Genomic DNA, 278436 nt, shown 5'->3' with positions numbered 1-278436 from the left:
CAATGAAATGTGATTAATGATAACGGTCGCATTAAAAACTCACGCAGGGAATCCTTATTTACACAGCCATGAAAAGAGTCATGCAGAACTTAAAAACATACAACCGCTGAATGAAGAGAAAGAAAGATGCGCTTGCAAAACTGAACATTAATCAGGCACAATATATTTGTCTATTAATTTTCCCATTTGCCTACTTTCGGGGATCGACAGGTTACGTCTCAAAGATCGACCAGTCGATCGCGATCGACGGGTTGGCGACCACTGCTCTAACCAATAGTCCACGACTGCCCCTTGTCATTAAGTGGTACCAAAACCAAAATAGAAACATGGCTCAAAAAGTAAATAGAAAAATATTTCCTTTATTAATGGTGAAATACATTGTTGAAAATCAATGTTTTAAATGACATTCATTACATTAAAAACTTTACCGATATGAAATATGAAAAAGGCCTCGGTTGTGCATGTCGAAGTGTTTATTTTGTATGCTTCTCATGGTCTCTTGAGCCAAAACATCCAGCAGCATAAGCAATTGCTCCAATGGCACCCATTGCAAGACCAGCTGCAACAGTAATCTCCACCGCTGATCGTACCTGTGAGAATGGACAAGAATTCAGTATATCAGTTCACTTTGAGATAACCTTAATGCAATGCAAACCAACTCCCATACCTGGCGGGACTCTGGCTTTCCATATCTCAGCTCTGTGACAAAGTGCTCACAATTACACCCGACCACACTGTATGGACGTCTTCTGCCCACAAGACTCTGTGCATCCCGTAGGATATCTCTAATATCTCGAGGCTCATATTTGTCATCTAGAAGGTTGTTGATACGGTACTCGTCTGAGCCTACAACATCCCACATTTCTTCCTTCTTCACTAAGGCTCTGTCACACGTGACTGACATCATACTGTAAGACCCAGCGTTAGCATACTCTGCTGTAAATTAAAAGATAAAGAAAATAAGACAAAACGTTTCTATCTGTAAAATAATTAGTCATTATGTTCAAAATAATTATTTATTAGACTTGTGTATGTGATACTGTATTTTACAGTATCTATTACAGATCTATTATTCTTTTCATAACTCACAAGGCGGGGCCAGGTGAATCACAAAACCATCCCCAACATAGATAGCCCAATGCTGGTAACCACCTCTGAAGATTTCAATGAGGTCTCCTGGTTCTGGCTTCTCATCATACTGGGAGACAATCATATCAGGTGTTATATTTAGCTACATTTTGAGGGGAAAAGTACAAAGTAAACGGGTTGTGGCTGTTGTATAAGACATTGTAAACGAAGACATCCGCTTATTGTTTTCAGCTTTCTCTTTCTCTCTGTTACCGAAACTTTGAGATAGTCCGAGCAATAAACTATAATCTCAACAAAAACAACCGAAGTAAAAACAACGCAAAAAATAGTCGTATTTTCCATATTTCTTATTTATTTTAATTTTTCATTCTTTACCATCTTTACTGCTAAAACACATTTACCTTTTTAGTCGGTGGCATGGCAACCTACAAGCTGAATCCGTTTTGACACTGATCCTATGAAATGCACAGAATTAAATACATTAGGCATTTTCTGTGTCGATTTTACACGTCATGTTTTTCTAAATGACGTCATAAACAAAACAGGCTTTTCCAGGCTTTAAGCGACTCAAATACATACGATGCGATCACAAATTAATAAGTAGAAAACGTGTTTAGATAAAATAACTGATATTACATACTTACAATGGTGTGTTTGTGAGTAAGATTACTATCCATGCAGTTTTAGTAGCGGTAAGAGTAAAATCAGAAGTGAGAAATCAACCAGCTAGTGAACTTATAAAGAGGAGCTGAGCAGTCAGCGTGCAGAGAACGAAATAGCTTGATCTCATTGGTGAACGCCCTTAAAGCGCTCTTGCTTTTTTCAGTAGCTACTAATGGCTGGAATACACTCCAAGACTTTTAAAATCTGAACAGATTTTTTTTAACTAGACATCATACACTTGCAGACTTTTTGAAAGTTTCAGATAGAAACTGGTCCTACGTTCCAATCAGCATACTATCCGTCCTAATGGTATTCGAAAGTATAATTAGTGGCTGAATCCGAAATGGCATACTTCCTTCCTATATAGTAGGTAAAAAGCAGTAGGCGAACGAATAGTATGTCGTGTCAGTATTCACAAAACAGTAGACGAGAAATACCCTGGTGGTGGACTATTTCTCGCGAGATTTGGACGTACGTATACTAATGTTGCGTCCGAAAACGCCAACTTATCTATCATAGTAGAAGAAAACAGTACTTGAACAGAGTAGTATGTCCGAATTGTCAGTATTCATAAAAGAGTAGGCGAGAAATTCCCGGATGGCTTGGTTACGCCCAGATTTAGAAGTACTCAGCGACGGATATTGAGATTCTCTATATCCCATGAGCCCACGGGACAGAATACCACGCACAGCCCGCAAAACAGTCTCAGCCGACTTTCATGTACAATTAAAAATGTTGTTAATTATTGTAAAGCTACTGTAACATTAACATTGACCTTGCTTTGTTATTAAATTGGCCGTGTTTTATATTGTGCATAGTTTTAATTCATAGAATTTAAATACGAAGCATTAATATTGAGCTTATCAATAGTGAAAGTGAAAGTGACCTATTAGTCAGATATGGTGACCCATACCCGAAATGTGACCTCTGCATTTAACCCATCCAGAGAGTAGTGAACACACGCACAGCAAGTGGTGAACACACATACACCCGGAGCAATATTAAGCTTTATGTTTTATATGTATATTTCCCCTTTACAATATTATATATTGCTTAAATGTTTTTTTTTAACTCACAGATATAACAAAATACATGATAATTATTCACCGGATCATTTTAATCAGGTGGTTTTAACGGATACACTTTTGAGCAATTACACTTTCTAATCACCTTTCATAAACGAATAATAACAAAACACAAATAAGCCCTAAACCAATTAAGTACTCAAATTAAATTACTTGTTTATCCAAACGGAAAATGAAGAGGCGTGTAAAAATTAGGGCTGTGCAAAAATACCGATACATGTAACTATCGCAATATTGTTTTTTCAATAGTGTATCGATAGTGATACCTCTACTATCGATATATATTTTTTAATCATGTCATATACATATGGCCAAAAGTAAGTGGAAGCAAGCATGGCGAAAAATATAAGAATGCTTCGAGCTCTCAGAGCTGATGTGTGGGTGTGCTTTGGTTATAAAAATAAGTCATGGAGTAATGAGTTATATAAAATAATGCTGTTTGTGGGCTTTGCAAGTCATGACACAAGTCACTTGGCTACTGCAGTGCATTAGACAAAAGGTTTATTAAGAAAAGTAACAATGACATTTATTGTGCTTTCACGGATGTGACACCAGCACATTTACAGCACAGATGAACCAGAGGTTTTACACTGCCCATGTTCATTGTTTTAACTGTAATGCACCACAACAGCGAAGTGATTTGCGTCAGTGACCCACCTTATTCCCCTGTGCTACCCACTTGAGGGGCGCAATCCACAGTTTGAGTACCCAATCCTCTGATCTAAAGGTCCATGCATCGCACATCATGGCCACTCTGCAGAGGTAACGTAAGGGATGTTTTTACACGTATCCTTACTGAAATTCCCCGGTGGTGCACAGCATGTTGTATTTATAGCTCTACTTTTTACATTTTCAAAGTATTGCAATATATCACAAATGTGTATCGTATCGAAATACATAGCAATATATTGTATCGTGACCCATCTATCGTGATATGTATCGTATCGGGAGGCACTTGCCAATACACAGCCCTAGTAAAAATGGTGTAGTTTTATGGACAAGGAGAGAAAAGAACAGACGAGGAGAAAGTGAAAGTAAAACAATCGCAGCGTGGTTGGATAACATTTGGATAACGACGTCCATGTTAAAACATTGAGTATGCCATTTCGGATTCAGACATGTCCCAAATCGTAGTATGTTGAAAATAGTATTCCAAAGATTCCCGGATGGTCGGTTTCTACTTCTGGTAGAAATTCGAAGTGCAGAACGAGGCACACTGTGACGGCTGATATTACCCACAACTCACCGCGAGTAGGCAGAGTTTAGTGGTGCTCCGCTGCATTAATAATATAACTGATATTTTTACTAAATTAACAAATGTAAGTATACAGTAAACATTACATACAAAATAATGAATAAATTAATACCTTAAAGGAAAGAAGTGATGGCCCTTCACAGTCTCGTGTAACACCTGGAAGGTTCAAGGGAGCCCTTAACATTTTGTTTTTTTCATTCCAGGAAGACATGGAGTGTTTTTTTGTGAAAAACATGAAAAAATTCGACTGAAAGTTAACTCTTTTTTTAAGAGACTTAATTTTTAAGTGTTTATTATTTCAGTTGCAATTAAACATATTCTATACATCTATTTAACATTTAAAAATATGTTCTGTTTTAAAAATATATTCTTGTTGAAATGTTTGTTCATATAAGAAATGCAAGATTTTATTTTCTGTTTATTTGAATTCTGAAAAATAATGTATATTTGACATTAAAAGTCTATACTACCAAGTGTAGTTTCAAGTGTTTGTTTCAAACAGAACATATATTGATTATTTAGATATTAATTATGAACATCAAGTAAATACTATTTTGAATTCTGAAAAAGTATGAAAAGTATATTTGACATTGAAAGTCTATACTTGGTGCCTAAGTGTTTGTTTCAAATTGAATAGATATAGATTATGTAGACATTATGAAAATGAAGTAAATATTATATCTAGTAAAATAGAACGCACTATGCAAATAATAACTACATAAAAATGTAGGTTATGCATTTGCTAGCGTTTTCAGATATTGTACATAAAAGTCACCAAAATCAGTGCGAAAATAAGAACATAAGCTACGAAAACTGTTGGTAGCACGATCTGCGCTAAACCATATGGTTCGCCTTCATGTGTCCTGAAACTGGATATATCTCCCATTTGTGCTCAAAATCTCTCCCAAACTGCAGAGGGCGATATGTATAGGCAAACGTTATATTCCCTATGGCGAAATAATGTTCGTGCACTTCCGGTGTATGATCCGTCATTCATTGAAACGGAGTTAAAATTGTTAAAAGTTGTATAATCTTCGCCTGTTTTAATAATTTATAACTGTAATTTTGACGTAAATAAAATATTGTGCATGGAGAATTGTGCTTGAGTACATCAACGATGTCTGCCATGTTCGAGGGGAATGCATTGTCAGCCATGCAGACCTCTCACTGCCACACTCTAAACAATTACAGGTGAGCAAAATAATCTTACTGGTTGATCAATAACTAATCCTAAAGGTTGATGAATAACTAATCCTAAAGGTTGATCAATAATAAGTCAGTTTAAATCGGTCAGAAATTACAGTTTGCATTTATCTGCATTAAAATGGATGAATCAAACGGAACAACACAACGTCTCATTCTTCCTTTGCTGTCATTATGGTTAAAATGGAATATTTATAAGCATTGAATAGTAGGTTCACTACAGTATGCCAGGAAAGGTTTGGGAATAACTACGTTAATGCTTATGCTAAGATTTTGTACGTTTTACTGTTAAATGGTAAATGTCATACACTAACTTGCCTGTCATTTCTTTGGTGAGAGTTTGCTATACTTCTTTTCAGAATCAGGAAACTTCTGACAATGTAAACAACTTTACATAGCTTAAACATTAATAAACATTATATATTTGTAATAGTAATACTACTATATAAAATATATCCGGGCAATTGAACTTGACAGGGTTGGAGCAAAATTCTGCAATAGGGTGAAGTTGAATTGTAGGTTATTCTAGATAATGTATTGGGGTGGGTGGTATGAACAAAAAATTTTTTTTAACAAAAACATCAACCGAGTCATTTTATTTCATATTATTTGTATGTCATTATGAAGTTTAAATTGTTATATCAATATGTGCATCATGACAATTTAATTCTTCACAAAAATATATATCTTTACACCGCCAGCTCTTATGTAAAGCATTTCACACAGTTACTACTGATAAATCATGTCTATATGTAATAAAGAATATGTGAATAGATGTTTGTAGTTTTTTAAGAGTGCTAAATTTATAAAATCACTGTTTCTACATACATTAACAGTCCTATTTTACTCCCTATTAGCCCTCAAGAGCTGGCTTTAGAAATTAAGGCTTTCATCAGCGGTGTTGACCAGACGCAGGGACGTAAACTCAACGTTCGCGATCATGCCCGATGTGCAGTGCGTCTCCTTCGAACGGTACCGGCCTGTCGCGGAGCCGTCCTAGAGCACTTAAGGGGCGTGTATGATGAATATGTTGCAGCTTTTTTACGAGATCTGGAGGCAGAAGGTGAAAATGGAGGCAACTGTACGAGTGCAGCAAGCAACACCAGCGTTTCCAATCTAGAGGATGTCATTAAAGAGGTTCATGCAGTCCTCTCAGAATTCATCAAGCTTAGTCCTAAAGCTTGGGCACCACTTGTGTCCACATGGGCCATAGATCTTCTTGGTCAGCTTAGCAGCAAGCACGCAGGACGAAGGGCAGCTCCTCACTCCTCCAGCCTGAATGAGCTGCTGCAGCTTTGGATGTCGTGTGCAGCCACTCGTTCACTTATGGAGTGCTACTCTCAGTGTCTGGCAGCCATGTTGGCATGGTGTCCCGATGCCTGTGTGGATGCGTTGCTGGACACCTCGGTTCAGCACTCGCCTCATTTTGACTGGGTCGTTGCCCACATTGGCTCTGCTTTCCCTGGTACTATCATCAGCAGGGTGCTGGCTTGTGGACTCAAAGACTTTTATGCACATGGATATTCCTCCGCTGAGAAGATGAGTCAACAGCAGGCAATAGACAAGAGCAGTAGGGTCCCCAAAATAGGCTCAGTGGTTGGTATCCTAGGACACCTGGCCTCCAGACATTCAGATAGCATCAAGAAAGAGCTTCTCAGGATGTTCCAAGACAGTTTGTCCGCTCCGTCTCAAAACGTACCGCCACATTCATCTGGGACAGGTGGGTGGGAGAACTCCCCTCATCTCCGTAGGGCCACCGTGCCTTTTTTGCTTCAGCTGGCTGCTCTTTCACCTACACTCCTGGGTGCTGTTTCTGCAGAGTTGGTGGAGTTTCTCCGACCCCCTGTACTACTTCAACTGCAGGCTCAGTTTCAGGCTTTGCCCCGGGAGGAGCTTGAGAACATGCTAGGTCTAGCTGTGCATCTCATCAGCCAAAGCCCTTCGGGCGGAGCAAGGGTGTTAAAGTTCCTTGCTGACACTGCCACACCATCTTCTGTGATCATATCAGGTCCTACACCCTCTCCCCATGACAGTATTCGAGAAGCCTGTGATCGCTTACTGCAAATGCTCCTGCTACACCTTCACAAGCTTGTGCACAACCGTTCAGAGGGTGACGAACCCTACCCACACCATTCATCTGCCTCTGGTTCAGCAATGCCTCAAGTGATTCCATTTCTAGACGAGCTCCAGGTCCACATAGGGGAACTATGTGCCGAAACCCTCCGGCTCGAGCGGAAAAGGCACCTTTGGTTGCATCAGCTCCTGTGTCTGTTGTCTGTATATGGTGGCGCGAGTGTGGCCACTGAAGCTTTGTGTCAGCTCTTCACCCAAGCCCGCAATTCAGAAGAGCTTGCCCTGGCCTCGCAACTGTACACCCCACTCTCCACTTCTCTTTCTGGCTTGCTTCCCTCAACAGTAGCTCGCTGCGTTGCCCAGATCCAAACCCAGAACCTTAACAACAAAGAGCTAGCTCAGCTCCTGAACAACCTGGCTACAGCCATACAGAGCGAAGAGGAGGATCGTAAAAACGAAGTGGGGAGTTCAACTCAGTCGTCTATGTCTGTACAAGTCAGGATCGCTGTTTCCAACCACCTTCATGATTTCTGCCCCTTGCTTCTTTATGGTGACACAACGGTATCTCGAGCTACTGCCCGTCTGCTGTCATGTAGCCAGCTTCCCCGAGCATGTTCTCCAGCTCATCTATTACTCTTATGTCGAGCGGCAGTCTCGCATTTCTTTGTGTCTGTACGACAGCGAGGGGAGGGCCTTGATGTAGGATCGCAGGCAGGAGAAGAGGAAGTGGGCCACTCCATGCGTCTCTTGTCACGTCTGGCAGGCTACTCCCCTTTGACGCTTAAAGCTGTGCTTCAACAACTGGTGGAAGGTGCCTTACACAAAGGAAACAGAGATTTGTTTGGAGGTCTCCAGGAAAGTCCAGGTGATGACATGACGCAATCACCCAACCACCTGGGTGTCTCACTTTTGGGCATCAACTGTAAATTTGGCACCGCTGTTAACTTCTCTGGTAGCGTGTGGTCCGTGTTTCATTCTGGTGTTATTGGAAAGGGTTTAAAACCTCCCCATACTCCCTCACAACCAGACCGAGACAGAGTCATTCATAATATACAGACCTTACTTGCAGTGACTGTTCAGTGCTGTAGTTCAGGTGGAGGAAGCACTACAGGCAACGCTAGAAACGGCTCTGCTGCAGGTGCCGCTAATGGCCGCTACCCTCATGCCAAAGAAGCTCTTGTTTCAGAAGAGCTTCCCCCCATTAATGCAGAAGCTGCAAAGGTCATCGCGGTAACCCTGGTTGAGAACATCTGCCCAGATGTAGCAAACGGAGAACTCTCATGGCCACCAGAGGAACATGCGAAAACTACAGTTGAGCGAGACATACACATTCGACGTTGCTTTGAAGGAAACGCTGTGTTGTTCCAGTTTCTTTGTGTGGTCGCAGCTGGACGTCCAGCTTTGTGCTACTGTTCGGTTGTTTTAAGGGGCCTACTTTCCACCTTACTGGCTCATTGGGAAGCATCAAGAGAACAATTGGTATCAGACTCCCCCTGGCATCTTCAGGCCTCCTGTTTGCTTGTATCATGTATGGGCGAGGGACAGCTTCTACCACCAGTACTGAGCAACATCCATGAGGTCTTCCCTCACATCTCACCATATGAAGTTAGGCTCCTCCTGTTGGGTGTATGGGAGTACATGAGAGGTAACAGCCCTATGCCACAGAAGTTCAGTTTCTGTGCTGATCAGGGTCTTTTCTTTCGGGACTTTTCACGGGATGGCGATGTTGCACGCTATATTGCACCCATCCACAGTGTTCTGCATAAGAACATTGAGCGTCTGGGACACCTTTGCTGGAGATTTCAAGTTTAAGTTTTGTTACATACTGTTGTTACAAACCAGGAGTTTCATTTTTTTTCAACAAGTAGTGCTTAAATGTAAATTTGATACTTCTAAAGAGAACATGTTGAGGTGTGAAATCTAGACAAAGAATTCTGTATATTTCTGACAAACTTAATTACTGTTCTGCTAACCATCACCTCTGTTTTTGTAGTAGTAAATATGTCTAGCCAATTTTTTGTAGATTTTTTTAAGCACATTGGAATGTAATACACTTTCTATTTGCATTTGTTGTTTGGAAACCAGTAAAGATCTTAAATGTTTGATGTCTCTTTTTTATCTTGACCATGATTAACAAAAATAAACGTGGAAAATATTTATTCACCTAAAACAGAAAGTTAAGTATACTCTTAAGAAAATGAACCATGGTTTTATTATAGTAAAAGCGAGTAAACATGTTTTTATTTATTGTTACTGTTTATTTATAATATACTGTTTATTTGTAATTATTTTTATAAACATTCTTTTACTATTAACATCATGGTTAAACTATAAAAACTATTGTAGTGAAACCATAGTTAATTTTACTATGCGTAGGCCTGTACACAGCTGTGCTGTTTTAATGATAAATAACTGCTTTAGCACATGGATTAAAATGTAATGTCATAACTGTGCTAAATGATGACTGATTTCATCACACAATTCTCTTGGATAAACAAGTATACATGTAAGATTTGGATTCGTTGCCATGGGAAGTGTGATCTATAGGGGCCCGTTATTACCCAATGGTATTCCAGCTAACACACTCAACTAGCCCACCGATCTCCGGGTGGCTGGGTTTTGACTAGAAGGGATACAGCTACCTCCAATGGGCATGAGCACTTCAATACCGCATAATTTTTGAAACGCTGAAAACAGTTGAGTTGATTAATATTTTTTTTATTATTGTAAGGGTAGGTTTAGGGTTGGGGTTGGTGTAGGCGTTAGCTAATGTAATTTATTGTAATTATATGGCGAGATTTTGCACAACTTCCGGTGTAATCGGCCGTAGCTGTATCCCTTCTAGCAACAACCGGGAGGCTGGGCTTGACGCTGCGTCCAAGATGGCGGTTATCTCCATTGAAAGGTAAAACAAAGATTTTGAGCTGTCATGTCAGTCCATCACCGTGTTTCGTTCCGATTTTGATATGCTTTTATTTTAGGCAAACCGTTTACCGGATCGCGTGATATTTGATCTATAAATGGCTGCATGTGTTGAATGAAGATTTGGATGAATGCGTGTCTGAAGCATCGCTGGCATTATGACGAGTCATGTTAAACTAGGACGATTGTGTCTTTACACACCGTTATAAACCCATATTATATATATGTAATGTATTAATTTGATCATTTGCGCGTGCTTTGCATCGTGGTGTTGATCTGTTTGTAGATTTAATCATTAGAACGATTTAGATTATAGGGTTCCTAAATACTTCGTGAATAATAACCTTTACGTAAAATCTAAAGAGTGACGTTTAGCAGATGATGATATGAAGTCTGTAAATATCTACATATTTACATCTACGAGTCTTGGATGATCGCTGTCTTTAAATAGTTCAACGTCTGACCGAATGGGGACAAAGTTTAGCTTTATTGATTAGCAGTGTTTAATGTTTAGCATAACGTTAGGAGTTAACCAATTCATTTGAGGGAGGTTTTTTCCATGCATATGTCCTAAGTAAAACAACCCCTTAGCTTTGAATTTTCTTTCAATCAAAAGATTTGAATGAGCTCAAAATGTGCGCTGTCACGTGTCCATCACAGGCAAGAAACTGATCCTCAAGTGGGGTTTATGAGGAAGTACATGACTGTTGTATTGTTTATTCTCTTTCTGTGACCCAAGTAAACGCCACCCAGTTATTCCAACATGATGCATAGTAAGTAAGTTAACTCAACCTAATTCCAACTTTCCCCCTTGTTGTTTTAGGATGGGGCTGCTGTCTGTGGTCTGTATGTCTCTGCTTTTTAGCAGTGCTTTTGCTGTGGACCGGGGAAACTTTAAAACATGTGATCAGAGTGCTTTTTGCAAGTATGTCAGCTATATAGTCAATCTGTACCTCACATGTGATCTCTGCAAGATACAACTTGATTTTCGTAGTTCACTTAAAGATCACAAATTACTACTACTGAAATATGCAGACTTAAAGTGATAGTTCACCCCAAAATGAAAATTCTGTCATTACTCATCCTCTTGTCATTTCAAACATGTATGACTTTGTTTCTTTTCCAGAACACAAAAGAAAATATTTTGAAGAATGTTCGTAACCGAACATTGGCAGTACCCACTGACTTCTCTTGTATGGACACAACACTAATTCAAGTCTATGGGCACTGCTGTTGTTCGGTTAGCAACATTCTTCAAAATATCTTCTTGCAAAAGAAAGTCATAAAGGTTTGAAATGACAAGAGGGTGAGTAAATGATGACAAAATTTTAATTTTAGGTGATCTATCCCTTTAAATAACACACTATATTTGATACCCTGATAAATAGTTGGTATGTAGATTTCTAGATTGTAGTCTAGAAAATATATGAGACTGGTTTTTTTTGCACGGGCTTAAGAGAATTAATGATTCCTATGTCTCTGTAGACGTCAACGGGCGCTCAAACCGGGCCAGTCCCCGTACCGGGCTCTTTTGGACACTTTGGAGCTTAGTGACTCCAGAATGACTCTCCAGCTCATCAATGACAACAACAAGGTCTGTTTCATATTTCATGAACACTTCAAAAAAATGAAACTCAGGTTAGTTGCATAAATTAATGCATAAATGGTCTTGAACAAAATCCTTCCACTCCCAAGCCCAATATAGTAGGCAGTATTATTGTAACAGAGCCTAGGTTTCTTCTTGTCCCCTCTTGACAACAGTCTGTGTTTGGCTCACGGTCTACTTTCTTGCCATTTGCAGGTGCATTTGTTGCTGGAGCTCTACAGGCTCCAGGGGAACATGACGCGGGTGAAGATAAATGAGCTGAAACCTCTGAAGCCTCGCTTTGAGGTGCCAGACGTGCTCATAGCAGACCCCCCTACTGAGCCGTGAGTGTCGCTCTGATCTGAGAGCATACCATGAAATTGAACAGTCAAGCACATGTTTTTTTGAATAACCTCTTCCTTTTCCTCTCTTCTCTGGCCATCTCTATTTGGCCGCCTCCTCTCCAGTCTCTCAGTGTTGTCTAAGGATGAAAACGGTGTCGTGTTGTCTCTGGGAGCAGAGAGCCAGAGGTTGATTGTCAGTGCACGTCCCTTCAGGCTGGACATTATGGAGGGACCTGAAGTGCTCTTGTCCCTCAACTCTCATGGCCTGCTGGCCTTTGAACACCTGCGGCTGCGCAAGGACACGTGAGCATTTGCCTTTTCTATTCCCCAAGCAATTTTTATTTTACCACAAAACATCCACCGAGGTGCTTTTAAGTGGCTGAAAACGGCAGGAGCCTGGATGAAAACGCCCCCCGCATGCGCAGCGTTCTGCCCCAATTTGAGCATTTTTCAACTCTGGGCGCCTGGTCGAACGCCGGCGCTGAGCGTGGGAAAAACGCAGAGCGCCGGTGCTGAGCGTAGAAAACAAAACGCCAGCTGCTCGCGTTTTCAAAAAACGCAGCGTTTATATTCGAAACAATTGAAAAAAAATTGGCGGAAATGAAAAAAGTAAATGCATTGAATAAAATGCAACTGACCTACTTTTGATGCATGGTTAATATAGAAAAATAGCAAACGCTTTCTAATAATAAAAGTGTTTATTGTTTTAAATAGTGTTTTTTTTTAATTCAGTTTACATTTAGGCATATAGGCAGATGCTTTTATCCGACGGACTTTGTATAGACGTTTTTGTAACTAGTGTTGTTTTTATCAAAGGCAAGCACAACCTGATGGTGCAGAAGTGAAAGACAATGTAGATGAGGCTCAACAGCAAGAGGAAGGAGACAAGGTCAGTATACAAGCTTTATGTTCATTTGTGGGTGTGTTCAGGTAAACGCTACAGGTTAATGTCGTCATGCCATGTCTCCTGTGTGACTTTAGCTCATCCGGTTACTGCACCCATTCTGGTTTTACAACTGTATGTAGCTGTTATGTAACACGAGCATCTGTGTGAAACTTGGGATGTCATTCTTCACAATGGAGCCTGGTGTCTTTTATCTCTTTCTCTACAGGAGGAAGAGGGAGAGCGTGATAAAGAGGAATCCGGCCTGTGGGAGGAAACATTTAAATCTCACACAGATACTAAACCAAATGGTATGTTTATAGGCTAATTAAAGACAATGTGAATTCTATTGTGAGTACAGCTTTCTTTCTCGTGCTTTCTGTTAAAAAAAACAGTTTTGATTTCACAGGGCCTTCAGATTCACACTATAGACCAGGGCTAGTCAACTGGCGGGCCAAGTGCGGCCTGCCAATCATCTTTATCTGGCCCACCTTAACATTTCAAATAACTGGAGAGACTTTAAGAGCGGTGTGCTTTAAGAAATGCATGTCCTGAGACACCACATCTTTGAACTTCAAAGCGCTGCTACATTCAAAACAAAAGTAATTCCTGTGGCTCATAACGATACTGACATCTTATAAATGGATTTGATCGGTCTGTCCCAAAAACGTAATGTTATTTGCAACGTTATAATCGGCAAACCACAGCAGTCGTTTTGCGCACGCGATAGGTCGCGTTCCAAAACACGTCTTGTGCCCTTGAAAGTAACTGCAGGAAGGGTACACAACGCGAACGGTTGTCTCAGATAAGGGAAAACTGTGTTGTTTTTATTACAGCATTCATTACCTGTGTATGATTTAAACACCAAATTTACGAAAATCTTCTCCCTCCAGAACTCGCAATAAAAAATAACTGCCCTTCTAACTGCGTGGGGCACATGAATGTGATTGGAATTCACCCGAAGATGCGACAATAACGCTCAGTTTTTTGCACAAATCAACTGATTTGCTTTATAAGACGCCAGTTTAATGTCACAAAGGGCAGGGATTACTTTTGTGCTGAATGCAGTAGCGTTTTTGACTTTCATTGATTTGACTTTTATTACTTCAACCAAATATATTCATAAATATCTTCCTGAAAAAACAAAGCCACCCACATCTTGGATGGACTGGGGGTGAGCAAATTAACAGCAATTTTATATTTGGGTAAGCTAATGCATCAAGGAATATAAAATAATAATATCTGTTAAGCATTTGGTTAATAATGTCAAAGGGAAACATGATCAGTGTCAGTGTGCATACGTAAATGTATAAACAAGGCAGCAGTACCGAGGATGCAGTGGCTCCTGTTGTGCATATCATTACTAAACATTTAGACAAATGTAACCCATATGTTCGAGCAGTATTTCTTGACCTTTCATCTGTGTTTGATACAATTCAGGTTTAACCCCCTTGTGTCTTAACTAATGAAGCTAGACATGAATCCATGCTTAATTAAATGGTACCTCTCTTTTCTTACCAATAGAATCCAAAGAGTTAAAAGTGAACAATGTCCTGTCTACATAAGTAAAAACAAATGTTGGTGTACCTCAGGGTTGTGTTAGCTCTGCTATGTTATTTACTCTATATACAGAATGATTGTCGATGAAATAGGACTGACCAGTATGTTCTAAAGTACTCCGATGATACTGTGTTGATGTCACTACTGAACAAGCAAGAGTATTTAGAACAGCGCCAACAGGGGGTAAACAAATTGGTCGAATGGTGTGACTATAATGCCCTCAGTATTAACATAAAAAAACTGAGGAGATAGTATTTGGGCTTGATCCTGACATTCATACAACACCAGTTGTTATACACGAAGAGAACATCAATCAAGTAGAAGCATACAGGTATCTAGGAATATGGATAGACAACACACTATCATGGAAAGATCATATAGATAGTATCTGTAAAAAATCAATGCAAAGAATCTACTTCGTAGACTGAGGTCATTATGAGCAAGAAAGCAGATTATTTTATTATTCTTTATGTCCGTAATCATGAGTGTCCTGCACAGTACTGTAATTCAGTTTGGTATATGAGTTTATCTGTTAGTCTAAAAACAAAGCTAATGAACCTATTAAAAATGTGTTCTGAAATAGTGGGGCAGCCACTACAAAATCATATGAACTATCCTACCACAATAATCTTGTACAGTACGACTAGCTAATAATATTGTCTCTGAACCTAATCATGTGTTGTATAATGAATTTGTTATGTTTCCATCCAATCGACGGTACAAGGTACCAAGATATAGTCGAATTAAGTTCAAGAATTCATTTGTACATCAAGCTGTATGTGTTGAATAATTCATATAAAAAGTAAATCTGTTCCGGAGATTAAAATTTTCTGTGTGTGTGTTATGTGTGAGAAAATTCTGTTACTTTGGTTTTGTAATTCTGAGTTAACCTGCTGTAACGCAAGACAAATTTCAGACTCTGTCTGACAAAAAGTGTATCGTATCGTATCATAACATGGTGGCGTGAAATCAGTCTACAATATTGCACAATAATTGCATTACAGTTTCGGTTCTGAAGTTGTACACGAACTTTATTTATTGATTATCATCTGTGTTGGTTTTAAATTCTTTCTTAGGCCCCACATCCATAAGTTTAGACTTTTCCTTGCCTGGCGTAGAACATGTATATGGAATTCCAGAGCATGCTGACAGCCTAAAACTAAAGACTACAGAGTGAGTAGGCTCATTCATTTAGAGAAAAACTTCTTTCCAGTAACAATAACACAACATTTACAGTTGGCGTTTTCTTTTATCTAAAGCCTATTAAAGACTAACGATATTGGTATTGTTAGCACCATGCCTCGCCAATTGAGCCTTGTAACCTAATCAAAATATTTTCCCTTCTAAGTAATAAACAATCATTAACATATAAATGTTTTTTCTCTTTCTAGCGGTGGTGACCCATATAGGCTATATAACCTAGATGTGTTTCAGTATGAGCTCTATAATCCAATGGCCTTATATGGATCAGTGCCTGTCATGCTGGCCCATAATGCACAGAGAACTATGGGTATTTTCTGGCTTAATGCAGCTGAGACATGGGTAGACATTAGCTCTAACACAGCTGGAAAGGTAAGAGGTTGTTAAGGTTCCTAATATATCTAAAGAACCTTTTTTAGGGTGCTCTATTGATCCAGACACATCTCCTCTTCTCCATCCAGACTGTTTTTGGTAAGATGCTAGACTTCGTTCAAGGCTCCAGCGAGACGCCACAGACTGACATTCGCTGGATCTCTGAGAGTGGCATCATCGACGTCTTCATCATGCTTGGTCCTAAACCTGCAGATGTCTTCTCACAATACGCTTCCCTCACAGGTATATACCGCAACATTCACAAAAACCCTGTTAGATCTATAATAAACAAAATAAATAAATAAGATTGTTTGTAAAAATATGACCAGGAATATATTGTGTTTGTCCTCTAGGCACCCAGTCTTTTCCTCCCCTTGCCAGTCTGGCCTATCACCAGTGCCGCTGGAATTATAATGACCAGGATGATGTGTGCTCAGTGGACCAGGGCTTTGACCAGCATGACATCCCATATGACTTCATATGGCTTGACATCGAGCATACTGATGGCAAGAGATACTTCACCTGGGACCCCCACAAGTTCTCTCAGCCTAAAGAAATGCTACAGGGGATATCGGACAAGAAACGGAAGGTTAGTCCCTGTTGTTTGCAAAACTTGTTTTTGAATATAATATGGTATACTAAAGCTGTATTTCTCATATTCACATTTCTAACATTTTGTTTATAGATGGTGGCTATAGTAGACCCCCACATCAAAGTTGATAGTGGCTACAAAATCCACAATGAGATTACATCTAAAGACTTTTACACTAAAAACAAAGAAGGTGGGAATTATGAAGGCTGGTGCTGGCCAGGTGAGAAATATGATGTACTTGAATTCATTTTGCATTAGTTGTGATTTTGAACTCGCAGTGTTTTGTAATAAGATGCATAATATTATGTTTGTTATACTGCAATGCATTTTCAAGGCTTTTGTTTTCGTCTATCTCACAGGAAACTCTGGTTACCCAGACTTCACAAATCCAGAGATGCAAGCCTGGTGGGCCAGTATGTTTGCCTATGATCAGTATGAGGTAAAGTCTAATACTTTTTTTGAAGAGGTAGCACTGAAATGTTTAAGATCCTAATACTTTTGATCAGTAAGAATGTTAGAACTGTTTTCTTTTTATTCAATGCTTGTGTCAGCATTGTGTTTGCATATATATTGAAGCAGATGTCACAGCCCTGCACATTTGTCTCACCCAGTCAGGATGTGGTGTAGTTCTTCTACCTTATTTCCCTTCTGCAAGGTCCAGAAGTGAAAGCCACAAAAATCTGTTTGCAAAAATATTTCAGAAGCATCTTAGTGCAGAATAAGCACATAGAGATGTTTCAGGAAGGAAGAAGAGAGAAGCTGTTATGCTAAGATATAGATTAAATCAACAAACCAATCCATTGCCATGTTTCATTTCAGGGCTCGATGGAGAACCTCTTTACTTGGAATGACATGAATGAGCCTTCTGTGTTCAATGGCCCTGAGGTTACCATGCACAAAGATGCTCTCCATGGAACATGGGAACACAGAGACATACACAATCTCTATGGACTATATGTGGTGAGGATGTTATTGAGGAGCATTAAAGGGACAGTTCACACAAAAATAAAAATTCTGTCATCAATTTACTCACCCTAGAGTTGTTCTAAATCTGTAGCAATTTCTTTATTCTGATAATAATAGAGAAATATATTCGGAAGAATGTAACCAAACAGTTCTAGGCCACCATTGACTACCATAGTACGAAAAATTACAAAGGTAGTCAAAAGTGCCCCTGGACTGTTTGCTTTTCTACATCCTTCAAAATATCTTCTTTTGTGTTCAACAGAACAAAGAAATTTATACAGATTTAGAAGGGGGTGAGTAAATGAAGACAGAAATTTCATTTTTTTATGAACTGTTCCTTTAACAACATTGCTACACTTTATAATACTATACCTCCTTCAGTGAAGGTTTAGCATATATTGTCCTTTAAAATAAATGCTTTTTGTTTTTTTCCCCTAATTTACTCAAATCTTTGCAGCACATGGCTACTGTCGAGGGTCAGATTCAGCGATCTGGTGGAGTTGAGAGGCCGTTTGTGCTGACCAGAGCTTTCTTTGCTGGCTCTCAGAGATATGGTGAATTTATTATGCTTGCAAATGTAAAGCACATGACATAAGCTTTTGTTAAATTCTTTTGTAAATGCAAATGCACATTGTGACTGTTTGGATGTTTTTGTCAGGTGCTATCTGGACTGGTGATAATGCAGCTGAATGGGACCATCTCAAGATTTCTATTCCCATGTGTCTCAGCCTTGGACTCGTTGGCATCTCTTTTTGTGGAGGTCAGTCATGATTCCAGACATTCTGTTTAAACACATGTGCAGTGTTTAATGTTTTCCCATATCCCAACTTAATATGCATAGACAACTATAAGGTTCCCATGGAATTTCTAAACACTGGCATCAGCACGTTTCTGTTTGAGCATACATCATAACCCACTGTGGTTCAGTCAGTCACGCAGTTTGTGTATGTCATATTGCCTGCCTGCGTTAAAATTTCCATGATGTTTATTTCTCACACAGCTGATGTCGGTGGCTTTTTTAAGCATCCCAGCACTGAGCTGTTGGTTCGCTGGTACCAGACAGGTGCGTATCAGCCGTTCTTCCGCGCTCACGCCCATCTTGACACACCACGCAGGGAACCTTGGCTCTTTGGCCCAGAAAACACGGCTCTCATCCGAGAGGCAATTCGTCAGCGTTATGCCCTACTGCCATACTGGTACCAGCTCTTCTACCATGCGCACACAACTGGAATGCCAGTTATGAGGTGAGTTAGATCCATTTAGATGTGTCTGTCAATGATTCTTACAGTAGTTATTCTATTCCACATCAATGTTTTCTCTTTCCTGTCTGGTCTTAGACCACTGTGGGTTGAGTATCCCATGGACACTGCTACTTTTACCATTGATGATCAGTTCCTTCTTGGTAAGAGATAAGAGCATATTCTCTTATTTTATTTCAAAAATATCAAATTTAACTCAGTTACTTTTTAAGCTGGAGTGCAATGTTTTTCATCCTGCTTTGAAATGTTTTTTTTTCCAGGGAGAGATTTGTTGGTTCACCCAGTCACAGAGGAAGGGGCTCGTGGAGTTACAGCCTACCTGCCTGGAGCTGGAGAAGTAAGATATGAATTTGCATTTGGAACAGCTCCTGTGTTCTGTGATATTGTTTATTTGTAAAATTACAGTGAACCGGACTAAATATTATAATTCCTTATAAAGTAAATTAAATGACTTTCTTTTTCCTGTTTAGGTTTGGTACGATGTGCACACTTTCCAGAAGCACAGCGGTGCACAAAATCTGTACATACCAGTTACTCTTAGCTCTGTAAGAACTGTTGTCATTCAAGCATTAAAGCATTTGTTATATAACGTAGTTTTCACAGTAAGTGGTTTATTTGACTTTTTATGTCTTGTTTAGATTCCAGTGTTCCAGCGTGGTGGTTCTATCATTCCTAAGAAGGAAAGAGTTCGAAGGTCATCTGTATGCATGGAAAATGACCCATACACCTTGTATGTGGCTCTTAGTCCTCAGGTAAGGAAGTCAGTTCAGTCTCTTCACTTGCCAGATGAGATGCATAATTTATGTATCAGACAGACTAAAAGATTTTGGTTTCATTTTAGAAATTTGCTGAAGGAGAACTCTACATTGATGATGGCCATACTTTTAACTATGATAAAAAGAAAGAATTAATTCACCGGAGTCTCACTTTTGCCAAAAATGTTCTCACGTCTAGGTATTTATATATCGCCACCCTTTTTCTTTTTTCTAAACATTGATTTAGATTGTACCTTTTCTAATGTAATTTTGACTCAAATAATTTCCTTTCTCTTCTCAGGAACTTGTGTCCAGATTGTAACTTCTCAACTCCATCCTGGATTGAGAAAATTTTAATTTTGGGGGCCAGCAAGCCCAGCAAGGTTCTTCTTAAAGTGAATGGTAAGATCATCAATTTATGTTGTTTTTGAAATGGCCTTCATGCTGAAGATGATATAGGATTGCCATCTTCGTCCTCTTGATCCGCTTGTCATTTTCTCACCCAGGCAAAGAAACCTCTGTGGAGTTTGAATTTGATACCTCCATGTCAGTGTTAACCCTTCGTAAACCTGGCATGAACGCTGGGGCCGACTGGACCATTCTGCTCCGGTAACTCAGCGGATCTCCACAGCAGCCGGGAACAGATGACATGAGGGAGGCACTTGGAAAAGAAAAGCACCCAAAAAACAAAAACAGAATTTTACTATTAATTCATAAACACAAATTGAGTGCACGAAAAGCAAGAAGTGTTGTCCTGAATCCAAGAAGAATTCTCAGGCTTAAAAAAGTGGCAGGGTCAGACGGTAAATGTTATCCTATTTTAAATGTCATACAATTTACCAGACAAATGTTTTGTTAATATTTTGATGTAGTGATTGTGGAGTTCATTTAATTGAAGCATTGTGCAAGCTATAAATCTATTTAAATCCTCACAGTGCACATTGAAAATTCAATTGTTACTGGAGAGAATTGGTCTTTGACAAATCCTTTTTCAACCACAAGGTGACACATCAGCTTTACAAATCACTGCTGTATGTCCTATGTTTTTATACCATTAAAGCTCCAGAAAATCGTGTAGGTGTTTGCACATCAAGGGTTTTAAATTTCTGTTTCAAATTAACAAGTCTCTTACTGGAGAATAAGTAGCTGTAGATTCTAATGGCTTGGCAAGAGAGAAAGACTTTTGGCTTAATATGGGAATATTGTCGATGGAAAATATACCACTGAATGTGTGGAATGGATTTTTTCATGTTTATATTTTTTTGTAATTTTGTTTTTCAGTGCACTTGTGTTGGGTTTGGGGAGGGATAGACAAAATATTGAAACAGTCCAGCACTTACAATTATTCCAGCCTGTGATACTAAAGACGATATTTTAAGTTAGTCATTGTTATCCACTGTAAGAGTATGAATCTCATCCAAATGACTGCGATTGCGGTAAATGTTTTAAACCGAGCCTTTGACCACTGAGGTCTCTGTGTACATTCCTGATCAATTTCATGTCACTTATATGTTGCTAATACTTCCATTTATAGTTTGTGAAGTGAGACCCTGGAAGCTCTGAACAACTGAGACAATTAATTGTTAGTTAATTGAAGTGTTGATAAATGGGTGTTCAAATGAGAAGGTAATAAAGATTAACTGCACATTCCCAACTGCCTTCATTTTCTTTTTACTTCTCATAACTTTTAATATCCTTAATACAGAAAATGTTGCAAGTCTACTTTTTGCATAATTTCAAAACTGTTTTGAGTCTGGCGCCGCCTTGGTGAAAGTTTTCGCACAACACGAATACGATGTGCTACATGAACTTAAATAAAAACATCGGTTATCTTTAATAATTCAGTTATTCTAAATTACATTTTACAAATACATACATTTATAAAAATTAATCGCCGCTTTCACACTGTATGCTTTCCGGGTTAATGCGCAGTCTGATCGTCGTTTTTTTATTAACGAAGAACAATTTGAACAGTATTATACAAACAAGAAACAAACAAGTCAAGGGTATAGAAAAAAGAAAGACATTTTTCTAAATTAAAATCGACAACAAAATAAAACTTACACTAAAAGGCCTTTCACATAAAAAGCTAGTATTTATTTAATAGCTTTATAGTTTTCCTTGCTTTTACATTTTTTGTTGTTAGTATTGTTTCCAAATATATTTTAACTTCATTTTTAAAATGCTCAAAGTTGGGTATTTTTTCACACCATTTAATATGAAAACGGGAAATTATAATAATTAAATCAAATATAAACATCAAATCAATATCATCCTCCAATGAAAAACATTTAAACAAAGTATCAGATTCCACAAGTTTAACAAAACACATCGTTTTCATTTCTAAGTAATTATTGATTTCTGTCCAGAACATTTGTGTCTTAGGACACTCCCAAAATAAATGATTCATAGTCTCAGGGGAAGTCTCGTAAAACTCACAGAGGTCTATAATATTTGTGATGCAATATTTATCATGTGTCTTCCAAATTTGACTCCAATCAAAACACTTTTGAAATATAGAATTCCATTGAGTAGTAACAGCAAGTTTACATTTAGATTGTGGAACTTATTCTGAAAATATTACTGCATTGTCAAATCTATGCCCTGTAACATGAAACAAGAAGTCAATTCTTCTATTGTTTGCAAACAATAATAATTACCCCCAAATAGTTTCAGCAATTCCTTGGGGATAGCATGTAAAACCAAAAAACAGTATATGACATACCGCGAAAGCGATTAAAACATACAAAACCGTCTTTTGACTCTGCTCTCGCGGTAATTCGATGTCATACGCCGTACGGTCTGCGCAGCAGGTGAACAGGAGTCGCACATTATGAGCGTCATTTATTGTGTGGTCAGTAATGGCGGCGGAAGGCACAGAGGGCCCGAGCAACAACGCAGAGCTTACAAATCTTTTAGGTATTTCGATCTTAAAATTAACTACTAACATATTAATTTATAAGCTTACGTATGGTTAAGTGTTTTATATGTTTGTTCTTGAAAGGCGTCATTTACCACACAAATGCGCCTCATGCAAGTATTCATTGAATCATTTAGTGAACTTTAGTATTTTTATCCTGTAAGAATGTCTCTAAATACATGTTCCATTTACCCACTGCTGTGTATTGAATCTGTTTGCATGACAGGGTTGCATGAGCCTGAAGTTGCAGCACCTTCCAAACCAGATGTTGAGCTGTCAGCGGAGTCTGCTGGGAATGAAGATTTGGGCGCCCCGGCAGCACCTTACACGGCAGAAGGGCAGGAGGAAGAGGGAGAGCTGCCTGCTGAATTTGAGAAACTTTGGAAGCTGACCAGTGAGAATCCTTTGAATTTTAACAGCTGGACAGATCTTCTGCAGTATTGTGAACAAGAGGTGACTATTGGAAATGTAATACCTTGTATAGATCTGATTGAATTGTACATTTAATTTCATTACTTTTTACAGGGCCACCTGATAGCTTCCTGCCAAGCTCTCAATGCCTTTCTGGCGAGGTACCCTTTGTGCTATGGTTACTGGAAAAAGTTTGCAGATATTGAGAGACGGGCTGGTCATCACATCAAGGCTGAGGAGGTAAGAGTAATGTCCAGCACGAATAGAGATGAATATCAATATTGTTTGGAAACGCAACAAAAGGATGAACTTCCATTTGCTGTGACAGGTGTGTGAACAAGGTTTGAAGGTCATTCCTCTCAGTGTTGATCTCTGGATTCACTACATCAACCTGCTGCTGGGAACACTCGACATGAATTTGCCTGAGTCAGCACATCGCATCCGCTGGTACCACAGAGATATTTACTTCTTTAGCCTTTTTTAGCTGACCTTTTTTGTATTTTTCATTTGTGTACAGCTGGTCATTTTGTGACGTTTGAATCTCGTTGATGTCTAAGAAAAAAAACTAAAGCTTGGGACCCCATTGAAAATGAGATGCTCCATCCCAAGGGCCCGTCCTTACAATAAATTCAAATTCAAGTGTAATGGTCTCCTCCCTCTCTGGGTTCTCTCCTCAGTGTGTTTGAGGAGGCAGTCGCGTCCGCTGGCTGGGACTTCCATTCAGACCGGTTATGGGATCTCTATGCTGAATGGGAGAAGGAGCAGGGAAACCTGAAGGCTATGACCGCTATTTATGATCGAGTACTAAGGGTTCCCACACAGCTCTACAATGCACACTATGAGAAGTACGTTGTGCTTACGATCGTTACAATCAGCGTGATCTTTTTTTTTTTACCTTGCACATCTCCTCAGATATGAAACACACGATCCACGTACTACACACACGCATGGATTTGTGAGAATCTGTTACCATTTCGTCTCGCGCTCATACTTTGATCTCTTTCCCCCTTTATATTTAGATGCAGCTGAATGCATCAACAAAAGCCTAATTGGTAAACTGTCAGTGGTAAACACATGCAGCTAAGCACTTCAAATCCAGATCACCAAAATATCACAAATTCTTCTGCTTTCAGAGTCCAAAAATCATTATAACCCTTATGTTTTACATAGCTGATGTTTGTTTTGAATTTCTGTCTCTCATCAGACTGAAAACTCACCTAACCTCCCACCCGCCTCTGGACTTCCTTTCACCAGAGGAGTACAGTATGGTGAAAGCAGAGTATAAACAAAGCCAAATAGAAGCTAAAAAAGAGAGATCTGATATTGCTGCCAATGAAGAGGAGAGACCGCCGGGTGAGGAAGAGCCTAAAGATGACGGCAAGGACTCGGTAAACACGCTTTTCATCTATGATACAGGACGTTTTAAAGACGATAAAACCTTTTGAGTGTCTTATCTCCCTTCTTTTATTTAAGGAAGAGGCAGTGCAAAAGATGCAAGAGCTCATTTTGGCCAGTAGAGAGGAAGTATACCAACAAAATGAGGCAGAAGTCAGAAAGAGATGGAATTTCGAGGATGCTGTAAGCACCACTAGAACTCTCAAACTTTCTGTAAAAATGAACTAATGGAATATATAATCTATCTTCATTAATTGACATTTTCCCATTCTTTTCATTTCTTCAGATTAAAAGGCCTTATTTCCATGTAAAGCCCATGGACGGAACCCAGCTGAAGGCTTGGCACAGTTATCTGGACTGGGAGATGGCAGAGGCTGAGATGACATCAATGGATGCTGAAGGGACGACTGTGGAGGGCAGTGAAGCATCAAAAAAAGACTATGTGGCTGGCCATGGGAGAGTGCTGGTTCTGTTTGAGCGCTGTCTCATTGCGTGCGCACTCTATGAAGAATTCTGGGTTAAAGTAAGTTGGGGGAAAAGGTTCAGCTGCCTGTTATAAAAAATAATCTCTAATTATGTATCTGATTTCTAATGGAATGCAGTTTGAAATGTTTTTGTGTGTCACAGTATATACATTACCTGGAACCACGTGGTGTGGAAGATGTTCGTAATGTGTATCGCAGAGCTTGTGGAATCCACCTGCCATACAAACATAGCATCCACCTTCAATGGTCTGCATTTGAGGAAAAGCATGGTGAGAAAGTCAACGTGGCACAGAAAATGCATACAAATATGTTCTGTAAATATTGCATTAAATTATATGTAACATTTTTATAATTTTAGTGAATTTATTTAATCTAGTCTAAAATGTTTTAATTGTATATTTTTTCCTCTTCTCATCCTTAGGTAATGCTTTAGAGGCACAGCGTATATTGGAGTCTTTAGAGATGGTATTGCCTGGTTTGTCTGCGGTGCGTTTGAGGAGAGTAGGTCTAGAGAGGAGAGCAGGTCGTCTGGATGTAGCGGAGTCACTGCTGAAAGAGTCTGTACAACAGAGTAAAGACAATCCTTCACTCCACGCCTTCTACTCAATCAAACTGGCCCGGTTCATCCTCAAGCTGTATAGGAACCCATCCAGGGTCCGCACAGTTCTACAGGAGGCCATAGAGATCAGTCCGGTACAGCAATGGTGACACAAAGTCACTGTTTTTTATTTTGTATTAAATTCTGTTTTATGTTTCACCCTTTAAGCAGTTTATTTTAGAAGATGATCTCAAAGTTGAAGTAAAACCACTAGTTCACAAGTTAGTCATTGACATTCTGTGATTCTTCTCAGGATAATGGTCGGCTTTATCAGAACCTTCTGGAACTGGAGATATCTGGTGATGTGCGGGCGAATGAAGGTGCGGTTCAGCAGTGTGTGGCCAAAGCACTTGCTGCTCCGCTCTCCCCAAAGACCAAGATTCGTTTCTCCCAACGTGGTCTGCAGTTTGCTGAGGATTTTGGAACCACGGTACAGAGGTCAGACTTCTTTTGGACTATTTTGGGGGCATCCGTGTTCAAATGCTAAGATATAATTAAAAATCAGAATCTGTATATTGCAAATTTTGATTATAGTAATTCAGTTTTAATTCGATAATAGACATTTTTTCATGTTCTTTAGTCTGTTGAGTAAATACGAGGAGCACCAGAAGCTGCTGAAGGAACATGATGGAAAGAGAGGAGCAGAGAATGGGTAAACTAGACCAGATAAATGAAAAAATCTGTGAGATTTAGCTTTCCCTAAAATGTGTTTTCTATGTACTTCTGTTTATTTTTTAAGGGATAATGATGACCCAGAGAAAATGAGCAAAATGGATGATGGATCTGCCATGGGGGTACAGACTGCTCCTCCCACTATGCCTCACATGCCAATGACAACACCACCTCCCACTATGATGGGCGGAGACATGAGTGGGTCATATGGAGGTTATGGCAGCTGGTACCAGGTACAGCAAAAACTCTAGAAATTGCACAAATGTTGTATTTCAACCAGAGCTACATATAAAATATGTTTAATGCATTTCATCTCTCAACAGCAGCAGTATGGGGGATACGGTAGCTACCAAAACCCTTGGAACCAATATAACCAGTACTATCCTCCAAGCTAAATCCATTCAGAATGGACATATTTAGGTGTTTCATGTACTTAAGTTTTTCTCCTCAAAAGAAACCGTGGAAGGGTATGTCATTGCACATCTGGATTTAAAACATTGGTATAGATATATACTGGTTTATGCTTTGTTTTTAAGCAATTAATCTGTGAATTGATTCTAGTTTAGTCATTCCCTGAAATGTTTTATGTGAACATGATCTCATTGACCATTTTGTACTGTTGTTTTAAAAAAGTTGATTTTATTACGTGCTGGCAATCATCTTATCATTGAAATAAAATATAAAAGTGATTTATAAGAACTTTGTAATGAAGCTTGATGCACTGTGAAAGAGACTGTTTCATTGTCAATTGTGTTTTTTCATATGTAAAAAGGTACAATATTTAAAAAATAATCACTGATGTGTAAGTATTTTCCATCTTTTAACAAGAGCATAATTCAAATCATGTATAAGCTACGGACTCCTTAGTTTTGCATGTTTAAAGAACTGATTGTCTGTGTTCTTTAAATCTTTTCTACAGTTTTTGCTTCATTTCCCAACAAAAAAATGAATGAGGCAGATGTGAAAAAATGTGTTGAAAATGTAGAGCAGATTCTTCAGTGGGACGAAACAAAAAGACCACAATGTTCATTATTGTGAAAACTCACACAACCTTTTATTGAGCGAAAACAGAGAAATTAAGTTATTGATCAAGTTACGTGTATATTTGGCGCATGTTTTAAAGTGAAATCATTGTAGCAGTTCACTGAATCATAGTCTTCATAGAGAAATCCATTTGATCTTGTATGGATGTGTGGAAGAACAGCTTGTTTTCAATTTGTTTTACTTCATTTCTTGGTAACCACAAGGACAGCAGAAGGCACCAGACCTTTAAAAAAACACATTATTTACTGCTGATGATCACAAAATCAAAAATGCCATACCTTAGATTCCCATTGTTTTTATGAAGAAATACTTGATTCCATCAGTATTGTTTTAAAGTTTAGGCATGGTCAATTTTAGGCTCATGCAAATTCTCTTACCCAGCTCACGCAGGGGTTTTTCCATGTCAAGATCTGTGTAGACGCGTCTGGGGTACGGAGTAATGAGGTTGAAATCCTGTCCATTTGCCCCGTTCATCTGCACGTAGACTCTCACAGCAGCCAGAGGTTCCTGAGCTTTAAAGACGGCTCTCAAGGTGGAACCATCTAGGAGACGCACCTAAAGAGGTGAAGAAATGTGCGGTTTATTTCTGGAATCCCTAATCCTGTGATTCAGTTACAATTATTAGAATTTCAATCAGTTCAACCAAAGTCATGTCCAAAAATATGGACTTTCTAATAGATGTTTTGGCACATTAATTAGTGTTGTTAAAAAATTGGGTGGTGCTGAATTTTGTAGCAGTACCTGAATCCGACATTCGTCGTAATCTTTCTTCGCTGGAGGAGCACCTTGGCTTTCGGGGGAAGACAGCTGAGGGGCTTCAGAGGGGGGAGATGACAGAGTTGTGCTTGATGAACCACCTCCAAACTGCATAGAGATAAGTGAAGTGACCTATTTGTCAAGTATGGTGACCCATACCCGAAATGTGACCTCTGCATTTAACCCATCCAGAGAGTATTGAACACACGCACAGCAAGTGGTGAACACACGTACACCCGGAACAGCTATCGCTGCAGCGCCCGGGGAGCAAGCGGTAAGGTGCTCAAGGGCACCTCAGTCGTTACCCGCCAGCCCTGAGGATCAAACCGGCAACCTGGTCACGAGTCCGACTCTCTAACCATTAGGCCACGACTGCCCATAAAGTTGTATGCGTTAGATTTATAGTGCTAGTGTTGTGAGAGGCTGCTTTGGGTCTAAATGTTGCCTTACCTTTTTTATATTTGGCTTATTTAGAACAATGAGAAACAATAATAGTAAAGTTTAGTATATGTAAATGTATCTACACATAACACTTTGAATTTTACCCTGTTATGCATAGCTATCCTAGAAAAATAATAAGTTATACCTTTTGTGCTCTTTCCTCTCTGTCTCGTGCAATCTTCTCTTTAACCCGCTGCCTAGGAAAAGATCGCAATCAAAAGGTTAATACTTGAAGATTATGTACCAACAGGCAGTATATCACCTACAGCCACATCATCAGTGTCTGTCTTACTTGGCAAGTCTGTCTTCCATCTTCTCCCTCCTGCGCAGTTCAGCAAGCTTCTTCATCTCGTCGTCCTGAAGCTTTTGTTTAACCTGAAGAATCTCTTGGCCTTGTTTCCTCCTCTGCTTTTCTCTATCTATCTCCTCCTGACGCTCCCTTTCTCTTCTCTCCTCCTGTCTCATCTTCATTAAATCCTCTAATCTGTGGGAAAGAAAGCAAGCATGTTTTGGTCACATTTTACAGGTGTATTTTTAATGTTATCTACGCAAAGCACACACCTTTTTACTTGTTCTTTCTTCTCTTCTTCTGTCATACCCCGTTTGGAATCTTCCTGTAGTTCCTGTAGTTCATTTTCAGCTGCTGCTGCTGTTTTGGATTGCAAAAACATTCCGTGTGAGATAATTCTGACCACAATGTTTAAATGTACATTGAGGGTGCAAGAGATTTACAGATATTTCCCAGCCTAAATTCAATGTTTTAATGGCAATGGTTGCCAGACAGATAAGGTAGGATTGCTACTCGAAAAGAACATACATTCAGTGGTTCCTGAAGGAGACTGAGGTGAGCTGCTTTGTTCTACTGTTGACCCGAGAACATTCTCAGCAGGTGGAACGTAAGGTTCGTCTATGTCTGGGTCATTCTCATGTTCCATTAACCTGTTACAATAAAAAAAAACCATATTTGAACAGCTACAGCACATCCAAACATATTAGTTATATATGTGTGTAAGAAATAAAATAACGCAGACACTGAGTACAATTGTATCCATTATTAATATATGTTAATATTTTTAGCCATTTTTCCTTATTTCTAGTTAAGGATTTATGCATGTTCTTCTTTATGACTTATGTCTTTCATGCATGCTTATCAAAAGGTCCTTCAGCATGATGCTCTTTGCATCTGGTCAAATTCATCCCTGATTGTGAACACGTAACTCACCAGTCCATTGCTCTCTCAATGCCCTGGTTTTCAGTATGTGCTACAGCCTTCTCCCTACAAAACAACCAACGAGTAAATGAAGTACTGAATTATTGTGTAAACAACGTCAATGTTGAAACAATACTCACGCTCTGTTTCTGTCGAAGCCCATTTCCAGCAGGCTTTCTAAAGTAGTGCATTCTGCCATCGCGCTGAAATGACATTTACATTATAAAAGGCATGGCTTGATGTCTAACAGCTAAATTAAATCTATAGTCAAAGGAGCTTTCTCCCCAAACAGGTCTATGAACATATTAGAGTGGGCTGCAAATACGTTTAAAATATAATACAGAAAAATTTGTTTATCTTAAATATAAAGCGACAATCGTTGTTAGCAAAGTAAGTGGCTTTGAAACTCTAACATGACTGATCAAAATAAAACGGCCAATATAACTAAACTCATTAGAAATGTTAAAGCACCTAGCATTCATATTTAAATTCGGCTAGCTGAAGCTAACACTGATCAGCCTACAGCAACAGTAAACTGTTTTTGTTATTGTCTAGAGAGCCGATCAGATTTTCTATAGCGTAAAAGCATAACGATATATTAGGTATAACATTTTGACACAATTTCATCTTTAATTTGTCTCGTATTCGTATGCCGCCCCGCAGCTACTTACATTTGTTGTCAGCAACACTGTGTCGCTTCCACACACATCTACGGGACACCGTTGGGGTCAATTCACAAAGCTGCAGAAAAAATCGCATTTCTCTGCTTTAGTCAGAAACTGATTTACAGCTTCTACAGTCGTGACTCGTGCCTATAAATTAAAGAGGAATTTATAGGTTTTCTTACTTTTTTATTTTTTAAATACATTTAGTTTATTTATCTCTTAGAAGATTTTTATGTTTTTCATTCTATTTAGAAATGGCTGGCTGAAACCTTGTAAACACCTCTTAAGAAAAATACTGCATGGGGTTCGTTCTTAAAGGTGAGCATGTTGGTGTGGTGAATCATGTTTATTTAATAATAATGCAATAACTTTGATAGAGAGATAAGCATGATTTACACAGTAATAATTCATTCACTCATTTATTTTCACTTTAGGTTTTGAAAGTGATGACGTCCATCTGTAACATATGCAGGCGATTGTACACATAATGCAATATGGGATAGGCCTCATAACTTGTTACTTATTGTACTTATGTGTAATAATTAATCTGCCAACTACTTACTCTCTGGCATTCTTACTGACAGAAACAGAAGCTCATGCATGCTAGACTTACTCCATGTTTTCTATCTCTCTCTTTTTATCTTTACCACTTTTTATTCCTATTGTTTTTGTACTTATCCTCATGCTAATTATTTTAACTTTAATTTCTGCTATTTGAAACAGAGGAAATAATATGGTGCAGAAAGGTGAGTTATATTTAAAAGTTATTATTATTACATTACTACTACTTTTAATGTTTATGTTACTATACATGCAAAGTTTAATTTATATAGTAGCTTTATAAATAGAAATTGGTTTAAAATAGACACAAGAACGATTACATTGAAACAAATGTGCCTTTATGACCGTTTCTATCAACAGTCGAGGTGTAAAATGGTTATGTTCAAAATGTCAAAGTCCTTGTCATTCTGAGATGGAAGGAGTGGGTGAGGAAACAATGCAAATAGGTTAACAGTGTAAAATTGAATAAATATGTTGCAGATAAAATAATATCGAATAAATGTATTCAAATTGTATCAGTATTATTTTTCTTTCAGGAGTTTTTCTATCCTTAAAAACATATCACACTCATATATGTTTTTTTTCTATCTTAGAACATTTTGTGAACAAGCATAACAAGATGAGTTGATAAGAGCTGGTGCTCACTGGGTGTAACAGCCACTTCATGTGGAAAACTATTGAAATGCCAGTGGAGAAGCTGTTACCTGCAGAGAGTCACATGTGACGGACACTGGGAGTGCTTTGCCCATTACAATGCCAAAGAAAAACATCTGCTCAGTATGTAATAACTAGTGTCCACATGGGTTCATTGTTGTCAAAGTGTACTTTGTCCATGTTACAAAATAAAAAAAATAGAATACTAATAAATTAATCCTATATACTGTATATTTAAAGGTTTTCAGTTTTAAGGTTCTAAATTTTAAAGCTTTCCTGTGGCTCAGTGATTCGAGCATGGCGCTAGCAACACCTAGGTCATGGGTTCGATCCCAGGGGGTTGCACATAGTAAGAAACAAATGTATAGTACAATGCAATTTAAGTCGCTTTAAAAGCATCCACCAAATACATACATTTAAATGTAAAGTGTGACACACACATTTCCGAGTGAAAAGGAAATTCAAAGGAGAAAATTAGTGGGTGTGGCCTGCATTTTTCACTCCGAATTGATTGGATGTGTAAAAACAGCCATTGCATTTATTTTGAAATGAAACTGGCAGCAGACTGACAGTTGAAGGGGTGGAGTTAACGAATGCTCCGGCCAAGCCGTCTAGTGTACGTCATTTGAAATGGATAGTCATTTCAGGGCGGAATTGCATTTTCTGATTTTAACTGAAGATGATGAGGGTATATTAATTTTAAAAAGAAAATTACTCACATTTATAAGCTATTTAGTTTACTATAAACGCTGCAATATTTCATGGAAAAATAAGAAATGTCATTATTTATTTCACTGGGACTTTAAGCTAAGTTGCTATTGAGTGATTGCGTATATGATGGAATTTTTTATTTAAAAGCAAAATAATGAGCATTTGTGGTAAGATTTGTCATAAACACACTTACAAAAGTTACATTTCAATTCATATAACTGATGTAATGATTATCTTGATTTTTTCGATAAAATGATTAAACTAATAGAATACGTTTTTACCGACCTTACCCACAAACATGTAAAACAGAAAAACTGACCAATAAAGAATTTTTGAAAACACACGTGTAGCTTCTACAACAGTTGGTGTGTATGCAAAGCAATATCACAGCTTCACTGTTCATAAAGAGCCACGTATTCACAATAGGGACGCGAGTCTTTACGTATGCTCGACCTCATTCGGCGCCTGCGCAGACTGATCGATAAATAACACCAAAGTATCGCAAGAGCGACTCGAAGGCTCTGCTTTCAAACGGCTCTCGCGGTATTTTAATATTATACTCTGATCACTCTGCGCAGAACAAAGCAGTGGTTTGATTGGGTGCCTCTGTTCTTAATGTTCCTTTTTTTAATATCAAGAATGTATTTTATTAACTCTGCCTTCATCTGCATGATACAGTAATAATCTCACACAACAATGCCTTTTGTAATCAAACATTACAACAATCGAGTTAAATCAAGGCTTTTATTATGAAGAACTCAACAGGGTTCCGCATGCGCCACACAGTCAGTCAGTCTAGGTACGAGAAGTTTCAAAGAAGCCCGTCAGCCCGATAAGATTGAAACTGGTGCAATTTTGCTTCCAGTCAAGACGAGGTACAGTCATATGAGTGTTGTAATAACCTCAGATATACGCGCTGTGTAGTTCAGCGATTTGCCAGAGGGAAGTGCTGGTCTAGCAAATTACGTTAGCTGCGTTAATTCTTAAAACAGAGGTGACTAGAGGGGTGGGACGGACAGTCAAAGTTTCGACGGGACCTGGTTTGTGGTGAATATTTGAACGAAAGAGGTATCGTATCTTTTCTTTTCGATCGAGGGCCGTCGCGCAACGATCATCATGTTTAGTTGGTCTAACAAAGAAGGGAAGAAAGACCCAGAACTTTTCCAGAACGTGTCGGAGGGACTGAAGCGCCTCTACCGCACCAAACTCTTTCCTTTAGAGGACGCCTATCATTTCCACGACTTCCATTCACCGGCTTTAGAAGAGGCTGATTTTGACAACAAGCCCATGGTGCTGTTGGTGGGACAGTACTCGACCGGGAAGACCACCTTCATCAGGCATCTAATGGAACAGGATTTTCCCGGTATGAGAATAGGCCCCGAACCGACGACGGATTCCTTCATAGCGGTAATGCACGGTGAACAGGAAGGGGTGATACCTGGTAATGCGCTGGTTGTTGATCCAAAAAAGCCTTTTCGTAAGCTCAATGCCTTTGGAAACGCTTTTCTCAATAGGTAACACATTTATTCAATATACAATTGTTTCCACTCGTGAATGGGAAATGTACTGTACAATCATGGTTATGTATGGCAAGCGTGTGGTAATGGGAGGTGGCCTTATGTTTATGAAACAAGAGGTTAAGCTAAACTGACAGTACTGGCTCCTACAAATTTTGGAAACTCAAACCTTTAGTTGTTTTTTTATCAGTGAAAATTACTTCGAGAGACACCCCATGACTTAAGACTACTATTGAGAAAGGGGTCTCTGGGTTCACTTTATCCATTTGGTTTTAATTATGACCTCACTGTTGTACAGTACAACCATTATTCACTTTCTAGAAATTTGTGTCTTTGTTTCCACGTGATCTGCTTGAGTCACCAAGGCACAGCAGGTGTCACAGTCTGTCAATTTGAATTTGAATTGGATTGTAACAGGCTGGGATTACCAGTGCTTTGCCATATGTTTGATTAAATAAGCAAAGTTCCCAAAACGAAGAACCTCAAACCCCAGAATGTAATACCAGTGGTGTCTTGGGTTTAATATATTTCCCATTTTTCCACTCTCTGTGTGAGTCATCATGGGTCTATTTGCGGTCATGTAATAGATGACTGGAAGTGAAAGTTAGTTCCATGTTTTGGACTTTCAAATATTTCAAAATTCAAGAGTTCAATTCCTTTGTTTTGAAGAACAATGGACGTAGTTTAAAATGTTTTGTTTTAACTAAATTTCTCAAAATGTGTTTACGATATACTATCACTGTGTTAACATGCATTCAATAAAATTATTTTTATATCAAAATCTAATAGTCTAAGTTTGGTACCCTTGTTGGAAGAAACAGAAGATTGTTTTCAAAGAGCCTGAAATAATGAATGTTTTTGTCAAAAGGTAGCAACAGTTTTGTAGGCCCATGTCACAGCCTGCATAAATTTGTTCCAACAGAAACCATCACAAAGTTCTTGGTTTTATAAATATACAAAAGGTCTTGTTATTATAAACGGACATAAACAAAGGATTATTTTTGACTGATGGAATTTTGTAGTTAAATGTTTTTTTTTGGAAGCCTCATCCTGTATTGTTTGGCTCCAAATTTCACTTGGACTGGCCTAATGGATTTTATGTTTTATTAAGAAAGTTTCAGATTAGTTTGAGTCATGTGACAGAATTGCATATGCTTTGACTATCACTTTTGAGCAAGCGGCTGTGACGCAGGCTCACAAAGAGTGCTGCCAAAGTTTATTTTGTGTTAATATAGCGTGAGACTGATGACTTTTGAGATTTTAACCTCAGTCTGGACTGTCTCGGTATTATTGTGTTTTTAAATGCATACATATTACACTAAGCCCTGGTTTCACAGACAAGGCTTAAGACTAGTCCCAGACTAAAATATATTTTCAGCTGTCTTAACTGAAAGTAACTTGCCCTGACATATCTTAAAATATGTCGGTGCCATTGGTTTGTCTCAAGATGCACAACAGTAATGTTTTTTCTAAGCCATTTTAATAAAAGAGACTATAGCCTATATTAACTAAGACATAGTCCTGGCTTAAGCTAAGCCTTGTCTATGTAACCGGGCCTAAATGTCTCCCTGTCTATGAAATCTATAATGATTGTGGATCATTTTTGCTTTAGCTTTCCGTGGTATATTTACTTTATAAGAAAGTGGGAAATAAGATGAGTTTAGTGTTATGGCATTAGACAATCTCACCAAACCTGTTACATTACATTCTGTTTTGCACTGTCTTTGCTTGTCAGACTTTCAATCTCACACTTTCTCTATGCAGGTTTGTGTGTGCTCAGTTAAACAACCCTGTCCTGGAAAGCATCAGTATCATCGATACCCCAGGCATCCTGTCGGGAGAGAAACAGAGGATAAGCAGAGGTTAGCAGCCTTGGGCCTTTTTGTTTTATTTATTTTTCAAATGTGATCTGGTAGATTTAACTATTAGAAACCTCTTTAGCTGCTTTAAACCTGCTTCCCTACATTTACATTTAGTCATTTAGCAGACGCTTTTATCCAAGTAGCAGCGGGCAGATCATTCCATAAATGTGGAACATCTTGAATGAGTTGCCTACGCTTGCATTTCTCATTTGTAAGTCGCTTTGTATAAAAACGTCTTCTAACCAAATAGTTGTAAATGGCAGATACATGCTATATCATCTCTCCTAGACTACTGTAATTCTCTATAAACGGAAATTTTCAGTATTGTCTGTCTGGTCTGTAGTTCGTTTAGAGTGCGACTGACAGGCACAAGGAAGAGAGAACGTATTATACACCAGTCTGGGCATTTCTCCACTGGTTTTCAGTTCTGTAAAGTTCAAGGTGCTGTTGTTTATTTTAAGGTTTATCTCCACAGTACATTACTGATCTTTTATATCCATCACACCACCTGACTTTTTTAGATCCTGCATTTACTGTACATCCATCATTTTGCAGGAGCTTTTATCCAAAGCAACTTTGACAAATGAGGAACCTCAGAAGCAATTTGTCAAACAGTATCTGTTGTATCACCAGAGTAGAATGCTTAAAGTAGGTGAGAGAGAACATTTCAAAAACCAAATACACACACTCGTCCAGTGTGGGGATCAGAAGGAAAACCAAAAGATTTTCTGGTGTTTTTCATTCTTTTTAACCACATATTATCTCTAATTCCCTTATAGCCTTACATAATCTTTGGCTTTTATCATATTTCTTGTTGACCTTGTCATATAGAGAATGTGAAGGTGCGTCACGCCGTGTTAAATGTTGCGCCATCTTGGGAGGATTGCTGCTAGTGCCTAATGTTTAGAGAATCAGACTCGTGACCAGAAGGTTGCCGGTTCGATTCTCAGGGCCGGTGGGTAACGACTGCGGTGCCCTTGAGCAAGGCACTTAACCCTACTTTTACGTGTGTTCATGACTTGCTGTGCGTGTGTTCACTACTCACTGTATGGGTTAAATGCAGAGGTCACATTTCGGGTATGGGTCACCATATCTGACAAATAGGTCACTTTCACATATAACTATGGTAGGTCGGTCTTGGTGTGTTAAGAAGAACTGCAATAGCATTACTTAGTCGTTCAGGAAAACCCCCTGGTTCTTTCACTTTCGATTTATCCATGTATAAAAAAACAAGTAACGGTACGTATCAAAACAATAATAGCAGTGGAGTATGATCCTCCCAAGCTGGCGGCGCCACTGCAACATAGGGCGTGATGTCAGCTTTACATTCTATAGTGGTACGCGTACCACAGTTTGAGAACCACTGCTCTATATTATTTAAACATCCATATTTTTATTATTTCGTAACTTCCCCTTAATAATCTATATTTCAGGTACTTTAGCCAAATACTTGTAAATCTGAAAAACTTTAACGTAACTCTGTAGACCCAGCATTTGTTTGTTTGGGAAGAGAAGCAAGACAGACCAGTCCGACTTCACTCTTTGCACGCTCTGACATGTCAAAGCTTCAGTTGATTTCCGTCTTAAGTGCTTATTTATATATTTTCCCCTTCATATTAGTCATGTCCTTTATTCTGTGACTTAATAAAGAAACAGGATGTTTGAGCTGTTCAGGCTTGTGTGTATTATATTATATTATATTATGCATAAACCTGGATACTAAAAGCAGTCAAACCTCTGGCTTCGTGTTAGTCTTGGTAGGAAAAGAACTACTGTTGCAAAATATTCCCAACTGGAAATATTTCTGTATTCCATGCAGTCACTATTAGATACTATTTGTGAACTCCCTTTAGACGGTCTGTGCAGAGGAAGAATAAAAAGGAAATGCTGAGTTGGCCCATGTCAACTCTCTGAAGACTGTAGATTCAGTTAAAATCCCCATGAAGCATGATAACCAACATTTTGGCACAAAGAAACAACTGTTTTAAATGTGCCTTTGTGCCTGGGTATGTGTCAAGAGAGTCATGTGACTCTATTGTCCCTTCTGAGGCCGGTGGAGCCAGTAACCAGAGACCAAGGTTCCCCTACATACATACCATAGACACCCAGCAGTCGTTCCACAGACCCTGAGGGTCAACACCAGTCACAGCAGAGATGAAACAGACTGTGGAGCAGTTGTGGCTGTGTGGGATTAAGCATGAATGGGTGTTTGAGCATTCTCATCCAGCTACCGCTCAAATAGCCTTTGTGTTTCATTGTTGCCGTGGGTTACTATTATGTGATGTCACTGTGTAGTGTTTAGTTTGTCTGTGTGGGAATGTTTTTTTTTTACATCGAATAACTGGAAATAGGGTCATTAAATGGCTTATAGAAAGTTTATAGAATGTGGAACTAAAAGTGTGGTGCACCACCACGTGAGATTTTGCACGAAAGGTCACCGGTTTTGCCTTGAGCATATGTAACTCTCACTAAACAGCTTTCTTTTCAGAGGTTTTTAAGTTAAGTTCATGAGCTTTTTCATAATTTTTGTTTACATATATTTTATGTCCGGCTTACAATAGTTAAGTAATAGACTGCTTTTGAAAGCAGCTTGAAAGAAATGATAGAAGTTAAATGAAGATCTTTAATTAAGAATGGTAACAAGGTTGTATTTGTTGACATTAGTTAATGTATTCGCTAACATGAACTAACAATAAACAAAACTTGTACAAACAAAAACAAATTGTAAAGTGTTTCCAAAAATATTAAGATAATTTTTCATTTCAAATGGCCAAATCACTGTGGTAGAAATCCCCAATTCTACCTCTATCCTGTTCGGTCTTCTTTTTTTCATGTTACTATTCAAACACGCTGGCACAGTGGAATTTTCAGGCAGCAGATCTTTCTCTGAATACATGGCATTATAGTTGCCGTTTATGAACAAACAAATTGATTGAGATCAGATGACGCTGCTGCTAAAAAATCCAAATCACTGTCCTGACCTCATTTTATTCATAAAGCCTGTTTCATGCAGCACTTTTGGCCATAGCTTTGATTCAGAAGTATATAATAGTCATCTGATGAAGCCTTTCTTCTCCTCTCTCAATTGCAGGCTATGACTTTGCAGCAGTTCTCGAGTGGTTTGCCGAACGAGTTGACAGAATCATTCTGCTCTTTGACGCCCACAAGCTGGACATTTCTGATGAGTTCTCAGAGGTAATCAAGGCCCTGAAGAACCACGAGGACAAGATGCGTGTGGTTCTGAATAAAGCCGACCAGATCAGCACCCAGCAGCTGATGAGGGTGTACGGTGCCCTCATGTGGTCACTGGGGAAGATCATCAACACCCCTGAGGTAGTCAGAGTGTATATCGGGTCATTTTGGGCTCAGCCGCTTCTGATCGCAGACAACAGGAAGCTGTTCGAAGCAGAGGAGCAGGATCTTTTTAAAGACATTCAAAGTCTTCCACGGAATGCGGCTCTACGGAAGCTCAATGATCTGATCAAAAGAGCTCGTCTTGCTAAGGTAAAACATATGTCAAAATCCGGGATGTTTACCCACTTAACATCTTTAACTATTCATCTTGTAGATGGATTTTGAAACCAGACGTTTATGAACTTTCATCTCCACTGATTGTTTACATGAATCTGATCATACAGATCAAGTTTCACTTATTATAACTAAAACCAGATGAAATTTGGACCCTTTTGGGCTTGGTTACATTATTTTATGCAACTGGCAAGCTTTGTGGTCTTGATGTGAAATGTTTTTCTGAAAACTACAGTTCTGACATGCCAGCAAGTTTATTGAATATCTTCCTTTAAGGTCCATGCTTACATCATCAGTGCTTTGAAGAAAGAGATGCCAAGTGTGTTTGGGAAAGACTCAAAGAAAAAAGAGCTTATCAACAACCTGGGCGCGATATATGATAAAATTCAGAAAGAGCACAACATATCACCGGGAGACTTTCCTAACGTAAAGAAAATGCAGGTACGAAGCTTTTGTATTTAACCCATCTTGATTTCACTTCACGTAGAAAAGAGGAAGACAGGTTTGAAAAGCAAAATGAGCATTTATGTCACTCACATTCTTGACAAAGAGAACAGAAAAACAATCAATTAATTCTGTAAAAAGCCTCTCTTATATATGAAAATAAAACACAATCTTGCTTTGTAGGAGTTGCTGGCTGTTCAAGACTTCACAAAATTTCCCGCCTTCAAACCAAAGTTGCTGGAGTCGGTGGAAGACATGCTGGGTAATGACATCGCTAAGCTCATGACACTGGTCCGAAAGGAGGAGGCCTCCATGCCAAGCCAGGTAGTCAAGGGCGGTGCTTTTGACGGAACCATGAATGGGCCGTTCGGTCACGGATATGGAGAAGGTGCAGGCGAGGGCATTGATGAGCTGGAATGGATCGTGGCCCGTGATAATCCAACTTATGATGAAATATTCTACACCCTCTCTCCCATTAATGGGAAAGTATCAGGTGCCACAGTTAAGAAAGAGATGGTGAAGTCCAAACTGCCAAACACAGTGCTTGGAAAGATTTGGAGCCTGGCAGACGTGGACAAAGATGGTTACCTAGACGATGAGGAGTTTGCACTTGCAAATCACCTGATCAAGGTCAAGCTGGAGGGACATGAGCTTCCAGCCAAATTGCCTGCTCACCTTGTGCCACCTTCCAAACGGCAAGAGCAGAATTGAGCAGCTGGCTTGAGTTTTTAAGATCGGTTTCATGGTACCCAAGCCATATTTTGACCATTCAGCTAGTCTTCAGACCTCAATTTCTGTCTTTAGTTTGAATTTTTTGTTTTTGTAGAAGGGGTTTGGATGGAAGGTTATGCGCTATAAACGACAGGACTGAAAAGACAAACCAAAAAGAGCTTAAGTGCCAGTGACAGACTTTTTGTATAGCTTTGAAATGGAGAAACCACTATGGACAATATAAAGCATTTAAATTGATTACCAAACTTCCATGGTACTTGGGAACCGGAGTTGTTGGAGTGAAGATGCTGTGTGATTTGAATGAGAATGTTGTGTAAGAGGGCTCCTAAAAAACTAAAATGTGAAAAATATGAAAAATATATTTTATTACTCCAAACGTGATTGCTGTTATTTTTGCAAAATTTCCATAACTTATTCTTTTTCTTTAGTTATTTTATCTGTATTTTGTATCTATATTTTCAGATTGTTGATTATCGAATGTTTTCTTTTGATTTAATTCCTCTTAACAATATATAAAGTTATGCATTTATATGTATTCTGTCATTTTTAGGGTGTCTTTTTTCCTCTGGGATCTCATGTTCTGAAGTCTTCGCCTTCAGTTGAACGCAGAAAATACATTGACCAATAAAAAAAAAAAGCTATACTGCTTGAGTTTTTTTATTTAGGCACACTTTTACAGTGATTTTTAGTGACGTTTGGAAATAAACAACAGCAACTATTGACAGATTTGAACCTTTAAACCACATATATCTGTCATGTTTCATGACTTGTTAGTTCATACATGTTAAAAAAGAATGATCTGACCATGGTTTTCCTCTCTTCCACTCTCACCTCAAGTTATGTTGAGACATGTTAGGGTGTTTCACTGTACATCGTCTTGTTTTCTGGTCTTGGCTGCTGTTGAGAAGTATTTTTGCTTCCCATGCATCTTGATTACTCAGTTTTTATTGAAAGGTGATTCCTCTTGCAACACCGTTATGCTTGACAACAAAAAGCTTGTCCATTGAATTCTTTGTTTAACTCTTGCTATGAATGGTAGTGTACCCCAATTTTTTTTCTTTCTGGCAACATAAGCAAACGTTATGTGGCCCAAACCTAACTTCCAGTAGACCTCTGCAAAGAATCAAGAACATGTTGAGTAGTTTTAATTTAATTTATTACAACTAATATACAGTAAAATATTAATACAATATAATATTTATATAAATTAAATAAAAAAATGGTTATATTACAACCAAACACAGACCGGAAGTTAACTTCTGGCCAGGCTTGTGTCCAATGAAACGTCTATACAGTATGTGCATTTGGATCATTTGCAAAGTGGTATTTTATTTCATGCTTTTTTTTATCTACACATATTTAACGTTATATTTGCCATATTTTTGCTTTATATTTACATTTTCTGTTGGATAAAGACCCTTATTTACCTTTATCTGACCTTTGTCTTTGCTATTTCTCAGTTAATGCATTCTGGCTTCAGAACACACTTTACAAGAGGGTGCCAAGATTCTCAGTAGTGTACTAAGTGAGCATAAAAACACAGATGTAAGGCATCTGTATAATAATCTCTCAAACTAAATTAAAATGTACTATACTAGTTTATGATAAAGTATTAATAGATGCATTGTAACAAAAAGCTGCTTATATTTTTTTATCTATTGCCTTATCCATATACCACACCCATGTTGCTCAACCCCATGTGACTGCTTACTGACAGACTAACCTAAGCAATTCTATTAAAGATGGTAGTTAAATAACAGCCATGTGTGAGAAGGTGATGCTAAAAAGTACATACTGTTCTCAACTGAAATATGCTTCATCACATTAAATGATCATTCAGCATAATATTTTTAAAGTAGCTGCCTATTAGACGTAATCAAAAGCAACCGAAAGAAAGGACTGGTGGACATTTTATTTCTTATTGCCTTATAAAATAGCACAGATTATGAAATGTACACAGATATTTTATAAAGAAAGATAACCAGACATTTAGTTAAAATAACAGAACTTAATTTATTGAGGATTTTCACAGTTGAAGCCAAGTAAACATGTCTGTTATTTGCACTTTTTCTATTTCAGATCAAATTAGACTTTCACTCTGCAGACACAAGAAAGAGCAAGGAGAGGAAACAACTGTCCAACAAACCCTCTCCCTCTCTCTTTTTGAGGGACATGCCTGTGAGTCTCAAGGAAAGCATCTTGACGTGTAGTTCTGAAGTGGCATCCCTCCTGACTTTGCAGGGCTCAGTGTAACCTGTTTGGTGTTCTTCAAAGCTAGCCTTAAACAAATCACAGGAAGTGATGTCTTCATAAACCTGTAATGTGTGGTTTTGCAGTTCTTGCAGCAATATTGAGTTATGATCTCAGAGATGCAGCAGTCTGGAGGTATGTGAGGCGAGATCTGTGTGTCAGATTTTGGGGGTTCTTTTCACCCAAACATGTCCTGTGAAGCATAGGTTAGGTAAAGGAAGCCATCAGGGTCTCTGTACTGTGAATAAAGCTCCCCCATGCTCGCTGACAAACAAGACATGTTCTTTCCAGAGATCAGTAGGTATAGAGCTTGAGAGGCCTCCAGCACTATCTTACTTCTGAAAGAGAAAGCTGACATTAGTGCTGCTCCTTATGCAGAATGCCTATAAGTAACATCCAAGTGTTTCACTGCTTACATATTTAAAGTCTGAATGAGTCATAGCCTGATTCATTCCCTATTGAGCTGCAGAAACTGACACAATAGTACACTTGTATTATGCAACTGTCTTGTGCAATACAAATGCGTCTTTATTATTCTGAGAAAGAGTGAATGTACCTGAGCAGACTGAGGAACTGTCCTAGTGTGAGCTCATGTGGGACGAGAAATTTGGTTTTGTCCAGGAGAGGAAGCTTTTTCTCCCGAATGAATCTCTCTACGATTACCTAAGATAATATTAGTAGAAATAAATCAACTATTTCTTTCTTTTGTAACAATTCATTAAATACAGTATTTGCATCTTACCGGTAATTTGTTGGGGAACTTGGACCGAATAGTGCAGACTTCATCTTTTCTTGTTTCTGAAATAACAAATACTATCATTTTTCTAAATCTTAATATAAAACAATAAGGACAAGTGAAAAGTACACAAGTTGGTCTATGAGTACATATGTAGATTTAACCACTTGAATAAGTATTGCGCTAGCAACCCAAAGGTCATGGATTCGATCCCCATGGAAACACATGCTGATAAAAACATGTAGGGCCTATAAATGGAATGCACTGTAACTTTGGATAAAACTGTCTGCCAAATGCTTAAATGTATAAGGCTATGTAATAGCAGTTACTTAAATGCAAGAATGTAAATTGAGAATCATGACCTACCCAAACACTTCCTCTGTTTGAAAGGCATAAATTCCATTGATTTCTCGTAGGGAGGCATTCTGAGGCTGAAGACGTGTACGGTGGTATGGTAGGAGGTCCGGGCTTACGAGTGGTCCCCTCGGGTTAAAGTTCTGCCTCAGTCAAGCCTATAAGGGCTCGGCCTTTATACGAGCTGTGGCTGTGTGTAGGGGAGGGCAAATGGAGGTGTGAAAAGAGGAGAACTGCTTACGCGTTATTAAACACCCTACGATGATTTTAGGAGCTGGTTTTGGACCAGTCTCAACTGGCCAGATGCGGATTTTAACAGTTTCATAAGCCTTTTAAATGCTGTCCTTCAGACAAGTCATAAGGAACATGGATCAATAATTACGCATCCATTGTGATGCGTAATTACGCACCAGTTTCTTTGTAGTTTACCTCCTATATTTTTATACATTGTTTTTTTTTTACAAACATTAGGGCCATGACAGCTTAATTGTTTAATAAATCACGACATTATGAAACAGTTTGTGAAAGAACGCACTCCACAACAGACGTGAAAGACGTGAGAATGCTGCTTGAGAGTTCATTGAACTCAAATAACGTGGCGAGCATGTGCTCTATTTTCAAGTAGCCTACACCATTTGATCGCCGATTGTGGTGCTTCGCATATAAGTGTTTTTTGTTGTTGTTGAATGAGAGATCTGCAAAATAATACAGTCAAATATTATTAAGAAATGAACGGTGCATATTTTCCAATTTGAATACCTCTCTATGGATAGCCTTTATGACAGGCATAACATATTTTAATGGTAAATTGACCTAACTGCCTAGGCTATATTTTGCGTTTGCGGTGACTGTTACAGACTGCATCGTAATAGCGGGAAAGAATCCAAGAGGCAAGAGCCTCAAGAGTTTGGATCTAAATATTTTCTGCTTTCCCTTCGGCTCATCCTCACAATTTCAAAGTAGGTCATTGATATACATTGTAGCCTACATGATGTGCCTGATGGACGAATATGATAGGCCTACAATAAGTAAAACGTCGACCTCAAACCTTACTAGACATTTTTTCTTATCAAAACATGTGAATAGTTACTTATAACTTTTAATTGATTTAGCCAGTTGCTATAACGTTTGACATTTCAGCACAAAGTTCAGCAGTTCACCAGACCTCTCATAAATCTTCAACCAATATCTGAAAACTGTACTAGTCTTATGTGAGTGTGATAAAATAGCATTACTGATGGGAACATATTTGGTTTATTAATGTATTATTTGGATTGGCAGAGACTGTCACCTGCTGGTTAAAAGCAGACTCTGCTGTCTTTTTCTTTTCTTTTAATGGACGTGCTCGTTACAGAGCAGCAGATTTGATACCAACACGAAACCAAGCGGATATTCGGTCATTGAAAGTGTAAATCGTTTTAAAATAGCATCACTTCATTTAAAATATGGTTCGTCGCATTTTTCCTTTTTGCGTTTAGAGTTCTTTTTTTTGTACACTCCAAGTCTCTAAACTTTGATTAAAACAGTCGTATTGTATTGTTTTCTTTGCGTTAAATTAAAAAAAAAAAACCTTATCAACCTTATTACGTGATTTACATTCCTCGTCCTAAAAAACTTGTCAATTCTGTTCGAAAACTTCGCCAGCCAATCAGCAACGAGCTCGGGGGGTCTAAACTCCTCCCCGTTCATGCTCTCTTCTCTTCTTCGCAGCAGTGGGCTGTGTGCAGGCAGGGTGTCGCATATTACTGAATACATACAATCATCATCATGAACGGAACGATAGCTGACGTGATGGACAAACCATCTCAAAATGGTTAGGCGGGGAAGAATCATTGATCAATGATCGTTTCGTCCACATCTGCAAATTCGGCGGTTTAAGACCTTGAAAGTATCGTTATGCCTTTGTTACATGTGCGAAAGTTAGCGCTAGAGTTCTCTCGGTATTGCGTTTTGTAGATCCAAATTCATACGTTGTGCGGACTCTGAATTGTAAGCATCGCCTCTGGTTATACAGCGCTGCCCAAGTCGCACAGCGCTGGTGGTGCATTGACAGTCGGTGCTCTCGCTTTGCGTAAAGGTGAACAGTAATCTCTCCCGTTCAGCGGGCGAAACAGATTTTTGCGCGCACAATGGCCGGGCGCCGCGGTTGCGTGAATTCGCTGTGGTCAGGGAGCGAGCGGGTTCGTATCGGAGAGCGATTAAAAGCAACTGTGGCTGGCATCATGGAGCTGGACCTCCTCAGAGGACGACAGCTGGAGATGGTGGATGCGGTGCTGGACGGGAACGCAACGGCCGCTCACCGCGGAGAAGAACGGGAGAGCGCCGCCGAGGATGGTGCCGCAACCTCCCGCAGGCAACAGGTCAGTGGGGACGTGGGACAATACCAAAAGAACATTATGTTCCTTTTATAAATGTAACTTAGATCTGAGGAATCCTGCTGGTGCCACCTGCTTAACGTTTTGTCGGCGGGAGAGGTGACCCTGGCAGACAATGGATGTCATGCTGCACGACCTATACAGGACGCTGCTGTGTTTACATTTCAGAGTTGTGCACACCTTTTTTTCCCTTCAACGTCAAGGTTGAGTTTTATTTGGCTGCCATTCTCGGCCACTGTGTGCACACTGCATGTTGATTGCACAATACCAGCCAATTGGGTACAAGTGCACCATTCCATAGAACCTGGTGGTTTTATGTGGAAATTATATATATATATATATAAGAGAATACATTTAGTTTAAATAATGTGGATTTTGCATTGAATGTAACCAAATGTTGATTCGGTGATGTGGCAGGGCTCTAGACCAGGTATTGATGACATACCTGACAGGTGCAATTCAGGTGTATGCTTGTGTAATTGGAGGAGGATTAAAGTATATGTGTAAGTTGAAAATAGAAGCACCATTGTGTTTTTATAAGGTGGGCAAGTGTGGATGTGAACTCAAGTGAGGTCACATCTGACCTGTAGTATACATGAAATAAATGTAACTATTTCTCTCCACATATAATAAAAAGTGTTTGCTCAATTATTTATTTACTCAGATATTTATATAAAAGGCTTTTAAATGATTATCCGGGATCTCAAAGAACATTTCCTTTTACAACAGACAAACGTTTCACAATTTCAAAAGTCCAATTGGACAAGCATTTAAAGCCAACTACTTGGCCCGCTAAAGTATGTGCATGAGAAACAGTAATGTATCATGAGACAAAAAGGATTAGTCATCATAGGGCAATGTTGTTGCCTCTCCACCTACACAACTTCCATTTGCATACACACTACATGGAGAAATGTTTCTGTTGTCGGCGTCACAGATATCACCTCTCCTGTGTTGCCTGCTGTGGGAGAGAGAAAGGAGAGAGATGGTCAGAGAGATGGAGAATGGGGGGTGTGCATGTTTGTTAACCCATCACTAGGATGAGCTACTGCACTGTGGTAAATGCTGTATTGGATTTCAGGAGTACCTAATATGTATATCGTGTTTCAATTAACTGACATTGATTTATTATACTATTACGTTTTGATATGATTTTTCAGTCTATAAGAATTGATTGTTGTGACGCGTCAGTGGTTAAAACTCCATCTCCCTGCTGCCTCCCACAAGATTCACCTTGTTATCTAATGACGTTAATCCATTTCCTGTGTCAGTGATACGGCTGCTGGGGCAGACTATAGATATTCACCTCATTTCTATTATTGTATGTCCATTTGGATCTCTAGCCTTATATAATTCAGTTTCCATGTGCAAGAGCACTTCGTCATGAATTGATCGGTAGTTGGAAAATGGCCAGCGTGTCCGTAAGACTTGTATCAGGTTTCCCCCATTGAGCAAATACTCCTTATCAACCCCCCATGAAATGAAATGAAACACAACTTTATATTAGGGGGTAATACATCATAGATTCTAGATCGGTAATGTCTAGATGTTTAGTCTAAATGTGTGCGCACATGTTGTGTGGGTGTACAGGGACGAATGAGAGATTTTCATCCATGTTTGGTGGTGAAGTCTGTTTTGTTTGTTTATTTCGTTCACAGTGCATATTGTTTTAGAGGGATTGTTCAACCGTTTTCATCATTTACTCACACTCATGTCATTCCAAACCTGTAGGAACCCATTGACTTCCATTGTATGGACACAGAACCACAGAGACATTTCTCGAAATATCTTCTTTTGTGTTCCACATGAGTCAAATACAGGTTTGACCAACGTGAGGGTGAATAAATGATGACAGGGTTGACTTGTCACCTCTGGCTTACTATATTTACTGGCTTACAATTTTCTGTATGCTGTTTTCTGTATGCAAGGATAAATTACACCAACGTGTCTTATACCGAAATGTGGATTTTAGGCAGCAATAAGTGCTTTTTTGTCGAATGCATGTGTCAGTGCACATATCATTTCATGTTCCACCAGCAAAGAGGGAGTTAAAGTATTGCTGCTAAATCGGATGTGTGGGCGAGGAGAAGAGAAGCAGAGAAAGCGAACTAGAGAGAGGGCAGGATAAGACGAGAGGCCTGACAGTTCTCTGAAGTGAAATGGGGGAGGAAGTTATATCCAGGTCCAGCGTTGGTGGTTGGGGGGGTTGCACGTAAGAGATGCCTCCGTCATGCTGTTCGTCTCGCTAGGCAACCCATCCCCCGTGCTCCTTACTTTATCCCAAACTCCCTTCTTTTCTTTCTTCGCCATCAATCTTTAGCTGTCCCCCTACATGAGTTTTCAATGTTCGTATCTTACAAATTCTTTAATATCTTACTCAAGCTTTCTCACTCTTTACTGCGCGTTTTTTCTCCTTTATGTATTTTTAGAGTGTGAGAATTGAATTGTGGGTAAACTGCTGGGGCAGAGATAAGCCTGGTCAAAGTCTCTCTTTCAATACCCATCATCCCCCCTTCTTTTCTTCCGTCCCTCCTTTGTTTTATCATCTGTCTTTCTCTGCTCTCCGGTTATTAACCGCCCTCCCCCGACTTTTCCGTTTCGGCAATGCATCACCTGCATTGTCTGTGTAAAGGTCCGACAGAAGGTTGATCGGACTTAACAGGAGAATGCACAATAGTCATTTGTTTAATGGGATACTTGTGACGCTAGAGGAGATTCCTTTGGACTGGGGGAGGCTGGGGATCGCAAACAGCTTTCTTAAGTAAACCATTCCTACTTAAAACTTCAGAAGTGAACTTTATCCAATGCATTCCATTGATGTTGTGTAACAGACCCAGTTATGATCTTAATCCCTAAACATCATAAAGCCACAGTGCCTTGTCTTGCAGGTGTACTGTTTTGTAAATATTAACATCACAGATGCCTGATCTTGTAGTAACATGACTCCACCATCTGTTTCAGAGTCTGTCCCTAGCGCACCCTGATCTGCCTTATCCGAGCACAACAGGAGAGGGGATCAGCTCACGCTGGTCCACCTTGTCTTGGGACGTCCCGTCTGATCTGCTGTCCTCTCCCACCCCGGACCTCTCGGGCACCACAGCACTCGACTGCGACTCCAGACCCAGCTCAGGTGCGGATGATAAAAATGATCATTTGGTTAAAAGCGCAACAGCTTAGGTTTCTATGGAAATTTATCCAAGGCACTGGGGTCTCTCATGCCGAGGTGCCCTTTTTAAAGCTCTCTACATTCCCTGACAGTCTGCGTGAGTGATTAATCATTGTTCCACAGTATTGTGTCTCTTTTTAGTGTTTGGCATTTGAAGCATTATGTAATTTAGCTGGCTATTTTTGGCATGGCATGTTATTCAGCACAGCTGGTCAAAACCTATGAAAGAACGACCGGTATGAACCTTTACTTTACTTTAACACATAACTTTTCTCTTTGAAAGAAGTTACATTTTAACAAACATATATAAATAAATGTAATTTATTTATATTTTAAATGTTTTTACATATATTTTACATAATATAATTTTATGAAATTTTATATTATATAGTCATAAATACTAAGAAATATTCAATTGATAAAAGTAGTCATGAAATCTAGGAATGAGGTACATTTGAGATATACAAGTGGACAGCTGCAAGGTCAAACTTCCAAGAGCAATTTTAAAAGTGTTGAAATACTTTAAAGGATTGTTCAATCTTAAAATAGATAAGTTAAAAGTGACACATGGGTAGTTGACAAAAAAATGTGTTCTATGGTTTGACAGGAAAAATTTAGAAAGAAAACTAACAACGAAGATAAATCTCCCTTATACTGTTTTATATTATAAATATTAATAATATAAAATAATATATTATTAAAAATATATTTTTTGCTATGTCACACTATAGGACACATGTATAGTAAATTTGTCAACTACCCACATTTAGCTGGGAAAGGAGAATGTATTTTGATATCGAAAAAATGACACAAGGCAGGTTTTGGTGATAAAATAAAATTACACAACACGCTGGAACATGTTCGGAGAAACTTTAGTAGAGAATTTTACCATCAATCAATCAACAGTAAATGTAAATCATAAATCATAAACTAGCAATAAAATATTTGACAAGTATATAACTGGGGCTCAGAATCAATGTTGACCTTTCAACTTCAACATAACATATGTTGTTTCAACATTATGCAGTTTCTGTGTTTTGGTAGTTTGCTTTTTAATTGTGCAAACATTAACCAATGACATTTCAAGGCATCCCATAACTTATATCATCTGTCACCCCAGAAACGCTACCCCCGCAACACTCTTATCTTCATCTGTCATTCTCTTTACAACAGGCTTTTACTCGGTCAGTGGGAGTTCTCTGTCAGACTCTTGTTATTCAGTGTCCAGTGAGGCAGCTCCTGGAGGGGCAGTGAAAGTGAGCTGTAGGCCTCGCTCGATGGATCATAGCGCCACCCACTGGAGGGAGGCTGAATCTCAGAGTGTTGATTGTCCTGATGGGACACTGGAGAAGCAGGACAAAAGGCCTTTTTCTACTGGTATGACTTAAGTCTTGGGGGTGTCATGTGATTTTTTTAACCTAAATGTAAAATTAAATGAGATAATGTTTTAAGTAAGTAATTAAGTAAGAACTTTGTTGTCACTGTGCATGTACAGTACATGTACTGTACAATGAAACTTTGGTAGAGCAACCTCCAGATGCCATCTTTATACATATACATACAGACTATTATACATACAATTTACATAGTACACTATACAATACAATACAATTTATACAATATACATTTATAATACACAATACACACAGTACGCTATACAGTGCGCAGAAGACACATAACACAAAGACAACAGATGTGCATAGATGTAAACATTGTGTTTGTGTGTGTATGTGCAATTAATTAATTAATTAATCAGGAAGTGACAAGTACTGAGTTTAAGGTTTTAAAGTTTATGTGTAGGATGATAAAGAGATTGTTTTTACATTATGTCATTATTTTAATGACAATTATATCCCCCATTTGTATTACCATAATGCCAAAGCTATCCTGCAATGCAATGTGATTACATTATTTTATTATGATTTTTTTTTTTTTGTTTATTGCAAGATTTTTGAAAGAAAAAAAGAAACACTATTCGAAAATAATGGCAATTACTTAATTAATGGCAATTAATTGATTAAAAAACTTTCATTATTCATTAATGTAAGAAGAATTACTTATATCGTGGAAATTACAATGCAGAAATTACAATGCAAAATTGATTTAAATTGCATTTATTTAATTTTTGAATTGTGACCTAGACATATTTTTTACAAGGGATTAAGCCATGTTTGGTACATTACACAGAAATTTGAGAATTTAAGTAGTTATGGCTCATATTACATTAATTCTTCATTTACAGGAGATCTGGAGATCAACAGCCTCATGTTCCTGACAGACCTCTGTTCAAATTTAGGAGGAATACATCCCGGCTCTTTTCTGCCCTCTTCCAACTCCAGCCCTCAGCTTCAGCTGGACCCCAAATTTTGCTCAGACCTAGTGTCTCGAAAGACAAAAGAGGTCTACCCTTACCCTAGTCCACTTCATGCTGTGGCCCTCCAGAGCCCCCTGTTCACCTCCTGCCTGGAGCCTTCCCCCCCACACCTCTCTCCCAGCCCAGAGAGTGAGCAACCTGTAGAGCCAGCGCTCGAAGAACCTCCCACGAAGAGCCAACCCCCACCCTCTCCATCCTTTACTCAACTGGAGCAATACATCAACAGATTAGTCCATCAGTATCACAGCAGGGTGGCAGCTGAAACCGCCAGTCGTGGACACCAAAAGAACCTCGCTGGTTACGAGGGGCTTCATCCGAGAAGTGCTTCCTCATCTAGCCTGTCTGGTGTTAGCGTGACTCCATGTAAGTCCATACTGGGAAATTCGACTAGAGTCAGTCTGAGCAGCATTGGCAAACGTGCAAGTCGCAATTCCATCAATCTTGGAAACTTGCCCTCTGTGACAGGAGAGGATTTCAACATCAGCTTCCACGTGAATCTCAATCTGAACCTGAATCCAAACCTGAACAAGACATTGAGCTTTGATGCTAAAAATGTGAAAGAGGAGGTATCAGGGTCATGTGGACATCTCTCCGCCAGTATAGTTACTCCAGCTGCTTCCCCTTCCTCTTCTACATCCACTATCACCAGCACTCCAAACTGGAGCAGGAGACCACGAATCTCCACCTGCCCTTCTTCAGTGAACCACCGTGGGTCTCTGGAGATAACCGGAAAGACTTTTACCCCCATGGGTTTCTCTAAGTCACTAGATTGGACCGGAGCAGCAAGGGAAGAGGCAGAGGGTTGTCCTCAAACCAAAGCTTCGGATAGCCCTCCTAAACTCAACGAAGACTCTGCAGTTGTGTGTGAAATCTCTCGTGTATCTGGGCTGCCAAGATCTGTCGTTATTGGTTTGATGGAGGAGGGGGTAGAGTTGGATGCGGAATGTTTTAGAAGTGAAAGAGAAAGAGGTGTGGGGTCTGCCTCTCCAAGTGTTACTACACTGAACCGTTCTTCATTTCAACTTCCTTTTGGATTAGATCGAACTAATCTGACGCCGTCATCAAATACTTGGACAGGTCAGGACTACTTATCCCATCAGCACCGCCTGCAGGTTTCCCACTCAGATTGTCATTCGGCACGTACGTCACAGTCAAGTAGCCCCCATTCTGACAATTCGGGTCTCACGCCAACTAGGTCCTCTCCCATCCTCCCCTTCCCACATAATCAATCAGACCCCGCCTCCTCTCCTGGCTCCTCCCACACCAGAGTCCACTCCCCTCCTCGGCTACTTTCTAATTCCCCTTTCACCCCTGCACAACTATCAGTATTTCGCCGTGACTCGCCATCCCAATGCTCTCTCCCACGCTTTCACCCATCTAGTTCTTCTCTTGAAGGCCTCATTCGACCTCGTGGAGGTTCCCTCAGGCAAAATGTAGGGGCTGGATGGAGGCCTGAGGACAGAAGCTGGCGAAGAAGTGGAGATGGAGAAAGGCTGTACCAGGGCAAACATGCTTCTAGAGAGCTTATCCGAGCTGCCACAGTGAGTAGTTACTCGGGCAAGGACTACAGCGTCGGATGGGAGGATGAAATGAGCACTCAGACACCTAAAAAGGGTGGAAAGTTCTGGAAGGGCTTTGAAGCACGACTTTGGGGAAGAGAAGAGGAAGATGAGAGAGACGAGAGGGCTGGTGGAATCAGCTGGAGGCACACCTCTTTGAAAGAAACACCATCCAGTAGGCAAGAACAAAGAGACAACAACTCGAAAAAGAAAGGGACGAGTTGGGATGGGCGGAGCTCCAGCCTCCGCTTGTCCAGGCGAGCATTATTTCGAAGCGAGTCTCAGGGAATACTCGAGCCACATTCTCAAAAGCGGGATTGCAATCAGTGGCGTTCCTCTTTTGAAATCAGCCGAGCCGGACGGGGCTCTGAGCGCAGTCGCAATCTTGTGAGAATGGAAGAGAAGCATCATTCTTCAACTGCCAGTCTTTTCCATCTCTCTCGATCTCAGAGCCTAGAAGGAAGCAGTCACTCGCTCTCGCCTCTTTCTTCCCCTTCCTTCTCTCCGTCTCCACCACCATCAGCCCCTCTCACCCGTTCCAGATCATTCCGTGAACTGGGAAGAAAGGTTTTTGGCTCTATGAGGTCTCTCAGTTTCAATAAAAATCAGAAATCTAAAAAGAAAGATTAGTATTTATAGTATAAGAACTTTCAACACGGGCGAAACAATGCTGCCAGTTTTTTTTCAAACTTTAATAAACTTTTTCTGCCTCTTTACGTGCTTCTGCATGCCATTTTGTGATGTGTCTTCGTGCACTGTTATGGTCATAGTGCTGCTGGCGTTGTTTTTACTATGGACATATTATGCTTAAAGCACTCTAAAGTATACGCTGACCAAATAAAAAATATGTTGTAAGAACTCTGTGCTCAGGACTTTATGAAGAAACATTATTTGATATTTGAAAAGTGCTAAAATGTGGATAAATATCAATAAAACTATTTCAAACAAAATGTATGCAATTCTTTTTTTTGCTTGAAAAAGCATAAAAGCATGATATTGAAAAAAGCAATATGCCATACATTTTTGAAGTTATATATTTTGCCTTTGTTTATTAATTAGAGGATAGTGGAGAGACAGGAAGTGATTGGGAGGAGAGAGGGAAAGGACACCGAGCCGGGACTCGAACACAGGTCTCTCAGGGCACAGTTGCACTATATGTCCACACAGCCACAGGCTTCGACAATGTGCCATACATTAATGCTTAAATTAATTTGAATTATATTAAAATACATTTACCAACGTCAATTTTTCATTTTCTCTGAGAAAAGAAAGCATCACTCGTTGTCTGATTATACGTAACTTTTTAAAGTATTTTTGAAGTATTGTTCATTCATTGCAAATGGTTGTGCTTTGCACATCTGCAATATATCTCGCAGCCATGCATGTATTTTTTTTCTTTTTTTACCACATAAAATAAGAGGTTTAGCATTATTAGGTACAATAAGATTACATAAGCAGATCTTTGTTCCCACACACAAATGTCTGTTTTCAATAAGATTTTCATTAATTTTCCATAATCGTATTAGCTTGATTCAATCCTACTTTAACAACCGCTTTATACAGTGTCAACCCCAAAGCAAATCACAAAAACATAGGAGTACTTTCAAAAATATTTATTTGGATGAACAAAACAGGTAAGGACTTTATTCTGAGGGGGAAAAATATGCAAGTGACTAAAATGCTTTTAGTTTTAAGTGTCTTTCAAGCCGCCACTTTGCACCAGATTTCAGCCATACACAATCAGTCCTGGCATGGGGACGTCAATCCCACAAGTGTAAATGCCATTTGTGGCAATTTTTCTGTATCCTAAAGCAAAACTTCCCAAGAGCCCATGTCTTTCAGGAAACCATCAGCTCCGTTTTAAGGCGTTTTATACCTGTGCCTTCTGACTCATGTATGATAAGTCCATTTAGACCTATTTTTGGCTTTTCTCATCGGCCAGCGGCTCTTCTGCTTGTTTCTGTTTGCTAAACATGCCTTTGTAGAGCGCCTTTTCTTTCTGGTAGTCTTTGCCGAGTCTCTCCTCCACTCGCTGAAGCTGTTTCTTCACATTGGCATCTGAAAAATTCAGAAAATGGATGAAATGAATGAGCCTGCTTTATGTTCAGATTTTAAAAAGCTACTGAAGCTATTAAAGTCTGCAAAGCACTGGTACTTGATCTCACCAAGTTAACCGACATAAAGCACAGCACTGTTACATAATCTCAATATCTAACAGCTATATCACCTGCAAGCAGGCACTGCAAGTGAAAATCTTTGTAAATTAAATAATAAATATGTGATGTGGCTAGTTTTACCATTGGGTGTGCTCTTGTTGGCTTCTAAGAGGTACTGTCGAGCAGTCTGAGCATCACCTAGTTGTAATGATGCCACCCCGGCTCTGTACAGGGCTTTAGTGTTACCTGCCCTCCAATGGAGCACTTTAAGACTGTACTCCAACACACGAGCATAGTTGACCACATCTTGCTGTAGCAAACATGCTGCAAAACAGGAAAATAAATTCCAAGTCGTCAAATCAGAACCATACTTCTGAATGTATATGTTTACCATCACTTTATGGTCCACCACAGTGGAACCTATGTTACCTGCCAAATTGTTATAGCAATCTACTTGGGTGTTTCTTAACAGCTCCTCCTGTTCTGGGTTCAGTTTAGGCAACTGACTGCCAAACCCTTGAAGGGCAGAGGTCACCTCAGCGTCCAGGCCACGAAGAATGAGCAAGGCACGGTGATAACGTCCGATGGCTGCGCGCACGTTTTTCTCCTGGTAAAATGCGTTACCCTCCGCCTTTAACCGAAGAGCATCCTGCAACTGCGAGTCTAAACGGGAACCGGAAGATCCTCCGGTGGCTCCCAAACAAGACCCAACATCCCCTTCGTTAGGATCCAACGCCTATCACACATTAACGTATGTAAGTTAACGTACTGCATTACTGATACTACATGCATTCAGTCAGACCATAAGTTACAGCCAACAAATGATCTCATGCGCTGCCTACATAGACAGCCATCATAGGCGCCTATGAGACCCAAAATGGTCTAGGAAGGCATGTTAATTACCAGTGATCACTATTATGTTCATGACATACGCCCTTATATTTAAACAAAAACGCATATATGAAACCCTTCAAGCACAGGTAGTCATACACGTAGGCTATTATAAAAAGTAAAAACTTCTCGTGACTTGAAAAAGATAAAACCAGCAAAGCATGCAGTAGTAAATCGCCTTTCGCAATCACTGTCGGTGCCCTTTTTTGAGGGTGGAGCTTAAAGGTGTTTTCAACCTTTAAATTAGTGTAACGCTGCAACGCTTTGGTCTAGACGCCTAAATTGGTCTTGTTTTAAAGACATTTTGTAGTTCCATCATAGGCGCATACGAGACCCAAAATGGTCTAGGAAGGCATGTTTAATTACCAGTGATCACTATTATGTTCATGACATACACACTTATATTTAAACAAAAACGCAAACAGCATATGAAACCCTACAAAACAAGTAGTCATACACGTAAGCTATTATAAAAAGTAAAAACTTCTCGTGACTTGAAAAAGATAAAACCAGCAAAGCATGCAGTAGTAAATCGCCTTTCGCAATCGCATAAAAACTTAGCACGTACAAGTATTTTTATTTTACCTTTTCGTCCATTGTGCTAAAGTTTAAAGCTTTAAAATGGTTGCAGTCCTCTTAAAGCACAATTTTAATGCAGGAAATATTATTAGAAGCGCCAAGGAAATAAATCTTTGACGTTCTTCTTCTAGGTACTTCTGTGCTGTTATGGCATGTGGCAATACTGCCACCTCTTGGTAGAATAATAACGGCGCAACTTTTTGTCCAACGTCACATGATTTCCATTATCCACTGACAGGCTTTTTAAAGGGATACTTCACCCAAAAATGAACACTCTGTCATCATTTACTCACCTTCGAGTTGTTCCAGATCTGTATAAATTTCTTTGTTCTGATGAACACAGAGAAAATATTTGGAAGAATGCTTGTAACCAGACAGATTTTGCACACCCCCATTGACTACCATAGTAGGAAAAAATACAATGGTAACGTTAGTCAAAAGTGCCCCAGAACTCCACAACATGTCGTGACACTTCTACGAAATTACTAAAAATCTTTCCATCCTGCTTTTGTATCTTGCGTACAAAAACAAACACAACATTAGTTTGTATACCGAACTGTTTAAGTGCTTGGCTTGTCATTATGAATGGACGAAAACATAAACGTTATTAAACACAGTGACAGAGAATGTCATGCTTTTCTACGGGACGTATTAGAATGATGCAGCTTTACGTAAAACAAAACCATATAAGTAGATCTGACATTTCTTTAAATTAATCACTGCTTATCAGTATTGCTCTCTGAAATATATATATTTTGATTGCAATGTATAATAAAAATGCCTGACTATTAACAGCCTCCAGTGGTGACCCACTTTGATTTTTTGGGGGGTGTCATAGTGTTTTACATAATACAGCGTTTGCTCCACTGCCCGAGTTAAGGTTTACATGGGGTGTGTGGGCCACACCGTGTGGCATGGCAGTGCTATTTGACCCAGAAAACTCCTCAAACCTCACTCGATTGACACATTTCCACATGTATGTACAGTTGATTTAAATGAATTTAATGTAATGTAATACATCATTACGATATATGTGACGATGCGTACGTGCAAATCGTGTGACAGTGCGTCACAGCAGTCTGAAAGCAGCGCTGATCCTTGTATAACGGCGTCCTGCAGCCGAAGGGGAGGAGTCCGACTTAACAAGACCCGCCGTGTTGTGTTGTTGTAAAATTCAACGTTTTATTTACGCTTTACATTCCCATGCGCACCACCGACTTTGACAAACATACAGCTAAACACCACTATTCGCAAACGGAAACTAATTCTGAAGTATATGGAGCTGGATCGGCGACTCTTGTTGGCTCACTGCGCCGCCCACACCCTCTCCGTTGTCGCCGGACTTTTGGTGGTCGTACCGCTCGCACTCAACGGATCAGCTTTTAAGGGGAGGTGTGCGTTGTTTAGCCAAGGGTTCTGGCGGACTGAGAACCTCACGGTAGGCGAAGGGGAGTCTAGAGAAGTCAGTCACCTAGTGGTGCAACAATGGGGTCCCCCGGCAGCCTGCCAGTTCGCCACATTTGTGGGTGTGTTCACTGTGTTGTACGGCGCAGTTCAAGGCTGGAGGAGCCTGTTTTATCTGCACCGCCGGCATGACGAGTAAGTATTAATAATAAATATGAATTTATTATTTGTTTAATCTATGTGTAATGTGTAGAATAAAAGTAAATGATTTTCATGTTCCGCGCAGCACGCTGTTCTCCGCCTTCCTCTCACTGCTGTTGAGTCTGTGTGTGCTCTTCCTCTCTGGAGGGGCCAGTGTCACTCTCACGCTTGGCCTTGTGTCCTGGTGCAACACGGTCACGGATCACAACACTCGACCCTACAGGTACACAAGCTTTCAATCCACGTGCTGATCTTGAGTCAGTTTATGTATTGTTTAAAAGTAGCCTTAATATTTCCTTCATAGTGATCAGTAAGAAAGCCCTACAATGGCATTAAATATTTGATCATTATATAATATGGGTTTATTAATGTGTTAATAAGAATACATTGATTACAATTTTTAAATGAATCCTAAAAAACAGATGACTGTTATGAAGTCATTTTATCACTGAAGTTGTAATTGAAGTATGGCAGGAGGCTATTAGTGTTGTAAAATCATGATAGATTTTAATGATGGTCTTCGGATTGAACAATAAAAGGATACATGCTGTTTTCATATTTAATAAATACACTTTCTATAAGTTGCACAAATATAAAGGGCTAAGTAATTAAATAATTGAATTTGATTAATTCTCTTATACTCTACAGTTGTGCCGAGTCACAGTCTGTTCCTCTTTATCTGGATGTCGAGACGTCCTCTTTCTACTACGAGCTCAATTGTGCCCAGGTAAAGTTGTGTTCGGGATCTGTGTCCCCTCAGTTACATAACATTACTATTTAACATTTATTGTCCATGCATTATTCTCTCTCTCTTTGTAGATCTCTCTGTGGTTCGTAACAGCTCTTTGGTTGGCTCAAGCTATCTTGTCCTTCCTGAGGCTCTACAATTCTCACAGTCAGCATATCGGGCCATGTCTACCTCGTGAGAAGGAACTTCTCCTGGGCCAAACTCACGTGGACTGCCCTCACCATCATCCGCATCCACACTCGCACCCCTCACACACACCCAGTGTTTTTATTTAGCCATATAGTGTTCACTGAAGTATCTTTTCTAGATGTGTCATTTCTATAATCGGATGGAAGGGGAAAGATCAGTGTAAAAGGGAACTTCTAATTTAAGACAAATAGACAATCGCCATATTTCTCATGCATGTCACACAAAGAATAACCTCATTTCAGTGTTTAGCTTATATGCACTTACTCTGAAAAGCTTATCTTGTAGTTTGTAGTGCTTTTATAATTGTGACATTAGTTCGTCATAAACTCCTTGACTTAAAAGAGTTTACATGAGGTCATAGGATTCCAAAAATATGATACACATTGCACTACTGCATCTGCAAGAATTTTCTATGTTGTCGTATAATGTGAATTTTAAAGCGGCTCTACCACACGCGGTTTCTGCCAATCTCATATTAATCTTGAATACCTATAGAGTAGGATTGCTGGGATGGCTCCATATATCAGTTTCAAACGATCTCCAAATCCAGCGTTATATCCACCATTTATATAACATTCATCACCCAAATGCAGTGAACAAACAAACACCTTCAACTTCGCGAATGTATGCTCTCTCTCTCTCCTGCACACAAGTGAAAGTGACGTCTGCGCATGCTCCTTCTCCTGCTCTCCTTGCTGCCGCGTGGGAGTGCCGCGTGCTTTTCCGGGAGAATTGTCCAATAAGGGACTAAGAAAAATTGTTACGAAACAGTTTTATGTGTTCGGAAAAACCTTTTCGAAACCTGTACGATCGCTGGGGGAGTGTATCGAGCACAGAAATACTACGTAATACGCCCAACTCGTTTTGTGACAAGTTGACCATGTTAAGCATGAGAAGACAGCACGTTTAACAGTGTAAAGAAGTCAGAATGTATGACACACCGCTGCACCACCCCTTTAAGTAAATGGGAAGGAAAGGCTGTTGCACGTGCTCAAGCCAGACCCATGCTTGTTTTGTACCGTGAATGCATACAAAATACTGTAACTTTCTGCAGTCATTCTCTTTCTTACCCTATGAAGGTTTTTATATGAAGCTGTTTGTGTTGATGCAACCTCCTTGTAAAACATTCACATTTGTTGGCTATAGCACTGTTTGTGTATGTGAAGAAACAGACAAGGAAAGCTGGAAAAACATTGTGGAATGTTAAGAATGGTGCTCATCCCTTTTGAACCCTGAACCTTTGACCTGGAGGATTGTTGTGAAATACAAACAGCTGATTGAAAAACAGAGAAATGATAAGAGATGTTCATTTAGGGTTTGAAAATATGATTATTGCTACTGCTGTTGTTTTATATTGCTGTTTGTATGTATTATGTGCTATTTATACGCTTTCATTAAAGGTAATCAAACATGTCTTGCTATTAATCAAACTGGTTTTTAGATGTTTTTTGTTCGACCATGCAGTGCAAATAATAAAACGTGACAAGTGTGGTTGCGGAAAACAAAAACAAATGTATATTTTTTAAAATGACATTATTAAACAATTCAATGTGAATGTTAACATTTGTTAATGTTAACAAGTGAAAATAAACCAGACCATGTAGTGTGGAAAAACAGTAAAATTTGCATTATTTGTGCTTTAAGATAAAAGTAGAAGTACAGTAGTCTTAAAATACTACTATTTCTGTTATAAAACATCAGAACGCTGTACACATTTAAAGAAAGTTTAGAGGTTTTACATACGACATGCAAGTAAATACCTTAATAACTATTAAAGTGCATTCACTGACCATAATAACAGAATGAATTTTAAAGCTGTGCTTACGTTTTATCAACATTGCCTAACATTCGTTATTATAAAAGTTAATTTAATGTAAGGCCTTTAACTGTAATCTGTAAAAAATATTAAACACTGCAATTATTAATTAATTAATAGTTCTATGAAATCTGATAAATGGCTCAAAAGGTAAGGAAAGGGTCAGCTGGTTACTATTGCTCAGAACGCATTTTTTCTCCTTAATACTGTTTGCACCTCTTGTGCTACTGTTGTGTCCTTGGCATCTCTCTGACAGCTGATTAAACTGAGAATCTCTTCCTCTTTGCTTTTCTCTTCCACCTTCTATCACTCTTTATCACAGTCCCTTGTTGTAAGTCAGCACCTTGCAATCTGTTGCCATGGCAATTTCTGGCTCAAGGTGAGATGCTTCGATCTGTGAGGAGCAAAAAATGATTAACAACAAGCAATTCCCAGTTATAATATTATTCATAGCACACATATGTGCAAAGATTAATGACAGGTCGATGGACAAAATTAAAGCTGCAGCTATAGCGTTTGCTGGAGAGAGGATAAAGCTCGTCTCTCTATCTCTCCTACATGCTGTGGCGGGTATTACTAAAGTACCTGTGACATTTGTGGGAAAAGGCTGATGGCCAATGGCAAGGACAGACCAAAGACAGCCAGACACACTAAGCTGTGCACAGGAAGCATCATTCGACGATGGGCTTGCATCAGAGGGAGCCTGGCAGAAGACAGTAAACTGACTCTTACAGTTGTATTTGCATTTTGGTTTAACTAGGTCATTTCACGCAGAACTTTCATTTAGTTACTGGTCATATTCATCCTAAAGTTGTCAAAATGTTTCATAAGCAGATCAGGCACGTGTAAGTTCATACTTTTCCAAGAAAGCCATGATGATTGGTGGAAGGACAAAGATAGGCAGTGGCAGAGCCACTCGCGTAACTGCCGTCTCTATCAGTGCCTGATAGAAAAATGCAAAAGAATTGGGAAAAATAAAATAAATAATGATGGTTTGTTTGATTTTGCGAAAAAATTTGTAATGCACAATTTTTTATAAATAATAAAAAGTATATATTTTCATTATTTTTGTAAAGCTTATATTGTAAAAATGCACAACAGAAAAATTATTAAAAGCAATCACCCTGAAGTGGTTATAACTCATATACGCACATGTTTTGCAGCTATTCGTGAGGATCCCACAACATTTCCATTGCTGTCCAATACATCTATTCCCTCAGACAGTTCATTGTGTCTCATCAGAGCCACGTTACAGATGTTTGCACTTGCTGAAAAAAGATGCAGACCTTTAAGATAAATATCGATGCTAAACAAAACCATGGTATTCCAATCAATGGATGTCTCATCATCTTAATATAACAAGTTTGCATTGGACGGACAAGTGAAAATAACCTGATATAAATCACATGATTATTTGTATAATAATCTGAAGTGTACTAATGAGTAGTGTCTGATTTGTGTGTCATGACTACATATTAACAGCAGGGGGAGTTGTATACTACAAAGATTAGAGGATAACTCTGGTGAATGGATCTGTTGTAGTAAGCAATACACTGTACAGCATCTGTATATGAACATACCTACAGCAGGGAACGGGATAAACCTCTGTATGAACAGTCTGGTGGCTGGATTAAATTTGCTGGATTTTTGGATAAGTACATTTAAACCCACCTAAAAACAGAGTGTACAAAATGTTCAAGATTTGAAAGACAGTGTTAAAAGTATGAACATTTTATATTCAAAATTCAAAACCTGTCTTTATACTTTTAGGTTTCTTTTATCTTTAGCTTTGTTGTGTGTAATGTTTTCTTTCAGAATTTTCCTTGAATTAAAGAACGAAACATCTGTAATTATTTACAAACTTGTATAAACTTTGTTGTTCTGCTGAACACAAAGAAATTTATTTAAGAGAATGTTTGCAACTAAACAGTTATGGAGCACTATTAACTACCACAGACTAGAAAAATTACAATGATAGTCAATGGTGCCCCACAACTGCTTGGTGCCCCACATTCTTCAAAATATCTTCTTTTGTGTTCAAAGAACACAAAATTATTATTATTTTTTAAATAATTTAATAACGATGATTATACGTATTTTCCTTTGAGCTAAACTAGTTCCTTAACTGAAATTGATGTTTTAAATAACTCATTTCATGGATGTGATCTTGATAGATCTGGTGGAGAACCATATTTGGTGAGCTTAGCTCATCAAAGTAATTTATACAGGTTTGGAAATAGAAATTTAGTGAAAAAAATAGATATTCTTGGACAGTATTTTATACTATTTATTTATACACTATTTATACTTTGAAGTAACATTTTAGCTGAACAACAATATTCAAGTACTTTAAACTTACAAAACACTGATATTCAAACATAATCCACTTACTGCTATAGAAACAGCACTGGTGACAGCTCCCAGGTATCCCTGAATAAACTTTGAGGTTGGTGTAGGCTAAAGAGAAAAAAAGTCAACATCTGGTGCAGATGATGTACAACAGACTACAGTGCAATACAAAAAGCACAGAGGCCCACTGAGGTCGAGAGCCTCAGATGCAGAACAGACGTGTGGCCCTCAGGAAAACATGACCATTCAGATGGAATTGAGAAAAGGAAACGCTTCACTGAATGACCATCTGCAACTACATTTCAATATTTGCACATTAAAAGGCTGACCTGAATTAAAAAAAAAATTTAAACCCGTACCTTTGTGGCGTTACGGTTGGCGTAGTTCACGCAGGCATTGTGACTCTGGTTGAGCCACTGTAAGAGAAAAAATCTGCATTAGCTTGACACAAACACCTGCAGATGAACATTACAAATATTGACCTTTTTATAACTGTGAGGCCAGCTTCTGGTCAAAGTAGAATATATAATGAAAATCGAATTTACATAAAATGAGTTCTTTCCAACTGTGAAACAGAAGCTGCTGAGATACTGCTATACTGCAGAGTCAGCTTGTAATAATACTGTTGTCTGCTTTATGCTTCCTGGAACTGAGGGGCTCAAATGATGAGAACAAGTCATGTACCTGCCAGAACACAGTAGAGGCCAAAGTTTGGTTTGGAAGGAGAAGACCGACAACCTGCAAGTAAAGAGGGGAAGGATTATCACCTCTGATAACAATTTCATTATTAAACTGGGTTTACAGCACCACGTTGGCCAATATTTTACAAATATCTACAACAACAGATGTTAAATGCTGATTTTTATTTCATCTCCCATGCTAAAAAGATTTAATATATTGACACTGGTGTGTGCATACATAATGATTTGCAATGTCTCTCTCTCATATTTTTGCTCTTTGTGAGGTCTTTTATTTTGCACTTTGATATTTTTCAAGCAAGCAGAAAGCTTACGATTGGTGTTCCAAATGGCACATAGCCTGTGAAAGACAAAAACGACAAGATCAACAAATCATAACTGAAAAATAACTTCTAGTGTATGGTTGTCATCACTTATCGTATTTTTCGGAATATTTCAAATAATGTTAGTATGCTGCATGTATTAATTGTATGGCAAGCTGCGCTCATACATAAATCATCACTGCTGTTGAGCGTATGCACAAACACCATCTGCTCCTATACACATTTTTTTCTGAAGTTATGCCATTTCAATCTGTCAGGTTTCTAACAGGTTTCTTAAGAATCTCAACAAGAGCACTTCATCCATTAAAATAATTTTAATGACTAACACCATGCAGCTACCTGTAAAAGTCAACATTTTGTCTTTTACCACCAAGGCACGTTTTTTTTCATAAATGTAGGAATTAATTTTAATTCTCCAGATTGCTTTTTCTTTCTATATCTGTCTCTTTTTGTACTCTTACCTGACATGCGAAAAGGCATGAAGATCTTTTCACCGGTGTCAGGGTGAATGATGGCCTGAAAGCAGATGAGTCAGTCACTTTATTTCCAACCACCATTAACAAGTGACAGTGAAAAGTGCCCATAAGAGTCTCACCTGCTTCGCCTTCTGAGCCTCCCAGAGCTAAACAGAGGTGAAGAACACAAGACACAAGCTTATAGAAAACACTGCACCACACCTACTGATTCTGAAAACACCTACTAAAATGTTTTACTTGTAGACATTTCACCTGATGATCTGTTATTCCCGGAGTAAGAGTGCCTCGCTTAAAATCATCCAGGAGTTTGATGTATTCTTTTAAGCGACTCTATAAAGATTTAGGAAATATGTGAAGAGTTTTTAAATTTGTTAATAAAGAAGTAATACTTTTTTACAGCTAGAACTTAAAGGTACATATATCACCCAAAAACGATCTTCCATCGTGCTCTTATTTTTTATTCATACGGGTGATCAAAAACATCTACACTACATTCTTTAAAAATATCTACTGCAGAAGAAAGAAAATCGTATGAGTTTGGAGAATAAGAAATGATGAAAGGATTTTAATTTCCTGTGTGAAGTGTTCCTTTAATTACAGTATATGAATGATTGGTAGGCTGCAAGAATATTACAGTGCAAAAACAATGTAACTAATCAATCGACTCAATTCGAAATAATAAAACAAAATAATATGTTTGTACCTCTGTCACAAAAAGAGTGGAAGGATCAATGATGTCAATGAAGTGTCTCAACCTGCCAAGAAATGTGCTCTGATGGAGAAAAGCATTGCATTATTATAAGCCTGCATTCCCATGCTATAAAATACACATGCACCTTTTTGTGTTAGGTCGTAAATAATCAAGATCCTTACCAATTTTAGCATTACTGTTTGTACAAAGCTTCAGAACTCAAAGGAGCTTCTTCACCTGGCAATGACTGCCTACAACATTTCCACTCTCTGTATTACACTTCTTTGGGCAGCGCCACAAGCGGTTTTCTGAGAGCCAACTGTTTTAGAGGCCCGATGATTTGGCCAGGAACGCACAGTGGAAGCAGCTTCAATCTACTGCATCTAAATGATTTATCTAGCAACAAAATATTTTGTCTCTCATCTCACAGGTCTTTGTAGTTGGGATCGCTTTTATCTTACACTAAAGCAAAGAGAGCAAAAATCTGCTGAGCTCACTCATCTCGGCTACTAATGTTATTTCTGGGCTACAGACACTTGCTTCAAAGCTGTTGCAGAGAGCTATGTGAGCGCATGTCTGCTGGAGAAGACTTGTTAATTATGTATGTGTTTCTGCTCCCCAGAGAATATCCAACACTGTTCGCAGAGAAGGAGCAGGAGGAAAAAATACACCGTTACCCTTCAGCTGCATTGATTTCAGCTAAAAACAGCAGCAATAAAAAAACAAAAACGGGTGAATGTGAGTTAGTCAGATTCACACGAGCTGGATTTTGGCCATACAAAAACTGATTTTTAATATTATCTACTAACAGAAAATTCTAGGGTCCTAATAATAAGCATTGTCCCAATAACCTCCTCGCTGACATATAAAAAACACCCGATTAATATTCAGGGTTCTTTTGATTTCTTGGAACATCAACCAAAATGTCACTGCCCTGCTGACAAGCCAGTCCAAGTAGTTTTCCCTGCAGACCACGCAAAGCAAATTATTCATTCAAGTGGCATATGGCCTGATAATCAGATGCAGATTTTGATAGCATACATTTGAATTGAGACCTGGGCATCTATACACACATTCACAGATCACAGACTAGATGAGCATAATAACAAAAGGAATGTAGTTTACGCTCCATCGCCCAGACCTTCACTGAACACAATGTAAAGGTAATGATCTCTACCCCCAACAACAAATATTGTATTGCATTTCATCATGCGTTGCAATAACGGTGTGAACTTGCCCCTGACAACCCAGAGCTCAGTACTGATGACTGACATGCATGTGCTGATTTCAGAGAGCATGACCGTGGCGTTTCCATGGAGGCAACGGGACTTAAATAGACGGTCATTCATTTGACCGAAACGAGCGCGTGAGATCTCACAGATTATACAATTGACGAGACAATTATTTGCATTCGTTGCGCAGAAGTTGCCTTTATTTCATTACACAAAACTTGACTATTTAATAAGGGGGTTCATCATGCGCATATATTAAATGTATTGTTTTTAAGGAAAATAAACCATGCAGGACATGCAGTCTTCAGCTTTTCTAAAAAGAAATATGAACTTTAATAATGTCAATTACTCCTAATAGGCTGTATGCAAAAATTAAACAGACCGGTTCATTTGTATTCAACGCGCCTGTTTTGAAACAATCACGTTACTTATTTCCTCTGTGATTTGCATATAAAAAGAAGTGCCACTGCCCTGACATGCATTTGATGTTTTAAGGTGTTACAACACACAACGGTGTAATAAAACCTCATAGAAAAAACGCTTATCGCAAACATCAGCACCCGCGAAAAACACCGTGAACCAATGCACAAAAGACACCATGCAAAGCACGAAAACTGATGACTTTCGCAACATGGTGTTGGAGCAAAGAAATCTGCACAGATATGTTGTTTATCAACGCCCATCAAAGATGCCCAGACAAAGATGCACTTTAATATGACGGCAAACTCTTTACCTGGTCATAGCGCGGTTTTCCCAGTTGAAACACCGGACAGGACGCAGGTTCTGCCATCTCACCAGCGGCGGAGTGACGTTAAATAATAAAAAGGTCCATGAGACGGAATTTTTGAAGTGTAGTCAACTCGGCTCGGGTGCGAAACTAGTGAAGCAATAGTGCGCGGAGGTTCATGGGAACTGCAGTTTCCTAATGGACTCAAGCCGAACCAGAGCATATTTCACGCTCTGGTCCTGGTCCGTTATAATTCACAAAGCCTGACATTCTGTTTCTTGAAAAAAAAAAAAATTCTGTGGTTAATTAAGAATTGTATTGTATTTAATGATCTCTGTGGGTCTGGTAATGGGTTTGGATCTATTCAAAGAATGTTAGCCAAAACATATTACATAAAGGAATTTCGAACTTTTTAATTGATAAACAGCATAATGATATTTGTTATGGAAACCATTAGAAACTGTATTGGGTTTTTTTCAGGAGGGCACAGTTTTCACAAAATACTAGTTATTGTTACAAATGTAAAGCTGCACTGTATTATTTCATAAAATTAAGACTCCGAAAGCATCTTACAATTTTAAACGTGGAGCATCAATAACAATACGCTTAATAATATTAATATTTTAACGATAGATTAATATATTTTAGTCATAGTTTAACCATTTTGCACAGATATTTGTTTAAATTGCCCACATTAATCACGTTTTGTATTGTAACTCAGGTTAATAGTTAATGTAGCCTATACCTGTTTAATTCAGATGTAAGTTTGTATTATTTATTTAAATGTACTCTTTCCTAATAGGGGTTTTACAAAACCACAACATTACTGTAAATTACAATGTTAAAATGTTATTTCAGTTTAAACTAAATTAAAAACTTCAAGAAGTCACATTAAAAGCTCATCAGTGCCATCTAGTGGTAATTAAAGGTTTTACCGCTGTTACCAGTACTGTAATGTGTATCATTTCTGTCATTAAAACCGAACAAAGCAAATACCCTTCACAGAAATTACTTTATAACTTTATTTAAATAACTTTGAAAATGAAACTGCTTGGAAAAAATGTGCAATAAATAAAACAGGAAGAAAAATACAAATGTGAATGTAGCATGTAAATAAATCCACAAACATGTTGATAATTGAAGACAAAAGAAGAGCAAATTAACATCACAATCCAAAATCACAGTGCTACATCGTTCTCTCCTGAAACACACTGGAATACTAAACTGAGATTTTCATTTGGATGCACGGTTGGTGAAATACTTTACACAGCTTAACACTCAGCGAGTTAACAACAATCTACACAACACAACCCTGTACTTTCTCAAGCTCCAACAATGAAACTTAGAACCTCACATCATTTTCATCAGCAGAAACACGGGAGAAAACGTAAAACTTTAGAACCACTAAAAAAATAAAACACTTTCTGAATCGAAATAAAAAACAAAAGCCACACTAATATAATGTAGTTACACTTAACATAAAAAACATACATCTTTTTTAAAGCTTTGTTTAAGCTTTTGTGGTTTAGCTTTGGCATTTGCTACTTCACTAAATCTGCTACATCAGCAATGATTTATGAATGCTGCAATGCTAAGGCTTCATAAATATATTTGTGACCCTGGACAACAAAACCAGTCTTATGGGTAAATTTTTCGAAATTGAGATTTTTACATAATCTGAAAGCTGAATAAATAAACTTTCTATAGATGTATGAGTTGTTAAAATAGGAAAATATCTGGCTGAGATACAACCGTTTAAAACTCTGGAATCTGAGAGTGCAAAAAAATCTAAATATTGAGAAAATTGCCTTTGAAGTTGTTAATCAGGGGCACTGTGGCAGACCATCTACTCACAAAAATAAAGTTTTTATATATTTAAGGTAGGAAATTTACAAAACATCTTCATGGAACATGATCTTTACTTAATATCCTTATGATTTTTGGCTTAAAAGAAAAATCGATCATTTTGACTCACACAATGTATTTTTGTCTTTTACTAAAAATGTTCCCGTGCTACTTAAGACTGGTTTTGTGATCCAGGGTCACATTTGTGTAGCATATTTTAACTTAAGCTACAGCTTGCAAGTGTTATTGCATAGCTTACATGTTTTCAAGACAATATTTACTTTAGTGCGTGTGCTTTGATGGCTGTGAGCATGCATTGACATCTGTAATATCAATGAAGCAAAGCTGACTAGCTCAAGCACTATGGTTTTTGCATACTGCGTATTATAAGGTGCTTTTCAAAGCCATCAAGAATTACTTATTTACAGGTACAGAATATGATTATTTTACATCAACTTTGACACAATGTGTTGCATATTATGTATTAAATATTACTAACGTTTCAAAACTTACTGGAAGTATTAGTGTTAATACCAGGTGAACTTAATTTAATAAGTCTGAAACAAAATTTGAACATTTTTCTGAGAATAGGTCAGATGTTTCAGAGGGCTTATAGCATATCAGTTTTTCCGAATACTTTACTCTTAGTAATGAGGAAATAACAAATTTCAAGTGTTATAGTGACCATCTATACAAGTCAGTTTATACAGGCAGTGTGTTTATTTGCATTTGCAGATTTTTGCAACTTTAGAGACATTTTGTTCAGCGTTATGATACACTAATGATACATTGAAGTAAAGATCCCAGAAATATTAGAAAAGTATCTAAGTATTAACCGGAAGACATATGTATGTGCCTTCCATTTACAACTACATTAACTTTTTTATTTAACTTTCCACTGCCTTGTGCTTTTAGCTTGACTAGCAGTTGCTATACTAAACTTCAACTGATTGTGGATATTTCCTCATGCAAAGCTGTATTGTGTCTACATGATCTTGGCAGTTTTGACATTTAATGGAGCATCACAAATGGCTTTAGTTCAGCATGAGGCGTTTCTGGCACAATGGGTCACTCTGCTCATTTGGGTCTCCCACGTACCTGCAGCAAGGTGGGCGTCTGTTCCATGATGCGCACTAACAGCTTGTCAATATAGTCCTCCAGGTCTCTGACCTGAACCTTCATCTTCTTCAATTCAGCCTCACGCTTCTCCAGCAGGGCCACCTGCACCTCGGTTTCAGCACGCTGCTTTTTCATGTCAATTTCCTGCTGAAGCAGCAGAGCTATCAACTCCATGTTGGTCATGTTCTGATACTGCGCGCGAGCCTCCATCAGAGCCAACTACACAGAAAACAGAGACGGACAGGGTAAAAGACATGTTTATGAGGAAAGACAGTACTAAGCAATGCTGGGGAGTATCAAACCCAAAACCGTGTAGCATTTCCAACAAATAATGCCTAGACAAAATAATGCCTTTAGATCTTAAGTGTCTCTGTGAGCATCTACGTTTGCTCTGTTTTGTTGCCGATTACACTTTTTCAGCACCTGAATGCGTTCCAGTTCCTTAAAGCGGCCCTAACACACGCGGTTTCTGCCAATCTCATATTAATCTTGAGTACCTATAGAGTAGTATGGCATACGTCGTATCTTCGAAGAGTATTTAGTTTGATCACATTTATAAAAGATAGATACAGCTGTACGATTATTTCCGAAAGCATACGGTGCGTGCGGGGGGGGGAGGGGTAGGCTGAACTAAAGCACGTGCGCACCCATTGCCAACAAAACACAGACATCAGTTTTACTCACCGCATGCGGTTCATTTCCGGCATCTTTTAGCGCTGGGACAACTCCAGATATCAGTTTCAAACGATCTCCAAATCCAGCATTATATCCACCGTTTATATAACATTCATCACCCAAATGCAGTGAACAAACAAACACCTGAACTTCGCGAACGTATGCTCTCTCTCTCTCTCTCTCTCTCTCCTGCACACAAGTGAAAGTGACGTCTGCGCATGCTCCTTCTCCTGCTCTCCTTGCTGCCGCGTGGGCATGCCACGTGCTTTTCCGGGAGAATTGTCCAATAAGGGACTATTTTCGGTGTTTCGAGCACAGAAATACTACGTAATACGCCCAACTCGTTTTTTGACAAGTTGAACATGTTAAGCATGAGAAGACTGCACGTTTAACATCGTAAAGAAGTCAGAATGCATGACACACCGTTGCAGCACCCAACAAAGAGAAAAAAGAGAAAGCTCACTCAAAAATAAAAAATAGTCATCATTTACCCACCCTGGTGTTGTTCTAAAGCTGTATGACCTGTTTTTGGAACACAAAGGAATAAATTAATCTTTTTATTAAGCCTTCAGTACCTGATCTTTCTCCTCCTCAGTAGGCATCACTGGAACAGATCGTCCTGGGTTGATGGTGGACTTGAGTTTCTCCAGCACTGAGCGGCTTTCTGATTTCTTCTCTCCTTGCACAGTGTTGGTCAAAGGCTTCACTGGGTGAGGGCTGTACAGCGAAAGAAAAACACAAATAAGTACCTTAGGAATCTACTTGTACATGGTTGAGCATTGACCTACTTTTTTAAACTTTATTGTTATCTTTCTAAAGAGTTAGTATAGCACAAGCAACAGGAAGAAGCCATGACTAAAATGACTATTGCATGGATACAACACAAATAAATATTGTCCAATGACATTTGTCTAAGAATCATGTGCAATTTAGTGCTTATTCATTATGTTGCTGAATTGAATTATTAAAGCTGATCATGGAAGAAAATCATGTTTGCAATGTCAGAGAAAAAATATCAAGTGGTTTTATTGCTTTTTAAAAATCATATTTGAAAAAATAAAACTAAGAATAATTGAGAATAAGAATAATTATATGAAGAATATTTGATAAGATTATTATAAAATGTATTACTTATACAATTATATTTTATTCACAACAAGCATACATACTGTAGGAGTATATAAAGCTACACAATAATAAAATGTATACATAATTGTTCATTATTCATATATGATGTAATGAAAAATTATTTAAATGTTTTAATGGCAGACTTTTAAATCTGAACAATATCTGATTGGTAACAATATCTGTGCTCAGATTTGCTCTGAAGCAGGGCAAGATACTATGATTCTTATGACGCTAGTCTACATATCACACAAAACCTCTTCAACATCAAACCTCTTATCACACTAAACACACTGAATATAATGCTGTCTAGCCCTTTTGTTTTATTACCTCTACTAGAGAGGATGTGTTGTGGTATGCCTATCCAAACAGAGGCATAAAGCAACAGAAAAGATGAAAAACAAATGAACTGAAGGAAACAGAGCAAAAGCAGACCAGAAGAAAACATTCAAGTGTAATGAGAGCTGGTGCTGGAGAAAATGCATTACACGTTTGTCCAAATTATAGCAAGCTGTGAGCAAAATAAGTTTATCAATTCATACGTGAGCATATAATATGAGCCTACCCTAGCGCATTTGTAAGAAAATGAGGTCATTTCCTCAGGTGAGTGAAGAGAAGAGGGAGTAAGTGTGTTTTCGCAGGCAGTGAGGTCTCACCTGCTCTCCTCAAGGGGCAGGAGGACGCTGGCTGGCTGTGTCTCCTCAGGTGAGAGGGGGAGCGGTACATCAACCTGGGGCTGGGATTTGGTGGAGGAAGTGGAACCCATGCTAGGCATCTCATTCGGGGGGTTCACAGGAAGGGGAGGGTGAGGATGGAGACAGGCATTGGTACAAGCTAATGGGAAGGGTGAGGGAGAGGTATCATGCGGAATGAGATCTGATGCAGGATTTGGAGATTCAGCATCCATGATGGTTTTGGGTGAGCTCGTGGTGGAACGTGGTCTGATGCGGGCTGACTTCACATCGGTTTTATACAGGCTTCTTGAGCCTTTTGGAGCTACTTTTGCATGCAGGTCCTCAAAGCTGATTCGTTCATCACGAGTCAAACTGAAGTCCTCGCTTTCACTGGCCTTCGAGGTTTGATTAACGTCCTCAGATTCTGCTGAAGGACAAGTCTGTTCAAGCATGTCTACATCATTACGTGTAGTGTGTACGACGTCATTGTTTTCTGCTTCCCCACGTTCTTCCATCTGAGTCCCAATGTCATCGGTGGCATGTGCCGAGCGTGTTTGTGTGGTCACAGAGATGTCTTTGTTTTGGAGAACGTCAACCTCACGAGACTCACAGTTTACACTTGAAGCCGTGCATCCGCACGATTTGACTTCTTGTTCTACACGTGATCTCTGAAAAAGTGACGAATGATCCAAATGGTTACGATTCTGCGAGTCGTTAATACGCGATGTGTCTGTGATACACGTCTTCTTGGGTGAAAACATCTCTAGCTCTGATGTTATTCTGCACAATAAATCCTCCGGTGAACATCTAGGTGGTGACATTTCATTCCCAGAAGAGTTTAAAATGCAATACTCATTCGACTCTTTTGAAGGTTTTATGTCTTTGTTCATTTCAAACGGCGGTTCAGACGCAGAACTTCCTGAATCAATAAAAGCAAACTGTGAAGTACTATCTGTGTTGTTGTTTGAATCTCTATGGGGGAGCACAAGCAAACAAATGTCATTTGTAGTTTTAGAAGTTTGTTTTTGCTCGGCTTTTTGCTTTGGATTCATTTCACAGGACGATTCAGAGTCGTGTTTTGGTTGGGTCCGAGGGGAACTGCAAAGCGATTCGGTCACTGTGGTGTCAAAGTCAGATGGGAAACACAGCGTTTCCGGTTCTGAATGATGGGAATGGAGTGCATCCTCACCGAAACCATTGGGAGAACTGTGGGGAATGTTGTTTGAAGTCAAATCAGACGTAAGACCTAAATTAGGAGGAAGGCATCTCTCAGGCAGGATTCTTTCTTCCTTAAATTCAAGCAAGCCGCTGCGCACCTCTGTTTCCAATGAAGGATGCATCTCGTCACGGTCAAGTGAGGAAACGTGGTCGGTGTTAAACTCTTTATTTAAACATAAAATTTGAGAGTTCCTCTTTATATCTCCTTCTCTCACATGCTGCATAGAAGCAAAGTCAGTCTGAGAGAGGAAGCAGGCCTCTTTCTGTACCGCCAACTCCTGCGCTCGATCTAACCAGCTGTCGGAGAATCTCTCCCTGCCTGCGACCTGGTTCCTCACGGGTCTACGAGGCGGTAAAGGAGGGAGATCCCATGGCTTTGGAACATCCATATCAACTTCATCAACTCTCAAACGATTGTCTGGCCTATTATTGACATATACCATCTGGTTCACATCTGGTACACATGATGCTGATGGAGGTCTAGTTGGGGTTCCCGTTGGTGATTTCAAGCGGCTGGTGGCGAATGCCTTAAAGTCATCGTCTTGCCCGGCCCTCTCGGACTGAGAATAGTTTAGATTAGCGTTTGAGTTACCCGACGTGTCTGGTGTTTCAGACATAATGGTTGGAAGAGACCTCTGCCTGGCCATACTCCTAGGTCTCTCTCGCTTTATCGCAGACATTTTGTTACGAAGGGGGCTGGGAAAGCCTGGGTGAGAATTGGGAGAACAGTAAACAGGAGACTTCAGTGCTTCTTCAGCAATAAGATCCTCGAAAAATGGATTCTGCTGTAGTCGCGTGAGGAAAGGGTTGGAGGGGGAGATGGAAGGTGGTGTCGGGGATGAGCAGGTGAATGGGTTGGAGTGATCGCCACTAGGGGGAGACATTGACCCGGTAGTGCAACCGATAGGGAGAGTGCATGGGGGCTGACTGGGGGGGTTAGAGAGGGGGGGAGAAGGGTTTGTGTCTGAGCTGCTCTCTACCTTAGGAGAGACTCCCAGCCTGTGGAGGGAAGGCACAAGTTGTCCTCTTAGTCATACTGTGTAACGGGCCATAACATCTAGCTATAGGTTGGGTGAGAGACTGTTCTTCTCTATTAGAGAAAAACAGATGTTAATAGATGAATAACAGTCTCTCTTCATGTTTTGCTCTGATGCTATTTCAGACAGGAAGTGTCTGGCATAACCAGCTTGCAATCTGTGTTCATAAATCAATACTGTTTTATAGCAGGAACATTTATAAAAAAACTTGGTACGTAATGCGGATTCGGAAATGTTGTCATCTTAAAGGTGCAGTTTGTAAAAAACGCCGCTGTAGCGGCGCACGATCAAAACATCAACAATGCCGTAGCTTGATGACGCTGTGAAAGAGCGTGGAATGATGGGATCTGTTGTCTTCAACTCCACTGCTGATGGCCATCAATCAGACGGGAATGAGAAATCATGTTAGCAGATGAGGTAAAGTTTTATAATTGTTGCGAATAATTGTGATACATAAATAAGTGACTGCTCGAAACAAGCTAGTGGCTTTCTAGACGCTAGACACTACTTCCGCATTTGTCCACGACACTGTTGTCATGCAGTTTCTACGTCAGTAAAGGCGGTAACAAAGGGGAACGCGGATATGACACCATTGACAGGCGACTGCACAGCCCCGTGTCACTGTTTAGAGTGGCGATTTTCTCACGATTTACAAGTAGTTGGAAACATTTGAGATTTTGTAAGTACTCAGCTGAACAAAAACTAGCTTAGTGGTTTTTGGATATTTTACTGCAAAATTGTTACAAACTGCACCTTTAAAACTCAGAATAATCCAAATAAATTAGGTGTAAACTATAAAATGACTGGATGTGAACAAAAATGCTGCTGAACAAACAAATGAAATATTGAAAAGTAAATGAATTAAGTGAAAATGGCTTATAAAAATAGCTGTTTTCATGATTTTTACGCTTTCATGGATTTTTTTGGAATTTATGTAACTTAATTCTTATGAGATCTTTGAAAAATACCTACCTATGTTCTGCAGACCAAGTGCAATTCAAACGAATGGGATGGAAAACGCTTCTGCAATACTGTTGCATCAGAATGCAGGCTTGCATATAAAACCACTCCCCTAAAACAATGAGTTCCTTTGGAAAAATGTCTGTCGGTCGTAAAGGTCACAGGGAGAAGCTATTTGTGAAAGACACTAGCCCTAGCAAACATGCTTTATTTTCTCTTCTGGACTGTAAGACAAAACCTCATGGCCTTGCTTGGCCTTCACTCACCTTGGCTTGTTGTATGAGTCACCGGAGCCAAACCATCCCCTACGTCTGCCTTCAAACGGAACAGAAACCTGGCTCTGCTCTGGCTTGGCTGGGAAAGACTCACTCCTCCCACTAGAAAAAAAGGTCTTCCTCAGTTTTCTCCCTTTGTCCACCACTTCCATGACCCCAGAAGACGCCGTCGGAGGGCCAGCGGCCTGCGCTGGCTTCCCCTCTGAGGTGGTCTGACTTATAGAACCATCTGCCTCACCGTCTTCCTTCTTGCTCTTTTCAACCGAACAGCGTCTTCCATCGCTCTTCTGCGAATCCTCGCCGCGTCGGGTGAGGTTCTGGAGAGAGCGAGAAAGAGGTGCGCATTTCTCCAACAGCGAACGCTTGGCTGGGATGGAGCTTGGGCTTTTGGGGCTGACAGGCTCGAATGAGTAGATATGGCTGCCGTTGATGCAGATGGTGGATTGGGAGAGCGCCGTGCTCTGACCTTTTAGGGTTTCAACGGCGGGACTGGGCCGGGGAACACCGTTGATCTTACTGGCTTCATCGCTGTGTGCACGCTTGTGGGTCATCACTGAAGGAGAAGAAGACAAAGGGTTACAAAGTAGAGAAAGAGTTAAGCCGTGATCAGTTGGCTCAAACAGACATTTGAGAAATGCTTTGAATGCCTTATTGTAAACGTTCACGCTTTCAGAATTTCTACCGAATTAAGCAAGGTTTACAATGTATGCAGGACATGTTTGATATTTAAATTATCATAATGTAATAAAATCTGTAAATTCCTGACCTTTTATCCCTCCTTCGCTGTCCACGCGGAAGGGCTCCATTACTCTACAGCTGTATATGGGAGTTTTGGACAGCTCTTTCGGAACAAATGGATCCCCGGCGGATGATGCCATGCTACTGTCCGACGCCAAGGACGAACAAGAGCGTGTGTCAGAATTCTTACGCAGTTTCCCCTTCAGGAAGAAATCTTTCATCTTGCTCCTGTGTTCATCAAACCCCTCCTCTTCAGCCGGTTCATCCGGTCCACCATCTCCTGCAAAGGGTGGACCCACGGACCCAGACAGAGCAGCGTAGCGGCCAGGTAAAATGGCAGAGGAGGATTCTACGTCCCCTCTCTTTTTCCCTGTGACACGATCCTTGAGCTTTCCAAAAGCTGAACGAGGCTTGTCCTTCACGGTGAGATCGTACATGCTAGCAGTCATGTTGTTGCGAGTGAACTGAACGGTCACCTGCAGCTCTCCTCGCTCTTTCTCTTTTCGACCGACCTTGGAGTGTAGCGTAAGCCACCTGAAATACAGACAGAAATAAAAGAGATAAAAGCTTATTTAAGTTTATTATAAAAATAATGGCGTCGTTTTTTTTTAAGACAAACCACAAGTTGAAAGTATATTGTTTCTGGGCATCCAAGGTTTTTTGGATCGACACATTTTTTATCTGTTTGAAACATGAAATAGCAGGCTTCTTTAAACACTTATCTTTACTTTGATTGACGTCGAATGATGTCAATCTGAAGGCAAAATTGTACCCGACAGCTTATAAAACATTACTGCTTTTTGTTGCACAAGGGAGTAAGGGAAACACTTTGATTTTATGTACTTGCTTATTTTATTTATTTTTCAACCAAAAAGTTATATATTGCAGCTCAATATTTTTGAAGGTCTTCCATATAACATTCACCTTTATGCACAATACAAGTTTGATTAATATAATTATATTTCTTCTGATGTTGGAATGATGTAAGACCCAGATGTTAGATTCACTCTTAAACTGATGTTCTCATTCTTTTCCTTTATCTTTTAAAACACTGGCTTACAATTTCCTGCATAACAATGAACCGAATATCTCAAAGGCTAAAAATGACCAACACTGTAGTGACTCTTGAGCGAATGTTATTCCCTGTGAATGGTACAACCCCTTTGTCTCTGAGAAATCCAGTGGTGAAACTATTTCCTCCATTTCCGGTACAACACGAAGCACCTCATGTGTGCACACGTGCAGCGAGCCAAGACAAACATCTTAAACTGGGAGAGGGTAGAAAAGACAGACACAGAGGGTGAGAGAGAGAGAGAGAGAGGTGCAACGTTTTTGTTCAATTAAAGCCAGATGTGTAGAATAGCCTCACGCCTACAATGACATTTAATGAGTCAGTATGGATTTCTCCATCCAACTCTCCATGTGATTTAAAGAACTGAGAGAACTGGATGCAAGAAAAGGTTTGTTCAGACAAACAGTTACGAGTTATGAGAAAATGAGTGTTAACGGGTGTTCCGGCTGGTTGCTAGGGTGTTGCTTGAACAGTTGCTAGGGTGTTCTTAGTGGTTGCTAGGTGGCTTTTAAGATGGTCTGGATGATTATTTAATAAGGATCACAGTTTTAGTTTTGTTCTTAAACACAATCTTTGCATTTGCAAGTTTTGCAGGTTGTATACTACACACTTCTGAGTTAAACACGGACGTGGGAATAAAGGAAGGCGTATCAAATATGACAATAACAATGTTATTGTTGGTCAGCATGCCTCACTGACTTCCTTTCTCACTTGTTTATAGAGGCTTCAGCCAGCCTCATCTATGTCCTCCACTTCCATGAAATGATTCACTGGCCCTAATAACAGTCTCACTGAGTGGCACTGAATTTCATTTCTTATTTGGTCTACGAACACAAAATAGCGCAAGATTCACAGATTTATGTCTGTTAAAACGCAGTAATGTATTTATTGTGCTTCAGTTTAGACTCCGAGTATTGTGTAACACGCTGGTACTGCCTGCGGAGGCACGGTTCTGCGCCAGCCAGGACTATGCAAGCATACTGACAAGAACTAGACGCGGCATGCCTTTGGAAGTATGCTGCTGTTGTGTCCATAGAAAAAAGATATCCCATCACTGTGGCATTCTTGGATTTCCACTTCCCAAGAAATGCTTGCGTGGCTTCTGCTGCCTTGCATTACCTTAAAAGGTACATTCAATACCAATATGTAAGAGCTGTTTGCAATTTGAGGGTTGGCCAAAGAATCTTCCTGTAATTCTGTTATGCGAATGTCTGTTCAACTGTGAAATAAGTGCCTAGAAATCCTTCCTCCCAAAACCATCGGCTCAGGGTTTTGGCATGCTTGTGTGAAATATCTCATGACCATATCATATGAAAAACAAGGAAGGCTTATATGACTATACACTTAAAACGTTTATTGTAACTATTAGAAAAAACAACAACATTAGTTTTATCACAGTAAAAGTGCGTTAGCCATATTTTCTGGTGAAATGATTACAGTTTGTTTAACCACAGTTTTATTACAAATATCCTGCTTAAACTATGGTTGCAGTAGCAAAAGCATGGTTAGTTTGCAGTTACTGTACTGTTTTACTACAAATAAAACCTAAAAGCATGGTTACTGAAGTTAAACAATGGTTCATTTAGTAAGGGATGGCACATATGACAATCATTTTATACCATTACATCTACTGTATCAAAGTACCACAGTATTAACATGGTACAGTCATACTACTTGTTGTGTGAAGGCCACGGACCACCAGGGCCTATTTTTAGCACTAATACTCACTCGTTTCTGGGACACATCCCCTCCTGGAAAACTTTGTCCAACGGAACAATAGTCTGACCGAGAAACACGTCCAGACCGATGAGCACTCGATGCATGACGGTGAACACCAGGTTGCTGCTCCCGGCCGGGTACGCGCTCGTCCCTCCAGCCTCCAGCAAACCGGGCGGCATCTCGAACGAGCTCTCTTCGTTCCACTGCGGCTCCTCTGCCTTCTCCACCAGGCCGGTGTTGTACTTCTCCTTACCCACCTGGATGATAGTGTAAACGTATCGACTGCCTTGCTTGCCCTTCGTCCGCAGACCCCTCGCGCGCAGGACGGTCACGTTGACGTGCGTCGGGACCCATCTCTGATCATCGTCGTCCAGGCTGATCAGAGGCATCCCTGCGGTCGGAGACGCAGTTGTTTGGGATTATCCACGCAGAGTGACACTTGCGCACTGGATAACTATGCACTACCCGCGCCCTTGCGCCTATCCGCCGCTCGAAGTTGCAGTGAGTGCGGTCACGCGACCACCAAATCTCTGCATTATCCTCTGGGTAAAACGACCAATGCGGAAGACGAAGGAGTCTTAACGCTAATAAAAACTACTCGCAGGATACAACTCACGAAAGGTTACTATAATGAAGGTTGTGGACCACCGCAACAGATTTTTGACAACTCACTGCGAGTGCTGCGCGAGCGCGACCCGCCCTCCAACATTTTGTGGGGCTCCGCAATAAAGTCTCCTGCGGAATTAAAGAGAAAGGCAGCCCTAAATTATGCAGCGGTTTTATATTAGCGTTTGATTCACATACAACTTTATGATAGTAACAATATCAAGCAGAGGGAAACAATCTAAGCTCCACGCTGACTGCGAAACGTGAAGTGGGCGGGAAATGAGAGTGAGAAACAAACTTTTCCACGCTGGACGCAGTCGCGGTGCGGTGCAGTGATGATGATGATGATGATGGGTCTGTGTGTGTGTTGCAGGGGTGGGGTCCACAGCACAACACGCGATAATGTCTGTTTGGTCTCTCATGAGAAAAATACTGAATCATGTGGTTAATGCTGCCCAAAACAACATGTTTTTAAACCGCTGATTGAAATTGCGCAATCCCTGACGCCTGCAATGAAACAATAAACAGTGGACCAAGTGTCATAAAATACGTCTGTAATCACCGTTATTATCAACATTTTAAGACTATTAACGTTATAAGAAAACTATAAAAGCAACGTGGCGCATCTTCTGCATACATTGCAATGTAAGACAATATGTATACAGCACGAGCACTCGGCAGATATAGGGAATTATTCACCCTGAATTTGTGAATTTGACAGCCTTTGAACTGGTTTCACGAGACTTTGTAACGGCTGGCTGTGTGGTTGTCTGCTGCCATCTATTGTTCAATGTCTGGAATTAATGGACAAGTTTGTATTAAATCAGAACACAGATGACATTGTTGAAACGCTTCATTGTCTTTTGCCATTTGTGTCCACATTACATAAAGGGCAAACAGAAGTTTGTTGGCAAGTGGCAAAAACAGTCTTAATACATTTGACGGGATTCACAGTGTTGACATGTCCTTTGTATAGATTAGAAGACAACTTCCAATCACTATTTGTACAATCACAACAGGTTACAACAGAGACTTTTGTCTGGTAGTCAAAGGCAACTGCAACATGGGAAGAAATTAATTTAAAGACTTAATACTACTTCCATCTACATTCTAATAACTGGGAAACCCTGGCCTTTAAACCTGAATCCAAGAATGAAAACTTCATTTTTCCACAGTGGGGGCAAAGTTGGTATTATTAGTTGCAGATGCATGGTGCTTTAGATATGAAACTCCCACATCATTAGGGGGTTTTGAGATGACTCGATTTTAAATGCCGGGGTTTCCCCACCACCAGCAAACTGGAGAAAAAATTTCATCGAAATGTATTGTTGCTTTTGACTGATTTCCACAGACATTCTACATTGACCAGAACAGTTTGAACAGACAGAGACATTCTGCTATAGCATATCTTAACCTCTCTAAGGCATTTAAAAAAAGAAAGACCGTCAGTTTTCAAACCAACAAACAGCATGAGGCCATTGATGTAGCAGGAATACCAAGAGATTATCAACATCTGAATTGGCAGTTTATGTAATTCATAGTGGTTCTCTTTTTAAGGCATTTCATTTATGCAGTAAACAAAATTGAACCAATTGGGCATATTTTACGGCCCCACAGAATAGAATAAAGTGTTTAGGCTTAATTCTTGACAAACTTGAATCAACACAGGTTACAAACAACACAGCTTCCTTTTCTGTATAGTCAGAGTAAACATTAGGAAGCCACCCAACAAACAATACATTACAGATTCATCTCCACAGTCACAAATGCCGACAAGTTGATAATCCAGTGTTTTATCCTGCAGCCACTATGATACTGTTTCTTGCAACGTCACAGTTTTTTTAATAAACATCACAGATAATTCACCATCATATGATCAAATAATGGGTGGCACTTTAAATGTAATATATATTAGAAAATAACTGAACGTTATAATAGCACCTCATTTCTATGAACATAAAGTCTGATGGAAGCTCTCCTTATTTACAATGAAGTAAAATAACGGAATACATTCATGTTGCTATAATGAATCACATTCATTGAAACAACTCAGAAAACAGATATTAAATGGAGCACACAATAAACCTGATTTTTGTCGAATGAAGCCATTGTCCACTGCTTAACACACAGTCAAACAAAACATCATGGAAGAGTCCCACACGTGATTTAAAATGATTGGGTAGGTGTGAACTCCCTGGGATGTTTACTGCTGAATCAGGAAATCACAGGAAGGAATAAGAATTATATTCAGCCACACATTAAAAAAAGACCTTAACCATCACATAAGTGCTGTCCTTTCACTCTATGCATTGTGAACCATAGAGGGAACTGAAAGCTGAAGACCGATGATGCTTTTTCAGTCCCCCAGTTCGTTCTGCGAGCCTTTCAGATAGAGCTCATCTTGAGACAGCTGCCCGTCATAGCTGTCCATGTAAAAACTGCCACTGCTGCTGCTCCCACTGCCCCCGTTTCCCAGGAAAGTGCCAACAGCCCGGCCTTGCCGCGCGTGCCCCACCGCATCGCTGAAGACTTTGTTTATCTGCTCCTCGGATGGCATCCACCAGTCGGGATTAGAAGCGCAGTGCATCCGGATGAACTCTGAGAGATGCAGAGGAAAAGAGAAGGATGAAAGAGAAAGATTGATGGAGTGTGTGTTTTGTGTTGTGTGTGAACACACACACACACACACACACACACAAGGCAGGAGGCAAACAAATTTGAGATGCTAAATTAAGTTTCCATAATTATAACATCGATAATGTTAAAGTAATACCCGTAGGAAAAAGAGCACACATTCGATATTTGTTATGTCTTTTATCTTGCTTTATTGTAGACCGTAATGAGATTTAATATGATTCTCCCATGTTTTAGAAGACGTCTTAAACTGTATATCCCAAGATAGTAAAGTCTGCAATGGAAAGTCAGAGATTTAAAGGGATACTCCACCCAAAAATGAAAATTCTGTCATGAATTACTCTACCACCACCCACCCAAGTTGTTCCAAACCTGTATACATTACTTTGTTCTGATGAACACAAAGAGGACATTTGGAAAAATGTTAGCAACTGACATTTCTGTGACATCATTGACTACCCAAACAGGAAGAAATTAAATGGAAGTCAGAGGTGTCCTAGAACAGTTTGCTTTCCTAAATTCTTCGAAATATTCCAAATTGCGTTCAACAGAACGACAAGAAAAAAGATATCATAATTTTTCCTACTATGATAGTGCATGATGTCCCAGAAATTTTGACATTTTATCATTTTTGGGTGGAGTATCCCTTTAAATAGGAACTCATTTTAAAAGACTAAATTATTTAAGCATGTAATCCTTATTAATTTAAGAGATAATCCATTTCAACAATTCCCTTATTTATTTATTTTTACCGTACACCTCTTACTCCTACAAATAATAAGTCAATGTTACCTCTAAGACAGGTGACCTTGACGGGATTCAGGGGTCGTCTCTCTGGTCCGGTTTCCCCGGTGTGCACTGAACGTTTCCTCTTCCCTAAACCACATGAGTATTTCAGCTCATCTGTTGTGAACACAAACCGGATTAGGTAACGCAGGAGCCGTCGGCCATCTTTCTTTGAGGAGTTGACTGCCTCGTCCCACTGCTTATTGGTGATGAAGAGAGGGTAGTTCCCCAGAAGCTGCTTACTGCCCTATTTAAGAATGAGATTATAAAATCATAATCATAAAGGATAACAGCATGTGTAATGCTCTCTTTAAAGCAAAATAACTATAACAGTGAAAGCTATAAAAAGTTACTGCATGAACTGTTGTGCCTAAAAACAAGACAATTCATTAGATGAATAAATTACACTATGTAACAGTGCATAAAAACGATATTTTCAGATCCCCAGATTAGTCCTTAATTTGAATGACAGTTTCACTTCATGTTCCACTGGTTACAATTTTTATCATAAACCGACATCTTTGTGGTTTCGTGCTGTAACAGCACTTCCTAAATTATGCCTGTTCATCTCTTACCTCAGTGAGCTGCTCTTCAGGTTGGGGCTGAACATAGTGGTTGTAGTGCTGAAGAACAGTCTTAAAGAAGTCAAGAACATTCTGGCAAGGAGCTGTTTAAGAGAAGGCAACATTACTGTAACAACAAGTAACTTTATTTCAACCAACACTTTTAGCACAGTAAAGCTTGAATAATCTTCCAAAAAGAATTTTTTAAAGGATACTAAAAATTTAGTGTATCCACTCCATATTTAGCAGGCTCGGTCACAGAATACCTTTTTAATAGGACGAAAAAAGTATTCTGAACATCAATAACCAAACTTTTGCTTTGAATTGGTGTCAGAATTAAAGTCAGCAAAACAAACCAAAATTACTCAATGGACCTTTAAAAAGTAGAATATTAAAAATTCTGTGTAATAAAAATAGTTTTTGTACACAGAGTAATTATAATAACCCACTCTGGATTTTGTATCAAAAAGGACTAACATATAATCATTATGTTCATCATCCTTTTTACAAAGTTTAATCACAAAACATTATAAATGATAAAAATATGATTATATAAATATCATAAATTACACACTCTAAAAATATTTGGTCATTTCAACCCAGCACTGGGTCAAAAAGGGACAAAGCCATCCGTTGGGTTATAAATTAGCTTATGCTGGGTTGTCTGAATCCAAAATGCTGGTTTATTTTAACCCATTGTTGGGTCAAATATAAACATTTTCTGGGTCACATTTTTTTAGAGTGTCTGAAATAATTCTAAATGAATACCTGGTATGCTGTCCAGTTTGTGTCTCAGTTCTTCATTCTCCTGCTGTAGACTAAGAACTTCCTGCTCCAGCTCTATACATCGAGGACAACAACCTTCCTCCTCCTCATCTTCCTCAGGCAGTGTGGATGAAGGGTGTCCGTATGACTCTGATGGAGAAGGTGATGCCCAGCCACTTAAATTCTGTCGCGGGGACCCTGACGCTGCTGGTTCAGCATCTACCGGACGGCACCGCTCGCCGTCCGACGACTGAGGTCCAGACAGCAGGTAGTTCTGAAGCGACTCTGTGAAAATTCGTAGGAAAGCTGACGTCTGCTGTTGGCTCCAGTGGTTCCCACGTTGCGTCTCCTCACCTGCGTTCTCCACAGACCTGGGCTTGACACTGAGTCTTTCTCCTGAAGACAGGCAGCTATCCTCTTGTTTGATGAGAGCGGAGATGGAAGAGGATGGAGGGACAAGGGAAGGCTGGGGCTCTAGGAGCCGTCCGTTGCTGTTAAGAAGACTGAGAACTCGACTGCACTGCTGAGCGAAAGCGTCCAGTATGAGGCGGTTTTCTGTGAGGGGAAATCACAAACGTTGATTTCTGTTGTTCTTAATTTCATTACCATTGCTTATTGCTTGCTGCTTGCTGGCAAATATGTCATTTTCTTGGCGATGTGATTTTCTCTTGCAAAAGAGAATACTACAAAATTCAGGTAAACAATGCAATAAATAGATGCCAAAAAGAATATATTATTTACTAGACAACAGCTGGGACTTATTGTCTGGCCTTAAAGAAAAACTGTACACTACATAATGCAAAGCAAATTTTCAAGGATTTCAAATAAATGTGTTAAAAAATAATTGGTACTATAAGTACATATATGATAAATATATCTGCTTTGGATTCAAATAAAAGCTATCTGTGAGTTTGTTGTTTTATATCTTCTGCCATGCTTCCTCTTGCCTTTATTTTTATCTTAAAATCAGAAACTATGTCCCGCAAGATTTAAGAGATTGTGCATCTGCACGCACATACATTCTAATACAAACTATTAAAATCTCTCAAATCCTTCAAAATGATGAGAATTAGAAAGATTATTCACATAAAAAAAAAACGTGGACTGACCAACCAATCATCCACATATAATTAATTTCTCACCACAGCGTCGTGGCCGCGCCCAAATGCAGAATCTTATGCGTGTCTCGAAGGATGATTATGAATTTGCCACCCTCACACAAAGACACAGGGCAGACAATTATCAGCTCAGGCACTGGCTGTAGCACCCGTATGACTGGCATGCATGAATACCTGCTGTCGCCGAGATGTGTCTATCAGGCTTAAGCAGATGTGGCCATTTATTAACATTCGCGGCATCTCTGCTTACCCCAGCGAGATGGATTTGATATTTATCTGATATCTATCTTTCCCTCTCTCCTCCTTTTCTGCTTTCGTTTCCTCTTCTTCCTCTCTCTCTCTCTCCAATCCCTCCCTTTTTTCCTCAGTATGACACGCAGAGCGAGCCTCATGAAATTTCATTAAACACAACATGTGCCGCAGAGCCAAATTTATGAGCCACATTTGTTTTAATCACAATCCCTTTGGAGGAGCTTTTAAATGCAATTTGGATTATTGCACTGATATCAGATCAGCGTCCTTGGGTTTTCCGGGGCTAGAAAGATGAAACCATTAGTATTGTCTGATTGACCCTCAAAATCCCGCGTGTATTCTTTTTTCAATGAATATTCAACAAGAAACCCAAAAGCTCTGTGTGAAATTGGAATGCACTGTTTACAAACAGGCACTGGGAAACCTTTTTGTTGAAAAGATTGTCGACAGCCATTGTTTAATGAATTAAATAAACATTAAAGGCGGGGTGTCCGATTTCTCTTAGCCGTTGTTGATGTTCAAATCACCAAAACAAACACACCCCTACCCCCATCTGTCGCTTTCGTCAGCGCTCGGCTCGGCTAATGTCCGTCCAGTGCACTGTGCACCTTACTGCTGATTGGCTACAAGGTTGTTTTGGTACTCGGCCCGACTCAGTTGTCTAAAGCGTAATTGGGACATCAGTTACCCCGCCTTTAAGCAAACAGCTTGGATCCCCAGGCTGCAGGTACAGTAAATGTCAAATCATTTTGCATGTTAAACATTGCATTACATATGTGCCAAGAAATATGCATAAATAAATGACTAAACCCTATGTATCCGAGTCACTAATGATAAAAATATTGTTTGGTAGTAAGTGACAGTATTTGCAAGTAGTAGCATCTTTATGTTTGTTGACACTGACGCACGCTGTTGAGTGATAATAACTCAGCTTCTTAACTTGACACTGCCTTTAGGCTTTAAAGAGTGAAATGAATTCTGGTAAGCTTATGATAAACGTCAAAAATGATAAACAAAAAAGTTGACAAGTTCGGTTAAACCACTTTGTTGGTGGGAAACACTTTCCATAAATGCTGTTACAGTAACATGTAAATAGATTTGATGCACAGTACTGGATTAGACCATAGCTAAGACTTTCATTGTTTGTTTTTCATTAGCCTATTGTTTTAGCTTTAATGCAAAACATTGATAGTCACCGTGTACAGCAGATGGGATGTAAAGATGTTTGTTTATCAAATGTAATTTTACCCTGACATAGTCACAAAGATATAAAAAGTAACAAAACAGCACGGTGAGACATGTAATGCAATCAAAGTTTGTGTTGATACGGTTTTTTAAAGACCTCTCTTGAAGGCAATAACTTTTCCCCGGCCAAATAAAGTATTTTCTGATGTTACAAGAATCCAGATGTTGTAGTGCTGTTCTTAGAAATTCATTCACAATACTTATTGTCCTCTATTTTAGGAGTCTGTCTACCTAACAAATGAAACAAACAGGTGGCTATAGGACGTTTTATTCAATAGTGCAGGTCGGGACAATCATGGTATTATTAGGTTGCTGTTGCTTTCTGTCATCTCAGATGTGAAATTAAACATGTCGAGAGCAGTCAGCTTGAATGATTAAACGAGTCGCGTCATTTGGGCGTGGGCCTCCAAATTATCTAAGTATTTACGTCTAATGATGAAAAATAAACGCATGCCCACAAAACACGAATTGAAAATCGCTCACTTGTTGAAACAGGACACCTTGCATTCAACATCAGCTTCATGATGAATTATAACTTCAACTTTCTGAGGCAAACTTTAAACAGTTACCTGAGCTTATTCCATAGGTGCAGTCCGGAGACTGATGGCGACCCGCCGGGTATCTGCTGGTGTCCTGGCCGGCGACCCTCCTCTGGCTGCCAAATGATGCTGATGCTGCTGCCGTCGCGGCGCTCCCCGCTGATGATACTGCGCTGGATGTCGCGACTCTGCTGCCGGGCCTGATCTCGCAGGGGAGACGGTGTTGCGACTGGTGACTGCTACTGATAGAAATGGAGGGTTGTTGAAGCGGCATGCGAGGTGAATACTGCTGGTGATGTTGACTGAGGTGATGCTCTCCTAGCTGCGGGATGTCCACCATTGTGGGTCTGTCATATCTCGCCCTGCCCGCCGCGCGCTTGCTCGGAAAGGTCTTGAGAGAGCTGTACGGGCTCCGCTGCTGCTGCTGTCTGCAGATTTTGGGCGCAGAAAGACCTTCGTCTGCCGGGAGCATCTCCTCCTCCATTCTCTCTTGGACTTTCTCACGTCGCTTCAGGTAGGCTATCTTTCTGACCGGTCTGGTTAAACCGGTTATCACCGTGACTCGCCGACTCGTTATGTGTCTCAAACACTTCTAACTCAGTCTGAGATACTCAGAGGGTGGGTGACTTTACTGACAAGTCATTGCTCCAATCCCCTGGCGGTAACAGCACGCGCTGGCTTTATTCTACCAACAGGGGAATACCGGCGGCGGCAGTGGCGCGCGCGGCGAGTGTGTGGCTTCTTCTCTCATCAGTGGGAGTGTCAGATAAGAGAGGCGCAAGATGATATAGAGAGGTGTGCGTGATCGCTCCATGTTTTCTCGCACAGCCATGTTTATTTCGGGTTTGTTTATCTTTTGTAATTTTGGGGCTATGTTCTGAAATGAAAGGACAGAGCCTAAGGGGAATTAAACGATAATAGTTTAGTGAATTTAAAATCACATTCACAAATTTGACAAAAAATACAATTAGTTATAAATTAATGAAATGTTAAACATGTGTAAAATGTTTTAAAAATGTAAATGTAATGTAGCCTACAAAATCTAACAAATTGTGACAAAACAAAGGCAACGAAAACCCACATTAACTAGAAAAAGTCTAGTCCAATACAGTGACGGCAAAAACGAAAATAGCCCTAATCCAAAATTTCATCATAAAGTACAGTAATAAAAACAACAAATGATTATTATGACATAAACTATTTTTCTTAATTGTTTGGAGAATCAAAGAGTTCGTTACTAAATATGTGAACAACGAACTGTGAGCCCACGATCGAGCTGTTGTGCCAGTTTTACAAAAAGCAAAACAGCCAGAAGAGGGCACTATCATGACACGAATTTAACTCAAACCCTTTGTTACTCAACTCTTAATCGATCCTCAATTCTTAATTGATTGATTAAACACAACAATTCTAAAAAAAAGAAAACGCAATATTTTAAACACTTTAATTTAAAACATGTTTTTTAATCATATATAAAATACAATAAAACAGATTGAGTCTATCAAAAAGAAAAGAACACACAAAGCAAAGGAAACTGGCCAAATCAGAAAGACAAAGATGTTTATTTTCAAACATTATAGGAAAGCAAATACAGTCTAATTAGGACGAAATACTGCAGCCCATTTCGCGTTCCCAGGGTAACAGGACGCGACATTACCACCTACATGAATGCGCACGTCCAGCCAGGCAGCTGCGTGCGCGTCATAGAAACGGAGTGAACGCATGGGTGAGCATCTCCGGATAAACTCACAAGTGCGGCACATGCAGAGGAGATGCGCGAGCTGCGGACAGCTCTCTACTTCAACCAATACATGATCGCTCGCAAACCGCCGAACTAATTGGAGAACAATTGCACGTTTTACCAGTCTTTTAGGTATTTAAAACTTGTAACTGACAGTGTAATATTGTTTACAATTGATGCATAGCAAAAAATAGACTAAAATGTCAGTAAACTAGTGCGGATGAACGGCGGATAAATCTTTTTCTTTTCTTTAAAGTTTAAATCTCCGCTGGATGGCTACTTTCAACTAACTTTGCTCCGAATGTTGGATATGGATAACAGTCCTTGGAATTGACTCCAGTCTTGTTTATCATGACTGCAATAAATCATATGCGTTACTGGATTACTTTTCCAAATCACCGCTATTTGATTTAAATCTGATTAGGATACCAAGACGCGCGTTTGTGGCGCGCACTCAGTTTTAAGAATAGACTTCATCTACCATCTACATCTCGCCGGTATGGTGCGCTTGTTGAACTGCCTCTTGTTGGGGTATCTTACGTGGAATCTACGGATATCGGATGCCCAGGGAGAGTACTGCCACGGATGGCTGGACACCAGTGGGAATTACCACGAGGGTTTTCAGTGTCCGGAGGACTTTGATACTATGGACGCGACTGTGTGCTGCGGGACCTGCGCGCTGCGCTACTGCTGCGCGGCCGTGGATGCGCGCCTGGATCAGGGGACCTGCACGAATGACAGAGAAGTGGAGAATAACACTCAATACGCTGCCCGTAAGGCAACATTTTAACTCGTATGTTTAGAGCACCAATTACAAATACAAACGAAGCGTCCCATTACTGAGTTTAATCTGGATTTGTTCAGGATAAAGACATTATCATTCAGCATCATAACTCTGAATGCCTATGATGATTTAGAAAATAATTGTGATAATTCAGAACATTTCATTTCCCCAAAATTGTCAAATTGATTGCGGAAGCTGTTTTCTTTAGAAACAATAAACCCCTATTGTTATTTTAGAACGTCAGATATAACACGGAACATTGTAATGTGTTTACATGCTGCTTGTGTAGTCTAGAACAGGGAAACATTTACCGGATATCAAATTAAGCCAGAATTACACCGGATTGGATTACTTCTAATAGCATACTTGTTGATTGCAAAACTATAGAATGTCACAACAAGGATATGTGAAATAAGACCGGGATTGTGGGTCCCCAGAAAGAATAATGTCTTACAAAATGTTTTATTTAGATAAACAGTTTTAAGAATATCGAATTGCAGTCGCACCTGTTGAAATGCTTGACATATTTACTTGAGGTTGAACCGGACACACCTGCACTAGTTCTAAACATTCCATAAGAGAACATAGCATAGAGTATATTGCTTTAACTTTAAGAGAAACACATAGGCTCATTAAAATGACAATACATATGGTAATTATAATTAAATATTGAGGATGTACCAGAATAAAATGACCCTGGGCTACAATTGTACATTGTAAAACGGTTCATAAAAAAAGTGTATTCTCATATAGGGCAGACCACATAATTTGTTTAAATGAGAATCAAGGCTGACGATGATCTCAATATTTGAAACTTCCCAAACACCCTCAAAGCAATATCCAGATAATAACATTATAATCTCATTCCCCTTTCAACATCTTACAGCAATGAACCACATTTATCTAGGTTTATATTAGAAAAATCTTTTTCGGACCTGAAAAAAAACTGCATGTGATGCTATAATCCACATAATCCACCAGTGAGTGAGTATAGCGAAAATAATGTTTATTAATATTTATTCTGTTGTCTGATCCCCTGCCCTAACAATTTAAAAACTACATCATGCACATGATAGGAGTAGGCTAATATGACAAAACATGTGAAATATCTTGATTCAGCTCAACAATAAATGTTATGCTGTTTATTAATATAATTTAAACAGAACAAAATCTGTCACACAACTAATGTAAGCACATTATGGTAAATTCAACAGTTCAAATATTTTTATTGAAAATAATAATGCAAGAAAGTTTGCTATTGAATGGACCCGTTCAGAATAATCATTACTGAACTGCCTTAAGTGTCTCTAACCGCATGTTCTCTTTCACTTTGACAGAGCCCATCTATGTGCCCTTTCTTATGGTGGGCTCAATCTTCGTGGCGTTCGTGGTTGTCGGTTCTCTAGTGGCCGTGTATTGCTGCACCTGCCTGCGACCCAAACAGCCCACCCAGCAGCCGATCCGCTTCTCACTGCGCAGTCAGGGCGAAACCATTCCCATGATCCTCACCACAGCTCCGCCCAGTCTCCGGACACCATCCCGGCAGTCCAGCACGGCCACCACCAGCTCCAGCTCAGCGGGGGGCGGGAGCTCTCTCCGTCGCTTCTCTCTGGGCCGGGTCGATGGGCAGTGTTCTCAACAGCAGCAGCTCTTAATGGTCTCCTCTTCCTCATCCTCGACTCCAGTTTCAGTGGCTCCAACCCAAGCCCTGCTCCTCCCACCACCCCCACCACCCTACAACTCCCAACAGGGCAGTAACTCTCTCCAGCACCCACACAGCCACGGTCAGTTACAGCTGCACCACCAGAGCCTACACCTGGCACAGAGCTCAGGGTTCCTCTTGCCACAACAGTACTTCTTTTCCCTACCCCAAGATCCGTTTTCTGGGAACAAGGGCTTTGCGGACTTCAGCCAGAGCTGACCTGGGGCTTGTTGGTTGCTGGGAAATGCATAAACGGAGATGGACACCAAAGAGCCAGACTTTTACAATGGTGTTGTTGTAGACTCATATTACAGGCCCGATACATCTTTCAGCGAGCGAGATTGGCACTTGTGGGACTGCAACTGGAATTAAAGAGAGCTGTGTGGGTGCTCCAGGCAGCTATGACTGGCTAGATAGTCGAGCTTGAGGTATGGCTTTGCAGTAACGCAAAGAACAAAATGTTGGCTGGAATGAGACAAACATTTAAGTCTTGGATAGCAGAGCATACGATACTAGAACTTGGATGCTTACTTCAAAGCACATACGTCTACTATTCATCATATCTCTTATGCACTTTCGGTCTGTTTACATGATAAAGAGTTCTCTAATGTTGGAAAATACCAGTCTTATGTGACATCTTGCTGGATCATTAATTCACAATAAGGAATTGTGAAAAAATGTTTCTCGACAATCTCAGCCCCATTTTAGGGGTAGGGCACACAAACAGTGCCTTCTAGGAAATGGTGGATTTCTAGGAATGCTTGTTGCTTGTATTTTCTGATAGGATCAGATTAAAGATTTAATTACAAGACAAAGATTATTTTGTCCAAGGGAAACAGGCAAAGCGCTTGTTTATTATATTTGCTTCATAAATGGACACCACGGACCACATTCTGTTCTTAACTTCAAATGAATGAAACACAGCTATCGCTAGGACAGTTTCTATTTTCGATGTTCTGGTGAAAGCTTCCATTTTGTATAATTTGTAACAATCTGAAAGCCATTATCGACTTACATTGGCAAAACATTTTGTATTTGTTATATTTTATGGGCGAGGTTTTGTAAATGGCCGTGTGTTTATAAATGTACAGACCACCTGGAACGACATCATGGGGTAGCAGAGGGGGCCTTTAACTAAGTATTAAATTCACTAACCAACAGTGTTTTCAAGTTAAATTAAACCATTTTTTCCCTTTGACCTGTGGTTCTTTTGACTAATCGCTTCGTTACAAAAACAGTTTTCCCAATATTTCAGATCGAAAAGGATGTGGATGACACATTTAAAGAAACCTTAAAGAAATCACTTAAATAAAAACGTCTATTAAGAATCAATTACATTCCCAAATCCTGTTAGTCAGAATGGGGAAATTTTAGTCATTCTTACATATGGAGTCTTGAATATGTCTAGGCACACAATCTCTGGATAGATTTACAAATAACCAACATAAATCAACTGCTGTTATTGGAATAACAATTCTATTACGTCACTGACCAACATCACAGTGATGATATATTATATATCATAACTACAACAGTGATGCCATCTATTTAAATAGTACTGACATATCACTGCCTTTTTCTGTTTAGATTGATGTGATCATTTAGAGTAGCGATATCAAAGAAATTTGACTGAAAATTCTGCACAACACAGATGATAAATACAGTACTATGGTACTAGTATATTCCTATACTTGACTGCTGTATTCTGTATCAGAGAGTAAAAGCTAAAACTTACTTATGATCAACAAATATTCAAACTCAGATTGTGTTGTAATAGCATTTTAAGAGTTTAACCATTATTAAAAATAATAATGTAATGACAACAAATAAGTGCTCTCTTATAGCCTTCTTATAAGTGAAAAACACATATAGCAGAGATTTAACCATGTACAACAGGTTTCAGAATAATATAACGCTTTTGCAATTAATGCTCGACCTGCATTGGTCTAGACAGGAAAGCTTTATACTTTTTGGAATTCATGGTATGGAAACAGTAGAGATTATTGCCAAACCTTGTGTTCAATGAATCCCTGTTGGAGAGTCAGTTGATCTGTACTGGCAATATCTTGTTAACATATGATCAGTAATTCGACTTCTGGTACATTATTGTTTCAATAATAATATAACTTGAATATCTAAAAAAGGAAATTAGAAAGAAGAGCTTCGGTTGCAATGTTTATTTCAGTAGTCCTTTATGGCAGTTAAAGACGACACTTAAAAGTTTGCAGTTCCAACATGCTAAACAATCGTTGAACAAAAAGACATAAACGAAAGATTTAAAAGCAAAACAAAACACCCAATAGAGAATTCAAACCAAAGTGCATTTTCATTCTTTAAAGTGACCGACACTAGAGGCTTACAATTAACATTTAGGCTTAACCGAAGAATGATTTTCCATTCATGCATCACTTCGACAGACGACATTTCAGAAAGCAACAGTCCGAGCCTCTATGTCACGTCATACATACTGTACGTAACATCAGAGGGCCATAAATTCAGCGTTAGAACCAGTGAGACGACCCACAACAAACAAACAGACCAATCAATAGCACATCTTAAGAAACAAAATGCACATTACCATAAATGTAGCCTTCTATTCTTGTTGTGTAAAAAAAGACATATCGGCTTGAAGAAGAAGAAGAGTTGCACTGAGATCGGAAACTAAATAACAAACATATACATCCATCCAAGATAAATAATATTGCAACTGATAATCAAGTAGATAGAAGATATTAATCACATAAACTATTAAAAGAGTGCACTGTGCAACATCTCCGGTCAAGCTTTAGCAGAGCTTCATACGAACAGAGATACATAAAGAGACTCACACACTTAAACCTGCACACACACCTGTTAACATACAGGGCCATGCATCTGCATATAGCTCACCTTAGTATACCTGGAGTCGTGCAGACGAACAAAACAAGCAGCACCACACAATCAGACCAACAGGACTTCACACATTCTCAACCATTTCGAGTCTCTCAAGCAAACAGGGCGATTCACCAAGAGACCGACCTTAAAACAATAAATGGACATGCATACCGAAGGGATCGAGACATATGCTCGCACGGCCGCACGTAACGTTACACAAACACGCATCCTTAGCTCACATGCACATGCAGACGACACACGTTGCGCAGACACGCTGTACAAAACGTGCTCTCCCACGGGGAGAAGGAAACTAACGCACAAACTCCACCATCAAATAAAGAAGCGTCAATACGACAGTTGTAGTCACAGGCAAAGCTCATGAACCACCACCGGTTTGTGAAGAGGAGCCACAAAAGAGGGACACGGTTTCATTACAAAGCAGGTCGGTCCAAAAAGTCACACTTAAGTCCAATATAAAAATACAAATTCACAAAATAACTATTGAGACAGTTGTATCGATACGGGTGTGGCGAAATCCTCCGTTCTTCTATGCTAATGGCACTTGCGTTTGAAGGATTGAAACGGTGTTGTGGAAATTGTTGAATAAATGTTACGGCGGACAACGCATTATCAAACAGGACCATAAACCGTTCAATGTGAGGCTTAAAAATATCTCCTCACACTCCTATAGCAGCCTGATACAATATGGACAACATATGAGATGGACGATGTCGTTATTTTGGTCTAACTTAAAGGGATACTTCACCCAAAAATGAAAATTCTGTCATCGAGTTGTTCCAAATCTGTATATATTTCTTTGTTCTGATTTACATAGAGAAAGATATTTGGAAGAATGCTTGTAACCAGACAGATTTTGCCTCCAATTGACTACCATAGTATGAAAAATTACATTATAATTTTTTGTGCTGTTGAACACAAAATAAATTTTCAAGAATGTTGGATAGCAAACAGTTCTGGGGCACTTTTAACTACCATTGTTTTTTTTCCTACTGTGGTAATCAATGGGGGGGCAAAATCTGTCTGGTAATAAGCATTCTTCCAAATATCTTTCTCTGTGTTCATCAGAACAAAGAATTTTATACAGATTTGGAACAACTCGAAGGTGATTAAATGATTACAGAATTTTCATTTTTGGGTGAAGTATCCCTTTAAGCGTGCTATACCGCTACCTATTCTCTGAAATTCTATCTCACTGGGGAAAAACAGTTCCTGTTAGGCACCTTTGTGATCATTGCAGCCGTGTAATATGTGGATTGCAGAGACTTGTTCAAGAGAGCCGTTGAAATGATGCCAAATTGTATAAAATGACAGATCCGTGCGAGCTGAAAGAGATCTGAAAGAATCAGGCACGATAAACTGACTGACGAGGAAAATCCACAAATATCTCACAAATAAACAAAAAACAACAACATCCAGTTATGGTAGAAGGCAACAACACATGTAAGGCCTTATAATGTTCGATTTAACGTGAAAATAAAAAGTTGGGTGTAAAGTGGTCACATTAGTGCAGAAAGCATTTAACAAGTGTAAAGGACCACATAACAATTGTTTTCCTATGATTTCTTTAAAACAGGGACTGCATTCATATTGTTCTTTGGAACGTGAAACTTTAAATGCAAATAAAAAACAACTATACACTAAAAACAAAAAGGGAACATTCTGACCAACAGATGTGGCATTAATAAACAGGACGTCACAGTTGAAGAGCACACAAACGTTTCTCGACACCTTCATCGTCACATTTTTGGCTGCAACACTCAGAGCCGAAGGAATGGTGGAGGAGAGGAGAGTCAGTTCTTCACGTTTGCTCTCCTCCACTTGACAAATCACAAATTTATACTGACCGCACACTGGGCAAAAAGTATTCTAGCACAGTGCTTGTGTCTGCTGTTCAACAGACAACCCCTTAAATCTTTGTTTCCTTTCAAAGCCCGAGATGAGAATATCTCTCCCCTACCCAAACATGCTTTTCATATCTGTTGTTGCCCAGGGTTCCCCCAGGCTGGCCAAAGATAGACCGACAGGCTGACGGCATTTAAAAGTAGAGTGGCCGCGGAGGGTGGGGGGACCATCGAGCCGGATCTCACCACTCATTGGTCCGCTGCTTGGTGGTGTCGTAGGCTCTGATGACCTCAGACTGGGACAGCACTCCGTTCTCATCTTGAGAGAATGCGTAGCCATCTGTAAACAGGTCGGGGAGAACATGCGTAAGACAAACATACTGACACTAATGTTCTGCTGGAAAACATCCAAACTTCAAACTTCAGGCAAGATGATACAAACAAAATCATTAAAACATGAGATAAGCAAAACAAGTCGCAAAATTATAACAAAAAAAAGCTTGAAAGCAAAAAGCTGTTGGTTTAATCAAACACAACACACTGGGATGTGCTTTGTTATCTACAAACTTGAAAAGGGGATCCAAGGGACTGTGGATTATTCGTTCTCATGAGGAATTGACTAAAAATAAATCGTGCGTGGCCCGATTCTAGATTTTGCGAGTTGGTTTACAGTGCTAAAGGGATAGTTCACCCAAAACTAAATATTCATTCAAAACCTGTATATGACTCTTTCTTCTGTGGAACACAAAATAAGGTATTTTGAGAAATGTCTGAGTGGTTTTGTGTCCATACAATGGAAGTCAATGGATGTTGTCTGGTTACTAACGTTCATCAAAATATCTTCTATGTTCTGCAGAAGAAAGTCATACAGCTTTGCATGAGTAAATGATGAAAGATTTTGATTTTACGGTTAACTATTCCTTTAAATTGTAGATGATTCATGTTAATACTAGGGCTGTCAAACGATTAATCGCGATTAATCGCATCCAGAATAAAAGTTTGTGTTTACATAATATATGTCTATGTACTGTGCATAATAATTTTGTAGTCATTAACACATACACATACAGGCATATATTTAAGGAAAATCTAAAAATTAATAAACATTTATATATCATTTCAATTATTAGTAAATATAAATAAATACATGTAAATATTTCCTAAATATGTATTCATGTGTATGTGTTTGTATTTATAAATACAACATTAATATGCACAGTACATAGACATATATTATGTAAACACAAACTTTTATTCTGGATGCGATTAATCGCGATTAATCGTTTGACAGCCCTAGTTAATACCATTGCTTGTTGGTCCATCATTGCAACCCATGCATCTGAACTGGCTGTTTAAAATGTAACAAGTACATGAAATAAAGTTTTGCGTGCTTAAACACGGCACTGAAGTATTTCAAAATGTGTAATTCCCACTCCTGTAAGAATGGAGTCTAGTAAACCCTGGCAACGACCTACATACAGTACACTAATACACCTAAAATGACTGAATATAGTTGCATTGGTCAAATTAAAGGAGGTCAGTTGTCTGCAGGAAGACATCAGTATGCACGACATCCTGACTGCTTGCTTCCAGAAATAAACAACAAAATTCAGATCGGTCTCACAGGGGACCTCTAGAAACCAGCAATGGCGCTGTGGGTGGGCTGGCAGAGATGATCCGAGTGGTCAATAGTAATTATCTTGGCAGACTCCAAATGGAAGTTAGGAAATAAGACACTATGAGTGTTGGAATGTCCGATTATTGATTCTACTTAACCGAGTACCTTTAAAAACAAAACAAGAACCATCTCATTTTAACAAATGGGGCTATTTGAAGGCTCTAAAGCAAACTACAATTTGGACTCTGAATCAAACTAGTCAAGTATTCCACATTCACAATTTCACTCTCACTAGTGCTATGGTCTCTACAGCACTGCACACTGGGACTAGACGTTTGATGTATGACTCACCTTACGTCTCATTTGACTCAACCTCTACCTGCTGGCCTGGGGCGAACATGAAAGAGGCCGAGGAGGGCAATGCATTGTGGGAATGATAGCGGGACATTGAAATGATTAAACATGACTCATTCAAAACATAGCAGCACATGCGTAGGTGGGAAATGAGAGGGACGTTAAGGAAAGCACAGGTTGTGATGCTTTTGACAGGTAATTGTAATGCTTTGCGGTGTGAGCTAAGGGTAAGAATGCATCTAAGGACATTAGACTATCATTGAACATCCCTCATCCTCACCTAAAAGCAAAACACAAAGAATAGAGCAAATAAAGAAAGGTAATGAACAGAAACGTAATCTAAAACTAAAATGCAAAGAAATAAAGCGGTGGTTCTCAACAGGTTTTGCCTCCAGACCCAAACTGGCAGTGAAATGCATTTAGCGTTGTATTTTGTTTTGCGCAATTTTATTTTTTCTCTGCTAACCTGCGACTGTGGCTCGCAACCCACCAGTTGAAAACCACTAAAATAAAGTGTGTAAAAACCCCAAATGTAGTTTACAAGCAGCTCAGGAGAGGAAATGTTAGTCAGTTCATAAGTGTTTGTGTCAATCCTGTGTCGCTACCTATATTACAACCTCATAAATCTGCAGGTGTTTTAATTAACAGTCGCTTTTGGACTGTGATGTCCTCACAATTCTCCAGATTTGACTTTTAAGCTCTCATGTCGAGTCTCCCGGACCCACAGCAGCTGCCCGGTGGCATCACACCCTCCAACATGAGCTTTGTTAGCGCAGCTGTCGCATTAGAGCGATATTACAGATGCATTACTGCAGCTATTATCTGCAGTTGTTGAGAACAACCGTCCTCACCTAATTCTCAGGGGTTTTGGTTCAGGTTTGTATATCTGTGAGATTCTGCAGCTGTGCATCCATGACCCCCCGCGTGTGAGCGTGAACCTGCATTTGGATGCTGCAGATGGGTATGGAGGGGTGTGTGTGAATCAGTGATTCTGGGTGAGGCTGTCTGTGGCGTCTGCACTGTGGAGAGCGTGTGGGCGTGTCTGCGTCCGCCCGCGTGTGCGTGGCAGTGCACATGTGTGACGCTGACGTACGGAGGATGTTCTGCTGCATGGAGTCGGATCGGTACAGACTGACGGTGGTCTTCTTGAACACGTTCTTCAGAAGCTGGGCCCTCTCAGTCAAACTGCAAAGAACAGGAAACGTTTGTGAGATCATACATATCCACATAAAGAGCGTCATTGCGGTCTCGACAGATCAAATGAAACACAAACTTCCTGATTGTCTCCGGCGAGGGGTTGAGGAGACAGAATGAGACACACACGGGCTGGGAGAGCAGCCATCGGGATCATTTATACTTGGAGGTGATTCCTGCTGATCCGCTCGTTTTGCGTATTCAGTTTTATTATGAGTGGATGAGAAATGGCCCTCACCTCTTTCCATGCACCACGGCTCCGGGGTCTTTGGACAGCGCCTCCAACTCCTGCACTTCATCCACCAGGGTCTTGAAACACACCTTCTTCATGCTGACATGCAAAAAAAAGACACAAATTTACAATTACAGAACACCGATTTTATTACATATGCAATAGCAAACAAAAATAAACGATAAAATATTGTTTTAATTACTTTTAAAGATATAATAGACAGCAGCTGTCTTATTAGTACGTGATACTAGGGTAATGGTAGATTTGGCATTCCATTCTTGCCACAAAAATGAACAGGGATCATTTTACACTCAGGATAATGTTTAACCGATGACGCCATAACGGCCAAACTATCAAAATATACAAACTGAAGAAGATGAGAAGAACATGGAAACCCTAAACTACTGCAGTAAATCAGACGGTGACCACATAGGAAGATGAATTGACGTGTGGTTGGCTGGTACTGAAGAAACTCAACTCACACTTTGTATGCCACATCAAACACCAGAGAGGTGATGGGAATAAAGATCAGGCCCATCCAGAAGAGTCCTGAACTGAACATCATGTCTGCCTGCAAAACACAACCAGTGAGATGAGAAAGAGCACCCAAGAGAATCTGCGGCTGGCTTGTAACGTACTTCAGCCACCAACTTGACCAAACCTTTAAAAACAGTTAACTGGAGGACTTGAATCTGTTATATTTTAAATGTGAGTGAAGTATGTAAAGACAGACAAAAATGAGAGACAAGCGAGTTTAGAGCTGTGAGGACACAACCCAGACCACATCTCTAAAACGTGGAGAAATGCTTAACCTTGATCCCAGAAAACCTTGACCTGTTGTTGCCACATTGATCTTGTCATATGAAACAGTGCATGTGTGCAAATGTCCAAGTATTCAAATAAGAGTGTTCTTTAGTCTCTTTTGGACTCTAAACTGCGCAATAGACAACAACAAAAATGGGGTTTCCAAATTCAACATTTTAAACCTGTGCTGGGATGTTTGGGAGATAACAAAAGCATTATTTTCGTCATATTTTAAAACATCCAAACTAAGGTATGCACTATCCGTTATCACGGATGTTACCGGCAGCGCAGCATGGTACTAAGTGCAAAACTCAGACACATAAGTCTTCATTACTTGAATGAAACAGTTCAAAGCGGCAGATGGATAAATGTTCAAATAAATCCCAAATTGGATCCTAATGAACGTATCTCAGAAAACTCGCTCAACCAAAACAAACGGCCAATGCATTTTTTCAACGAGAGCCAGAGCAAAGCCACTATCTGAACGTTCGTCTGCCAAAATACACCCGGGAATTAAATAAACAAGCGCTGAGGAGATTTTCATTAGTCTTGGACTGGGTGGGATTGAGACAAACACATCGGTAATGAAGTAATAACATTAAGGTCTTTAAAATCATAAATCTCTCTCGATAATTACAACGCCCAGAATAAAGAATCTTTTCCACGTAAAACGCAAATTGCATTAGCCGCAGCCAAAATTGAACAGCGTGAAACTGTCTGCCGTCTGCGTAGAAGCTTGAAAATACGAAAGCGTGAGACAGTAAGAGAGAAAGAAAGGGTGCTCTGTGGTTTCTCCAGGCCTGACTCAGGAGACAGGGACACTCTGAGTCTGGCGTAGGCTGCGAGTTCCAGTCGCCTGTTTTCTTTGGCCCAGCTGTGCTGAAAATACCTGTCATTAAATGTCAAAGAGCACTGAGCCGCCCCTCGTGTCGCTATTCACCGTACGTGCTTGTGCCACTTGTCTAAACTCGGCGCTCCCAGACAAATCAACTTCCTGTTATCCAAACCAGCACAAAGTCACACCTGCCAGCTCCGATCTACCGACCGACGGTCTCAGGTGTTCGCAAATGAGCTAATCTGTTCGCCATTACAAGAAAACAGACTTTGATGTCTGACAAAACATCACGGAGGCCGGAAACCCCAAAATGACTGGATATCAAAATGGCTTCCTCTCCTCCCGTCACTGACCCTGAATGAACAAACGTGTTCAGTGTTTCCAAGAGGTATCGGAGAAAATTGGGCACGGGTGAGGGGATTTTCATGTCCTGGTGAAATGTGACTGCTCTATAATTTTCTCTTTGATAATAGCGGTTTAATCATTTTCGTTGCAAGAATAACATACTAAACAATCAGCCAGGACGAGAGGGGCTCGAAAACATTCTAAATATGAATGAGACCCGTGGTGGGAATGTTTGATTATATTTCAATTACAACACTAATGTTTCCTGCTATGTTGTATTGTATAAATACTCCAAGAAATCGAAATATGTAGCTAAGAATTGCATTTTTTTCACAATGTAAGACATGACAACGATAACTCATTTTTATTTTTTGACATCATTATTTATGTAAAAAAATGAATCAAAATATGGCAGGCTGCTGGTATACGTCTAGGACAGAATAATAAACTGTCGTATTCTCGTCTCTGCTCGTCTATTCTCGGGCAGTCAAGCTTGTCAGCATCAACAGCGACGACTGTTTTGACAGAACATCAAGTCTCTGTGTTTCTTCTGGACACACATTCTCAAACACACACAATCAAATGCCGTCATTCTTCCAATGTCAGTTTTTCCAGTTTCTCCATTCAAACTAGTACAACTTTGTTTAAAGAAAGAGAGACAAAAATTTCAGGTCATTTTAGTCTTTTTGTGCAGCTTGACAGATGTGGTCACTAAAAACTCTCAAAATACAGAAAATGACTGCATAGTTTCTTCCAAACACTTTTTTGTATTTCATGAAACGTAATATTGTAAGAGTCGTTTTGTAAGGAAACTCATTCCGTAAAAACCACAAACTGTTAAAACTGCATAAATGCACTATATCATGTTTACAAGTACATCGAAAAGCAGTCCTACACGTCGCATCCTTTGCCATAAGTGTGTGTGGTTCAGTATTTGAAGGTTGCTTCACAAAAGCGATTCAACAACTGTTAGACTCTCACATTACATAGGACTTGGCCACATTTTAAGTTCAGCTAAGACTAAATCTGACACAACATGGAAACAAATTTGTAAACCACCGTAAAAGACATGCACACAACCCTTCAAGCACAAATGGTCGTTTATCAAAACTGTCAGCCGCACAGCAATGGACAATTCGATCAAGTCTTTCAAAACGCCAAATCCAACGTTGACAGATTCTATTAGCACTTAAAACAGAAAAATCAAGTTTGAGCGTTTATCATTCAGCCCCACGTGGTGACGTCCTCCAGTGATTGACAGGCTGGATTAACTGTGCCTGGCCGCACTAACCAGCAGTTCGACTGCTCATGCCTGCCAGTGATTACGCTGACCCAAGAATGTTAATGTCGCCTATTGTGATGGTAAATATAAGATGAGAACAATTTAGACATGGACATTCACCCTTTGGCATTAGAGACTAAATTCTAGCAAGGAGCAAAAGCCGACTTTCTCCATCCTCACAAATATCCCACTTGCAGCTCATTAAAATATGCTTTTATTATAAGCCGAAACGATCATTCAAAATGCATAACGTCCACTTGTGTACAGCTTGACCATTTTTCATTTGTTTCCAGAAGGGAAAGTTGTGAGTTTGTGAGTCGGCAGAACTTGTAAAGCAAAGATATTCACAGTTCCAAAAGGCCAGATCGTGAGATGCATGGCTGGATGCCCACCTAATGCCTGTTGTTTTAGAAAGAGAGAGAGGCCTAGTTCAGGGGCTTGCACAAACATCAGTTTTCAGATGCTTTCATAACAAGGCGTGAGGGAGAGATGACCACAATGCCCTAAAGTGAGAAAACAGTGAAAACAAACCCCCTGACATCCCATCACCCCCTTTTCTATTAGGAAAAAAGAAGATATTTTGAAGAATGCTGGTAACCAAACAACATTGGCCTCCATTGACTTCCATTGTATGGACACGAAATCACTGGGGTATTTCTCACAATATTTTCTTTTGTGTTTCATAGAAAGAGTCATATACAGGTTTTGAACAAGATGAGGGTAAATAAATGATGATTTTTTATTTTGGGAGAACTATCCCTGACGCCCCGTTCAGACTGCCAATGACACACAGCGACAAAGCGAGGCGATGTCATTCATTTCAATGGAGAGCCGGCGGCATGAGCAACAGTGACCGTTGGCGACAGGAAGTGGGTGTGTCTAGCGTCACGACAAAGTTGAGATTTGCTCAACTTAATGCAAATGATGAGCGACTTTCTGGGGCGACTACCAATATGTAAAGGTCTTTGCACATGCAGTCCGAAATTTTCGTATGCGTTTTTTCGTATTAGGCTCTCGTTTGTACGGTGTCTCTGAATTGTTAAAAAAGGCCACTCAAAATGCTTGACATATGCAAAAAACGCAGAAAATCGAACCCGGTCCGAATTTTTTCATGACGGACGAAAATATCAGAGGCAGTGTGTGACAACGTGAGGTCGCATTTATTTTTTAACGTGCGGAAATTTCGGACGCAAATTTCGGACTCATTGTGCAATGGGCTTAAAGCAGCGGAGCTCATGTCATCTGTCTCTCGTCAGTTACTGCAGGGTTTGTTTATAAATCTTACTAGAGCAACCAAAGCTAGGAACGTCTTCTAACGACCTCGTAGCAAGAGACTAGTGACACACAGCGACACAGTCGCTGGCGGTCTGAACGCACCTTTAGACACAAGAAGCTCAAACTAGTGCTGACATTGTGTGAACATGCACACTGGTGACTCCATTAATATTTTTTGTATGCAACACCAAAATCAGCTATAGTATCAAACAGAAATATGGACAGAGGTTGACAATTGTTAAAGCCTCTACCATTTTGCTTGTTTTATATGACGTCAATAGTAAAGTGAGAGAAGTCAGAGTTTCCAGTTTTTCTTTTTCAATTCAACAAACAAAGTCAGAAACGGTCCACAACATGAATGTAACTTAAGATTTTAGACAGGAATTTCTTGACAGGTTGTGTTCAAAAAGATCTGAAATAGAGCAGATCAGCTCTCTCTCTCACACACACACACACACGCACACGCACACGCACACGCACACGCACGCACGCACGCACGCACGCACGCACGCACGCACGCACGCACGCACGCACACGCACACACACGCACACACACACACACGCGCACACACACGCGCACACACACGCGCACACACACGCGCACACACACACGCACACACACACGCACACACACGCACACGCACACGCACACGCACACGCACACACTTTTTACAGTTACTACTTACAGTTTCCAGTAAGTAGTTGCAAGATGAGTGTTAGGCAGCAGTTTTATCTGCTGATAGGGAGAGTGAACCGCTAAAGGTGAAATCTAGCACATCAAAGAGAATGCAACAAGATGAATGACCTCTCTCTCACATACACGCACACACAGATACCAGGTGCGCTTGAATAAAGCCGACCTGTTGCATTCAATGGAAGAGCGAGAAAGAATGTGATGCAGAATCACATTCTATGCAGCTGAAATCTCAGTGTTGCGTCACTTTTCTGACCTCTGAAGAACTTTTACGTGCTGTTTTATTGCTCATGTTATTTTCATTACAGCGTTACCTTAACTTTACATGCTTCTGAAGGGCAAATGAAAGACGTGCTTGTTGTGCATTAATGACACGACTTTGTGAATATGTGAGATTAGGAATGTGTGAGTGTGTTTGTTTGCAGAACTGGACTGTTGTCATGGCGTGGTGACGGCTGAAAACGCAGCCAACATTTGATGTTTAGCTGTAATTCACCATGACAGACTATCTCCGTGTCATTGATTAAAAGTAGTCACACTTACTTAAAATACTATAGTAAATACTATAGTAAAGCCATTATATTCTTCTGGATCTGTTCTCTAAGAACACTTCTTGTTCTCTCCCAAGACCCTCAGGCAGCCGTGACTGCACAGTCAGAGACCCATGTGAGGTGGCCCAGAGTTCAGGTGCGCCCTCGCTCACGTGACCCACCGCCTGTCCCTGATATCTGATGTAGTGCCGTTGCCATGGTTCCCAACGGCATTGGGTTACCCCCGGCCTCTGGGGTATGATCAACTCTACCGTCGTACATGTACCAGATAAAAGATCCCACTTGACTGGCCATTCAGGATGGGTGTAGAGGACACGTGAGGTTGCCGGTACAACGCCAGATCCTGGGATACGAAGCCTATGAGAACTTTTAAACATAGCCCACAGCGTGTGACAACAAAGTGTCTCCCATTGAAGTCTAGACATTATATCAATAAACAAAAAATATAAAGTCAACTTGGACTACCTTTGAAAGAAAACAACACCAAGGTATTATAAATACACACGTTTTTGGAAGATCTGTCTGGACTCTGCAGGAACGAGCTGATGTATGTTTTCAAACAGCTCTTCCTCACAGGTGACACAAATATTGGCTATTATGTTCCATTAGGAGATTATGAGGTGAGAAAAGAGCCGAGACCTTCTGTGCCCCGAGGCCTCATTGAGGTGTAGAGTTTCCAGCTCCCGCTCAGTCTAATGAACGCACAGAGAACTCTTAATGCTCAGATTATTGCACAGATAGTGTAGTGCCCGAGGCCAGAGAGAGAGGGTGGTCTGAGTGTGCTTTATATCACCTGACACATCCACAACCCCAGGGAACAAAATCTGCTCAAGAATGCCATCTGAAATTTGACAAAAACTTACAAAAGATGAGAAAAAATCTTTCTTTTTTTCTTTCAAAAATATAATAAAAAACTTTTTAAAACCTAATACGTTTAGGTTAGTCTAATTTGCTTATTTATTTATATAATTTTGTGTATTTAACTAGGGCTGTCAAACGATTAATCGCCCATCCAGAATAAAAGCTTGTGTTCTGTGCATATTAATTTTGTATTTATAAACACACACATACATGCATATATTTCTAAAAAAATTATAAATGTTTATGTTAGTCTAGTTAGCATTTTAGGACTTCCATCGCTCCAAAGTCTATGGTTTTTTTAATGGGTTTTTGATAAATCGCCCGAAATAAGGTCTGTGGTTAACAAAACCTCTAAATATTTTCACGTTTTATTCTATGACATAAAACACACCAGTTCTAACCCGCTTGTGGTTTTTTAAAGCCTTATTGTGTCTTAAAAACGTCAGTTGCTAACAAGTTGCTAAAAGCGACTACTTCCTTTGGCGGGGACGTTAGACATCATCGCGCATATAAAGCTCACAAATAATCCAACATGGGCACAAATCTCTTAAAACATAGACGCGGACTCATTCACGGAGTAATTACTTACCAGGGAACACATTTCTATTAAAGTTTAAAAGAGTTGTCGGAGGCTTGGTGGTGGTGACATTGATATCGAGTGACCTTAAGTGTAGTCGGTTTATAGCATCTTTTACTTCTGACGATTGTATTTCGGCTTCAAAGGGAACAAATGTTGTGTTAATTTGTAAAGATTATCTTGATAGACAAAACGTGCAAACATCATTTTTGCGATCTTCCAAAAGTCTATGGGAAAAATGCATAGGCTTTCGGTCGAGGGAACCAGCACGGCACTTACTTCCGGGTTAGCCTACAAAAATCTCTGAGTTACTGGATAGCTGGACAAATGTGTGGTTCAGTTCGTAGACTTAATTACGTTTGCGGAATCATGTTTTGCCCAAGAAACAGTTTTAATCTGGAAAAAAAACAGTTGCATATTACCTCTCCTGACATATCCGGGGCCAGAGGGATCATTGGCCATAAAGAAGAGTAGATGCCGAAGAAGACTATCCACAATCCAATGCTGCCCCAGATGGCAATGTGACTGAACTGTGAGCCAGAGGAGATCAGAAAAAACATATTAAGTTAAAAAAAGACACGCTAACACAGCATAAAACTGCATTCTAACTAATGTATCATATTACAGCTGAATAATAGATTTACATTTTTATGATAAGTAACAGCAAAACCTACCAAAGAATTTTGTGTGTGAACACGAATCATGTGTGCAGCATGATAAATGAATGTGTCGATTGTTTATGATATGCACATCACATGATCAAATCAAAATAACCACTGAAGCTCACTGTAAACATCAGGAGCACAAATGTTCCCAAATCACACAAAAATCACATGACTGTGAAAGTTACACTCGTGAAATTCATGCGCAGCATGTGCGGAAACAGTGAAACGGAAGAAGAGACATTCAAACCCTCACCATGGTCCAAGACGACGTCTCTAACCCAGCTTTCAAACAGACCGTGATCACCACAAACTGTAAGAGACACATTTTCTTATCTTCATTTGCATTTACATATAAACATTACACTGAATTTACATAAACATTACACTGAAATGACCTAATATCAACAGAGAGGAATATCCAAACAGGTTCTCGTTTGAAATGAAGCAGATCAGCTTTATTTTCATTTCATTACATAAAACGTTGGCGAAAAAGTTAGCGAGAACCCGGTGCTGCCGGACTGACTCCAGAAGGAACATTTCACAGCGGGACGACCGGTACAAAGTGTCAGACGACAGTCAGGACACAGAGATGCTTTTGTGAGGATTCGGGAGTCTTTTCTGGAGACGCACAGATAATGGAGGGTCTGAAGGGCTCGAACACACTTACTGTGTAAACCATGTTGCCTAAGAGGAGATAGTCTGGTGTCTTTCCGTTTCCAAAGACCGTGTCTGTGGAGAGAAATCAACAAGAAAGCTTTTAGATGGGAGGTTTGCATGCTAATGCACACACAGACATGTACAAACAAACAGGTCTGCGGTAAAGTGTGTAGACAATATTACATTATTTTACTGAATTCAAGAGAGGTCTAATGGTCTAAACAGAGAGGGCCTGACACAATGTATACTTGTGTACTAGGCTTTACGGATGAGTTAAGATGCGACGCTGGACTGTGAGTTTAACAGCTCTTCAAATCTGTTTTACTGAAACTCCATTAGCAGTAAAACAATAACACGAATGATTTGTGTGGCCTTGAAAAATTGGAAACTTTTGAATCTTTTGAAACATTTTAGCTTTGAAGGAATAGTTCGGCCAAATATGAACATTCGGTCACACTTTATTTTAAGGTCCAATTCTTGGTATTAATAAACCATTAACTATGACTTTGCCTCAGTAAACTACTAATTTGTTGCTTATTAATAGTTAGTAAGGTAGTTTTTAGGTTTAGGTAGGATTAGGGAAGTAGAATATGGTCATGTTGAAATGTGCTTTATAATTACTAATAAACAGCCAATATGCTAAAAATAGGCATCAAATAAGCAACTAGTTAATAGTGTGAATTGGTCCCTATACTAAAGTGTTACCAAACATTCTCTTATAATTTCCTCATTCCTAACGCCCTATAAATCGCTAAATAAGCACAAAATATGAATATCCATCTTTAACATACCTATTGTTTTGCTTCAGAAATTAGTTATTAACTTTAAAGATGGAGGTGCTTTTTTGAGGTTCACTATTTTTAACCCCGGATGAGAAGAAAACATGATAACATTTTAATATAAAATGATTCGTTTGTGTTCAGCTAACGAAGTATACATCTGGGATGGCATAAGGGTAGTAAATTATGTGAGAATTGTAATATTTGTATAAATTATTCCATAAAGAAACATTCTTAAAGGAATGTTCTGGTTTCAATACAAGTTGTTTCAAGTTGTAAGTGCTCTAATATAACTATTTTGGTACGCTATCATTACAGTTCAAATCGACCATTGAATTGGACTCAACAAACATAACGTCTTATTCCCCTTCCGTGACACACCTGCGCTTTATGGGTCATGTGAATAAAATATAACTGCAGCTGTAGAGATGCTAACATAACAGATCTGCTCAAATCATTGAGGAATAATTAACCATAGAGACAAACTCCATTTCCTACAGTTAAGTATAATCATTATTGTCGCAACATAATTGCTATAGTTTGTAGTTTAGTGCAATGCTTCAATTTAGGATTAGAATGCTTCTAATACGGGTTAATGTGGCCGTATTAGTCATACTCTGATCATCCAAAAGCATCAATACTTTGGCAGAGCAAAACACAATGAACACAGCATGTGGATCAGGAAGGTGTGTGTGCGTTCCGTGCGTGCGTGCGTGCGTGCGTGTGTGTGTGTAGCGCTGAAAGGTTGTCAGTCAGAGACGGCAATCTCTCCTTCTTTGTTTAAAGAACAGGTCTGAGTCTGTGTGGTCCTGTAGTCAGCCAGCTATAGCACACGCACACATCCGTTCACGCACTTACCACACTCATTTAAACATGCTTACATTTATAAAGACATGTATAAAAAATACAACAATTGAACTCGCATATAATACATGTTTTTTTGTGGAAATTCTGTTAAAAAGTGTGGTTGGGCGTGTCGGAGTGTGTGCGCCTATAATTGGTTGATTTTGAGATATTCATGGTGGCCGATGAGAAGCAATTAAGTTGAAGCAAGACCAGGCCTGTCTTTCACTCCGACACCCAGTAGTGACCTCAAAAAAACTAAACCCAAAGCAGCGCGAGAGCGTGTGTGTGCTTACCGTGCTGGAAGGCCTTGAGGGGGAACCAGAAGAGAATGACGGAGTGAAACAGGCCGTTCAGACAATGGGCCCAGAAGACCTGCAGAAGAGTGGAGGAGGGGAGAAGAAATAAGAGAGAGGAGCGAAAACCATGAGAAAGACTGCGGCCACCCTAACCCTGCCGCTGACCCCTGACCCCGGGCCTTTGTGGGCTCTCAGCACCGGGCTAAGTGGAAGGTTTGTCAGGCCTCCACGCTCAATGGCCACCCCACTGACAGACACTTTGTATATCCTGCGAGTGTGGTGAGAGGCAGGCACGGCAACGAACTGCAAGAGTTTTTTCCGTATTTCTTTTCTTTCTCAAGTTAGTCGCCCGATCAAATTTCTCCAATCGTTCCTTTGCGAGTTGGGAAAAAAACACAGAAACCTTCATGGATACTTTTAATACAAACACAGACGCAGAAGTTCAAGAAATGAAGATGTATTAGTCTGTCGCTACAGCGAGCGGTAATTTGGGAGCGTGGAAAAACTATCGCTTTCACAGGTAAAGCACAAAGCCTTTGAGTGTCCGTGCGTGTATATACAAGGGCGTGTGGTTTTTGGATGTGCCGTTTAAACAAATATCCTCCTCCAAAACCGCCTTGTTTTGAATTTACATTATGCACGGACGTGGCCAAACAAAACACTAATGGGCGATGTAGCATGAAACAGCCGTGAAATGAAATCGGGCCCGTCAGAGGTGGAGTTTCCAAACTCGGTTTCTTCCAGCGCTGCTCTTTTCACCCCTGCGGTCTCGGACTGTCCGCTGCTCGCAGACACAACACATTACTCCCACATTAAATAAAACCGCATAATAATAAGTCAACTGTATTACAAACTTAAATGCATATACATTAAAAAAAGTTATCTTCAGATTTAAGGGATAGTTCACCAAAAAATTGAATGTAAAATTCTTCACCCTCATGTCATTTCAAACCTGCACGAGTTTCTTTTGGAGAACGTTGGAAGAACGGTGGTAACCAAACAACACTGGCCCCCATTGACTTATATTATACGGACACAAAACCACGGTGACTCAAAATATCTTTTGTATTCCACAGAAGAATGAGTCATCTACAGCTTTCGAAAGAAAGCGAATAAATGAATCAGAATTTTGTTCATTTTTGGGTGACCTATCCCTTCAACAAAAATGTTTGAATATCTCCGACCCGAGTGTCCTGTAGTGATTTATGTTTATTGAATAAACAGTTTCTATGTACTGTTCTTCAGCATGCAGTGTTTAAAGGGATCGACAGAAAATTAATTCATCCTCTATTCACCCTAATGCCAAACCAAATACAGATTTCTTCCCATTACTAGTACCTGACAGAAGCGGCCCGGCCCACACTAAAACAGTTTGTCTTTGAACAATTTTTTAAACCGTGTGGTGGCCAAAAATATTTGAGGGGGTTGGGATGAGAGGAGAGAGAAATACCCTGAGATTGTCTTGTTCTGTGTTGTTTCACAGAGGCCCTCTGTGACCTCTTGACCTCTATACCCTAACCCTGTCACCTCTGCTATCCTCACAACAAAACAAAGCTCGGGGCTTCGACCCTCAGGTTACGGACTTATCCCACATCCGTAAAAAACTCCAATGGAGCCACAACCTGCCTGTTTTTTCTATTAGTGATGCCCTCAAAAACTTTTTTAAGAGTCCGGCAAGTTTGTGCCACAGACATACCGTAAATGACACCTCAAATGGCTTGAGGAAAACAAATATCCAAACACCCTAAAACCTGCATTGATACCTCACACAAACTTGCACACATGAAATATTTTACCTATTTATAAGACTTTTTTACCTAGAATGTACAAGATCGCACTTAGTATCACATTTATGTTTCAAATTCTAGCCATCACAAGTAAAGCTAAACACCCACAAACATACAGGCCTACAATGAATGCTAATGAAATCAATAAATGTTCATATTCGTTTGTCACAGGAGGCCCCGGACTCTCAGTATCCAAGCAGGTCGCTAAGAATGTAGATGTGAACGGCCGTCTGTACTGTGTGAATTAAAGGGCTGCATTCTGTGACAGCTTAATTGCTTAAACTAGCATGAAAGGATAAACTTAATTTTAGGCAACTACTGCCAGACTCTTTAATAAGCTTTCTTCAGCTATGTTGGACCACAAATAAAAGAGAAAGAAAGAGAAAGAGAGAGAGATGCAGTTTGTCAAGTGAGTGTAAAAACAGTCATCCTGGGGGTCTATGAGGGGCTTCGGTGTTATTAGGGAGACTTTAGTGTCAAGACTGTGTATAATTAAAAGTGAAAGGGGGCACAGTGAGCAAAGCCCTAAATATTTCCCACCTTTGTTCATCCGCAGACACTTCCTTTCTCTCTCTGTGCTTTCGGAGTCTTAATTCTCAACCAGTTATATGCACAAATGTAGATTTAAGAAGAAAGAGATCTGAGGGATGCAATTGTGTCCCTGTCTGTGAAAAGCAGCATTTTTTTGTGATTTACTGTTTTCTACATAATGTAAAAAACATTTTGTAAAAAAATAGAACCTTGATTATCTTTAATAATTGACTGAATAACGTCTCATCAAAGATAGAAATCAGAGTGAAATGAATGGCTGAAATCAAACGTTGAGGCTCCTAAAGTCAGAATTACGTTATGAAACTTCAGCCTGGATTTTACAGACAGGCTCAGAAATGCTCCTTTGACGTTTTCAAAATGTTGATGTTAAATTAAGCGTCAGACTTTTACAGACAGGATAGCTATCCAAATGACAATGTTTTCATACGAAGCCAAATATAGTCACTATAGGCTAAACCTACACTCTTAAAAATGAAGGTGCTTCACGATGGCATAGAATTATGTTATTTGTCTAAATTGTTCCATAAAGAACCTTTAATATCCGAAGAACGTTTCTGTTTTACAAAGGGTTCTTTGAGGCTAAAAAAGGTTCTTCAGATTATAAAAAGGTAAGAAAGAGATGGTTCTATAAAGGACCTTTGACTGAATGGTTCTTTGTGGAACCAAAAATGGTTCTTCTATGGCATCGCTGTAAAGAACCTTTCAAGCACCTTTATTTTTAAGAGTGTACAGTAAGTAAACCTACACCTGGGGAAAAATGTCTTTTTTTGTACTTCACCAAAAAAACTAATTTGAGGTAAATAAAAAAAGTACCTCTGAGTACACCTTTTTTACTGTAAACTAATGTTTTGTTTTTGGCATGTGAAAATTCCAGCATTTGTGTTACAAACAGCCAGTAAATCTGTCTCTCTCTATCCTGACCCCAGGGGTTGTGTTGTCTGTAATCCGTGTCAGTGTTGTAGTAAATTGGTCTCCACGCCATGCTGCGGCTGGAGACGAGACAACTTTATTAACACAGAGAGAGGTCAAGCCTACAGTCCGACACCCAGAGAAGATGGAAATATACTTGTCCTATATATACACTATCAATGTACAGTAAAAAAGAGTGGTACGATTTGCACAAGAAACAGATACTGTTAACATTGCTTCACATTTTAATTTCATTTACACAGTTTATTAGCTTCTAAAAAAGAGAGATGACCACTCAGAGACGGGCTGACAGAGAGGGTGTTGTACTAATGACTAAACCAACAAGGTGCTGCTGTCAAGCTGATTTTTTACGGTTTCGAGTTATAACAGGATCTGTTTGTTCAGCGGGGCTTTTAGCCGGAGTGATCACCAGAAACAAGTCAGCAAACCGTTCACAGTGTGACCCATCTATGAGGTCATTATCACCAAAGCAATTATAATACAATCACAAGGTTCTTCTATATATGAAGAGTTTGTTTCCAAAATAAGAAATTAAATCGAAAATTAGAAATTAAATAAAAACTTGATTTTTCAAAAATCATGTTTTTTATTATGTTATCATGTTTTTGTGTGTGTTTAATTGTGCTAGTTAGCTGTATTTATGTTATTATGGCTTAAATCGAAACGAACCAAGTGAAGTTTGATTGAAATTAATTGGAATGCACAATAAAAAAACATGATTTTTGACCAATTTTCTCATTTTGGAAATAAATTCTTCATATTTTCTTGTATAAGAGCTAACTTCCATGACTTACATTTTCAATATGTGTAATACATTATAATTTTATTATTTTCATAAACTGGTAATAAAATTTGATCAGATCTTCAACAAAGTCACAACAACAGTTTGCAATTTGCATAAAGAAATACCACAAGACCACTGACATGCTTTCATACGCTGTGAACACATAATTGTTCACGGTGTATGGCAGGAGTTAGAAATCAGCTTGAAAATCATGATCAGGATTTGAGTTCGCTTCTTAGTATCATTGTGTGATATGAACCATGCCTCAAAAACCATATCATTGTTTGTGTTACCTTTTGTCTTATTTTGTGATTTTGAGATCAGATCGAATCAAACGTTATTGGGGAAACTTGGCTAAACAAAGTTTCATGTTTCTTGGTTGAGTGTACAGTTTTTACCTTAGTGTTGAAGCCCATTGCATTCTGGGAGGTTTTGTAGAGTTCAGGGTATTTCAGCATGTTCTCTTTCCTGCAGGATCGCTCGAAGATGCCCAGAGTGAGAGGAGGCAGAGCGGTAAAGATCTAAAGCAAGTACAAAGGAAAAGAAAAATAATTACAATCATTTTAAAGCTGATGTAACTTTTCAACATTGGTCAAAACCATTCAACAGTTTTTTTTAAATACGCCTTTCCCAGCATGTATTTCAAAGACAACAACGTAAAAATAAAGTTTTAGACTCGTTCCATTCAACAAGTGTAAACATTGTTGCCGTGTGGTGCTATCAAAATATTGCTCTGTTTGTTTTATCACCCTGACCAGACAGATGGAGCAACATTGTCGCTCACCCCCATGTCTGATCTGTCTGACTGACCTGCTCGAAAAACAGTCAACATTTCTGCAAAGCAATAATATCACAGATATGAATGACAGACACAGACCTAATTTGATAATGATGAATTAAAGGGACAGTTCACCCAAAAACCATTTTTTTTTCACCACCTTGTCATTTTAAACCTGTATGACTTTCTTTCTTCTGCAGAACACAAACGAAGGTATTTTGAAGAATGTGAAGCACTGGTTTTGTGTTAATACTGTACAATAGAAGTCATAGGGACCAACGAAATATCTTCTTTTGTGTTCTACAGAAGAAAGAAAGTCATACGGCTTTAAAATGTCAAGAGGATGAGTAAATTATGACAGAATTGTTGTTTTTGGGGCGAACTACTCCTTTATAAGCAAATATGTGAATGTGAAGCTTGTATGCACAAGCACATATGTCAAGTACCACACAGCTTTCTCTTTGCTCGCTGCAACCCACTGAGCATGCAACTTTGGCATTCATCTTATATGTCCTCTCCCGCTCCACGTGCAAAAAAATGATTTCAGACAAACATCTGCCACCGTGCCGGCAGCCTGTTAGCAGAACTCCAACATGCTTTCATTTTCCTGCAGTGCTTTAAGGTTTCTGCGAGCGGCAGCTGTTGAAAGCGAGAGGGGCTGTTTAATAGTCCGGAGGGGTGTGAGGGGTCAGCCCGTAAGTTTCTCTCACTGGTCCAGCTGGAGCTGCCTGGCTGTGGTTGACGGGCCAGCAGACACGGTCCGCTGGACTTCATTCTCCTCCATTCAAGGGTGGATTCGGCCCGTTGCGTCCAGCAGACCCCCTCTGAAGCTGTGGAATTCCCGCTCTCTCAGATAAAGAGAGAATGTGACTGGCCAAGTTGTTACTGGCTTCACAATGCCAATGATCCATTACACGGGACTGATGAGAAGCCGTGTTCGAATGATGCTCTTTGTTCGAGCGTAAAAAACTATTTCTTGTGACAATTGAGTTGGGAGGTTTTGCTGTTTTGCTTGCTGCAAAAGGAAATGCATCTACAAGATTTTATGACAAAGACAAATCATATTCCATTATTTTCAAATTCACCATGTGTGTATTAAAAAGTGCCTTGATTCAACCTCTTTCTTTATCACCACCTCTGGCCCGTTTAACTCGGATCTTTGGGGCATGAGCGTGTGTTGTTGCAGTACATTCAGGACATAGTTCTGGGCACGCGGGGAATATGGATTTGACAGGCGGCCATAAATAAGAAGCAGATTTTTCAGGACAGTGCTGACACGGGCCGCAGTAAAGGAGCCGTCTGGGGTGCCGCGGCTAATGAGTTTCTTGCCCGTGCGCAACAGGGGAGGGATTTAAACACATTTCCTCTTACAGTAATAAAGAGAGGACAGTAAATCACAGACGCACACGTGTGTATGCAAACGCAGTTAGTGCTTACCACATTGTACAGCCCGATGCACCACCGCTCGAACAGAATCTGACCAGAGAAGCCGTTTACAAATGCAAACCAGATCTGAAAGACAGAAAAACCAATGTGATGTTAATTACTGGACCACATGGCAGTTCTGACGCAGGAATAAGATCCTTAATGAACATGATTACGTTCCAAGTTAAAACACAACAAATAAAAAAGTATATTTATTTTACATATTGCTGCTGTCTTTCAGAAACCCTGCATCTCTATATTTTGTGATTTTCTTTTTTTTTTACCAAAAATCATGATTATTAGTCATCCTTTATGTTTGTCACGGGGTTTTGCAAATATCTAAATTATACAATATACAATTAAAAAAGCATTAAAAGTGCTTATCAACTTTTTAAATAATTAAATACCATGTTGTCAGTGTTTTTTCCATTTCCTGAAAAACAGTGAATTTGGGCATGATCCAAGGTTTCAGTAGGACATTCACATTTACATTTTACATTTATTAATTTGGCAGATGCTTTTATCCAAAGCGACTTACAAGTAGGAGAGCATATAAACATATTGTCAACACGCTTAACAGTGGACAGTGACGATATTTAACATAAAAGAGAATGCACAGAATATGTAATTAGTTACTATTTTAATATTTCCAATTATTAATTTATAATGAATGTACATGTATTCGTATCTGCAATCGCGAAATTAATACATTATGTATTCCTTCATTTCCAAGAACAGTGGTGACCATATGAGAATCATTAAAACCTCAATGTTTGTGACCAGTTTATATACCCCCTCATTAATCACATATTGTCAGCTTTGTGTGTGCTTAACTCTGGATCATGTACAATTCGAGAGAGAGAGAGAGAGAGAGAGAGAGAGAGAGAGAGAGAGAGAGAGAGAGAGAGAGAGAGAGAGCTGTGACTGTTTCATACACTGCATCATTGCATTCATTCCAAGATCTGTCTTCAGGATTAATAAGCCAGGTGTGGGTCCGTTTTTCATATAGACAGTGGGGTCCAAAAGTCTGAGGCCACTAGTGAAATGCTTCAGGTTTGCGTTTCGTAATGTAAAATTTGACAATAACAAATTTAGATTTATGTTAGTGAAAGCTCTATTATATGAAAGCCCACATGATTTTCACAGGTTTGTACATCCATGTGATACCAGAATGACTTTTGAATATTCAAAATGAGAAAGAAAATCTGCCTTTTTGTGCAAGGGAACTAATGGTCAATGTAAAAATGAATAAGAATAGTTAATATAAAAAATACCAGCAGTCTCAGCAAATCTCAGCAGTACAGTTGCACTGGAAGGGCCACATCAAAACAGAGAAGCCTCACTGAATCTCGTGATACAAAGCCACAATCTGATCTTAACACATCATCACTCGGCAGACAGCCTTATGTAAAGATGAAGAGAGAGACAGCATGGGATGTTAGTCCTGGCAATAAGACAGAAAGAGTCTGCAACAGTTCCCATGACTTCAGCCAGAGGGGATTAGAACAGTTCGTAAATCAGATGCACCGCTTCCCACCTTCATCAACCCCTAGTGTCTCATAACACAAGCAACCGATCCCAGATCGGCATTTCTAAAAAAAATTGTGGTCGGTTCAGAAGTCTCTCTAAAGATTTAAAGATTTTACTGAGCTTAACGGATGCAGACTATGCAGGCAGAAGATCTCAAATGAGAAGGAAGATAAGATAACGTCTATCTAAACCATATGCAACAGAGATGACTTCATCACGTAATATCTCTATTGCTTTAAGTAGACTACCAAACACTCCAGAAATGTCATGGTTATGACAGCTGCTGTACAATTTCTGTAGTTTTACATGAGCATGACAGGGCAGATGAAATCTGCAAATCTGAAATTGGGATGTGAAAATTCCTACACGCTGAGAAATATCCTCATGTCTGAGCATTAAATTGACATCGGCTGCATGAACAAATAAGGTGCTGAAAAACATGAAAAACATCTGATGTTGAAGAACGATAATCACCTTCAGAATTCAAGATGTTACATTCATTTAAATATAAAGCAGAAGTGAAATAAACACAAGCGCATTGCAAAAATAAATTAGTAAATTAAAGAGAAACACAATGTTGTTCAAAAGTTTAGGGTCACTTATCTATCAATATTTTTTATACATTTTAGAATAACAGTAAATGCATCAAAAACTATAGAATAACACGTGAATTATTTTGATAAAAACTGAACAAAAAAATAAATATATATAAACGTATAAATAAATTAGGGCTGTGCATTTAACGCGTTAATTATAATTAACGTGTTAGGGAAAATTAACGCGATAAATTTTTGTACAGCATTTAACGCCGCCCCGCCACAGTAGGTCATCTTACATTTCATACAATTGACTGAATTTTATAAACCAGCTTTTCAAGGAATCAAACCATGATGCTTTTAAAGCTGGGCTCTTTTTGACTAATTTTAATCGATTTCATAAAAATCTAAATATAAAAAAACTGCTCTTGTAATGAAATAAACATATTCTCGCAATTCTATTCTCTATAAAACCAACCTGATCTCTTGGGAATTCATAACTATTTTACGAGGTGGCTATTTCGTATGAATTTGTATGATGAGAATTGTAAAAAACATATGATTATTCGAAAAATGCAATGGCGTGATGTGATCATATTCAAACGTGTGAATAAGATTGTACGAACTCATACGAATAAGCCACTTTGTAAAGTAGTTACCAATTCCCATGAGAATGTCTTGATAAATATTTAGCCTACCACCTTCAGATCCAAATGTTTTAAGACCACGAAAAACATTTCAATTAAGTGACCTAAACATTTGAGTGATAGTGTATAGTGACGATGACTGCATCCTAACCAACTCTCTGCATGTGTGCGTGTTTGAGAGGTTTGTCGTGTACCAGACGGACATTTCCTCGCTTCATTTGACTCCATTATAAAGGCATGAATTGCTACAAATTTTGGGGTTTTGACGGAACCCCCGACAGCGGCCCCCATCCGATACAGCACAGCCCTTCATACTCGCACACACACAGCACATCCACAAGCCCCTCTCATTCAATAGTGCGAGCCAATGCGTGAAAATGTTCCCTAAACAAATGTCTGTCACCCCTCCCCTTCAGCCCTGCAGAAAAAGAGAAAGAGGTGGATTGGCCGCGCTCCCCCGATACAACCCCCCCGCGGCCACGCCCACCCGTTCCAACTCCTGTTTTTCTTTCCATCAGGTGCATTCTACCGTGATATTGTTTTTAAAAGAAAGCTGCTGCATCTGAATCCTTTTTGCACACACGCAGCTACATTAGTGAATGGTTTTATTTGTGTGCTATACCCTCAACCCTCACTCAACATCAAAACAAAAAATGATTTGTCTAATTTATGAGCTTTTCAAACAGCGAGGACCACCCTAAAATGTCCTCGCATTGTTTTTCATACATTTCATTAGATGTTTAAGGACATTTAAAAAACTTTGTCCATGCTTATATACAAAAAGTATAGCCATGCATGTGCACACGCGCACATACATTCACAACTATATTACGAATACCACAAAAAAGCGTCGCTTTGTTTTCCCTTTTACAAGCAAGTCACATGGTGCGATTACATCCTGGACTTCTAGGAGCCTCTCAAACACGCAGTTTGACCAAAAGCCACATGACACACCGAGTCGTTGTAGCCAGTGGCATGCTGGTAGTGGAACAGGCGGGTCAGAGAACAGCATGAATGCGAGACTCCCTCATTGACGGGCTACAGGCTGCAGGACATTGTTGTGCTAAGTCACAATAAAGCCTCTATTCATTAGCAGCAGTACATGCATATGAGAGAGCGTTTTGGCCTGGTCCTCCAGGTCCTGTGAGAGCCCCTCTCCCTTCAATGAGACAGATTCATTGATTTGCTCATTAGGGGCCAAAGACACAGTGTGGAGGGCTCTCGCTTTCTTTTCCTTCTCTTCTCATTCAGAGCGGTTCGCCGTGGAGGTGTGACTGCCCTCTACCCTCCGCTGCACAATCTGAAAAAGCGAAGGGTGTGTGTATGTGTGAAAGCCAGATTGTGTGGCCCTGTGAGACTTGCCCAGAAGGGCTCTTGGCATATTTTTTAAGGAATTTTGAAATCAGCGATTCCACCCCCTTCCTGTGTTCTGAGCTTGGGCGGGATGGGAAAGGGGAAAAAATTGTGCCATTATCACGTGCTACTTGAAAAACTAAAACTAAGAGATTAAGGTGGCAGCTGTATTCTGGCACTTGATTGTTCCAAGCTGGTTTAGATGTAGGGACTTGCCTGAGCTGGTAGAACATCGGAGATAAGCTAACATGTTTAAAAAGACAGCAAGACAACCTTTTTTTTGGTTTTATAACAAATTCCTGACACAAATGTCACTGTAAAGTTTCTACGGTGCAATACACTGTAAAAATCCTGTAAAATAAAACGAAAATTTTGCTGCATCTGAGGTGACAGAAATATACTGTAAAATAACTAAACGTAAAATTCCAGTTTTGATGGGTTTCTTGTAAATTTGCAGTCTTTTTTATATAATTTGATGTTTTCTGACCGTATTTTACATCTACTTGAAGAATCTAAAAAAAGAAAACGAGTAAAATAAACGTTTTTTTACAGTGTACGGTGGTTCTTGTAATTTAACTTCCTTATTATTTATTTTGTGATTTTTATTGTTTTTCATAAATTTGAATTAGAATTTGACAGAGTTTTTTCCATTTCCTGCGATAAAGACGATAAATATTAAGTTTGATTAAATAAGGACTCATTGGTTTTATAATAAAGTATATAAAATAAAAATATATGCAAAATATGTTTTCTATTCCAGTTTTTCAAAAATGTCTCCAAATAGCTGGCAATTCAGCTGCTCAACTACCTAAAATCAGTTTGCATGAATTGGTCTAAGCTGAATTCTCCAACAGAGGGACCCCATTAAAACAACCAAAGACCCTCTCCATATAACTTACAAAATGAAGGGCAACACAATAAAGAAGAGGCATTAAATTCCTGTGTGTGTGACAATGTGTTTTATAATGATGGCACCAGAGAAACTGCAGGGTCGTGGGCCTCCTCTCAGGACTTCAGTCTCTCTCTAATGATGCTGTGTCTGTGAATGAGGCTCTTGTAATTACTTCAGAAATGCTCCTCATCCGTCAGCCCTGCCGGTGCCTGCTGAAGAGCTGTCAATCAAGCTCTTAAGAACCCAGCGAGATAATGACAGCCAGCACAGCTATTTGGCTGTAAGAGAGGCTTTTTCTATGTCTCAAAGAGGCTAATCCAGCTAAGTTTCTGAAAAGTTTTTTTCCTGGCTAATTTTTGCACATGTCTAAAGAATGCGAGACAAGATAATGAGGGCTAAACAAACCAGCACGGCAAATGATAACATCTTCCGCATTAACTCCAAGAGTTAGACTTCAAATCCAATTGTCTGAAAAACTGTAACCAAAAATGAAAGATCGTGTGTTGCGTTGTGGTTACAGTTGAACAGACTTCTGTCTGGGAACATTGCAAATAATTCTAGCGCTCGGTTCCAATTTCCTAGTGCGCTCCCTTCTTACTGACTTGTTGTAAGCTTGTTACTGAGCAAAAATATGACTTTTTAAATAACAAAAAACAAGATAGCATAGCACACAAATGTTGTGAAAAACTGTTAAAGATATATAGCCACGGAAAAAATTAAGAGACCATTGCAAATTTGAATTTAAGCAGCATTTCTAGATGTATTGTGGCCATTCCAGTCCTGTATTTGTTGAATTTCAACAACATCAAACCTCAGGAGTGACAAAGTCATCCAACAGTAATGTTAAAGACTGACAGCATGACAAGACGCATGAGAACTGTGATAAAAATTAAGGTCATCACATTTTTTTTTGGAACTTTTCCTAAATAAACGTACAAATATTACTGTTGTATTGTTTGAAAGTGAATATGAACTTGATTTCTTTGCAGTATTTGAGGTCTGAAAAATACAGAGCATCTTTCCTGTTATTTTGACCTGTTTCTCCAGTTTTCATTTTCTGCAAATAAATGCAAGTAGAAATAATATTTTTAATAGAAATTTGGGAGAAAATATTGTTAGTAGTTCACAGAAAGAAACAAAAATTACCATTTTACCTAAGCACTTAGTAAATTTAGAAAAACTGAAATATAAATGATTTTTGTAACGTCTCTGCTCATCTCGAACTCAAATGATTAAAAAAGTAATTTGATATGGAACTACAGAATCCAAGGTTTCCGGAAAAAAAGAACAAGTACGTACGTATATATTTTAACAATGCGCCAACCGCAAGTGAAACGGCCACTAACATCCTTATTCCATTTCCTTCAGGTTAAAGAAAAATGAGATGAATAAGCCTTCACAGACTCAAAGGTAAACCTATTAGGACGACAAATGTATCCCTTTAACCGACCCTTGGGAAGCAAGTGTCTTGAATTTCAGGCCCTTACAAAACCGAGGTGTTTCTGGTGTGAGGCAAGGAAACAGTAAAGCTTTGCCCCATTGTTCTTCAAAAAGCCCCTGACTGAGAGGGGGAGTATATTTTCTGCCCATAACAAAAGCTGGGTTCTGGAGAAGATATATTCACTTCCAGGAGCCGAGATGCACTTTTCAGTTCTCTTGAAGACTCAAAGGAGAGCTTAAAGAGAAAACTACAAAAAAGAAAAGTTGCTAGAAGTATTTGGAGGGCGTGTTCGAGAAAGGCCATTTACTGTACATAGTTGTACCTGTGCCACCTCTTATGCAAAACAGAAAACAGAGGGAGAGAGAATCGGTTGTTTCTTGATCGATGAGAAAGTGTGAAATGTGATCACGGCCAGAAATGTTTGTGTTCACCGTTGAACTTTCGCTGTGGAACAAAATACGGCAACCCAGGGCAAATCCGCTTTAAAAAATTCATGAAAGCCATCCCTCACAACATACCGAAAACGTTTAACATATCAAATTCATTGAACCGTAATTGCTTACAGCTACAAGGTTTTGAGAGACCATAGATTCCCACGGATTTCATCCACAGAATGTTAAAACAGACTGGAAAGAAACATCACATCTCCGCTGCATTTAGAAAACAATACCACAAAGGCTTCCCAAACTCCCACATCTAAATGCAACCAAAGCATGTAAACAGGAAAAGGCTTTGGCTAAGCTAACCCACAAACCCACCCACAACCGAATGACACAGCACAACATAAAAGAAAGGCTACACACGAAAATTCCATCCAACATCATGTCATTCCAAACCCACTCAGGAGAATTTTGTATTGAGAATGTATTGACCACTCCTTTCTACAGTATATAGGAAAATGGAGATCTGGGATATTGGGCTACAAGGTGACAATAAAGCAACATAAAATGGTCAATATGACTTTGGCACAATATGCCTAGTCATTCAAAAGCCAAATCTTTCATATGGCTTCATTTTTATGGACCTTGACAGTAAAAATAAACATCTATATGATTCACAAAACAGCGACTCTAACATTCCTGCTTTCATCTTCAATGAGCACACGCAGGAAAATCGCAGACGTTTGGAACGACATGAGAGCGAGTCAACTACAGAATGTCCTTTTTTGCTGCACCATCCCTTAAAAAAAAGAACATTTGAGTATTCATCTCAACTTCTGTCTCTCTCAGTCTCGAGCAGTCTTGGATGCCAACAATCAGGCATCTGAGGGGCTGTTTGGAGATTTACCACAGCACATAAAACACAGACGAGATGAAGGAAAAAAGGGTTCACAGGTCAAGTGGCACATCAGAGCAGGAGCGCCGAGGAAAAAAAGACGGATTTCTGAAGAGCTCATGTTACTGGTATAGTTATACGGCTCGTGAGCGCTGGTGTTGGTCTGTTGAGCAAGCAGCTCCCTGATGGTCAATATAAAATGATACAGTTCATAATTTCACAATTTTCTTGCTAGTTACAAGCTGGAAAAAGTTACAAACAGGATTTGAATTTCAGATGCTGCTGGAAAAAACTACTGCTTGTCCTTGTGGTATAACATGTTCATCGCAGGATCAAAATGACCAAACGCCCCTCATGATAAAGCTGGTGCTGATAGCAGCCCTTTAACATGTCAGGTCACTCTTGGTTAAGTCTCTGAACTTACTATCAGCACCAGGTCTGGAAACTGTCAAATGCCATCTCAGATGGATTGCCTGTGGGCTCCATCTTGACAGACCTGCACTCCTCCAGCAGGAGCACGTCTCTCCTCCACCCACACATGTGCAATGCCAGTCATTGAAAGAGTTTTTCAATCTTATCAAAATAAATGACCAATAAGAGGCTTTTATAGAGGCTTTTATTTCAAGAAGACAAACAAATAAACTGTTGTTTGCCATTTAATGTTAAATACTCCTTGAAAGGATAGTTCACCCAAAAAATTGAATTTTGTCATTATTTACTCCCTCTCTTGTCATTACAAAGTATGGGACGAGCCTTGTTGGAATACTGCGTACAGGGTGGAGGGCATTTTTGCATGATTGACATGTTGTGTTGCTGTTGTATTTATTTCAATGCATTTAAAATGGGATGGTCAATATAAAATTATACAGTTCATAATTTCACAATTTTCTTGCTAGTTACAAGCTGGAAAAAGTTACAAACAGGATTTGAATTTCAGATGCTGCTGGAAAAAAATGATGCTTTGTGCCTTTCTTTCTTCTGCAAAACACAAAAGAAGATATTTTGAAGAAAGTTGGTAACCGAACAGCACTGGCCCCCATTCACTTCTATTGTATGGAACCAAATCCAATGCAAGTGAATAGGGGCCAGTTAACATCATTCCTCAGAATATCTTCTTTTGTGTTCTGCGGAAGAAAAAGTCATACAGGTTTGAAATGACAAGAGGGTGAGTAAACAGAAGTTTTATTTTTGGGTGAACTTTAAGACTACAATTCATTAAATTTGGTGATTAATATGGCGAATTTAATAAGTAAACCGTTGTAATTGTTGCACATACAGTAGCAAGTGTGACTTTCTTACCTCGATAATGTAAAGCACAATGTTTTTGTAGAAGCAATACAGGATGCACTTCGCGACGCGGTTGTAGTTCCAGGCGCCGTGAACTAGCAGAAGATTCTTCAAGTATTTGAACTGTCAGAGGAGGGAAGTCACAGAGATAAGCTCATTAGTGTCTAACATTTTCGCGAGATCTGTTTAATACAAAACTCCAGTTCCCCCTCCAAGAACGTGTTTCTGGATTCTAAAATAAAGAGACAATCTTATCGTTCTTGGGTAACAGGAAGCCCGAAGTTGCAGGGGCCGAACCCCGACTGTCTCACAAACATTCCATTTACTGCATATTTTGTAAAACTTTGTAAGTTGTTAAAAAGCAGGAGAAGACAGAAAGCACATCCCTGCTCTCTCTGGGCTGAACTGTAATGCACTTTGTTCATAATGCCGTACACCGTGAGCTGCAAACATGACCGTTATCAATGAACAAGACATGCCACGTTTCATTTCCTCATGAGCGCCCTGATGGTGACGGCGTTCTAAACCATCATTCCTGTAAAATAAACAGCCGGGTTGCTTTTCTGGGGGCAGAAACAGCAGGGTGGGTTGTAAGGGGTACGGAGCGTGTTTGAGGGGATCAGGGGTTGTTTGACCTCTGCATTTGAGCTGACGGAGCTGTTGACAGACAGACTACAGTGGGGTCTGCACGCGGAGCCCTCGTCTTAAATTCTGTTTGGTTTGCGGGTCCGGCGCGAGCCTCAAGCGCAAGATGTTTCGTAAGTTGCCAACACGGCAGAGTTCCTTCATACTGATTTAATACTTTATGTAAACGATATAATCGCACCTTCAAAGGAGACCCTTCAAAGCAAACCTCAAAGCCTAGCTCTAACACCAATTTATAAAGAAGTGACAGTGAGGCACAAGCAGTCTGTGCTGATCTGAGATCAGCTCGGGCAGCACATGAATCACAGAAGTAGACATCATTGATCTTTATGTATAAGAATTTACAGATTCACACAAATCCAATTGCTAAAACTTCCATTAAAATCTCTTTGCTAATCTTTCTAAAGCAACTGCCCCTCTATAGCAACAATAAATGAAACCAAACGAAACAAATAAACAAACTTGTTTAGACATTGGACCCATGGGAGAAGGGTCCCGCCCATCGTTGTTTGACCCAGACCCAATGATTTATAGCAACAATCCTAACTTCCCTTCAGTCTATATAATACCATGAATGTCTTTATCTACTTCAACACCTAAAGAAAAGCAGCAATGTGAGAAGTTTTAATGGTGCTCTACACATGACACTGGATTTAAATGATGGATGCATGCAGCTCGATGGTAGAGCCCATTAAAGTTCACCGTTTGATCCAGGCCGTTTCACACGAGCCATTTCGCTGCAAGGCAGGTTAGATAACTTTCTGCAAACCGACCTGCGTTCACTAGCATCCATCCACAATACCATAAGGGTACTTAAGACAAGACAAGACGCTTTCTAAAGTAATCCGATGCATGAGACAACAGACTGCTCGGGCCGCCTGTGGCATTATTGAGCAAGTGCGAAAAGAGATGTTTTCTACGAACCGCACAAAACATGAAATGAATCATGGGACAGAGATGGAGAGCCGTGTTGACATCGATCCGCGACACTTGAGATTTTCTATTGTTACCTGTACAATAAAGATTATGCTGTATCAAAATCAGAGAACGACAAAACATCTTTTTAATTAAGTTTACATAAGAGGGGAAGGTCTAGTTTCACCATCATCAGGGGTTTGAATAAGAGAACACGCCAGCTATGTAAACTGACCTGACCGACCCTTTTTGCCATCTCAGACTGCAGAATCGATGAGCCACGGGTTTTAACCTTTCACCTCAGATACCTAATCTCAATCCAGATTCATTTTCTGGGTGTCACACTGTGGTGACACGAAACAAGAGTGTTGCTTTAGAAAACGAATATGCTTCAGTTTTAGAAGTGTAGCTACGCTCCTCGAAAAGTCAAATGCGTTTGAATAATTAATGCAAATAAATACGATTTGTTAATATAATAAGACAATATTATAAGATATGTTAATATGTCAATGCAAATATTAATGCAAATTTATAAGATCTGTCAATAATTAAATGAGTAAATAATCAAATAAAAAATAAACACATTAGCTATATTAATAGAGTACAGTTTAGCAAAGCATCATACTGTTTGTTTTAAACTGCACATTAAACTAAACTCAGACCAGTTCTGTTACTCCCTGTAGGCGTCTGTAATCCTATCGTTTCTCACCTGTGCAATGGAGTAATCGGACGAGTTGGCAGCCTGCAGTCCCTCATTGCCAGAGATCCCGACACCCACATGGGCGGTCTGGATCATGCCCACATCATTGGCTCCATCTCCAATAGCCAGAGTGATCACTTTCACTTGCTTCTTTACCATCTCGACCACCTCAGACTTCTGCAGAGGAGAAACCCTGTCCAAAGAAAACAGAACGTGTGGTTAGTTTGGAAGGTGATTACCAGAAATCTGGTCATTGTTTGGTAGTTCTTTGGTGTGGAAAAGCCTCGTCTTAACATTCTTCTAGGGTTAAAAAGTACACTTTAGTTTAATGAAGAAAAAAAAGGGTTTCGTAGCACAAGCACACATTCGTGATGGTGCCTTCACAGGGGAATCTCAAGCTATTTTTCTTCTTGCCAATTATTGGTGTTGACAAGCATTTGATATTTTGCCCATCCGTTGTGACAAAGCGGTGTTCACTTTTCAACTTGTGGTTTAATGAGTTTGTCTCTTTACAGAGACAAAAGATCACTTCAAATCTTTCCCACTTCTTTATAAAAAAATTACCTAAAGATGAGAAATAAATAGCATCGATTAGCAATAGTATTTAAAGGTCCAGTGTATGAAATTTAGTGGCATCTAGAGGTGAGGTTGTGAATTGCAACCGACGGCTCACTCCACCGCTCACCCCTCCCTTTCCAAGCACTACGGTGGCTGACACAGCACTAATAAACCAAATTTTTTTGTGCTTTTTTGAAGGAGATAACATTTTTACGAAACTCGCTTTGTAGAGCAGTGTGTGCGTTTAATGCTACTGTAGAAACAATAAGAAGACATAGTTATGTATATTATACTGCATTTCATTCAATAGATACTCCAAAAAATGACACATTGGACCTTGTGTGGCAGTATTTCAATGCATTATAAAACCAACAATAGCAACATCAAGAAAGTCCCAACGAATACATTAACCGAAGTTGCCAAATGCATGTAAAATCCTTTTTTTATTCTTTACCGTCTAATTTACAAAAGCCAAACAAAAAACCTTTCAACAATAAACACCTTTGCAATTGTGCAGCACTAGCAACAATCTATAAGTCTGAAGTTCTGAAGAGCTGCAAATGTAATTACCTCACGCACTTGGCAGACAGTTTTATCCAAAGCGACTTACTTCCTACAGGCTTTGCTTTTAATCAATGCTCATTCCCTGGGAATCGAACCCATGACCTTGGCGTTGCTGGCACCGTGCTCTACCAATTGATCTAAAGCTCCGCATACCAGCGAAGGGCTGCTGCGCGTTACGGCACTGCATCATCCGTGTCAGCGAATGAAATGAAAGTCTCGCCGCGGGTAGAAAAGCTCCTCTGAGGCTTAACCCCGACTCGACGTTCACAGGTCATTCTATAAGCAACGAGTGATGTAAGGCTCTCCAGTGAACAGGAGATTGCCCCCGATATGGGAGGAGAGCTCTAGAGTCAATTTAATGTTAATTCATCTAGGACATAAGTGTGGCCCAACATGTGTGCGGTGAGTGTAAACAGACCAGATAGATTACATCAAGGATTGCATAATGGCTATGGCACCTGTGGTGTGCGTTGTATCTGGAAATCAACATTGATTTTTGGCAGTTCCCTGTCATGCTCAATTGGTTACTCCTGTGTTTTTCCTTCTCTAGGTAGCTTTTTGGCCTGGTTTATTCTAGTCTACACACACGCACACGCACACGCACACGCACACGCACACGCACACGCACACGCACACGCACACGCACACGCACACGCACACACACACACACACACACACACACACACACAGTTTGACTCCATCCATATCTGACTGACATTCAGACTACAATCCACTATTATAAAAAATAACACTCATCAGTAAATTGCTGCATTGAGAGCACATATAATTATGTTTATTGGGAAGGTTGTGACCTAAAGGGAAGGTAATTTGTTCCTTCAACAGCACAGCGACGTGCCTCGTAATTTTCTGCCAGTCACTTGATGTTTTTTTAAGTGAGGAGAAATGACTAGTGATGGCGTCAGTTCCCCGAGGGCAGAAAAGGTTATTAACGTACAAAAGACATATTTAACACGCACCTGTGAAACAGTAAACATTTGAGCAGAGCTTGACACAATGTCCTGTATATTTTCAAGGTTTAACAATGGAAAACACATCTAAGCTTCTATGCGCTCACGGTGAAAAATTGCAATAATTCGACTCTGTATTTATTTTTCTAAATGAAAATTTTCAAAGCCTATTTTTCACGTTTTCTGCCACGCAAAATCGGACCCATTTCTTTTTCAATCTGAGGTACTAATAAATCAGAACTGGTTAACCAGTTGCTGAATTATTGTTAGGCTCTAAAACGCTTGGAACACTTTAGACCTTGGGTAAATAGAGTTTTTTCTTTATTTTTACAGCACTCTCACATTAGAGCTCTCAGGTCTTACCTGCAGCATATCACAGCCTTGCATGACAGGGCCAGATCCAGGAAGTACTGACGGGCCCCGAAGGTGAGGGCATACTTCAGCGTCTTTCCGTCAATGATAAGAGCAAAGTCGTTCTCTTTGTGCAGAGCATCTCCCAGTATGCCGCAGTGATGACTAAGGATCTCCCTCGTACCCTGCACAAAAACACGGTGTATGGAATAAGAGTTTTGATTTGTGATATTAATGCCTCTGAACAAAATTTTGTGCAAAAAAGAACTACAAACCAATAATTCGTTTTAAGAGTTTCAGGCCCTGTTTGCACTTCAGATGTTCTTTTGAAAATGCCAACTGTGCAAATCGTACAAAAGCAATGCCAGACACTACATTTATTATGATGGGAATTTAACTTGATCTAATATGAATCGTAAGCGTTTGCAGCTCTCTGACGAGAAACCACATCGCAACACTGGTATAATTTCCCCTTTTTCCTTAATGCCAATGTAATCATCCCAAGAATAACATGAAATTTCACACACGGGGCACCAGACACTTTTGCACATGTGATTTAACGTCTGTTTATCGTCAATGCACGGGGCATCAAAGTGAGAACGTGCATAAGGCACGCTTCATTACGGAAAGAGTAGTGGAGAAGCTGGCTGTGATGGTTCGTTTGTTAGAACAAGGCCTTTCAATGGCCGTGACCAGGAAACACAATGGCTCCGAGCGCTAGCAAACTGCAGACCTCTCTTCCTTAGAGTTTGAACAGAATCAGAACGTCTGGGTTTATGTGTTATTTCTGAGGAATGTCCTGCTCCAGCTGTATGGGCTCAAATTGGAAGCCAGGAATATTTCTGTGTGTTGATTAAAACCTGGAAGATCTTAATCAACACTGTCTAGACCTGAAAAAAAGCAGGATCCCTGACTTGACCTGGCTGTTGTTTTTATACTTTACTTTTACTGTTTTAATGGCGAAAACGGCACATTCAGCAGAAAACATATCTCGTAGTATGAGGTTGTTATTGTAAGGATTGGGCACGTGTGGGAGGAAGGTCCCGTGTTTGCATTAGAAATTCTGTTAAAACCCAATATAATATTCCCATAAAAAAGTCTCTCGTGTGTCGGAATGATAGGGCCTCATAAATGTGGTCCAAATCCCAAGAGTCACACCTGCTCTTGGATCTACAGAGGTGTATAAGTGTAGAGTAAAATCAGCAGGACATAAGAAAGAGTTAAAGATATGTTAAGACCATAAACAGACCGACTGTTTTATATTTGATCTCACATTCTTCATAGTCTGAGCATTGTGAGTAAACAAACCTTTGCATATCTCAACCTGCAGATCCTGTTTTGCAGCTGTCCATGTTTCTGGCCCTACATTCCATGATACTGAAGATACACAACTTAAGCCATGTTTTCCAAGTACTAAAATAATGGCTTATAAACTCTTTTTTGGACCAAATACAACTAATTTCTTTCAAATTTGTCAAAGTGCGCCACAAAGTCCCCAGGACACCAGAATTAGAACTAACATTCTTTATTTCTGCAAATTTGTGTTGTGTATTAAATTCTTATGTACTGCAATATGTTTTGTCCACTATAGCCAGTTTTAGGCAGTATTTAGGTAGCAAGCAACAGTTTGTGGACAGTATTAAACACCAAAAATGTATTCAAAGTTAGTTAAATTGTCCACGTGTATAAAGCTAGCTCCCTGAATAACAAAACATTTGGTTTTATAGCGCAGACATTTCAAGCAAACCACATCATTCCCAGGGCTTTTAGGTTTGATTGAGGTGTTTGAAAACACCTGACTTAGACTAGTAAAACCAATAAAAATGAAATAATTAAAACAGCTATATACAACAATATAATAATTAAAATAACAGTTAAGCAACATAAATAAAATGTATAAACGTTCTCCAATTATAATATTTGATTAAAAATGTAATATTTGATTAAAAAAATCCATCAATAAAATTCTGAATAAAAAACACACGACACTAACAAATATTTTCAAAATATGTTTTGAAGTCAACAGAGTTTTCAAAATCTCTTCAGGAATCTACAGGATGAAGCAGACATCACTACAAAGTGCTCAAAAAGACTGAATGTGTCTTTAAACTGTATGTGGGGGTTGTGAGGCTGAGGGTCAGATGCCTAAGGGGTATGAGATTATACCTTGGGGAGCAACCAACCCTCCGCTGGCATAACAAGGCTCTGAAATCCAAGCTCAAAGGAAATATTTAGAGAGAGGAGCCGTGGGTTTAGAGAGAGGAAGAGAGAAGCCTCGGGTTGCAATGAGAGAGAAAGTGAGAGCACGACAGAGAATTGCAGCTGCAAGAAATTCCCTCAAATGTGGCATCCATCCTCACTAAGGCATCTGTAGGTGCGTGTGTGTGTGTCCTCGTCAGTGTATATACAGTACGTGTATAGAAGTAGTATATAGTTACATTAAATGTACGCAGCAGACATAGAGAGCTCTCAACCAGTGGAGGAAGGCATGTGTAAAGAAAACTACATTTATAAGCAGAATCATCACGCTTCAGCACCCTCAGCATTTTTTCAACTCCGGCCACAATGCGAGATCAAACAACAATAAAGACCGCTAATGATGACTAATAAGCAGACGTATAAACCAAAGTCTACATTTGTTTACAAAATGTCGCCATTTCATCTTAACTTAAAACACTCTGTTTAAAGTCTTCCAGACAGGCCTGGGTGTTATGACTGTTAGCACACTAGATCATGAGGACTCAAGTGTGTTTTGTTTGGAAGTGGGCAGAAGGCATCCGTTAGGATACACAGTACATCAGTTCCTCATATTGCCAAGAACCAACAGATAAGGGCTGATTTAGGAACGCTTAGGAAATCCTTTTACAGAGATGCCTGGACTCAAGCACGTGAAAGCTTTATAAACACAGAGAGGAAGGACACCCCGGGTTGTGTGTTATGGAAGGAGGTACTGAAAGATAGCAGACTGCAACTGCATAGACAACTTATAGACATGTATATAAATACACCCAGATGGACGGATGCTTCTGAGGTGTATTTTTGACTGTCCAGCCACGGAAGTTACTTGTCTGTCTGAATTAAAACTGCTATCAGACAGAAAGTGCTACAGTTCTCAATGGAAAACAGGGATGACCTCATGCCTAGCCTTTGAAAATTAGAACAATTAGAAAAAACACCTGTATGTTCTATTTTGTTTTAAGACTTTTTAGAAAACCTTGATGGTAAATCTTTAATGATACTAACAGAGAACCAGACTGTATAGACATTTTTAAGACAGCGAATACTGTATCTGTTTCTGTTTTCTTTTCTTCTTTTGTTTATTTGTGCATTGTTACAATGGAACATTTTAAATGTATTTTTGGCTAGAAATTCTGTAATTCTGTGCGGCAACCAACACTCATCTAAAAATGCAAAATGGTCATCTAAAAGTAACTTTAGGCTATTTTGGTCTAAGAAATTTTGGTAACACTTTACAGAAAGGTTGTATTGGTTAACATCAGTTAATGCGTTAGCTAACATGATCTAACAATAAGCAATACTACTATAGCATTTATTAATCTTTGTTCATGTTAATTTCAGCATTTAATGACACGTTTTTAAAACTTCGTATATGTTAACATTTGCAGAGTGAACTAACATAAACTATTGTACTGGCATTAAAGTGAAGTTCACACAGAAGTTCTGTCACAATTTACTCACCCTCTTGTCATTTCCAACCTGTATGACTTTCTTTCTTCCACAGAAAACTAAAGAAGATATTTTGAAGAATTTTGCTAACCGAACAGTGATAGCACCCATTCACTTGCATTGGTTTTGTGTCCATACAGAAGAAATGAATAGGTACCGCCGCTAGCCTATTTGGTTACCAACATTCTTCAAAATATCTTCTTTTGTGTTCTGTGATAGAAAGACATACAGGTTTGAAATGACAAGAAGTCACTTCACTGAAAAACTATATTGTTCGTTCTAAATTCATGTTAGCCAAAGCATTCATTAATGCTAACAAATACAAGTTTATTGTTAAGTGTTTTACACTTTTACTAATATTGTAAGTGGACACCAAGGGATAAAAATAAAACGCAATAAACATCTCTCTTTAAAGACTTGAGTACTGTATCTCTATTTTGTATCCAACTTCCTTCCTCCTTTGTACTCTTTCACACAATCCCTGCATTCTCTCCTTCCCCTTGGTTTATCTGCACACTATAGCTCCGTTTCATCCGCGAGCGACAGAAGGCACTGTACTTTTCTGCATATTTAATGTGATTTTTGAGTCACTGCTCTTTGACCCTTCCCACAGTTCCTTGCATTTCCCTCCACTGAGATAATCGCCCCGCTCTGACGTCCGGAGAACACTGTAACCCCTCTCCTCTGGGGTGGATGAGAGGGTTCCTTCATCCATCTTATTTTCCTTTATACATTTTCATCTTCGCAAAAGGACGAAAGAGACCGATAGGAAGGGAGCCGTATTGTTCCAGCGTTTTTTCCTGCAATGTGAGAGCGCAGCAAATCCCACAACTGTCGGACCTCTGAGGGCCGAGCAGCGGGAAGAAAATTTCTCCTTGTTTTCTTTTAGCGTGTTATATAAGCACTTGCACATGCATGGGAGAAAGTGCAGTGGCACCCAAACGGCAACTACCTGCTTTTATGGAGTGCACCTCTCTTCTTTTTCTTTCAGCTCCATCTTTCATGCTAAACGGCTTTTTGACAGACCTAGAACCGTCCGTCACCACTTAAACCCCACCCCCGTCGCAGCAGGACATCGCCCTACCCGACGGAGGGGTTCCGTTGCATGTGAATTGCATGAAATGATTTTAAGAGCCTTTAACTTACACACAAAACCGACGAGTTTCCCTGCAGGGGCCACCTGACCTGTAGATTGTATGTGTGTGTGCGCGTTTCAAAAGGGTTTCCTTTCTTTTAAAGCGGATTTAATAGTCAACAGAATAGACTCTCCCATCAGGGAGTTGTTGCCTTGTATTGTGTGTTCGACAGAAATCCCAAACCCCTGATCCAAGAACACGACCCATTCCTGTCTTTTAAATGGTACCATGTGGAGGAACAACATCCCTCTCTGTCCTATAAACCACAGCTGAACACACAAAGTGGGGTCCAAAAGTCTGTGAGCAAATATAAAATCTAATTTACATGTGAAAATAAATCACATTTTTCAATTTACGATAAAATAAATGACGTAAAATAAAAAAAACTGACCTATTAAGTGACTGTGCAAAATCATTTTTTTTCCTTTTTTCCTTATTTGATTAAATTCGTTGTGGTTCAAGTGCATACTGTTATTAAAAGCAAATAGAGGTCATACTGAACATAAAACAAGACTGTCAGACACTTTTGTATTGTGTTACTTATTTTTTAACTCAGCATTTAATTTGTTAATAATGGTAAATATGTAATTTATGATAACATATTACTAGGGCAGTCAAACGATTAATCGTGATTAATCACATCCAGAATACAATTTGTGTTTACATAATATATGTCTGTGTAGTACTGTGCATGTTAATTTTATAAATATATAAATAATAAATATAAATATTTATACATGTACATATTATACATATTTAAGAAAAATATAAAGATTAATAAAAACATTAAATTATTATAAAATTATTGGTAAATATAAATAAACATATGTAAATATTTCCTTAATATACATGTACATGTATGTGTTTATAAATACATCATTAATATCCACAGTACAAAGACATATATTATGTAAACACAAATTTTTATTCTGCATGCGATTAATCACTATCAATCGTTTGACATTCCTAAATATTACAAAATAGTTAAATAGTTAAAAAACTGAAAAAAGAGGCAGTTAACCTATACTGGTCTCACACTTTTACTGTATTACTTCCTTTAAAAAAAAAGAAAGATGGAGAGAGAGAGTGAGCGAGAGGGAGAGAGACTGACAGAAAAACTGTTGAAAATGAGAAAACAAGAGAAACAGAGAGATACAAGAACAAGAGAGAGAAAGAGAGAGAGAGGGTGGGAGAATAAGAGGGAGAACAAGTGATTGATTGAGATAGCGATGACAGAATCAGGCAGTGAGCTCCTTGCATGAAAACCCTTAAACGTAATCTGTAACTGCTCTGAAGAGCGGCACCCTGGGAATGATGTCACATTCTCTTGTGTATCGTGGGGCTGAAGCGATCTGTCAGCTGACATGTCATTTCATCTCCTCGCAGCGCTTGTGTTACAAATCGTGAGGTGTAACTGCTTTTACAAATAAACATACACCTCCATCCCGATACTCACATCCAGGGTGTCCTCGTTGATCACCAGCAGGCCCATGTTCTTCGTGAGAAGTTTGCACGAGTGTCCTTCAGAAAAAAAAGAGAAAGAAAAAACACATTATCTAAACCTCTCGCTTGGCCCCAAAACATATGGTATGCTTGCAAGGAAACACGCCTCGCTCGACATTTAAACAAATGATAAATGATTCGCCACAACTTCACGTTTCGGTAATACATCAATATTACAGAGACTGGTGATGTGTAACCACGGCAACGGATGACTGATGTGACAAATTGGCAGAGTAAAATGCATATTTTGTGATGAAAGTTTACAGCAGACCTGATTGTAAACCCCCCCACACCTCATTGCCTCTTCACTGTTTGTGTGACCTCAACATTGGAAGGCTGACAGCGAGCTCTCTCGGCCTGATAAAAAGCATGACACATCCAATCATCCATCAGGGAGTGTCTAAACAACATTAAACAGCAGATGGACTTGTTTCGTGCTTTATGTGTTTCCGACACCTCAGTATTTGGAGAGCAGCGTCCTCGGGGAACATTATGTGTGTGTTTGTAGAGGTGAATCACAGGAACACTAAAGTTTAATAGGGGTGAGAGTGGAGGAATTGCCCAGCGGCAGCTGTAAAATTGGATTACGTTGGGTTTTGTGTATTAGATACCTGATACCATGTTCTGGATGGTTGCTATGGCTTTGTTTGGTGGTTGTTAGGGGTTCTGGGATGCTCCAGGGCAAAACAGTCCGTTATCATATTCTGCTCTTTAGAAATGGCACAAACCTTTTTTCAATGCAAGCCTGAGGAATTGTTTTCCCTGCTTTTTTGTCCAACAAGCAAAACTAGAAATTAAAGTGATATTTAACCCAAAAATAAAAATTCGGACATCTTTTGCTCAACCTCTTCATTTTACACCTGGATGACTTTCTTTCTTCAGCAGAACACGGAATATATTTTGAGGAATGTTATTAACTGGCCCCCATTCACTTGCATTGGTTTTGTGTTCATGCAATAGAAGTGAACGGGGGCCAGTGATGTTCCGTAACTATCACTATAAAGCAAAACATGATTTGAAAACTTCATATTTTTCAATAGCTAGTTGTTTCGCAATAACTGTGATGTTTATAAGTATAACTATTAATATTGTATAACCTTGTAATGTCCAAATTTGCTATTTTTTAGGAAATGGACATTTGTCAAAGTTGACCAGCACTTTTTTATATTTTAATGGAAATGTTTTTGCAAAAAAAAAGATGACTAATACAAATGTTTTATGACAAAAAATAAAAATCACAAAAATTGAGATATGAGATTTCAGAAAGACATCAACGATATAACAATATCCTAAATACTACAAATTCTCCAACCTGATCTCACAGGAATTCCTAACTATTTTACGAGGTGGCTAACGCGTAATGTGAATCGTAAAATAACGTATGATTATTAGATATTCTGAAATACTGAAGTCCCTCCCCTAACCCCACCCCTAAACCTAACAACCACTGGTGTGAAAGCAAATCGTACCAAAACGTACAAATAAGATCGTTCGAAATCATACGTATTCGCCGCCTCGAATAATAGTCACGAATTTCCATTTCTTTATTAGTAAAAAAAAGAGAAAACACAAAACAAACAAAAGTAAAAATGAATGTAACTAATATCATTATTAATTTTTAATGTGAATAGATACATTACAATAATAGTGTTATTGTTCATTATTTGGCCACAATAATTGTGTAAAAATCTGATAGCGTGACTGCCCCATCTGTAGCACAAGCAGTTATAGTATATATAGTTAGTATATATAGTTATAGTATATATAGCAAAATATAGCGACAAATATATGGCATATAATTCAATTTGACCCATTTCTCTAATAAGAATAACAGAAAGAAAGTCCCTACGAGCAGTTAAGCTTTTAACACCTCCTAAAGTGTTTCAAAACTGCAGTAAAATTTAACAAGACTGCATGTATTTGTGTTTGTCAGCATGTCGGTGTGTAAATGTGTCCACACGACTCATTTCTGTCACCGTTGAGCTATTTGAGAGGAAACTTGGGTGAACATGCAAATCCATACAGTGTGGAAAGCCGTCTGCTTTGCTTTCCTGACCGGGACCCAAATCTTGACGTATTTTCCCTGCCTCAATCTGACCACTGACAGTCCAACCTCACCACCTCTTTCCAACCAGGTGGAACTAAAAAAACTCTTGGCAGACCTGGAGGTCTTACACAGACACCTGGTTGGTGCATAACGGCTGCATGTAAATATGATTTTGGGATGGAGGCATCAGGGTTACACACAGCGGTCGCATTGGCTGCGTGCAACAGCAGGGTGGCTTTTACTTCAGTCTGCTGGCAGAGGCTTTGGGTTTGGAGACGGCATGTTGAGTTGTTTGCGTTGGCCGCATGCTGTTTGTTTGGGCTGTAGTCTCTGAGGCTTTACAGTGGCACCCAGTGGCCAGGAGCAACAAACCCACAGAAGTAGCAGTGGCCTGTCCACGGTCCAAGTCTCCTGCTTAACGGTCTTATACATTAATGAGGCAGTCAGAGGGCCAGTGTGGAGAGAACTGAAGACATTTCATGTACTCAGAGCGAGAAGCGGGCAAAGAGCTCTAAGTGCCCGCTAACCCGAAATTAAACCAAGCTTGACTTCATCGATGGGGCTGATAGCTTTTCATGTAATTTTGGAAAGCGCAAGTGTGAGATATGGAGAAAATGTACATTTACATTTAGTCATTTAGCAGACGCTTTTATCCAAAGCGGCTTACAGATGAGGGAATGAATGGAAGCAATTGGAACAACATAAGGACAACAAAAAGCATAAGTGCAATAAAAGAAAAACTGGTCTCATATAGCCTATCACAGTATACAGAGCTAAGGGTATTTTTTTATGAGTAGAAAAGAGATAGAAGTCAGAACTGATCAGTCAGTTAAAGGCATTTATGTTTTAAAATCACTTTTTTCCCTATGTCTTTAAACTCACTTCAGCAAAACTTTGCTTATTATGTCAATTTTAGTGAATTTAATTAAGAATAGTTCACCTCAAAATAAAGATTCTGTTAAAGGAGTAGTTCACTATAAAATAAAAAATTTCGTGATAATTCACTCACCCACATGTCATACAAGCCACCTGTCTGTGTGTTTATTTCTTCTTTCGAAAACAAATTGAGGCTTTTGAGGAAACCTTTCCAGGGTTCTTCTCCATATAATGCACTCAAATGGGGGGCTCTTGGTTAATGTCCAAATTTCAGTTTCATCGCAGCTTCAAAAGGCTCTACACGACACCAGCCAATGAATAAGGGTGTTGTCTAGCGAAACGATTGGTCATTTTCCAAGAAAATGAAAAAATGATATACTTTTTAAACAAATATATGGCTTGCTCTGCCTCGGGGTGCCTCCATGACGCACTTCCACGAGTTCACATACTCTGGAATAACGTTGGAAAGGTCACGCGTGACGCAAGCGGAAGTTCCGGCCCAGTGTTTACGAGTGTGGAGAAAGAAGACCGTTCAAAAGTTCTTGGATGCTGAATGACACGTTGCAAGGCTTTGTGCAAAATTATTGTTTAAAATGGTCAGTTTGTGTGCATATCAGGGATGTTATAAATCTTTTGCAATCTACTTCACGCATAACTTTCCTTAGTGATTGCGTAATACGCAAGTCGTGGATGCGCATCCTGGAGGACCTCCGAGGCAGAGCAAGCCATATATTTATGTTTAAAAAGTATATCATTTTTTTCGTTTTCTTGGAAACTGACCAATCGTTTCGCTAGACAACACCCTTATTCATCTTCTGGTGTCGTGTAGAGCCTTTTGAAGCTGCGATGAAACTGAAATTTGGACCTTGACCAACAGCCCCCCGTTTAAGTCCATTATACGGAGAAGAACCATGGAAAGCTTTCATCATGAGCCTCAATTTGTTTTCGACAGAAAAATGAACACACGGACGGCTTATGACATGTGGGTGAGTGAATTATCATGAAATTGTAATTTTATAGTGAACTATATTATATGTACTCATCCTCACATTGTACCAAACCTGTGTGACGTTTTCTCTATACTAGATGAAAACAATATTTTGATGTACCATGTACCACATGTACCATAAAATGACCACAGTAGATAAAAAAGCAAGACAAAGCTGCATAGAGCTAATGGTAATATGGATTTTTTCCTTTTTTGAGATTTCTGGAAATGACATGAGGGTGAGTAAATTTGACAGGATTTTTATTTCCTCAACCGCTGCAAAATACACAGCACTTCACCACTTTTGGCCATATGGTCACCTGGCAAAGGATTCTGGGAAACCGATGTTAGCTGGGAGACTCTAATTTCTGTCATCCTCTACTGATTTCCACAATTGATGAATTGCAAGACGTAAAAACACAAAGTAAACACCGAAAAGGGCGTCTATATTTTACAGAGCACCACTGCCAAGCGGAGGTACAGTAAAAATATCTGAGCGTGTACGTTTTCAAGCCCCACCGCAGACGGCTGGTGGGCACAATGGGCTGATTCAGGATCAGTGCTGGTAGGTGGCCACAGACTACGTTCTCTTAGAATCTGTTTTTCTGTCAGTGGCTTTTAACGTGAGGCCCGTTTGAAAGCCGCATTGGTAGTGGTGCAGCTGTCCTGCTAATGGGGAACGCCACATCACAGGGGAATGGGAGGAGGACCTCTGCCTGTTTTGAGAGTCGGTGGTGGTCTCCGGAACAGATTAGAGCGTCATTTTTTATAAAGAGGAGGAAAGAAACTAAACACCTTGTACCTGCGCGACAGGTGGTTAGAAAGGGGTGTGTTTGTGTTGGCTGTAAGAGAGAGGGGTCTGCATAATTGAGCCTGATACCACCCAAAATTGTTTACTAACATTTTATGGAGCCTTGCTCATTTAATTTTCCCTTCCCCATAACCAAATAAATTCAATTATTGAAAGAAAAGTGTCTTGCAAATGCCTCCAGAATGCAAGCTATTTGCAGTAATGATAAGAATAAATTCCATAAGATGAGGACACCACAACATTTTGGTCCCTACTATCAATAAAAGTGCTTTTGTCTGCAAACAATTCACTGTGTTTTCTGATCTTCACTCACCTATGTTGATGGCGGTCTCCTGTTTGTCCCCAGTGAGGATCCAGATCTTAATGTCCGCTTTCATAAGGGTCTCAATGGTTTCTGGGACTTTATCTTGCAGTTTGTCTTCAATGGCTGTGGCCCCCAGCAGCTGCAGGTTCTGTGCAGAGAAAGAGAGAGAACAGTTATCTCACTTTAGAAAAAACTCTTAATCTACCGTGTGGATAACAAATACCAAATACTACTGTAAATGTACCTATTTTTTATCCATTAAATCAGCTTGAATAATGTAAATAATGGACATGGAATTCTTTCTTTCTGAGGAATTGTGTGGGCACAGATCCTGTGCAGTAGCTCTTCTCAAACAGATTAATGTTCAGAAATGTGAATATCAAAGTACTGTATTAGTGTTAAAAGACAAAAATGTAACAACCTACTAATTCTAAACAATCAACATTTAGTTTCAAACATAAACAGTGTAATGAATTTTACAATCTTGACAACCAATCAAAAGCCTGCAATCTACGTATCTCATATATCTCATATGTTTTCTACTTGATTTACTCAAATAATCAAATCATTATTTAAAATTCACATATAGAATGACATTTTCAAGCTCTTTCTATGTACTACTGTATAAATGTAGTTTTAGCTTTGAAGGGAAATATGTCTCACCCAAGTACAAGATCGTGATTATAAAGTGACACATCTTCCACCTATTGGTGGAAAGGTGCTATTACACCTGTCAAACCGGAGGCTTTTTATGTAAAATGATCGATTAGGTCTATTATTTTTAAGACTTTGGCAGCATTGCTTGAGCTGGTGATTAATGATGGTTGTTGCAAAATTTCATGCTTTACACAGCTTTACACAGGTCCACCACTGTGATTTTCTCATGGGTTGGGCCTAATCATTAACACTTCTCAGGATCCATGGGTGCAAAGTATACCCAGCCTGTTTGTCTACAAAATTGTTCTGGGACCTGGCAAACTAGACCAACAGAAGAAAGCACTGCTAAACAACCTGCCTTCTAATTTCCCTGGAGTGATGTTGTCCTTTTTTGCACTTGCTTCTTACATTAAAACAAATAACTTATGAAAAGTGTAGCGCTCTTTATGAGGGCGAGTTTTGATTTTAAGTCAAACTTAGATGAACTTAGTGGATGCTTTGTAAGTACAGTTACTGTTCTCTTCCACCTACAACAGCTGATACAATCTTACCTTTTCAATAAGCTCATAGCTCTCCTCCATCTTGAGGGCTCTGTTTTGAAGAGATGTTGAAGCACGATGGTAAATTTCCAGCCACTGTTGGTAAGACGACTCTGATATGTCCGCCACAGCGAAACACAGTGTGCGCAGGCCTGAAAACAGAATTCATAAGCTTCTTTTCAAACATGCTAATTTAAATATCGTGCATTCCTCAAAAATCGTCCCCCAAAAAAGCAAAAAAAAAGAAATACGTTTTTTTCTTTTTTTAGACCATATGTTGATGCTAGGTGGATCATTTCCTCTCAGCACGAATTATTCATACAGAATGTCAAAATAGCAAAGCTATTGATTGCTTGAGGTATACATTAGGATCTATTTCTATTGTTTTGTTCCCAAGCTTCCACCAGGGGGCAGTAAATTCATGAGCTTTTGAAGTTGGCGTGCCCAACATTCATACTGCAGTATGCAGGTTCATTCAAGCACATTACAGTTCATGCCAGCCTCCCATGAAAATTCATCCCCCATTGATCAAGTTAAACAGTGCTCCTATGAGAGGATCTGGCAACCCTTGATCTACACCTACCCTGATTTGATTTGCTTGTGGGTGAGGAACAGACCAACATTTGATTACGAACAAATGGATCGCAGACAGTAGACCTGTTTGTGTCTCACCTTCTGTTGCAAACTGTTCCAGGTGTTTCAGGGTGATGTCCTTGTATCTGGAACTGTCAGCTAATCGCTCATAGATCACCGTGTCCTGGGACGCAAAAAGGGACGTTATTGTTCTGCTCTGCATATTACGTGGTCCGTAACAGCAGCACAGCAAGAAGAGATTGATAACATATGTCGGACAAATTCATTATTTCCCTCATGAACACATTCATTTATAATAACATTGTAACATTACAGCCGGTTTTGATGCATTACACAACAGCTTGGGATTTATTTAGATGGGAGGAAAACGTTACCTTCCCATCTTTCTCCAGCCTCTTATAATGTGCACTGATGTTTCAAACACGCACAGAACAACACCTTTTAAAAACGTGACATAAAAAGGGCACGCTTAGGCAGTGTGTCCTTGGTTCAAAAATACCAATACCAAATTAGATTAAAAACGCACTAGTCAAACGACCAGAAGCTTTATTATTACATCATACAAATCAAAAAGATATCTAAATACAGCCAACGTTGGCGGGTGTGGCTCGGTGTGTGTTGTTGTCCCAATTCTCAGTGAGAGCCGCAGCTTTGGCAGTGAGCGACTGACGGCTCTCTGTTGCCATAGCGACAGACAGATACTCACGGCTCCTTTGCAATAAAGGCGGATCTTTCCTGATGGAGTGCGCATGATGACTGACATCCTCTTTCTGGGACTGTTGGGGGATGGCCAGAAAACAACACCATCAACTTTACCATCACAGCACAACGTTACACCATCATCGCTATGAGGAAAGATGGTGTTGTAATACAGCAACACTATCACTGTGGTTATTTTTTATCTCTAGCAGAAAGAATGAATGGGTAGAGCTGAACAAATGAAGATAAGAATAGAAATGAACATGAGAAAATCCTGCTAGTGCTATAACAATTTACCTTGTGAATTCCAAGACGTGCAGCAATTCATATTTCTCCTCTTCTCCGAACTGTAAGACACAGAGAGATATTGTATTATAGTTATTCTACTGTAATCTTTGCAAATGATTAGGCAATACATGATGTACAGTACGCGAAGCATATTTAAATTGAACTGAATTTTAAAGGGATAGTTCACCCAAAAATGAAAATTCTGTCATCAAATACTCACCTTCAGGTTGTTCCATACTTGTATAAGTTTCGTTGTTCTGCTGAACACAAAGGAAGGTATTTGGTAGAATGTCAGATCTCATCCCCCATTGACTCCCACAGTATTTATTTTCCCTACTATGGCAGTAAATGGGGGGTGAGATCTGTTTGGTTACTGACATTCTTCCAAATATCTTGATTCTTTTGTGTTTAGCAGAACAAAGAAATTCATACAGGTTTGGAACAATCTGAGGGTGAGTAAATGAGGACACAATTTTCATTTTTGGGTGAACTATCCCTTTAAGAGAAAATGTCATCTTTGCTCATAAGCCCTTTAATTCTGTATATTTGTTTCCTTTAGGTCAATCATCACAGGCACAAGTAAACATTTAATATATTGAAATATCAGAATACATGGCAATATTTGCATGATCATCAATTCCTAAAGGTTTTCAGCTTCAGATATTATCTAACAGCAAGAGCAGGGGGAAGTGTTCAGAAACCCGTTTCAAAATAATTATCTTTGCAATTCTAGACCAGCTTATTGAAGCGAGTATAATTATGATGTGGATGTTGTGAAGTCTTGCACTGAAAGGCCCAAATTAGAGTGTTATAAGCTGGGGAGAGCAAGATTCACCCTCCTTTCCTCCTGCTGCCATCAGATTAACCAATTACAGCTGCAAAGTGTGACTTCTCGCTCCCAGGCCTTTAAAAAACAGCAGTGCTTTCTGTGCCACTAATTCAATTCTCTCTAATCTTGGCTCGGTGAGTTTCTATTAAGAGCCGTGTACAGATATCCGAAGCACATCGACTGCATTTCTCACCAGCCCTTCAAGTGCTGCAAAAATTCGCGCTTTTGTCTTTGCAACTTTAAAGAGCGAGACACGGAGAGACACTTTGTGCTTCTGCAACTGTAACACTTCATCACTGTTCTCTAGGGTTGCTCTTTTGGGATATTGTGCGCCGAGAAAAACGTCCAAAACTGCAAGACACAGCCTGAAAAATGCTACAGTGTGTCTTTACTCAAACCATTTATCGGAAGTATTGATTTGATTCTATAAGAGGGATTGTACAGAAAATCTGTTCTGATGCTATGCTACAGAATGTGTTTCCTGCAGCACTGTTTCAGTGTGTGACTATTAGCCTACACCCTTGCAAAAGAAATATTTTGGATGAACTGCAGAAAACTATGCTTAGGGTGGGAATAGCGGCTTGTTTGACCAACCGCAAACTTGGAGGACAGTTTATAAAACCTGTTCGAATGCATTCCACATTAATGTGACCCTGGACGACAAAACCAGTCTTAAGGGTCAATTTTTCGAAATTGAGATTTTTACATCGTCTGAAAGCTGAAGAAATAAGGTTTCTATTGATATATGGTTTGTTAGGATAGGACACTATCTGGCGGAACAACAACTATTTACAAAGCTGGAATCTGAGGGTGCAAAAAAATCTAAATATTGAGAAAATCGCCTTTGAAGTTGTTAATCTGAGGCACTGTGGCAGGCCATCCACTCACAAAAATAAAGTTTTTATACATATACAGTAGGAAATTTATAAAATATCTTCATGGAACATGATCTTTACTTAATATCCTAATGATTTTTGGCAAAAAGAAAAATCATTCATTTTTACCCGTGCCATGTATTTTTGCCGATTACTAAAAATGTCTGGTTTTGTTGTCCAGGGTCACATTTTTGCAATTGATTTACACATTTTACCTGTAGAGATATATATATATATATATATATATACTCACAAAACCGTTTTCATGTATTAAATGATGTTTTGGTTAAAATAGAGTAGGTAAAACATTGGTATTCATTGACCCAAGGTACATAATGCAGTTACGCAGGTCTGCAATGGCTTCCTCTGAATCATACATTATAATAAAGAAATAATGGATCTGTTGAAGTGGGACTGCACCGTACAAATTGCCTGTAATAGTCCTCCAGAGTGTAACGTGTGAGTGAATTATGCAGCATGACAGAGGGTGAGTCATGTTCCCAATGCAACTCATCATCTATTCCCAGGATGTCTTTACTCACCGACTCCACAATAACACAGTCTGGAGTTCTCCCTGAGAACACGAAGCCCAGGTTTTGCGCCGCCCGCACCAGAGATCCTTCATCTGAGGAACAAAAAAGCATAAGGTTAGGGCATGGGGCGGTTAAACTGCATTGGATAAAAGCTTGTGAGATTTATATTCACAATACTCAGTTTTTTTGTCATTTACATTACAGGTACACTAGACTAGCCTTCCATTCATCTCAGACATCTTGTTGTTATGGCTCTGACGGAAAATACAAACAGTCGTGTAACTCGTCTTGGTGAGCCTCAAAGGCAGCAATAAGTTCTGACAAATGCTAATAAGATCAATTATGCATGACCACGAGTTGTCAAATATAAACCGGTCGAGAAAGTGAACCAGCATTAACTCATCCGTTTCTCTGCTTTTATCTTCCATAAACAAATGATCTTTGTCGTGAGACAACATGATTAAACGCGTCAGATGCTTTTGGTCTAAGCTCGATGTGATGTCTGCAGGAGATTTATAAGCCATATCAGACATGTAAACAGGAAATTAAAGACCCACTGAAATGCCTTGAAATGCTCACCTTTGTTCGATGGCGTAATTTCCACTGAAACAGGAAGTTTGGAGGGACATATTGAATGGCTTTATTCCCCCCCATATCCTAGAATGTGAACCGAATCTAAAGTGCAGAATGATGCCTGAAGTGATAGAAATACTAGTCTTACTAATTGCAAATTTGGTCAATGTTTGAAGCTGACCTGGTGATGCAGCCTGGTAGGTGATCTTGCCATCCGTGCGTTCAGGGACAGCTGTGTGACAGATAGCCATCATGGTCATAAATTCCATTATGACGGGAGCAGTGGGCTATAGAGAAACAAGAGAGAATGAGAATTGTACTCAGTTAAGGGGACTTGGAACAACAAAGGAACATGTTTTCCATGAGGTGGCAATTAGACTGGCACTAATCCACAGCCAAGTGTGTTCAAACGTGGGCACAATTTCAAAACAAAAGCATTCGTAATTACAGGGAACGAATAAAACCAAAAATATGAGTGCAGGTGTGCCGATACTTTTCTAAATATCAGACTTTAAAAACCTGGCATTTCTTTCCAAAAATCTACTGAAACAAAAACCGGAGCAAGATAACAGGTGAATTTCAGACTCATGATATCGTTCATTTATGATTTCAGTCAGCATTGTTCTAAGCCTTTTGAGGATGATTACAGTCTTCTTAAGTTTCTACGTCCTTGTGTCTCTCTTTGATGAAGCTCTCCTGCGAGAGAACAAAAGATTCTGGAGAGGAGGAATCAAAAGCCGTTTGAAAGGATGCGCACAAAAGCGAGAGAGCTCAGGTGGCCGAGAGGACCTCTCTAACTTCAGTCACCCAGGTGACACTGCATTCAAAATGATGGGACATGTAAGCCCCTGCTGATGGTTTCCGTGTGTATCCCCTGTCAAGGCTTGGCGATTGACGTCCCCGGATTCATTGGTTTTGACAGGCTAAAAGATTGGGACGTTCACATTGTATGCATCACGTATCCGACTCAATAAAATGTGTGTGGAGCAAAACAAGGTTGAATTAAACACGTATCATGATAAGACCGTGTTAAACAGCAACAATGTTTTGTTACAATAACTTTAACGATCTTAGGATGCATGCACCCCAACAAGCAGACATCTTAATGTTTTTTAAAATATACTGTATTAAAGTTGCACTGTAAATAAACAACAAGCATGATTTCTTTTTCGTAGTGGGTGTAAAACCTAATTGAGATTTGCATTATATATTCAATTAAATATCTTAAATGTTTTATTATTATATCTCAGCATTTCTAGATGTATTGTGGCCATTCCAGTCCAGTGTCTGTTGAATTTCAACAAAATCAAACCTCAGGAGCAATGTGAAAGACAGCATGACAAGACACACAAAAATTGTGGGTTTGTGAGGATATCACTTTTTTTTTACTTTTCCTAAATACATGTACAAATATTACTGTTGTATTGCTTAAAAGTGAATATGAACTTGTTTTCTTTGCAGAAGTCTGAATAAATACAGAGCATCCGTTTTTGTTATTGTGACCCGTTTCTCCCGTTTTCATTTTCTGGAAATAAATGCAAATAGAAACAATATTTTTATTTGAAATTTGGAAAGACTGAAAATAATTTGGAAATGGTCTTTTTTCCGCTGCTGTAACGAAATATTCATTATATACACGGTAAACAGTAATACAGAAAAACACTGACAGAAGGCCTAATGTAGCTTTGTTAACTATTCCGAGCACATTTCATATATAGGCCAGGTGTGCAGCATATAGAGTTGATGTGAGCAGTACCCCAGCCGTGAGAAGAAACAGGAGGTGTGAGTGTGTGGATATCAGGGCCTGTGTGTACATTTCTGGCTGGCTGGGCATGACTGAGCAGCTGTGAGGCCATTACAGTACTTACATGATTGCTTTGGAGGTTTTCCAATAAACTGGGGTCATTAAATCCAGTTTCCTCCGTGGATTGAGAGCTGTGACTGCATACAGAGACAGACGGTGAGAAAGACAGATCAAAAACGCTTTCATGTATACAGTAACACTGTAATAAAGAAGCCATGTTCGTCTTCCTGTTCTGAAATTCCATTTCATTAATAAAGTTTTTGTATTTACAATTGAATTTAAACAATCGACTAATTAAAAAAATAATTTGACTTGGAATGTTTCTTTGTTTATGCCGTGCTGGAGAAACACAAACAAACCAATGGGTTTGTGACTGGGTTTATGAAGTGTAAAATGTCGGTTCTAGCAAGCCAGCACAGAATCTACTTTTGAAAAGTCGATACATTATGCAAACCCTCGAATGCATAAATGCATCCAAAATATTAGAGAATATCCTAAGAGTGTCTAAATATTAAAAATGTCTGGCAAATGAATCATAGTTATTTGACAGCAAGCAATCTTTATATTAGGAAGCCGCATGTGAATTGATTTAAGTAACACTGTGCCTACCCACTTCATTATAAGAATCTGAATAAAACAATACTTTCAATTATTTTTGCATTCAAAATTTGTTTGCAAAAACAAATAACTCCGTATTAAAAAAAATCCTTAAAAAACATGTTTTTATTGTGTTAGTTACTAGTTAGCTGTATTTTTCTAGTTATTATTATTACTTAACCAAAAAATCCCAACTGCAGTTTGATTGATATTAATCGGAATGCACAATAAAACACATGATTTTTGAACATTTGTAAAAATGTATCTGTATATAGAGTTATAGAGTTCACTTCAATTGCACTCTCTATATTTACTGTTAAGAAACGGCCCTGGCGCATTCACTCCGACGTTATGCATGATGGTGCTTGTGTGTGGACAACCAAGGTCGAGTCTGGCCTCTTCTCTTTGATTCACTTCAAGATCAGAGTAGACATGTATGATCCTGGTTTATTCATAAAATGTAAATGCCAAATGCTGCTTTTAAATAATCTATTTCAAAAATAATCTAAAAATCTTTAAAGAATCTTTCTCCTAAACAAAAAGAACATGAATATTGAAACTCTAATGTAAAAGAAGCACAAGGAATCATTTTAAAGCTTTCATCAATATAATTATGCAAAAGAGCCACTGCGCCAGGGTAAGCTATTTGCATAACATTAATAATAATTCCATCACATCATGACATTTGAACCCTAATCGCATTTCATCATGGTAATAAAGAGTACTTGTCATTCATGAAGCACAACCATAGCAGAGTAGATACAAACACCATGTGACCAGCCATTGACACTTTCGCCAATAGAGGTACAATGCAGAAGACTGAATTTACACCCAGTTCTATATCTCAGTAAAGGCAATATATATGATGATAGACATAATGGCTTTAAGGATCAATCTCCAAACTACAATAAATAAAACACTGTTAGAAGCAAATCTATACTATAGTCATTACAGCACCTTTAATAGGTACATTGTGGCAACATAAGAAATCTGTGGCATATTATTATTGAAATCAAAATTTGACTTTCAAATTAACAGGTAGGGTGATGGCATTGGGAGTTTGGGAAAAAGACCAAAATTTGAAGCCTGTGTCTGTAACAAAAATAGCAGTACTGTAGATACGGTGAGGACCAAATCTCAGGCTGGAGGATGATGAAAATCAAATCCATCACACTAAGGGAAGAACATTACGAAGCAGCGCCGGCACCAACAAAATCGAATTTCCTGTCTCTCAGCACCTCGAACAGGGATGCATGCAGACATGCTCTTCTCGCTCACACACAAACCTACTGTGATCCAACGCATTAAAATGCATTGGGCGAAGATTTTATTAGTCTGGATGTGCTATAAGAAGAAAATAAAGAGGCTTTGAAACTCAACAAGAAACATATCTAGCAACACGAAACTGATCATTTACTTCGTGCTTACAGAGCAAATGCTATGCTGGACATTCATGTAGAAACACAATGACGCGTCTCACATTACACTGTACTATAAGGCACAGATCCATATACATAGAGAAAGAAAGGCTGTAGTAGCTACACTGAGGCCTCAGATTTGAACAGCCGTGATCTTTTTCTGAAAACTGTAATAAAAATGCTAATCGTTTTAATTTTCCAAAACGATAACCGGACCACTGAATGAATCAAGAATGCAACAAGCTAATGCTATGCTGGATATTCATGTCACATGTTACTGTTTAAAATATATCTTCTTGTAACACGCAGCATTTCACATAACCCATGCGAAACATTATTTAGTGCACACTGCACAGTATGCAGTACACTAGAATCCCTTTCCAAACATAGCCTCTTTTATTGGTGATCCAAAGCCCAGCGGGGCAACCGTCTCCATGGAAACAGAAAGCAGTGCTGTAGTTATCGGACCTCGATGGCTTGATTTTGTCCATTCATCCCTCCTGCAATCTACTGCAGTGTTGAATTATAATAGTCTAATATTTACTTTAACTAACAGTTCACACGTTATATACGTAAACACATTCTTTCTCTCCGTCACATATCACATTGGTCAAAACAGAATATCCTGTTACAGCTCCACTGGGAGGCAGGGAGACCTTGTGTATGTTTTTAAGAGTGATAAACAAAATAAACAGCAGAGGTGGAGGTGCAGAAGGCACATGTCAGAGTGTTGCTTACACGACTCCCTGGAGAAACGCACACACAAACACACACTTCCATTGTTTCCTTGCACGTGGCTCTACCGCTCGAATGAAGTTACATGCTTGCCGTGCCGTCTCAACGCTCACAACTCAGACAAAGAGAGCGACTGCATGCATTTTTTAGTGCATTAGTTAATAAGTTATATTCTGAAAAAGCCAAATCGGACAATCTCAGGAAAATATTATTTCATTATTATTTATCATTTTAATATTTTTGACAAATGCCGTTTATAATAAAATTCTCCTTTGGTTTATAAGATACAGTTTATCTGACAAAGGTAATAAAGGTATTTGATTACTGACATCATCTGATTTTAGTTCAGGATCTTGGGTCCTTACAGAAAATACACACAAATACAACCAAGAATAAAAAGTCAAACTACATAAAAACAATACCATTCTGATTGAAGCAAAAAACCCATAAACAAAACAAGAAATATACAACGGCTCATTTTAAATTTAACATCCATCTCAGTCTTCATACCAGATTTGGAAGACACTGTGCTGCCACTAAACACAATCCCATCACAAGCAAAGGGTTCGAAACACATTTCTCACAAGGCGTCACGGCAATAACACGTCACAGATGCAAAAAGCAAAGCAAAAACATCCAACAGCGTTGGTCCTTACCAGTCCTCCTCTGCAAAACTACCATCCTCAACTTCAGCTGCATGACTGTAGGGTGAAGTGAAGAGAGTTACAAAACAGAACAGAACAGAACAGAACAGAAGGGACCATGTTTACTCTGCGTGTCTGCCATTACAAGATGAAAAACGCTTCAAATACAGTGGGAAGCTATTTTTGGATCTGTTTGGACCAAATGGACCTGTTTTCGTGTTAATATAAGATAAATTTGTAAATGAAATAATAAGCTATTGGAAATAAGTTTAGACTTATTTGTTTAAAAGGCAAACAAGTTGAGCAATCATGGGTGAGTGTCAATTTTATAAAAGAAAGCTTGCTAAAGAGCTCATATGCATCAAGTGCTGCTGATCTAAGAGAAACAACCATCCAGTCAATAAACATGAATGCGACGAAAATTAAATGCGCTCCCAGATCAGCACTCTTCATATTTTCAATGCATATGATACCTGCTGTGTATTCATGAAGATTATCCAACAATGTAAAAGAATGAAACAAAGTGACAGATCTGATACATTGATGTGAGGTACAGCTGTGTACTGGAGATGACAATTCTCAATGACAAAGTGTCATGTGTACAAAAAATCCAACGTATTACCATAGTACAAAGTAAAAAAAACATAACATGGCAATACAACGTATTCTTTGAAGTATATTTGCTGTACATGTATATAATGTAGACGGCTTCATCATCGGACACAAGCGCCTGGCCCGAAGTCAACTTCCGGTCTGTGTTTGTTTATTGGTCTGGCTAGTGTCTAATAATATAAGTATTTATATTTTAAACTGATATGATATTAATATGAATTTATATTATTATTTGTATTAAATAAACAATTTGTTAAATAAGTCATGTAACTGTCGCATTTGAAGAAACCGTATGGAACATTAACATCTAGCGGGTGAACTTGGTATCGCAGTCTAAATTCAAAATATTGGAAAGGCAAGTTTAGCCAAGTAACGGTTCTCGTTTTTACGCTTGTTATCAGACATATTCAGCAAGGACAATTCTTTGCGGATGTGTAGCGGAAGTTATGTTCGGGCCACAAAAGCGCACATGCGCAGTAATGTTTGTTTATGTTGATGCTTTGAAACCATCTATACCATGATACATGAATATGGCACACATTCGGTAACTCAAGACAGAAACTATACAAACAAAAAGCAGGTTTACTGGCCATACACACAGTGTATCTACTATTAGCCGCAGTGGGAGAGAGCTGTAATACACCGAAACAGAAAAGAACTGCACTTCAGCAGGGTGAAGTGCATTTATACTAATATAGGCCAACACAAGTCCTGCAGGTATTCGACTTGACTTCCTCTTCACCATCCAAACAAAACAGATTTCTGCAGACGGGCATATTTGGTCTTTTAAAACAAACGCTTTAAAAACAACATAGGCTAGTCAAATTACACCCGTTGGGTTGTTAGTGAACAATAGAGCTTAGAAATGAACAACAAATGCAGAGAGTATCAGAGCAACCTTGGTGTACATGATAGATTTCCTGGTTTAGTCCACAGACACTTCAAAGTACTCTCATTTGTTAAAAAAAAGATGATGTGTTCTTGGATGGCAAGACTGGAGGTTCAAATCAGTTGTAATCAAAACCAGACAATCTCAACACACTGAGCCATTTGACCAATACCAGACACCATAAGACAAGATCCCATTGGGTTTCAAACCAGACCAGACCTCCTAGGACCCAGACTAAACCTACTTCCTAGAACCTAGATCACAACCAAAACTCACTGTCTAAAAAACAGGTTTTAATTTTCCTAAAACTAAACTCTCAGCATTCGTCTAACGGTAAATCCTTCAATAACTGGCACATAAACCCTTGACTGAATAATCTGCCAAAGAAGACACAGCCCAAACACACTTTCAAGGTCCAGTGTATGAAATATAGCAGCATCTAGTGGTGAGGTTGCGAATTTCAACCAACGGTTCACTCCACCCCTCCCTTTCAAAGCACTACGGTGGCTGACACAGAACTCAGATGATGTCATATTTCTGCTTCTTTGCCGAAGGAGATAACGTATTTACAAAACACGCTACACAGCAGTTTTTCCGTTTAGGGCTACTGTAGAAACATCATGGTGAATTCCATGCAAGGGGACCCGCGGTGTACGTAGATAGAGATATCTAAGGTAATAAAAACATAACACTTCCTCAGTGTTGGGTGTAACTAGTTACTAAGTAATTAGTTACTGTAATTTAATTACTTTTCCCTTGAAAAAGTAAAGTAAGGGATTACTCTTATTTTTTCTGTAATTTAATTACAGTTACTTTTGATGTAATTAAACTAAATACTTTGTGTAATATATGTGTGTGCAATAGTGGAATTGACATCAAAATTCAAAGTCTAACTTTAAAATTTGTGCTTTAATGTATAATTCTCACATTTGTAATACTTTGGTTAGTTATTAAGAGTACTTTATGTAGTTTAATATTATTTATTTAAATGAATTAAAAGAGCCCTTTCATGCAATAATTTGTACAGTAATCTAATTACACTATTGAATATGTAATTAGTAACTAGTAATTAATTACTTTTTGAGAGTAACCTAACACTGCACTTCCTTATGTAAGGTCTTTATACACCAATAGATACTCTTTAATCTTCCACATTGCACATTTAATCTGCCCATAAAAAAATCGAAGAAAAAGATGAGCATTTAGCGAACAGAAAGAAACCTGCTTTCACAACAACATATCTGCCAAAAACTATCCAGAAATTTCCACGACCAGGTTTGTCCAATTTATCAGTGCCGAAGGCTAAGAATGAATATAAAAATCTCTGAAACTTGTCATCATGTCTGTATGAGAGAGCACCCGAGCCACATCTCATCAAATTAATTAACATCTTCACCCGAAGGGATTTTCCTCATTCATTACTGTTCTACTTCATTAGCTGGGCATGGTAACACAAGTGAAGGGAGAACCGACACACAGGGGGTTGATCACCCCCTCGTGAGGATTTCGAACTTCTCTTAAAGAGATAGCATACAGTATAGACTAAGACGAATAGCATGTTGTTGTTTTCTCAGTCGAATCAAAGTTCGCAATCATCTATTTCGCATCAAACCTTCTTGTATAAAATGTCCTACTTACACATATAAGTGTGTGGGCTGTAGAGGAGGAATGCAGCATCAAACGAGACCAAGTTCATTCGAAGCAGATAAAAGACAGCATAAATATTCATGAGACAGCTCAGTTCTCCAGCCTCAAAGTGTCTCGAAAACACTCTGATTTAAACAGGTGCTGTGCTGAATGCAACAAATGCTAAGCAGTGGGATATCCCTCCACTATGGAAAAAGCGACGCTTTGGATGTCGCATCAGTAATCTCTACTTTACAAGAAGTGCTACAGGGCGGCAGGAAAGATGCTCATGGTCAGATGACTCAGTCTGGCGATCAGATCAACACTATATCATTCACAAACTAATTTGTGATCATTATTCAATTTGTACAAATTTGTCTCTTTCTATCCAAGACTGCACTAAAGACACACTGAGCATGTCATCACAAAGTTTACAGAAGCAGTTTAAGAACCACTGGTTTACATCCATCTCTGATCCTACTATAGGTTTACATGAAGCATGATTGTGAATATTTCGTTGTATTTCGTAACGGGTGGCATGTCTTTGATGAGAGCTCGAGTCCTGCAACGAGACATCCAATAAGCTCGGATTCGTGACCTCGTCTGTGCAATTCAGCTTGTCTTTTGAAAACTGCCTACCATAAACGTCACCATTAACGTGGTGTTAAAGACTATCTGAAGAGAGAGCGAGAGATAAGCACCCATACGGAGCCATCTTATTTCGCATTTTCCGGAGCATGCTGATAAAATCACACATGCACTGCACATACGTAATCAAATCCAACCCGACAAACCTTAACCTTTGTGTAATGCAAAACACCCAATAAAAACGCCCAAGTTAGTAAAATGGGCAATTCAGAAGCAGCGCTCCTATCTGTGTGTGAATAAAGATGTCTCAGTGAGCAAATCTGTAAGTCTCTGTCTTTTATTTATAGAATGGCTCTGACTGTGCAGGGAGGCAGCGAGGCAGCTGCTAACGGGAAAGCTGAGGATAAGACAGCTAGAGCCAGATGTACACTCTGCTCATTATAAAGAGATGCAGTGTGTGTGTGTGTGTGTGTAGCACAGCCTTACCCATAGGCCACGCCTGCAATGGTGCACTTCTTAAACTGCATGACGTTGCAGGTCAGGGTGCCAGTCTTGTCCGAAAAGATGTACTTCACCTGGTATCAGGAACGAGAGCAAAACACAACAGAGCTTAGCGCTACAATCCGTAACTTTTTTTTGGAAACATCAACCTTTATTCACGAACAGAATATGAATTTGTTCATTGCTGTAGCTAATGATTTGAAATACCTGTCCCAGTTCTTCATTCAGGTTCGACGTCCGTGCCTGAGCTGGCGTATTGGTGGCTTCATACATCATGTCAGTGTCCTAAAATACATCAGACAGAATAAATAAATCACAACCTATTTTCTTATTGCTATACTTCTCCATCTTGACTCCAAAACATGACTACTTGAAGATACCAAGAATGTCAACTTTGCTCAAAAGTCTTGGTATTCTTTGGAAATCTAAAAACTCCACTACATCTAAAAGTGTGCTGTAAGCTCCCTGCCCCAAATCCAATTTTATCATCTTCAAATGGGATGTTTTAATAAAGCCCCACTTTCTTTCTGACTGTGAAGCTTTCCAGGAGCGGCCCTGGAGGTTTTGGCAGCCTGTATTTCAAAGACAGCAGATTCATCACGGCAGAAGGCGCGCCTGCAACTCACCCAGTTGATGAAGAAAGCTTGGACGAACTTTATGACCTCCAGAGTCACCAGAAGACTGATGGGAATCAGGTTGTTGAAGAGGATGATGAAGGTGAGAAAGTTCAGGCCGAAGTTAGCCGCTCCACCATCTTGAAAGAGGAGAAGGGGAAGGAAGAGGAAAGAAAGTTTGTAAGGCGACACAGTTTTCCAAAGCTCTGAGGGTGGGGTTGATGGAAAGACAATAATGTCACAAGCTCGTTTTGTCCAATTGCAACGTTTCCACAACGTTCCACAAGTGTGTGTGCGAACGTTGTGCAAACATTATCATCTGAGGGAATAGACCCCTTAAAATTGACATTGAGTTCTCCAATTAGGGACTTCTTTAATTTGTAGAGTTTCAAGTTCAAGTCTTTGACTTCATAGCAGCAGCCTTGGCAACATGTGCAAGATTCCAAGCAACACATTTTCCCACAATGCACTGGGGTGGAGGATCATGATTTCCAGTTTTACACACCAAATTTTTTACAAAGACAGAAGCACACAGAGAAATGAAAAGTGTAATAATACAACAAGACCACAGACACAAGACAAGTGTAGCTCACACATAGACATAAGGTCAACATGAAACTGCTTTCGCAACCCATTCACTTTCATGTGACATGTGTCCATGTAAAACAGGACATTTAATGGAACTTTGGAAAATAGACGCACACTGTCTGATTAATGTTGAACAGCAATAGAATACTCACATTACTACTAGCAAACCAACAGTATTCTGTGCGACTTTAGGCAGAATCAGACAAACATCAATGAATTTGAAATATCTGTTATGAAAGTAAATTGGGTTGGATTTGGGTGTCATGTTGACTTGAAGCATGAACAAAAAGCTTTACCTGGGGGGTCCGCAGAATGCAATAATGCAATAAAGCTCTTTCTGAGCAGTTAGGAGGGAGTCTTTTCCTATACCATAACACAGAACTAAAGAGGCTGGGCAGTCATAGAGATGACTGCTATTGGCTCATGGAGAGAGGAAGAAGATTTGGCTAGCGGTGGGAAGGAAAACGATCAGTTTGGATGTTTCAATGTAAAGGAGGGAGATTCAGTCCAAAGCTCATCATATGGAGCCAGACTGAGAGAGGTGACATTTGGAAATATTAAAAAAAGGTCATTTGGAAGAAATGTATTGATTTGACTGCTCAATACACTTTAGTGTCCAAAACAAACATTTTCTGTAATACTACAGACATGGACAGGCATTTTCTTACTGTAAGGTATAATTTTACAGCAAAAAAAGGAAATGACAATCAACCCTTTCTGACTATAAAAATATTACAGAATAAAGCTGCCGGGTATCACTATGAGCTACAGTAGCGGAGCCCAGTGACATCAGGGCAGGCGGGAGCTTCACCATGTCAGCACACGTCAGCGTTTATGCTGTAAAAACCTGCTACCTCTTATTTCACGGTTAGGAGTCAACACTGGTGACTGTGAATGCTAAGTTCACACAATAAAAGTCTTTTAGCAAAACATCTGCAGAGCCACGTGTGGCTTTGGATACTTGCTGGGACAGAAGCCAGAGTAAAATGTCACAGGAGTTCAAAGTCAAATGAATTATTTATGATGCATAATTATTCGTCTGCATGACGTGCCGTATGCTCAGGTTAATGAGTGGAAGGTGTGGATCCGTTGCCCTCAGTGTACGCTTGGTTTTGCGCATGTGTGTAATGACGATCTGATCCATCATGAGCAGTGGATACATTTCAACAATATATTTAGAGTCAGTATTCGACAGTACTCAAGTTGAATTGACTCAGTCGGTTGTGTTTTTGTTTGTCTTTTTAGTTTGGGAGCGTGTAATCACAAAAAGGTTTAACTGTATGGTAAGAACGATGCAAGTATTAATCAAAAAGTCATCCTTTTTGTTTCTAATAAAATAACAGCATACAAAAAATATGTGAGCAGAAAATGACAGAATTGTCATGTTTGGGGGAAGTACTCCATTAAACTACAGATATTGCAGTGTTTTAAAGTGATAGTTCACCCAAAAATGAAAATTCTGTTATAATTTGCTCACCCTCTTGTCATTTTCAACCTGTATCACTTACTTTCTTCTGCAGAACACAAAAGAAGATATTTGGAAAAATGTTGATAACACAGTGTAACTGTCCTTTTTATAGTTCTTGTAGAATTCTGTGGTTCTAATTATTGTGGCAATATTTATTTTCATGTAGCATCAATGTTTTAGTGTATATTTAGCTCAAGCACAGTTTGAGCTTATTTGTTTATTGAAAATAAACAAAAACTGTACAAATTTTCACATTTTCACAAATTTCTGTAGCACAGGGAAGGTGGGATGAAGCGATGATGGGTGACTACGTCTGGGACTTGGTTCACGAGGACAGTATTAGTCGTAAAGGACAAAAACGATCAGATGTACACTTCTGAAGTTTTGGACGACTCATTTTTAGTAACGGTTATGTTAAACTGTTGTTTTGAGCTCAATGTTATGTTATGCCAATAGCTTGTCATTTCTGCGTTTGAGGAATGATACCGAAATGTATAAATGTGTGAAAAAAGAATGTGATTTTCGTATTCAGCATGGTAAGCTTCATAAAGAAACAGTAAAAATGAAAGTGAAATGCAACTTTTTTTTAAATGTGTTACATTGTGTAACTGAACAACGTCAGTACCCATTCACGTGCATTGCTTTTGTGTCCATACAATAGAAGTGAATGGGTACCGTCGTTGTTCAATCATCGACATTTTTCAAAATATCTCCTTTGGTGAAATTTTCATTTTTGGGTGAACTATCCCAAGCAATTCCACGTAAACAACAAATCAATGTCACCTCTCTCATTTACGGTTCCACTCCAGAGGAAGAATAAAAGCACAGCAGACAGAGTCTTCCACCTTTATGGAATAATCAATTTCATGATGAATACCTGCTTTATGACCTCACCGTTCCCTTACATGGAGCCCAACGTCAACAGCATTTCCTGGATGTGAACAATCGCACATTGAATCTACAATCCATGTTTGTCCTCTGCGTCTCAGCATTTAAAAACAATCTTTCCATGAACTCATGTAGCAAACAGGGAACCGTGCAGGCCATAAAACAAGCTGGGATAAATTCGGAAACCAACATGCCCCTCCTATTAAAATCAAGAACAATGGTGGTGGTGACACGTTAATCACTTCGCAAGTGGCTCCCGGCACAAATCTAATAGATTCTCACCTTTCATACTGTACATTGGAGTGTGGGAATGTTTTTGCGTATTGCAATTACCTGCAATGCTTTTGGCATTTGTTCATCTGTTTAATTACTGTTCATTCAAATAAAATGAATGCTAGTTTTTAATATCTTACCAATCTAAACAGTAAACCTATTAACATGGATTTGCTCATCTCCTCCAGAGCAGCTTTTTCCACCCTGTCTGTCAGCACCGGTAAAACAAACACAGCAAAACGAGAAGGAAGAGGACGTGGAGGAAAAGGGGGGCATTTAGAAAATGTCACGATTCGGCCTCCGGGCTTTTTTGCTTCTATGTTAAGATAAGAGCATAAAATTCCTCCTCGGAAAGGGTCTTCCGGGTAACTCGCCCACGAGTCTGCCTGCTTGTGCGTCTGGGGCTTACTGTCGTACCTCATTTAGGAGACATGAGCGAAAGGGCACTAACGCGGCCGAAGCTGGAGCTTGTGAAGTGTTTAACGTGTCACCCAAACACGGGAAGGGGGAGGCACGTTTTTGACATCAGGCATTAATAGGGTCTACACATTGTAGAGCTAAAGGGGAAAAACCTAGCATTGGGTTCCCGGCGTGTGTGTGCGGTCCTCCGCAATTACCCTCTCAAAGTAGGGAAACCTTATAAGTAGCTTCGGTAGCTTAGCAAAAGCTGAGCTTCGGTTAGGGGTTAGTAAGGAGGGGCCATTCACAGATGGTCAAGGGTTTTAAATGGTTGTTACCTGGAGCTGTTAAGAAAATGACAACAACATAGAAACAAAAAACACAAACCAAACAGAATGTTAGAAAGGAAGCTGATAACAAAACGAACGAAAACAAAACTACAGCAGCATCTGTGATATTCAACCATTTATACATTCACGTGTCTATGCGTATTAGAACTAAAAGCGAAAGGCTTTCCTTTCCCTTTTCACTGACAAATATTCACATGGGCAATGCATATTTGTTTACATAGAGGGAAGACGAAAATTACTGACGTTAACAAAGGTGATAAAAAAATGAATAAGCACACATAGACGCGCAAGCCGTCTAGCATGACAGGAAGAAGAGGGGTCTGGTTCTTACAGTTGAGGTCCATGTACCAGGCGTCGTTGCCGTACTGGTATTTCCAGATGGTCTGGCCGATGGAGCACACCAGCGAGATGGCCAACAGACAGCCGAAAAGAAAGAGGATCTGAAAGTTTGTGATGCGCTCCACGTTGGACAGCTTTAGAGGAGGGCGGGTGGAGTTCTGAAGGAAACAGATCTGATTAAAGACATGATCACATTCTGCAGGCAATAAAGTTGTGGTTGGATGTGAAGCGAGTGTAAAACTTGCATGTGCTTATTAACATCATGGCTACAACAACTTTTTGTTTTAGAACCATTTTCAACATGTAGATGCTATACTGGTCTCATGAGCAACGTGGAGAATACAATTATAAATAACTGGATTAGAAGACAAAGCTAAAATAAGGGCCTTGTAGACTGAATGTAAAATGTGAATCTGCACATGTCCTGATGCTGGATTCCGGGTTCGACTGCAGGGTTCGGTAGAAAAACACATCTCACCTGCATGAGTTTAGTATCATGGCCTGTATAAACCACAATACCATGAACCCACTGTGTGTTCCTGAGCTGAGCTCCTCTCAACAAAATCTGATCTGGACCCAGTGGTACAGTGCTAAGTAAAAAACAAACAAACATAAGAATAACAAATCAGTTATTTCAAGTTGAATAAACTTTGACAGAATATGCATTTTTGGACAAACTATTCCACAGGTGCAAAAGCGTATATCCTCACACGTTCCTAAGTCCGAATGCAAAGCACATGTGATTTTTTCACTGGCTCTCGCTGACTCTCTCACCTGTGTCCATCCAGGCGAATATTTCCCACAAACTCATACAGGTGTCTGTTGGGACTCTCACATTCCATCCGTCCCGACAGACGCATCAGACTGTCAATGTCTTTAATGTCAGCGGTGATCTGTAGACCCTGAGTATGAAAAACATTGTATTACACACAAGTAATGAGATGATTCAATTTGAACCGTATGAGTATCAATTACCTCCGAAGAACTGCAGGTATGATCAGAAATAATGAATGTAAAACCTCACCTGTCTGATCTTGAGATTTGTCTCTCCATCCAGATTTGAGGTTTCTATGTAGCACATTCCTTGAGGTTCACTAATGCAAAGAGCACAATTATGAGAATGGATCCATTTCGATTTACAACAAAAGTATAGCAGGGGGTTGGTCTAAACATCGTTACGAAAACTCACATAAAAGCAGATGGACAAAGCTACAAAAAACAACACCCGCATTTTAGGTCGACGTGAAGTGTGCAACCCATTTTACTTCCATAATGGGACAAAAGTGCAAAATATATGCAATCGTAAAAATAATGTAGTGCTAAACCTGATTTGAGTTTGTTAAAACAAGTCACAGTAGATATTGGCTATTGGTTAACATTATCCAGCAAGTGACATCAGTAAAAAAGAAGCGCCATTATATCGACAATACTACCAATAAAAGTCCATTAGAAAAGTAAATAGAGTCAATTTCATGTTGACCTTAATGTAATGCAACATCCTACTGTAAACATATTCTAAATCATGTGTGTTACTTTCTAAGAAATCTTGGAGTAGTTTATTTAGTCTAAGACTAAGACAAAGCCAAACAGCGAAATGAAAGCCACTGAACGAAAGATGCGTTGCTGTGCTTAAGCTTTACAAATATATTCATTTCAGTCAAGGCAACAAACTGCACAGCACATTTTTCCAAAACAGCATCAAGCATTTCAGCTCTAATGGCACTATCTTAAATTCATCATTTTACATGCAGTCAACCGACATCTTTGTTTATGGCTGTGCATTTAGCCGTTTTTGCAACAAAGGAAAGATGGAGCACACCAAACAAATGATCAGTCAGAGTTAATACTGAGAAGAGTAGAAGCAGGATACCGAGCACACAGGGCTAAAGCTGTTCCACAGTTCTCCAATAATGAAATATTCAGCCCAAACAGAAAGTGAAATGAAGTTTCCAGCAGAGTGTGCTCTGCGTGGAGTCCATATTACACAAATGCCTCAACTTTAGTTGATACGAAGCCTTGAGTCATGTCCAAAACGTAATCCTCTTGCAATATCTCAGATTCTCTAAGAGCAAGACGATTACTACAAAGGTTAATTACAATACTGTGCATTGTAATAATTCGGTGATATGACAGCATGCAGCGCCTGCTGAAGCCGTGCATTGTGACAACAGCCGTGACATTTACAGTATTCAATGGGCCTTTCTCTCCATGAGCGTTAAAGAAATGTTTTTTTTTTGTGTGCACACTGAAGAACCTTCAGTAGAAAACAACTCTGATGTAAAAGTCACAGAAAGCTGTTGATCTGTATTCAATGTCTGTTTCATCAAGCATTTGGATATCTAGAAATATCAGTGAGAGCACAGCGTAAAAACAAAAATATATATAGCTATGATGTAAATAGCAAACAAACAATCGGCAGGTCAAAAAAGGAAAAGCTGAAATAACAATGTATTCAATTCTTTTCCGCCTGTACACCGCCCCCTTCCCACATGCACACCGGAGGCGTTCCTGACCTGGAGGACAGAATGATGAGGTCGGCTGGGAGGTGATCTCCATTGGCTGCTCGAACTACCTCCCCTACCGACACCTTAATTTACCCAGCAGCCCCGGCGCGACGGGAATGAGTCGAGGGAAGTCGGGAGGAGGTTGTTGATAATGTGAGGTGGGAGACGAGGGACAGGTGGAGAGTAAGGTAATGAAGGAAGATGAGATGGCCAGAAGAGGGAGAGCACACAGACCAAAACAGGGAGGAGAGACACAAACACACACGTTTAATCTTTCCTGGGGAAGAAACACAATGCCACACCCCTCATCCACTGCTCAAAAACCATCTGAGCCCAACTGTAACCCAAATAAATCAATAGTACGTGGAAAATTTGGGGGAATAAAATTTACCAATGATGCAAAAGCACAGAGGCATCGAAGGTTGATATCCGTAACTCAAACTTTGGTCAAATTGTGGCATGCCAAATGGATTTTGACAGTGAAAAGGACCACAGCTTTATCTCATCAGTTTTTATCAGAACAAACATCCTCGAAAGGAAGTGCTAATCCCGACTTTTTGGCTATGGAACCAAACATGCAAAACACAGGTCTCCACATATTTTTGGCCATGTAGGATATGCTACTAAATCCATGCATTTCCTATAGGCCCCACTCTACTTTATTGTCATTCATTTTATTTTTAGCCTGTGAATTATCACTTCCTTTGGGTGTTGAGTGTGAGAGAGGAGCATAAGGACAGACAGGGACCCCATAGGTGGAGTGGACTCGTCTACCTGGACGAGAGGAGTATAGAATCTGCTGGTACATAATCTTTGCCATTTACTTTAACTATGTCTCCAACCACAACCTGTAAAACACAAACTAATTATAAATTCCAAGACTTCATACCAAAATAGCAACTACATGAGAGGAGCCCTCGGTAAAATCAGAGAAATAATATATTACTGGAGGACCTTCATTTATATTTAATGCACCTCACATTTTTTATTCTATTATGTATTTTGGTCTGTACACAACCCTTTGAAACTTGCATCGAAATTTGATCCATGTTGTTCTTTGTGAAATTCACAAATAAACCGGAATTGAAATTCAATAATCATATGATTGGAGGAAGCTGCTTCAGTTATTCTGAATCCACGTGGATCGAGACTTTATGATCTGCATAAGCTGATATGCGCTTATTTTAGTGGGGTCCACAAGTCTGAAACCACTATTAAATGCTCCTATTTTGCATTTCTTCTCATTTAAATATATTCGTAATTATCAATTACATATCACTGTAACAAAATCCTATTGCTTCATTGAAAACAATTATGTAACTTTCATATTGAACACACAAAGAATGTGTGTATGAATTGCAGTATTTTTGTCCTCTTTTTTCTTGTACAGCTGCTTTGATGCTATTTGTAAAAAGCGCTATAAAATACAATTTAATACTTGGCTTGTACATACTGTATTTGTACAAAACTTCATCTCAGCATGATTACAGACTATTCTTGTATGAATCAATTAAAGAAAATCAACTGTACAAAATGAGGAAACATAATAAATATCACAAATGTACTGATGCTCAGATTTAAAGAAGATTCATTCATTCAAGCCTTGGCAGCTTTAGAAAAATGATACAATTCTAGAGAAAGCATATTAGTGAGTCATCGCCATGACATCACATTCTGTTTTGTGAGGCTGTCAGGGCACAGGTTAACATGCTCTCACAGCTGTGTGTTAATGTAGCAAACGATAATGAGCGTCCAGTCATCTGGTGATTATATCTCTAGCCATTTTCTTTCTCTTTCGCCTCATAATTACAGACTGTGTTTTTCTGTCATGGTTATTAACTCTAACACATTGGAAAGCTGCTCTTTCTCTGCCCGTATCAGGATCTCTATGGCGACCGCATGCAAGCGGTGGCCTGGTTGGATTCTATTTCTTCATTTGGACCTGAACTGTATCTCAGAAAACATCAAAGGCCTGCATCTGTTTTCCTAAATCAAACCTGCTCTGATTTACACCAGACAGCATTCTTATGCGCAGACTCGTCTCTCACTCTTTCTAAGAATACTTGTTCTCATGTTGCAATCGCTGCTGACTGTGAGTCAGTCAGTAAAGAAATGCCATCTGCTGTAGTACCTTCTCCCAGTGTACAATCTCCCAAGCTCCGTTCCGTAATACTGAAAGAGAAAGAGAGAGAGTGAGATCATGGGTGACCACCAAAAAAAATCTGTGAGGTTACAGCATGAAGTTGTGGAAGATGTCTTACCTTGCGTCTGTTTCTTGTTGACGACATTGTCTGCTTTGTGACGTTTCTAAGGAAAACAACAAATGACACAGACAGAATGAAAAGAACAATAATGAGCTCGATCTATAAGAGCTCTACATTTGTGCTTCCAGCGTCCTCCTCCCATTACATCTTCCTGGATAATTCAGCAAAAATGTTCATCCAGGGTGCTTCGGTTTGTCCAGGAACGACTGGTTTATGCGCCGTAGGCTTTAGCTACATGAGACAGAGATTTAGGGTGAGTAAATGATGACAGAATTTCATTTTGGGTGAATGATTGCTTTAAATTTCATTTGTGGTCCCAACAGTATTATGTTCTTAGAATTTAAAGATCTCCTAATCATTACAGGCCACTATTAAATGGACCCTCTCTCACTCATCTATTTTCTCTTTTCCTCTCTCTCCTGCCTCCCCCATCTCTCCCAGTTTTGTCCTCAAAGTATTAAATATGACAAACGCCCCCCTTCGTATTACCGCAGAGCTTACTGAACGGCATCACGTGACCTCTTTTCTGATTCTGCAAGAGCAGAGAAAGTAATACTAGTCTACAATCCATTCATCATCCACGCCGGCTCTGGTGCCGCATTGGGAAACTTTCTCATTCTCGTTTCTTATCCCTCGCTTTTCCTTCCTTCTGTGGAGACTGAGCTTTGTGTTAAGGTGATGATTTGATTATGCATCTAATCTTAAACCCTGGGGCAAGGTTACTGCCTGCTTATCTGTAGTGAAAAAGAAAGCAAACAGAATACTTCATAATAAAGATGCCCTCATGGAAAAGGTGAAACAGCTGTTTGGTTTTGGTGATAAGTGGTCACATTAGTGAAGTACAGTGGGGCAGGCAGATGATAAGCGGAGAGCACCAATGGGTCACCTCTTGTCTTTGAAACTGGGATTATGAGGAGTTATGGATTTATTAAGTGCTTCTAAAACAGTCAGAAAGAACCGAGAAAGAGTACCAAATCTAAACTGTATTCACAAAAAGTGTCATGTATATAGAAAGTACAAACTCGGAAAATGAAAAATTAAAGTGATAGTTCACCCAAAATGAAAATTCTGTCATCATTTACTCACCCTTCGTCATTTCAAACCCGTATGACTTCCTTTCTTCCGCAGAACACAAAAGAAGATATTTTGAAGAACGCTGTTAACCGGCACCCATTGACTTGCATTGGTTTTGTGATCATACAATAAAAGTGAATGGGTGCCGGCGCTGTTAGGTTTACGACTAAATATCTAAAAACAAAATATCTTCTTTTGTGTTCTGCAGAAGAAGTAAAGTCATACGGGTTAGAAATGACAATAGAATTTTTATCCCTTTAAAGCCCTTTCAGATTTGCATCACTTGTGAACGTTTGTGACACAAACGGTTTGAATACACCCAAATGTGTGGGACTTGAATGTTGTGGTTCACAGATCCTGGCTATGATCTATTCGTATGGTATTAGTGTGAAGAATTTTATCTTTAATGCGTTTAAAACAGCTATAATGTATATTTTTAGATCAACTTTAAATACAAAATAAGCCATCAAAATCCAACAATGCAAAACAAGCATTTACAGTTGAGATACCTTAAGAGACACTTTTAAAATTAGAGTTCCTTTTCTCTTAAAGGACTTTTTTTTCCTCATGTGACCCACACCTCTCAAAGCCAAACATGACACTTGTGGTGAATTTCCGTGACCTTGACTCCCAAACTAAGCCTTGAACTTTCAGACATCCACGACACATCACAGACCCCTATAAAGTGCTGCGCCGGGCGTTCTGACCACATCATCCAGCTGGATGTGATCAGATGGCCGTCCGGAGGGAGACGGGAGAGCAGGCTCTGATTTCAGGCTCACAGCACTATGGTGAATCAACTTGGGTTAGTGCTTTCGTCATTGTACTCACTCCTTCATGTAAATTTCTGTGTGAATATATTTACAAGCCAAATAAGCTGAAAGTTCTTTTTTCCTCCAGACCAGAAAAGCGTATTGACTGGAAAGTCTTTCGGCTAATGGAAGTGAGACGTATACTTGTATACGTGATCTCTAGAGAGTGAGTCCGAATTATCAGCAAGAGTAAAAAGAGGTAAACTTGAGCGCAGGCTAAAAACCCGACTCGGATAATGTAACAGCTGAGAAGGGCAGGAGAATAAAAGCTACAGCGAGCAGTTTTCTCTCATTACACACTCATTAAAACTCATCCTGACTGGAATATAAGATCAATTATTTAAAAAAGGAGAGGTGTGTTAAGGACAAATTTCATTTGTATTTCTTAATGCTTAGGTTAACTTAAAACAAAGAAATTAACACATTAACAAAACACTGATGCTGTTGTCTAACAGAGCTTCCAGATAAGGCTCAATGTCCATGCTTGTGGTCAGCATTTGCAGAGATAAAAAACTGCATTAGTTTGAGAAGGGCTTCATTGACATAGTACTAAAGGAGTGCTTACGCTCTTCAAATTGATCTTAATGGTTATATATGCCTGGAATACAATCGATTTTTGCCAGTCAATTTGACATTGATCCAGCTATAATCAGGTACAGACATACGTCAGACGCCTGCGTTACACATGCTCACAACATTATATGTGCCATAAGATGCACAGTATGTTGATATGTTTTTATCATGCCATTGCAACAATAAATAATTCAAACATTCTCACCAGGTCCTCTATGACCTCTTTCACTGCTGCCACCACCAGAATGAAAAGTAAGGGCACCAGTGTCGTCCATCGTCCTGTCGGCGAAACATCAGGGATTTGCTGTGGAATAAAAGGAAAAAACAACATGGTTGAAAGCATACAGAAGTACACAAAACAGGTACACAAATGTTCTTTTGCAACCGTGATAAACTGCTCTTGCTTTTTCTCATGAATCATAACAGTGCCATGGACAAGAGCAACTGGTGTGTGCATTTATCATTTTAACATCCACATTTCTGATCTGTAAAGCAATGTGAATTGTGAAAAGCACCATTTAAATAAAACTAAATACACCATTTACACAATGTACAATTTACCCACCAGCACCCAGCACCCTATACACAGTACTGTTTTAGTGACCATTCTTGCTTATCTTAGCAACAGGATTTCACATATTGACGCTGTCCTTCCGAAACCTCGTGTGTCCAAATTTGCAATTTTTCAGGAAATGTTCTTTTCCAATGATTTCCAATGATTAAACAATGTGCTGTCAAAGCTAGCAAGCACTTTTTAATACTTTTTTATTGGTTAGATATTTGCAAACCCCATGACAACCATAAAGGGTGACTGATAACAAAGATTTATAGCAAAAAATTAAATTCACGAAATATAAAGATACGTTGCAGAAGGACAGCAGCGATATAATACTATATAATACTTCAGTCGGGTAAGCATTACAGCCTTATATTTCTTACATAATTCACGCTACTAGCTAATTAAACTTCTTTTATTTCCCTCTTGATTTTTCACGTAGCTCACAGCGCTTACGTAATATAAAGAACCTGATCACGCTTATTACGTGTCACAAACAGATAAGCTGCGAGTGCTCTGACAGGTTCAGCGAAAGGCCAGCAATGCAGAGACATACAATAGGAAACACGAAACGGATTCCTTTTAACCTGATGCCTACACTTTCCCCATTACTTTACGTATCACTTAAACGGGTATATATGTTCTCAGCATGTGTGTGTGTGTATATGTATATGTATAGAAAGGACATAGATATACATATATATATATAGATATGGATATATTATTGTCCTGAAAATGCAAAAAAAAGGATGGTCCTAAATGTATTTTATGCTAATTTTTTTATTTTGATATGGGGTCAAATATGCACCGGACAGGCGATTTAACAAACTTCTTAAAGTATCCCCAGCAGTCAAGCAAAGTGAATGCCTCGCTGTGCTCATCCAAAACACTTTGTAAGTGTGATGGCAGTAAGCGGTTTTGATGAAACAGCATTCATAAAGATCAGATGGTTACCTTGGTCCCTGTGTTACCACAGTAATCCTGTCCCTGCTGTTTTTCCTTCCCTCAACAGCGAGCCTGTGCATTCAAGGTCACTGCATTGACAGCAGAGTAATGAAGACACAAAACCTGCACTTCAAAGCCACCTGACTTCCTCCACTTCCTTCTTCGTTTCCACAGTTTCTTTTCCTTCTTCATCTCTCCTTTCCCCAGCTCATTGATTCTGCTAGCTCAAAATAAAGGTGCTACTTTAACATGTACTGCACACCTGCAGTGTCTCACCAGATTTCATTGTCCCTTCTTTGTCTAAAAGAACAAGACTTTCATCTGGAGCCCTAAATGACTGCACCTTCAACTGGTTATTACACAGATGCTTATGCACTGACACCAAAATCTACTATAGCTTTAAAACAAGATATATTTACATACAGCAACCTGTAATCTCTCACAAAACATTAAGCAGATTGTATATATCTATTTAATTGATGGTTATGTTTGGCAACTTTGCTCGTATGTCACTATTTTCTAAAATACAATACAAGTCTTAAAGCTCTAAGCACAACGGGTCAGGGAATCCTCAGGCAGGTGCTTATCTGTGATCATGAGAGCTGACGGCTCTAATCTCTCCAGCCTGTCATCTGTTCTCCTGCCCCGAGGGTTGAAGAGACACTGGACTTACCTGCAGCAGAGCAATGAAGAGAAAGAAGGAGTTGGCCGCTCTTCTGAACTGAGAGTAGAGGAACCGAGGCAGGAACGTCAGCAGGTTGTACTTGGCGGTGCTGGATGAGAGAAAGAACCAGATTAAGAGAAGAAATCAGAAAGGGAACAAATAAGGAGACTGTTTTAGTTTACGATGTTGTATAGTCACAATAACCAATCATTTTCATGATGGTCAGGATTCTGTCTTACACAGGAAGTAAACAGTTAGCCAGACTCAGCAGTACGGCTGGGTGATTTGGCCTAAAATCTAAATTTCGATTAATTGAACATTTTCTCTCGATTACGATTATTGAACGATTATTTTGTTTTTGTTTATTTTTCTTTGTTTTTTTTGTTCGAGTAGATCACTGACAAGGTTTGTAGTGTAAATATGCCCAACTAAAGGTGGGGTATTTTTCTAATTAAACGTTTTTAGATAATCAAAGCAAATACAAAGTATTTATGGTTATTTATTGAACATTTCGAATAATAGACATCTTTGTGTTATTTTTTGGAAACATTTCCTCTGCCACTGAAGACAGGAGAACAAACGCAACACAAATCAGCAAATCATCTGTCTGCATATGTCGTGAGAAATCGGGTTTACTTTAGGACCCTGCCTGGAGACACCAGTCCTGCCGTCATAAGAGCTGTCACGTGAAAGAAACAGACGGAGTTTTTAATAGTTGAACGGCGCTTAAAACTCATCAGTCTGTCTAAAGAAATATGAAGTAAACGTGTTTCAGTATATCTGTATTACTCACAATACGCACATTTTTGGACAAAGTCTTGTGATAACTAAACGGGAGCAGACCTGGAAGAATGTCTCGTATCGACTGTAACGTTACCTGTCTTTCACGCATATTACATAAACACAGAATATTTGATTTCCATTTGATTGTGTGAGAACTATTTGCAGAGTTTTGGATCAGTGACTCATTTCAGAAATTAGTTATGTTAGCGGAGTGGAGACGGCTGATAACGCGCCCTGTTTATTTTCTTTATTTTACAAAATAACAACGCTTTGATGTTATTGTAAGCGTACACACGTTAAAGTAGACAACTTATAGTTTCTAATAATGTCTTACATATATGTGTTTGCCCAAAATAAATCTTAATATTTTAAGTCTCCTTTGCTCTGATAAGAAAAAAGTGAGGTATAGCGGCAGGCGTCGACATGGATATTAAAGGGAAAGTAATCGAAATAACCGACATTGATAAATTACGTCGGTTAGAGCTTCTTAATGTCGGTTTCGATTACTTTCCAATTAATCGCCCAGCCCTACTCAGCAGTCATATTTCATTTGTCGTCGCTGTTTGGTCTCACTTAGTCATTGTTAAATCATAAATAGGGATGATAATGGTACCCAGCACATTTAACCACCAGAAACAGCACAAATCATATATATCCTCTGCCCAGTCCAGCATCCCAGTGCCAGCTGCAGCCACAAACAAACAGTGAATGATGGAGAGAGGCAGTTAATGACCATAAAGAACAGCTAAGTTTGAGAAAGAGAAAGGGTTGTGCTCAGAGTTTGAGTGAGCTATGGTGCGAGCTTTACCATCTCGCAGTATCCAGACTGATTTATGCTCACATTAGGGCAGAGACAGAGAGGCCACTTTAGAACGAGATAAATGCCCCACTCTGAACTCTGACATCTGCCTCTTTATCCTCCCACTCACCAGAGCAGACCACTGAGAGACACTCATTTTAATGACATTATCATCACCCATGATATTTTACATGCTATCTTCACTCGTGACAATTCTCATTACATACTCAATTTTATTTAATGACATCCCTTTTCCACACAACTGAACTGATTTATCTGAACTTAAACTGGGTGACTTGTATGGACAAGTAAAAAAAAGCATTAAATGTTTCAGTTGGACAATTATTTGTATGAAACATCTTTATCTTTACCATAAGTAATGAGAGGTGTTGACTCTGAAGGGATGCAGCAGGAAGCTTTCACACACAACAGAAAATCTTGTGAATTTTAACTTTACAGAACAATAAACACTTGAAAGTGTCCTTATCTCTCATCCTGCTTAGAAACACACATAAATTAGCACTTTATTTTAACATTTACTGTCTAAATCTAGTCATGAGAGTAAAGCATGCTGGGAACTCAATCCGGTGTGTAGTTTCAGTTGAACAAAAAACCAATACAAGTGTGTTAGATCAAACTATGTTGCTCAAGTAAAATAAAAAACCTTTAAACACCTTTTGTGTTTAGTAACCTTTAGTCCTTTAGTTTCTACATCAAATTGGACTCAAAATATTTTTTCATGAAATGTTTTATAAAAGAATAACAATAGAAAGAAAAGCATATCAAATAAATATTTCTGGTACTGAATCCTGATTGGTCAATACAGAGATTCAAACAGGTATAACACAATACCTGTACATGTTATTCTAAGCATCCTTGGCATTTACAAGCTATGGACTGTTCTCTATATTCCAGAGTAAGGAGAAACATTTGTTTTGAATGATTGTGCAAATATTGATTCATTTATAAATTTAACAATCTCTTAAATTAAATAAGGTCAAATATGTTAAAATAAGTTAAGTAAATAAGTTAAAACGTGTCAATTTAGGACATCACTCTGATCTGGTATTAAACATTTAAGTGATTTCTTTTTCATTTAGATCGAGGTTGAACTAAAAGCACACAGGCATGGCGCACAACCTGAGAGACCATGAAACACTGTAACGTTGAAAGTGATCCCTCTTGCCTACAGTGTTTCACTGATAAGTCTTCACAGAGATCCTTATCAGAGCACAGCATATACTGCACACGTACCACAGCAATTAGCAGCACCGCATGAGATGGAAAGTTCTGTCAGGTGCCTGTCGCTCTCTCTTTTCTCCACTTTCTCCTGGTTAGTTTTTATCCTGAGATTGCTGATGCTTCGCCAGGTGGACGCAACATGCAATTAGCAGCTGCTCTGAGAGTTTTCGAAATTAAACTGGTGTGTTGCTGGGCAACGCATCTCATGGAGGATGCTGAGAGCAGAAGTGTAGGATCTCAGTCATTGCCCCTCTTCTTTTTTTCTCAGCACCATCTGTGCTCATACACATAATCTAACACACACTTCCCTTACTTGGCCTGAAGTTAGTGTCTTTGCACGTGCAAGTCAGATTTTGAACATCGGGGACAAATGACATTGGGTGGTATGATATTGGCTAGCAAAACCACCACAAAGATATAGCAGCAATGTGCTAATATCCACTCAGCTTTTTGTTTGCCAATTAAAAAGCTGAACAGAGACTAAAAGGGACAGTTCACCCAAAAATGAGAATTCTGTCGTCATTTACTCACCATATTGTCATTATTGTCTTTCTTCCGCAGAACACAAAAGAAGATATTTTGAAGAAAGTCGGTAAGCAAACAACGCTGGCACCCATTCACTTCTATTGTATGTACACAAAACCAATGCAAGTGAATGGGTGCCAGTTAAAAACATTCTTCAAAATATCTTCTTTTGTATTCTGTGAAAGAAAGAAAGTCACACAGGTTTAAAATGACATGAGGTTGAGTAAATGATGACAGAATTTTCATTTTTGGGTGAACTATCACTTTTAAAAGCAACATAAAAATAATACATTTATGCATTTGGGAGAAGGAGTTATCCAAAGTGGACACAAAGTGTATCTTCTGATTCTGTTGTTCCTGATTCTCATCACAACGTGCAAGCAGACACGCTCTCTCCCAACAGTGCTGGGAGCTGACCTGCGTCTTTCTCCTCATTTCCTCAACACGACCTCTGAAATCAGATCGGTCTGCTTCTAGACCTCAGCTGGCTTCTTATGCCCAAGCTTACTCAGCGCTGCTTATTTTCATTACGCTTTGAAACAAACATGAACCAGCACACATGTATAAAGCTTGAGGATGCTGTCTCATCAGATTGTCACTGGACTAACTAACATAACCACTCATCAAAATGCCACCTCGGAGTTCATCCACATGCAGTTAATAATTTTATGGACAGGAGGTCGTGGCCTTGTTGGTGTTGGCATTTTTGCGAAGGCATCAACACATTTGCTCATTGTGTCTTCCTAAGGCAATGTGGGATGGAGAACAACTATTTGTGTTTGTTTATGATAAATGAAACCAGTTGGGTGATACCGTCCTGTTGTTTTTCGTGAATAAGTCCTATTTGTTAGAAGTGTGCATCCGTGTTTGTAATACAGTTTATTCAGTTTTATACCTTAGAAGGTTGTGTTTGTTTAGGTAAAGTGTGTGTGTTTAAGTGAAATGCTATGTGATCGCTCTTCCCCACAGACTGGTTTTTGCTCTTCCTACTGGAATGCAATACGGTAGGTAGGTAGTCACCTGATCAGCGCTGATATACGATTTATTTTGACAGGATCATGATACAGAGATCATTTAAACACACAAGAAAACAATACCGTGACACTTTAAGCATGCATGCTGCTTTTTTAAACGAACACGGGCGTGATAACAGGTCACTAAGCCTTTTTCCTTTTGTGACTGTCTAGTGCAGGGCTAGTCAACTTGCGGCCCGTGGGCCAAATGCGGCCCGCCAATCATCTTTACCTGGCCCGCCTTAATATTTCAAATAAGTGGAGAGTTCAAAACGCTGCTACATTCAATACGAAAGTAATTTCTGTGGCTCACAACGATTGATGTCTTATAAAGCGTTTTGATCGCTCTGTCCAAGAAACTTGATGTTATTTGCAACGTTATAATCGGCAATCCACAGGCAGTCGGTTTGTGCACATGATAGGTCGTGTTCCTAAACGCGTCTTGTGCCCTTGAAAGTAACTGCATGAAGAGTACTACACTACGTGAACTGTTGTCTCAGATAAGGGAAAAACTATGTTGTTTTTATTTCTGCATTCATTATGTATGATTTAAACAGCTATATTTACGAAAAACATCTCCCTCCAGAACTTGCACTTCCAAAGATCTGCCCTTCTAAGTGCGTGTTGTACATGAATGCGATTGGAATTCACCCGAAGATGCGATAATAGCATTCAGTTTCTCAACTGATTCGCTTGACAAGACGCCAGTTTAATGTCAAGGGGCAGGGATTACTTTTGTGCTTCATGTATTAGCGTTTTTGACTTTTATTTATTTGACTTTCAATTAATTCAACAGAATATCTTCATAAATATCTTCTTGAAAAAACAATGCCACCCACATCTTGGAAGTACTGGGGGACTGTGCATCAGTAAATAAACAGCAATTACATTTTTGGGTAAATTAATGCATTAAAGAATATAAATTTCAATTAAATAGACAATATCCCTTTTAATTAAATATCATGAAAAGGCAAAAATACTGGATGTAATATTTGTGTGTATGTTTTAATATTTGACCTATAAGTAACGGCAACAAAAACAGTATAAAATGAACAAAATGCAATAAATAACAGAAATACAAAATAACAGAAGAAATGATGATATGGTAAACAAAAAAAACTGGCCCGCATCCTATTTATACTTTTGGAATCTGGCCCTCTAAGAAAAGTAGTTGAAGACCCCTGGTCTAGTGTCATAAAAATAAACATAAAAAAATGTATTAAAAAACAGGCAGGACTCCCCAGCCACTCATGCAGCAGGAATGGAAACATTAACCTGGACTGACAGAGGAGCTGACTGTTTAAAGCTACTGTTTAATCCATAGCATCTCCACCACAAAGGGAGAGACAGTGTGCAGTTCTCCACATCAGGCTAAAAACACAGAAAAACTGCTCAAATATAAAAGCAGGAGTATTCAGAGAACAGTATTAATAGAAAGTAGCTGCGGCACTCTTTCACTGACTGCAGTCGCTTATGTGATCACTAGATGGAACCATCAAATAGATTCTTTACACACTAAAGGTCTGCAGACATGATGGTGAGCTCACGTGGATAACGTCTCTCTCACTGCAGGCTGGGAGAAAATCACTTCTTACTAACAGCTCCTGTCTGTGGGATAGTGCATCTTAAACTAATCCGATTATGTTATTCACACCTGACTGTGAGGTGACATTTTACCAGTGTAAAAATGCAAAAACATCTGCTTCACAAAAACAGATCACTGGGATGTTTTGATACTGCATCAAATACACGGTGAAGATAAAGCAAAGGTGAGAATCCTGAGTGTGAAGCATCAGATGATTAGACTGCAGTATTTTCTCTCTCTCTCTCACTCTGCATGTTCTCCTCCCATCTACTGAAAGCTGGAACTTCGCTACTGTCTCAGCAAAAATTTGTCTTTTTGCCAGTTACACCGTACACACAATTGCACAAAGGATGTGGGTGAACTCACCTGACTCGATTACAGCAGAACTTGGTAAACTGGGGCTGATTGAGGAATATTAGCCGGGAGTCTTCCTGATCCGCTAGAGAGGTCTTCTCTGAAGCGTCTTCCGTCTTTTCATAACCTGAGTGAAGGAAAAAGAGAGAAAGAATAATGTTGAATACAAAACAGCCGTAAAAAGGTCAAAATAAACAAATCCAACTCAGGAGACAGCAGAGATTTTTCTTATAGCTTTGAAAATGTATTGTAAATGCTCCTGTTAGACAGCAATGCAGAATTTCCAAAACCATTAAATCAGCCATTGCTTGTATCATTAAAATGTAAGAAACAACCCTTGCTTTCATTATAAATGGTTTAATTAATAGTTAATTATTTGTGCCATTAAATCAATGTTGGTGTTCTGGACTGAGGTCTAAGTTGGCATACAGTATCATACCGAAAACTAACCATACACACACTTAAAATGTACATTCTCTGCTTTTTTGTAACAACTCATCTTGCACAAAACAGATATCTGTCCAATCACAGACTTCCAAAAATAAGAACGCCCCTTCTTATTTGGTACCCGTAACCAATTAGCAAGTATCATGGGTAATGATGTAACAATACCCCTACTTAAACGTCCTGTTTTAACAGAAATTACATCAAAATGGATCTTTCTTTAGCTCCTATAGGTCTGGCACATAAGAATTGCCCCATCAACTTTACAATAAAAAACTAACAACTAATGTATAAGCAGTGTTTCTCAAACGGCGGACCACTGTGGAGGCTCATCAAACTTTAGGCAGCACCAAGATGACTTAAAATAAGACAAAACAAGCATTAACACAACTTAAAATCTTTTTTATGTAGTTTAGAACGAATATACAGCTGGTATAGATTGTTAAGGGGCTGCTTCAAATATTATGGTGAACTGGATTCTAAACTCAACCCATGGTCCCTACAGCACTTAATTTAGATGTCCAGGTGGATTAAGTCATTCGTTTGGCTGGAGACAGCCAGTGGAAAAATAAATGTGTGATATTGCAGGCACACTAAACCCAAGGGACCAGATGAGTGAAAGAAGGACAGCTCAAACAGATTCCCTGCAGGCATCCAAACGCACACACACAAACCAATGACAATACTAGCTATATTGTAGGCCACACTTTAACTGGCTTAAGATAAAACTATTTGGGGCTAATTTAGGTCATGGCATTTTCCATCACTTTTGTACTGTATACAACATGGGCTACAAACGTATTTATAACCAAGTTCTAAGAAAGTTTCTAAGCATGCCTGCATGAGATCTTCAAGCAACTGGAACTTCCGCCCCTTACGTTTTTCTTCACCTGTGCTTTATAGTCCTAATGAGAGCATTCCTTGTACTACTACTGTATTTAACACATTTTACCACCAGAAACTCACGTTCGTCAAAATCAGCACAGAAAATATGGCATTAGCCAAAATATGACATTATAGCGCCAATGTGATCACAGTGACCCGAGTTTGATTCCCGTCCTGAGAGTCCTTTGCCGAACTATCTTTGCCCCTATCAGCACTTTCCTGTCAGTTTTATACCATCCTGTCCTAATAAAAGGTGTAAAACCCCTAAAATTATAACAAAGAAAATAGGGCATTGCTTCCTAGAACTAATTTCAACACATACAGTACATGTGTGTGTGTCTGTGTGTGTGTGTGTGTGTGTGTGTGTGTGTGTGTGCGTGTGCGTGTGTGTGTGTATTTTTTTAATATGAAGTGTGACTCCTCCTCATGAAAGCAGGGTGTGTTGACTAAGCTCAACAGACAGCATGGACGTTTCACCTAAATAAAGTAATTGTTTAAGAGTGTTAGCAGTGCATTCTTCGTAAGGGTGTTTTCCCCTAAAGCTTGTTAACTTATTAGCACATATACAACATGGCTGTATCTGTGAAATTAAAAACTTCTCATACTGGAGTCTGGATATGTCATGTAGCAGACTCACATCGGATGTTTGTTTGAAATGTAAAATACAGAAAGGTTTGTGGGTTAAGATTAGTGGTAGGGTTATGGGATAGAATACAGTTTGTGCATTATAAAAATCGGTGCAACACCATCTCACCATCCAACTTGGCAATACCCCAATCACTCCTTTCAAAACAGCCAGGAACCTCTGAGTCATATTTGATGAACAGCTGTCCTTCAATGATCACATTGCAAAGACAAAGCAGTCATGCTGATATGCCTTATTTAACAATAGAAAGGTTAGACCCTATCTCACGGAGCATGCGGCACAAATGTCAAGGCCCTGGTAATCTCAAGGCTGGACTACTGCAATGCTCTCCTTGGTCTTCCTGCAAAAACCCATCTCTTCTGTGAATACTTGACAGACAAATGAGAAAAAAATTCACTAACTCTCTCTCCTTCTCTCAACAGGTATTGTTCTGGTTTTTGTTGAAACTAGTATTAGCACCTATTGTATTATTGCTCCTGTATGACATATCGCTTTATTGCTCCCTGAACTCTCTGTAAGTTGTTTTGGATAAAAGCGTCTGCTAAATGTAAATGTAATATAAAACCTGGAAACCCAAGATGTGTGTGTGTGTTTGTGGACTTGGCTTTTATATGTTAGTGGGGACCTAAACCTGAATGCACACCAACTCATGGGGACCTGTGTCACTGTGGGGCCCAAAATTGAGGTCCCCACGGGCACAAAATCTTATAAATTGTACAGAACGATAATTTTTGAAAATCTAAAAATGCAAAAAGTTTTCTATGATCTTTAGGTTTAGGGGTAGGGTTAGGGGATAAAATATACAGTTTGTACAGTATACAACTCATTAGGCCTATGGACTGTCCCCACGGAGATAATAAAACACACACGTGTGTGTGTGTGTGTTCATGTTTGTATATCCCGGTGGGGACCTAAACCTGAATGCACACCAACACATGGGGACTCGTGTCACCGTGGAGACCAAAATTGAGGTCCCCATTAGGGCTGTCACGATTATTAAATAATCGTCTCATCGCGATTGTTTGACCTCATCGCGATGGTTTCAGATCATCGCAATTATCGCACATCTCTATAGAAGACACTAGGGGGAGCTGTAGTGCATCTGCATATTGCATATTTTATTATATATATTGTAACTAAAGCATGGTAATACTTGTAAAATGTACCACCACAACACAATCACTTTTAAAAAAACTAAAGCATATATCATAAAAATAACCTGCAGTACAATTTAATATTATTTCAGTGTGAAAACCAGTCTACCAAAATCTCATTAACATAGAAGTAAACTTTTTTTCTAGTCTTGCAAGTGAGAAAAAAACAGACTAGAAGCTTTTCTATGACTGATAGCATTTTAATGGTTTACGTAAAGACAAACTAAACCTTCAGTAGATGACCCCATTTTTCCGATGTATTTCCAAGAAAAAGAACATAGTTCTTATATTCAGAACAATATGGTCGTTTCAAAGCTGAATAAAAAATGTATGAAATTAAAAGTCAAAGCTCTAAAACAGACAATTAATGTCATAATCGCAATGATTTATTAGACAATTAATCGTCAGCCAAATTTCATAATCGTGACAAGCCCTAGTCCCCATGGGCAAAAAAAAGCTTATAAATTGTACAGAACAAAAATTTTTTTAAATCTAAAAATGCAAAAAGTTTCTATGATCTTTAGGTTTAGGGTAGGTTAGGGGATAGAAATTACAGTTTGTACAGTATAAAAACATTACGCCTATGGACTGTCCCCACGGAGGATAGTAAACCAGACATGTGTCGTGTGTGTGTGCTTCATGTTTGTATATCCCGGTGGGACCCTAAACCTGAATACACACCAACACATGGGACTCGTGTCACCGTGCGAAAAGCTAATAAATTGTACAGAACAATATTTTTTACAAATCTAAAAATGCAAAAAGTGTTCTATGATCTTTAGGTTTAGGGATAGGGTTAGGGGATAGAATATACAGTTTGTACAGTATAAAAACATTACGCCTATGGACTGTCCCCACGGGGATAGTCAACCAAAGCTGTGCGTGTGTGCGTGTGTGTGTGACAGAGAGTGAAAGTGAAAGAGGAAGAGGTGCAGACAAAAACACAGAATGAGGTATGTTGAATGCTGTAAATGAGACAAAGACATTAAGGAAATAAGACCTGAAAGTATATATATAATATTAAGCTAACGGGAAATTAAGCTAAAGAGAATTTTGTACCAAGAAGATTTCACAGTGGGTGGTGCTATCTGATATACTGTATCACTACAAAACAGAAACTAATCAACATGTCCTGTCACTCATCACATGAACCTTTTATAAATTACGGTTTGGGTCAGGGTGAGTCTTTATTTACATTTACATTACATTTAGTCATTTAGCAGACGCTTTTATCCAAAGCGACTTACAAATGAGGTAAACAATAGAAGCAATTAGTACAACACAATGGCAACAATTCATAAGAGCAACAAAACAGGTCTCAGTTTGCCTACCACATTTAGCTTTATTTTAAAGAAATTAAAAATGACAATGACTATTTTTTTCATGAAATACCGCTGCGTTTATTGTAAATAGTTTATCAATGTGGGTCATTCTCCTTTTAAAATTCGTGTGGCCTCATAATCTTCAGTTAAAATCTGAAAATGCACTTCCGTCCTGTATTGACTATCCATCTTTAAATGACGTATGTTAGACGGCTTGGGTGGAGCATCCGTCAACTCCTCCCCTTCAACTGTCAGTCTGCTGCCAGTTCCATTTCAAAATGCAACCGCTGTTTTTATACATCCAATCAAATCGCAAAGAAAGACGAAAGCCACACCCACTATTTTTCTCATTAGAAATTCCATATCACTCGGAAATGCGTCAAGATACGGAAGTAAAAACGATGGCAACTTCCTGTTCACGGGGACTTTAAAACAACAGAAGTCTATTATATGTTATCATTTCGACAGATGGGGGGGGGTGTTTGTGTGTGTACGTGAGAATAACAAGATTCATCTGGAACAAACAATGTTCTGCTCAGTCCTCATTCATGATATCGCTCGATAAATAATTAATAGTTGCTCTGATAAATGTAAATGGCACACAGTTAACTGGCTCCACTCATCTCAGTCCCACTATTATTAAAACAACAATGAGAGCAATGCGACAAGACCAGCAAGAAACTAGATTAAAAACAAACTAGAGCCCTGAACAGAAATGATGTTCTATGACCTCAATCACACTCAAACATGGCCTCTATGATTGTCACTGTAACATTACAGCATTGCATGTGTCCAATTTAACATTGACAAGTTGTCAATAAACCCAAGCAGGTGCAATTTTGCACGGTTCTATCATCTTGTACAATGAGCCCACTGAGACTATGCATTTGGGTCAATGTAACAGATTTAGTATTATATCAAATTGTTTGATATATACCAGATATATCATATAGGGCAGTTGTGGCCTAATGGTTAGAGAGTCGGACTCGTGACCAGAAGGTTGCCGGTTCGATTCCCATGGCCGGCGGGTAACAACTGAGGTGCCCTTGAGCAAGGCACCTTACCCCTACTTGCTCCCTGGGCGCTGCAGTGATAGCTGCCCACTGCTCCGGGGGTACGTGTGTTCACTACTCTCTGGATGGGTTAAATGCAGAGGTCACATTTCGTTGCCTTGTACCTTCGTACATGTGCAATGACAATAAATTGAATCTAAATCTAAAAATCTAAATCTAAATATGGTTTACGACTGATCGCCCTTACTGATCAATTGTGCCAAGAGCTGTCATCATTCGCACAGACAATACATTTTTTTCCACAAGATAAGTGTCTAAACATGATTGAGCCTTCAGAGAAATGACAAGGAAGTCAAGGAACACATCTGGAACTGTGAACCATAAGGTAAACACAAAACAAGCTTTTCGGGAACAAAGCAACCACAAAACCGCCACGGCTGATTTAGTACCTATTCCTCTTTACACCACAGGTGTAATGTGAATGACATACAACAGCAATCATCGCATAAGCCCATAAAAAACAATCACATGACAAACTGAATCCTAACCTACAGTTTGGCTTTGCAACAACAGATTTATTATATAATAGCACATCATTTTCATGAAACTATGAACTTTGGCTCCAATTCTGCAATGATAGCATCCATGAGGGCAGTGCAACCGATCTGATCAAAGTCAATAGGGGCACTAGTGTTTTTAAAGGAAACAAACGGCAAGACATCTGAGTTACGCCTACTCTCAAAAATGCGCTTAAGGGGGTTACAGCACACTTTAACCCTGCGTTTATTACAGCCATGCACGATTTATAGATTCGCCCATCCGCATGCTGTTGCGCAACCCGTGTTGTTTTGCAACGTGAGTCAACATATACTCTCAGGTTCACATTTACTCCATTCTGTCATCTATCCAGCCGTGACTACAAATAAAAATAACAGAGATAGTGAAGGAGTGAGAGAAAAAAATGAAGCGTTAATCAAAGAGCCATGATTCAGAATATGCGTAATGACATGCGCTGAGGGCAACAGCTGAAGGGACAAGCTGTAATCAAGTCCAAGGGTTTTCAATTAAGCTCGAATACTTATGGGATTATACACACAAGTAGTCTGCACTTTAGGGCTAAAGAGTCCAGTTCAAACAGGAGGGATTTCCCAGCTGAGATGGAGGGTGCTCTCTGTAGGCGTAGTACAGTGGGCAGTGGGGCGGAAAGGATGAAGAGCAGAGGAGATACATGACAGAGCGGCAGAAAGGAAAACGTGAAAAAAGGAATTTCCAGTGGCAGGGACACACGTGGCCTTGTATGAGTCAAGGGGGCAGCCGGTGACAAGGGGCTTTGATCGCAATGCTTTTTCATGTTGGAAAGATGTTGATTTTTCGGAGTGAAAAAGAAAAGAGGAGGCTTTTGTCAAGAACTTATTTATAGCCGCCTTAAAGGAATGCACCTAAAAATAAAAATTCTGCCTTCGTTTACTCACCCTCGAGCTATTCCAAATCTGTATAAATGTCTTTGTTCTGATGAACACAGAAAAAGATATTTGGAAGAATGCTTGTAACCAAACGGTTCTTGGCCACCACTCGTTCCAATCTCTAATCTCTGGAAACTGTCACTGATTCTCATATTACACAAACACAACTTCCAGTAACCACAGCAGTGCGGGTCAGTTGGTACACAGTTCATTGCCGCAATCTGAAGGAAGTGTTCAGCAACTTTCAGATGTTTCATTCTTAAACATTTACACACTCCAAGTATTTAATAACAATGCACTGGATTCAAATTCAAACTAAATACATATTTGTACGTCGCTGTTCAAAGGGACAAATATATCCCCAGAAATCTGACCCACAGAGCGTTTCAAGCCCCTCTGACCGTATGTGGCTGCCCCAGCGAATGAAATGCCCAGCGGGCCCTGTGGAGTAAACATGACCAAGAGGAAGCTCCATGCTCAAACAGGAAAAGACTTGTAGAGCCAGGTAATTAAAATGACAACAAATGCAAGCAGTGTTATGAAAAGCTGGTGCACAGAAATAGCCCGATTGTTCTGTGGTGGGACCCCTTGATCCACTTCTCTCTTTTGCAGAAACAAAAAGAAATTAAGAAGAAATTTGAAGAAATTAAACCGAAAATGATAAATGAAAACCGTTGGTCCCCATTGACTTGGATTGACTTTGTGTCCTTTCAATAGAAGTACTGTATATGGGGACCAACGGTTTTTGGTTTCCAACATTGTTCAAAATATCATCAATGGTGTTTTGCAGAAGAAAGTCGTGCCGGTTTAAAATGTCAAGAGGGTGAGTAAATGATTACAGAATATTGTTTTTGGTTGGTCAACTACTCCTTTATTCCTGTGCCACATGGGTAGTAGAAAAATTAACAAAATATTTTTTAATCTGCACTTCCTATCACTATTCGTCTCTCACTTGCAGCACTAAAGGTGCTAAAAATAGCCCCGCCCCACCTCCCCCTCCATGTCTTGATCAACAAGCCACCACACGCTCCACGTCTGGCCATCCCAGGCCAGTTACGCAACATGCCACCCAGATGACGATGCAGGATGAGAGGCTTACCGGATTCCCTAATGCTCAGGAGGAACTTTCCAATAGCACAGGCTTATCGGTAGCCCAGCTGGAGCACGGTTAGCTCTCATAAACTTCATCTGGCTTGACACCGGTGCTAATCCAGCTAGTCCTATAAAGGTGCTGGTTATAAGGCATGACTGGCTATTGAAAGCAGTAGATGCTAGCATCAACAGTGCTAACGTAACCCAACCGTGGGAACGAAATGGGACCAAATGACAGTGTTGCTATTTAGGCCATGGCTGATGGACTCCATGACAACAAAAGCATTAAAATGGCTCATATAATACTCATAAGCATCTTAAACAGGTGTTGCCTAATTCTGAATGTGGTTCTTAAGGCCTTCCCTGGTTTAACCATCTATATTTGTTATAAATAGGTTTCAGGGTCCAGCGTGGAGTGTAAATTCATATGTATAAGATGAAATGCATGGTGTATTTTAGCAGAAGCACAGCGACCAGGGTCAGGAGCGGAGACAGCTGGCCTGACAAGTATGACAGCAGGAACCGGAGGTTAGAGGAAGGGCATGACTTAGATGGCATGCTGAGGGTAGGTGCCCTTCTTTTCCTAAAGTGAAAGTAAATGACGACCAATAAATTACATCATGGGATACCTCACCAAGCTATTCATAACTTATAGCTACAGTAAGTTTCTAAACACCACAAATGCAAAGTATACATAGTAACTACATAGAAGCTACTGTATCTAGGAGATACTATTTTAGATATTAGTTTATAACATTTATACAGAAGTATTTTTATGGAAATGACAATGAAGGTACAAAAATATATACGTACTTACATCTATATTGTCATTATTGTTATTTGCACTTCTGGTTAGATGCTAACTGCACGTTTAATCTAAATCTAGGTGATACACACAAACGCAATTTTTATACTACATACATTACACTAATAAATAAAAAACAAAAGCCGTTACAAACAGAACTGTATTTACCTTAAGATACAAAGAGAACAATTAGCATGACATACAAGAGCTTTTGTAAACAATGCTGAGTTCAGTTTTTGTGAACCAGTTCATTGAAAGGAACCATCCAACCTAAGCTGGAATTCGATCACATTTACCAACTCTACTTGAGTGATAGAGAGCGCCACTGTTTCAAACACAGCATATGTAATTACCACTCGCTCAGATGCACAATTCAATGCGACGCAATAGCGTTATGTCATGCCACACCTGCACTTGGAGGAAATACTAGCTCATAACCTGTGCACTATTGTTAAACTAACACGACTTAAAAATGAAGATAAACTCGTAGCGTTGCTACAATTACCTACTCCCACGCTACACTTACAACAAAAGATCAGTGTCTGTAGAAAATATTGCATGTTGTCATTGTAACCATTCAAGGCTTTTTTTAGTTTGCTGATGTCCTGTCAAAGGCAATACTGACATCAGGATTAAGTTTAACATGCAAGTTTGCAGAATAATAGTTTCCAATATGATCTGATGTTCTCCTACATTAAGGACAAAACTATTTCTATAACAGTAGAAATAGAGAGAACGAGGGGTCGTTAGCTCAGAAATTGAGAAGACAGTGACTGATGCACAGACTCTGGGTTTCACACCCCTACTGAGTGACAAACTGGAAAATGAAGCGAAGGGGCGATGATGTCACAGTAACGCTACTAAAATAAACCTGAACTTTAGTGCAGCTAATTGCTCAGAAAAATCTGAAAATCTTCCTAAACATGGAGATTTCAGGAGAAACCCCCTGCACTCCCCCCACTCACCATCATGAACAGCACTGTGGCTGCAGTAGAGTCGTTCAGGTTCCTGGGCACCACCATCTCTCAGGACCTGAAGTGGGACATTCATTTCACATTGACTCTATTGTCAAAAAGACCCAGCAGAGAATGTACTTCCTTCGCCAGCTGAGGAAGTTCAACCTGCCACAGGATCTGCTCATACAATTCTACTCAGCTGTCATTGAATCCGTCCTCTGCACTTCCATAACTGTCTGGTCCGGCTCAGCTGCCAAAACTGACCTCCGAAGACTACAACGGATAGACCGGACTGCTGAGCAAATCACTGGTACTCACACTTTCCAAGAACTGTACTCATCCAGAGTAAGTAAAAGAGCTCGCAAAATCACTCTTGACCCCTCACACCCAGCACACTTTCTATTTGAACTGCTGACGTCTGGCTGGCGCTATAGAGCACTGAGCACCAAAACAGCCAGACATAAGAAAAGTTTCATTCCTCAGACCATCTACCTCATGAACAGTTAAATGTTCTCCCCCACTGTGCAATAAAATATGTGCAATACAAACTACTTATACTCATATCTATTTATTTTACTTAGGCTACTGACTTGCGCAACGGTGTTTCATGCATTCTGACTTCTTTACAATGTTAAACGTGCTGTCTTCTCATGCTTTACATGTTCAACTTGTCAAAAAAACGAGTTGGTCTTATTATGTATTATTTCTGTTCTCGATACACTCTCCCAGTGTTCGTATAGGTTTCGGAAAGTTTTTTTCGAACATGAAAATCCTTTTCGTAACAACTTTTCTTGGTCTCTTATTGGACAATTCTCCCGGAAAATCACTTCCACGCGTCAACCGGGGAGAGCGGGAGGAGCAAGCGGCCATGCATACACGTTAACCAGCAGGAGCAAGCACTGCATTCGCGAAGTTCAGGTGTTTGTTTGTTCACTGCATTTCGGTGAGGAATGTTATATAAACGGTGGATATAACGCTGGATTTGGAGATCGTTTGAAACTGATAGATGCAGCGGTGCCAGACATGAACTGCACGCAGTAAGTGAAACTGAGTCATATGTCTGTGTTTTGTTGGCACTGGGTGCACACGTGCTTTGGTTCCAACTTCCAACCACCAATACACCCCCCCCGCAAGCGTGCAGGTCATATGTTTTCGGAAACAAATCGTACAGCTGTATCTATCTTTGATAAATGTTATCAAACTAAAGACTCAATTCCGTAAGTACTCAAGATTAACATGAGATATGCAGAAACTGTCTGAGTAACGGCCACTTTAATACGGTTTACAATTCCCTTACATAATTTGTATATAGCACATCTGTACATACAATATACACAGTTACTCTGTTGCTCTTTTGTCATATATTGTCTTTTGTCAAAAGTGTACTGTCTTTACATATTTATTTTGTTACATGTCTAGTCAAGCTACATATTATTGCAGTGTTAGAAAAGCTTCCCAAAGCTTCATTTCATTTATTCATTTTTATAGGAACATATCATTATTGAACTAAACATTTCATATAATTACATGCAAGAAACGCTAAAACACTATGAAAGACTCATCTACCTTTCCTTTGCACCTAAAGTGATTTTACATTTTACATTGCAGAGAGGCTTTTATTGTACCTGCTTCTTCACACTCCATTTCACGTCTTTATCCATCCGTAGAGACATTGATGATAAGACTGTGTCTGACACACATTTCTCCGTGTGATGTTCTCACAGTATTCCCTCATCGCCGCACTGAATCCCTCTGCACTAATTTCATTAACCGCAGGCTAGTCACGCCTCAGATACACAAACGCCAACAAACAGCGAGCAAAACACCAGAACAAGCTCCAGATCTGCTTCTTAAAGCCTACTCTCCTCTATGCCTCTCTATTTTCTTGCATTTCATTATTATTACATATATTTAATAAATTAGTACTGAAATCTAACAAAAACATGCCAACTTGCAAGCAGGTCAGGTGTGGAGGTTACAGTGTACAGTATAAACGGCATGCAAATAACCAAAGGGAAGAAGAGAACAGGTGTGCCGACTGAGAGTCGCTGCTCTAAGAAAGAAAAAACAGAGTGAAACGACAGGAAAGAAGCAAGAGAGGCACAAAACACTTTGTGTGACAGAATAATCACAAGTGAAAAAGGAAGTTGGTAAGGGAGTAAAAGAAAGAGAGAAAAAGAGAGAAGGAAGTGTCACTGGAGGGGAAGCCTCTGGGGGCGGGATCAATGGTGGCAGGAGCCGTAATGAGGTTGGATGGAGGCCAGATTTCAGGATTATTGCTTGTGTCAGCCAACAGACAGACAGCCGGAACAATGGCACAGAGGTCACACAATCCAGAGGGGTGCCCGCTGGAGGAAGAGGGACATAGAGGCACTATTCTAGACTTGGCACTCAGACTGGGTGTGTGTTAGACTGGCCTAATGCAGTGGAAAAGAAAATGGCACGGGGAAGAAAATGTGTCATTCTTTTGGTAAACAGAGATTTCCCTTTAAAAGGGATACATTATGTTGATACCTGATAGTATCTTTTCAGGATGTTTATGCCTTCTTTTGATATCAAGCACTTAAGCCAAAGTTTTAAAAACCATTTGAAATTCTGAATTTGGATGTTGCCAAGGTTGTCACATAACTCATATTTTTTTTGTGCATTTGTTCCTTGAATGAACACAATTGTGAAAAGATAATTTTATGTACCATATGGCGCGAATACGTGTTTTTCTGTGTCTTTGGTGTGTTACAGTATAAGTTGCCCATGCATGTATTAGACACGTATAATTGCAAAAATTAAAGTGTTGGAACAAAAGATGCATTTTATCTAAAAGCGAATGCTCACCCAGACCCGCCTGAAACGCCTCGCGTAACCACACCCCCACAAATCTACATTAGTTTGTGGTATGATTTGACTAAGACCGCCCAAATGTATACGCAAGTGAGGTGGGCGTACCTGTCAGTACAATTGCTTGGGAACCTGATGTTCCAAATATGGTAAGATGCGTTACATTTCCGTCACACGCTTGCAGTATTCGACCAATCACTACGCACTGGTTAACTTGCCAATCATAGCACACCTCGCTTTTCAGAGTAATGAGCTTTGTAAAAAATCCACGCATTTCAGAAAGGCGGGGCAAAGAGGAGACACAAACATGCACGGTATGTGGAAAATACAAGTTTTTTAACCATAAATCGTGTATACACATGGCATTACATCTAAAACAAACGATAATATTCGTTTAAGCCGTGTCGTATGACCCCTTTAAAAATGTTTATTTATGACAATTATAATTTTCTCACCCTTAAGTTTTCTGTGGTGCAAAAAAACATTTTTGTATTTGAAAAATATAAAGAAAGTTCAGGTTTGAAATGACATGATATCATGGTGATAAATGACAAAACTAAATAATTTTTAGCTGAAGTATTCTTTGAAGAATTTCGCTGCAATGAAAATCTGCTGAACACAACTGTGGCTAAATGGTTAATGTACGCGTTCCCAACACATCGATCTCAGGTACTGCTTCCAGCAGGTACCATTCTGATCAATAAAACTGATAAAAACTACATTTGAAAAGAAGCCCAACTCTCAGCACTACGTGAATAACCTCTAGTGTTTGGATAGTTCAGGTAGTACCAGCAATGCAATAGAGAAGGACATCAAGCTTAAACAGTTTAGACAAAGCAGCCTGTAAAAATTATTCACAATAAATCATTATTTCAATCTGTATTCCATATTGCTTCTAGCTTTCCTTGGCCTCCTTTCTAATATACGACGGGGGATATAGCTGCACTGGCTCTTGTCTGTCATAAGGCTGGAGTGTCAGTGGAGAGGGAGGCTGACTTCTGAAGGATTACAGTGGTGTTGCTGTCAACAACACCAGCGATATTAAATGGATGCTGTGGCAAAAACAACAGAAGAGGCCATTACCATACATGACCGGTTTGGCGCTCTAATCACTCAAAGTGTAAAAAAGACACATCCTGGCAGACCGGGGAGAAGACGGGAGGCAGGACAGAATCTGTTGAAATGAATAATATGAGACCATGTTAGATCCCACACTGGTATATTATAGGACAGGAAGAGAAAAGGAAAATAGCAAATATGTGACTTGATACTGATAGCTCATACTTGGGCAGCATGTTTTGATCGAGCCCTCAAGGGTGATGCTTTCTGTCACTGAAGTCTTGGGGCTTTTGAAACTGAAATTGGGTTGCTATATTCTGAATACACCCAGAACACCTGTTTTCTTCCAGTAAAGAATTACAATGCCTGTAATTATGGTTATCTAACATCCCAACCTTTCAAGATGACAGTCTGGTAATTGAATGCCTCTCAAAATTTATGACGGTGACAAGGCAGGTGGAGCACGGCAGCTTATTAGTTCAGAATTATTTACACGAAAATCATGCAAGGTTGTGCCGATTCAATTATTATATTGACATATGCTAATATATTTATGATTATAGTACATACGTCAATGAGCATGTCAACATGTTCCTGCAGCTCAACTGGTATAACATTGAATTAGCAATGCAAAGGTTGTGGGTTTCAATCCTAGGGAACACAGCATGAAAGTAACTATGGATAAAAACATCTGCAAATGCATTATGTACAGTAAACATGGCTATAGCTCGTTCAAACACATCTATGGCTAATGGCTGTAAGACTGCTTAGTCAGTAGAGGGTGATTTATTTTCTTCAAAAATGAAGATAGTGGAATGATGTCATACTGGTCCTGATGAGTGGCGTATAATCTATCCATGTACATTACAAATCTATCTTCTCTCTGTGTAAATAAATAGGTTAAACATTGTGTGCATTGCTGGGTCACACAGTGCACACGAGGGGGTGAACCATGTAGACCGCGCACACTTTCGAATCATTAATAAATGAATACACCCAGTCTAAATATGACGTCTCCCACCATCTGCATTAATATTTTAGCACACACTGTTTAATATGTATTCATGAAGCCACACACTGGTTTTCGGGAGAGGATTGTTGATAATATAGCCACAAGCAGATAGTAAATCGTCTTTATGTCCACAGCTGGATTGATTACGAGCAAATGAACATTCAGTTTCCACATCCAGCTTAGCCCAATGAGAGGAAGGCGACAAAATGATTAAGACCCAGAATCCATCTCACTGCTTGCTCTGTTCCCTGTGGCTGTGATGAAACTATCTAACTAGGACTGTCTGTATGGAATGGGGGAGGGACAAAACCCGAAAGGATTAACAGTGTGATTGGCGGAGAGAGAGAGGGAGAGCTGGACTGTTTCATGAATGTTGAAACAGATTTCATGCACCACGTGTATGATCCGTTCAGAAAAACATAGGAAGCTATAAATAGATTGTCGCTACATCCTAATGTGCCAACTTATTCTGGGAAAGTATATATACATTTAAGTGAAAAAAGTTAAATGCATTCAAGTGCACCTTTCAGCTTTTCCTTTTTCATTATTTCTTATATGTTTTTCCAATTATTTTTGTGAAGCATTACTTATTTTGTTATTATTCAAGGGAAGTATTACTGAAAGTGTTTTATTCTTTCATTATTTACTCATTCCAACACAAGAAGATATTGTGAAGAATATTGTAACCAAATAACACTTGACCCCATTGGTTACTTCCATTGTATGAACACAAATTGTATGACCCACATTTCTTAAAAAAAAGCAAGTCATACAGGTTTGGAATGACAAACGGCTCAAGAATGTTGATTCTTGCCCCGAAGACGAATGCCGCGCCCACTGTTTTTCTCATTAGAAATTCCATATCACTCAGAAATGCATCAAAATACAGAAGTAAAAACGATTGCGGTTCACGGGGACTTTAAGATATGGATCACTTTCTCTCGTGCCCCGCCCACTCCCCCACTCTTCTTCTTACAGTGTTCACGCCCATTTAAGTTGCATTTTTCAAAACGACAGTGAGGTAGACTGTAGCTGAAAAAGGGGGGTTTCATGACCCTTTAAAGCAAATGATCCAGCGCAGTAGGTGGTACAGTTTAACAAAAACGATTTCCAAAACACACAGGCATAATTGTGTCTTTGTGTTTTTAATTACGTAACAGTTCATCGGGCAGTACCAACCCATCTGTGCCCAACAACTATCTAACACTGCATCTACCAGAATCATTTGCATCGCCATTACATTTTAGACCACAAAGTTAACCAATAAGTCAGCGATAATGTGACCATTTTAAATACAGTGACACGCATGGCTTTTATTATAGCAAGTGTAAATTGTCAATATGCTTTGCCTAATTTTGGTCTCTCCGATGATGGCTCACTAGAGGTACTGACAGATCTGACACATCCATCTCCAAATGTGTCACAGTAAAAATAGCAAAACAGCAGCATCATGAAACACATTCTGTCTGCAGGGCACTGAAGATAAGACCGTCTAACACTAAAGGCCATTATCTACACAAATGATGTGAACACACAGCTTACTGGTTTAACAACCAGTTATGTAAAAGCACAGACAGTCCCACCTCACACACTGGTTAGGATGCCCAGACACAGAGCAGTGTTGAAGGACTTCAACCTACAAATGGTTTGCTTCATGTACACATTCATCTCATGAAACAAATGTATTCCAACATCAAATCCTTAGCTCTAATAGCTCATTCTTCTGAGGTAAAGATGCTTAACTGGAATACTTTTGCTGGTTAGCTAAAAATGTCATTGAAAATGCAAACAATAAAAATCATGTCATCATTTACTCACCCTCTTGTCTTATCATGTCAAACCTGTATGACTTTCTTTCTTCCGCAAAACACAAAAGAAGATATTTTGAAGAATGTTGGTAACCGAACAACGGAGGTACCCATTCACTTCTATTGTATGGACACAAAAGCAATGCAAGTGAATGGGTGCCGCTTTTATTATTATTTATTATTAAAAACGTTTATTTTTGCAATTTCGTTTGATGAGGTAGAGAAATTTCACGCTGCAGCTTTACAGCTGCCTTTCAGAGCAGAAGAAAAAACTTTCAGCTGCATTGCAGATGCTGGACATAGACTAGAAAAAAACGTCTCGATCGGGACATAATATCTTATATTCTCCCATCGGTGTGGGCTTTTCTGCCTAGCTCAATATATGATCTTTGTCTGCACACCCAGAATCATGCCACCTCCGCTTATACCGACCGCCAGGCAGATAAGACTGCTTTGGCAACTGTCCCAGCCTGGTCTGGTGAACGCTCTAACGTACCCAAAGCAAAGAGACACACGGAGGCTGAGGAGGAGGTTGAGGTGGTGTAGGCGGAGGAACGAAGCTGGAGGTTGTTAGACAGGGCATGCCGACATTCTGCCAAGGTCCTGTCCTGCCCTGCTCTGCCTCGAGTGGCACGATGCACTGCAGTGATTAAAAAACCCACACACCGTGCGGCACAACAAGGTCTGTTGAGAAAGTGAAAACCGTGCACGCTGCAATAAATAATGCATTTTAAAAACAGGTCTCGCTTCCATTCAAAGCTTTTGCTATCTGGGACAGAATAGGTCATGCCTGATCGGACATGCAGGCATATCGATCGCCCTGTGCTGGGAAGTGCTTGCACCGATGAACAGGATACTTTTGAACACAGTAGGTGTGGCAGCGAGAGGCATGGCGTGCTTCGGAACCAAGGTTAAAACAAGAATAAGATGGTAGTAAGACATTAAGACAGTGGATATTCTTACTCATATGCTTGTGAAAAGTGTGATCTTTCCAGACCCTCTTAAATGATGAGCAGTTAGTGTATGGCCTCTTATTCATTTCCTTGAAAACATAGTTATTGCACAAGAAGACTATTACAAACCCAACATAACAAACTACATACTAGATGATCTCCCAACCTTTGTACTGTTTCACTAACTAACCAGCATGAGGGAATGAGAATGTTTAAATATGCAGATATTACTTTCAGCAAACATGGTTTTAATCTTCTAAGAACTAATGCAACATATCCGAGTCTGTCCTATTGAGGAGTAAGGTCGCTTGCTGGGACCATATCATTAATCAAGGGTGAAGACAAACATAGACAAGAGCCTGTCTGATCAATACACCTCCCAGCATGTACACGCATCTGTCATGCCATTTCAACATACACAGGAGTAACTATGTGCCACACAAATACTGGAAGTAAATGAATCCTGGCAACCTGTAGATCATAATCAGCTTTAAAGCCTTTATTTATTGGTGTATTAAATATAATGTCTTCAGGTGTGAAATAGCATCCTAGGACAAGATTTTTCCAAAGCACTAACATCCAGATCAATACCAGGAAGAATTTCTTTCTCACATGACCATCCTTTTATCACCATGTATGTAAACCTGACAGCAGTGTTCCGTTATAAACTACACCTGGCGTAATTCATATTATCCACTAAAATAAAGATAAATAATGTAAGATACATATTAAATCATATAATAACTTGAATTGCACAAGTTGCACTTCATGCATTACATTATCATCGACATAAAACGTGTCAACAAAAATCCAACTAAAACTGAAAGGACAAACATCCAAGAACAAATTAATTACATGCGGAAGTGTCACAACATATTCCGAGCCATTTTAAAGTATTTACAAATAAGCGAACAAATGACAACAAAAGCTATAAGGCCTTCTTCTACACTGTCTTACAAAGTAACTTACCTGCGTGACAACTTACATGCATTCACAGCCAATGTACGTTACAGTAAGGTGTTATCGCAACAGTTTGTCGAGCCCCAGGGAAAAGACTGCACATGATTGTGAACAACTCAAGATGACAGCTAGGAACCGAAACAGAGCCGCATTAAAGTCGTGTCTTCTTACCGTCAGCACGGGACCGGAGGTCCGACACAGTCCTCTGAACCGGCGGCATCGGTCCAAGGTGGCGGCGCCTGTCAAATGACCGCCGAAAACTCCGCGTTTCTTTTCTCTCCCGAGAATCTCAAGCGCCGGTGACCGTCACCGAAGTAGCTTTCCCCCCACTCCCACTGCCGGTGACCATTTATTTAGGGTTGGGATTCATGGTCCTATTCACAGACAGCGGTAGTTTCGCCCAGAACAACGGGCTACAGCATCAGTGAGCGGTTGAAGGCCAGATCGGTCCAGCACATGCACGAATCGATATAAGCTTAAAACGGTGAATGTGAGCGAGTGGAGCGCTGCCGCTTCTCAAATTAGAACGTACCAAATAAGAGCGCAGAGGGGGGGATGTGTCGAAATAACGGTTGCAGAGAGGGACGTTTTCACTCTTGAAAAATTAAATATCTTACGGAGGCTATATTTAGGTAACGTGAATTAAAGCACAGCTCCAAACGTACACCATACGAGTTTTGAGTTCTTATTAAAAACGGAACCCAAACAGAGCCCCCTAACGTGACCTACGTTTGATAAAGTCTCCTGGAGATTCCCTACTGCAGTTACTCATTGTTTCGAGGGGATTGCAGAAACAATGACAGCCCACTATTTCTTTATTTTAGGCCCTGGAGCAATCACGACTCTGCAATTGCTTCCCATATTACACATCACCTCAGGAAAAAATACGATTTTGCTGATGTGCTAAGGGTTTGCTCTCAACAAGCCACATGTTGATGAAGGGAATACTCCATAGAACGCATTAGAAACCCATTACAATTTAAAATTGTGTCCACACTTGATGCGGCGCGGCGCGACAATCCCATTAGAACAAGCCGTGTCGTGTCGCGTTGTCGCGGAATCTTCGTCTTCTCATTGTCACTATAAATGCAAATTTACCTGTGCTGCGGCTAAATTTGGATAATAAATAACCTTTTTTTATTTTTAAATTTTGATATATATATTTGTTTTATAAAAATGTTTTTTTTTTGCGTTGCAACATCGTCACAGCCTTTCTGAATTCCTTCCACCAAATTTATCAGTTTATACATTTTGGGATTACATAAATATTATACAGTATGAATGTGGACAACCAACAAATTTACTGTCTTAGTTTAAAAGCTTTTCGGGTTTTCTTTCAACCCAGTCAGCATCCACACGCAAGCACGGGGATTTGGGTCTATTGCTCCGGGGGTTGCCTAGCAACAGTGACTAGATGCCTGCCTCTTCGATTATGTGTGCAGTGGTTTCATCTGAGCACATATCAGTCTAAATAATGACTCATCCACATACACACATGCTCATTCAGTTACAGACAGATAAAAATAGATTAATGTGTTAGACACACACATGTCCAACCTTCCGTTGCTGCTCAACAAAACGACTAGACAGACATTTGTGGAGTAAAAAACGACTTTTACTGTACAATACAGTTTAAAAACATTGTTGTGATAACATCAGGAATAGATGTTCTAGTTTAACACATCTTGTCAAAACATCATGACTCATTCATTTCTTCTGCATGCACAGAAGTCTTGATATAAAGCTAATGTCTCACTCCCTGCTAAATCATCTGTGCTCAAGGCAGTGGTCAGAGGACATCTCTTTGATAAATGAGCAACCCTGCTTCAGCCCATGAGCTTTCAGAACCCTCTATTCCTATCGGGCCACACAAGGGTTGCACTTACTGCAGGCTGTAAGTCTAGACTTATTGAAAGATTATGCCTTTAAAACAGCTCAATGTACGTGCTTGGGACTGCGCATGATTCAAACGAATGTGACGTAAGCCGTTCGTAAATGTATATTATTATGTTAAAGAAATAGATAAAAATTAAGGATGTGCTTCCATTTTCTTTTGAAAAGGGTCAGCAACAGACCTGTCAGTCAGTTCACCATCTGTCCTGGACAGCCCTGGCACACTTTCAGACAAAATACTCAGAAATGCCCCTTAGAATTGACAGATCTAACAATAGCTGGGGATTCTGGGATACACAGGTGAAAGAGGACAGTGCGGGCTTAGCAGATATTGATTTGAGATGCTAATTAAAACATAGACACCCTGCATCTTTATCAAGTTCACAACCCCTGTCTGAGAGAAGATGGAGGGGTGGATTTGATATGCAGGGTCAGGTGTAGGATTATTGAGTTTAATCAGATATAGATATAGAGTGTGGGTGCAAAAGGAAATGAACTGTATGGATAGAATATCCTGTAACCTGTAGATTGTTGTAATTGATAAGATCCTACTCTGCCCCCTGGTGGAGTAAGGCTTGTAGTAAAAATGTTGTGTTGAATTTTCCTGAGAACACCTTTCTAGTTTACAAACAATACCACTTCAAATTCCTATTTATCAGTCATAACGTCAATAATCCTCTTAAGAGGATGAGCTACATGTTGTGAGTTGCCCAGTTAAGCTCTGAAGTTCATTTATTTTGTTCACTGAACCCACAGGAAATCACATGTAATACTTAAGCAAGATTAATTTGTGTCTGTGTAAATAACATGGAATTATGCTGTAGTAATAAGAGTGAACTCTTATTCTCGTGTTGTTAATTCAATTCAATTCAATTCAATTCAATTTTATTTATATAGCGCTTTTCACAATGTGCATTGTTCCAAAGCAGCTTTACAGGAGAAAATAAGAAAAACTGAAAACCACAAAAAAGGTAAAACACAGCAGAGTGCATGGTGTTTATAGAACAAGCAAGATTATTCTAGTAAATAATATCTAATAAATGCAGTCTCCCGGTGGTTTATTTAGTATATTTTGCATTAAGTGAAAGCTTGGCTGAAAAGATGTGTCTTTAATCTAGATTTAAATTGGGAGAGTGTGTCTGACCCTCGAATAGTATCGGGAAGGCTATTCCAGAGTTTAGGTGCTACGTATGAGAAAGCTCTTCCCCCTTTGGTGTATTTAGTTATTCTATGTGTTATCAAAAGTCTGGAGTTTTGAGATCTTAGAGAGCGTGATGGGTTGTAGTGTGGTTGAAGCTCTGTTATGTAGGCAGGGGCTAAACCGTTTAAGGCTTTATAAGTGATTAAAAGAACTTTAAAGTCAATACGATACTTAATGGGTAACCAGTGAAGGGTTGATAACATTGGGGTTATGTGATCGTATTTTCTGGACCTGGTTAGAACTCTGGCAGCTGCATTCTGAACTAACTGTAGTTTGTTTATTGATGCTGCAGGACAACCACTAAGGAGTGCATTACAGTAGTCAAGTCTTGAGGTCACAAATGCGTGAATAAACTTCTCTGCGTCAGCAAAACATAAAATATTTCATAACTTGGCAACATTTCTAAGGTGGAAGAAGGCTGTTTTTGTGACATTTGAGATGTGATTTTTAAATGACAGGTTGCTGAAAGAGGTCTCCTGTTGGATTACGTCACTTCCTGTTTGCTGAGAGCGCGTGGACAGTTCACCCAAAAATGAAAATTCTGTCATCATTTATTCACGCTTTTGTCATTTCAAATCTGCATGACTTTCTTCCGCAGAACAAATAAGGGGATATTATGAAGTTGGTAACCGAACAGCGCCGGCACCCATTCACTTCTATTGTATGGACACAAAACAAATGCAAGTGAATGGGTGCCGGTGAACAAAATTATTCAGGTTATCCTCTTTTGTGTTCTGTGGAATAAAAGTAAGTCACACATGTTTGAAATGACAAGAGAGTGAGTAAATGATGACAGAAATTTCCTTTTTGGGTGAACTATCACTTTAAAATTATGCAGTGGTTAGGTCAAACATTTTATTTATGATGATCTTTGACATATAACCAATATAACTAATCAGAAAATATGAACTGTAAAATGATTATCTGCACTTAGATAAAATGTATTTATTTTGCTGATTTGTTAAGAGTGATTAATTGTTTGGAATGAAATGCATTGTAGTGCAATATTAATTATGCCCTCAAAATTATGCTCAGACTTGAGCTATTTGGTTCTTTTCATGCTACCGTTCGGACACAGTTGGCTGAATGTTTACCTCAGATAACTTCTAAGGGGAGTGACTTGAAGGAGCACCTTCATGACAGACACATGTATACAGTAGGCTGATAAAAGAGATGGCATCCAGGAGAGAAACAAAAAAGTATACAGTATTTTCCTGTGAAAAGGTGCACTTAAAGGTGAAATTTGTTAGATTAAGGAGTATCTTAAAGAAATACAATTTAATATGCATAACTATGTCTTCAGAGGTGTATAAAGACCTTACATAATAAAGCGTTATGTTTTTATTACCTTTGAATGAGCTATTTCCTACACCGCAGGTCCCCTTGCATGGAATTCACCATGTTGTTTCTATAGTAGCCCTAAACGGACAAACTGCTCTACAGAGCGTGTTTCGTAAATACGTTATCTTCTTTGGCGAAGAAGCAAAAACGTGATGTCATCTTAGTCCTGTTTCATCCACCGTAGTGTTTTGAAGAGGGTGGGGTGAGCGGTGGAGCCGTCGGTTGCAATTCGCAACCTCACCACTAGATGCCGCTATATTTCATACACTGGAGGCATTTTCTTTTGTACAAACTGACTGTATTGTATCTAAATGGCTTGTTTAACGTGTCATATTTCCAGAGCGTTTTTTTATTACCTGTGAGTGATGAAAACAAGGTGTGAGTATCAAATACTTGCCGTTCAAAACATGGTCCACTTCTAATCTACTGTGCTGGAGCAACTCCAATGCTACCTGCACTCCCACTGCAGGGCGAATGAAGAGAAATACCCGCCAATGAGACTTGAGCTCTGTTTCATCTTCTGCTCAAGCACAGCAGGTGTACTGATACAGGCACACCTAGTGCAATCTTTTAAGTGGCATGAAACTGCAGTGCATTTAAAAGCCCTTATACCATTAGCCCTAAGCCCGTATGGTCTCATAGTTCCTATTAAATAAAAATCTTGTTGACAAGCAGTCATAAAAGATTTACAAGAACTTCTAGCTGGTCAACAAATCAATGTATGTGCATAATATATGTTAATTTAGCTTTCAAAGGACACCCTTTTTTGTTTCACACTAAAGAGAAAGTGCAAAGTTTTTTCAATAAAGAAAATAATTTGTTATCCATGTGTTGTTCAAAGAAAAAAGAAAGAAAAATCTATGGCCTGATAAATTATTAATGACACTATCAGTTTCTTCGTGGTTGGTTTTCTCAGTAACCATGGCAAAACCACATGCATTATTAACAAGTACAGGAACACTGGTGGTGAAGCTGACGGTAACTCACAGATCAAACTCTTTCTGTGGTACTCGATGTGCCTCGGCTCCGGGGGAAATCATGTAGTTGTATTGGAGATAATCATTCTCACCACCAATGAAACCTTAGGATTAAAAAACACCTTTTGTTTTGACCATGTAAGTCGGTACAATGGAGGAGGCTGTGTTGACAACGGGGGATGGAAAGAGGCAGAAGAGGGTGAGATTCCGGGTGGCCTCAGGAAACAGCGGGCGTGTTTTGAAAGAGATGTTTAAAGATGACGGGCCGTCAGATTCACTGGATTCAGACTGCACCAGCAGCTCTGAAGCAGAGCGGGCCAGCACCCCATCCACCAGCGGGGAGGTCAACGGCCACCTGTGTGGATTTTTGGGCTCGGAGCTGGATGACAGTGGAAGTGAACCTGATGATTTGCTGAAGTTTGCAGGGGGGAGAGACAAGGATAACGTGTTGAGCACCAAACGTGTGAATATCCTCAGTAAAAACGGAACAGTCCGAGGAGTGAAGCATAAAGTCAGTGCTGGCCAAATACTCTTTGAAAACTTGGCTACAAACAGTGGGGTAAGTAATTGAAGGAAATTATTTAAAGATCAGTTTACAGTTTATTTAAAGCCAATACAGTATGTCAATACATAATAAATAGTGCTGAGTGTAATGAAAGATTGAAGTGAGGTCTTTTTTATTCCATATTTATAAAAACAAATCATAATGTTTCTTTATTATTGGCCGTCTATGAGCTATGCCAAAACAAAAGCTGACATATTGTTTTTTCTTTTTCATTTCAATGGCCCAAATGCTTCAAAGTACTGTTTATACCATTGTCCTTAAAAGGGTCAGTCTTTTTCCTCAGTTGCTATTGGTACAGAGTCTGTTCTCTTCTCCAAGGCTTTGGCCAGACAAACGAGATGTCCCAGTGAGCAAGATCACTGTACAATTAAAGATTAATGATGCATTTCTTTAAGTGTTCTGGCAAAGTTAATCATCTTAATGTATTTTCAAGACCTTCGCTTTTACGTCTGAAAAAATTAAAAGTGGCTAATGGCTTTTGAACAAATATAATTGAATTCCCTTTTTAAAAGAGGGTGAATAGGGATTAGAAGTTGCAAGGTCATTATTCAAATAACAACAATGTATGGCTAGCGTATATCTAGAAATAATGAGCACATTTAACAATTTTAAGGACTCCTATTTGCAGAAAATGTATTAACATAGATAAAGATGACTGACCACTGATTTGATGCACATGCTAATAATTTGATACTAAATTTTTTAATACTGTTGAAGAGTTTTTTGGCATCTCACTGTTGTGAGTCCTCTGTTGTTGTATCGGTATGCTTACAGAAGACCGGGTTTGCTCTGTAATTCGAAAATTCGACACAAATTATAAAAAATAGAAACGTTTGTGGTCACTAGTCTTGGATCCCAATATGCAAGTTACATTTACATCAGATAGCTACATCCCCATATCTCACTTTAAAATGTGTGAAGAGTCTATTTCTGTTCGAAGAAAAGAAGAAACACCTTCACACTTCATGGGATCTGCTCTGCTGAGAGCGAGAGGATGCCGGAGGTCAATCTCAACCACAGTGACTCACAAAATCAATACACGTTTTTTTCACTGCAGCCTCATCTTACCTGCAGAACCTGCTGCAAACATTTTCAAACACAAACTTAGAACGGATTTAAACACTGATTCTCATATACATTTGACCTTTCATTTAGTGAATTATTGTTGTTATTACATCATTTCATTACAGAAGATGTTTAACTGATATATTCTTTTTATTTATAATGTAATGTTGCAAAAAATGTATTAAAAAGAAATTAATTGAAGACGATAGATTAATATTAGATCAACTTACTGTGGTAGCAAGTGACATGTGTCATGATTAACTTTGAAAAAGAGTTTTTGTTTTCTAATACCAGATTTCACGTTTTCTTTGGCCCTCTCAGCCAGAACTGACACTAGAGTTTGGGCGAATTGTAATCTATACCACCAGTTTTCGAGTGGTCAGGACTACATTTGAGCGATGTGAGCTTGTCCGGAAGATCTTTCAGAACCACAGTGTGAGGTTCATAGAGAAGAACATCGCTTTGGACAGTGAATATGGGAAGGAACTCGAGATGCGTTGCAAGCGAGTGGGTGAACCTCCCTCACTTCCTGTGGTCTTTATTGGTGGACACTACCTGGGGGTCAGTCTGTACATAAATTCTTCACTTTTGCTTTCATATTCACACAAATGTGCATGTTATATTTATAATTTATAGAGAAAATACATTGATGATTTAACATAATACCATAAGCGCTACAGTCTTTAACATTGATAGAATGCCATAGAGAACCATTTTGGTTCCGCAAAAGTACATTCGCTTCTTAAAAGAGCCATTTCTTTCCTACTTTTTCATAACCTGAAGAACTTTTGTCCACAACAAAGAACCTATTGCGAAACAGAAACGTTCTTTGGATGGTCAAGGTTCTTTACAGAACCACTCAGCCAAAAAATGCTCTTTTCTGTGGCATCGTGATGTGCACCTTTATATTTAAGAGTGTATTTCTGTTATTATTTGAGATCTACTGTGTTTTATGTATCATGCAAAGCTCATAAAATCTAATCTTCTTTTAATATATCTTGTTTTGCACATTTAGGGTGCCGAGAAAATACTTGAAATGAATGAATTAGGAGAGCTTCAAGATCTCCTCACCAAAATTGAGGTAAACTGTGTTAATGCTTTTCACTAACATAAACCAATAGTTTCCCTACATAAAATTAAAAATAAACCTAAAAAATAGTCTAGTTCAAAACCAAGTTGGTTTGATGTCCAATTTTTGTCCTCAAATGTTTCTCTCTTTCTGTTTTCCACTTTAGAGGGTACAGCACCCCAACACGTGCCAGGCATGTGGGGGATTCGCTTTCGTCCCGTGCCCTATGTGCCATGGTAGCAAAATGTCTGTGTTTCGCAACTGCTTCACTGACTCCTTCAAAGCGCTGAAGTGCACAGCATGCAATGAGAACGGTCTTCAGCCCTGCTCCAGCTGTTCTCACTAAGGTCCTTTTCAAGTGCCTGCCACCCCTTCACCATCTCTAACCCTATAAGCCATGTTAAGAACTACATAGAGATGCAAAAACCCCATGTTATTTGTTAATAAACATTTTTTTTAGAAAATGTAACTATGTGTACACACATCTGTAATTTGATGATGCTTATTGTTTACAGCAATTTTGTCATATGCCAACAGATAAAATACCTGGCAACGTTATTCATCCTGACAGTATGGACTCTGTCTGTCACTGTAAATAAATATAGTAATTAAGAAAATTACAGAACAACTGTCAGGGCGGGATATCATCTTTCCAAACCCTATGATCCCAGCATGAGGCAATAACCTGTTAAACATCAAGACAGTTGGTCCTGTCTCATCACAGGAAAGCTTAACAGTTAATCGACTGACCATACAAAAACAGATCACAAGATAAGTCCTCAACAAGCGAAGCGTTTCCTCATTTGTCAGCCAGTTAGGTTTACATTTAATTATTCAAATGTATGCAGGAATCAAATTGCCCGGCGTGACCTAATGTCTGTGATCTGCAATTTATCCATTATTTCACTCTGATCTTATTTAAGGGTTCATTAAACAATGATACAAATAACATTTACAATAAGTGCATATAAATGAGGTTGGCAGAAATCCTTTACAAATAAACAGCAGGGCAGGTCTGGATGAGCGTCTCTGTGCTGTCATAGCCCTGTACAATGCTGCTTGAATTGGAGTCTACAAGGCAGCATTGTAAAGAGGCTCAAAGCACAGAGTAAATCACTGTACTGTCTCCTATTCTGCGAATGGTACAGAGGTTAAAAAATCACCAGCCTAGTAAACTGCCTACCTAGATACCTAGACAGAGCATCACGCTAGCTTATGAATAATGTCTAGGTAGGCATCTAATGTGCCAGCGCACATTAAGGTAAAAATACAAGATTTACAGAACCACGAGGTAAGGTAGAATAAAATGATAATTAATACAACAAGCAAATGAATTAATAAAAGGCAGAGGACATGGTCATCAAGATATGGCCAAAAGCGCCCCCTATTGGTTTGTTTGACATGGAAAACATTCATAACAATAGGAAAATTCACACGAATATCGAGTATCTACAATCGATAAACAAACAACTGGATCGTGCGCGCATTCAAACATCAGACATGCATTACAGTTAAATACAAAGAACAAGACAATATCCCTACGCTATAAAAAAATGAAAATCAACATCTTGTATTATTCTTCACATTTTGCACACAGCCAAATTCCACATGCTTCTGCGATTTTATAAGCAAATGAAAAACGCGCACGATGTGCAAAACCGACGGATTTCAGGGACCCGCAAAGCTTTGATTTATTGTGATATATGCATCTCAACGATAATGTCCATTTTCCTGCAATATGCCGAGTAAATATTCGTTGTAGGCTAATAAAAGAAAAGACAGTATGATGTGTACCATCAAACGCGATAGCGTGCCCTTAAGAGAGAAGAAATCCGATGCTGAGCTCAAGCGCGGTGTCTCTCGTCCTTCTTCATGATCAACATCACAGATGCGCCACACGTTTCCCGTGTCCTTCTGCGGATGTGACTCAAAACACAAGCGCGCGCTACATAGACATCATATTAACGAGCATCCTAGGGCGAATCACACGTTGCGCGCGTGCCTACGACGCCTCAATAATGCAGACTTCTTAGGCAGCTCGCCGCAATTTGAGTCAGAGACGGTGTATGTCCGTGCATTCGCATGCATTCTGTACACTACATACTGAAATCACGCTTGTCATTGAGCATTTAACATTTGATTCAATATCCGTTAAGCGCGATTGACTGTACTGATCACAGTATGGTAACATTAATGTGAGGAAACGACGAATTTCAAATGTAGGTTTGAGTTTTATGGAATGTTTTACGGAGGACAATCTGGGCCAATCAAAATAAAAGTCAGGGTGATAGATTAGTCTGCAGACCAATGGCGTTGATGTTTTTTTTTACAAAGGGGTTGAATATGAGAGCCTCCCATACGAACTCATGGAATTTTCAAAAAATGATTAAAATATCACGGTCAAACACATATTCAGAGGTTTAATAAATAAATTGCAATTTAATACTCAATTTGCTTTAGTATTATATCTTAGTAAAATATTGAACCAAATAGCAATCTGAAACCATCAAATCATATTCAATATAAATATATATTTACTCTCAAAGCCTTCCCCAAAACAAACCTGAATGTCAACCTTCAACTAACCTTGCATATGTTCATCCACCTTCATTATATGTATGAAATATCAGTCGTTTCCTAAAAGGAACTGAGCGACTGAGCAAAAATGACAATGTTTTCAAGCACAAATGAGAACATACAGTATCTATAACGACTACCGTCTAAACGTACTGTTTGAACAAATGACCCTGAACATGGATATGAATAATTTAACTACATTTTTTTTGATCACCAAATTTCACAGGCATTTTAACAATCAGAAATTATTTACAATAGAACGAAACCTGGAGTAGTGTTCACAAACTAGGTTGCCACATTAACAATAGCACTCCAAGATGTGTTTAGGGGGCATCAGGAACACAGATCTGTGTTCATTTCTCTTCAAAGCAGTACTGTCAGCAGATAGGACATCAAGATTTAAAAAGGAATTGTGGTTTGATACATCTGAGATGGGCCAAAAAGATCAATTTGACTAGATCTGTTAAATCAGAAAAATCTTGTTAAAAACAGTTTGTACTTTTTTGTGTTGAGGAGTATTTAACACACATACCTGTTAAAACTTATAAACATACCAATTGCAATACAGAATGCTGCTCACAGCTACTTATCGCAACTTACTGAGAAATCTGTTCACTTCATTTATTAGTAGTGGCATCACTTAAACTCACCATTGTCTCTGTGTAGCCAATAAAGTAATATGGGGAAATGTTGTTTAATTTCTAAATATATTTGAGATGTAAAGCCATTGCCTCAAATGATTACCTTTCAAGTGCACTATTGGCTTAGCAGACAAAAAAAACGGATAGTGAATTACAAGTTTATGCTTCTCGGTAGGCCAAAAGTAAAACGCTAAAAAGATTCTGGTCCTTTTGAATTCATGGACATGATTTCAATGCTCTGATGATACAAACATCACAGAAGCATAAGTCATTATCGCCCATGTCTCTATGCAATTGGAGTCTTTTTCTGTGGTTCTTCTATCTTACCTAACTAATGAAACCATGTACAGGTTAGTGCTTGGGTAATATAAGACTTCAGCTGATTGGCTGGTTGAAGAGAATAATCGAAGTTTGAGGTCAATTGAGGTTTGATTTCTTCTTCTTCCTCTTGCTCCTCATCGTTGTGCCATGTTTTATAACACTATAAAATCTCCAGATCCACATGCCGCACCTCAGGATTACGTTGCTGTGGAAAATAAAGTGCAGTTTTATTTATTTTTTACATTTTATTGTCTTTTTATTAAAGAGTACATAACATGAGATCATGAAAATGACATTTCATGCAGTGTGTAATGTTGCCGTGTTTGAAAGTAAGCAGTCTGCCAAGTTGTAAATCCGAAGGTGATTGAATAACAAAGTTATTAGCTTGGAAAAAAGGGAGTCAACTCTGAATCACGCAAACGAGTCGTCCCTAGTCAGATTCGCGAACTGCCGCGGATGTACGTCACTACATATAGTCGCCGCCTACGTTTTGCTATGACTGCCCCCTCTTCTACCCCAAACACTGTAGCTCGTGAGCCTCATTCGCGGTAGACCAATCACAGCAGACTAGACCATCTGACCAATCACATCAGACTAGGCTAGCGGAAAGGAGGGGACTAGACAGATGAATTGCGGAACGAATCATTTGAGAGTCAGTCATGAAGTAAGGTAAGAATAACTGCCTATTATAACGAAATAATAGTGTTTTTACACCTTCTATGTACATAAACTTGTTGTTGGACACTCCATAAACCAAAGTAGGACCTTAAAAATCCCTAGTTATGTACTCTTTAAAATTAGAAATGACAAATAAATTCCAGTAATCCAACTCTCCTGCCACCACTTATATATATACACCCCATATATTTTACAGCTCATTGAGTATCAAAATTTCCACGAAAGAGGTGGTCGTGTGTGGTGTCTCCTAAGTGTTTGTTCTGACAGCATAGAGAGTAAACAGAAAGCTTACATTATGCATATGTGTGATGTCATGGTGGCCTAATTTTACTAAAGAAGTGATACCTTCAGTTCTTTCTCCAGGCGGTCCACCTCTGCTCCTAATGTGTCGATAATGTTCTCTCCGTGTTTCAGCATAAAGTTCTCCAGCTCTTCTGGTGTCTTCACCTGCTGAATTTCCTACAGGCCAAATACATCCATATGATGATTACAGCTTAAGAAAGGTGCTTATTTTGAAGTCTTTAGAATACCAACAGATTACATTTACCTTTTTAAAATAACCAACACCATGCATTTGTAGAATAAGATTAAAACAAACATGCACACGGTAAAGTCATGCGAGATGCTCTTGACCAGTTCACATACGTTAAGCATCTGTTCAATGTCTTGTTTCTCCAGGTATGAGCGCGTCACCACCCGCCCATCAAAGTCCACCTCCGCTTTAAAGCGCACTTTGCTCAGCCCCATATCTGTGGCTTTGACATCATGAATTGCCCTGGGGACAAAAATATCTAAAGTGAGGACATCAAATCTAATTTAAAATCTGAGCAATAATAGAAACACTTCATACTTCGCAAGCAGCACTAAATATTCAAGCAACACTTATTGAAGCCTTTGAGAAAAGATTAGATTTTGTTTCCTTATTACTGTACTGATCTTATTATGCATACTATGGAAACAAGGAGACAAGCAAGGACAGAAGCGACTGACCTGACTGCAGGGTCACTTTCCAGAAACTCTGTGAGCTTCTGCATGTGTTCAGCCTGAATTGAGCGGCCCAGCAGAGCCTCTGTGTTAGTGTAGATAAGGAACGCAGACACCGCCCCTAACAGGGTTCCCACACCCAGAGAACCAAGACTGTCATAGAATGGGTTACCTGAGGAGGGAGGAAAGAGAGCATTGATACTGCAGCAAAGAAACAATCAAGAAAAAGTAACCAAATTGACTTTGTGAGCGTAGAGAACTGCGTCCAGACAGAGAGGTAAACAGAACTTAAAAGAACATCAACAGCTCTTTACAAGAGGATAAAGCTCAGACCCAGACGGTTATTTCACCACTGAGAATCAATCTATACTGAACATGTAAGGATGTTTCATCACACTGATCGGGCCTATGGGTGTTTGTGTTAAATACCTGTAAGAGAGGTGAGCCCCATACATCCAGCAGCCAGCACCACCCCCAGCACTGCTGCAGCATCCTCCAACAGGACCACATTAGTGCTGGGGTCTCGACTTTGCATCACTGCCACACACAAACACGTTCTCATCTTTCAATAGTGTGAAAATGCTAATCACAATAAATAAACAGGCAAAGCTATCCAAAGGTACGTACCGTATTCGTAAAAGGACAGGTCTTGTTTCTTTGCACTCTTCTTGATCTCATTAATGGCCACTACCAGAGTAGCTTCATGGTAAACCAACAGTAGAATCATATTAAAATAATGCAGAAATAATTGCATTGTGACACATTAGACTGTAAGATTATATGTCGACACAGCCATTTCCCCATAAAACGCATAAGAGGAAACCACATCTCACCTCCTTCGGAGACCAGAGATCCTGCTAAGATACAGTATGCCTACAACACAAATACATTAGCGATATAACTCCACTGACTAGTACTTGTCCCCTTCATATGCAAAATCAAACTTAAGGCTACTAACCCACAGAAGTGATTCTATTGGCTGAGGGTGCAGTAGTCCCATGATGCCATGATACCAGGACAATCCAGCACCCATCATGAAGATGCCCACTCCACTGATAAGGGAGGCGATGTAACGCATGTTAGAGAAGCCGTACCTTTAAAAAAAGATGACAGTCCATTTTACATTTACATTTATGCATTTGGCAGACGCTTTTATCCAGAGCGACTTACATTTCATTGTATTATTATACATTTGTTTCTGACTATGTGCAATCCCCTGGGATCGCAACCATGACCTCGGCGTTGCTAGCGCCATGCTCGAACCACTGAGCCACAGGAAAGTGGTAGGCAGAGAAGTGGCCATTGAGTACATGTACACTGAGAAATCGCAGTATATGAGTTGCACGCAGGTGATAAACACTCACGGGTGGCTGGCATCTGGGTTTCGGACAGACTGACTGATGCCTAGTGCAAGAAGAGCCTGTAAGAGAGAGAGTTCAACTGATGAATTAAAATACGAGTTGACTATAAAAGGAATTTAAAGGTGATAAAAGGGAAGTAAACCTGACCTGATTACAGGTATCAGCTAGCGAATGAATGGCTTCGGAAAACATACAGGCAGATCCTGTGTATACCCACGCCAAAAGCTTGAAGAAGAAATTCAGTCCATTTCTGCATATTTCACAAAATCAATATTCAATGTTTGTGATGAGGATAACAAAACACTTTTAAATTCAATTCAATCGCGATTTATATACAAACCCGATTCCAAAAAAGTTGGGACACTGTACAAATTGTGAATAAAAAAGGAATGCAATAATTTACGAATCTAATAAATTTATATTTTATTCACAATAGAATATAGATAACATATCAAATGTTGAAAGTCAGACATTTTGAAATGTCATGCCAAATATTGGCTCATTTTGTATTTCATGAGAGCTACACATTCCAAAAAAGTTGGGACAGGTAGCAATAAGAGGCCGGAAAAGTTAAATGTACATATAAGGAACAGCTGGAGGACCAATTTGCAACTTATTAGGTCAATTGGCAACATGATTGGGTATAAAAAGAGCCTCTCAGAGTGGCAGTGTCTCTCAGAAGTCAAGATGGGCAGAGGATCACCAATTCCCCCAATGCTGCGGCGAAAAATAGTGGAGCAATATCAGAAAGGAGTTTCTCAGAGAAAAATTGCAAAGAGTTTGAAGTTATCATCATCTACAGTGCATAATATCATCCAAAGATTCAGAGAATCTGGAACAATCTCTGTGCGTAAGGGTCAAGGCCGGAAAACCATACTGGATGCCCGTGATCTTCGGGCCCTTAGACGGCACTGCATCACATACAGGAATGCTACTGTAATGGAAATCACAACATGGGCTCAGGAATACTTCGAGAAAACATTGTCGGTGAACACAATCCACCGTGCCATTCGCCGTTGCCGGCTAAAACTCTATAGGTCAAAAGAGAAGCCATATCTAAACATGATCCAGAAGCGCAGGTGTTTTCTCTGGGCCAAGGCTCATTTAAAATGGACTGTGGCAAAGTGGAAAACTGTTCTGTGGTCAGACGAATCAAAATTTGAAGTTCTTTTTGGAAAACTGGGACGCCATGTCATCCGGACTAAAGAGTACAAGGACAACCCAAGTTGTTATCAGCGCTCAGTTCAGAAGCCTGCATCTCTGATGGTATGGGGTTGCATGAGTGCGTGTGGCATGGGCAGCTTACACATCTGGAAAGGCACCATCAATGCTGAAAGGTATATCCAAGTTCTAGAACAACATATGCTCCCATCCAGACGTCGTCTCTTTCAGGGAAGACCTTGCATTTTCCAACATGACAATGCCAGACCACATACTGCATCAATTACAACATCACGGCTGCGTAGAAGGATCCGGGTACTGAAATGGCCAGCCTGCAGTCCAGATCTTTCACCCATAGAAAACATTGTCGCATCTTCCTCTTTATGATGCGCCAAAAGAAGACCTAAGACAGTCGAGCAACTAGAAGCCTGTATTAGACAAGAATGGGACAACATTCCTATTCCTAAACTTGAGCAACTTGTCTGGGGACTGAGGAGACGTTTGCAGACTGTTATAAAAAGAAGAGGGGATGCCACACAGTGGTAAACATGGCCTTGTCCCAACTTTTTTGAGATGTGTTGATGCCATGAAATTTAAAATCAACTTGTTTTTCCCTTAAAATGATACATTTTCTCAGTTTAAACAGATGACATATCAAATATGTTGTATTCTGAATAAAATATTGAAATTTGAAACTTCCACATCATTGCATTCTGTTTTTATTCACAATTTGTACAGTGTCCCAACTTTTTTGGAATCGGGTTTGTAAAAGAAAACATTGACAATGGGAACATATCAAAATCTACAAGCAAAACAAGTAGATTTTTTATCAAAATAAGTAGAGATCCAGTTCTTCTGACAAACAAAGAACTGATGATGAACAGATGATCAAGACAGGTGGTCCCTCATGTGAGAGCACATGCCTTTTAACTCAATCTTTTTAATCTAATACATGGACAATGGGGTAGACTCCTCTTTTACACATACAGTAGTTACAACTTCGTGATCAGAGTATTAATGGTGGTGTAATAGTTTTATTAAAGGCTTACATGCATATAGCTACCATCACCACTTTTCCTGGCCCTTGTAGAAATGTCGCCCTATTCCCCGATCGAGGCTATTGAAGACAGACACAATGTCAAAACCCATCACAATTTACTGTTAAAGTATAAATGATACAAGCACAAATATTTGATGTATAAATAATCTCTGCTTTGAAATCAGCAGCAGTGAAGTTAACATGCAGACCCAGAGGGATACTAGAGGAAAGAGACAAACCCTGAAGACATTTCGCATTTTGAATCATGAGGCTTAAATTAGCTTTCCTCTACTTAGTTAGTGGTTCACAATAGGGCTTTACATGCAGATCAGCATCAGTTTAACTGGCTTAGATGAGTGAGTGGGTCAATGCAAGACGAAAAGGTGTGTTTGTGTGTCTAGATGGACATAGTAAGTGACCAAAAAAAGTTACAAATTATTTTGGGTATCGCAAATCTTCGTAATAAACCGTCCTACCTTTGTGTTTCCCCAGAAATCTTTGTATTCCTTCAGCAGCTGCTGGTTTCTAAATATGTCTGATGAGCGAGGAGGAGTGAGACAAGTGGTTATTAGCCAGCAGATCACAAAAACACCAAAATGCAGTTTAAGCACTAAAAAGACATACTTTCCTCATACTCCCGTTCCACTTCTTTCCTAAGATTCCTCTCTCGAGCGAGCGCCTCTTGACTGCCCCATACATCCAGCGCTCTGGATACAGACAGCAAAACATAATCACTAATGCTTAGTATTTTGTTACTGGTACATAGGTAGATGGTTGCACATACTTTGCCTCCACGTCTGATCGCAGAAAGACGGTAAAAGCTTCTGTGTCATCATGGGGACTACGCCGACGGATCTTTCTAAGCTGCTCAAGATCACTTAAGAGTACACAGAAAGACACAGATTTAGATGTAGTTTATGGTAGACTATTTTATTGAATAGATGTTATAGTGGAATTTTGTGATCGTTACCATAAAAAAAAGATCTAAGGACCGATTCGGAATTTTATGATACCTGAGTTTGAGGCAGAACTCGTTCATAGCTCTCACAGCAGTGATGAAATTATTTTGGGTGTACTTTGTGCCATATTCCCTCTTTTTCAGGACGGCCCGAACTGTAAATATAAGGAACAGATACCGATATCTAAAGTCTCGAAAGCGATATACATTCTGACTTTGTGTGTAAAAAAACTGGTTAATACCTTTCACCTGAATGGTCTCAGCTTTTGTCAATCCTAAAAGCAAAACAGGGAAAAGAAAAACAACCATTAACGGCTAAAGCAAATGTCATTATTCTCTTACTTTTCTTGGAAAGGACAATGACACAAACGAAATATAAGATAAAAAATCTATAAAAGTTGAAAATCCTTGTAAACAAACAAACAAACAAACAAACAGTGAAGCATATGAAAGCTACCATCCTTGAAGATATTACCAGTTGTTTTTGCAGCGGGCTGGGCAGCTTGTGCTTTCTCGGAAGGTTTTGTCCCACTAACGCTCGGTGGAGAACCGTCTTTACCACTGTTTGATGTGGAACAGTACTGCACCTGTGTCCATGTCACAGACGTCACTCTTGAGTCTGGAAAGCTAAACCAGAATTTGTGGACCCCTGCGCAACTTTGCCAACCTACAGAATGGCACAAGTCATGCATTAAGAAGTCATTCCTCGGCACAAACACAAATAAACATGGTATTTACTCATAAATAACTACAGATTTCCACAATGCATGACACTCTTACCAAAACACGGCTTTGCTACTTTGGGGGGTATTTGAGACAGGGGGGCTCGTTGTTGCAGGTAGACCCGACAGAGGACTTGCCATGGTCTATAGGCCAGGCAGGGGAACATCCTTATGATGGCAAGTCCAGGAGACACGCACTGAATCCTGCTGGCAGTTTCATTATTTTATGTGATACTAAACAACAGACACCCAATCAGAATATGTCTAGCCGTGTGCTTTTTTATGAGCTTCTTATATATAAACTATGCGTTTTGAGACATCTATATGACAAAATCAGAGCAATCTGAACTTCACTGGGTGAAATGTATGTTGTCAACAATAATAGTGGCAGCTGCTGCACTAACAACACATTAGGATGTCTAGTACACATGATCCCAAAGCCACCTAATAAGCCATGGTTGCCAAACATTCCTACATTAAAAGTCTAAGGACAACATTGACTACATAAACAACGACTTTAAAGACTAGTATAAGCATAGAATTACCACTCGGTGAGATCAATATCTGGCTAGATATCCCGTCACTTCGTCGCTGAGCCAAGCAGCAGATGTCTAAACGTGAGACTGTCTACATTTCTATCAGCTTAAGTGATGACTGTCGCTCTGTTAGCCACACACACACACACACACACTGGGTTTGACTGGAGCCGGTGCCTTTCATTAGCCTAGCGTGATAGCTGCAACTTAGCAAGATGCTACACCTGCTGAGTAATTATAGACATATTACGGAGTTACAAACAGACGTTGAAATAAAGTCATTTCGTCCGGTATTTGTTACCTTTATAAAGTTCAGTCCATTGTGTATTTGTCTGTTAACTCAACGCTGCCCATAACGAAGAGAAAACACTGAAAGTACGACAGGCTGAATTCTCGCGAGGTTTTGAAAAAGCGAACGCGAGAGCGTTTTTGTCCACCACGGCTGCAGTGCAGTCTCGAAGAACGGACTACCAGTCCAGTGGATGAGTCCATCACCGGAGGACAAGAGGTGTGATCTAAAACAATGTTCGTTTTAAAAACTATGTTTGAGATTTAATGTGGGGTATTTAAGGCTAGTTTTAAACAAAAACGCAGTCATTTTATTCAGGCGTTATTAATTTAGTTGCGGATTCAGGGATGTGCAATTGTTCACACATCACAATTGTTTCAATGTATCCAATATTTTACATTATTTTATATGATGCACCAACATATACATTTTATTGTTCCATGTGGCATAAAATTAAATATGTATTTATATATATACTTTGAATAAAAATGTAACATACTTAGTACTGTATCCTAAACAGACATATACGAGAAAGAATTTACAACTTCTAACAAATCTTTTCAAAGATGACATGAAAAGAACAACAAAAGAGAGCCAGAGAAAGTCTGTCTGAGATCTCAGTCCCATTCAGAAAAGTTTTCAAGCTCTTGAAGCCACTGCTTCTCTACCTACAAAACAAAGACATATAAGAAAATGGTTGGGTTATACAGTTTCTTTTGAGTTGTACTGGACAATGTAACATCACAATAAATATGTTAATTAAAAGATGCATAAATAAAGCCTCGCCTGTTTATTTTTCCGTTTAGTCAGCTTAGTCAGGGAGGGAACTGAGGGCATGTCTTGGGTCATTTTGGCTTGCTGACTTTGAGGAAGTTGTATAGGTGACAGGGGGCGTCTCTGAATGTCTGATGCCTCAAAGACGTCTGAATTCATTACATTCATGAAAGTATCTGAAGTTTCAGGGAACTGTGAGCACCGTCTCTTCTTAGGGATACTGCATGATGATCCAACGTCACCGTCATTCCTCTTAGGAGAAAAGCCTGGTGGGTTTTCAAAATCTGAAACAAAGGATGAATCAACACAATCTCTTTTAAAATAAGACTGGGATACTGATGCAACGAATGATTCATGATCCCCCTAATTAGCTTATAACTAATTTTGACTTTCAAAAATGAGCTTAGCTTCAAAATCTATCAAACCAACCAGCAGACACCAACCTAGTCCAGCATGATTTTTTCATTGGTCTCATCTGATTTTTCCAGTAGGCTCAAACTCACCTTCTTCAATGCTACTCTGTTCAGAGCTAACAGCTTCAGCCATCTTGTGAGAGCAAAATTGTTTTTGAAAACAATAAATCAAAAGGTCTCATTATGAAAAGGCAACAATAAGAACACATTAACTAAATAATCTGAAGGAATTAAAAAAAAGACCTTTTCATTAGTACACATGCGCCTGGGAGCAAAGCGGCCATCCATGACAGTTTGAAGAGATCGTTGTAGAGATACACGAAACTCGCAAGTGTTCGTGACCTATAATGTGGAGTTTTACCAGAAGAAACACGGTTAAATGATATCTAAAGTGTGATATATATTTTGGCAACTAGATTAAACTATGGTCATATATAATACCCTCATGCTGTCATAGCATGTTTTTCGAAACTTTGCATTGCTGCTACTGGCAATTATACTGCTCACTGAGCTCAAGACAGTGGTTAGGGTGGACTGCAACCTCTGCCTGGCCTAAAGTACACAGACAAAGTAGAGTATGGTTCACAATGACCTATGTTGTTCAAAAGCACATTTTGTTAAATATAATCAAATTCAATAAAGTAAAATCTTACATTTTGTCTTTTCTGGAAACCCTTCAGTGTGCTTCTAAGTGTAGTCTGCAGATCTGCCCTAACTTGATCCCCGTTGTACCAAAGCACTGAATCCAAATGACTCTCTAAAGCCTCCTCACTGACTGACATGTTTAACATTCAGAGCAGAACCTCAAATATCAAGACCAATCTTAAGATGACTATGTGATAAAACAAGTACATGAGACCTACTTATGAAGTCCGAAACCTGGGAGTGGAAAGCGTCGGTGTATTGAGTGAAAATGAATAGAGTAAGAATCTGCTCTACAGCATGGCTCCATTCTGGCTCAGAGTTCTGGTGTACAGAGCTGCTACATCCCGATTCCTCATTCTGATGACAGAAATCTACAGAAAACTTTATTTCGGAACACAAGGAGCCTGTTTAGAGAAAAGCAACAATTAAACAATTACATTTTCTGGATGACTGTCTGGAGCATCAGTTTGGTGGGACGTCATGATTCCTATTAGTCTAAAGTTATTTGTAGCAAAGTGCCCTTTCAGCTTTGCAGCAATTTGCTCTCAGTATCCTCAATTTCTTTCCATTTGGCCCTGTCATTTACCCTCAATGGTTTGTGCTTCCATGCAGGATACTTCAGAAATGGCAAGATCAGCCCAAGACAGTGATGTAGCCAAGTCCTGGAGGAAAGTCATATGTCTATGGTGTATTAGAGGCATGCCGCATGGACTGTACACTAGCATGTATACTAAATGTTAAGGAACAAATGATTTCAAGACAACGTATCTCTAATATGAATAATACCCCCTCTTTTTTTAATAGAGAAAAGGATATCTGTATGCACGACAGGCGAGTCGGCCAGTTGGGATACTGATCCATACAAGGTGTAAGTGTTGCCATGGTAGCCATCCTCATTTCCCCACACAACCCTTCTCCGATTGCGTCAGTGGTGAGAACACAACTGAATGTGTCTCCTAATACGGGGTGGGCTTTGGGACAGGATAGGAGACACTGTACAGAGAATGGGCTCCTTCATAAAAAAATTACAGATGGAAATAAAACAGAAAAGTAAATGGTTGTCAGACTTTATGAGTATATATTCAAAGTTTGTTGATTCTGCTTTCCAATAAGTTGCTCTATTTAACAAAAATTGCATGAACTGACTGTCCAAATGCAGCACTGTCCAAAGAAATGCTGTGATCCATCACTGAAACTTTACTTCCTGTTTCTCCCCTATAATGGAAGAGAAAAGGACAATTGCATTTTTAATCAGATTTTGTTTACAATAAAATACTGTAAACAAAAAAGTGAGTTTTAGTAAGTAGTATATTAATCATTGCACCACTTGCATTAAATTATAATAACGTTTAATTCTTTGAATAACCTAAAAATTAGCTGGTCTTTCTTGGAGTCGGTCCTAATCTCGAACGTCATTCTGACCTGAAACAGATGAATAAGATAATTTTATATATTTAAATAAGGGACATACATTATTTGTTTAACATATATTAATACATTCCCCGGAACTACAACAAATATCAGAACTTTAATGAAAACATTTCTTAAATATTTAATCAAATTTATTACAATTAGAAACAGTCTTGGTTGTTGTGTAAATTGCCATAAACACAATTTTTACCTGAGCATGTACCACACTGAGTCTATGGAGAAACATTTGAATCTTTGTCTGGTCAGCCTCCATCATTTCACTGCTAATTCCTCCCTTACAAAAACAAACAAAACAGCCAAAAATATACACAAATTGCGAATACAGATTGATATTCATTCAATGATATTAATTAAAGAGAAACCGATGCACTCACATGAAAAGAATAAGTGAACAACAAACACCCAAAACTGTCTGCGAACGTTTGGAGTTCTTCTTGATGTATGCATTCACAAGGTGGGACACGCACAGCAAGTCTTTCAATAACATCTGAAATAAACGAAAACAGTGTATAGTAAATTTAAAATAATAAATGATTCAGTGTATTCCACACCACGTCACAAATCACAGCAATTATATTAGCATTGACTCACCCTGCAGAGCAGACTTTGTCACTTTCTTGCACCACGCGCCAGCAGCAGACACTGTAAAACAGTAACGTTAGCGCCTCTAGTGATGAATGAAACATCAATACAAAGCATAAATGTTTTATCAAACGTATGTAGTGAAATATTGTTTAGCAAATATGAGTCTATCTTTTTCCTATTTTACCGGTTAAAGTCACCGGAAGGTCAGGCAGCGCTGTCATGGCAACCATCAGACCTCCATCTGACCGTTTACTTTGACCACACTCTCGATGGATTAAAGTCAACAAAAACCTCATAACCTGCAGTAATTAAAGTTAAACATTAATGCAGTACACAAATTTTAATTTACAAATTGTAAAACGAACACATGTGATGTTACTCGAATGTCAATTCTGAATAGAATGCAAATGAAAACGAATTGAGTACACTTTCAGTAAAACAAACACAACTTTAACAAAACGGGTACAAATAAACCACGTTTAATGTACCTCTCGTAATTTAAAGAACATGTTCTATTCTAGTCAGAGTAACCGCAGTTGCGCTGCCCATCCGCTCCACAAGATGGTGCTAAAGCCCGCCGACCGACAGTGTTTAGCGACTTGTCACGTATTTCCCAGTTCCTACAGTTGTGGCCTTTGGAGATAGGGAAGTCAGTGTAAACTTCAGCAATCTGTTTTAGAGTAAATTATACGAGTTTCAATCATCAATTCATCGTTCAGGATGAGCGCGCAGCAGATGCTGAAAGTGTTCGTCACCAGACGTATTCCGCCAGAGGGCATGAAAACACTCCAGAAAGCCGCCGGCATGTACGAAACTTTGCATGGTCTTGTATGAAATATGACTAAATTCTGTAACGTTATGTGTAAAATCCTTGTGATAATCTGTATGAAATTGTGCATTTGTGTCAAAATTACGGAGGGCACGGGACATCACTGACAGCACGTGGATTGTCAAGGACCTTTGGTCACGTGTCAGATTTTTGTCATTTCATTCATTCCTGCCAATAAGTTACTCTTTAGAATGCAGTCTTTTAAATGGCAGTATTATATAAAAAATAACATAGTCTTTGGAGTTTGTAGTCTTAAAATGAAACACACATTGTTGACCTATAGACAGTTTTTCCCATCTAACTCTATTGTTTGCAGGTGTAATTTATCAGTGTGGGACTCTGATGAGCCTGTGCCCCGGGCAGAGCTGCTGAAGGGGGTGGCAGGTGCTCATGGGCTTCTCTGTTTACTCTCGGACAAAATCGATACTGAGGTCCTGGATGCGGCTGGTAAAACAAACCACTGGTTCTGTCTAAGCTATTTGTTAATAAACGGCTCCCAGAACTAAAGCGATGTCATGAAACACTAAGATATGTAAACATCCTGCAGTTCCCACTTCCCAATGCCGTATGTGCTTGTGCTGCAGGTTTATATCATATAAATACGATTGACAAATATTGTGTTACTCAGGACCCAACTTGAAAGTGATCAGCACTCTCTCGGTGGGATTTGACCATCTTGCCATAGATGAAATAAAGAAAAGGTGACTTATTGAAAAAAAGTTTATTTTTATTTTTCTGAATTGTTTCTGGCTTGTGTTGAGCTGAGCACAATATGGATGTTCATACACAGAGCAATGAGGTTCTCCATCTTTCTTTGTCCTAGAGGGATAAGAGTAGGTTACACTCCTGACGTTTTGACAGATGCTACTGCTGAGCTGACCGTAGCTTTGCTCTTGGCCACTGCACGACGTCTCCCCGAAGGTGTAGAGGAAGTCAAAAAGTAAGTCGTTCACTTTTTTACTGCACCACCAGCTATACATCACTGCTTGAATTTGAACAGATCCAGTGTCACAATTACAAACAAAGCAACTCAAAAATGTTTTATTGTGTAATAAGTCAGTACTTAAATATTTTCTTAGGTGAGAAAAGCTCATTTATTTCTCTTAACAGTGGTGGCTGGAGCACATGGAAGCCTCTGTGGTTATGTGGCTATGGGCTGTCTGGCAGCACTGTAGGGGTGATTGGATTGGGACGTATAGGTACAGTAATGCTCATGTACAATGCCTTCAGGAAATAATTCAACATTTTTTCACACTGCCATACCATTAACATGAACCACCTACTTTAAGCACCCACAGTATGCATCATCTGTTCTGTTACGTCTGTCTTACCATCTGTTGTTTTACTCATTCAGAAGTGATATTTATTGTGCAAACAGTGTCTATAAAATGTGAGCATCTCTCAAGTTCATTAAAACGTCACTTGTTGTGGGGTTAAAACAGTAGTGAATTACTGTTTGATGATTTGTAGGTCTGGCGATTGCAAGGCGACTGAAACCATTTGGAGTTAAAAGGTTGCTGTACACAGGCAGACAACCCAAACCTCAAGCCCAAGAGGTTGAGGGAGAATATGGTAAGAAAGAAGAAATGAGAGAGAATGAAGTTGTCTCTTTAAAATGTGATATAATCCTTTAATTCAAGAATTCATAAGTGTATGGAGGTATTTCATTTTAAGATCAGGACCTGTTCTCTAATTCCCCCAACCCCCCGCTCTCTGTTTCTCAGTGCCATTAGACACTTTGGTGAGTGAGAGTGATTTTGTGGTTGTGTCCTGCTCTTTGACTCCTGAAACTCAGGGCCTTTGTGACCAAACCTTCTTCAGCAAGATGAAGAAAACGGCAATCTTTATCAACACCAGCAGGTACATTACACTATTCAAGCAAAGCATTGTGCTTGAAAATAAATCAATATAAGGATGGAACAGAAGGTGTATTCTGTATATTCTTCTAGAGGGGCAGTTGTGAATCAAGAGGACTTGTTTAAGGCCCTCGAGAGTGGACAGATTGCAGCAGCAGGCCTTGATGTCACAACTCCCGAACCCTTGCCCACTGACCACCCACTGCTGACCCTTAAAAACTGTGGTGAATACTTTTAATCAGTATCTTAAAAATGATAAAGCAGCCACAACAATGTTATTTACAATGTCATTTTGTTTTGCAGTGGTTCTTCCTCATATTGGTAGTGCCACCTACTCCACACGTGGTGTGATGGCTGAACTGTCTGCAAACAACTTGCTGGCAGGCCTCAGGGGTTCTGAAATGCCCAGTGAGATTAAGTTGTAGTGTTCTGAATTGTGCCTTATCCAAAATCTGAAGTTAAAATATCAGTGAAAGATACATTGTATTAACAAATTAGATTTTCGAGGGCAGGAAATACTGGAATTTTCACTTAATTTCTAGCAAAACATGATCATGATTTACTCTGTTGCGACAAAACTGCATTGTACACGCCAAGTTGCTTTTCTTTATATTATGTGAATGGCTAAATACACTAATGGGAAAAAGTATTCTGTGTGTAACAACAGATTTATTGAAAGATGGTATTTTGGCATCTCATGGATGAGCACATTTTGTTTAACAGATGGTTAAGCTGCATTTTTTAAACAAAACAAAAGGAATACAATGTGAACGTCATTAAATGTATTTAATATGAAAAGCAAAATGTAATAACTTTCACTCTCAATACATTTCAAGAGAATTGTAGATTTAGGTTTTAAAATGGGTACGGGTGATACTTCCATTTTACAGTGTTACAAAGGTAAATGTTGATCTCTGCTATCTGAGTGCAAGTATACAAGTTTACCTGTCAAGATGTCATTGCCATCTTAATGTAACTGAGGATGACAACACATATAATGGGCTTAAGTGATAAAAGATTTATTGCTTACACTCTGGTTAACAACTCTTGTTTTCCATATATGTAAATGGCTAAGAGAAAAACTAAATACGTTCAGTTGCATCCAGTAAAAAATAAAATAAATAAAATAATCATGGTTGACAGGTGACAAGATCTCATCAGGCCTCTTCAGATATCATCCGGTGTGGCAAGTGGCTCTATGCAGCAACATCCAGGTACCGCATGTTCATCTGTACAGGGAATGTTTCTGTCCATAGACTAGTGATATTTCATATGCTGTCCAGCTTCTTCAAAACATAGGGTGCTGAAACACAGAAAGTCAACACTTACTTCAATTCCAACCTTACTTAATTTTGTCTGCTTCTCTACACGTGAGATTTAAAACTCCCAATATTTGATTTTTTTATGACTGAATCTAATGTTAAGCAATAGAACACCAAACCGTGGGCCATGCCATATATTGTTGAATAATAATTGTTCATTCTTAGGCGTACATCAAAGGTGACCTCTAATTATAGAGACTAACGTTACCGCAAATTGATGAGATTGTAAACCGATCAATATCTCGCTCTGTGCCTTCAGATCAAGACACACAGGAAAAGAGATACTAACAGCGTTTAAGTTATAATATGATCAAATAAATGGAGATGCGACGTGATCAAATATAACGTTACCACTGCTGTCTATAACCAATGCAATAAGCCGGACACTCACTGACTCGAAGGAGCACAACATATATCAAAAAGTTGCGAACAGACGTGATAACATCCTCTCGCATTTTTTTCTTCATCTCCTCAGGGTCCATCTTCGGACCGAGTCCCTCGATTTTTAACATCGTATAGCTGTTATTAAATGCTATATGTGACTCAAATGAACGCTGCAAGCCACATTTAACGAAAGAGGCACGTGAAAAGGGAAGTACGTCAGAGAGGATCGGCTTCTAGGACCACTTCCTTACTTACAAGTGCCTGCTTGTAAATCGAGTATTTTGACCATTTATACATAACTAAAAGTAAGCAGTGTCTTTCAGATTATTTATTTTGTAATGTTCATAAGACTTTTAGCAATTTTTACTAACATTTACCACATGAACCTTTGAAAATAATTCAACTTGCTATTTTTGTAAACAGGCAAAATTATCATTCACACTCCTTCTCACGGCGTACTGTTTTGATTTTTGGTTCGAGTGTGTGTAAAGCACTTGGCGCGAGTATCTGAAGCAAATAAAAGCCACATACATATGCAAATATACATTTTTGTCCATTTAAGCTGTTTACTAAAACATTTAAGTACAGCTTTTTAATGTTTCTCGAGTATCCTCTGGTTCTGGGTGTTTTCTAGAACTTTAAAGAGTGTTAGCTCTGTTTACACACTGGTAAAATTAATCAAATCATGGACCCTAATGGATTACTGTCCAGTAACCCTTGCCAGGTACATCTGAAGTGGGGTAATGGATCTCTAGAGACGTCGCCCATTTCTGTACCTAGTAAACGTAAACGAAATGAGATTACTGTAAATGTAAACGGAGCAGATTGTCTGAACGCTTTTCCCTCCAAAGAGAGTTTGAGGAAACGTAAGTAACGTTAGCACAAGACTGTTAAGTCTAATGTCCTTGACGCTGTTTTTAAATGTAATTGTAAAACCTGTTAAAACAACTTTTAGAATGTAATAATCTTTCCTGAATACAAATTTTAGGTGGCTTTGTCTTAATTGATGGTCAAAGAGGTGTGTACTACTCTGAGAGCTGGCAGCCCAATGGCAGCACTTTGTACCAACCTGTAAATGGCACTTTGTTGGCCAACATTGAAAAATATGATCAGATCAGCTTTGAGCAGGATGTCTTCTGCATAGGCAATGCAGCCGGTGGATTTCAGCAAAAGGTCCAAGGTAGGCCTAATTTTTTTATTAGTTCAAGCAATTTATCTGCATTGCTTGTGCCTCTTGTTATCCTAACGACTAACGTTAGTGGCTTGGGAATTGCATAATAAATAGTCTAACAGATTACATAATTTGAGAATCTATTGTATCAGGAACAGGCTGCATCCCAAAGGATATTCTCATCTTTTTAACAAAATTCTGTCTATTTGCTCATATAGGTCAAGCGATTCATTGCTGGCGGTATAGCGAACATGATAGAAAGCTTTTTATTGCACTTTCTTACCTGTTCACAAACTTACAAGTGAGTTTATTGTTAATATGTTTATTATAGGTTTATTGTTTAATATGGCAATAGGATACAATTTTTTTGTATCCTGTAACAGTTTTATCTGGTATTCATCATGTGGCATTCAGGTTTTTCATGAATTTGTCAGCACTCTGGATTGTCTCTAAGGATGATTGTCTCTGGGTAAGCAGAGTTGGCCAGTGCTATTTTATCACAAAGTACAAAACAATCACGGTGTTATACATATTATAGTATTAATTGACCTTTTCTAACTTCTTAACAGAGTAAGACACACATATGCCTTCAACACATCACTCTACCGTATTTCTGTGCAGTGCTTTCAAGTAACAGTGCCTGTTTCTTGTGTAGCAGTAAACTAGATCCATTGTGACTCAACAAGGGATGTTATCAACCAAGTGTATTTAGTTAATGCAGTGCAAGATGTTCCAATAATGTGGTCATTTGTGGTTTTGCACGATAAACACTGTTATAAGTGACTGAGATAATGGACCAAAATAAACATTACAGAATCAAATTAAAATACTATTTATGAGATGCTTGTCAGGTGGTGCTTTTAATGCCTGTTGCTGATTTTCTTGTTTCTCTGCATTTGTACTTTGAAAATGTTTGTACTTCAGCAGTGTTATATGCTAGTTTTGCTTTTGATGTCTTTTTATATATATTTTTTACAATAAAAAGGAATCTTTATGTGGAATCTATATGTGACGTTTTGGACACTACACAAAACAACGATCTTATCCCTTCCCCTTTTGTTCTCTCTTTGCTCAATACTTTTCATCTCAGAAGCTGTTCACACTCCCCCTCCTCTATTAGTCTCAGCGGGCAGTTTTACATAGATCATTCATTACGTAGATATTGTGTGAGTCAGAAGCGATTTGACTGGAGTCTGGAGGAAGGCGATGAGACTGAGAAACTAGTTGTTTTTTACTCCTCATTAGAGGAAAAATATGTAATATCATACTATGTAAGCCTCTTTTCCATTTTCTAACACATGAGCCCGTTTACAATAGCAAGGAAAATTATACTGTATGTATGTCCAATGCATATTACAATTTTAAAATGTTCTTTTAACAAAGACAACCTTTAATGGTAGCAATTTTGAGAGTAACTTTACTTGCGTTAAAAGCGGCTGGTCGATGGTGATATTTCAGTTATTATGACTCACAAAGGAGTGATAAACACAGCTGGTAGCCAAGTGAGAGTGAGGCAAGTTGGTGCCTGGAGACCTGATCGGCACCAGGCTGATACTTGTACTTTTACCCAGCTGTCCCTAGGAAGTCAAAAAGAAACATTTATTGCTAAAGATTAGAATTGACTTTAAATGAGGATATTATAATTCCACATAAAACTGATGACCGTAATGACTGAAACAACTTTATGGCTGTTAAGTCATTTTGAAATGTGCATGTCAAGGCTTAGAGCTGTTAAAAAGCTATTTATATTATTGTACACATTTTTAGTGAACAGTCCTTTAACATTTATTCCCTTGTACTTGGGACACCAGTGCTAGACTTCTAGTGGTTACAAAGGTAAGAATGATTTTTTCCTTGATCTGCCTCTCATAATGTCTTAGCAACCACATAGGAATGCCCTGGCAAGCAACCATGTACATCGATAGCATCTTTACAAGGTGCTTTGCAAGAGCAAACAGCAGTCACGTTTTCAGAAAAAGTAGGTGTAGTTCACCACTTTGAACACCAGACTGCAGTGTAACAAAAGCTATCAAAACGAGACGGCACCTAACAAGACATTTCAAAATCTGGATATTAAATCTTCAGGATGACACACAGCCAGGGTCTGTACCATAATAATAAGAGACACTAAAAGCTCAAGTATTTTATCTTATACCCCTGAATAGAAACTCTTCAGACACACATTGAGTGTGCATTGTATTGAAGCAGAGATATCAACCCCATACTGAAACACAACACCGAAGTGTATTTTTGGGGCTGCTAATGTTGCCTCTCAGGTGCAGTAGAATGCAGTGAGCGCACGCTTTATTAAAGACTGCTGACACCTGTGCACCTCCTGTGAGGATAGAGTATTTAGCTTCCCTCATAGACTGTTGGAATCTTTTAGCTGGCGGGAGAGCATTAGACAGACCTAACTTAAAGTTTCTTCTTTTCTTACTGGGAATCCGATTAAACGATGCCTGGGTGACTCTGACAGATACCGAGTACCGGTTTTGAGAAAATGAGCTCTTCGTCACCGCCTGAGAGAGAGAAAGAGAGTTGGCATGTTAGAGGAGTGAGACTAGCTCATTTTGAAAGCTTCTACGTGGTCACAGAACAACTCAGATTTTGCCATTTAATTTACAGAATTAAAACGATAAGGGACATTTCTGGTAAATGGAAATTTAAATCGAATGTAACTTCGTCTGTTTAACAGGAGCTAATTTGCCATTAGAGAGGATATTGCTACTGTAATAATAGCAATTATTTTAGCAATGGCTTGTGTTTTTATGGCAAGATTGGTGATTTTAGTTTCTCAGACTGCAGGCTCACATTTTGTTTAGTTACACACAAGGGACTACTAACAAGTTATGTTTTTCCTTTTCTTGATCTCAGTAATAAAAAGGAGGAGAATATATTCTATAATGCTCCAGTGGTAATCTAATTTATAAAAGTTGTGTGGCTATGTTTATAAACCAGCGCTTTTCAAAGTGTGGGTGTGGGTGTGGCTTATACTTTAAATTTTAAATGTTATATTAAAACAGTCATAAATTTGACTGCAAAAGATTTGAAAGTGCCTCTTTAGCTTCTGTTACACTCTTTGGTGTCATTTGTAATTAGTATTGCAGTGTTACGGATCATTTATTGTCATATTACCTTCACCGGAATACAGTAGCAAATTTTTGTGGTAACCCACATAAAAAAGACTGTAGTATATCTTTTACTATAGTAAACCTAGTAATTTGTAGTATGCTGTACATATTAATTATACTATTGGATAGTATATTGTGTAGTTGTTATGTGTAGTAAATACTATAACTATAGTTACCAATATTTACTATAGTAAATCCAAATATAATTTACTATAGTAAATACTGCAGTTTTATGCACACAATTCACATATAATCTACAGATTTTAGATGCTCAAACAGCAATGTTGTTAATTTAACACGTTTGAGGGGAAATCAACCCGAATGGTTTATGGAGAATACTTAATAGTTGTCACTGCATATTAAGCTGGGACTGAAAAGCTGTTTTAACATCCACAAAATGACACACTTAACCTTTAATCAGAATCAAGGAATTTGACTTGGCAACAGGAGCTTCTAGTGCAGAAGTGAGTATACACATAGTGCAAACATGAAAGAGATGAAATATAACACTAAGATAATGCGCCATGTACAAAAGTGAAAAATATAGATAAAAATAACATATAATTGTTTAAATTAATGTACAGAATGTAAAGATGTACAGTGTTATTTACAGGTTTATCACTGGGGTCTTACTGTAGCAAACAACAGTGGGTCAGCGGTTTAACACTGTGTGTCATGTTTAGCTCGATGAGCCTTATTTAAACATGAATAATTTAAGCCTGTTGATGCTGAAGATTTTTTGCCACCAGGTTAATGCAGAAATTAACACCACTCTGACGCGGAGGCCAGCTGTAAGATCCTCAGCCTGAACTGACATCAGATCAGTGCCGACAGGCATCGATGCCTGTAGTCGTAGCCAGCTGTCCTATGCTGTGATTGAGTTTACACCGGCATCTCATCAGTGCCAGACTAGTGGTGTTTGGCAGTCACCATCAGCCGTTATCCAAAACCTGCAGCTCCACCATGCACTGCTGCACAAATGCAGTGTAGCTGCCATCTGCTGAAAATCCTGTCACAATCAGAATCTTTTAACCAGTCACTGCATCAGATGGTTAGAGGTGGTAGACGATGGGGTGCCTGCACGGGATTAAAGCAGGTGTGTAGTTACGGCAAACTTAAATCATATCTTTGTGATGTTCGTATCAGTGTTGTGGAAGCAACTTAGCATTTTCTTTTGTTATTTTTGATGTTTAAAAAATTTCAAAGTCACCACCATTTGACTAGAATCTGCAAAATCGTTCTTTTGGAATTTTGTAAGGCATTTTCTTGAGGTCTCATCCTGGGTAGCCCATCTATTATAAGTTCCCATCTATTAGGTCATTTAAAAAATATTCTGAAATATATATATTTTTTGTTTTCTAATGAAATAAAATACTATGTTGGCACAATTATATTTTTGTCTATAAAAGTAATTTACAACTTTTAAGCATACACCATAATTGTTTTTAATTTTTCAAGATTAAAAAAAAAGAGACCAGTCCAAATGTTCATTTAATCAGCATTTCTAGAAGTATTGTGGCTGTTCCAGTCCAGCATCTGTTGAATTTTTACAAATGACATAAAGTCATCCAACAGCAGTGTGAAAGACTGGTTTAGCCGCTTTATCTGGTCAGCCCCATGGTTTTCTTTTCTTACCTCACCATACTTGAAAAGTCCCCAAGACCTAAAACCATCAAAACCCATTTTGTAAACCTGTTTGTAAAGATTGACTTATATACTTTGCAGGCATTCTAAATAAGGTATAGTCACATATGATAACAGTTATCACACATAACCGAAGGCTCTCATCTCCCAAGTGTGTGTGTAAGAGAGTGCATGTGGAAAGGGGATATTTTCTGCATGACTGTGTGAGCATCCCGCGAAGCCAAATTTGCCCCCAGAAAGGCATTTTCACCCTCAATAAGACATAATTCAGACATTAGGGTCCATTCAGTGATGATAAGAGTATATGAACCATGTCAACAGGGGGTTTAAAGAGCCCGTGGTCACACATTCACCTGGCTCTGTATACATACCCATGCTAGGACAGAATGAAGATAGAGGATGTTGGTAACCGGTTGAATCAACGTGGGCTTGTGAGAGAGCTGTGAGCCTGCGGACATGTTTATGCAAAAACATCATCAGAGGAAATAACACGGTGTGACTAGCGTGCGCTGCTCCTCTGTAGGTTAGGGAAAGGTTTTGCCGTGGCCTGTGGCTAACTGTCATATTCAAGCCGTTCCCAAAAGATTTAAGAAAAGAAAAACCCAGCTCACGCTATGCTTTCTCTTGACAGCTGTCTCGCAGGTTTGCTTTCATTGTGCCACAGGATATTTCATTTGGCACTTAAAAAGGATAGTTCACCCCAAATTAAAACTTTGTTATTTATTCAGTCTTATGTTATTCTTAACCCATTTTCATGGAAGACAAAAGGCAATCATTTTTATTTTTATGATGAACCTGCTTCAAAATGTTCTCTCTTGCAGAGGAAAGAAAGTCATATGGCTTTGGTGACAACATGAAGGTGAGTATATGGTGAAATTTCTTTTTTGGGTGAACTGTCTCTTTAAAAATGGAACTGATTTCACATAACAACAACATCACCACCCAGATCCATCATCAAGCGAGTGAAACGTGAATACGAGATGGAAATTAAAAGAATAGTTATAGAAAACTAAAGAATAGTGACACGCTACATTAAGCGGTACGTCTTGTGATTTCTCTGTGCTACGCCAGCATCGGCTCTTCGTCAAGAAATTTGTGGAACATTAGTAAAACTGTAGTAATCTTTCTGATAAACTCTCTCTCCATCTCCTTTTGTCATTCGTTGTACCAGTTCTCTTCTGAGTGGTAAAAGCCAGCAGAGGGATATTGAAGAACTCTTATCAATTTTTATTACGTTCCATTTCAGGCCCCCCGGTCAGTGGCTGCGGGATAACAGATTGGGCCGTGTAATATTAGGTCAAGGTTCTGGACTGATAGTGGCCTGGGGTTTGATCTGATACACTATAAAGTGATCAGTGTGATAAGGTTAGGGCTGTGAGATTGGTCACTTATTGGCACAGATGCTGGTTCAGTGAGGGTATCAAGTCACTGGCAATTACAGTCATAGAAGAATTGTGTGTTGCAGTTTTACACAAGCACGTAGACATGTATCTTCTGACCTTGTCCTAGTAATATTCTAGAAACTATTGTGCAAATTACTACATATGAATAGCCAGAGAGAATTTTGCTTTATCTGCAATGCTTCAGTGTTTCTGTTTTTGATATGTGCCTTTCAAACAGACGTAAATGATACCCCTGTTAAAAAAAACAAGAAAAAAACAGAAATTCAGAAATGGATTTTATACAAATTCTATTGGCTTCCAACAAAACACCATTATTAACCATAATGAACCCTTTCTGAAACATTGTATCTCCATATTTTGTGATTTTTTTGGCCATAAATCATTATTATTAATCACCCTTTATGTTTGCCATTGTTTTTTTTGCAAATAACTAACCAATACAAAGAATTAAAAAGTGCTTGTCAACTTTAATCTTTAATAACTTTTTAATCTCATACAGTGTTTTTTCCATTTCTTAAAAAACAGCGAGTTTGGACATCCGAGGTTTCTGAAGGACAGCGGCGATAAGGAAGAAAAACATAGTATTGTAGTTATTCTTTTAATCAAGTAAAAGGAACAGTTCACCCCCCCAAAAAAATTCTGTCATCATTTACTCACCCTTGAAATCTGTATACATTTCTTTGTTCTGTTGAACACAAAGAAATATATTTGGAAGAAAACAGTTCTGGGGCACTTTTGACTACCATTGTAATTCTTCCTACTATGCTAGTCAAGGGTGGCCAAGAACTGTTTGGTCACAAGCACTTTCCCAAATATCTTTCTCCGTGTTCATCAGAACTAAGAAATTTATACAGATTTGGAACAACTTGAGGGTGAGTAAATGAAGACAGAATTTTCATTTTTAGGCAAACTGTTCCTTTGAAATGACTAGGACCTTAGTCAACTCTTTAACATTATTTTTTCTTGTCAGTGACAAATTGTTAAACGCTCTCTCATTTGTAAGTAATTTTGCATAAAAGCATCTGATAAATAAATTTAAACCATCCGATCAACTTCAGAAATTCAGAAAGTGTTTTCAGTATGGTTTGCCTTATGCATCAGACGCTCATCTTGAACCTAAACTCTATCGGAATGAAAGTTTGTTATATTCGTCCTATCCTAGACTTTACCTTTTTAATGAGAATATAAAGAATTACAGAAGACATTTTTCATAAACTTAGTTTTATTCATTATTTAAACAGCTTTCTTCAGTTTATAGTCTTTGTTAAAATATAGTCTTTAAGATTAAGTTTTGGAATTCTTATCAAAAACTCAAAATGTTAACGTCAGGGAGTCCTGATGACGAATACAATATTAATATTTTTATTAACGATGATTAAGAAACAGTGTGAAGTTGTTTGATGTCACCTCATTCATTTCAATTACGTTCTTCCACCTCAGACATCTTTTAAATCTTCTGATGAGTCATTGTCGTAAAAATACTGTCTCTTCCACAGCGGCCTCGTTGAAACATCTAAACGACAGACGCACATTTCTCTTACATCGCCATGGTGATGCGCTTATTCAAAAAACATTTCTTTGTGCTTAAGCTCATTCATATCGTAGGCATTTCAAACGTCCTTGTTCTACAAAACCTTGGGAAGATTGTTACTTTGCAGATTGCCGAGACGCTAATGGTGAAGACGAAGGACCCACAGAAACACTTCTGTCTGTCTCAAAACCCCAGACAAATTAAATTCAGCTTCTGGCTTTTTCCCGATTTGACTGGCTGGCTAACAATACAAATTCGTACTTGTAAATAACAGATGCTGCATTAGTTAAAGTCACTGTGCTGTGGTTGAGCATATGGATGATGGGGAAAATTGAGTGGCTGTCAGTTATTGTATAAGTGCCATGCTGTTAAAGACACTTCTTTTATGCTGCGTTTGCAGCTGTCTTTGTCCACGTTCAGGAAATCAAAAAGAGTCTTCAATGAATTTGCATCCTTACAACTTGAGCGAAGAACATGACTACATCATTTTGAATAGATTCCACTGGCCTGCGACTATATCGAACATCACTTTACAGTCGAGAAAAATAACTTTTTACTTAGAAAACCAGAAAAAAGACTAAAAGATAACAAATCTTAAAATTGCCCATTATATTTCAGCCAAGAGTGTTGTTGAGATGACGGCTTGTTTTCAAGCTATCGATCCAGAATATCAAAGTTCTATTGTAGCTCTCCTTTTTCCTCGAAAACAGCTCTATTTTTTCCTAGCTTTTCTCTCACCTGCCGCTTCATTTTAAAAGCCAACAAAAAGTGCTTTGCCTTTTGACAGAGATGCGTGTTTCTGTGTGCTTGTAGAGATGCCTTTTGGCTAACATTTAGCAGATTCAAGTTTTATTCAAAAAAATCAAAAAGGCTTCTTAAGAACACAGGGTCTTTTGAACCTTCTTTTTGGGAGCTGAGGCAATAGGCTTTCAGATTTAATATGAGTTGATGTTGCTCAGAGGAATGTTTCTTGCTTTAAGTGTGAGAGGTCACAATGTTAATCGCATTTTTGGTTGCGTTTTATTTTGGAAGGAGTACGTTTAGATTCGAGGTAGAAAAGGGAGTATGCATGAATGACTGCTGTTACCAAAACACAGTTCAGTGACCCGGTCCTGCACAGACTTTGCAATGTAACAAATGTGACCCCACCTGTGAAATTCCAGCTAAAGTCATTTTTGATGTTTTTTACCTAAAATCATTCTACATAGTGTAAAGAACATCCTGTGAATATAATATAAAATATAATCTTGATATCTTTAATATTGACTGCGTAAGGCCATGTCAAAGACTGAAATCATAGAAAGTAATGGTTGAAATCAAACTTTGATGCTTGTTATCTCAAATGTAGATTCTGAGAAGTTAGCCTGCTTTTCATAGACATAAAATGTCAACATTTTAGTAAATGGATTACTGACAGTGAGATAACCTCAGATATATTGCTGCTCTGTTTCAATCTCTAATTTAAGGGGCTAAGATGAACTATACTCTTTGGAGTATAGTAATATGGCAATATGGACATTTGCATATATTCAAATAGCAGACAACTTTATCCAAAAGCATTTAACATTTTGTAAGTGAATTAACAATCCGACCATGTCAAAAATTAAGAGACAATTTCAAAATAAACAATTCTTTTTTTGTTTTTCTAAATTTAATATGTATAAGTGATAAAGTGATCATTTTGGTTTTATTCTGTGAGCTACTAACACTATTTCACCCAAATCTCTATTTTTCTATTTGCATTTATTTGCAGAAAATGGAAACTGGAGAAACAGCTCAAAATAACAGAAAGATGCTCTGTATGTTCAGACCTCAAATACTGCAAAGAAAACAAGTTTATATTCACTTTTAAGCAATACAACAGTAATATTTGTGCATGCATTTAGTTTATAAAAAACAGAAAATATTCGATGCTATTCATGCATCTTGTCAGTCTTTCACATTGCTGTTGGATGACTTTGTCACCCCTGAGGTTTGATTTTGTTAAAATTCAACAGACACTGGACCGGAATGGCCACAATACATCTAGAAATGCTGATTAAATTAACATTTGGAATGGGCTCTTAATTTTTTCTGCGACTGTAAGTACGGTCTACGATTCCTTGTTTACATGTTTTGTTAGTCTTAATAGATTAAGTTTAGAGGTGCTCTTTGTTACTGATTTTTAGTTTTTCTCAAACCAGCTTTAGTGTCAGGGCAAGCACGGTTGCTCCGTTTCAAAACCCGGTAGCTGCATATGTAAACAGTATTTTAAGATCACTAATATTCGATTACCTTCATGCCTTCAAAAGGGTGCTGCCTGTAGAAGGTATACAGCACTAGAGAACTTGTACATCTTAATCAGGTTGCTGCCTTGGGCCATCAGTGACATTAGTCATTTGTTTTGTTTCAAAACCATTTCACTATTTTTATTACATGAAATATAAAATGTAATTTAGTTTGTGTTCTGCCATTAAAGTTAAGCAGAGACAGATGAAGTCTGTCTGCTTTTTAAAGAGGTATTTTACAGTGTGTATAAATGATTATCCATTCTGCACGTCACATTATTCTTCTAAGGTGAATTTCATCCACTGGTACATTTCTAGTATGCCAAATGTACTTATTTATTCACAGGTAAAACAAATTAAAAGCAAATCCATTACAGAACGCGATTATAGATTAACTTTACTGAGGGATATTACTCCAACCTGCAGGAATAAGCATTGCGTCCATCATAGCCTTCCCACCATCCCCTGCGCTTGTGGCGCTCGGCGGCATTCAGAAATAATAAAGGTAGCACCTGCTATGAATTCATTCATACATCATCTGCTTGCTTTATTAATGCGTAAGGACTGGCTGGGCAGGCTGTGCACTTCCATATCCAACCTATTTGATTAATGTTTCTTCTGAAAACGGAATCGGTTAGGGAGGCCGCTATCTGGTATTTGTCTTTACAAGATCGTATCGACTTTTGTGAGCCCATGCAGAAAATGAACTGTCATGTACCCAACTGGTCACAGAATGAACACCATTAATACCTTTGGACTTGCGTGGACAGACTCGCAGTAGTGGTGGAAAAATAGGCCTCACAAACGAATTGTTAAGATGCTCTTTTGTCTGTCTGGGTGCTGCGATGAGGGAGTGTTGACATCTATTTAGTCACATCAGAGGAATTGCTGTAATAAGACTTGAAGCACTTTTCTAAGAAAAACATATTAGAACGGGCCTGAAGTGGGAAGATGATACAACAAGCTATTCCAGCGTGTGTTAGAAAAACTAATGGCATTATTATCAGCACAAACATAAGCGACACAGAGACTTCCACCACACGCAATGACCGCCGGTATCGGGCTTTATCTGAAGCTTAAATTGAAGCCTGATGATAGATCCCTCCAAACAAAGGCATCTGGGGAATTAGATATTATGAAGTAACATTTTGCTAATGACGCTATAAGGATTCTCTAGATTGAGTTATTGAAGTGTTAGTTTAATATACGGGAGAGCGAGTGTAATTTTATAAAAAATGTTTGTTGCCTATTTATTCAGGAAATGTTAAGCCTATAGATTTTAAATTTAGCCTGAAGCATCTTAGGCATTCCAGCTGCTACATTAATAACTTCATTGAGTCTGATACAGTTAAACTGGTTCATGAAGGTTAATGTAAAATTCCTAACACTATAGCACAGGCTGTATAAATTTAATGAGGTTATATGGTAATTGTACTGTAACCAGGGCCGGCTCGTGGGGTTGTGGGGCGCTAGGCAAGACCATAAATATGGGCCCACTAGTGTAAAAATTGTCAATTTATATATTAATGCGCAGAAGTGTTTTTTTTAAGTGCAACATATAAACAAAGCTGTTATAGTGCAACAACTGTATATATACAGATTTAAACAAAGATAAGTGAAGACAAGGAGTAAATTCTGTAGAATCTTACCACCATTTACTATAGTAAATAATAATAGTATTTTTTTATGGGTTAAATTTAAAGCGACAACGAGCAACTTCTGCTCACTGTTGCCCCACGTGGTTGATAAGCGGAATTGTCTGTTTACAGTGTCGTAAAAACTGTCGCAAAGATTTCCTGCTGGCAGCCGACGGACCCGGCGGACCCAGATACGCTATGAAAACAGCGCATAGAATGTATGTACAGTATATATATAACGACAACATTAGCCTACTCAACGACTGAACTGTTCAACATTTACGCGGTTTACTGGTCTGAACTAAAGAATCTGCTACTTTTTTACCACAACACGTTTATTGTGGTTTTTTAGTCTTCATTTACAAGCACTACACACGTTCATGACGAGACACGACAACATGCTAGCTATCGACAACCATATATTATTTTATTTCAATTAAATTAAATTTTATTCATATAGCGCTTTTCACAGTGTGCATTGTTCCAAAGCAGCTTTACAGGAGAAAATAAGAAAAACACAGAGAGGTAAAACACAGCACAGTGCATGGTGTTTAGACCAAGCAAGATCATTCAAGATCAAAATAATATCTAATAAATAATTAAATGAATAAATGCAGTCTCCCGGTGAGCAAGCCAACATTGCCCTGCTGTTTATCTCTATATTATCTCTCAGCTAGTGTGACCGGTGTTGCGCCAGTGACACAGACTAATAACAAATACGTTCAAAAGTACAGGACAGTAACAAAAAAGGTACAAATAACACTTACAAATCCAGGAGCCGGACCGCTAGGTCTCCATCCGTTTTGCAACCTGTTGCCTCTTGCTGCTCGCGCCACCGAGTGTAAGCCCGTCCGATATTGATTTGTGACCGGCCTCGTGTCCGATCACTCTCTCGCTTTCTTTTCTTTGCTTCCTCCGACAAAACCCTCTTTGGTTTTTTTGGCTGGCTCTGCCATGGTGATGTTTTGGTTCGTTTTGTCTTACCGTTAGCTCTGCTGTTGGCTAACTTCTCCCAGGCTACGAGTAAAACGTGACGTATGCCATAAAGCAGGGGATAGGCGGGGCTTGTACTGGCCCGAACACTAAAGTTAAAAGTGCAATTTCAGCCGATAGGAGGCTGCTTAGGTAGCAACGGCAGTAAAATTTGTCCAGTTAAAAGTTTACCTACCACTTAAATCATTTTAAAGACATTATTTTAAGGTCAAAAAGTTGCTCGTTGTCGCTTTAAGAGGGAGATGGACATCGTTCTGATTTATTTTAAATTAGTTTACGCATTAAACAATATAAAGCAGAACAGAACATACCTTTATTTTATACCTTGCTCAAACATTCATTTTGACTCTTATTGAAATGAGATACCGAAGAGCTCAGACATGGCCACGGTGAGTGTATTTTGTGTCATTATCAATGTTACATTTATGGGGTAATAGAATTTTATTCCAAATGGCCTTATATGTTTATATGCTCAGATTCATTTCTACAAAATTGTTCCCCTGGATCCAAAACCAGGAGATTTGTTGTTTACTCTCATACAGTACTTTACATACTGTAGGCTTTACTGCTTTGAACATGAGATACTTTACAGTTAAAAAAATCCTTGACAACATAATATAATACATTGCAGGTGAAGTAATTCATGCAGGCTTATGTTGTGATTAATTGACTCATTCAAGGTTGAATGAATAGCCTTTAATGTAAACTCTTCATTAATCTTGGTGCTTGAATCTGTTCCAGTCCTGCATCCTATTTAAAGCACAGACCAAACATGCTCACAAACACAATTTGACATCTGTATTATACTGTAGCAATGACAGGCTTTATAGTCATTTCAGGGCAAAACAAATCATACTTTCTGATGTGGCAAAAACATCATATAAAGAAGCAAGATCATGATATATTAAGTGTTTTTTTAGATTTTCTAAATTTAAAATGTATAAGTGGTAAAGTGATCATTTTGGTCCTGATCAATCTCGGATGCATAAGTAACTGCTGTTGTAGCGAACAAACAGACCTCACAATGAAAACAGTGTGACCCGAATGGCTTTATACTTTTCTTATTTTAAGCTTTCAAGTAGAGGAACCCTGTTTTGGCAGCAAAACTAACCCCTATGATTGAGCTTAATGGACCTCTGACAGCACTGTTCAAGTCTTACGTCTAAAAAAACATTAACTTCGCATGCATGAGCGACCTGTTCAGAAAATAAAACCCAGTTGCCTTCTGGCTGAATTCCCCTTACTGAATCTGACATCTTGGTGCACGATCAATGTTTGGCTCCTGCAGAACCAAACATTTTCAGACCGCCTAGACGATAAATCATTTATTTCACTCATGAATTATAGACATTGGATGAAAGAGACAAAACCAAAATGGACTCCAAGATTAAGACTCTTCCCTTCAAAACAGCAACTGTTGCATCACTTGTAATTTAAATGCGTTGAGAGAACAATTGTAATGTTAGATAATAAAATGTGAATTAGACTGGATCCAATGTTTTCTTTTAACTTCCGAATGCCATTAAACTGTACTTCTGTTTTCAAAAGGATGCCTGCTTAGTGCACGTCATGAACGCATGTATATTTTTCACCCTGACTGCATGTGTAACTCGCTCTTGAGTTTTTTAGATCTGTCTTTACCTTGTTGTGAAATCATTTGCATAGCCTCGCTGAAGTACCTGCTGTGCTTTTTGTATGAATCTCGACTCGCATGCACTTATAAGATAAGAAGGGTTTCACCGTCGAGCGGCAGAAAAAGAGCACACACGTTTCTGAAATGAGGTTTCTTTGCCGAGATACCTCTGGGGCCTCCGAGTCCACTTAACTGCAATGTCATTAGTTCGATTTTAAATGAGGACTTTGTTGTTTCGTCGTGCCATCCATTTAGACTTTAATTACAAACAGAATGTTTGGTGGCATGAGGGAACAGAAAGCCACAGTACACGCTGGATTCTCATTCTGCTGTGCTAGAGTATGGAGTTTGGTTTAACACTTGATAAAGCTACCAGGTTATATTGATGTACAGGGGCGTAGCCCGAACTTTTTTTTTGAGGTGGCCAGGTAAGACCCAGTGATTTTATTAGGGTGACCAAAAAATCCCTACAGACAGAAATTCTTTAACTTCTAGTGTAATTTACACCAATTCTTCATTACACATAGTTTGCTGGTCAAAAACATACACAAAGAACGTAAAGTAAACAATTTATTTGCAATGCTTTCATATGCTTACATTATTTTAAAATAATTTACTAGCTATCCTTTGCAGTAAGTTAGCATTTTTTATAGAAAATAACCATAGCTGTACCCCAACTTAAACTTTCGCGAAAATGTACAGAATGAAATCCAGTTAAACAAGACTGATTTTACTGACCTGATCCTTCTGCTCGCGATGAACTTCCATGGTACACAGAGACAGTACCTGTCATGAAGCGGTTAGCAGCTGTTCAGCTATAGCGCTCAGACTGTTTGCGTCAGTGCGTCCGCGTATGACATCATATTAACGCAAGAGTAATGTTCTCGCGTTACTTTCAGTGCATACTCTAAATGATCTGCGCAGCACTCCGTAAACTCCGACACACATCTTAAAACTGCTTCGCACAACAGAGGTGGCCAGATAGGTGGCCATCCATCATTCAGGGGTAGCCGTGGCCACCCATGGCCACCATGTAGCTACGCCCCTGTTGATGTAGATGTAAACAATTGAATCCTCCCATGTCACGGTCGTATAGCCTGCTGATTGGCTGACGGCACGAGAACACGCATGGCTCCAAACCCTTGTTGGCATCAGAGGCAGCAGAAATGTAAGTCCAATTTAATAATAAAATATTTAATCAATAGCAATAAAAAGAATATCATGAAATAAGTGATAAATGTATGTTGCTTGATAAAAAACGTTTTTCATCACAATACAGATATGCTTTGTGAAACGCATCTGACCAGCAAACGTCTGCTTTCAATCCTTCTGAATGTAAGTTTTGAACAGGTTTGCTACTCTCTTACATCACTGGGCACTTTAAAACTTCAACACATTCAATCCGACTTCCTATTACTTAGACCTATCTGATCCCTCACTCAACAGCTCCTGCTCAACCACAGCCGCACAGAGTAATCCATCACACAGATAGATATCTGTTCCTCCTCGTTCACCGCTGTGAGCATGGAAAACCAAAGCGAATCAATCGCGCCATTCGCTTTTATGCAAATAGTCGTAAGATGGCCCTGTGCCTGTGGATATACGAGGACAAAATTCCATAACAACTCACCCAACGCAATTACCCGAGATATTGTTTGTTTGCTCATGATTACAAATGGCACCGCATTGCTGGCTATACATCATCAAACCCGGCAAAATGGCAAGGTGTTCCGAGCAGAGCTGGAATTCAATAGCGGTCTGCAGAGTGCGGAACAGTGTTAGCAGCTGATAACGTCAGTCAAACGCTACTTCTGCTTAATGCAGGCACGCTTGTCTGACACCCCTGAAATTGCAAAGAGGGATATATTCAACACGATGCAGAGCACACCGCTCTGCTGCATGTAATGAGGGCACCAGACCCAATGTCTTCCAGTGTGAGAAAGCTATGTTTACCCCGGCCACTGGAGAGAGCGCATTGTGCAGCTTAATTCTACTCCACTGAAAACACTCGAGAGTTATTGTTTTCCTTTTCGAAAGTCAGATTGTCAACATTTTATCAGACAAAGAATGTGGTTTGTGCTGGTTTAATTAAAGGGATACTTCACCCAAAATGAAAATTCTGTCATCATTTACTCACCTTCGAGTTGTTCCAAATCTGTATAAATTTCTTTGTTCTGATGAACACAGACAAAGATATTTGGAAGATTACTTATAACCAGACAGATTTTGCCCCCCCATTGACTCCCATAGTAGGAAAAAATACTTTATCATTTTTTGTGCTGTTGAACACAAAATAGGACATTTTGAAGAATGTTGGACAGCAAACAGTTCTGAGGCACCTTTGTATCTTTTCCTACTATGCTAGTCAATGGGGGGCAAAATATGTCTGGTTATAAGCATTCTAACAAATATCTTTCTCTGTGTTCATCAGAATATAGAAATTAATACAGATTTAGTACAACTCGAAGGTGAGTAAATGATTACAGAATTTTCATTTTTATGGGTGAAGTATCCCTTTAAAATAGTTTTTAGTTTTTTTAGATTTATGAATGTGATTTATCTACTGTATGTATGGGAAACCATTTTTTAATAATAATGGTATAAATGTATTTCTTTTGGAATATTTAAAATAATTACTTCTATAGCCCTATTTGCACGGGATTAGTATTATCTGGGGACCTCGTGTGATTTAGAAATGACCTCCCCACATCTGTATTTCATGTGGCACATTCGCACGGGATAAGTGAAGTCTGTGATTTTACTCAAATTCACGGACTTATTTCCCGGATATGATGGCAAGGCTTTGTGTATAGTTTGTATAGCCTATTGTTGTATGGTGTATAATGATATATGAACGTACCTATCAGCATTTGAGACCCGTGATTGCGAACCTCACAGATCACCGCGATCGCGGCGGGTCTCAAATGTTACGAGAGTTTCCATGAGAAATAACAAACCTATGACGATACTATACAAAATAGTATCGTCAAAATATGGTATATATATATTCTAATTTTCTGAGACACTGAATTTTTCATTATCGGTAAGCCATAATCATCAAAATGTCAAGAAATAAAGGCTTGAAATATTTCACTCTATGTGTAATGAATCTATATAATATATGGGTTTCACTTTCTGAAATGAAATGAATGACAAAAAATATTGACCTTTTTCACGATATTCAAATTTTTTGAGATGTACCATATATTTATAACATTAAATATATTCGTTCAACAGTTTGATTTATTTTGTTCAAATGTTTGTGTAGTGTTAAAAAACGGAAACAAGAAGTTCTTCTGGACCAGCGTCGGATAAGCATTGCTTTTGTTTTCAAAGTGGTTTATATAATGTCAAAAAAGGGCACCCAGTTTTGTTGAATGATTCATAATGATGTCAGACATAGAAAGTTTCTACACTAACTAAACCTGATGAGTGAATACAGCATCAGTTATTGACTCTCGGACGGAGCATTCATTATTTCTGCATAATTAGCGTTGTTTAATGAACGGGTGCTTTAAATGAACAGTGACAACATTAGTGACTAGCAACCTCTTGTTTACTGTGACAATCGATATAATAACGGATGAATGCGCTGAAATGTACACGTGAATACGAGTCATTAGTGTAGTGGATTTTATTAGTTTACTGCGTCTAGTCTGTCAGTTCATCCATACATTACCTATAGATTCCCTGGTCATGGTCTGGGGTAAGAAATCAAACTTATTGTAGCGGCTGTTTCCACATGCACCTGTGTTTAGCATTTCCCTGAGGTACAGTTTATTGCTCAGTGTTTGCTCGTTCACAATGCGGGATCAATTCGGTTTCGGTTATGTTTCATTTGACTTTATCAACTTTTTGTATTTTAAGAGAATAAAAAAAATTAAACATACAAGGTATAGAGCTATACAGTAAATGTAGACAGTATTGCTGAGATATTCTAATGTTGGATTAATTTCATAAATATAATCATAAAAGAATATTTAAGTCCATATCGAAAACTACAGTTACAGACTTTTTCTGGCGACTTCAAAGTTGGCCTCCACTCTGAATGCCATTCACCCACACACCAGCATTCTTTTATTAAAAGTAAATAATAAATGAGATGACGCAGACAATAAAATTATAATAAATAAAATATGAGCACTGATCTTTTAATTCTTTTAATATTAGTTTGCCATCTTTGATCTTGCACCCAGATTTGTTTATTTTAGGGGTTTCTGTCTCTCTGGTTAATATAATATTTTTATTATGTTGAACCGTTCAGTTTGGTTTAACAGACACAGCTGTAATATTGACAAATATTTGGCTACTGCGCACATTTTCTGATATGATTACTCATATGATCTTTCATTAGTTTTTACTTGTTGAATTTACCATTAAATGTTAAGTACAATCAAACTGGCTGTACAAGTCATTTCAATTTACTATTTCAAAAGTTTAAATGTTTTTACACTACATCAAAATGTGTAAAAAAGCTGATTGAAACTTATTTCAATAGTGACAGTAACTCTCAACACATGCCAATATACAAAAATAGTAAGGTGATATGACTTGTAAAGCCAGTTTAATTGTACTTAAATACTGTATGTAACCATATGTAAAAAAAGCAGTGTAAATACTTTCTGCTATTATATACCTTATACATGTTCCTAACAGCCGCGGAAAAAAAATCCTGAATTTACTATTTCTGGTATGTGTTCAGGTGAAATGATCATTTTTGTTTAATTCTGTGAACTAACAATATTTCTTCAGAATTTCAATGAGAATTCAGAAAATGAAAACTGGAGAAACAGGTCAAAATAACAGAAAGATGCTCTGTGTTTTTACAGTTCATTTTCACTTATTCAGCAATACAACAGTAATATTTGTTCATGTGTTAAGTAAAACTTAAATAAAAATGTTTTTTGTGATAGCCTTTTTATCACTTGTGTCTTGTCATGCTGTCAGTCTTTTACATTACTGTTGTATGACTTAGTCACTCCTGAGGTTTGATTTGGTTGAAATTCAACAGACACTGGACTGGAATGGCCACAATACATCTCTAATTGATGAATAAATGAAATTTGGAATGGGCTCTTAATTTAACAGCTGTATGCAAGGCTTGTTTCTAGCTGCTCTACCGAAGAAATCTTCTCCTCAGGAACATCAGGAGACTGAAGGTAAAGTCTCCATTTTATCTCATTGTCTTAAAAAAGATCTCATTTGTAATTTGTCTGTTTATATATGTCAACCATGAAGCACAGACAATATTTGACAGAATGTTTAGGACGTTTCTATATATTCATTAGCGAGTACATCAGTAATCAGTGTAAAGGCACTTGTCATTTGCACTTCAAGCAGTTCAGAACTCACTTTTACCTTGTAAGATGCCCCCTATACTCTCCTGCATCCGCAGTCAGACTTCGACACAGAGTTAATTGGCAGACAGCGATCAGGCTGGTCGAACAGATGCCAGGTACATGCTATAAATAGATAAATAGAGCTCCTCTCTTATGATGCACTCCGAGCCACACCACCTTGCTTGCATAATGGATTTATGCTAATGTAGTTTACCATGAGGGATGCGCTGGTAGGACGCAAGCACTTCGCCTGCCGAAGTCAAAAAATAAATCAAGACGCAAGAAGGCTTTAAAGAATGCAAGCATAATTTATCACACTGGAGTTTCGAATGTCGTCACAGGACTGCGGGAGGCTTCAGTACACGGGATATATGTTTCACCCACTTAGCCCAGACTATGATGAACTGGATGGGATTGTGCAGCCAGGGGGGTCGTCCTTCAAGCTTTTTCTGCAGCGGAGCTAGGAGAGAAAGAGCTGATCATCTGTGTTTCAGTCCACCATTTTTTCCGAGCATGCTATGGTGCTTTAAGCTGAAGTGTGTAATTTTTCGAAACATCTACTTTTCCCAGTTTAGTATGCAGAGGCAACTTAAAGCAAGTCATTTGTAGGTTGATTTCCTCTAAGTCTAGCCAGAGGCCAGTCATTACGTACCATATAATAAAACTGTGTATATTGAAGTCTTAAAAGTACAACTAAAGCAGACTGCTTCTCTCAGACATTGTTGGCTGTCTGTCAGATTTGACCTCCGTCTTCACATCCCTACACATCTGAGGTCTGACACGTCTCCTGGTAGATGCCTGAGCTGAACACCGGTGACATGTCAGATTAAGCCATGACAGTTGTCTTGTAGTGCAGTCTCCTGTGTCACATTGGGCTTCTCCTGTATGTGGTCTTGTGTAAATCTCATGCTGTGTAAACCAGTGTTTGTGATGTTCCAACACAATCTCATAGCAATGCGTAGCTATTTTGCGAGGTGGCTAATTTGTATGATATAATTTGTAGTAATATAACTATTTATTTTATATGTCATTTATACTATATTAATATTTTATTGCACATTAATTGTATTAAATCAAATTAAAACTACTTAACATCATTGATTCTTTGCGGAGGTCTACCGGAAGTTAAGTTTGGGCCACATAACGTTTGTTCATGTTGCCTCCGCTGAAACTGTCTATAAGAAAATGAACTCTTTTTCGGGTTCTCCTTGAAAGCAATATGATTAAATGGAAGAGCTAATGGACACTGGGTGAAGTATTTGTTTTAGGTTTTGTACTGCCCACTTTGGTCTTGTGCTTTAGTCTTCTTTGTGTCTGCTCAGAAATAGACCCATAAAGAGATTTCATAAGAGATTTCAATAATCTCATTGCGCTCGGAAAGATACTAAAGTATGTAATTCCAAGATTAGGCATCAAATATATCCAACATTACGTTAGCTGTGTACAATCTTCATAAGATCTATACTCCATGTGTCAATAATAGTCTAATTTGTATCTAGAAACATACAAATACAGAGTTTAAATAAATGTGTCCTCTGGTAAGCCTATGTTCAAAATACAGCAGACCTAGTTTGTCAACTTCCTAATGTGGGATATATTTGAATGACCATTAAGATACTGTATGAGAAAAAAGTAGTACACTTAAACCTGTTGTGGACTGTGGGTAAATCTAATGGAATAAAGCGTTCAAAGTGCTTCGAAGGCCATTCATTCTTTCACAATTTATTTCATCTTAAAGTTAGAAAATAAATTCAGATCAATTGCTGATGTTGGTTTTTGGCTGCTTTGAGATCTATGAGTCTGAATTTGAGGTTTAATTACAATGTTTAAGCTACAATTGTTAGATTTAAGCACTGGCTGGGGTTTCATAAGCATTGTTCAGATTAAATATAATTATGTCCAGTCATTAGTATTAAATGTTCTTTAGCAGAGTTAATAGGACTGAAACAATCTTTCATCTTTCATTAACTGAAATGTAACCAAGACAAACACATTATGCCATTAAAAAATAAAGCTGTTTGAGGAACTGATATTATGCGTGCAAACAGCACTGTTTACTATTATTTCATTCAAGCAATCAATTATCTACTGATGTTGACAACGCACTTTTGAATTTGAATGCCCTTTAATATTTATAAATTATTCTTATTTTTATATATAATATTGTTGTGTGCCTGAACCGAAAACATTGACTAACACAAAACAATGTCTAACAGCTTTATATTGTGCACTGTACCCCTCCATTGTATAAAGCCCTCTCACGAGAAAACCATAACATAGCTTGGTGTGTTTTTGTTTTTATTTTTTAATTTGCTTATTGTCTAGAGACTCTGGAAAGGCTAAAAAACATTTGGGGGAGCCACAGATAAAAATTTAGTCCCAGGCCCCGTCGGCTCCTAAACACGGGCTTATCTATAGACTTCAATACACACCCAGTAAAGACAGTGAGGGAAAAAGGAAATCTGGGCCTCACCCCAAGCTTTGTAATGCTCAGCGCTGGCAGCCAGGAAAGCATTAGCGCGGTGGTAATGACTGCTCCTCCAGAGCCTTGAATAATTCCTGATGCTGCAGGCACGGGTCAGCCTGGATTACCTGCTGCCAGTGACACTCTGCCCTTGTAGCCCCTGAGCTGAAATTGGGCTGGAAAACAGCTCATCTCGCACCCTGCCATCCAATTTCCTCTCAGAATGATCGAGAGGTGTGTTCTCCTTATCCACTGCCCTTCAGATGGCGTTCTGCACGTGCATGCTGACTGGCACGCGTTCTGGCAGTGGAGAATCGCGCCTGTAGTGTCTATGAAAGCCAACGTAAATCCGTCGCAAGTCAATCTGCGCTGCTCACGCATTTGAAGTGAGGACACATAACGTACCCTTGAAAATCTCCCGATTTGACCTCTCAGCTGACGCTGCCGTTTCACACAGCGGGCAAAGCACCGTGCCAAATGATGCTGGCCATGCATAGATGCAAATTTCTTGTGATCCGCCGTCTTCCAGAGTCTGCTGTCCGGGCTTGTTGGAAATCGTTGAAATTTACAGCGTGTATCATGTTAGCCACTCCGGGCATTGCTTAGTGATTGATCTTGAGTGCAAAGATCTGGCGTGCGCAGCTTCCAACCTGGAAAGCAGCCGGCCCCTCGCTGATGTCCTCTGTGATTGCTGATGAAACTCTTTGCGTGATTATTATGCAGAATATGTTTGCAGGAACTGAACAGGAAGCTTCTTTTAGTATCTTGAAACTTCACGGAGGTTAGTGGAAATAGAGAGAGCTTAGGATGTGATTCGACTGTCTGCACCTGTATGTGTGCCGTTTTTGTGGTTCGAATAGATTTACGGGCTCCTGCCTGGTTGGAGGCTCTGAGTTAATGAGCATTTTAGAGGGACTTTTTCTGTGCCCGCTGGTTAAACATGTGATGAGAAGCTTTTTCAAGTGTCACAATCAGAAGCTCTTGTGTATTTTTCTCATGGTAGAAGCTCTTTTTTTGTCTGCTAGCCTCTATGTCATGTTTTATGTGTCAGGACATCTTTGGCTTTTCAGTGTGATGACAGAAGTAATGATTGTGCGCTCGACTACCCCTTTTGCAACCTGCCATCTCACAATGAGCATCACTACAAGCTGTCAATCAAATGACTGATTTAGTTCATTTTGGGCTTTTTATTAAATACAAGTCAAATACTTTGAGAGAAAAATAGTCAAAGGTACCTTTATGGTGTTAGTAAATCAAATGTGCAACACCAAAGCTTAAAAAGAATAATTCACCAACAAATTCTCCAAATCAAATGTAGCCTACTTACCTCCATGTCATTTCAAGCCTACGTAAAATATTATTTCTACCAATTTCTTACAGTAAAAATATTGTCTGGCATTGTTAAATTAAATACTAATATTTTCGATTGAAGCAAATGTCACACAGTTCTCACATTATAGTGATTTATTTTAAGGCATTTTCGCTTGTCATAACTGCCTTGGAAATTCTGACAAAGATATTTAATAACACTTTTTATGATGCAGGTCATCCATTAATGTTTTCCAAAATTAATGATCCAAAATGATCATCCCTTACATATTTTGATAGAATCACTATAATAAGCCTGTCTCGCAGTTTAGCCAAGCAGGGAAGGATATTACCATTCTTCATTTATATGATCCATTTACAGATCTGCAAACACCACAGAAAGACCTGACTTGGTCATCTTGCAGTTTGCCTGCCAGTCTCTCTCACACTCACTGTTTTTGTGTCTGTCTCTCACAGCAGTCTGTTTCACTCTTCAGGGGAAACTGAGGCATGTGAGACCATGTGGTGTTGCAGCATCAAAGCTGGAGCTGTCAAAAGACTGGTAAAGAAAACAGGAAGTGCTGGAGTAAGGGGGGGGGGGGGGTCTTGGGGAGGCAGGGGAAGACAGGTGGAAAGGGGGTGTTGGAAAAGGATTTACTAGCTACACTAGAGTAAAATTAAAGCATGTAATTTTTTGTGATGTTAAAATATTTTCTCCTACCTCAGCTTAATGTGCAGAGACAACTATGAGTAAGCCATTCGTAGGTGCTATTTAAAGTGATAGTTCACCTCAAAATGAAAATTCTGCCATCATTTACTCACCCTCTTGTCATTTCAAACCTATATGACTTTCTTTCTTCTGCAGAACACAAAAAACAATATTTTAAAGAATGTTCGTAACCGAACAACGGCAGTATCCATTCACTTCTTTTGTACGGCCCCAAAACTCACGTCTATGGGTACCGCCGTTGAACCCTGATGAATTTTCATTTTTGGGTGAACTATCCCTTTAAAACATCCTTATGAGTTAGTAGACATAGCAGCACATTAATTCCAATTTTGCATTTGGCACATGCTATCCAAAGCAACTTATAGTCTCAGAATTTGTGTTCCCTTGTCATCAAATACCTGATCTTTGCACTGCTAATGCATTTCTCATACCAACTGAGCTACATGAACAGTAATTCCAATACCCAAATGGGTCAGGCACAGATCTTCCCTAGTTTAGATGACTAAAAACGTTTTTATTTTACAAAATATTATATATGTACTGTATTTAATATTGCTGAGTGGCCAGTTGCTATGGACATTAGGTTTTGCTAAATTTGCCTAAGATTTTATTTTCCAAAAAGAGCTCTGCCCACAGGTGACATTAACTACAGAACAGTATACTGTATATTTAGTGTCCTTTCAACTGAATGAGAATCAGAGGAATTCTTTGCACTCTTTGTGTTTGAGTGAAACAGCTGGTCTGGGCATCACACCAGAAATGCCGGCTAGTCATTAACCCTCCCTAAAGAAAGGAAAATTATTTTAAATGATATTACTATGCCATAAACTGCAATTTTATGGTTCAGTGGGCCAAAAATTAAGACCCCCATGTTGTTTAATTGTAGCTAGTGCGAAACGATATTACACGCACGTTCACATTATTTTGTATTCCCCGCACCTCATTCTCAAGTCTGTCACGAGTCCGACACGTGCTTTATACACTGCTGTGACATATTGCTATACCGACACTGAGTTAATACACTACTCATCCTTTTATCCTACCACTTACAGATTGTATGCCTTCATAGCATACATCTGATAATCTACTGCCTGCAGCAAAACAGAATCTTGTTATTGAAAGATTGTTGGATTATTCAGTTGCAGTACTGAAGTACAGTACTGCTCCTGAAGGGGGCAGTGTTGCCTTTTACAGTCGGGTGAGGTGTGTCCATAGCTTTGTGGAGATTTTGACAGGTCATTGTGCCTAAATGCTCTTTATTTAAAATGCAGAAATGGCACAGAGAGTTTGAGTATGTTGTATGACAGAGTTTAAATCCAACGGGAGTTCAAAACACACACACACACACAGAAAGGAGAAGGTCAAAGTGATTCACTAGTGCACATATTATACATCTCTTTCTACACTCGAAGTGAACCAGAGAAAGGGAGAATGAAGCGGGTGAGACAGAGTTCAGCCTGTGTTTGTCATGTCTTTTGTTTAAGAAGCATTTTCAGACCCTGATCTGCTCAGACACGTTTTGGAAGCTCAAAGACCGAGCTGCTTTAATAGTCTTGGGAGACGGGTAGGAAAAACTGTGGCAATGGGAGGCCAAGCATGATGACACTGGACGTCAATGTCCATGGTCCACTGATTTAAAAAGTATTTCCCTAAAGATTCAATAGTTTGCAGGCACTTTTACCCTTTATAAAAGGGTACTTTGATATACTGTATACCACAGTATTAAATGATTACCATATTTATTTATAAACCATGGTATTTACATGGTAATCCAAACTGTGAAAAAATCTGTCATCACTTACTCAAACTCAAGTATAGTTCCAAACCTGTATGATTTTTTTATTCTTAGAAACATGTACGTATATAACTTCCCATTTCATCAGTTAAAATATGATGACACATTGATAACTTAATTTTTTAAAAAGTAACGTTTATTTCAGAGTTTTTATAGATATAGTGTTTTCAGTTTTTTGTAGTGCCATTAATATTTTGAATTCGATTTTTTGTTAATGTGTTTTTTTTGTTTCAAGTAAATTTTTGTTTAATTTTTAGCAATTTGATCTGCTTTTGTCATTTTTATTTTTTATTGACATTTTTATGACTATATTAATTGTATTAATTTTATACATTTTATTTTTTTATTATATATCAGATATAATAAAATATATTATAATTGTATATTTTTATATAATTGTATATTTTATTATATCATTTTTACTTAAATTTTTTAGATTGCTACACAAGTTTTTATTTATTTATTTAAGTTTCAGTTATGGTTTTATTTATGTTTAGTTAATAATGTAGTATAGTGCCTCAAACTAAAAGACAAAGACAACATTTCTCATTTTCAGTTTTTAAACAGATATTTCATTTGATTTCAAGTAACAAAAAAATAAAATTGTTTAAGTAAACGATAATATCCTTAGTGAAGATGTGCTTGTTTTGGTTCAAATAAGCTCAAAATGTATAGTTTTCTCCGACTAAAGTTGTTTAGATTACTCCTGTGATTGATGTACTATATGTGCTTTATCATAGTGGTGGATATTATTTATGTTCAACTGGGATGGCATGAGGGTTGGTAAATTATGAGAGATTTTCATTTTTGGGTGAACTTTAGCAGACGTAGGATAAACCCTTTGAAAAATACACTTGATCCAGTTCAAGTCCAACACACTTTTTATAAGACAAAGTTGCTGTCGATAAACATGTAGCATTACAACAAGGGATACGAATCTTCTGAATAGGGATTCATTATTTCGGTTGTTACTCATGCTCTAACAACTCCCTTTGTAGGTCATGTAATGATGGTAGTCAATGCACAATGTTTGTCTTACCTTTGTATAAATAATTAACCATCATGTGTAACAATGGAAAACCTTGAAACTCCGGTAATGATGGTAAGTCAAAGCAAGCAGAACATAATGATGAAACTGCACTTTGAGCTCTGATTGTAGTGAAAAGATATGAGATCAAGGTTTCATCTGAATTCATGCTGGATGGAAATCTAACCAGAACTTTGCGTCAACATGATGTTAGAAGCCAATGATTTAACTTGTAAAAATTTAAATGCTAGATATTTATCATTTCTGAAGGAAACCCTGTCACCCTGAAGATTTCATTCTGGATGTCAACATTTTATTTACTGCATGTTGAATAACATGTAATATGTTCACAGAAAAGATTTGAAAAAGATGCCGATTATAAATAAAAGGTCAATAATTTCTGTGGAGGAAAACACACCTCTATCTGTCTATGACACAGTGAACAGCAGTGAAGCTGTGTTCCGGCGAATTACAAAATACATCACAACCAACGTCATACGCTTTTCGCAACCAGCATCATACTGTGATTTTTCTGTTCAGCCTTGATTATAGTGGCAAGTGAGGTTCATTGAATGTAGGAAGAGCTTGTGAAACTGCCACCTGTCCTTGTGATTTACTACCTCTATAGCAAAAAAAAAATCTTTTGCAAGACATCAGATATCCATCAACCAGTGAACTGAATCCGTCTTTCTTCTATGCAAATCATCATGTGGATTCAAAAGTCCCTGGTTTATTAATTCCAGTGATCTGTTTACTATGAGATGCCTCTAGCACCATCGACTTGAAGCTTCAAATTCGAGCTGCGGTATGATCCCCGGCCTAACGCCCTGCCTGCTGTGTTAGTAGCGTAACTTTCGTGCCAGCGATTATACTAAACCTGCCCCCATCAGGTTCCACGTCTTGCATTTAATCGTCTGTGACTACTCTTCCATATCAGACTCTACAGCCCCAAAAATCAGGCTCTCTAAACACAGACAGCATCCCTCTCCTTGCCTGGCGGTCGGATCAGCGTGCTCCCAAACACCTAATCCCTGTTGTGCTTGACAGAAATGCCAGACTGAAAAAGAGTTTTGCCTCCAAAAGCGCCCCTGCAAAGCCCAAACATATAGGTTTTATTTAGCCTCACAATTCCGACCAGTCGCCCCCCCAGCTGAATGGAGAGGGACAGGCCGACACAAAGACTGAATGCAGGGCTCGCAGAAACATGGAGATTAGAGCGTGTTCTCTTTAAACTGAAAGCTGTAATGTGCTACGGTTAGTTTGACTCGGCACGTTGGCTGATAGCGGTCATGTGAGCACATCATTTAAGATTTTTTAAAATCCCACTGTGTTAGTAATCAAGAGAGAAGATGTGAAATAAGTAAGGATTGAATTAAAAATAGACACGAGAAGAGACGGGAATTTTAAAATCTGTTATTTTAGACTGATCCCAGCTGTGTTTATGATGGCAGTGTGTGAAGTGCTGGGAACTATCAAATGTCAGACTACTCAATCTTAGCTTTATTAATACACCTAATCCAACTTTAATATACTTAAAAGGCACACCAAGTAATTCATTCCTCTACTCAAGTAAAGTTTTATACTTAAAAAAATGAATGCTACTTTTTGCAAATATGCGTAAGATAACACATACTTCAATGAGATGTTATATCGTGTTATATCAGTTGATGACATCACATGATCAACTGATTGTTGCTTTTTTGTTAACACGACTGAACGTTGCTTTTTTGTTAACACTAATACTTTTAGGTAGAGCTAAATAGGTTAACGCTGGTATTGTCTATATCAATGTGAAGTAAAAAATTCCTGGCTTTTATAGACAGCTTCAGTGGCAACAATATAAATAAAGGTTATCTGACCCAGACTTAACTTCTGGTAGACCTCAGCAAAAGTGTTGAGTAGTTTTAATGTAATTTGATACAATTAATGTAATATAAATATAAAATAAGTTGTCATATTATAACCAAACAGACCAGAAGTTAATTTCTGTCATCCAATGGAAAAAACCCTTTTACTCAGAGACCACCATTTTGTGTGTGTTGCAATACATGACGTCATAAGGCTGTAACCCAAACCTGTTCTCTTAGGTCTTAAGTCAGTGGTTCTCAAACTTTTTCGTTGTAAGGCCCCCTTTGTGTAGAGTGCATCGCTTTGCGGCCCCCCAAATAAAGACTTATCTTAAATTTTACATTTTTATTTAAACAAAAACATATTCTGTTATACAATGCTGAAACATCAATTCTTTTGTCTGGTGGTCTTATTTTTCTGATGTTTGATTGCATAAAATCTATGATCAATTTCTATATTTCATAAAATGTCACAAAATCTGTGGCCCCCTTGATCCTTCTCGGGGCCCCCCCAGGGGTCACGGCCCCCAGTTTGAGAACTATTGGCTTAAGTCATACGAGTCTTCATAGCCAAATAAAGCCCACGCTGGGAAGATCTTTAAAACCGTTTAGTTTAACATTTAATCCAATCAGTGTTGATTACCTTTACCCTTTTTGTTTGTCATATATATGTATCTTATACAGTATATGTTGTAATATGTGTCTGTTATAAGCAACTCGAATAGCCTATCTTCTATCGCAGAGACAAATATTTGCCAATTTAAGTAAAACTATTATAATTCAACAAGTTAAAAATGAAAGTTTCCGTTTAAATAACCTGTCATCAAGTGTCAGTCCACGTATTATTCCTCACCCCTAGACAGCAGGTTACTTTAGCTGTTAGTTTGCCAACAGTTTTACAATGGTACTGGGTGTCATGAGCTTAAAATAGTGACATTTACTTGGCATATCAAAATTTTCATCCTGCTGAGGATTAAAACCATTTTAATTGACGTGGGATGCTCCAATTACCAAACCAGGATTTAAAACATAAATAAACAGCTGGGACCCCTTTGGTGTTATGGTCTCGGTTTATAATCACCTCCGGGTTGACAATAAATTAAATAGCTGACAGAAGTACAAACAAATTGAAAGTGAAATTTGGGTACTCTATTTTTACCATTACTCAGTGCACTGGCAATCTCATACAGAGCTCTGTTTTCATACTCATATTTCATGTTTTCGTAATAACAGCACTCATTTGAAGAAATAATACATGAACATATTTAATTGTTAAAGCATTGTTAGCAAAACAATCAAATAAATCTGATTTAAACCCTCCTTAAAAACATGGCGAGATTTCACAACTCCATCTGTGCTGCTGGGTCTGTCGTATTTGTAAGCTGCTCTAGCTCATTTCTAATGGATCCAGGAAGAACACCGCTCTCACCTTCAGCCATGCATCTGGCTTATCACCTTCCTGCATCATCACACTCATTTATACGCAATATTAACACAGACCTTCCCACAGCGTGCTTAATTATTTAGTGACTCGACTCTCTGGAGAGGTGCTTGAAACTCTTCCCCTACTTATTATGCACAATGTGCACTACTCAAAGCCGTCTTGCACCCAGGCCACTCTTTCAGAGGGACGTCTGCAGACGAGGTGTCTGAAATATAACCAGCATCTGCCGTTTCATAGTTCGCTCACGTAAACCGCGTTTCGATGAAGTGTGATTATATGATAATTTGATGTTTACTCCTTACCTTTGCTCTCCATCACTGCTACTATCTCTCCATTGCTATCTTCCCTTTTCTCTGAACAGACATAACGCTCCCACCACACGCACATTCAATAAATTATCCTGGGAAACAGGCAATATACTTTTGATTGTACATTTCGAACAGTCACAAACTTACTTTACAAAGGACCAATAAAGAGAGAAAGCAAAGAAATGAAATACACTCAGGTATAGTTGTTGTCACAGTGGATATTTTATTGTTTCGGTCGGTTATTGAGACTTGCTCGGCAGGAGGCATCCCACGGGGTGTTACTTTATGCCGCAAAACCAGGGGCTGTCTTGGGGGTTATATGTAACCATAGGCATAATTTGCGGGTGGACGGGTGGGACATGTCCCCACCACTTTTTGCCAAATCAATTTTGTCCCCACCACTTATTGGACGAAATAAAAGGGGTTTCTATTTTTAACATGGGGAAAACACACAAATTAATACGTTTAATTACGTACGGCAACCGCCATCCTTACATATAATAAAGCACAACATGCTTTAAATGATCTATTGATGAAAACATGATATAGTTTAAAAACAAATGGAAGCAGATCTGATATGTGATGTGAATATTTAGAATAGTGAGTTCAGCGGATTCGAACATGCTTCACGGCAGTGTCAATATTATTTATCACGCATCTTTCGCACTAAAGTTACACCACTGAAGCCGTCGATAAAGCGGCGCAGTTTTTATACTGTTTTTTAGAGGAGGAGTCACCTACATTTTTTGCGCTGTGACATCCATGAATATTCCCATCGAGTTATTACAGAAAAAAATTATTAAAGTATTGTTTGTGTCGTCTTTGTCCCCACCACTTTTCAAAACAAAGTTACTCCACTGTATGTAACGTGTGCATTGCGTTACATAATTACGTGTCCGACTCGGTAATGCCTTCGCGTTGCGTGCATTCGCGTTTCCCTTACGAAAATTAACCATGGTTTTTTTGTGGTACAAGTGTAGTAACCATGGTTTTTTGGTGCATTGATTACTATGGTTTTACTACAGTAACCATCGTTTACTATGGTTTTTACAAAAAACATGGTTGTCAAAACCATGGTTATTTTGTGATAACCATTGTTTTACTACAGTAACCATGTTTTTTTGTTTTAACTGTAGTAAAACCATGGTTTTTCAATTTTAACATTTAACCATGGTAAATTTTCGTAAATCGCGTCTGCCAATCCGCCCATGCGGTCCTACTGGTCAGTCCGCCCCTCCACGAGACCCATTCTAGACCGGTTGCTACAGACAAAATCCCCTCGCGATACAATTATGATTACCTGTCTGGCCACAGTTGAAACGAGACAGCAATAAGATCTTTAATGTATCCCTTCATTCATACAAAGCTTTATTTGTCGTGTGGACAGTAATACATCCTGTGGCTTATGAAAACCTTTCGGCTTAGATTAGCAAACGTAAGTAGCCCGTAAACCCAAATATCTGATCCGGGAGGGTTTCAGAAACTCTCACTACAGCATTGAAAACAGGCCAAAGAGGCTCAGCCTGGGCGAATATCATGATATATTTGCAATGATTTAGATGCAAAAAAAGGAGAAAAAATAACATACCTTCATGTGTTCATTTGGTCAAACCTGGGTTGAAATCTAGATTTTACTTCTTTTATTCAATATTTTAAATCTACTCGCAAGAGATCTGATTGAAATAAATGACCATTTTAAGCCACGCAGTGAATGAAATAAGTAGGCCTACAGACTGAGATTGAAAATCAAAATACTAAAAAAACCAAGAGATCATTTATTTTAGTAATATAAAACCTATAGTTGAATCTTACTCAAACTTGCGTACGCCCATCAAACCCCGCAATGTTTTATCCTTTAATAATAAAGCTCAATTACTGACATCTCTCACTCACATTGCAATTGAAATGAGAACGCCGGCTGAACAATGCAAGTGGGCCGTTCCTCCGTGTGGTGCAGTGGTGGCAGGTAATGCAGGGGTGAAGGATGAGAGACGGGTCTCAATGGGCGCTAGGTACAGGCATTCAGGCCTGTAGGAATGCGGGATAATAGCAGATGATTGGAGAGGTGAAATTCTCCCCGTTCGCTGAGCAGTCATGTAATTACTCACTCTCTCTTCCCTGACGCCCCTCAGATGGCTGAAGTGAATGAGGTCCCATTATGTCCTTTATTCACCCCCCGTGTCCTTTTCTTGCTTTTTCTCACAATCCCACTGACAAACAAAACATTTAGAGTTCTTAATGCTGCAATTTGCTCTTCTCGGCGCATGCTTTTGTTGGTTGGTTTTAAGTTCAAATTTATTCCCTGAAATCTTAAATCTTAAATATAAATCTATAAATGATGAAACATTAGTAAACACCATTCACGTCTTAAGCTTTGATACGATGTAAACATCTTTATTGTCAGACACTGTGTTTATACGGTGAGTTTGAATTTGTATTAGTCAAAAAAGACTTGAACTAATCTGACTGCATTACACCAAGACCAAAGTAATATTTTAGGGTCAAGATCGGATAGAAATAACTTAAGGTAACAATTGCAATTTTGGCAGCGTGTGACCAAAACGTCTATAGTTTTGAAAGCAGTACGGTCAGCAGGCCAATATCTTGAAAGAAAAGGCAGACAGATAATCAAACTTTAATTTCCCATACATTCTGAATGAGGTCAGGGTGGCCTGAGAAATATTGACTTGGTTTGTAGACTCCAGTTTTGCAATTTCGCTTTTTCAGAGTCAGAGTCAGTTTATTGTCATTTCTCTCCTGCACAGAATGAGAACAAAATAATGTCCAGATATCTCCAGATAATACAAAGCACGTTCTAGATATAATAATAATCAATACTTCCAGAAGCCACTCAGACGTATAAGTCCATGTTTAGGATGCTGAACGGTCTTAGATCAGTTTAACTTACATGTAGCTGGAGGTTGGAACACGTGACCTTTAAACACCATCTTTAACACATGCCCCAGGTTAGCCTCATGTAATTGCATCGTGTATGACACGAAACTGACTGACTAACATAGCATCAATCTCACTTCCTCTTGGTGTGTGGGGGGACAGTCATAAGAATCTTCATTCTCTCTGTTGATGGGATATGTATGCGGTGATTTTCATGATTCATTCAACCACTTAATCATGTGTCCACTCCATACACAATGGCTCATGACATGTCTCTGGGGTAAACCTTTAAAAAATGAATCTTCTTGTGTCACGAGTTAACAAAGCAGAAAAACAAAAAGTATACTGTAACAAATGTTCAGAAATATGCTGTGGCCAAGTTCACACAGTTAAAGGATATAGTGCACCCAAAAATGAAAAATATTTCATCTTTTACTCACTCTCGTGTCATTCCAAACCTGTTTGACTTTCTTAAGCAGAGCGCAAAAGAAGATATTTTGAAGAATGTTGGTAACCAAACAACACTGGCCCCCATTATCTTCCATTGTAAGGACACAAAATCACCAAGAAATATCTTCTTTCGTGTATACAGGTTTTGAAAGACTGGTTTTGAATAAATGATGACCAAATTTTTATTTTTTGGTGAAACGTCCATTTAATCTAATCATAGCATCATTATTTATACATGATACCTTACCAGAGTGGAAAAAAGCGAAAAGTTAACTGTATTTTATTTATATATGAGGGGTAGATGAAAATTCACTGCTTAACAGGAAATACCCCGTTGTGCTTTGATGTCATGTTTTCTTTCACTTTAATCAGTAGCTAGAAATACAGAGCGTCTAAGGGGCTGGCTTCCTCTTTCTCTGCTTTGATCATTCAGCTGTATTATACTGCATTATCATGCACCTGTGACTGTCACTCAGCTATCAAAACACATTATGTTCAGTACACTACCGAAGGTGACTCAATATTTTAATAATACTGCAGCGCTTTGGGTTGTCAGTTTGGGTGCACAGCTAACACAGATGCACCTTGTGGGGATTAACATCCTTTTTAGACCGCTTTATATGACTCTGGCAACAGTTAGGCTACCTACATCATATACGTATATGAAAGGGTTTATTCTGTCTGATTTTACTTATAGGAAAGAAATCTCTCAATAGTTTTTCACAACCTTTATCCAAAGGTGCATTCGGACCTTCATTAAATAAATGTAAAGGCATTAAACATGAAACGTATTTAATCTCAAACATTAAGCTGCCATATACCATCTCTGTCAGGCAACATTTTCCTTTCCTACACAGTGTTAGCACAGTCTTCTAATCTCAATAACAGCAGCAGCACTAATGTCGTGCACAGACAATGAAATAAACGGTGATCAAGTGCAAATGGAAAATTATGAGTGCCTGGTTAAACTGCCATCACCATACATCGGTGAACAAGATTATGTCAAATAATGTTAAACTCTGACATTTAAAGGTTCTTCCCACTCACCAGAGACAAAATCGGTTTTTATTAGCTAGGCAAGACAGTCCACACAAAATTTTTTAATTTGCTGAAACTTCACATTAAAACATACACATGAAAGAGCAATCATATAGATTTACGTTTAAATAGTAAAAGGATGCTAATATTTGTTTGCAATGAGTCTCAAAGATTTGGATACAGATCATTACTGAGGACTTCTGTGCACATCTTCAATGCAGCTCTTATTGTTGTCATTGCTGCTGGGATGTGTTTTCCCCAGAAATTCAAGCTACCTTCTCAATAAATGTTAGTCATTTTAAAATAAGACAAAATAAGTATAGTGTAACAATGGGATTCTTTGATTTTTTAGTTGTGCACAATACAAGTCAACCTAAGGCTGCTTGAAACTTTGAAATTACAATTAGGGTTGGAGGGATTTTTAAACGAGTTCCTTCAAAACAGTACCGTCTCCTCTCGTCCTGCCATTGATGTCTACAGCATGTGAACAAAGCCCTAAACTGAAAATAAATTAATGCATTGCAACTTTCACCCCATTTTCCCCTCAACCAAACACACAGTTTCAAAACAACACTCACTTCCTGACATAAAGAGACGTATTTGCTTTCATTTTAATTTTAAGATTTCCAGCAGAAATAAGGAGCCCACGATTTCCTGTTGTGAAACCAACTGGGATTTTTTCTCTTGTCTTTAAAGCTTCTGATCAGTCTGGGGATTAGCTCTACACTGCATCATATTTCTCAATGTGGACATCGATGCTCACCAGTTTTGCAATGAAATCTTACAATTTGTGTTTCTTTGAACTGTCTATTCTATTCGACCAGGAGGCATGAAGAATTCATTTAATTTCTACTTTACCAAATTGTTTAAGGAATCAAGCTTTTAATTAAACTGTGCAGCAATGTTCTTTTCAAAACAAATGTGTATTACATTCTCTTGGTCTTTATTATTTAACGGATATGTCAAAATATATTCTCGTTTCTGTTTGTGGTAGGTCACTTTGTGACTTCAAAGTAGCCTACAGTCTTTTTATCCATTTTTGATTAAATGTTTCAAGTTGGTTATTGTACTCATAAATATTTTTACCGTCCCTTTTTAAAGTTTGCGTTCTTAGACTTAAAGGGGTTTGTTTTAAAGCGATAAAGCCTTCCTCAGAATCTCACATGGGAAAAATGCATGTTTGAAAAAATGGCCTTTGATATACTCTATGTATTTGCCAGATTTGCTTAAATAGTTTATGGCCTTAATCTGATCAAAGAACACAGTTTAATGCATTTACATGACCTTCACTTGAAAAATTCATAAAAAGCATAAAAAGACATAATGTTCATATTCTGGATAGCTTTTCCGATACCTCCCCTCAAAACCTTTTGTAAAATGGGATCCACCATCAGCGTGCAGCAGAATACCCATAGTACAGGGATGTAGCCAATTCATATACATAATACTCATCATATACATAATTCATATAAACATGTATGGGATGATTAGTAGGCCAATGGAGGACATTTGATCAGAACGCAACAGTAACACCCCATGGGATTTTTAATGACTACTGAAGTCAAGACCTTGGATTAACATCTCATCAGAAGTATTGCGCTCAACCAGCATATGTCCCCGTTTTGATACTGTGGCATTTGACCCACACAGAATAGATGGTGATCGCCCCCTGCTGGCCTTGACATTCACTAATAATTCTTAGCAACAATCCTTGTTATCGCCACAAGGTTCCCCATCCATGAACAAGCCAGTCTCAACTCATAAAACCAGTCAAGAACTCCAGGGTTATACTATCTTTACCATTTTGCATCCGTGTAATACACAGACGCTGTACGTCATTCCTTTCATTTCCTGTAGTTATCATTTGTTTGATACTGAGTCATTTGATCCTTTCCGTAGACCATGTAGATGTGCCAAACCAGTTGATATGTCTTTGTCAGTTACATAACAAAAGCGGAAAGATGGCTATCTGTATACCCATCCATGGCATCAGTTACACAGTTATTGTGTTACTCCTGAACATCTGAATATTTAATGGGCTTGCTTGTCTAAGGATGGCAGCCATGTGAATTTTTCCTATGAAGCATCTCATTGCATCTTTCTCAAGAGATTTTGATCCTTTTTCCGAGCCTTACACAGTAAATTGCCTGTTTGTCAGACCTTGGCAAGTGTGTCTTTGTGATATTTCAGTCAGTATAGACTGTCTTTCAAAAAGAGGTTTTGGTTACCAGGCAACAAGTGCTTGAACCAATCAGGAGCTCAAATGTAAACACTGATGGTCTCACTCTTCTCTGTCTTTCTCAGCTTTTATTTGCTGTTTGAAAAGTACATGACAAAGCTGTCTTTGTCTTTAAGGATGAATTAAACTCTCAGATGAATGCACTTTAAATAAACCACACGAATCACATATATCAGCAGAAGCTTATTAAGATCCAAAGTGCATCTTGTTTTGTGACTTGAATTGACTTGAACTAAACTTACTTTGAATATGCGGCTAACAGATAGAGAAATGTGGCATATGAGTCTATAATCAGTATTTACGTTAATCACACTTAGGTCTGGCTCACCGGCAGAACTTGTGAAAACAATTCTTCCCATCCCATCTGTATTGTTCTCTCGAAGCGAGCGTCACATCATATGATGTGATTCATTAGTTTAACAATACGTGGGGTGAGAAATTCACAAAGTCTGATCAGTGTGCAGTCCACCCTTGTAGAAAACCATTACTTTTCTCTATAGGTGCTTTTTCCCTGCCTGTTTGTCATTACATCTGTGGATTGATTCTACAGACAGTTTGATTACAACAACAGGAAAGCCCATTAATTAATAATCCTTTATGCCAAGCTTCACTCGAGTAACACACCACATCTCAGCTCTGATAGACTGGATACGCCGTGTAAGTGATCAGGTATTGTGCTACAGCTTTAATATGTGCCATCACAAGAAGTCTGTTATTATTGTGGACTCAACAAACCATTGAAGCATTAGATCTGAAATTAAAAGCGGGAGTAAGGAAGAGCAGGTTGAGAGAGAAAGAGAGTGAGGAGGAGAGAGACGGAGAGAAAGATGCCTGATGTAAATCAATTTTGTGAGCAGGTCTGTAGACTCCAGCAGAAAGTAAACACACCAAGTAGACGGGTCATTTAATGATGATGGCGCCCTTTGTGTCCTTGTGATCGTAGGTGCAAATAATGACTTGAACAGGAACAGCTGTGATGCTTTACAGGAATTTCCTTTTTTTTAACAAACCTCATCTAGTAACTTTAATTTATATGTTTTAGTCTATCCTTAGGCCTGTTATGCACTGAAAAAAAGGAGTATATTGCTTCTTAACTTGCAAATATGCGTAAGCAAAAATATGCGTTTACTTTTTTTTTGTTTATTCAACACAATAAATTCATTCAACACAATTTAAGAAAATTCATGTTCAGTCATCTAACGTAATTCATTCAAGGTGGAACTACATGATTTGTGTTGTGTTAGAATAGTTAAAACTGGGCAGAGACTTTATGTTCCCATACTTGTGAAAGATTGTATTTGGTGAGTAATTTTCTTTATTAAGTATTTTCAGTAAAGAAAAACACTTGTTAGTGTTTGATGTTCATTTATCTTTGAGATTTAGACGGGTTTGTTATATTTTTTTAAGCTTCGTGGTTACTATTGATTAGATATATTTCTTATTCTTTAGAAATATTTGAGTTGAGAACTGAAAAAACTAAACTTTTACCCGTAAAAATCATGTTTAACGTGTTTAACAAACAAAGTGTGCAAATAAAAGATAGATAAATTATGTAATTTTTATCTATAAAAAAATTAAAATAACTATGTGCAATCAATATACAATTTTTTTATTTATAATACTAATATTTTAACATATTAATATTCTTTTGGACACGTTATTAATTTTAGTTAATAATTCATTTTGTGTGGCATTATTACACAATGCAATTTATTAACACTTAAAATCGGAAATATTAATAACAATAAAATAAATATAGACAAGCCAGTTTCTTAGAATGACCCAAGTAGTCACAACCTTATACTACAGTGATAGAACATCAGGTCATGATCAGGTACATTTTTCATTTCTTTTGACATAACTGTTCATCACCACTATAAGGCCAAAACAGTGTATGTATGTGTATTTAAACACTTCCTGAACGCAGGAGCTGTGCAAGAAACAACTGTTCAGTTCACAAGTGCTTCATTGTGAAAGAATAAACAAAAAATGGACCTCCTCATGACTTCTTTTAAACCATGCATAAATGTTCTTAGAACTTGACAAAACAAAGTTGACCTAGACCCAAGGTTTGGTTATTTTTATTAGAAGGTTTTTAAAAAATAATGAATTTATCATTTTACTTAAAGAATGTTCTCCTCCCAGATCATTTTCTTGCCTTTCCACTTGTTTTCTGACCTCTCACAAAGCCTTTTATCTCGGGATTTTCGCTGGGCTCAAGCATGCTTATGAAAATATGGAAATGTAATTTGTGGAGTGTTCCTTGTGGAAACCATAATCCAATTATGAAGTCATATCAAAGGAAAAGTTCTAGCTGCAGAGAAAGGAAGGGACAGAGTGAGCGAGAGGGGAAATTGGTCATAAAACCTGCACAGAGAGAAAAAACCTGATCAAAAGAACTCTCTTATTCTGAGAAAGAAAAATCTAATTCAGTCCACGGGCTTGTTGGGTGGTATAGACTAGAGGATGTAGGCTGCAAAGGACATCTGTGTCTGAGATATCAATTTGAGTCCTTACAAGCCACTGACTCATTCTTTAAAAGACTTCAAAAGGTTCTGAGACTTCCTTAGTAAGCTGGATATTCAATGAATGTTCTGACCAAGGTTGAATGGAGATGTTTTCTTGTACTCTATTGTTTGTTTTTTGTGCCTTTGAAAGCTTAACCTTGGGTCTCAAGCCATAACTAGGACATTTGCGGAGGTTAAGAGTACCATCAACCATCGTCTTTCATTGTCAGCACCCAGGTGTTGGCTGTTCAGAACACACTGAACATTGTGACAGCCCCAGCATCTTGGTAAAAATGTCAACGAAACCTCATGAAGGATTGTGCCTGCTGATGTTTGAGTTTGTGTGGAATGGGGTGCTGATTGTGGTATCATAATAGGTTTAGAGTGTAAATTAAAGAGGCTTCTGACAAGGCACACGAGGAACTGAGAAACGTGTTGACATGCATGCTGTGGTCTGCATCATTTAATTCATCGCCCTATAGTAATTGACCAGCTTAACCCGCTCTGGGTCTGTAGCCACAGAAAATTTCATTTAGATATTCACGATATGAATTCCTAAAAAATATGCATACGTTTGTGTTTTTTTTGAGTGAGTTTGCCCTTTCCAGGAGTGATTACCCTGACTTTGAATACTTATATTTTCACCCTGCTAGTAGTTGTACTTCCATCAAGCTGATACTAAGCGATGGCAGCGTTGAAAGTTCCTTTCAGCCAATAAGACACCGATTTAAATTGGCCCTGTCAGCTCCAATCACTGTGGGCCTTTCAGTGATTAACATTTCTTAAAATTGGAGTGAAGCCGCACTTGGCAGGGAGTGAAGACAGACACAATGGGCTTACCGGTGACACACAGAGAGTCGTTCATTTGAAACAAAATGACAAATGAACAGGAAGCATCATTCACGCACCTTTGGTTGATGCTTTTATCCGAAATGGAGGATTCAACCAATAGTCTTGACATCTCTAAATACAGTCTCGTGTTAAGATAGAGGTCAAAGGGCAGGGTCATCAACTTTACAATGGGCTGGTATTACTATGTTGCACCTTCTTAAAGGTGCTGTGTGTAATTTTTTGGAGGATCTATTGACAGAAATGCAATATAATATACATATGTCTTCAGAGGTGTGTAAAGACCTTACAAAACGAAGCGTTATGTTTTTATTACCTTAGAAGGAGCTGTTTCTATCTTCATACACCACGGGTCCCCTTGCATGCAATTCACCATATTGTTTCTACAGTAGCCCTAAATGGACAAATTAAAAAAAAAAAAGAAGTGAAAATGTGGCCACATCTTATTCCTCTCTCAGCCACCGTACTGCTTCAAAAGGGAGGGTTGGAGTGAGCCGTTGGTTGCAGTTCGCAACCTCACCACTAGATGCCGCTAAATTTCCTACACTGGACCTTTGAGGAAGATGTGGTGAAACTGTTATAACATAGGATACTGATCCCTCCCGGCAGTCGACCTGTTACCTCATTGACCCATTTGTACAAATGACTTATGGAGTATGAATTTATGGCTCTGTATGACAAACTATATATATGAACATATATCACAGCTGTCAGACAGGAGGGCAGTCATGCTACAATGGACGATACCAACACACAATACCCCCTGTATAAACCCATAGGCAAGAGTCAGTGGCTAATTTAGCATGCATGTGCATGTATTTGGGCGTAAAACCACTCAAATGTTTTCACATGAATATTATGAATTGTTAATGAAATCCACTTGATTTCAATATTGACTGAGACCTCCTAAATTTACGACCTCCACTTAAAGGGATAGTTCACCAAAAAAATCAAAAATATTTTATCATTCCAAACTTGTATGACTTTCTTCCATCTGCAGAACACAGAAGAAAATATTTGAAAGAACGTTGCTGACCAAACAACACTGACCCCCATGGACTTCCATTGTATAGACACAAACCACTAAGACATTTCTCAAAATATCTTCTTTTGTGTTCCACAGAAGAAAAGGTCACATACAGGTTTTCCATGACATGAGGGTTAATAAATGACAGAATTTTTATTTTGGGGAGAACTGTCCCTTTAAACAGGTTCTGTGAACAAAATCAACACTGAATTATTCTAAAAGCATCCATTTTCATTGTATAAAAGTGATATATTCTTGTTAAATGTGAGATCCCACCAGAGTTCTTCCTACACTAGGTGAAGAGTCCTTAAAAATATTTCTTTTCCAGCACAGCAGAGATTACCTACTTCTCAAATGATGCGAAGTTTGCTCTTATCTGTATCTTACAGACAGGAAGCACAGACTCAAGTTACCAGCACATTTATTTCACCCCAGTGCATTCGAACTGTCACAACTCCATACGTTTTTCAAATGAACACTGATCTAAATGTTCTTTCAATGCACAAGGTCGCGCTTTACTGAGATAAGGCTGTCTTTACTCTTTAATTTGAAACAGCAGCTGGAGATAAGGTCATAATGCTTTATGGTTTTTATCTCTTCAGCGACAAGGGGCGGTAATACCTGAGGGCTCATTGCTCCCCGCGTCTTGTATCTTTCTCTGCGGCAGAACTCAGAGTTATTGTGTGAGCTCAGAGATGATCTGCTGAAATATCAAATCTTAGGGAACACTTTACAGGGCAACTTCTAGTCTAATCAAGGGCAACTGTCATTAATAAGCCGTTAAAGGTGAACTGATAAGCATGCTTTGATCACGTCTCATATACTGATGTATCTACATCTCTGCTTCTTACAAAGTGAAGGACAGTTATATAAAGCAGCGCATAAGTTCTTTTTATTTACAAAATTTGGGATTTTTTAAAATCCAAATAATAAACCTGTGAAACAGTGCTTAAAGGAATAGTTCGCCCAAAAATAGACATTCTGTCATCATTTACTCACCCTCAAGTTGTTTCAAACCTATATACATTTCTCTGTTCTGTTAAACACAAAGAAAGATATTTGTAAGAATGTTAGCAATTTTTAGTTCTGTGACATCATCCACTACCACAGTAGGATTTTTTAATATTTTGTTGTTCTGTTGAACACAAAGTGAGATATTTTGAAGAATTTAGGAACACAAACAGTTCTGGGGCACATTTGACCACCATTTAATTTCTCCTATTATGGCAGGCAATAAACACCAATGTCTGTATTGTGAGACACCTGAACTGCAGGGAGACCGGGCAGGCAGCAATGGAAGACCTCTGATTTTTAGAACCATTTCTCCAGGAATGTCTAAGAACTTGCTAATGCATTGATGGAAAAATAGGATAACATCTCACAGCAAAACAAAAACAAATAAACAAACAAACTTACATTTGGTGCAGTCCCTGAGGTGGAGATTGCAGCATTTAATGCAAATGTTTGTTCATTCAAACAAATATTTAGGTTACAGTTTTTAAAGTAATTTTTTTTCCAGTGACTATATACTGTATATATCTATCTATCTATCTGTGTTTACTTTAATTATTTTCGTTTATTCGTAAGGAATTATGTTCAGAAAAGCTCCATTGAAACAATGTTTTGTGAAAAGCACTACACAAATAATTTACTTAAATTAGGCTTAATCATATATTTATCCACAACATTTGCTGTTTACTCCAGTCAAAGATTTATAGTATCATAGTAATAATTTATTCTTTCTTCACAAATTTTAGAAGAAAACTAATAAAAAATCAAATAACATTAAAAACACAAATATATCTATGGAATTATGTTGCCGTATAGAAAAGAATCCAAAATAATCAAACTGTATTAATTTTAGCACACAGTACATACCAGTACATGTGCATTTTATCAATGTTTCAATATCATGTTTTTTTTCACAATCATATGCTTTACTCCCAAATTTCAAAATATTCTAAAGTGCATTTTATTGCCATAGCAATGATATTATCATTATTAGAGAAGCACAACAAACCTCTCTTCACTTATCTTCAGTCCCGTCACACTTCACATCAGCATGACTGAAACATTCAAAGGGATGTGGTGCGGACGTGGCGCAGGATACAGCTCACAGCATTTGTCCGATGAAAGAAGGGTGGCCTGTCAAACGTTTTGTAGATTAATCAGTGATGACACATGGAAGGGGTCAGCAGGAGAAGAAGGTCTCCCTCGGGCTCGACAGCCTTCCTAATCAAGCGTTCTGTCGGCTCTCGAATCGTTTGGTTTTTGACTTTGAGGATGAGGCTGTAATCCAGCCCGAGTTCCCTTCAGAGAGCTGCGCTACACCTGGAATTCAAAACAATTATAATCGACATCCTGCTGAGATCAGATCAGGTTTTCTGCACCCGGTCAGGAATCTAACTGGATTCCCTCCCTACAGGTCTTGGGCAATCAGCTAAGGTATCTCAGGACTTAACACTTTATAGGGAGTATGTAGAAAGTGAACAGCATGTATCTTATACTACCTGTCATTTGTGAAGGGAGATGCTGTGAATTTGTAAGCATGGAAACTAACACTAGAATTGAAAACAAGTCTTGAAGCAAAATGGCGGTGGTTGGTCATGAATGGTAATGGACTGGCTGGGAATTGTGGGATTGACATCAGAGCAAGAATTAAAAGAGTCACAATGTTAAAGAATACCTGTCACTGTAATTGTTTAAATATATGACGACACAGATTTTGATTTTATACTGTAGCTAGACCATACTGAAGAAAAACAAACTTGCTGTGCACTTCACAGACCCCCCCTGTGCTTGTGGATAGGATCATGTGAGTACATAGGAATACAGAATATCTTGTCGAATTAACATATTTTTGTCAATATTTAGTGATTTACATATTTTTATTCTAATTTGTGACAACTTGTTTACATTATGTGATGTTTTTTGTTACACTTTTTGATTTGACTTAGAAATGTGTGTAATAAGGAGAAGAAACTTTTAACAAAGATAATAAAAAATAATTGTCATGTTAGGGATGAATCAAGCACTTAAGAAAATCGCTGAAAAAAAGGAATGAAAAATAATATACTGAGTAAAAGAGGTACATTTACATTTAGATTTTTTTTTATTTATTATTATTATTTTTTTTAGATTTAATTTATTGTCATTGCACATGTACAAGGCAACAAAATGTGACCTCTGCATTTAACCCATCCAGAGAGTAGTGAACACACGTACCCTCGGAGCAGTGGGCAGCTATCACTACAGCTCCCGGGGAGCAAGTAGGGGTAAGGTGCCTTGCTCAAGGGCACCTCAGTTGTTACCCGCCGGCCCTGGGAATCGAACCAGCAACCTTCTGGTCATGAGTCCGACTCTCTAACCATTAGGCCACAACTGCCCCATTTAGTCATTTAGCAGACGCTTTTATCCAAAGGGACTTACAAATGAGGTAAACAATAGAAGTAATTGGAACAACATAAGGACAACAAAAAGCATAAGTGCAGTAAAACTGGTCTAATACAGTATACCACAAAGTAAAGGATTGTTTTTTTTTAAGGACAGAAAGAGTAGAAAAGAGATAGAAGTCAGAACTGATCGGTCAGGTGTTGATGAAAGAGATGTGTTCTCAGTCGATTCTTAAAGATGGCTACAGAATCTGCAGATCTTGTAGCATTGGGCAGATGATTCCACAAATGTGGAACAGATCCAGAGAAGGTACGTGAGAGTGTTTTTTTCCCTTTTTGGGATGGCACTACAAGACGTCATTCGTTTGCAGAGCGTAGGGATCTGGCGGGTACATAAGTCTGTGCTAGCGAGTGAAGATATGGGGGTGCTGAACCAGTAGTGGTCTTGAAGGCCAAGAGCAGAGCTTTAAATTTGATGCGAGCGACTATAGGGAGCCAATGTAACTTAATGAAGAGAGGAGTGACGTGTACTCTCTTCGGTTCATTGAAGGTAGTAGCCACAAGATGTTCATAGAAGAATGCCCTTACATTATTCTCTTTTTTCCTTGAACTTGACGGTACAGAAATGACACGATGTGAACTTGCTGGTAGCTAAAGAAGAGATCTAACATGGGAACTTGCTACCTGTGTTTGTGCCTGAACTCCCTCTTGACATAAAACAGACAATTGATAGCAGATAAATGAAAGAGCTACAGCATGTACCAAGAAAATGTACTTCAGTTCCAGAACCTGGTGAGCTGCATCGCATACTTGCCTATATAGTGTCCTAAATTAAACGAAACTGCAAATGTAACTGATTTAAAATGTATGTCAACATCCCATATAAAAATTAAGAGACCACTTCAAAACTTTTTTGAAAAATTTTCAGTTTTTCTAAATTCACTATTTATAGGTTTTTGTTTAAGTAAAATGATTTTTGTTTCCATCTGTGAAAAAGTGATAGCATTTCTCCCAAATATTGTTTTATTTGCATTTATTTGCAGGAAATGGAAATAGGACAAATGGGTCAAAATGACAAAAAAAACGACTTGCAATATCTGCAAATCTTGAATACTTTCAAGCGGAGGTAACATGCCATTTCATGCATTCTGACTTCTTTGCACTGTTAAACGTGCTGGCTTCTCAAGCTTAACATGGTCAACTTGTCAACAAACGAGTCGAACGTATGACGTATTATTTCTGTGCTCGATTCACTCCACCAGGGTTCGTACAGGATTCGTAAAGTTTTTTTCGAACATATAAAACTGTTTCAAGGGTTACAATTCTCCCGGAAAAGCATGCCCTCGTCATCCAGTGAGTGAAAAAGCACGCCCATGCGCGAGTGTGAGAGAAAAAGCCTCCATGTCAACAAGCCAGCATGAGAAAGAGGATGCCCATCAATGCAGTTTCAGGCAGCTGACGGAAGTTGAGGTGTGTTTGTTTGCTCACTGCATTTCGGTGATGAATGTTATATAAACGGTGGATATAACGCTGGATTCGGAGATTGTTTGAAACTGATAGATGGTGCAGTCCCAGCTTTATTTATATAGCGCTTTTTACAATTTTCATTGTTACAAAGCAGCTGTACATGAGACATATTGACTATAAGCAAAACAATTAAAGTTATACCTGTAGAAACAAGAAAAAGGTGAAAACACAGAAGACAGACATACCCACATACAAAACACTCCACACACACAATATGCACACGTACTAACACACCACACACACAATATGCCCATGTACAAACACACAGACACGCACGCACGCACGCACGCACGCACGCACGCACGCACGCACACACACACACACACACACACACAGACAGACAGACAAAACCCTCAGGAGAACCCAGGCCCAACCAGGGGATTCCAGTTCCCCTCTGGCAAAAGCTGCTGCCTCTGCACAAGCTCGACAGTGCTTGCACAACAAGGCTAAATAAAAATAAATAAACTTACTAATAAGGTAAATTAATGATTTAAGATTATCATTAATAATCTAATAGCGTTTGAAATTTTGTGGTGAAGACGTGTCAAGTCGCCGCGCCCTTCTTTATCCAGCTCTATCATCTCAGCTCTTGTCAGGTCGCCGCTTCCCATTCTTCGCTCTACCATCAGGTCAGGGCATCCTGCTCGCTGTGGTAACCTTGGAACAATGAGACAACTTGAAACAATGAGACAAACTAAGTCATATGTCTGTTATGTTGGCAATCTGCGTGTACGTGCATGATGTAAACACAAATTTATAGTGAATCAACAGTTATGCAGGGATAATGCGATGATGTATTGTGTGCTCGTGCTGTAGTTGCGCTCCCCCCCCGCACGCCTCCAGGAGCTCGTCTTTTTCCATAAATAACAGCTCTATCTGTCTTTTATAAATTTGATCAAACTAAATACTCTTCAAAGTTACGAAGTATTTAATAATAAACTTATTTTTATAATAAGTTAAAATAAAAAATAAAATAACTAAATAACTAAATATTAATATGAGATTGGCAGAAACTGCACATTACCTCATCTTTAAAGAAAACAAGTTTATATTCATATTTAAACAACATAATAGTCATATTTTTACATGTACAGTATTTTAGGGAACAGTTAAAAATGAATACAAGATGGAACAAGCCAACTTTCACATGTCTTTGCGTTCTCTTAGACTTTCTCATTGCTGTTGGGTGACACCGTGTCAGTCCTAAGGTTTGTTTCTTTTGAAATTCAGCAGACTGGAATTGCCACAATACATATTGAAAAACTGAATATAAAGGCAAAAGTGGAATGATCAAAATTTTTTCTGCAGCTTTAAATCATCCATGAAGTCAGGGAGTTGATTTGGTAATGTCTTAGCAACTGCTAAAGCATCTTCACCAATGTTATTTGTCACAATAAAGAACACATTTAATACGTTTTGGACTAGGAGGCCATGCAATTTTCAGTTTTCTCTGGTAGATTTTTAGTAGACCCAAACCTAAATTTCAAAGAATTGTCACGCAAGCTCACTTCCCATCAGTGTAAAGCTGGCTTGTCATCAGAACTCCAATCAGGGGTAGCGATACAATCTGAACAAGTGCAAGTCAATTTGGATTAGCTCCCTAAATCTTTTTTTTTGCTGGAGTGGAGAGCAATACTTCCATATGAGGATCAAATTCAGCACAGCCCAGAAACATCACCAGGATGGGGAAAATGCTGGCACCGGTTTTGTATGAGCAACAAGCCGAATAATAAAATACAGCACTGTCTATGGCTGCATTACGATTCATACACTTGCCACTATTTTTAAATTACTGCATAACCATAAAAACTAATTTAGGTCAATGCACTCATAAGATAGTAATTAAGTAAGTTTACAGGACAGTCAGAACAAGGTCAAGTACTAAAAAATGCCAACTGCTACCTGCCAGGCAATCAGGATTTTTGTCTTTAAAACATAAGCGTTTTTTCTGTCACCATTCATAAACATCAAAAATGTGTTGATGCTGATGGCAATAATTGTAACTGGGCAGTTCGAGGAAGCAAGGTAGGCTTCAAATGCAGTGTTTAATAAATTCAAAACAAACAAAACTACAGGCAACAGAAACCATGGGTACCAAAAGACAGAACTGCCCTCACCTCCTAAACAAAGCACAAAAACAAATAAGACATGAAAAAGAGAACTGGGAAGAGAGGTCCAAATACACAAAAACACTCATCAAAATAATGAGGCACATGTGAAAACAATGAGGAACAGGACCAAAAAAATGCCCTGCGTGGCAAACTTTAAAATAAAAGCCCAGAAGACACAAATACAGGCAGATTTAAGATGTGACAAATGTGTTGATGACAGGACAGTTTTAACTTTTCTTTCCTTAAACCTCATCTATCTTTAGTGCTCTGATAGTTATTGTAAATTTGTAAAAATTACATTAAGACATTTATCCAATATCTGCAGCACAATACAAAAAAAAAACCCCTATAAAAAACATTGTAGGTTCCTGAATGTCTGGGTACTTTGAATTAGTAGCACCCTATCTACAATGGTCCTATAAATAATATATATATATATATATAAATCTTATAAATCTAATAAATCTTTGTGCATAATGCAAAACAAAAATTTGAAAATGCAAATTTAACTTTTGCATCTCTATCGCCATCTCTGAAAAATGAAATTGCAGGTTACTTTATGTATATCTTCATATGGGTTGAAGTCTACCGATTCCCGCAAACTCGTACAGCTCAATATATCAATCACTGTTATAAGCTACCGTTGTATATCAGGGGAAAGTAGACAGAAAGTTTTCAACACTGATTTTTATACTTGCCCAATAGCCTAACTAAATTTTGGTTTATTTTACCCAAATAAGTTATGGATTGCAGCTGTATATATAAATTAATTAAAACAATTATACAATAATAATGAATAATAATGTAATGTCTGAATTAAGTAATGTCTTAATTCATTCATGAATAAATGGTGCCATGCTACTATGACTTAGCCATTGCAGGCTCCGTATTGGCTGATTCAGAGGTCAAGGGCGGCCATTTTGTGTTTAAATCACTTGTAGTCTTAATTTACAACACTTAAGTCAGAAATTAAGAATCAGTCTTTACTAAAAGTTGCTTTTAGCTTCTTTATAAAAGTCTCCTACTCTAAATTTTTTTAAACTTAAGTCAAAGTTTAAGACTACTCTTAAGAGCATTTTTGAGAAGTTTTATACATATGGGTTCATCATCTAAAGGTGCTTCTTTCTACAGTAGCTCTAAACAGACAAACTGCTCTGCAGAACATGTTTCTTAAATACGTTATCTTCTTTGTCAAAGAAGCAAAAACGTGACGACATCTCAGCCCTGTGTCAGCCTCCGTAGTGCTTCGAAAGGATGGGGGGGAGGGGTGGAGTGAGCTGTTGGTTGCAATTCGCAACCTTACCATTAGATGCCTCTAAATTTCATACATTGGACCTTTAAAGGAGGAGAACACGATTTTAGGTATTTGAAGTATACTTTGGCTATATATTTGTAATTGTATTATTTTATTGCAAAATGAATTCAAATTTATATTGTCTTCAGATTTTTGACATTAAATAATTTTGTGTCACAAGAATTAAGATCTAAAATGTGGAGTATCAATCATAAAATGTTTTCTAAACAAACTGACATTATGTTAAAACATTTCATGTTAATTTAGAGCCCTAATTCTTACATGTCATATCTAAAACTAACTGCTTTAATGAGACAATTCTAATGGACACAAAAGATGTTCACTTTACTGAGAGCCACTGCCACTTTAGTCACAGGATTTAGTCACACATGCCACTCCTCAGATTGACTCTCTTTAAGGCAAAACTAGCCATGCTTGCCTTCCGTGGGGTTTCAGAGCATCTTGTGACATCCTCCCACCTCCATTGTCTCTCTAGCCTGGGCTGACAGAACTTTCATTGATCCACTCCAAAGCTATGATAATTGGTCCATTAAGACGTCAGAAAGACAGCCATGTAGCTTCACGGAGGCTCAAGGCTATAGATATAAGGAACCACATTGAGAATGATCTTATAGTATAGTCACACACCATCCTGCCTATTTTCATGTCATTGTATGGCTTAAGACATTAAGTAATTTGTATGGCCACTGATCTTTAAATCATAGTTGACCTCTGCAAATAAGCCACGTGCAACTGGAACACCTATAAAATTAAATGCTTGCTCCCAAGGCAGATTTGCTGTCTGCTTTGTGTTACATGTCTTGTGATGCACACCTTGTGATGTTTTGTGTTTTGAATGACCAATTACTCTTTTCTGACTGACCGACGCTAAATTTAAAGCAATGTGTTAAATGAATGAACAGCCTACAGGTATTTCTCAGAGCATGAAATCACAGACCAGTTTTAAACCAAAACTGTCCCAGCTGAACTTCAACAGTCATGGCAGCAAAGTCTCTCAGGGCGTCTTTAATTTTCCACTCCCCATTCACTTGTATTTTACAGACAGGTCTGTGTCCTTGGAGACGAGCCGCTCTGGCTTCCAGCAAAGCAGTTTGCTGAGATCCTATTAGTTAGACATTCTTGGATGTGGTGAATTTGAACACTTTCGCTTGTCCGGATAGATCGGTTCACGCCGTCCCTCAGGCATCCATTTTCACAGAGCTAGTTTTGCACTTTTCTCTCTCTCTCTTTCTCTCTCTCGCCATTTTCCTGGGTGCTGTTTAATGTCAAAGCCACTCTTATCCACTGCCTTTGCCTCTTTGCTTCGAACAGTGTCTCTGTTGTTGGCAATCAATGGCTCCTTCTGTAACAAGGCATGGGGTTTGCAGAAGTAATTTTGCCTGTCAATAAAGGAGATGGTAGACCACATAGATGATAGAATTAGATTTTCTTAACAATCAAACTGCTCAAGGGTAAGATGGAAACCAAACTGAACTGAATGTACGCCTTCGGATTGCCGATCACAAATTACACTGGCTCACTGAAAGGTCATCTCTTTATTGTTGTTCCATTTTTCCCTTTTCTTAACAGGTATTTTATTCAGTGTTCTTGTTTAACAAAATGACTGGTTTTATAGAAATGGGGTATTAGAGAAAATTTTGAGAACTAGACCCTGCTGAGTGCATTTCATTATCATCTGACATTTCTGTTCGTATCAGAACACTACTTCTATTCCTTTATTAAAACCAGTTCAGTCTGAATGTGAAGTGAGTAAGATTTATACAATACAAAGAAAGGTGGTGCTGGAGATGAGGTAAAAAAGCGGTGCCCTTACGTATAAAACTTCTCAGAAATGCTCTTAAGAGTTGTCTTAAGCTTTGACTTAAGTGTCAGAAAATTCTTAGTAAAAAGTAGGACTTTTTTAAGAGTGGGAGCCTTTTATAAAGAACCTAAAAGCAACTTTCAGTAAAGTTTAATACTGGGCCCGTATCCATAAAACTTCTCAAAAATGCTCTTAAGAGTTGTCTTAAACCTTCACTTAAGTGTCAAAAAATTCTTAGTAAGAAGTAGGACTTTTTTAAGAGTAGGAGCCTTTTATAAAGAACCTAAAAGCAACTTTCAGTAAAGTTTAAGACTGAATCTTAAGTTCTGACTTAAGTGTTGTAAATTAAGGACTACAACGATTTATACACAAAATGGCCGCCCTTGACCTCTGAATCAGCCAATAGGGAGCCGGCAAGGGTGAAGTCAGAGCAGCATTGCACCATTTATTCATGACTGAATTCAGACATAACATTAATATATATATTTTATTAATTTATACTGTATATTTAGCTGCAATCCATAACTTATTTGGGTAAAATAAACCAAAATTTTGTTATTGGGCATGTACATAAAAATCAGTGTTGAAAGCTGTCAGCCTACCTTCCCCTGATTTACAATGTTAAGCTTATAATAGTGATTGATATATTGAGCTGTACGCTTTTGTGTGAAATTTAACATTGGTTGACATCAACCCATATGAAGATAAATACATAAAGTAACCTGTAATTTCATTTTTCAAACAGAGATGTCGACAGAAATGCAAAAGTTAAAAATTGCAGTTTCAAAAATTGCGCAAAAATATTACAAATATGTATCCATTTTGTCTTGGTTTCATACACTTTTAATTGAGTTTTAACAGTTAATTTAAAGAATTAAGCTGCTGAATGAGACCCTATTATAGTATATAAAGAAAACACCAAAGCTGCAAATCCTTAAAAAATGTATTTAACATTTTTCATATTATTATATTATTTCATGTACTCCCTGTCATCATATCATTCCAACACATTGTTTCTTTGATGTAAAGTCCATGATATCTGCCTCTGTACTGCCATCTTGTTACTCTTAATAGGTTAGGAGACCTCTTCAGCTCTCTTAAATAATTTAGGAGCTGAGACCTAGTCTTAACACTTATGAACCTTTATGAATCACTCTTATTCTTAAGTGTAAAAATAAGTGTAAAATCTCGTCATTCTTAGAATTTT

General features: G+C 38.9%; 20 protein-coding genes across 28 annotated transcripts; 10 read left to right on the top strand and 10 right to left on the bottom strand.

Annotated features, from left to right (window-relative positions):
• Positions 1–361: 361 nt before the first annotated feature.
• Positions 362–4223, bottom strand: LOC130563964 (phospholipase A and acyltransferase 3-like). 3 transcript variants are annotated; one of them, XM_057349804.1, is made up of 5 exons: positions 4205–4223; positions 1491–1544; positions 1090–1198; positions 668–936; positions 362–590 (listed from the first exon to the last, which is right to left on the bottom strand). In XM_057349804.1, exons 2-5 carry the CDS (start codon positions 1506–1508, stop codon positions 474–476), a joined length of 513 nt encoding a protein of 170 aa, XP_057205787.1. In that variant the 5' UTR covers positions 1509–1544; positions 4205–4223; the 3' UTR covers positions 362–473. The 3 variants fall into 3 exon arrangements, with proteins under 3 accessions (XP_057205787.1, XP_057205786.1, XP_057205785.1); XM_057349803.1 differs by lacking the exon at positions 4205–4223 and adding an exon at positions 1730–2038; XM_057349802.1 differs by lacking the exon at positions 4205–4223 and adding an exon at positions 1734–2037.
• An 829-nt stretch (positions 4224–5052) lies between these two features.
• Positions 5053–9465, top strand: ints5 (integrator complex subunit 5). Its single transcript, XM_057349419.1, has 2 exons — positions 5053–5283; positions 6153–9465. Exons 1-2 carry the CDS (start codon positions 5210–5212, stop codon positions 9178–9180), a joined length of 3102 nt encoding a protein of 1033 aa, XP_057205402.1. The 5' UTR covers positions 5053–5209; the 3' UTR covers positions 9181–9465.
• A 507-nt stretch (positions 9466–9972) lies between these two features.
• ganabb (glucosidase II alpha subunit b) lies at positions 9973–20899 on the top strand. The gene is made up of 24 exons (XM_057349930.1): positions 9973–10273; positions 11114–11215; positions 11776–11884; positions 12092–12219; positions 12343–12522; positions 13036–13108; positions 13332–13413; positions 15739–15835; positions 16054–16234; positions 16324–16477; positions 16588–16823; positions 16920–17046; positions 17186–17265; positions 17646–17786; positions 18250–18346; positions 18451–18552; positions 18793–19036; positions 19130–19194; positions 19312–19388; positions 19522–19596; positions 19690–19803; positions 19893–20005; positions 20108–20208; positions 20313–20899. The coding sequence occupies exons 1-24, from the start codon at positions 10158–10160 to the stop codon at positions 20417–20419; spliced, it is 2901 nt and encodes a 966-aa protein (XP_057205913.1). The 5' UTR covers positions 9973–10157; the 3' UTR covers positions 20420–20899.
• A 1725-nt stretch (positions 20900–22624) lies between these two features.
• On the top strand, positions 22625–27034 carry si:ch211-114c17.1 (pre-mRNA-processing factor 39). Of its 2 annotated transcripts, none has more exons than XM_057349349.1 (14): positions 22625–22725; positions 22953–23179; positions 23252–23377; positions 23466–23584; positions 23815–23982; positions 24342–24525; positions 24611–24715; positions 24819–25055; positions 25160–25286; positions 25439–25710; positions 25869–26053; positions 26196–26267; positions 26355–26520; positions 26614–27034. In XM_057349349.1, exons 1-14 carry the CDS (start codon positions 22668–22670, stop codon positions 26680–26682), a joined length of 2115 nt encoding a protein of 704 aa, XP_057205332.1. In that variant the 5' UTR covers positions 22625–22667; the 3' UTR covers positions 26683–27034. The 2 variants fall into 2 exon arrangements, with proteins under 2 accessions (XP_057205332.1, XP_057205331.1); XM_057349348.1 differs by having other exon boundaries at positions 26611–27030.
• A 281-nt stretch (positions 27035–27315) lies between these two features.
• Positions 27316–30476, bottom strand: ubxn1 (UBX domain protein 1). The gene is made up of 10 exons (XM_057349351.1): positions 30410–30476; positions 29879–29941; positions 29751–29804; positions 29346–29467; positions 29090–29177; positions 28821–29012; positions 28674–28725; positions 28073–28195; positions 27709–27886; positions 27316–27554 (listed from the first exon to the last, which is right to left on the bottom strand). Exons 2-10 carry the CDS (start codon positions 29935–29937, stop codon positions 27514–27516), a joined length of 909 nt encoding a protein of 302 aa, XP_057205334.1. The 5' UTR covers positions 29938–29941; positions 30410–30476; the 3' UTR covers positions 27316–27513.
• Positions 30477–33108: 2632 nt separating this feature from the next.
• On the top strand, positions 33109–41048 carry ehd1a (EH-domain containing 1a). Its single transcript, XM_057349350.1, has 5 exons — positions 33109–33843; positions 35611–35708; positions 38800–39212; positions 39513–39677; positions 39864–41048. The coding sequence occupies exons 1-5, from the start codon at positions 33446–33448 to the stop codon at positions 40389–40391; spliced, it is 1602 nt and encodes a 533-aa protein (XP_057205333.1). The 5' UTR covers positions 33109–33445; the 3' UTR covers positions 40392–41048.
• Positions 41049–42404: 1356 nt separating this feature from the next.
• Positions 42405–43976, bottom strand: map1lc3cl (microtubule-associated protein 1 light chain 3 gamma, like). The gene is made up of 4 exons (XM_057349790.1): positions 43765–43976; positions 43405–43460; positions 43219–43325; positions 42405–43000 (listed from the first exon to the last, which is right to left on the bottom strand). Exons 1-4 carry the CDS (start codon positions 43820–43822, stop codon positions 42841–42843), a joined length of 381 nt encoding a protein of 126 aa, XP_057205773.1. The 5' UTR covers positions 43823–43976; the 3' UTR covers positions 42405–42840.
• Positions 43977–45470: 1494 nt separating this feature from the next.
• Positions 45471–54194, top strand: si:ch211-168f7.5 (dapper homolog 2). Its single transcript, XM_057350024.1, has 4 exons — positions 45471–46112; positions 49089–49257; positions 50467–50670; positions 51536–54194. The coding sequence occupies exons 1-4, from the start codon at positions 45882–45884 to the stop codon at positions 53854–53856; spliced, it is 2925 nt and encodes a 974-aa protein (XP_057206007.1). The 5' UTR covers positions 45471–45881; the 3' UTR covers positions 53857–54194.
• Positions 54195–54342: 148 nt separating this feature from the next.
• On the bottom strand, positions 54343–57019 carry ttc9c (tetratricopeptide repeat domain 9C). The gene is made up of 4 exons (XM_057350025.1): positions 56859–57019; positions 55812–56118; positions 55524–55706; positions 54343–55284 (listed from the first exon to the last, which is right to left on the bottom strand). The coding sequence occupies exons 1-4, from the start codon at positions 56868–56870 to the stop codon at positions 55142–55144; spliced, it is 645 nt and encodes a 214-aa protein (XP_057206008.1). The 5' UTR covers positions 56871–57019; the 3' UTR covers positions 54343–55141.
• Positions 57020–57749: 730 nt separating this feature from the next.
• Positions 57750–60837, top strand: zgc:153018 (Transmembrane protein 179-like). The gene is made up of 4 exons (XM_057349642.1): positions 57750–58451; positions 58543–58680; positions 59106–59184; positions 59277–60837. The coding sequence occupies exons 1-4, from the start codon at positions 58129–58131 to the stop codon at positions 59478–59480; spliced, it is 744 nt and encodes a 247-aa protein (XP_057205625.1). The 5' UTR covers positions 57750–58128; the 3' UTR covers positions 59481–60837.
• Positions 60838–60953: 116 nt separating this feature from the next.
• Positions 60954–67881, bottom strand: sfxn5b (sideroflexin 5b). Its single transcript, XM_057349639.1, has 14 exons — positions 67713–67881; positions 65760–65828; positions 65309–65386; positions 65176–65202; positions 65042–65096; positions 64572–64597; positions 64244–64297; positions 63919–63975; positions 63602–63667; positions 62791–62881; positions 62363–62478; positions 62068–62153; positions 61796–61913; positions 60954–61604 (listed from the first exon to the last, which is right to left on the bottom strand). Exons 1-14 carry the CDS (start codon positions 67767–67769, stop codon positions 61527–61529), a joined length of 978 nt encoding a protein of 325 aa, XP_057205622.1. The 5' UTR covers positions 67770–67881; the 3' UTR covers positions 60954–61526.
• An 845-nt stretch (positions 67882–68726) lies between these two features.
• Positions 68727–81019, bottom strand: LOC130563848 (uncharacterized). Its single transcript, XM_057349633.1, has 6 exons — positions 80173–81019; positions 77401–77906; positions 76626–77187; positions 73127–75361; positions 71921–72062; positions 68727–70889 (listed from the first exon to the last, which is right to left on the bottom strand). The coding sequence occupies exons 1-6, from the start codon at positions 80550–80552 to the stop codon at positions 70629–70631; spliced, it is 4086 nt and encodes a 1361-aa protein (XP_057205616.1). The 5' UTR covers positions 80553–81019; the 3' UTR covers positions 68727–70628.
• Positions 81020–81608: 589 nt separating this feature from the next.
• Positions 81609–89309, bottom strand: LOC130563850 (BEN domain-containing protein 4). The gene is made up of 5 exons (XM_057349638.1): positions 88702–89309; positions 85521–86072; positions 84765–84856; positions 84196–84436; positions 81609–83367 (listed from the first exon to the last, which is right to left on the bottom strand). Exons 1-5 carry the CDS (start codon positions 89153–89155, stop codon positions 83126–83128), a joined length of 1581 nt encoding a protein of 526 aa, XP_057205621.1. The 5' UTR covers positions 89156–89309; the 3' UTR covers positions 81609–83125.
• A 983-nt stretch (positions 89310–90292) lies between these two features.
• shisa3 (shisa family member 3) lies at positions 90293–94626 on the top strand. Its single transcript, XM_057349641.1, has 2 exons — positions 90293–91185; positions 92534–94626. Exons 1-2 carry the CDS (start codon positions 90912–90914, stop codon positions 93115–93117), a joined length of 858 nt encoding a protein of 285 aa, XP_057205624.1. The 5' UTR covers positions 90293–90911; the 3' UTR covers positions 93118–94626.
• Positions 94627–95060: 434 nt separating this feature from the next.
• Positions 95061–197309, bottom strand: atp8a1 (ATPase phospholipid transporting 8A1). Of its 3 annotated transcripts, none has more exons than XM_057349636.1 (37): positions 196961–197309; positions 178395–178509; positions 172091–172190; positions 170122–170220; positions 167455–167500; positions 167325–167365; positions 165968–166041; positions 163714–163783; positions 163464–163591; positions 163168–163279; positions 162682–162847; positions 158397–158524; positions 157978–158055; positions 157756–157844; positions 153567–153611; positions 150225–150297; positions 148538–148643; positions 147793–147875; positions 145556–145605; positions 145266–145335; positions 144638–144722; positions 143978–144117; positions 142779–142917; positions 137697–137761; positions 131430–131602; positions 128986–129169; positions 126729–126839; positions 117768–117842; positions 115951–116073; positions 111497–111575; positions 109589–109650; positions 109175–109231; positions 108679–108786; positions 101515–101603; positions 101039–101131; positions 100700–100791; positions 95061–97974 (listed from the first exon to the last, which is right to left on the bottom strand). In XM_057349636.1, the coding sequence occupies exons 1-37, from the start codon at positions 197007–197009 to the stop codon at positions 97877–97879; spliced, it is 3495 nt and encodes a 1164-aa protein (XP_057205619.1). In that variant the 5' UTR covers positions 197010–197309; the 3' UTR covers positions 95061–97876. The 3 variants fall into 3 exon arrangements, with proteins under 3 accessions (XP_057205619.1, XP_057205618.1, XP_057205620.1); XM_057349635.1 differs by lacking the exon at positions 165968–166041 and adding an exon at positions 165203–165276 and having other exon boundaries at positions 196961–197308; XM_057349637.1 differs by lacking the exon at positions 153567–153611.
• A 4930-nt stretch (positions 197310–202239) lies between these two features.
• grxcr1a (glutaredoxin and cysteine rich domain containing 1 a) lies at positions 202240–205981 on the top strand. The gene is made up of 4 exons (XM_057349640.1): positions 202240–202760; positions 204153–204392; positions 204847–204912; positions 205067–205981. Exons 1-4 carry the CDS (start codon positions 202353–202355, stop codon positions 205244–205246), a joined length of 894 nt encoding a protein of 297 aa, XP_057205623.1. The 5' UTR covers positions 202240–202352; the 3' UTR covers positions 205247–205981.
• A 1325-nt stretch (positions 205982–207306) lies between these two features.
• slc30a9 (solute carrier family 30 member 9) lies at positions 207307–216320 on the bottom strand. 4 transcript variants are annotated; one of them, XM_057350104.1, is made up of 20 exons: positions 216180–216320; positions 215888–216004; positions 215401–215549; positions 215096–215287; positions 214863–214895; positions 214676–214775; positions 214447–214539; positions 214287–214369; positions 214139–214197; positions 213673–213740; positions 211610–211712; positions 211466–211521; positions 211060–211195; positions 210935–210974; positions 210729–210800; positions 210531–210638; positions 210108–210273; positions 209763–209892; positions 209463–209576; positions 207307–208644 (listed from the first exon to the last, which is right to left on the bottom strand). In XM_057350104.1, the coding sequence occupies exons 3-20, from the start codon at positions 215507–215509 to the stop codon at positions 208600–208602; spliced, it is 1707 nt and encodes a 568-aa protein (XP_057206087.1). In that variant the 5' UTR covers positions 215510–215549; positions 215888–216004; positions 216180–216320; the 3' UTR covers positions 207307–208599. The 4 variants fall into 4 exon arrangements, with proteins under 4 accessions (XP_057206087.1, XP_057206088.1, XP_057206084.1 ...); XM_057350105.1 differs by lacking the exon at positions 215888–216004 and having other exon boundaries at positions 215401–215576; XM_057350101.1 differs by lacking the exon at positions 215888–216004.
• Positions 216321–216495: 175 nt separating this feature from the next.
• On the bottom strand, positions 216496–220304 carry zgc:195212 (DUF4554 domain-containing protein). Its single transcript, XM_057349110.1, has 14 exons — positions 220200–220304; positions 220022–220072; positions 219805–219917; positions 219621–219704; positions 219366–219421; positions 219146–219214; positions 218816–219011; positions 218586–218724; positions 218214–218403; positions 218008–218125; positions 217796–217906; positions 217568–217696; positions 216954–217304; positions 216496–216835 (listed from the first exon to the last, which is right to left on the bottom strand). Exons 1-14 carry the CDS (start codon positions 220243–220245, stop codon positions 216785–216787), a joined length of 1704 nt encoding a protein of 567 aa, XP_057205093.1. The 5' UTR covers positions 220246–220304; the 3' UTR covers positions 216496–216784.
• A 290-nt stretch (positions 220305–220594) lies between these two features.
• On the top strand, positions 220595–223969 carry grhpra (glyoxylate reductase/hydroxypyruvate reductase a). The gene is made up of 9 exons (XM_057349491.1): positions 220595–220821; positions 221161–221291; positions 221473–221545; positions 221668–221784; positions 221955–222043; positions 222315–222416; positions 222569–222704; positions 222794–222924; positions 223004–223969. Exons 1-9 carry the CDS (start codon positions 220736–220738, stop codon positions 223123–223125), a joined length of 987 nt encoding a protein of 328 aa, XP_057205474.1. The 5' UTR covers positions 220595–220735; the 3' UTR covers positions 223126–223969.
• An 882-nt stretch (positions 223970–224851) lies between these two features.
• Positions 224852–226654, top strand: si:dkey-109l4.3 (uncharacterized protein LOC559137 homolog). Its single transcript, XM_057349875.1, has 4 exons — positions 224852–225272; positions 225395–225586; positions 225796–225878; positions 225992–226654. The coding sequence occupies exons 1-4, from the start codon at positions 225092–225094 to the stop codon at positions 226028–226030; spliced, it is 495 nt and encodes a 164-aa protein (XP_057205858.1). The 5' UTR covers positions 224852–225091; the 3' UTR covers positions 226031–226654.
• Positions 226655–278436: the final 51782 nt, after the last annotated feature.

Source organism: Triplophysa rosa, linkage group LG13 (genome assembly GCF_024868665.1).
Source record: "Triplophysa rosa linkage group LG13, Trosa_1v2, whole genome shotgun sequence".
NCBI lineage: Eukaryota > Metazoa > Chordata > Actinopteri > Cypriniformes > Nemacheilidae > Triplophysa > Triplophysa rosa.
The sequence above is the reverse complement of the archived record's forward strand: the minus strand, read 5'-3'. Positions and strand labels throughout refer to the sequence as shown.

What these genes read in the sequence shown, in the direction of transcription:
- LOC130563964 (XM_057349804.1), bottom strand. An exon ending in GATTCACCTGGCCCCGCCTT is followed by an intron (nt 937 to 1,089) that starts GTGAGTTATGAA and finishes TTTAATTTACAG; the next exon opens with CAGAGTATGCTAACGCTGGG. An exon ending in GAAAGCCAGAGTCCCGCCAG is followed by an intron (nt 591 to 667) that starts GTATGGGAGTTG and finishes CCATTCTCACAG; the next exon opens with GTACGATCAGCGGTGGAGAT.
- ints5 (XM_057349419.1), top strand. Translation starts at nt 5,210, where the DNA reads ATGTCTGCCATGTTCGAGGGGAATGCATTGTCAGCCATGCAGACCTCT. An exon ending in CACACTCTAAACAATTACAG is followed by an intron (nt 5,284 to 6,152) that starts GTGAGCAAAATA and finishes ACTCCCTATTAG; the next exon opens with CCCTCAAGAGCTGGCTTTAG.
- ganabb (XM_057349930.1), top strand. Translation starts at nt 10,158, where the DNA reads ATGGCGAGATTTTGCACAACTTCCGGTGTAATCGGCCGTAGCTGTATC. An exon ending in ATCTCTATGGACTATATGTG is followed by an intron (nt 17,787 to 18,249) that starts GTGAGGATGTTA and finishes AAATCTTTGCAG; the next exon opens with CACATGGCTACTGTCGAGGG. An exon ending in AAAAATGTTCTCACGTCTAG is followed by an intron (nt 20,006 to 20,107) that starts GTATTTATATAT and finishes TTCTCTTCTCAG; the next exon opens with GAACTTGTGTCCAGATTGTA.
- si:ch211-114c17.1 (XM_057349348.1), top strand. Translation starts at nt 22,668, where the DNA reads ATGGCGGCGGAAGGCACAGAGGGCCCGAGCAACAACGCAGAGCTTACA. An exon ending in AAGATGACGGCAAGGACTCG is followed by an intron (nt 24,526 to 24,610) that starts GTAAACACGCTT and finishes CTTTTATTTAAG; the next exon opens with GAAGAGGCAGTGCAAAAGAT. An exon ending in GTTATGGCAGCTGGTACCAG is followed by an intron (nt 26,521 to 26,610) that starts GTACAGCAAAAA and finishes ATCTCTCAACAG; the next exon opens with CAGCAGTATGGGGGATACGG.
- ubxn1 (XM_057349351.1), bottom strand. Translation starts at nt 29,937, where the DNA reads ATGGCAGAATGCACTACTTTAGAAAGCCTGCTGGAAATGGGCTTCGAC. An exon ending in AAGAAAGAACAAGTAAAAAG is followed by an intron (nt 29,013 to 29,089) that starts GTGTGTGCTTTG and finishes TCTTTCCCACAG; the next exon opens with ATTAGAGGATTTAATGAAGA. An exon ending in GAGAGGAAAGAGCACAAAAG is followed by an intron (nt 28,196 to 28,673) that starts GTATAACTTATT and finishes ATCTCTATGCAG; the next exon opens with TTTGGAGGTGGTTCATCAAG.
- ehd1a (XM_057349350.1), top strand. Translation starts at nt 33,446, where the DNA reads ATGTTTAGTTGGTCTAACAAAGAAGGGAAGAAAGACCCAGAACTTTTC. An exon ending in GGAAACGCTTTTCTCAATAG is followed by an intron (nt 33,844 to 35,610) that starts GTAACACATTTA and finishes TTCTCTATGCAG; the next exon opens with GTTTGTGTGTGCTCAGTTAA. An exon ending in GAAACAGAGGATAAGCAGAG is followed by an intron (nt 35,709 to 38,799) that starts GTTAGCAGCCTT and finishes TCTCAATTGCAG; the next exon opens with GCTATGACTTTGCAGCAGTT.
- map1lc3cl (XM_057349790.1), bottom strand. Translation starts at nt 43,822, where the DNA reads ATGCCTCCCTACGAGAAATCAATGGAATTTATGCCTTTCAAACAGAGG. An exon ending in AGTTCCCCAACAAATTACCG is followed by an intron (nt 43,326 to 43,404) that starts GTAAGATGCAAA and finishes ATATTATCTTAG; the next exon opens with GTAATCGTAGAGAGATTCAT. An exon ending in CAGTTCCTCAGTCTGCTCAG is followed by an intron (nt 43,001 to 43,218) that starts GTACATTCACTC and finishes TTTCTCTTTCAG; the next exon opens with AAGTAAGATAGTGCTGGAGG.
- si:ch211-168f7.5 (XM_057350024.1), top strand. Translation starts at nt 45,882, where the DNA reads ATGGCCGGGCGCCGCGGTTGCGTGAATTCGCTGTGGTCAGGGAGCGAG. An exon ending in CAACCTCCCGCAGGCAACAG is followed by an intron (nt 46,113 to 49,088) that starts GTCAGTGGGGAC and finishes CATCTGTTTCAG; the next exon opens with AGTCTGTCCCTAGCGCACCC. An exon ending in CGACTCCAGACCCAGCTCAG is followed by an intron (nt 49,258 to 50,466) that starts GTGCGGATGATA and finishes TCTTTACAACAG; the next exon opens with GCTTTTACTCGGTCAGTGGG.
- ttc9c (XM_057350025.1), bottom strand. An exon ending in TTGCTATAACAATTTGGCAG is followed by an intron (nt 55,707 to 55,811) that starts GTAACATAGGTT and finishes CCTGTTTTGCAG; the next exon opens with CATGTTTGCTACAGCAAGAT. An exon ending in CAACAAGAGCACACCCAATG is followed by an intron (nt 55,285 to 55,523) that starts GTAAAACTAGCC and finishes TGAATTTTTCAG; the next exon opens with ATGCCAATGTGAAGAAACAG.
- zgc:153018 (XM_057349642.1), top strand. Translation starts at nt 58,129, where the DNA reads ATGGAGCTGGATCGGCGACTCTTGTTGGCTCACTGCGCCGCCCACACC. An exon ending in CACAACACTCGACCCTACAG is followed by an intron (nt 58,681 to 59,105) that starts GTACACAAGCTT and finishes TATACTCTACAG; the next exon opens with TTGTGCCGAGTCACAGTCTG. An exon ending in ACGAGCTCAATTGTGCCCAG is followed by an intron (nt 59,185 to 59,276) that starts GTAAAGTTGTGT and finishes CTCTCTTTGTAG; the next exon opens with ATCTCTCTGTGGTTCGTAAC.
- sfxn5b (XM_057349639.1), bottom strand. Translation starts at nt 67,769, where the DNA reads ATGGCAGAACCTGCGTCCTGTCCGGTGTTTCAACTGGGAAAACCGCGC. An exon ending in CCTCTACTGTGTTCTGGCAG is followed by an intron (nt 63,976 to 64,243) that starts GTACATGACTTG and finishes TTTCTCTTACAG; the next exon opens with TGGCTCAACCAGAGTCACAA. An exon ending in ATCATGGCTTTCTTGGAAAA is followed by an intron (nt 61,914 to 62,067) that starts GTATGAACTTAC and finishes GTCTTCTGCCAG; the next exon opens with GCTCCCTCTGATGCAAGCCC.
- LOC130563848 (XM_057349633.1), bottom strand. Translation starts at nt 80,552, where the DNA reads ATGCCTCTGATCAGCCTGGACGACGATGATCAGAGATGGGTCCCGACG. An exon ending in GGGATGTGTCCCAGAAACGA is followed by an intron (nt 77,907 to 80,172) that starts GTGAGTATTAGT and finishes TCTGTATTTCAG; the next exon opens with GTGGCTTACGCTACACTCCA. An exon ending in GACTCATACAACAAGCCAAG is followed by an intron (nt 75,362 to 76,625) that starts GTGAGTGAAGGC and finishes TTCCCTCCACAG; the next exon opens with GCTGGGAGTCTCTCCTAAGG.
- LOC130563850 (XM_057349638.1), bottom strand. Translation starts at nt 89,155, where the DNA reads ATGGAGGAGGAGATGCTCCCGGCAGACGAAGGTCTTTCTGCGCCCAAA. An exon ending in CACCTATGGAATAAGCTCAG is followed by an intron (nt 86,073 to 88,701) that starts GTAACTGTTTAA and finishes TTCCCCTCACAG; the next exon opens with AAAACCGCCTCATACTGGAC. An exon ending in CAAGGTCACCTGTCTTAGAG is followed by an intron (nt 83,368 to 84,195) that starts GTAACATTGACT and finishes TGCATCTCTCAG; the next exon opens with AGTTCATCCGGATGCACTGC.
- shisa3 (XM_057349641.1), top strand. Translation starts at nt 90,912, where the DNA reads ATGGTGCGCTTGTTGAACTGCCTCTTGTTGGGGTATCTTACGTGGAAT. An exon ending in TAACACTCAATACGCTGCCC is followed by an intron (nt 91,186 to 92,533) that starts GTAAGGCAACAT and finishes TCACTTTGACAG; the next exon opens with AGCCCATCTATGTGCCCTTT.
- atp8a1 (XM_057349636.1), bottom strand. Translation starts at nt 197,009, where the DNA reads ATGCCGCCGGTTCAGAGGACTGTGTCGGACCTCCGGTCCCGTGCTGAC. An exon ending in AAGAGGTCATAGAGGACCTG is followed by an intron (nt 167,501 to 170,121) that starts GTGAGAATGTTT and finishes TGTTTTCCTTAG; the next exon opens with AAACGTCACAAAGCAGACAA. An exon ending in CAAATCTCAAGATCAGACAG is followed by an intron (nt 163,592 to 163,713) that starts GTGAGGTTTTAC and finishes TTTCATACTCAG; the next exon opens with GGTCTACAGATCACCGCTGA.
- grxcr1a (XM_057349640.1), top strand. Translation starts at nt 202,353, where the DNA reads ATGGAGGAGGCTGTGTTGACAACGGGGGATGGAAAGAGGCAGAAGAGG. An exon ending in ACTTGGCTACAAACAGTGGG is followed by an intron (nt 202,761 to 204,152) that starts GTAAGTAATTGA and finishes TGGCCCTCTCAG; the next exon opens with CCAGAACTGACACTAGAGTT. An exon ending in TTGGTGGACACTACCTGGGG is followed by an intron (nt 204,393 to 204,846) that starts GTCAGTCTGTAC and finishes TTGCACATTTAG; the next exon opens with GGTGCCGAGAAAATACTTGA.
- slc30a9 (XM_057350104.1), bottom strand. Translation starts at nt 215,509, where the DNA reads ATGTTCCCCTGCCTGGCCTATAGACCATGGCAAGTCCTCTGTCGGGTC. An exon ending in GGGGCTCACCTCTCTTACAG is followed by an intron (nt 210,274 to 210,530) that starts GTATTTAACACA and finishes CTCCCTCCTCAG; the next exon opens with GTAACCCATTCTATGACAGT. An exon ending in GCCTGGAGAAAGAACTGAAG is followed by an intron (nt 208,645 to 209,462) that starts GTATCACTTCTT and finishes TATTTTCCACAG; the next exon opens with CAACGTAATCCTGAGGTGCG.
- zgc:195212 (XM_057349110.1), bottom strand. Translation starts at nt 220,245, where the DNA reads ATGGTTGCCATGACAGCGCTGCCTGACCTTCCGGTGACTTTAACCG. An exon ending in CCTTCCGGTGACTTTAACCG is followed by an intron (nt 220,073 to 220,199) that starts GTAAAATAGGAA and finishes ACTGTTTTACAG; the next exon opens with TGTCTGCTGCTGGCGCGTGG. An exon ending in GACAAAGTCTGCTCTGCAGG is followed by an intron (nt 219,918 to 220,021) that starts GTGAGTCAATGC and finishes CGTTTATTTCAG; the next exon opens with ATGTTATTGAAAGACTTGCT.
- grhpra (XM_057349491.1), top strand. Translation starts at nt 220,736, where the DNA reads ATGAGCGCGCAGCAGATGCTGAAAGTGTTCGTCACCAGACGTATTCCG. An exon ending in CTCCAGAAAGCCGCCGGCAT is followed by an intron (nt 220,822 to 221,160) that starts GTACGAAACTTT and finishes TATTGTTTGCAG; the next exon opens with GTGTAATTTATCAGTGTGGG. An exon ending in GCTGACCCTTAAAAACTGTG is followed by an intron (nt 222,925 to 223,003) that starts GTGAATACTTTT and finishes TTTGTTTTGCAG; the next exon opens with TGGTTCTTCCTCATATTGGT.
- si:dkey-109l4.3 (XM_057349875.1), top strand. Translation starts at nt 225,092, where the DNA reads ATGGACCCTAATGGATTACTGTCCAGTAACCCTTGCCAGGTACATCTG. An exon ending in CAAAGAGAGTTTGAGGAAAC is followed by an intron (nt 225,273 to 225,394) that starts GTAAGTAACGTT and finishes TACAAATTTTAG; the next exon opens with GTGGCTTTGTCTTAATTGAT. An exon ending in ATTTCAGCAAAAGGTCCAAG is followed by an intron (nt 225,587 to 225,795) that starts GTAGGCCTAATT and finishes TTGCTCATATAG; the next exon opens with GTCAAGCGATTCATTGCTGG.